The following is a 205,666-nucleotide window of genomic DNA, read 5'->3' as shown; positions in this document are numbered from 1 at the left end:
ACACTGGGAGTGTAGAGGATCTGACACTCCCTGTTATATACAGAGAAAGGGGTGCCCTGATTGGGCCACAAATCAGGGAACTCATATTCTAATTGGCCAATCTCAAAGGCCTGGCCTAAGTCATTACACCTTGTCCTTCTACATGGAGTTGCTAAGGAACCTTGGCAAATTTCTGTGGTGATTCTTGTGAATAGTAATAATGATAATCTCTATTAGTGTCACAAGTAGGCTTACATTATAATAATAATCTTTATTATTGTCACAAGTAGGCTTACATTAACATTGCAATGAAGTTACTGTGAAAATCCCCGAGTCGCCACATTCGGGTACACAGAGGGAGAATTGAGAATGTCCAATTCACCTAACAACCACATCTTTCGGAACTTGGGGAGGAATGCGGAGCACTGGAAGAGAACATGCAGACTGTGCACACAGTCACCCAAGGCGGGAATTGAAAATGGGTCCCGAGCGCTGTGAAAACAACAGTGCTAACACTGTGCTTCGGGCTGCCACTGTTTATCAGTGGTGGAGGGATGAATGTTTGTGGAAGGGGGAGTAATCAAGTGGGCTGCTTTTGTCCTGGAAAGTGTCCAAACTTCTTGAGTGTTGTTGGAGCTGCACTCATCCAGGAGAATATTCCAGGGCCGGCATGGTAGCACAGTGGTTAGCACAGTTGCTTCACAGATTCCAGGGTCCCAGGTTCGATTCCCGGCTTGGTCATTGTCTGTGTGGAGTCTGCACGTACTCCTCATCTCTGCGTGGGTTTCCTTTGGGTGCTCTGGTTTCCCCCCACAGTCCAAGACGTGCAGGTTAGGTGGATGGCTGTGCTAAATTGCCCCTCAGGTTAGGTTGGGGTTACTGGTTTACGGGGATAGTGTGGAGATGTGGACTTTAGTAGGGTGCTCTTTCCAAGGGCCGGTGCAGACTTGATGGGTTGAATGGCCTTCTGCACTGTAAATGCTATGATTCCTGACTTTTGCCTTGTGGATGGTGGGCAGGCATTATGGGATCAGGAGGGGAGTTACTCGCCATATGATTCCGAGCCTTTGGCCTGCACTGGTAGTCACAGGATTAATGTGGCTAGTCAAGTTCACTTTCTGATCAATGGTAAAGCCCAGTATGTTGATTGCGGGGGATTCAGCAATGGTAAAACAATTGAATGTCACGGGATGATGGTTAGATCCTCTCTTGCAGGACTTCTTCATTGCCTGGCCCTTGTGCGGCATGAATCTAACTTGCCAATTGTCAGCCCAAGCCTGGATATTGTCCAGGTCTTGCTGCATTTGGACATGTACTGCTTCATTATTTGATGAGTCGTGAATGGTGCTGAATATTGTACAGTCATCTGCAAACATCCCCACTTCTGACCTTATGATGGAAGGGAGATCATTGGTGAAGCAGCTGAAGATGGTTGGACTCAGGACACGACCCTGAGGAACTCCGGCAGCGATGTCCTGGAGCTGAGATGATTGATCGCCAACCACCATAATCATCTTCCTTTGTGGCAGATATAACTCCAACCAGGAGAGAGTTTTGCCCCTGATTCTCATTGACTCGTTTAGCTCGGGCTCCTTGATGCCATAATTAGTCAAATGCTGCATTAATGTCAAGGGCCAGTCTCTCTCGCCTCGCCTCTGGCATTCAGCTCTTTTGGTCCATGTTTTTAACTAAGGCTGCAATGAGGACAGGAGCTAATGAGGTCAGGAGCGAAATGACCCTGGCGGAACCCAAACAAAGTGTCTGTCAGGAGGTTATTGCTGAGTAAGTGCCGCTTGATGGCACTGCTGATGACTCCTTCCATCACTTTTTTGATAATGGAGTATAGACTGATAGGGTGATAATTAACTGGGTTGGTTTGTCCTGTTTCATGTGTACGGGACACATCTGGGCAATTTCCCAAATTGCCACATGATGACAGTGTTGTAGCTGTACTGGACAGATCTGCTAGGGGTGCAGCACATTCTGGAGCATGTCTTTCAATGCTATTGCTGGAATATTGTAGTATCCCAGTGCAGTAAGCTATTTATTTTTAAAAATATTTTATTGAGGATTTATATTATAAATTTTTAACCAGAATAATAACAATCATACAAGAAAAACAAAACCTAGTCAACATGGCTTACATAAACAACACACGAACAGCAATTCAACACCAACCTACTCTCACCTGACCCAACTCTTTCTGCCTCCCCTCTTTAAACCAACCCCCCCTGCTGACAGCTTAGTCCTTTCCAAAAATGTCGATAATAAACGGCTGCCACCTCCGGGCAAATCTAGCATCGAGCCCCTCAGGCTGAATTTAATCTTCTCAAGCCTGAGAAACCCAGCTATTGTCACTAACCCACACCCCCGACTTGGGCTCAGAGTCCTTCCATGTTAGCAAGCTCCGTCTCCGGGCTACCAAAGGAGGCAAAGGCCAAGACATCGCCCCTCTCGCCCCCTGGACTCCCTGGTCTTCTGACACACCAGGAACTGCCACCTCTAGACTCGGGACCATTTCGGAAACTCCGACATGACGTCGGCAAACCCCTGCCAGAATCCCCAAGCTTCGGACATGCCCTAAACATATGGACGTGATTTGCAGGCCCACCCGCACAATGCCCACACCGATCTTCCACCCCTTCAAAGAACCTGCTCATCTGGGCCACAGTCATATGTGCCCGGTGGACCACCTTAAATTGTACAAGGCTAAGCCTGGCACATGATGAGGATGCATTAACTCTCCTCAGGCCATCCTCCCATAACCCAGTCTCCAACTCCCTACCCAACTCTACCTCCCACTTCTGATTCACCTCCTCTATCGTGGCTCCATCCCAGTCCATCAGCTCCTTATAGATTTCTGATACTTTCCCCTCCCCCACTCCCGCTTTTGACATTACCTTATCCTGTAGCCCGTGGGGTGGCAGGTGTGGGAAGGTCGATACCTGCCTCCGCACAAAGTCCCTCACTTCCAAGTAACAGAACCCATTCCCACCGGGCAGCTCAAACACCTCCCCCAACTCTTCCGAGCCCCCGTCTCTGAACAAATCCCCAAATCTGCTTAATTCCCACCCGCTGCCACCCCTGAAAGCCCCCATCCAGCCCCCCCCAGAGCAAAACCGGTGGTTGTCACATATCAGTGTCCACACCCTCCAGCCCCATGTACTGACGCCACTGTCCCCCCAGCCTTACAGCCACCACCACTACTGGGCTTGTGAAGTACCTGGCCAGTGAGAACGGCAGAGGCACCGTGTCCCCAAACTCGTGTCTTCCATCCGCTCCCAAACCCACCTCTCCCCCACTACCCATTTCCTGACCATCGCTATATTCGCCACCCAGTAGTAATTTAGAAAGATCGAGAGAGCTATCCCCCCCCCGGCCCCGCTCCAGCAACACCTTCTTCACCCGCGGGACTTAACCTGCCCATACAAACCCTGAGGTCACCGCATTCATTTTCCTAAAACGCACCTTGGGAATGAAGATTGGGATGCTCTGAAATACAAACAAGAACCTTGGGAGGACCTTCATCTTAACCGTCTGAACCATCCCTGCCAATGACAATGGGAGCGCATCCCACCTCTTAAAGTCCCCCTTTATCTGCTCCACCAACCGAGCCAGATTTAACTTAGAATTTACAATGCAGAAGGAGGCCATTCAGCCCATCGAGTCTGCACCGGCCCTTGGAAAGAGCACCTCACTTAAGCACCATATCTCCACTCTATCCCCTATCACCAGTCTAACCTTTTTTGGACACGAAGGGCAATTTATCATGGCCAATCCACCTAACCTGCACATCTTTGTACTGAGGAAACCAGAGCACCCGGAGGAAACCTATGCAGCCACGGGGAGGACATGCAGACTCCGCACGGACAGTGACCCAAGCCAGGAATCGAACCTGGGACCCTGGCGCTGTGAAGCAACCGTGCTAACCACTGTGCTACCATGCTTCCCTTGTGCAGCTGCTCCCACCCCCGCTCCACCTGAATGCCCAAATACTGAAACCCCCCCCTTCTGTAGCCATCTGGGATGGCCACTTTCAGTCTGTAAAATAAACACTCGCAGAGCATACAGGGAAAAATGGACAATGCAAAGCAACAAGCAGGCACAGAGCCTGAATGGATGTTTGGAAGGCAGTCTGCAGACGGAACCGAAACTCTGGTTCGATTTACATATTGATGGCCCGTCTCCCAGGAACAAAGGACTAATGCTCAGGTAGCCGATACGGTCTCAGACATTCCGGCACCTCTACCCCAACAAGAAGACACAAACAAAGCAAGGCCAACGGCCACCTAAGACACGTCCAGCCATCAAGGCACCCGCCCCTTTATTGGTTTAGATCGATGACAATGATCAAGAAGCTGCCCAATTAATTGGAACCAAGTTTAAGGCCCGCCTAAAAGCGCGTGAAGCCCCTCCAAGTATAAGAAGGAACCCCTGCGAAAGGTTCGCTCTCTTGGATTTGGCTCTCAAGCAGAGAGACCATTCCACCAGCACCACCAGAAGCAGTAAGTTCAAGTTCAACGCTTGCTACCAGATGGATGACCTTAGCTGTTCTCCTGTTACCTCTTCTAACCCAACAGCCTCAGATCCGAACAACGGCCACTGTTCCTCTGACCTAAGTGGGCACCCGAAGTTAAGTATAGGTGTTAGTGAGAGATATAGTTTAGCCTGTAGTGTTATAGTGCATGGGTAAATCATACTGCGTGTAAATAAAGTAGCATTGACTTTGAACTAACTAACTGGTGTATTGGCTCTTTGATCGGTATTCGGGTTGAACCTTGTGGCGGTATCGAGAGATACCAGGTGACTCTGAAAGTATACTCATAGTTAGGATTAAGATAGGCGCCCTTATTAGCTCAAGTTAAGTGAGACCCTGTGTTCCACACCCGCATACTATCTCCGCCAGGCCCTCGACACTCCGAATTCCAGGCTATGTTCTGACATCGGTGTGTGAACGGTGGCATTTTACGACCAAACATTCAGCGCAAAACAGCCACCAATCCTCCGTTTGGTGGGGGACTAGCAGGCAGGCAGCGTAGAGCCCCCGGCTCTAGCTGCCGATACGGTCAGAGAATTGCCGGGTCCGCAGGCGCGCATGCGCATAGCGGCGGCCTGCAGCGCGCGGATCTGGCCTGCCAAATAGTGACCCGCCCTTTGGCTGGCTCACGACCCCCGGACCACCCTCAACAGTGCCCCCAGCCCCTGCCAAAGTCCCCGATGCCCACGGAACGGCTCTCCCCCGACTGGTGGCGCTGGACTGAGTCCGCAGCCACCACGCCGAGTTCCTGACAAACAATAGCATGGGAGACTCACACCATTGGGAACTCAGCCAGTCGGGGATGGAGCATCGGCGTACTCCTCGTACTAATCGAACAGGATTTTGGCGTCGGCGACTGGAGAATCCCGCCCCATGGCTTTCAAGACTTGTGGGAGGGAACCGATGCACCGGAAGGAAACCCGTGCAGACACGGGGAGAATGTCTGTGCGGAGTCTGCACAGTGACCCAAGCTGGAAATCAAACCCGTATCCCTGGCGTTGTGAATGCAACAGCGCGAGCCGCTGTGCTACCACACTTCCCATCTTTTTTCCCATCCATTGATGATCGTGATGTTTGTGGAGTCGCAGTCTAACGATGCATACTCTCGTTGGTTGTGGCAAACCTTAAACAACATAACGGGGCTACAAAGCAAAGCCAAGAAGAATCTCTGGCAGCAGCGCACCCTCCCCAATGAACTCTATGCATTCTATGCTCGGTTCAAGCAGGAAACCATCAAACCATTGTCAACTTCCCCAGCAACCTTGGACGCGGCCATACCTACCATCACAGCTTCCAAAGTCAGATCAGCCTTCTTAAAAATGAACCCTCAAAATCAACAGGTCCTGACACAGTCCCCAATCATGCATTCAGATCCTGTGGGAACAACTGGCGGATGTGTCCCCGGCCATCTTCAACCTCTCCCTCTATGTTCCGAGTTTCCCACCTGCTTGATGAAGACAATCATCATACCTGTTCCAAAGAAGAACCAGACAACGTGCCTCAATGCCTTGATATCTATTATTATGAAGTGTTTCGACAGGTTGGTCATGAGACACATCAACTCCATGCTCCCAGAATGCCTTAATCCACTGCAATTCCCATATTGCCACAATCGGTCCACATCAGATGCCATTCTCCCTAGTCCAACATTCACGCCTGGAGCATCTCGACAACAAGGCCTCCTAAGTCAGACCCTATTCATTGACTACAGCTCGACCATCAACACCATAATCCCAGACGATCTCATATTAAAATTCCAAAACCTAGGACCTCTGCAACTGGATCCTCGACATCTTGACCCATAGACCACAATCAGTAAGAATAAACAACACCTCCTCCACGATAGTCCTCAATACCGGGGTCCCACAAATCTGCGTACTTAGCCTCCTACTATACTCCCTATATACACACGGCTGTATGGCAAAATTTGACTCCAACTCCATCTACAAGTTTGCTGATGACAGAACTGTAGCGTGTCGGATCTCGAACAACAATGAGTCAGAGTGAAGGAGGGAGATAGAGATCCTAGTAGCGTGGTGTAACGACAACAATCTCTCCCTCAACGTCTGCAAAACTAAGGAGCTGGTCATTGACATCAGGAAGCAAAGTATCGTACACCCCCCCCCCCCCCCCCCCCCAACCCCCCCAACCCCAACCGTCTGCATCAATGGTGCCAAGGTGGAGATGGTTGACAGTGCACATCACTAACAATCTGCCCTGGTCCACCCACGTTGATGGTACGACCAAAACAGCACCTCTACTTCCTCTGGAAACTAAGAAAATTCGGCATGTCCACACTGACTCTTACCAATTTTTACAGATGCAACATAGAAAGCATTCTCTCTGGCTGCATCACAGCTTGGCATGGCAACTGCTCGGCTCAAGACCGTAAGGAACTGCAGAGAGTCGTGAACACAGCCCGGTCCATCACGTGAAACCGTCTCCCATCCATTGAGTCTGTCTACACCTCCCACTACCTCGGGAAAATGGGCAGCATAATCAAAGATTACCCCCTCCCAATTCATCCTCCCATTTCCATCTAGCTTTGTCCAGTGGCAGTCTTGCCCTGTTCACCAACAGTCCGTATATGTTCCCCTCTCCTTACTGTCTCTGTTCGTTAGTTCCTCTAGTAGAAAGTCCCTCGGGGCCCTGGGGTACTTTACCATCTCCTTGCCGAGAATGTGTTTAATTTGGAGGTGCCTGAGCCCCTGTCCCGTCAGCAGATCCAGGTCCTCCGTCAGCTTGTCCAAGGTCGCGAGTCCGTCCCCTCTGTATAAGTCCCTAACGGCTACCATCTGAAATCTGGCTAGTGTTCTCGAAATTAGAAATAGGAGATGGAAGTTTGAGAAATAAAATGTTTATTCAAGTGAAGAGAGTGGGATGAGGTAGTGAGATGGAGAAAATAACAAATGGAATGTTGATGATAGTGTGAAGGGATCTCTGATGTAGAAATAACATTATTCCTCAAATTTGTTCTGTATCATTTTTTAAATTTCAACTCATGACAGAATGAATCTACTGATTAATTTAATTAACACCAACGGTGATAGGTAAGGGAAGTGGGCTTATGTAAGGTGCTCTTTCATAGGGTCGGTGCACGCTCGGTGGGCCAATGGCCTCCTTCTGCACTGTAGGTGTTCAATGGTTCTAACACTACAACTTTGCTGGCTGATGGAAGCAAGGTCTTTTCAATATTTTTCAGGCAGAGGTGGAGAGTTTCTTGGTGAGCAAGGGAATAATAGATTATCAGGAGGGTGCTGGGAAGGAGGCGTGAGGGGAAGTCCAAGCTCCTTTTAATCAAGTGTGCATTTGTTTTGGAGTTCACTCAACATGTCCATGACTATGAATTCCAGTAACAACTGATGTTAAATTAACAGCTCTATATTTTCCTGGATTCTTGTCTAGCCTCTCTCACTATGACAAAAAAAAAATACCTGAAACTTTTTAAATATCGGAAGATATTTGGTAATTTCCTCACCTCTTTAAATAACTGACAAGAGTATCTTTTAGTCCTTTGACATTTGAGTCTCCAAAGACACCTGATTTGCTCCAAGCTAATGTAAGATATATGTTAAACTAGCTAAGTTTGTCCCACTGTCTTGTTTAAAGATTCAGGTACATCGGCCCCAGTTGTAACCAGCACCTCGACAACAGTGGAAAACAGCACCTCGACCCCAGTTGCAGCCAGCACCTCGATCCCAGTTGCAGCCAGCACCTCGATCCCAGTTGCAGCCAGCACCTCGATCCCAGTTGCAGCCAGCACCTCGATCCCAGTTGCAGCCAGCACCTCGATCCCAGTTGCTGCCAGCACCTCGACCCCAGTTGTAACCAGCATCTCGACCCCAGTTGCAGCCAGCACCTCGATCCGAGTCGCAGCCAGCACCTCGATCCCAGTTGCAGCCAACACCTCGATCCCAGTTGCTGCCAGCACCTCGACCCCAGTTGTAACTAGCATCTCGACCCCAGTTGCAACCAGCACCTCCACCCCAGTTTCAAACAGCACCTCGATCCCAGTCGCAGCCAGCACCTCGATCCGAGTCGCAGCCGGCACCTCGACCCCTGTTGTAACCAGCACCTCGTTCCGAGTCGCAGCCAGCACCTCGACCCCTGTTGTAACCAGCACCTTGATCCCAGTTGCAGCCAGCACCTCGATCCCAGTTGCAGCCAGCACCTCAACCCCTGTTGCAGCCAGCACCTCCACCCCAGTATCAAACAGCACCTCAATCCCTGTTGCAGCCAGCACCTCCACCCCAGTATCAAACAGCACCTCGATCCCAGTCGCAGCCAGCACCTTGATCCCCAGTTGCAGCCAGCACCTCCACCCCAGTTGCAGCCAGCACCTCGACCCTAGTTGCAGCCAGCACCTCCACCCCAGTTGCAGCCAGCACCTCCACCCCAGTTGCTGCCAGCACCTCCACCCCAGTTGCAGCCAGCACCTCCACCCCAGTTGCAGCCAGCACCTCCACCCCAGTTGTAACCAGCACCTCCACCCCAGTTGCAGCCAGCACCTCGACCCCAGTTGTAACCAGCACCTCCACCCCAGTTGCAGCCAACACCTCGACCCCAGTTGTAACCAGCACCTCCACCCCAGTTGCAGCCAGCACCTCGACCCCAGTTGTAACCAGCACCTCGATCCCAGTCGCAGCCAGCACCTCCACCCCAGTTGCAGCCAGCACCTCGATCCCAGTTGCAGCCAGCACCTTGATCCCAGTTGCAGCCAGCACCTTGATCCCAGTTGCAGCCAGCACCTCCACCCCAGTTGCAGCCAGCACCTTGATCCCAGTTGCAGCCAGCACCTTGATCCCAGTCACACCCAGCACCTCGATCCCAGTCACACCCAGCACCTCGATCCCAGTGGCAGCCAGCACCTCCACCCCAGTTGCAGCCAGCACCTTGATCCCAGTTGCATCCAGCACCTCAACTCCAGTTGTAGCCAGCACCTTGATCCCAGTTGTAACCAGCACCTTGATCCCAGTTGCAGCCAGCACCTCCACCCCAGTTGCAGCCAGCACCTTGATCCCAGTTGCAGCCAGCACCTCGATCCCAGTCACACCCAGCACCTCGATCCCAGTTGCAGCCAGCACCTCGATCCCAGTCACACCCAGCACCTCGATCCCAGTTGCAACCAGCACCTTGATCCCAGTTGCAGCCAGCACCTCCACCCCAGTCACAGCCAGCACCTCCACCCCAGTCACAGCCAGCACCTTGATCCCAGTTGCAGCCAGCACCTCGATCCCAGTCACACCCAGCACCTCGATCCCAGTCACACCCAGCACCTCGATCCCAGTCACACCCAGCACCTCGATCCCAGTTGCAGCCAGCACCTCCACCCCAGTCACAGCCAGCACCTTGATCCCAGTTGCAGCCAGCACCTCGATCCCAGTTGCAGCCAGCACCTCCACCCCAGTTTCAAACAGCACCTCGACCCCAGTCACAGCCAACACCTCGATCCCAGTTGCTGCCAGCACCTCGACCCCAGTTGCAGCCAGCACCTCGATCCCAGTTGCTGCCAGCACCTCGACCTCAGTTGCAGCCAGCACCTCCACCCCAGTTGCAGCCAGCACCTCGATCCCAGTTGCAGCCAGCACCTCGACCCCAGTCACAGCCAGCACCTCGACCCCAGTTGCAGCCAGCACCTCCACCCCAGTTGCAGCCAGCACCTCCACCCCAGTTGCAGCCAGCACCTCCACCCCAGTTGCAGCCAGCACCTCGATCCCAGTTGCAGCCAGCACCTCGATCCCAGTTGCAGCCAGCACCTTGATCCCAGTTGCAGCCAGCACCTCGATCCCAGTTGCAGCCAGCACCTTGATTCCAGTTGCAGCCAGCACCTCCACCCCAGTTGCAGCCAACACCTCGATCCCAGTTGCAGCCAGCACCTTGATCCCAGTTGCAGCCAGCACCTTGATCCCAGTTGCAGCCAGCACCTCGACCCCAGTTGCAGCCAACACCTCGACCCCAGTCGCAGCCAGCACCTCGACCCCAGTCGCAGCCAGCACCTCCACCCCAGTTGCAGCCAGCACCTCAACCCCAGTTGCAGCCAACACCTCGATCCCAGTTGCAGCCAGCACCTCGATAGCAGTGGCAGCCAGCACCTCGACCCCAGTTGCAGCCAGCACCTCCACCCCAGTTGCAGCCAGCACCTCAACCCCAGTTGCAGCCAACACCTCGATCCCAGTTGCAGCCAGCACCTTGATCCCAGTTGCAGCCAGCACCTCGACCCCAGTTGCTGCCAGCACCTCGATCCCAGTCGCTGCCAGCACCTCAACCCCAGTTGCTGCCAGCACCTCGATCCCAGTCGCTGCCAGCACCTCAACCCCAGTTGCAGCCAGCACCTCCACCCCAATTGCAGCCAGCACCTCGATCCCAGTTGCAGACAGCACCTCGATCCCAGTTGCTGCCAGCACCTCGATCCCAGTTGCAGCCAACACCTCAACCCCAGTTGCAGCCAGCACCTTGATCCCAGTTGCAGCCAGCACCTTGACCCCAGTTGCTGCCAGCACCTCGACCCTAGTTGCAGCCAGCACCTCGACCCCAGTCGCAGCCAGCACCTCCACCCCAGTTGCAGCCAGCACCTCGATAGCAGTGGCAGCCAGCACCTCGACCCCAGTTGCAGCCAGCACCTTGATCCCAGTTGCAGCCAGCACCTCCACCCCAGTTGCAGCCAACACCTCGATCCCAGTTGCAGCCAGCACCTTGATTCCAGTTGCAGCCAGTACGTCCACCCCAGTTGCAGCCAACATCTCGACCCCAGTTGCAGCCAGCACCTTGATCCCAGTTGCAGCCAGCACCTCCACCCCAGTTGCAGCCAGCACCTCCACCCCAATTGCAGCCAACACCTCGATCCCAGTTGCAGCAAGCACCTTGATCCCAGTTGCAGCAAGCACCTCGACCCCAGTTGCAGCCAACACCTCGATCCCAGTTGCAGCCAGCACCTTGATCCCAGTTGCAGCCAGCACCTTGATCCCAGTTGCAGCCAGCACCCCCACCCCAGTTGCAGCCAGCACCTTGACCCCAGTTGCAGCCAGCACCTCCACCCCAGTTGCAGCCAGCACCTTGATCCCAGTTGCAGCCAGCACCTCCACCCCAGTTGCAGCCAGCACCTCCACCCCAGTTGCAGCCAGCACCTCCACCCCAGTTGCAGCCAGCACCTCCACCCCAGTTGTAACCAGCACCTCCACCCCAGTTGTAACCAGCACCTCGACCCCAGTTGTAACCAGCATCTCGACCCCAGTTGCAGCCAGCACCTTGACCCCAGTTGCAGCCAGCACCTCGACCCTAGTCGCAGCCAGCACCTCGACCCCAGTTGCAGCCAGCACCTCGATCCCAGTTGCAGCCAGCACCTCGACCCTAGTCGCAGCCAGCACCTCGACCCCAGTTGCAGCCAGCACCTCGACCCCAGTTGCAGCCAGCACCTCGACCCCAGTTGCAGCCAGCACCTCGATCCCAGTTGTAACCAGCACCTCGACCTCAGTTGCAACCAGCACCTCCAACACAGTTGAAACCAGCACTTTGATTCCAGCTCCAATCAATACAACTGCAGTGACTACCAACAAAACAACTGGGAATCAAGTGAGAAATGAAGGTAAGTGTGCTGTGGGTCCAGACACAAACAGTTCAGCCTTCCCAACAGGAAACATTGGGTGATCCAGTGCAGAAATCTGAACTCTACATTTCCTAGCCACCCCAGAACTTCACCTCAAGTGCAAATAAATGCTCTGATTGAGGCAAAAAGCATAAAATAATTATTGAAGAAAATCCTCAGGATGACATGCCAGTAGTTACTCATATTTCCTTTCATCTTAAAAAAAAACAAATCAAAATTGCAGTCCAGTTTTTGTTTAACTAACCAGACAGAAAAGGATCCCACAATCAGGTCAGTGATCATCTCATTGACTGGTGGAGCAGGTTAGCGGTGGGGTGGGGGGTTAAATGGCCTCCAGTTGTTTTGATATCTAATGTTCACATTCTCAATCTGTCCGGAAGCACAAGGCAGAAACAAGAGTTAATATTGCAGGTAGACGCTCTTTCCGCATCACTGCAGAAACTTGGAGATGTGACAGATTTTAGTCAACTCAAGAGTCAGGTGCAAATAAGAAACGCATAAGTGATGACAGGTTGGAGGTCAGGAGTTAATTAACATGTAAATAGTAACGATTTGTCAACCTTATTCTGTTATTTAATTACCAATGCCAAAACCCCACTGTCAACATCCTGTGGGGTTAAAATTAACCAGAAATGTAACTGGACTAGTCATATAAAAACTTTGGCGACAAGAAAAGGTCAAAGGCTAGGAATTCTGCAGTGAGGAGTTGACCTTTTTTTTAAAAAAGGTATTTTATTACAAACATGCATCAAAACAGGTTACAGCAAATAAACACCCCGGAAAACATACTTCCCAACGACAGTCTGGACAAGCGTTTCCCCTTTTTCACCCTCCGCCATCCGGCTGAGACGAACAGCCCCACAAACACGGTCACAAATATTCCCCAGCTTTTCTCAAACCCCCCTGCTGAGCCCCTTAACTCATACTTTAACTTCTCCAGAAGCCGGAAGTCGTACAGGTCACCCAACCAAGCCGCTACCCATGGTGGCGATGCCGACCGCCACTCCAGCAACATTTGCCGGCGTGCCATCAGAGAGGTGAAGGCCAAGACATCGGCCTTCCTCCTCTCCATGAGCTCCGGCTCCTCTGAGACCCCAAATATCGCCACCAAAGGGTCCGGGTCCACCTCCTCCTCCACTATCCTGGCTAAGACCGCAAACACTCCTGCCCAGAATCTTCCTAATTTTTCGCAACCCCAAAACATGTGCGAGTGATTCGCTGGTCCCTGCCCATACCTCTCACACTCATCTGCTACCCCCTGAAAGAACCCAATCATTCTCGCCCGAGTCATATGCACCCTGTGCACCACCTTAAACTGTATCAGGCCCATCCTTGCACAAGAGGAGGTCCCGTTTACCCTTCACAGTGCCTCACTCCATACTCCCCAATTGATCTCTCCTCCAAACTCTGCTTTCTATTTCTCCTTGATCTTCACCACCTGCTCGTCACCCTGCTCCCTCAGCCATTTATATATATCTCCAATTCTTCCCTCCCCTTCCACATCCAGAAGCAGCAGTTGTTCCAGCAGGGTGTATCCTGGCAACCTGGGAACCCCCTCCAGACCTTTTGCACAAAGTCCCTAACCTTCAGATACTTGAACTCACTCCCCTTCGGCAGCTCTACCCTATCCCATAGCTCCTCCAGATTGGCAAACCCTTCCTCCAAATGCAAATCCCTCACCTTGACCAGCCCCACTTCCCACCACCTTCTGTATCAATCCTCCCCGGTTCAAACCCATCATTCTCACACAGCGGCGTTAGCACCGACATCCCTTCCACCCTAAAATGCCTCCTCAGCTGATTCCATATCTTCACCGTGGACTGCACCACTGGGCTCCCTGAATACCTACTCGGAGCCATTGGCAATGCTACCGTCATCGTAGCCCTCATACTAGACCCTTTACAAGATTCCTCCTCCATCCTAGCCCACTCTACCCCTTCTCCTTCCCACCACCGCCGCACCTTGTCCACATTCGCCGCCCAATAATAATGAAGCATGTTTGGCAATGCCAACCCCCCCCCCCCCCCTGCTGCCTCTGCCTCTGTAGCAGGGTCCTCCCCACCCTCGGCACCTTCCCTGCCCATACAAAGTCCGAGATGATCGTGTCCACTTTCCAAAAAAAGGCCTTTGGTATAAAGATTGTGAGAGTCTGAAAGTTAAACAAGAACCTTGGCAGAATATTCATTTTCACCACTTGGACCCTCCCACCAACGTTAAGTGCCGTGTATCCTACCTCCTAAGATCCCATCTGGCCTCCTGCACCAGCTTAAGTTCCACTTATGGAGCCCCATCCATCCCCTTGCTACCTGAATCCCCAAATACGTAAACGTATCCACTGTCTTCAGTGCTTCCCAAAAAATGGCCGCCAACATCTCCCCATTCTGATTCAACTCCACATGGTTTTCCCCCTAAATTAGCCCGCTGTCCCAGCTTACTCACCGGGAATACCTCGCTTTTCCCTACATTCAGCTTATACCCGGAGAACCCTTCAAACCTCCCCAGCAGGCCCTTCCCATGCTCTCTAATGGATCCGAAACATACAACAAGAGGTCATCGGCATGGAGCGACACCCGATGCTTCCTCTGCCCCCTCATAATCCCCCGCCACTCCGCCGACCTCCTACGAGACATCGCCAATGGTTCTATGGCCAGTGCAAACAGCAATGGTGACAGCGGGCATCACAGCCTTGTACCCTTGTGTATCTCAAGGCTTCGTGAGCTCATATCATTCGTCCTCACCCTCGCTCTTGGTGCCACATACAGCAACCGCACCCATACCACAAACCTTGGCCCAAACTCAAACCTTCCCAAAACCTCGAACAAGTACCGCCACTCCACCAGATCAACTGCCTTCTCCGCGTCCATGGAAACCACCACCTCCGGTACCAGAGCCCCCGGCGGATTCACCACCACATTCAGCAGCCGTCTTATATTACTCCCGAGCTACCTGCCCTTCACGAAGCCTGTTTGATCTTCTGCATCCATCCCCGGGACACAATCCTCAATCCTGCCCGCCAACAACTTAGCCAATACTTTCACATCCGTGTTCAACAGTGATATGGGTCTATACGACCCACATTCCACCGAGTCCTTCCCTTTTTCAGGATTAGTGTGATTACTGCCTGCGTCATCGTCTCTGGCAACTCCCCCTTCTCCAATGCTTCATTAAACGCCCCCAACAGATGTGGTGCCAGGTCCGTCGCAAATTCCTTATAAAATTCTGCCGGGTACCCATCCGGCCCAGGGGCCTTCCCCAACTTCATATCCCTGATACTATCCAGCACCTCCCTCAGCCCCAGGGACTCCTCCAACACCTGCCTCTTTGCTTCCTCCACCTGGGGAAATTCCAGCTCATCCAGAAACCGCCCCATGTCCCCCTCCTCCCCACCAGGGTCCACCTCGGAAAGTCCCGAGTAGTACACCCTAAACGCCTCCTTTATCTTCCCTGCCTCTGACACCACATCCCCAGCCCCAGTCCCTATCTTAAACATTTCTCTGGACGCAGCCTGTTTCTGCAGCTGGTGCGCCACCATGTGGCTCGCCTTCTCCCCATACTCATATTGTACCCCCCTTGCCCTACGCAGGTGCCCTACCGCCCTCCCCGTTGTCAGCCTGTCAAATTGCCCCTGCAACCTTTTTCCTCCTCACCAATCCCTCCACGGTGGGCACCCTCGAATATTCCCTGTCCACCTCCACTATCTTGCTCACTAGATGGTCATGTTCCTCCCTCCTTTCCCTATTCACGCTCGGGCCTTAAATTAAATAATTTCCCCCCGGACCACTGCCTTTAGTGTTTCCCAAAAATGGCTGCCTAACACCTCCCCATTCTGATTCAACTCCACATACTCCTTAATCGCCCCCGCAACACCCTATCACAAAAACCTCCATCCGCCAACAACCCTGAGTTAAACCTCCACTCCGGCCTCTGCTCTCATCACGTTCAAAACCAAATCTCCAGCGACTGGGGCGCATGGTCCTGAGATAACTATCCCCGCATGCTTCTGCCCCCTCCACCCCAACCAAAATCTCCCAACTCACTACAAACTAATCAATCCTCAAATAAAACCTTATAGACATGTGGAATGAAGGAATACTCCCTTCCCCCTGGGTTCTGAAAGCGCCATGGATCCACCATACCCATCCTCTCCATAAACCCCCCCCCAGCTCCCTCGCCATTCGTACCCTACCCATCGACCTGGGGCTCGACCTATCCACCCTCAGCTCCAGGACGCAGTTACAATCACCTCCTATGATCAACTGGTGTGTGGCCAAATCCTCAATCGTTTCCAGAAACTCTCTCATAAAACCCACATCATCCCAATTTGGGGCATACACATTTACCAACACCACCGGCTCCCCTTCCAATACCCCACTCACAATCACATATCTCCCATCCGGATTTCTCACCTCCTTCGCACTCACAAATCCCATTTCTTTGCTCATTAAAATCACCACTCCCCTAGTTTTCAAATTTGATTTGATTTGGATTTGATTTGACTCATTGTCACATGTACCAAAGTACAGTGAAAAGTACTTTTTCCAAGGGAACATACACAGTACGTACATAGTAGACAAAAAGAAGAATCAACAGATTCTGACAAATGGTACATTGACAGACAGTGATTGGTTACAGTGCAGAACAAGGGGCCAAACAAATCAAATACATGAGCAAGAGCAGCAAAATCAAACCCCAAGTGAAAAACCAGTCCGACCCACCCCTTCCTTAACCTAACCTGGCCCTTCACATGGAGGTGCATCTACTGCAGAAAGACCACGCCCGCTGTCAAGCTCCTGACGTGCGCGAACACCCGCGACCTTTTAACCGGCCCATTCAGTCCCCGGACGTTCCACGTTACCAGCCTTCGAGTAACTGACTTCCTGAATCCCAAAGTCTATCTACCATCCACAAGGAGCGCAGTGGAGTGTTCTCCACTTACCCGGATGAGTGCAGCTCCAACAAATCTCACAAAGCTCTATACCATTATTGCCACCTCTTCCACAAACATTCAATACCTCCATCACTGACGGTCTGTAGCAGTCATGTGTACCGTCTACAAGATGCACTGCAGGAACTCACCAAGGTTCAATAGGCAGCACCTTGCAAACACACGGCCACTGTCATTGAGAAGGACAAGGGTGGTACATATTTGGGAACATCTCCACCCGGAAGTTTCTCTCCAATTCACTCAACCAGTGGTTGGGAATGTATCACCATTCCTTACCATCACTGGGTTAAGATCCAGGAACTCCCTCCCTAATAACAGTGTGGATGTACCTATACCTCAGAGGCTACAGTGGTTCAAGGAGGCATCTCACGTTCAACACTTTTTTAAAAACAATTTTCGCCACATTTTTATCATACAAACAGCAAAAGAGAAACAAAAAGAAACAACGGCAAAAATAACCCCACCAATATACAGCCTGAAACATCAACTCGCAAATTCCAAAAATAAGTTAAATAACAGAAACAAAAAACAGAATAATATGTACATGGCCGGTTAGCTCAGATGGTTAGAGCGTGGTGCTAATAACGCCAAGGTCGCGGGTTCGATCCCCGCACTGGCCAACAAAGCAACCCCATCACAAAATGATCCGAGCCTCATATGTTTATGAAGGGGCTGGTTTAGCACAGGGCTAAATCGCTGGCTTTGAAAGCAGACCAAGTCAGGCCAGCAGCATGATTCAATTCCCGTACCAGCCTTCCTGAACAGGTGCTGGAATGTGGCGACTAGGGGCTTTTTACAGTAGCTTCATTTGAAGCCTACTTGTGACAATAAGCGATTTTCATTTTCATTTAAAAAAGAAATCAAACGCCCCCACAAGTGTTCAATGGCAACAAGTTCCCGAAAGTGCATGATAAACAAACCCATGAATTGCAGAAACCATCCTTCGCACCCCCTTAGCTCAAACTTCACCTTCTCCAGGATGAAGAATTCTAGCAGGGCCCCCCCGTCCCGCCAAGACACAGGGTGGAGAAGCTGACCTCCACTCCAGCAGAACCTGCCTACGAGCAATCAGCGAGGCGAAGGCTAAAACGTCTGCCCAGCATCCGCCTGCAACTGGGCCGGTCCAACACCCCGAAAATGACCTTGAAAGGATCTAGCTCCAAGTCCACATTAACACCCCCGAGATGATGTTAAAAACCTCCCTCCAATAGCTTTCGAGCTTTGGGCAGGACCAAAACATTTGCACATGTTTTGTGGGGCTACTCCCACGCCGCTCGCAGACACTGGGAACACAACTGGCCCTGCTGCCTTCCCTAATTGCATCCTCCCGATTACCTACCTGACCTCCTGCTGCCCTTCCAGCCCAGCCCGAACTTCCTCCCCCAACCTCGGATATTCCAACCTGTCCAGAAACTCCCTCACCTCCCCTAGTGGCTTCAACCTATACACCTTTCCGTAAAACCCCTCAAAAACTTGATTAATCTGCTCCGGAGCCAACACCACTTTCTCCGTCCTTTCCTGCACCTGGACTGTCTCCCTCGCCTTCCTCTGGAGCTGGCCAACCATCATACGCCCCGACTTCTCCTCATATCCATAAACTGTCCCCCTTGCCTGCCTCAGTCAGCGCACCACGTTCCTGTCGACAGCCGGTCAAACTATGCCTGAAGCTCCTTCCTCTTGTCCCGAAGGGTTGGAGCTGCATCTCCTGTGTACTTCCTGTCCACCTACAACATCTCCTCTATTAACTTTTGACGCCCCTCCTTGTCCAACTTACACTTAAATGAGATCACCTCTCCCCTTATTACTGCCTTCAGGGCCTCCCACACCACTGCCTGCGACATTTCCCCTGTACAATTAAATCCCGCATACTCCTCAATCACCTTCCCGAACTTATCGCAGAAACTTCGGTCCCCCAACACCCTACAACCATTCTCCACCCCGACCTCTGGGCCACCCCCCTCTCCAACACATTCAACCAATGCGGCACATGATCCGAGATCGCTATCGCAGAATACTCCGATCCCTTGAAAACAAGCAATAACGCCTTCCCTACTGCAAAATAGTCTATCCTCGAGTATACTTTGTGTTCCAGGGGAGGAGGAAACAAATACACCCGCTCCCTCGGATGCAGAAACCTCCACGGGTCCACTCCTCCCATCTCTCTCATAAGCCCAGTCAACGTCTTTCCCCCTCTGACTGGGCAAGTGAGCGCGGCTGAGACCTATCCACCCTCGGCTCTTGCACCAGATTCCAATCCCCCCCTCTCGTAGCTCATGCGTGTCCAAGTCCAGGATGGCCCTCAACACCTTCCTCACAAACTCTGCATCATCCCAGTTGGGGACATATACATTCACCAGTGTCACCAACCTCCCGTCTTTTTTTTTTCAATTTAGAGTACCCAATTAATTTTTTCCAATTAAGGGCCAATTTAGCATGGTCAATCCACCTAGCCTGCACATCTTTGGGTTGTGGGGGCGAACCCCACGCAAACACGGGGAGAATGTGCAAACTCCTCATGGACAGTGACCCAGAGCCGGGATCGAACCTGGGACCTTGGCGCCGTGAGGCAGCAGTGCTAACGACTGTGCCACCGTGCTGCCCTTACCAACCTGCCCTTTAATGCCCCCGTCGCAATCGCATATCTATCCACCCGGCCTGCTAGTGCCTTCTCCATCTGAAACCTCACCCTCTTGCCCACCAACACCGCTAACCCCCCCCCCCCCCCCCCCGAGCCCTACTGCTGAACCCAGAGTACATACCTGACTCTCCCAACACTTCCCGAGCCTCACCTGGCCCTTTACCCTCAGGTGGGTCTCCTGCAGCATCGCCACATTGGCCTATCGGCTTTCTAAGTGCGCAAACACCCTCAACCTCTTCACCGGTCCCCCCTACCCCCTCACATTCCACGTTACTATTCTGACCAGGGATCTCTCACCCATCCCCTCCACTCCAATCCACTATCAATGTAACTCCGGGGTCTCCTAACTGGACTTGGCCATCCCAGTCTCTTTGTTACCCTCCCTCCCCTTACCCCAGGATCCCCCATCCACTTCCCCTTGAAAGCACCTCTCCCGGTACCAATCCCATCCCCCCACCTTTCACACCACCCAGACCCATTGAAACCTGTTCGACCAGGTTCCAATGACCGAGGCTCCTCCCCCCCACCAGACTCCCATTCACGAGCCAACCTTCGCTTGTTAGTGTGGAGGTCCGTGCCCAGGCCCCCCCTCCTCCCAATCCCCTCCCCCATGTGCAGTCCTGAAAAACAAAAGTCAAACAAACAAATCCAGTGCAAAACACAACACCCCAGAAAATGCCATCACCCCAAATTCTTGATGATCACTTACCCAGTGCGCCCTCATACCACAGGGCACACTACACTTCCCCACTGACTAACCCACAGAAAAGAAAGCCCCATCTCCTAACCATTCCCATACAAGCAACTTAACATCCTTAAACCGCTAACAAGAAATTAAACTATATGCAACATTCTGCCCCCTTCCCTCAGTCCAAATCCAAACCCCAGTCTCATTTTTCATTTTAGCCCCAATCCTTCAGCCTTCACAAACACCTCTGCTGCCTCTACCATCTCAAAGTAGAAGTCTTTCGAGTTGTAGGTCACCATCAACTTCACTGGGTAAACCACACAGAACCTCACACCATTACTGTAGATTGCCACCTTCACCTGACCAAAGGCTGCCCGCCTTTTTGCCAGTTCCACTGTTAAATCCTAGTATATGCACTGACCACGTCTGCCCACTGCACCTCTGTATCGCCCAACTCAGGACCTTCTCTTTAACCTGGTACTTGTGGAAGGAGATTGTTACTGCCCTTGGTGGCTCATTCGTCTACGACTTGGGCCTCAGCAACCAATGAGCCCTATCCAGTTCATACCTTGAGGGTTCTTCCCTCTTCCCCAGCAGCTCCACCAACATCTTCACAAAGTAGTCAGTCTCACTCGGGCCCTGCACCCCCTCGGGCAGGCCCACAATTCTTAAGTTCTGCCGTCTCGACCCTTTCTCCAGGTCGTCCACATTAGCTCTCAGTCCCTTGTTGACCTCTACCACTCTCCGCAGCTCCTCACCAATCGAGGTGAAGTGGTCACTATGCTGAGACAGAGCCTCCTCCACCCCCTTCAACTTCTCCCTTGTCCCGTACCTCGGGCGATGTCTTCAACACCACCATCCTTCACCGGAGCTATCGCCTCCTCCACCAATACCTTCATCTCTGCCATCATTTATTTCCTCATCATCTCCATGTACTTGGTAAACTGCTTTCAAATTCCCCAGCCATCACCTCGGTCAACTTCTCTCCTGTGAAGGGCATGGCCACATGCAGCGATCCAACCTCCGCCATCTTTCCTGCTGCTAGGCTGGCCCCTTCGCTCAACTGTGAACCTTCGCTCGCCCCCTTCTTCTCGGTTCTTCGACATCCCCCTCGTTCCTTATGTCTTTCTGTACCTGTTCATCCAAAAGCTCCAGGGCATTAAATTCCAAAAAACTGAGCCTCGAGCAGAAGACACCCAACATGAGGGGCCCGATTCTCCCATTGGGAGACAAAGTCCCGACGCCGGAGTGAAAACCGGAGTGTTTCACTCCGGCATCGGAGCCCGCTCCCAGCCCCCTATTCTCCCGCCCCCGGGGGGGCTAGGAGCGGGGTCGCGTCTTTTACGTGTGCCGGGCCTTGGCCCCACGTAAAAAGCAGCGCCGTGTAAATTACGCGGCCGGCATCACGTAAATGACGTCACCCGCGTTGGCCAGCATCAACCCACGCATGCGCGGCTGCTGTCCTTCCCGAGGCCGCTCCGCAAGAAGATGGCGGATAGATTGTGCGGGGCAGCGGAGGAAAGGATGGCCTCCTTTAGAGAGGAGTGGCGCCCCGGCGATTCTCCCACCCGGCATGGGGGGGGGGGGGGAGAATACCGCCCGTGACTTCCACCTAATGCCACCACCGGAGGGACATCCAACTTCTGAAGGGCAACTAAGGATGGGTGATAAACGTTGGCTTCGGCAGCAGCACTCACATCCCCAAAAAGAGTAAAAACAATCACAATTATTTTCTTGTTTACTTTATTAATATGATTGCCAACAAGTAACTGCGCTTTCCCGACATGGGGTTTCCCATATTTCCTTATGGTCAAAATAGTGTGAGCTGTCAGTAAGAGATTTCACTGTATAATCCTTCAAGATATCAGTGTTGACCGAGTTCAGCCATGAGCCATCCAGATAGAAGTGTTTGCGCTCTAATGAGATATAAATAAAGCCAGATCATCCCAGTTAGTGGCCAGTGAGGCACTGCAATTCATGAGAGGAAGAATGTACATCTGCATTTTATGCTTTGTATCTTTATTATCTGTGCACTTTCTTAGGCTAGCTCACCTCCCCCCACCCCCTCCCCCCACCCCCCTCTGTAAACCTGAGTTAATGCACAAGGATTTCAGTTGCCTCCAGTACATTGACCCCCAGGTTAGACCAGTATCAGACACATAAAGACGTAACAAATAGGTTCAAGGCTAATGCCATTCAGCCCATCGAGCCTGCTCTGCTATTCAATAATATGTCGGTAGATCTGACTGTGACCTTAACTGCAGTTTCCTCCTATTCTCCATAAACTCGAGTCCCTTGTCAATCAAAGTTTTTTCTCACCCACTCTTCACCATCTACAAGATATACAGAGAACAAAGAAAAGTACAGCACAGGAACAGGCCCTTTGGCCCTCCAAGCCTGCGCCAACCATGCTGTCCGTCTAAACTAAAATCTTCTGCACTTCCGGGGTCCGTTTCCCTCTATTCCCATCCTATTCATGTATTTGTCAAGATGCCCCTTAAATGTCACTATCGTCCCTGCTTCCACCACCTCCTCCTGCAGCGAGTTCCAGGCACCCACTAAACTTGCCTTGTACATCTCCTCTAAATCTTGCCCCTCGCACCTTAAACCTATGCCCCCTAGTAATTGACCCTTTACCCTGGGAAAATGTCACTGACTATCCACTCTGTCTATGCCCCTCATAATTTTGTAGACCTCTATCAGGTCGCCCCTGAACCTCCGTCGTTCCAGTGAGAACAAAACCGAGTTTATTCAACCTCACCTCATAGCTAATGCCCTCCATACCAGGCAACATCCGGGTAAATCACTTCTGCACCCTCTCTAAAGCCTCTACATCCTTCTGGTCATGTGGTGACCCGAATTGAACACTATACTCCAAGATAAAAGCAAATTACTGCGGATGCTGGAATCTGAAACGAAAGGGGAAATGCTGGAAAATCTCAGTAAGTCTGGCAGCATCTATAGGGAGAGAAAAGAGCTAACGTTTCAAGTCCGATGACTCTTTGTCAAACTCCAAGTGTGGCCGAACTAAGGTTCTATACAGCTGCAACATGACTTGTCAATTCTTATCCTCAATGCCCCAGCCAATTAAAGCAAGCATGCCGCATGCCTTCTTGACTACCTTTTCCACCTGTGTTGCCCCTTTCAGTGACCTGTGGACCTGTACACTTAGATCTCTCTGACTGTCAATACTCTTGAGGGTACTACCATTCACTGTCCATATGTGGAGGAACATCTATCCTCCTGAGACAACACCATCTATAGCCAGGGTCACTATGTATTAGAAGGCCAAGGGTAGCTGACACACAGGGACACCACCACTTGGAATTTTTGCTCCAAATCACCAATCACTCTGACTTGGTAATATTTCATGTTCCTTCACTATCATTGGGTCAAAATCCTGGAACTCCCTTCCTAAGAGCTCTGTGGTTGTACCTACAGTACAGGGACTGCAGAGATTCAGGAATACACTCGCCTTCTCAAGGGCAACGTGGGATGAACAATAAATGCTGGACTAGCCTACATTGTGTGCCCCAGCTTACACTGCTCACTGGGAGAGAGAACTTCAAGTACGAATGACTCAGCCACGAAATCCCTCCTCCTCTCAGTATTAACTGGGAGTCTCCATATTTTGAAACTGTGCAATTTGATCCCAGATTCCCGCTAGAGGAGGAAGCCTCCCAACACATTCTTAAACACCCTTGGAATCTTGTACGTTTCAATGAGGTGGCATGGCAGCACAGTGGTTAGCACTGTTGCTTCACAGAGCCTGTGGCCTAGGTTCGATTCCTGGCTTGGGTCACTGTGCGGAGCCTGTACGTTCTCCCCGTGTCTGTGTAGTTTTCCTCCGGGTGCTCCAGTTTCCTCTCACAATTACTCTGTTTCCCGTCACAGCCAATTTCATATTCACGCTGTTGGTGTCCCATTTATTCCAGGGGCTAACTTTGTTGACAAGCCTGTGTATGGCGTTTAATCGTGTGTTCATAAACATCCCTAGGCACGCACCCCTCCAGCTCAGTAGTGATTTCCTGAAAACACTTGATGATGTTAGTTAAATATGGCTGGTTCCAAAATTCACCTACTCTGTCCCTGGTGACAGATTCCAGTAACTTCCTTCCAGCTGACAGGTCTGGCTTTCCTGTATTGCCCTCCCCGTACTGTCCTAAACTGGAATTACATTAAAACCTATCCAAATATTGCAACCAGAAACAATTATTTATTTTATGTCTCTCAGTGTACTCATTTTTCAAGTTCTGTGAAAGATGGAACAAACTTACAACATTGACTCAATACAGTCAATCATGGTGGGAACGTAAATGTCAGATTAATATCAACACGTTCATAAAAGCAGCTACTGTATCATTACTATTTTCATAGTTTCCACAGAAATTGTATCAGGTAAATAAATACATTTTTTCTATATTTAACCAAGATCTTTCTGGCAACAATATAACAATATAATTTGATGTTTAAAAATATTTCTCTCTACATTTTTAAACCTGAGGAACAACATAATAACCAATAAGACTTTCCTAATATTACCTGGTTCAAAGGTGTTAGATTCTTGAGGTTGGATGAGTTGATAGGATAATAAACAGAACACAAATGAATTATTCCTCAGTTACCCTGTGATCCAATAAGCAAAGGTCATGTTAACAGCAAAGAATTAGCAAAATATATCACAATTCAATCCAATTCCAAAATGTCCACCAAAAAAGCTTACCATGGTGTAAAATGATCATGTTATTGAATGATGTATGTTATGTGTTGAATTCTATAATGCTGTTGTTATTATAAATCATTATCCCAACCCGATCGAAGACTAACTCCCAACTCATAGAATTTACAGTGCAGAAGGGGGTCATTCTGCCCATCGAGTCTGCACCGGCTCTTGGAAAGAGCACCCCACTTAAGCCCACATCTCCACCCTATCCCCGTAACCCAGTAACCCCACCGAACCCAAGGGCAATTTAGCATGGCCAATCCACCTAGCCTGCACCTCTTTGGACTGTGGGAGGAAACCGGAGCACCCGGAGGAAACCCAGGCAGACACGGGGAGAACGTGCAGACTCCACACAGACAGTGACCCAGTGGGGAATCGAACCTGGGACCCTGGAGTTGTGAAGCAACTGTGCTAACCACTAGGCTCCCGTGCTGCCCCAAAACTCCATGCCATGTTTCTAAACATGAGGATGTTTCCACCACATGAGCCATTATATCCCCCTCGGGTCATGCTGTATTGAACTATGTCTGTTACTGTGAAGAACCAAACTGTAATTGCTCTGGTGGGAATCCTGAAAATATCCTCAAATTACTGAAATATTAATCGCTGCTGGTGAGGAAAGGAACTGTCCAATTATTGAGTGATTCAGCTGCTTCTATGGAACGCAGTAATCCACCATTTTTGTCTGTTTTTAATGTACCTTGGATAATTTAAAGCAAGCCAATCAAAATATCTTGCTGACAGATTAAATTGGGATCAGAAATTTATTTTTTTCAACCTGTTGACCCATCAATCAACAAAGAAATTTAGCAATTCAGCACTTGAATCCACCTTATGTTGTTTATGATTTCACATTAACTGGTAGTTTTGAATGTGCAATGCCTTGGTTGATCCCTCCAAAAAAGGCCACCCAGTCTATGTTGCATCTTGAAATCATCCTAGAACATAGAACATAGAAAGATACAGCGCAGTACAGGTCCTTCGGCCCTTGATGTTGCACCGACATGGAGAAAAAAAAACTAAAGGCCATCTAACCTACACTATGCCCTTATCATCCATATGCTTATCCAATAAACTTTTAAATGCCCTCAATGTTGGTGAGTTCACTACTGTTGCAGGTAGGGCATTCCACGGCCTCACCACTCTTTGCGTAAAAACCCACCTCTGACCTCTGTCCTATATCTATTACCCCTCAATTTAAGGCTATGTCCCCTCGTGCTAGCCACCTCCATTCGCGGGAGAAGGCTCTCGCTGTCCACCCTATCTAACCCTCTGATCATTTTGTATGCCTCTATTAAGTCACCTCTTAACCTTCTTCTCTCTCGCGAAAACAACCTCAAGTCCATCAGCCTTTCCTCATAAGATTTTCCCTCCATACCAGGCAACATCCTGGTAAATCTCCTCTGCACCCGTTCCAAAGCTTCCACGTCCTTCCTATAATGAGGCGACCAGAACTGTACGCAATACTCCAAATGCGGCCGTACTAGAGTTTTGTACAACTGCAACATGACCTCATGGCTCCGGAACTCAATCCCTCTACCAATAAAGGCCAACACACCATAGGCCTTCTTCACAACCCTATCAACCTGGGTGGCAACTTTCAGGGATCTATGTACATGGACACCGAGATCCCTCTGCTCATCCACACTACCAAGAATTTTACCATTAGCCAAATATTCCGCATTCCTGTTATTCTTTCCAAAGTGAATCACCTCACACTTCTCCACATTAAACTCCATTTGCCACCTCTCAGCCCAGCTCTGCAGCTTATCTATGTCCCTCTGTAAACTGCAACATCCTTCCGCACTGTTTACAACTCCACCGACTTTAGTGTCGTCTGCAAATTTACTCACCCATCCTTCTGCGCCCTCCTCTAGGTCATTTATAAAAATGACAAACAGCAACAGCCCCAGAACAGATCCTTGTGGTACGCCACTCATAACTGAACTCCATTCTGAACATTTCCCATCAACTACCACTCTCTGTCTTCTTTCAACTAGCCAATTTCTGATCCACATCTCTAAATCACCCTCAATCCCCAGCCTCCGTATTTTCTGCAATAGCCGACCATGGAGAACCTTATCAACGCTTTACTGAAATCCATATACATCACATCAACTGCTCTACCCTCGTCTACCTGTTCAGTCACCTTCTCAAAGAACTCGATAAGGTTTGTGAGGCATGACCTACCCTTCACAAAACCATGCTGACTATCCCTAATCATTTTATTCCTATCTAGATAATTATAAATCGTATCTTTTATAATCCTCTCCAAGACTTTACCCACCACAGACGTTAGGCTCACCGGCCTATAGTTACCGGCGTTATCTCTACTCCCCTTCTTGAACAAAGGGACCACATTTGCTATCCTCCAGTCCTCTGGCACTATTCCTGTAGCCAATGATGACCTAAAAATCAAAGCCAAAGGCTCAGCAATCTCTTTCCTGGCTTCCCAGAGAATCCTAGGATAAATCCCATCAGGCCCCGGGGACTTTGAAATTTTCACCTTGTCCAGAATTGCCAACACTTCTTCCCTACGCACCTCAATGCCATCTATTCTAATAGCCTGGGTCTCAGCATTCTCCTCTTTTATTATCTTTTTCCTGAGTGAATACTGACAAAAAGTATTCATTTAGTATCTCGCTTATCTCCTCAGCCTCCACACACAACTTCCCACCACTGTCCTTGACTGGCCCTACTCTTACCCTAGTCATTCTTTTATTCCTGACATACCTATAGAAAGATTTTGGGTTTTCCTTGATCCTACCTGCCAAAGACTTCTCATGACCCCTCCTTGCTCGTCTTAGCTCTCTCTTTAGATCCTTCCTCGCTTCTTTGTAACTATCAAGCGCCCCAACTGAAACTTCACGCCTCGTCTTCACATAGGCCTCCTTCTTCCTCTTAACAAGAGATTCCACTTCTTTGGTAAACCACAGTTCCCTCACTCGACCCCTTCCTCCCTGCCTGACTGGTACGTACTTATCAAGAACATGCAATAGCTGTTCCTTGAACAAGCTCCACATATCCAGTGTGCCCAACCCTTGCAGCCTACTTCTCCAACCTACACATCCTAAGTCATGTCTAATGGCATCATAATTGCCCTTCCCCCAGCTATAACTCTTGCCCTGCGGGGTATACTTATCCCTTTCCATCACTAACGTAAAGGTCACCGAATTGTGGTCACTGTTTCCAAAGTGCTCACCTACCTCCAGATCTAACACCTGGCCTGGTTCATTACCCAAAACCAAATCCAATGTGGCCTCGCCTCTTGTTGGCCTGTCAACATATTGTGTCAGGAAACCCTCCCGCACACATTGTACAAAGAACGACCCATCTAATGTACTCGAACTATATCTTTTCCAGTCAATATTTGGAAAGTTAAAGTCTCCCATAACAACTACCCTGTTACTTTCGCTCTTTTCCAGAATCATCTTCGCCATCCTTTCCTCTACATCCCTATAGGTGGCCTATAGAAAACTCCCAACAGGGTGACCTTTCCTTTCCTGTTTCTAACCTCAGCCCATACTACCTCGGAAGAAGAGTCCCCATCTAGCATCCTTTCCGCCACCGTAATACTGTCCTTGACTAGCAGCGCCACACCTCCCCCTTATCCTGAACCATCAACTTGGTTCAGAGTTTTATCTTCCGCTCCTTTATCTGGACCTGTATCTGCAACTCCGTTCCACACACTGAGAAACATGATCAAATTCCTGATGTCAGCTCTCAATCTCTCTGTGACAATATGAACCCGTGTCCTCTTGGTCCTATTGTCAGGGGTGGTATCTCACTATAAAAGGCACAAGGAACTCACATTCCGCTTCTTTCCACATCTACAGAGTGAGTCAAGGTGTATTTACAGTATCACACCTCTAGCAGGTGGCTAAGAGCTAGTCTGGTTCGGTCAGAGTAACCATACTTTGGTTAGCAGAGAGTTGAACTGATAGAGAACTGTGCTAACTGTGCTACTGGTTCAATAAATCAGATTGAACTAACTTCAAAGTCTGGAGTATCTTTTGGTTAAAGCTGCATCCAGTTGCAGCCTATGTTATCCCAGAATACATAACACATCAGACCCCAGTTGCAACCAGTACCTCGACCCCTGTTGAAATCAGCAGCTCGACCGCAGTTGAGAGCAGCAACTCTACCCCAGTTGCCACCAGCACTGCGACCCCAGCTGCAACCAATAGCTCGACCCCAGTTCCAACCAGCAACTCGGGGGCCCCATTGCAACTAGCACCTCATCCTCATTTACAACCAATAGCTCGACCCCAGTTCCAACCAGCAACTCGGGCCCTCATTGCAACTAGCACCTCATCCTCATTTACAACCAGTAACCCGATCCCAGTTGAAACCAGTACTTTGAGCCCAGTTGCAACCAGAACCTCAACCCTAGTTTCCAACAGCACAGCAACTCCAGGTGCAACACGTAACACACCAACTGCAAACAGAACATCGACCCCATGTGCAACCAGCACCACAATTCCAGTTGCAACTAGTAGCTCAGTCCCAGTTGCAAACAGCACATCGACCCCAGTTGCAACCAACACACCAATTGCAGTTGCCAACAGAACATCGACCCCAGTTGCAACTGGTGCACCGATCCCAGTTGAAAACAGCAGCTCAACCCCAGTTGCGACCAGCATCTCTACCCCAGTTGTCAGCGGCAGAGACACCAGTTGCAATAAGTAACACAGCCTCAGTTGCAACCAGCACCTTGACCCCAGATGCAACCAGAACGCCGATCCCAGTTGCAACCAGTAGCGCGGCCCCAGTTGCACACAGCACATCGACCCCAGTTGCAACCAACACATCGACTTCAGTTACCAACAGAACATCGGCCGAAGTTGCAACCAGTACCTTGACCCCAGTTGAAAACAGCACCTCGATCCCAGTTGCCACCAGTAGCTCGAGCCCAGTTGTGCAGCAAGCATCACAACCCCAGTTGCAACCAGCACATTGGCGCAAGTTGCAGCAAGCACCACAACCCCAGTTGCCACCATCACTGCGACCCCAGTTCAAGCCAGCAACTCAACCTCCATTGCAACCAGCACCTCGATCTCAGTTGTAAACAATAGCTCGAACCCAGTTGCAACCAGCCACTCGACCCCAGTTGCAACCAACACATCAACTCCAGTGGCCAACAAAACATCGACCCCAGTTTCAACCAGTACCTCGAGCCCAGTTGAAAATAGCAGCTCGCCCTAGTTGTGAGCAGCATCTCTAGCCCAGTTAACACCAGCACAGCGACACCAGTTGCAACAAGTAACACAACCCCAGTTGCAACTAGCACCTCCATCCCAGGTGCAACTAGCACATCGTCCCCAGTTGCAACCATCACCTCGACACTAGTTGAAACCAGCGGCTCGACCCCAGTTGCCACCAGCACAGGTACACCAGTTGCAACAAGTAACTTGCCATCAGTTGAACCCAGCAGTTGGACCCCAGGTGCAATCAGCATCTCTACCCCAGTTACCAGCAGCACAGCGTCCCCAGTTGGAACAAGTAGCTCGACCCCAGTTGCAACCAGAGCCTCGACTCCAGTTGTCCCCACCACATTGACCACAGTTACAACCAGCACATCGATTCGAGTTGCAAACAACACCTCGACCACAGTGGCAACCAGAACCTCAACACCAGTTGCATCCAACATATTGATTCCAGCTACACCCAATATAATAGCTGCACCCAATACTGGCAAATCAAATGAGAGTCAAATAGCAAACAAAGGTAAGCGTGTTATGACAGCAGACAGTTGGGAATTCACAATAGGAAGCATTGCAGCGATCCCAGCAGTAGCCAGTGCAGGAATACTAAATATACAATACCCAGGCACCCCCGAAATTCACCACAGCCAGGAAATGCTCTGACTGAGGCAGACGGCGTAACATAATTATTGAGAATAATTCACCCTATTACAGACCATTATTTACTCATGCATCCTTTGATATTTTATCAATCCCCAAATTTAAAATATCTTTATCTAACCAGAGTTAAAAAGATTGCACATTCAGGGGAGTGACCATCCCATTGGAGGGCCAAATGGCGAGCAGTTGCTTTTGGACGTTACGTTCTTATTTTCACTTTTGCAATCTGTCAATTTTACTCAGGTAAAATTCCCTCAGTTGAAAGGTAACAGGGAATGCTGGAAAGTTCAGTAGGTCAGAGAACATTGGCCGAGAGACAAACAGGAGTTAACATTTCAGGTCGATGCCCTTTCAGCAGCGCTGCAAAGGATTTGGAGATGTTACAGGTTTTGAGCAACTCAAAAGACAGGGCAAATATCACATGCTTAGGGGGATGATTGTGAGGAGTTCAGGAGTAACCAAACATAAAAGTAGTAACGATCTGTCAACTTAGTTCTGTAACTTTGCATTAACATCCCTGAACCCCCACTATCAAAATCCTGGGGTGACCATTGAACGGGACTGACCACATAAATACTGTGGCGACAAGAACAGAGACTAGGAATCCTGCGGCAAGTAACTCGCCTCATGACTCCCCAAAGCTTGTTCACCATCTATAAGGCACAAGTCAGGAGTGTAATGGAATATTCTCCGCTTGATTGGATGAGTGCTGCTCCAACAACACTCAAGAATCTCAACACCATCTAGGACAAAGCAACTCCTTTGATTGCTGCCCACTCCATAAACATTCATTCCCCCCATCATTCACGCAGAGTTGCAGCAGTGTGTATCATCAACAAGATGCACTTTCAGGAACTCCTTTTACAGCACTTTGTAAACCCACGACCATTCCCACTTACAAGGATGTTAGTCGATACCTGGGAATACCCCCAGCTGGAGGTTCCCCTTCAAGTCACTACCCTTCTGACTTGGAAATATTTTATCGCTCCTTCACTGTTTCTGGGGAAAAATCCTGGAATTCACCCCCTGAGAGCACTGTGGGTGTGCTTATGGTCACTTCACCCGTTCCATTCCAGTTATTTCCTTACAACTGACAGATCTGAGGTTTCTGTATTGCCCTCCCCCTGCTGCCTTAAAATGGAATAACATTAAAACGTATCCAATTAAGTCACAAGAAACCTTTATTGCTTTCAATATCTCTCAGAGTACTCTGGGTGCTGGATATTTCCTGACCTTAAGACACACTATTTGCTCCAATGTCATTTTTAAAGTTCTGTAAAAGACAGGACAAACTTACAACAATGAGCTCAGCATGTAAATATCAGGCTAATAACAACATGTTCAATAAAACAGTAACTCCATGATTACTGTTACTATTGTTATAGTTACCACAGAAACTGTACCAGGTAAATAAAAATTTATACTAAAGTTCACCAAGATCTTTTGGCCAACATTGTAAACCTGCTTTGCTTTATGTTTAGAAATATTTCTCTCTCCAGGGGTGGGATTCTCTGACCCCACCCCCCGCCGGGTCGGAGAATCGCCGGGGGCCGGCGTCAATCCCGCCCCCGCCGTGTCCCGAAGTCTCCGGCACCAGAGTTTCGGCGGGGGCGGGAATCGCACTGCGCCTGTCACTCCCCCCCCCCCCCCGATTCTCCGGCCCGCGATGGGCCGAAGTCCCGCTGCTGTCATGACGGTCCCACCGGCGGGAATCGAACCACCTACCTTACCGGGGAGAGCAGGCGGCGCGGGCGGACTCCTGGGGTCCTGGGGGGTGCGCGGGGCGATCTGGCCCCGGGGGGTGCCCCCACGGTGGCCTGGCCCACGATCGGGGCCCACCGATCGGCGGGCGGACCTGTGCCGTGGGGGCACTCTTTTCCTTCCGCCTTCGCCATAATCTTCACGATGGCGGAGGCGGAAGTGACCCCATCCCCTGTGCATGCGCGGGGATGACGTCAGCAGCCGCTGATGCTCCGGTGCATGCGCAGACTTCCTCCGGCTGACGAAGTCCCTTCGGTCCCAGCTGGCGTGGCGCCAAAGGCCTTCCACGCCAGCCGGCAGAACGGGAACCACTCTGGCGCGGGCCTAGCCCCTCAAGGTTAGGGCTTGGCCCCTAAAGGTGCGGAGACTTTTGCACCTTTCGGGCGGCCCGACGCTGGAGTGGTTCATGCCACTCCATCCCGCCGGGACCCCCCGCCCCGCCGGGTAAGGGAGAATCCCGATCCTGTTCTTTTTACTCAACAACCAATTAATTAACCAATAAGATTTTCATAATGAAATCTGGTTCAAAGAGTCTTGGGTTCTTGAGGTTGGATAAGTTGATAGGGACTCAAATGAATTGTCCCTCAGTTCCCCTCGACCAAGCATAGGTCATGCTAACAGCAACCAATTAGCAAAATATATCATAGTTCAAACCAATTGCGCGATACCCGCCAAAGAAACTTTACCACCATGTGAAATTATCGTCCTATTGTATGATGTATATTATGTTGTTGAATTCGAAAATGCTGTTGTTATTATAGATCGCCATCTCAGCCTGGTCAACACTAAGTCCCAACTCCATGCCATATTTGCATCCCTCCTAGGGTGACGCTATATTGCCCAGTGTTTGTTATGAAGGCCCGCCTTCTCAAACTTGCCCCTCGCCTGAGGTGTGGTGATACTCAGGTTAAATCACCACCAGTTAACTCTTCCCTTCAAAGAGGGAAAGCAGCCTATGGTCATCTGGGACTATGGCGACAAGACTTGGTGAAGAACCAAGCTGTAACTGCTATGGTGGGAATCCTGAAATGAATGAAATGTTAATCACCGGTGGTGAAGAAAGGAATTTTCTGATAATTTTGTGGTTCAGATCTAGTTATGTAGAACCCAGTAATAAACCAATTTTTGCCTGTTGTAATATACCCTGGATACTTTATAGCGAACCAAATTCAAATATCTTACAGACAGATTACGTTGTTATCAGGTTACATTTTTCTACCTATTTACCCATCCACCATCAAAGAAATTACAACAACTCAGCATTTCAATCTGCCTTGTGTTGCGTATACTTACATATCACCTGATCGTTCTGAATGTGAGAAGCCTTAGTTGATCCATTCAAAAAAAGGTGCCGTGTCAGTGCTGCATCATCAACTTGGTTCAGAGTTTTAACATCTGCTCCTGTATTTGTGACTCCATTCTGCGCACTGAGAAACATGCACAAATTCCTGATGGCAGCTCTCAATTCGTACCCGTGTAATCTTGGTCTGATTGTCAATTTATTTTGAAGTTGCTCTTTTGAGGGATTTACATTAGGTCAGCACCAATTTCTTCATTGTTCCTTAATGTAATGTCCCCCATCACCTCCACCACACTTTCCATCTGCACATATTTACTCTTTTCCGCCATTTCAATCTGCTCATTGTGTCTCCAGTCACTCGGACTCAAGATGCAGGCTTGTTAGTATCAGATCATTTGGGGTTTGTTTAACTCACATTCTAATGAATTGACTAAACAGCAATTTTTTCTCATTCTGATAGTCTTCAATTATTGCAGCATCAAGTCGACCAAAAATGCAAGTTTTCTTTTTGCTTGACCCCGACCAAACTTTAGTTACTTTATCATCACATTTTCTTCCCCCAGTCTTTTTGCTCCTATATTCAGAACTTTTCACATTTCTTCTCCATCGTATTAAATTGAGCACATTTTAGGGGATCTGTGCAAATTCAAATCATGTTGTCTTTAACCATTTTTAATTACATTTACAGCTGAGGCTTTAGGGACAGCCCCTATCATCGTAATTTGCTTATGTTTTGGATTTCTCGCTCTATCGACATTGGCGATCGTGCTCTCCATGAGGACAAATTACCTGCGTCTGGAAGGTGTGCCAGTTTAAGCGACCACCGAATTCTACCAAGCAGTTTAAATTGGCTATTGGTGCCAGTGATTTGGTTATTGGCGCGTGGTTATTACGGGAAGACGACACGTGCGTTGAAAAGGACGTAGCGGATTTTTCAAAGAAGCTAGACATTCGTCAACAGAAATATTCCATATCGAAAGTAGAGAATGAAAGGATCTGCATTCATACAGCAAACTTGTGCATCTGATCAGGTTGATGCATGCACCTTATGTGACAATATGGTGGGGAGACTGGTAATTAATGTAGAAGGGGCTGATAAAATGTAGCTGTCCTTTTCAGTTACGACGGTTCCTTTTCCAAAAAGAAGGAAGGTGTCAATGGAAACGAGTTTTTATATTTCTTGTTTGTGGAATATCCCTGTTATTTTGTATGTACTGGAAAACAAGTTTATGCGGGTGCCACAGAGAGTCAAGACTGGATTGTCGGAGACACTTTCATGTAAAGACACGAGGAGAAAGCAGGATTAGGCTATTGAGTTGGATGATCAGCCATGATCGTGATGAATGGCACAGCAGGCTTGAAGGGCCGAATGCCTACTCCTATCTTCTATGTATCTATGTAAAAATAAACAGCGGTAAGACAACACTGAAGACGATCTGGTGGTGGTGGCTGGTTCGATCTCAAAGAAGACTGTGCACAAGATCACACCGAGAGGGCCTGTTTTTGTTATCTTGGGTGGGACATTTACTGGAATTTTCATTAGAAAATCTATCAGGACTCTTCCCATTTAAAGGGATATTTAGCTCTTAACTTAAGCCAAGGCCTGTTGGGAAAGTTTTAAAAAGTACTGTTAACTATGTCAAGTTATTCACAACCCCAAAACATGTGTGCATGATTCACTTGCCCCTGCCCACACCTCTCACACTCATCTACTACCCCCTGAAAGAACCCACTCATTCTCGCCCGAGTCATATGCACCCTCTTAAACTGTATCAGGCTCATCCTTGCACAAGAGGAGGTCCCATTTATCCTTCGCATTGCCTCACTCCATACTCCCCAATTGATCTCCATTCCCCACTCCGCTTCGCATTTCTCCTTGATCTTCACCACCCGCTCCCTTCCCTGCTCCCCCAGCCACTTATATATTTCCCCAATTAGAACAAAGAACAAAGAAAAGTACAGCACAGGAACAGGCCCTTCGGCCCTCCAAGCCTGTGCCGATCATGCTGCCCGACTAAACTCCAATCTTCTGCACTTCCGGGGTCCGTATCCCTCTATTCCCATCCTATTCATGTATTTGTCAAGATGCCCCTTAAATGTCACTATCGTCCCTGCTTCCACCACCTCCTCCGGCAGCGAGTTCCAGGCACCCACTAACCTCGGTGTAAAAAACTTGCCTCGTACATCTCCTCTAAACCTTTCCCCTCTCACCGTAAACCTATGCCCCCTAGTAATTGACCCCACTACCCTGGGGAAAAGCCTCTGACTATCCACTCTGTCTATGCCCCTCATAATTTTGTAGACCTCTATCAGGTCGCCCCTCAACCTCCGTTGTTCCAATAAGAACAAACCGAATTTATTCAACCGCTCCTCATAGCTAATGCCCTCCATACCAAGCAACATCCTGGTAAATCTCTTCTGCACCCTCTCTAAAGCCTCCACATCCTTCTGGTAGTGTGGCGACCAGAATTGAACACTATACTCCAAGTGTGGCCGAACTAAGGTTCTATACAGCTGCAACATGACTTGCCAATTCTTATCCTCAATGCCCCGGTCAATGAAGGCAAGCATGCCGTATGCCTTCTTGACTACCTTCTCCACCTGTGTTGCCCATTTCAGTGACCTGTGGACCTGTACACCTAGATCTCTCTGACTTTCAATACTCTTGAGGGTTCTACCATTCACTGTATATTCCCTACCTGCATTAGACCTTCCAAAATGCATTACCTCACATTTGTCAAGACTAAATGCCATCTGCCATCTCTCTGCCCAAGTCTCCAAACAATCTAAATCCTGCTGTATCCTCTGACAGTCCTCATCACTATCTGCAATTCCACCAACCTTTGTGTCGTCTGCAAACTTACTAATCAGACCAGTTACATTTTCCTCCAAATCATTTATATATGCTACGAACTGCAAAGGTCCCAGCACTGATCCCTGCGGAACACCACTAGTCACAGCCCTCCAATTAGAAAAGTACCCTTCCATTGCTACTCTCTGCCTGCTATGACCTAGCCAGTTCTATATCCATCTTGCCAGCTCACCCCTGATCCCCTGTGACTTCACCTTTTGTACCAGTCTACAACGAGACCTTGTCAAAGGCCTTAGTGAAGTCCATATAGGCAACATCCACTGCCCTACCTGCATCAATTATCTTTGTGACCTCTTCGAAAAACTCTATCAAGTTAGTGAGACATGACCTCCCCTTCACAAAACCATGCTGCCTCTCACTAATATGTCCATTTGCTTACAAATGGGAGTAAATCTTGTCTCAGCCGTGTCCCGAATTCTCCGCCCCCGAGATCTGGCGGAGGCGGGAATCGCGCCGCGCCATTCGGCGTGCACCCCGCGGCGATTCTCCGGCCCGCGATAGGCCAAAACCCGCCGCTGACCGGCCTTTCCCGCCGGCGTGGTTTAAACCACCTCTGGTACCGGCGGGATTGGCGGCGAGGGTAGACTCTGAGGTCCTGGAGGGGGGGCGCAGGGCGATCTGACCCCGGGAGGTGCCCCCACGGTGGCTTGGCCCGCAATCGGGGCCCACCGATCAGCGGGCGGGCCTGTGCCGTGGGGGCACTCTTTTCATCTGCCCCTGCCATGGCTTTCACCATGGCGGGGGTGGAAGAGACCCCCTCCCCTGCGCATGCGCCGTTATGACGTCAGCAGCCGCTGACGCTCTGGCACATGCACGGACTTCCACCAGCCGGCGAAGGCCTTTCGGCCCCGGCTGGCGGGGCGCCAAAGGCCATTCGTGCTGGCCGGCGGAGTGGGAACCACTCCGGCGCGGGCCTAGCCCCTAAAGGTGCGGAGTGGTTCACGCCATTCCGTCCTGCCGGGACCCCCCGCCCAGCCGGGTAGGGGAGAATCCCGGCCCTCATCTTTTTGGATCTCAATGTGACCCAGGCTATCTGCACACCCTTCTCCAGACTCAACATCCACCAATTCCTTCTCTTTGGTGAATACTGATGCAAAGTATTTATTCAGTACCTTGTCCATTTCCTCTGGCTCCACACATAGACTCCCTTGCCTATCCTTCAGTGGGCCAACTCTTTCCCTGGCTACCCTCTTGCTTTTTATGTATGTGTTAAAAGCCTTGGGATATTCCTTAACCCTATTTGCCAATGACATTTTGTGACCCCTTCTAGCCCTCCTGACTCCTTGCTTAAGTTCCTTCCGACTTTCCTTATATTCCACAAAGGCTTTGTCTGTTCCCAGCCTACTCGCCCTGACAAATGCCTCCATTTTCTTTTTGACGAGGTGGTTCTTCCCTCCCCTTCCACATCCGGAAGCAGCAGTCGCTCCAGCAGGGTGTATCCCGGCAATCTAGGGAATCCCTTTCACACCTTTCGTGCAAAGTCCCTAACCTGATAGATACCTGAACTCACTCCCCGTCGGCAGCTCTACCCTCCCCCTTAGCTTCTCCAGACTGGTGAAACCTTCCTCCAAATACAAATCCCTCACCTTGACTAGCCCCACTTCCCTCCACCTCCTGTATACAGTATCAATCCCCCCCGGCTCAAACCCATGATTCTCACACAGCGGCGTTAGCACCGACATCCCTTCCACCCTAAAATGCCTCCTCAGCTGATTCCATATCTTCACCGTGGACTGCACCACTGGGCTCCCTGAATACCTACTCGGAGCCATTGGCAATGCTGCCGTCACTATAGCCCTCAAACTAGACCCCTTACAAGATTCCTCCTCCATCCTAACCCACTCTACCCCTTCTCCTTCCCACCACCTCCGCACTTTGTCCACATTCGATGCCCAATAATAATGAAGCATGTTTCGCAATGCCAAACCCCCCCCTCTCCTGCCGCCTCTGCCTCTGTAGCAGGGCCCTCCCCACCCTCGGCACCTTCCCCGCCCATACAAAGGCAGAGATGATGGTGTCCACTTTCCGAAAAAAGGCCTTTGGTATAAAGATCGGGAGAGCCTGAAAGATAAACAAGAACCTCGGCAGAATATTTATTTTCACCACTTGGACCCTCCCCGCCAACGTTAAGTTCAATGTATCCCACGTCTTAAGATCCTCCCTGGCCTCCTCCAAAAGCTTTGTTAAGTTCCACTTATGGAGCCCTGTCCATTCCCTCGCACAGTTGATTGGTGGCAAGAATGTTTCCAGGGGTGTTTATTCGCTGTAACAATTTTGATACAAGTTTGAATATAATGCGTTTTTAAAAAAACGATGTCAAGTTATTGTTTAGTTTCAGCATAATTTTCATTTCTTCAATTGAATAAATGTTTCACTTTATTTTCAAAACTGTTTGAGCTGAAAATTACTTCCCGATTATACAGAACCTCCTAAAATTGAACGGCATACGGTGGACAGGAAGGCACATTTCCCGTTGATGGTGGGTCAGCCCAATCCCCCAGCACAGCCCCCCCACCCCACAGCTCTCCCCATCCCCCCAGCACTCCCCACCCCCCCAGCACTCCCACCCACCCAGTGCTACCCCATACCCCCAGCACTCCCCCCCCCAGCACTCCCCACCCTCCCAGCATTACCCACCCACCCAGTACTACCCCATACCCCCAGCACTCCCCCATACCCCCAGCACTCCCCACACACCCCCAGCACAGCCCACACACCCCCAGCACAGCCCACACACCCCCAGCACAGCCCACACACCCCCAGCACAGCCCACACACCCCCAGCACAGCCCACACACCCCCAGCACAGCCCATGAGGCACTCTCAATTACGACAGGAAAGTTAGGTCAGTAAACAAAGGCTTTAATAAGCAGTGAACAATGGCAGCCTCCATGAGAAGTGTGCTCGCAAAATGGAGTCTCATCTTAAGTACTGTTTCCCAGGGGGCGTAGCCAGAGGCGGAGTCCCCCAGGGTTCCAAGCCTCTTAAAGGGGCAATGTATTCCGATCATCACAAGCCTCTTAAAGGGGCAATGTATTCCGATCATCACAAGCCTCTTAAAGGGGCAAGGTATTCCGATCATCACAGCCCACATACCCCCAGCACAGCCCACATACCCCCAGCACAGCCCACATACCCCCAGCACAGCCCACACACCCCCAGCACAGCCCACACACCCCCAGCACAGCCCACATACCCCCAGCACAGCCCACATACCCCCAGCACAGCCCACATACCCCCAGCACAGCCCACTTCCGCAGCGTTCCCCGTCCCCCAGCACAGCCCACCCCCGCAGCAAAGCCCACCCCCCCAGAACTGCACCACCCCCAGCCCACCCCCCCCAGCACAACCCACCCCCCCAGAACTGCACACCTCCCCAGCACAGCACAACCCCCCCCACAGCATAGCCCCCCACAGCATAGCCCCAGCCCCCCCAGCACAACCCCCATACAGCATAGCCCCAGTGCCCCCCCAGCACAGCACAACCCCCTACAGCATAGCCCCAACCCCCCCAGCACAACCCCCCAGCACAACCCCCCCTACAGCATAGCCCCAGCCCCCCCAGCACAACCCCCCAGCACAACCCCCCTACAGCATAGCCCCAGCGCCCCCCCAGCACAGCACAACCCCCCCTACAGCATAGCCCCAACCCCCCCAGCACAACCCCCCCTACAGCATAGCCCCAACCCCCCCAGCACAACCCCCCCTACAGCATAGCCCCAGCGCCCCCCAGCACAGCACAACCCCCCTACAGCATAGCCCCAGCCCCCCCCCAGCACAGCACAACCCCCCTACAGCATAGCCCCAGCCCCCCCCAGCACAGCACAACCCCCCCTACAGCATAGCCCCAGCCCCCCCCAGCCCAGCACAACCTCCCCTACAGCATAGCCCCAGCCCCCCCCCCAGCACAGCACAACCCCCCCTACAGCATAGCTCCAGCGCCCCCCCCCAGCCCAACCCCCCCTACAGCATAGCCCCAGCCCCCCCCAGCCCAACCCCCCCTACAGCATAGCCCCAGCCCCCCCAGCCCAGCACAACCTCCCCTACAGCATAGCCCCAGCGCCCCCCCAGCACAGCACAACCCCCCCTACAGCATAGCCCCAGCCCCCCCCAGCCCAGCACAACCTCCCCTACAGCATAGCCCCAGCCCCCCCCAGCCCAGCACAACCTCCCCTACAGCATAGCTCCAGCGCCCCCCCAGCACAGCACAACCCCCCCCTATAGCATAGCCCCAACCCCCCAGCACAACCCCCCCTACAGCATAGCCCCAACCCCCCCTACAGCATAGCCCCAAACCCCCCTCAGCACAGCACAACCCCCCCTGCAGCATAGCCCCAGCCCCCCCAGCACAGCCCCCCCTACAGCATACCCCAGCCACCCATGTAGCCATCTAAGATGGACACCAGTAACACAAAATGGAGAACTGCAAAGACTGCAGGGAAAAACAGACAGTAAAGAGCAAACAGCTTGCAGAAGCTTTCAGCATTCAGATACTTGCAAAAACCGGTTTCCCCACAGGTGCAGAGCCCAGGCAGCGCTGTAAATGGGAAAACAATCTGCATACTAATGAGGTGATATCGGGACAATCCCGGACACAATAGATACACTTAAGTATCAATCAATACTTTTCTATAGCGAAGCAGACATGATGGAGCCAGCGAAACCAGGACAATGAGTCCTAAGAACCGCCCCAGCCATCAAGGAACGACCCTAGGATAGGGGGGTTCAAATCATATCGATTGGGGAAAGGCCCAATCGATAACCAGCAGGTGAGAAAGCCCGCCCCAAAGGGCACGGACCTCCTGGGACCTATAAAAAGAAGGTCCCACACATGGTTCGGTCTCCTGTCTCCGGCCTCCGACTCCAGCCTCCAGATCCTGTCTTTTACACCAGCCGTTGAGCAGCAGCCATCGATAAGTAAGTGCCAAAACGCCGATCGCTACCTTGACCCAGGCATTACTTATACCCGTGCCGACCAGTAGTGTCAAGAAGTTGCAGACCAGAACGGAATGAAGGCCTTGTTCCCTGACCTTGCCTGTTCCTTCTTAAATAAGTATTAGTCGTTTAATGGTAGAGAAGTAAGTTAGTCTTTAGCGTGTGCATGAGTATTTATTATAATTGTTATAATAAACTCTTAACTGTTTGGACTTACTAATTGGTGTATAGCTTTATTGCTTTGAACTTGACCTTGATGCTTGTGACGGTGTCTCTTACGGCACCTGGCGACTCCAGAGCATAGAAATAAGAAACAGTGCCAAATGAGTGTTAAGCACACTGCCTCTATTGGAGGAGTGTTAAACACACTAACTCAGAACGACCAACACCCAGCACAGCACAATCCCCCCTACAGCATATCCCCAGCACAGCACAGCACAACCCCCGCTACAGCATAGCCCCAGCACCCCCAGCACAGCACAGCACAACCCCCCCTACAGCATAGCCCCAGCACGCCCAGCACAGCACAGCACAACCCCCCTACAGCATAGCCCCAGCGCCTCCCCCAGCACAGCACAACCCCCCACAGCATAGCCCCCTACAGCATAGCCCCCCTACAGCATAGCCCCAGCCCCCCCAGCACAGCATAGCCCCCCTACAGCATATCCCACCCCCCCAGCACAGCACAACCCCCCCTACAGCATAGCCCCAGCACCCCCAGCACAGCACAGCACAGCACAACCCCCCCTACAGCATAGCCCCAGCACCCCCAGCACAGCACAGCACAACCCCCCCTACAGCATATCCCCACCCCCCCAGCACAGCACAACCCCCCTACAGCATAGCCCCAGCCCCCCAGCACAGCATAGCCCCCCTACAGCATAGCCCCCCCACAGCATAGCCCCCCCACAGCATAGCCCCAACCCCCCCAGCACAACCCCCCCACAGCATAGCCCCAGCCCCCCAGCACAACCCCCCCTACAGCATAGCCCCAACCCCCCAGCACAACCCCACCCCTACAGCATAGCCCCAACCCCCCCCAGCACAGCACAACCCCCCCCTACAGCATAGCCCCCCCTACAGCATAGCCCCCCTACAGCATAGCCCCCCCTACAGCATAGCCCCAGCCCCCCCAGCACAACCCCAGCCCCCCCAGCACAACCCACCCTACAGCATAGCCCCAACCCCCCAGCACCCCAGCACAGCACAACCCACCCTACAGCATAGCACAACCCACCCTACAGCATAGCCCCAGCGCCCCCGCCCCAGCACAGCACAACCCACCCTACAGCATAGCCCCAGCCTCCCGCCTCCCGCCCCCCCGCCCCAGCATAGCCCCAACCCCCCTACAGCATAGCCCCAGCCCCCCCAGCACAACCCACCCTACAGCATAGCCCCAACCCCCCAGCACCCCAGCACAGCACAACCCCCCCTACAGCATAGCCCCAGCCTCCCGCCTCCCGCCTCCCGCCCCAGCATAGCCCCAACCCCCCTACAGCATAGCCCCAACCCACCCTACAGCATAGCCCCAACCCCCCCTACAGCATAGCCCCAACCCCCCCTACAGCATAGCCCCAGCCCCCCAGCACAGCATAGCCCCAGCCCCCAGCACAGCATAGCCCCCCCTACAGCATAGCCCCAACCCCCCCCAGCACAACCCCCCCTACAGCATAGCCCCAGCCCCCCCCAGCACAACCCCCCCTACAGCATAGCCCCAGCCCCCCGCCCCAGCACATCACAACCCCCCACTACAGCATAGCCCCCCCTAAAGCATAGCCCCAACCCCCCCCAGCACAACCCCCCCCTACAGCATAGCCCCAACCCCCCCAGCACAGCCCCCCTACAGCATAGCCCCAACCCCCCCAGCACAGCACAACCCCCCCTACAGCATAGCCCCAACCTCCCCAGCACAGCACAACCCCCCCTAGAGCATAGCCCCAACCCCCCCAGCACAGCACACCCCCCCCTAGAGCATAGCCCCAACCCCCCCAGCACAGCACAACCCCCCCCCACAGCATAGCCACAACCCCCCCCAGCACAGCATAGCCCCAACCCCCCCAGCACAGCACAACCCCCCCCCACAGCATAGCCCCAACCCCCCCCACACAGCACAACCCCCCCCTACAGCATAGCCCCAACCCCCCCAGCACAGCACAACCCCCCCCTACAGCATAGCCCCAACCCCCCCAGCACAACCCCCCTACAGCATAGCCCCAACCCCCCCAGCACAACCCCCCCTACAGCATAGCCCCAACCCCCCCAGCACAACCCCCCCTACAGCAAAACCCCCCTACAGCATAGCCCCAACCCCCCCCCTACAGCATAGCCCCAGCCCCCCCAGCACCACCCCCCCTACAGCATAGCCCCAACCCCCCCAGCACAACCCCCCTACAGCATAGCCCCAACCCCCCCAGCACAACCCCCCCAGCCCCCCCAGCACAACCCCCCCTACAGCACAACCCCCCCTACAGCACAACCCCCCCCTACAGCATAGCCCCAGCCACCCCAGCACAGCACAACCCCCCCCTACAGCATAGCCCCAGCCCCCCCAGCACCACCCCCCCTACAGCATATCCCCAGCCTCCTGCCCCAGCACAGCACAACCCCCCCTACAGCATAGCCCCAGCCCCCCAGCACAGCACAGCATAGCCCCCTACAGCATAGCCCCAGCGCCCCCCCAGCCCAGCACAACCCCCCCTACGGCATAGCCCACCCAGCACAGCACAACCCCCCGCCCCAGCACAGCACAACCCCCCCTACAGCATAGCCCCAGCCTCCCGCCCCAGCATAGCCCCAACCCCCCGCCCCAGCATAGCCCCAACCCCCCCTACAGCATAGCCCCAACCCCCCCTACAGCATAGCCCCAGCCCCCCCTACAGCATAGCCCCAGCCCCCCCTACAGCATAGCCCCAGCCCCCCCAGCACAACCCCCCCTACAGCACAACCCCCCTACAGCATAGCCCCAACCCCCCAGCACCCCAGCACAGCACAACCCACCCTACAGCATAGCCCCAGCGCCCCCGCCCCCGCCCCCGCCCCCGCCCCCGCCCCCGCACAACCCACCCTACAGCATAGCCCCAGCGCCCCCGCCCCCGCCCCCGCCCCAGCACAGCACAACCCCCCCTACAGCATAGCCCCAACCCCCCTACAGCATAGCCCCAACCCACCCTACAGCATAGCCCCAACCCCCCCTACAGCATAGCCCCAACCCCCCCTACAGCATAGCCCCAGCCCCCCAGCACAGCATAGCCCCAGACCCCCAGCACAGCATAGCCCCCCCTACAGCATAGCCCCAACCCCCCCCAGCACAACCCCCCCTACAGCATAGCCCCAGCCCCCCCCAGCACAACCCCCCCTACAGCATAGCCCCAGCCCCCCGCCCCAGCACATCACAACCCCCCACTACAGCACAGCCCCCCCCTAAAGCATAGCCCCAACCCCCCCCAGCACAACCCCCCCTACAGCATAGCCCCAACCCCCCCAGCACAGCCCCCCTACAGCATAGCCCCAACCCCCCCAGCACAGCACAACCCCCCCTACAGCATAGCCCCAACCTCCCCAGCACAGCACAACCCCCCCTAGAGCATAGCCCCAACCCCCCCAGCACAGCACAACCCCCCCTAGAGCATAGCCCCAACCCCCCCAGCACAGCACAACCCCCCCCCCACAGCATAGCCACAACCCCCCCCAGCACAGCATAGCCCCAACCCCCCCAGCACAGCAAAGCCCCAACCCCCCCAGCACAGCACAACCCCCCCCCACAGCATAGCCCCAACCCCCCAGCACAGCACAACCCCCCCCTACAGCATAGCCCCAACCCCCCCAGCACAACCCCCCTACAGCATAGCCCCAACCCCCCCAGCACAACCCCCCCCCCACAGCATAGCCCCAACCCCCCAGCACAGCACAACCCCCCCCTACAGCATAGCCCCAACCCCCCCAGCACAACCCCCCTACAGCATAGCCCCAACCCCCCCAGCACAACCCCCCCTACAGCATAGCCCCAACCCCCCCAGCACAACCCCCCCTACAGCATAGCCCCAACCCCCCCAGCACAACCCCCCCTACAGCATAGCCCCAGCCCCCCCAGCACAACCCCCCTACAGCACAACCCCCCCTACAGCATAGCCCCAGCCCCCCCAGCACAGCACAACCCCCCCCTACAGCATAGCCCCAGCCCCCCCAGCACCACCCCCCCTACAGCATAGCCCCAGCCCCCCCAGCACAGCACAACCCCCCCCTACAGCATAGCCCCAGCCCCCCCAGCACCACCCCCCCCTACAGCATAGCCCCAGCCCCCCCAGCACAGCACAACCCCCCCCCTACAGCATAGCCCCAGCCCCCCCAGCACCACCCCCCCTACAGCATAGCCCCAACCCCCCCAGCACAACCCCCTACAGCATAGCCCCAACCCCCCCAGCACAACCCCCCCTACAGCATAGCCCCAACCCCCCCAGCACAACCCCCCCTACAGCATAGCCCCAGCCCCCCCCAGCACAACCCCCCCTACAGCACAACCCCCCCTACAGCATAGCCCCAGCCCCCCCAGCACAGCACAACCCCCCCCCCCTACAGCATAGCCCCAGCCCCCCCAGCACCACCCCCCCTACAGCATATCCCCAGCCTCCTGCCCCAGCACAGCACAACCCCCCCTACAGCATAGCCCCAGCCCCCCAGCACAGCACAGCATAGCCCCCCTACAGCATAGCCCCAGCGCCCCCCCCCAGCCCAGCACAACCCCCCCTACGGCATAGCCCACCCAGCACAGCACAACCCCCCGCCCCAGCACAGCACAACCCCCCCTACAGCATAGCCCCAGCCTCCCGCCCCAGCATAGCCCCAAACCCCCCTACAGCATAGCCCCAACCCCCCCTACAGCATAGCCCCAACCCCCCCTACAGCATAGCCCCAGCCCCCCCAGCACAACCCCCCCAGCACAACCCCCCCTACAGCACAACCCCCCTACAGCATAGCCCCAGCCCCCCCAGCACAGCACAACCCCCCTACAGCATAGCCCCAGCCTCCCGCCCCAGCACAGCACAACCCCCCCTACAGCATAGCCCCAGCCCCCCCAGCACAGCACAACCCCCCTACAGCATAGCCCCAGCCTCCCGCCCCCGCACAGCACAGCACAACCCCCCTACAGCATAGCCCCAGCCCCCCCAGCACAGCACAACCCCCCCCTACAGCATAGCCCCAGCCCCCCCAGCACAACCCCCCCTACAGCATAGCCCCAGCCCCCCCAGCACAACCCCCCCTACAGCATATCCCCAGCCTCCCGCCCCAGCACAGCACAACCCCCCCCTACAGCATAGCCCCAGCCCCCCAGCACAGCATAGCCCCCCTACAGCATAGCCCCAGCGCCCCCCCCAGCCCAACCCCCCCCTACAGCATAGCCCCAGCCCCCCCAGCACAACCCCCCCTACAGCATAGCCCCAGCCCCCCCAGCACAACCCCCCCCTACAGCATATCCCCAGCCTCCCGCCCCAGCACAGCACAACCCCCCCTACAGCATAGCCCCAGCCCCCCAGCACAGCATAGCCCCCCTACAGCATAGCCCCAGCGCCCCCCCCAGCCCAACCCCCCCTACAGCATAGCCCCAACCCCCCCCCAGCACAGCCCCCCCTACAGCATAGCCCCCCCTACAGCATAGCCCCCCCAGCACAGCACAACCCCCCAAGCACAGCACAACCCCCCAGCACAGCACAACCCCCCAGCACAGCACAACCCCCCCTACAGCATAGCCCCCCCAGCACAACCCACCCTACAGCATAGCCCCCCCAGCACAGCCCACCCTACAGCATAGCCCCAACCCCCAGCACAGCACAACCCACCCTACAGCATAGCCCCAGCGCCCCCCCAGCCCAGCACAACCCCCCCTACAGCATAGCCCCCCCAGCACAGCACAACCCCCCGCCCCAGCACAACACAACCCCCCACTACAGCACAACCCCCCCTACAGCATAGCCCCCCCAGCATAGCCCCAGCCCTCCGCCCCAGCACATCACAACCCCCCACTACAGCATAGCCCCCCCTACAGCATAGCCCCAACCCCCCCAGCACAACCCCCCCTACAGCATAGCCCCAACCCCCCCTACAGCATAGCCCCAACCCCCCCTACAGCATAGCCCCAACCCCCCCTACAGCATAGCCCCAACCCCCCCTACAGCATAGCCCCAACCCCCCCTACAGCATAGCCCCAACCCCCCCCAGCACAGCACAACCCCCCCTACAGCATAGCCCCAACCCCCCCAGCACAGCACAACCCCCCCCACATCATAGCCCCAACCCCCCCCACATCATAGCCCCAACCCCCCCCACATCATAGCCCCACCCCCCCCCACATCATAGCCCCACCCCCCCCCACATCATAGCCCCAACCCCCCCAGCACAGCAAAACCCCCCCCACAGCATAGCCCCAACCCCCCCAGCACAGCACAACCCCCCCACAGCATAGCCCCAGCCCCCCCAGCACAACCCCCGCCCCCCCCAGCACAACCCCCCCTACAGCACAACCCCCCCTACAGCATAGCCCCAGCCCCCCCAGCACAGCACAACCCCCCTACAGCATAGCCCCAGCCTCCCGCCCCCCGCCCCAGCACAGCACAACCCCCCCTACAGCATAGCCCCAGCCCCCCCAGCACAGCACAACCCCCCCCCTACAGCATAGCCCCAGCCCCCCCAGCACAACCCCCCCTACAGCATATCCCCAGCCTCCCGCCCCAGCACAGGACAACCCCGCCTACAGCATAGCCCCAGCCCCCCAGCACAGCACAACCCCACCGCAGCACAGTCCAACACCCCACAGCACAGCCCACATATCCGCAGCACAGCCTCCCCTCCCTCCCCACTCCCTCCGCCTCCCAATGCTAAGTTTGGTTCACTAAGTTTGGAGGGAAATGTTTGGATTTGAAGCATGGATCAAGTCAGATTGCTCAGTTGAAGATGGAGTCAACAGACTTTTGTTCCAGAAATTTACTTTTATCAGGGGCGCACAAACATATTGCTGTTTCTTCCTGGCTTCATGAAGCATTTACAACACTAACATTGAAGAGAGGATTGGATAACAACTTAATCGAATCTCATTTAAATTAAGTACAGTAAATTAAAGGAATGATTACACAGGGCTGTGAGATTGGGCAGTTCCTTAATCAAATAATGGACAAAACCACGCCTTCTGTGGTGTGTCAGTCAATGTGGCCGAAGAGGCACAAGGCTGAGGCTGCTGCATTCACAACGGGAAGCGCCGAGCAGTGTACGAAATAAAAGCAAATTACTGCGGAGCTGGAATCTGAAACCAAAAGGAAAATGCTGGAAAATCTCAGCAGTCTTGTCAGCAGTGAAGCCTACTTGTCTGGCAGCATCTATAGGGAGAGAAAAGAACTAACGTTTCGAGGCCAGATGAGCCTTTGTCAACTTTGACAAAGAATCACCTGGACTCGAAACGTTAGTTCTTTTCTCTCCCTATAGATGCTGCCAGACTGCTGAGATTTTCCAGCAGTTCCCTTATGGGAGCAGTGTACAAACATGGTCTCACACATGCTCCCACTCAGTTTAGCACAGGGCTAAATGGCTGGCTTTTAAAGCAGACCAAGGCAGGACAGCAGCATGGTTCAATTCCCGTATTTGCCTCCCCGAACAGGTGCCGGAATGTGGCGACTAGGGGCTTTTCACAGTAACTTCATTTGAAGCCTACTTGTGACAATAAGCGATTTTCATTTCGTATTTTTTTCATAATACTGCAGAGGACAGGAATTGGGGCCAATCGCTACGTCACACACATAAACTACACCCGACAGATTCACTCCTAATGCATGCAGTGTCTTGTCTTTATATTTGTTGTGTTATGTAATTTGGAATAACACAAGCTGCCACTTGATGCAGCTTTGAATAAAAGATGCTCCAGACTTTGAAGTGAGTTCAATGTGTTTTATTGAACTATTAGCACAGTTCTCAATGAGTTCGACTCTCTGCTAATCTAAATGTAGTAACTCAGTCTAACTGAACCAGCCTTGCTCTAAGCCAAGTGCTGGGGTGTGATGCTGTCTCACTGTCTCACTCTGTAGACATTGGTCGGTGGAAAGAGGCGGGGTGTGAGTGCCTCATCCTTTTTATAATGAGATACCACCCCTGAGTGTCCTGACAGCTCATTGGCCGTGTCCTATTCTATGTGTTCATTAGCTGCATATTTGCATATCATGATATCTCCCCTTTTTAAAAATGTTTTGTTGGCGTATTTGAATGTATACATGTGAATGAGTCTGTCTAACATGACTGACGGAGGACAACAGAACAGAGCAAACAAAACAAATGTTTACAAGTCTAGTCTCTGAGGCTTGCATCTGATCCTGGTTTACCGCCGGAGAGGTGGCGGAGGGGACGACAGCGCCTTGACAAGCGGGATGGAAGCCTGACTGGTGCCTCGTGGTGCGAGGTATCAGGAGGTGGCAATTCAACATATGGAAATGGAGGATAAAGTGGTTGCGGACAGGTAACTTTCCGCAGTGCCCATCGATTCCTTCGCACGATGGAGCCATCAGCCATACATATAACATAAGAGCGTGGCGCGGCCTGTCGAACAACGACAACTGGACCACCCACCATCCGGTATCTTGATCCTGACAGTGTCTGCCGAGGATAGCACGGCCGGATCGATGGCATGGGCATCATAGCCCTGCTTTTGACGATCTCTGAGCTGCTGCATCTTCTGCAGCACTGGGAGGTGATCCAGGTTGGGCAGGTGTATGGCTGGAAGCATCGTCCGCAGGTCCCTGTTCATCAGGAGTTATGCCAGCGACATGCCAGTGGACAATGGAGTCACCCTGTACGCGAGCAGTGCAAGGTGTATGTCGGAAGCAGAGTCCGCGGCCTTGCAGATGACCTTGTGGATGATGTGGACCAGAGCCCTCTGATCCGTCTCGACAGTGAATGTCGGCAGGCCGTAGACATAATCAAGAAATTTGAGGATGCCGGTGAAAAGACCCAAGCACTCCTCAATCTGTGTGTATCTGGTTTCAGTGGGTGTCATCACCCTTGATGCGTAGGCTACTGGTGCCGAGGATGATGTGGCATCTCGTTGAAGCAATACCCCACCGAGCCATCCTGACTCGCATCTGTGGCTATCTTTGTCTCACGGTCCGGGTTGAAGAATGCCAGGACTGGTGCAGTGGTGAGCTTGGCTTTCAGCTCCAGCCACTCTGTCTGGTGTGCCGCCTTCCACTCAAAGGCAGTTGACTTTTTCACCAGGTTGTGTAGGGCCGTGGTGTGTGTGGCCATGTTTGGAATAACTTGCCCAGAAAACTGACCATACCCAAGAAGCGCAGCACCACCTTTTTGTCCTCAGGGACCTTCATCGCCTCGATGGCCTTGATTTTGTCCGTGTCCGGGCGCACACCATGCTGTGAGATCTGGTCGCTGGGGAACATGAGCGTCGATGTGCCAAAACAACATTTGGACCTGTTTAACTTTAGGCCGTTGGCATGTACACAGTGGAATACCTTCTGGAGATGGGACACATGTTCTTCCGGGGTCGTGGACCATATGATGATGTCATCCACGTACACACTAACCCCTTCAATGCCTTCCATCATCTGCTCCATGATGCAATGGAATATCTCCGATGCCGAGATGATGCCAAATGACATGCGATTGTAGCAGTCTCTGCCAAAAGGCGTGTTGAAGGTGCAGAGCCTTCTGCTGGACTCTTCCAGCTGGATTTGCCAAAATCCCTGTGATGCATCCAATTTGGTGAAGAAGCGCGTGTGTGCCATCTCACTCGCGAGTTCCTCCCACTTCGGGATGGGGTAGTGTTCCCGCATGATATTCTTATTGAGATCCTTGGGATCAATGCAGGTGCGCAGGTCCCCCGAAGGCTTCTTTACACACACCATCGAGCTGACCCAGTCAGTCAGTTCGGTGACCTTGGATATGATGCCTTTTTGCTGAAGATCCTTGAGCTGTGCCTTCAGGCGCTCTCTCAGTGGAGCAGGGACTCGTCGTGGTGCGTGGACCACTGGCTTAGCATCAGGTCGTAGCAGAATCTTGTATCGATACGGCAGCGTGCCCATCCCGTTGAACACATCTGGATACTGGGCGAGGATGTCGTCGATGCCGGCCTGAAGATCCACATGGGAGGATGTTGTGGTGTAAACCCTTTGAATGAGGTTCAGCTGCTTGCAGGCATGCGCACCCAATAGGGATGCCCTGTCCGGCTTAACAATTTCAAAGCGGAACATTGCTTGTGTGTGTCGATTGGATACATGCAGATGGCAGGATCCCAGTGCCGTGATGGCATTCCCATTGTAATCCAGGAGCTTGCAGGCAGCTGGAAGGACCGTGGGGGGCTTCTTAATGTGTAAGAAGTCTGCCTGTGAGAGGAGGTTGGCAGAGGCACCTGTGTCCTGCTTGAACTGGATGGGGCAGTGGTTGACCTTCATCACTGCTCGCCATTCATCCTCGGAATCCACAGCTCGGATGGATTGGACTTGCGATGTGTCTGGTTTGGTGTTCACACGTTGTAACATGGTAGGCGTTGTGCATTCATCATCTGTATCCGTTGCACTGCCGGGATCAGAATCCTGTAGGCGGTGTTGCACACTCCGGATATGCCGTCGTCGGAATTGGGAGCACTGGCTCCTGACTGGTGGTGCAGATCTGCACAGGGCTGCATAGCCTGGTTTCTGCAGTTTAAACAGCGTCTGCCTCTCGCAGGGCAGTGTTTCTTTAAAAGGGCGGCGCCACAGTTCGAACACGTCATGACGTCAGCGTCCTGACGCTCTGTGCGTCATTGCACATGCGCAGTGCGGTTCTCAGACGTCTGCACAGTGCGGGTTTTGGCCGCTTCGTTATCCTGTTCACATCGCGCATGCGTCGGGCCCCGGGAAGAGCGCGCAAAATGGCCGCTTTCGGAAATGTTGAGGCGCTGCAGCCAGGAGATTGCCTGCACACTCTCCGGCTCGTGGGAGGCTAGTCTATAATTTTCTGCCGTTTTGTACTGGGAATAGCGATTTTTAGTGTGCTCATGCACTGTGCATGTTTCAATCGCGACTGGCAGGGTCAGATGCTTAATCTTCAGGAACTGCTCGCTCAGAGGATCAGAGTGAACTCTAAAAACTATTTGGTCTCTGATCATGGAGTCAGTGATATCACCGAAGTTGCAGGATTGCGCTAGCAGTCTAAGGTTAGTTAAATATGAGGTGAAGGACTCGTCTTTAGCTTGCAATTGCTCTTGACTATGTAGCGCTCCAAGATTTTGTTGGTGTTCACCTCACAGTGACTGTCAAACTTGTCCAGGATGGTCTAAAACTTTGTCTTGTCCTGGTCATCAGCGAAGTGAAAGGAGTTGAATATTTCCAAGGCTTGATCACCCGTTGTAAGGAAAGAGCTATGTTCCGTGCATCAGACGCACCATTGAGGTCTGATGCTTCGACGTAAAGCTGAAATTTCCGCTTGAATGTCCGCCAGTTGGCACTGAGATTGCCAGAGGTCCTGAGCTGGTCAGGAGCCTGAATCTTTTCCATTGTGCCGGTATACATTCGCTGGTTGTCACGGATCTTGCTGAGTTGAGCTAACTAGACTGACCAGACTCCTGGTATCATGTGGTGTTATGTAATTTGGAATAACACAAGCTGCCACTTGATGCAGTTTTGAGTAAAAGATGCTCCAGACTTTGAAGTGAGTTCAATGTGTTTTATTGAACTGTTCGCACAGTTCTCAATGAGTTAGACTCTCTGCTAATCTAAATGTAGTATCTCAGTCTAACTGAACCAGCCTTCTACTAAGCCACGTGCTGGGGTGTGATGCTGAGGCTACACCCTGTCTCACTCTGTAGATGTTGGTCTCTGGAAAGAAGCGGGGTGTAAGTGCCTCATCCCTTTTATAGTGAGATACCACCCTGAGTGTCCTGACTGCTCATTGGTCGTGTCCCATTCTGTGTTCATTAGCTTCATGTTTGCATGTCATGACAATATTCACACACCCTCCCCATCCGATGGCTTCACTCTTCTGGTCCAGCTGATGACACGTGCCCTCACCCGCTTCCAGTCTTAGTTGTCAACTCAATCATTTCAACCCACTTCTGTTCGGCTTCTTGGACCATTGTGTCTGGAGCCCCCTAACAATACACCTTTGTCTCCTTCCTGTTTGTCATTTATACTCATCCCCAGGGAAACAGTATTCCAAACTATTCCAGATTCCACGTGTCCTATGACCAGCCTCAGCTCTCCCTTGAACCATATTCTCCTTCACCCATCCCCACTCTCTGCGGCTGCGTTAACTGGGAGATATCCATTACTAGACCAGCAGAGGTTTCCAACTAAACACAGCGATGATTGAATCCACTGTCTCCTGTCCCCAGACCGGGAAGACCTCCCAGCCACAGACTCCAAGCCTTTCTTTGGCCGATATCAGAGACTGAAAGAGACTCTTCACAACCCTGTCTCCCATTTGACTCCGACATGATTTCCACCTCTGTAAGATCCGCCATCTCGCATCCACCCCGCATCAATCGCTGCCCGAGCCTCATCAAACTGGCAACTCCAATCTTCCGGAAGGGATTCCCACCTTCAGCTTTCTCTCGTCAACTTGAACTCCTGCAACAATCATCCGCCCCAAAATACACCATTAACACCAGCTTCCGCTCACCGCCTGTTCACACCAACATTGGCTCCGGTTGCGTCCATTTTGAAAATGGCCATTCTTAAATTCAAATAACCCCGTGGCCTCACTCCCTCTGTATCTGCAACATCCTCCTGTGCCTGAAAGCCGGCTGCAAGATCTCACCACCATTCTGATCACTCGGATTTTCGTCACCCCATCATTGCCGGCCCAGACCATACTCGGTTTGTTTGAGACAACTGTCTAATGACGGTATTAATCGGAATCCGTTGATTGAATATTTTAGTAACACCCTCTCCCTTATTCAGAATGATTCTGTAGCAGCTTAGCTGGCTTCGCATTGGAACAGGACAACATCAGCATGTATCTCAGCTAAGGACATAAGTCTGGAATAATTTCCTCTTCTGCTATCTTCTTGACATCAGGCTAACCCGAGAACAAGAGCATGCTGTGGCCAGCAGTAAAATTGGAGCATTTGACGAAGGCGACAGATCATAAAAATGAAATCAAAATATGTGGAGCTGGAAATAGAACGGTAGAAAGAGGCCATTCGGCCATTTGAGTTTGCACCGACCCATTGAAGGCCAAACAAGGCCTACGCCCTGCCTTATCCTGGTAACCCCACCTGACCGATACATCCTTGGACATTAAGGAACAATTTAGCATGGGCGATCCACCTAACCTGCACATCTTTGGACCGAGAGGGGAAACCGGAACATCCGGAGGAAGCCCACACAGACACTGGGAGAACGTGCAGACTCTGCACAGACAATCGCCCAAGGCCGGAATTGAACCCATGTCCCTGGAGCTGTGAGGCAGCAGTGCTAACTACCATGCTCTCCCCCACAATCTGAAAATAAACAGAGAATGCTATAAAAACTCAGCAGCTCTGGCAGTATGGAACAGAGAGAGAGTTTCGAGTTCTGAAGAAGTCATATGGAATCTCGCCACAGATGATGCCAGATCTGCTGAGAATATCCAACACCTTTTTTGGACAGATCACAATTCTGTTTCTTAAATTTGCTTCTTGCCTATTATAATTGCTTTTATTAGGTGTAACCTTCTACAGAAAAGGTGCATTTTTGTTCCATATTTTGGGATAAAGCCAATGGAGAACCCAATGTTTCCCTAGGCACAGATTGAAAAAGTGACATCAGGGTAATGATTAAAACAGTGAAAGACACTTGGAAAAGGACACCGTCCCTTTGCTAAAAGTGGAACAGTGTTTAAATGTACTGATCGCAGAGAATGAAATGAGGTTAAACCGTGCACTGTGATTGACTGATTGGCAAAAGGTTTTTGTGACTGGAATCCTGTTTCCGCAGTGATTGATGATGTGTTCCTTGCTGTTTGTAATGTACATTAATGATCGCGACTCGAATGTTGGGGGTATGATCAGTGAATGACACAAACATCGGTGGTGTGGTAAATAGCCAGGAGAAAAACCTTTGATTACAGGGTGACATTGACAGTCTAGTCAGATGCGCAGAACAGGGCCAAATGAAAGTTAACCCTGAAAAACGGGTGGTGCTGCATTTCGGGTGGACTAGAAAGCCAAGGGAATACACAGTGGATGGTAGGATGCTAAGAAGTATGGATGACCAGAGAGACCATGCAGTGCATGTCTAAAGATCCCTGAACGCAGCAGGACAGGTAGATAAGTTGGTAAAGAAGGCATGTGGGGTACTTGCCTTTCTTAGCCGAGGCAAAGAATAAGAGCAGGGAGGTATGATTGAGCTGTAAATAAATAGTAATTAGGCCACAGCTTGAGTGTTGTGTGCAGTTCTGGTCACTACAGTATAGGAAGCGTATGATTGCACTGGAAAAGGTGCAGAGAAGATTTACCAGGATGTATCCTTGGCTGGAGTATTGCAGCTATGACAAGAGGCTGGTTAGAGTGGGGTTATTGTCCGTTAAGCGGAGAAGGCTGAGGCAGGACCTGACTGAGGTGTCCAAAATTATGAGGGACGTGGATAGTGTAGATAGGCGGACACTTTTCCACTTAGCCAAGGGGTTAATAACAAGTGGGCATATATTTAAGGTAAGGGGCAGGAGATTTTGAGTGGGATTTGAGGAAAAGCTTTTTTCACCCAGAGGGTGGCGGGAATCTGCAACTCACTGCCTGAAAGGGTGGAAGAGAATGGGCCTCAGATTAAACATCCAGAAAAGAAAGGTTCTCTATCAACCCACTCCTGTCACACAAAACTGTCCCCCAACCATCGACATCCACAGTGAGCCCTTGGACCATGTGAATCATTTCCCATACCTCGGAACCCTCCTCTCAGGGCGAGCAGACATTGAAGACATAATTCAACATCAACTCCAATGAGCCAGTACAGTCTTCAGACACCCGAGGACAGAGTATTTGAAAACCGAGACCTCAGGCGCAGCACCAAGTTCATGGTTGATCGAGCAGCTGTGGTCCCCGTCCTCCTGTATGCATCAGAAACATGGACAATGTCAGCAGACACTTCAAATCCTTGGAGAGATATCACCAATGCTTCCTGTGCAAATTCCTGCAAATCCACTGGTAGGATGGGCGTACCAACTTGAGCATCCTCTCCCAGGCCAATATCTCAGTATTAAGTCACTGGTCAAACTCGACCAGCTGCCAACAGAAGACTCCCAAAACAAATGCTCTACTCAGAGCTTCGCAATAGCAAGTGATCACTCGGAAGGCAGAGGTAATGCTTTCAGGGCACTCTGAAAGCCTCCCTAAATAAATGCAACATCCCAACGACAGGTGGGAATTGCTTGCCTTAGAATGCACATAGTTGAGAAAAAGCATCTGTGAAGGTGCCAATCACCTCGAGCATCGTAGCATGAAGCATGCAGAGGCCATGCGTAAACAGCGGAAGGTGAGTACAGCAGAGTCCCACTCACCTCCTCCAGCACCACCTGCCAAACCTGTGGCAAAGCCTCATTCAGGATGGGATTATGCAGTTTCACAATAATGGCATGCGACTGCTCTCCGACATTGGGCTTTGGTCAGAGTGACCTGCAGACTCCGTACAGACAGTGACCCAAGCAGGAATCGAAGCAGGGACCCTGGTGCTGTGAAGCAATATTGCTAACCACTGTGCTACCATGCCACCCATTTTCATCCCAATCCGATGATGGCACGTGACGACAAGACACAAAAAAGATGACTCCAGCCAGGGTCCTGGGGCGGTATTCTCCCCTACCCGGCGGGGCAGGGGGTCCTGGTGTAGCGGAGTGGCGCCAACCACTCTGGCGTCGAGCCTCCCCAAAGGTGCAGAATTCTCCGGACCTTTAGGGGCTATGCCTACGCCGGAGTGGCTCCCGCTCTGCCGACTAGAGTCAATGGCGTCGGGGCTGGCCGAAAGGCCTTCGCCGGTCGGCTTGAGTCTGAGCATGCGCCGGAGCGTCACCACCGGCGCATGCGCGGTGAAGGGGGTCTCTTCCACCTCCTCCATGGTGGAGGGCGTGGCGGCAGCGGAAGAAAAAGTGCCCTCACGACACAGGCCCGCCCGCCGATCGGAGGGCTCCGATCACCCCGCCCCCCCCCCCCCAGGACCACGGGGCCCGCTTGCGCCACCTGCTCCCGCCGGCACAGAGGTGGTTTAAACCACGTCGGCGGGAGAGGCCTGAACGCGGCGGGACTTTGGCCCATTGTGGGCCGGAGAATCGCTGCGGGGGGCCCGGCGACCTGCGGCCCGCGATTCCCGCCCCCGCCGATTCCCAGGTGGCGGAGAATTCCGGCCACGGTAGGGGCGGGATTTACAAAGGCCCCGGGCGATTCCCCGACCCTGTGGGGGGTTGGAGAATTCCGCCCAATGTATTTTGATTTCTTTTCCCAGGGTTTTTCAGGACATTGTGGGCAGGATTCTCTGCCCCCCCGCTGGGTCGGAGAATCGCCGGGGGTCGGCATGAATCCAGCCCCCACCGGCCGCCAAATTCTCCGGCCCTCCAAAATCCGCGAGGCGTGAGTCCCGTCGCCCGCCTCGGAGAATGGCGGGGACGAGCGCGACTCAATCGGCCACAGGACTGCCCGAATTCTCCGGCCCGCGATGGGCCGAAGTTCCGCTGTTTTTTTGCCGGTCCTGCCGCTGTGGATCAGACTAGGTCCCTTACCGGCGGGACCTGGCGGCGTGGGCGGCTCCGGGGTCCTGGGGGGAGGTGCGGGGGGGGTGCCCCCACAGTGGCCTGGTCCCCGATTGGGGCCCACCGATCCGCGGGCGGGCCTGTGCCGTGGGTGCACTCTTTTCCTACGCGTCGACCGTGTCAGCCTCCACGATGGCCGACGCGTAGGTGACCCCGCCCCACCCCCCATGCATGCGCAGGGGTGACATCAGCTGCCGCTGACGTCCCGCGCATACGCAGACTTTCGCCGGCCGGCGGAGTCCCTTTGGCCCCGGCTGGCGTGGCGCCAAAGGCCTTCCATGGCGGGCGGCGGGGCGCAAATCACTCTTGCACCGGCCTAGCCCCTGAAGGTGCGGAGGATTCCGCACCTTTGGGGCGGGCCGACGCCGGAGTGGTTCACGCCACTCTGTCCTACTGGGACCTCCCGCCCCGCCGGGTACGGGAGAATCCCGCCCAAGTGTTCCAACCCAACAGGTTGGCTTTGATAATGGATACTCAACAGAAGAATGTCAAAAGCCTTGGCAAGAAAGACCATGTGAAAGAAATCCCTGGCAGGCAGCCCGGGAAAGGAATCCAGGCAGAGAAAGAAGACAGAGGCAGCCGCACCCAGAACATTAGGGATGATTGTAGGGTTAATGGCACAGGAGTCGGAAGGCAGATTAATGGACATTTTGAGCTGCAAGAGTCATTCAAAACCACCATCGATGTGGCGTTGAGCCCGATATGAGAGCAGATGGTCCAGACTGCCAAAGCTATGAAGTAGCAAGGGGAGAGGCTGAGGTTGTGGAGAAGGCCTTGTTGAGGCATGAAGATCAGCTTGCCTCTTTGGAAGCAAAACTGCTGCTCGTGGCAGGGAGTAATAAGGGCCAGTAATTTGCAGAAACGTGGTAGGGAGTAATAAGGGCCAGTAATTTGCAGAAACGTTCTCTTGTAGGTGGGGGGGGGGGGGGGGGGGGGCAGTCGGTGGCGCGAGGAGGAATTCTTTGCCCCTCCAGAGTTGGACAGGGCTCATTGGGCACTTCAGCAGAAGCCACGGTAAAATGAGTCACCATGGGTGGTGATCATCCACTTTCACAGTTTTCAGAAGAAGGAGCGGATCCTGGAATGTTCTGGCACATTGACTGGGACGGGCACATAGTGCATGTTTATCACGTCATTGGCATCGAGGTTGCAAAGTGGTGGGTGGTCTTTAATAAGGTGAAGGTGGTACTGCAAAACAAGGGTGTGCAGTTTGAGGTAGTGTATCCAGTGAGACAGAGTCACAATGGACTCAAAGGATCACTACTTTCACACACTGGTGAAGGCAAAGGCCTTCATCAAGCATAAAGGACTGCTATTGGCTTGAGAAGGGCTGGTGGGATTGTGCGTGTGAAAATAGGGTTGGGTCAGTTATAAACATTCCTATACATTGCTTTATGTCTGTGCTCTTCTTTATCTTGGTGCCGGGGGGGGGGGGGGGGGGGGGGGGGGTAAAGTGGGTGGTTATATATGTTAATTGGAGGGAAAGAGGAGCATGGTAAGGATGCTGGGATTTGGACAAGGAAGTGGGGAGGTCGGGCTGGGGGGGGTGGCGGTGTTGGCTTTTCATGGCTGTCTGAGGGCAGAATTCTGGGGATGGGAATAATTTGCTCACACTAAGGGGTAGGCTAGTGCATGGGAGTGGAGTGGGGAAAAGGGCTGCAACTTGTTGGGCCAGTTTGGTGATGCTCGGTGAGTGTAGAATGTGTGTTTGGGAGGTGAAGAGGGTGAGATGAGGTGGCAGGCAGTGTGGAGGTTCGGGGGAGAATGGGGAAGGCATCGGGAGGGGTAGGGAGCTAACACTGATTAGGAAATTATTATTTTTTATTTGTTGGGTGGGGTAGGTGGCCATATGAGGTGGGCCCCGGGGTATAGGAACTGGTGATGAAGGTATGACACATCACGGTGGTAATGGCTGACTCGAGAGGGAGGGGGTGAGAGGCTCCCGACAAGGCTGGTCACCTGGAACATGTGAGGCCTAGGGGCACTTGTAAAGCGGGCAAGGGCTTTTTCATATTTGAAGAGTTTGGTAGCCAACGTGGTGTTTTTAAAAGAGACCCATTTGTGGGCATGAGACCAGACTAGGCTCCGGGAAGCCTGGAAGACCAGGGGCTGGATTCTCCACCATCAGGATGCTGCGTTGTGCTGGGAACCCGGGGGGTTTCCCAACGGCACGGGACTGTGGTCACACGTGGCAGGCAAAATCGAAGATGGGGGTGAAGATGACGGTGCCCACGGGTCACACATGGCAGGTGGCACAGCAACTGGGGGCGGCCCCGACAGGCAGCAGGCAGCGCTGTTGGGCTGAGTTTAAGGGAGAGATCGGGCCTGGTAGGCTTTCGCAAAGTGGCCCTTCCTCCCACACCAGTTGCAGTTCCATGCAGGGCAGCGTTGGCTGGGATGCTTACACTGGCCGCACAAGTAGCACTTTGGGCTTCCGGCGTTGGCGGGTTGCTGCATGGAACAGGCTTACGCCGCACTCGAGTCGGATGATGGCGATGCCCACGAGGTCCACGAGGATGCCGCGTGGTCGGAGTTGTAGGCCTCCATGTTCTTGAAGGCCACCTCCAGCGAGTTTGAGAGTTGCACTGTCTCTGGGAGGCCGAGTGTACCCCCTTCTAGCAATCGCTGGCGGATGTAGTTTGATTTCATGCCTGCGACATAGGCGTCCCTGATCAACAGCTCCGCGTGCTGGGTAGCCAATACCGCCTGGAAAGCACAGTTCTGGCTGAGTACCCGCAAGGCACGCAGGAATTTGACTAGTGATTCTCCAGGGCGTTGTAGACTCGTGGCATGAAGGTGCTGAGCATACACTTCATTTACAGACTTTATATATTGTCCCTGCAGCAGCATTATCGCCTCCGTATACGAGGGGGCGTCCCTGATGAGGAGAAAGTCTTGCGGGCTCACTCATGCGTTGAGGATCTGCTTCTTTTGGAGGTCGGTGAAGTCTTCGGTGGAGGATCACTTCGAAGCAGCTTAGCCAGTGCTCGAATGTTGCAGTGGCGTTGGCTGCCTGTGTGTCCAGCTGCAGGCGATTAGGCTTGAGCGATTAATTCATCTTTGATGCTTAGTTTATTAAATTGATGTGCTATCAATGAACACGAGATGAGCAGTGAACGTAGCTGTGGCTTTAATAAACTAAACAGAAAGCCTCCTGGCCTCTGATCCCGAACTGCAGCAGCGGCGGAGACCAGCCACCTTTATACCGAGCCCGAGGGAAGGCGGAGCCATCAGGCAATAGTTTACCACATTCCATGTAATACAGTGGCAGTTTACCACAATACACATATTATATACTACAGTGGTTCGGAGGCAGCAGGGACAAGCCCAGGCATGTAACAATACAACAGTACAATACAATACAATAGAGTGGTTTACCTCACTCACGAGTCATGTTCCAGCCTCATTAGCCCAGTTTCACAGGCCTCGTTCCAGTCTCGCAGGCCGAGTCTCACATGAGTTGTTCCAGCCTCCCAGATCCAGCCTCACAGGCGCTGTTTTGTCTCGCAGGGCCAGAAGCCTTGTTCCAGCCTCGGAGGCTGATTCTTACAGGCAGCACATCTTATGATATTTGCTCCTCTTTGAGACAGATGTCCATTATTTTACTTCATGTATCTGCCCTGTCCCTGCTTTTTGACCATATCCCTCAACATGTTTGTTTCTCAAATATCTATCTCAAATTCAAAACTAACTGTTCTAGCTTCAACTGCTGTTTGTGGGACAGAGTTCCAAATCTCTACCAACTTTGTGCGAAAAAGTGCTTCCTAACATGTCTTCTGAAGCATCCTAGATTTTGGATTACACCTCCTAGTTTTGGAATCTTCAACCAGTAGAAATCAAGTCTATTACCATGGAGCAGAGGGAGGCCATTTGGACTTTGAAGCATCTTACACAAGAACAGAAAGGTATTATTCAGATCAAGAGTCCTTTGATTGAAGTATGATTGAATATGAACGCCATTTTTCTGTCATGACTCTATGACAAATAATGGTCAAAAACCTTTCACAACTTTGACATTTCAAGTCAAACAACAGCTTTAGCAGCTTTTAATAAGGAGAGAGGTTCAGAGTTCCACTCCCCATTGTGTTGAGTACTGCCTCCTAACATCACTACTGAACAACCAAGCTAATTAAAAGCTTCTGCAATATTGTTCTGGATTCTGCGCACCGACGTTCACAGCACCCATGCCAGGGCGCGCGGCACTGTCACAGCATCCGTACTGAGAGCGTGCAGCACTGTCACGGCACCTTTACTGAGGGTGCACTACACTACCACAGTCCCTGTACAGAGGGTGCACTACATTGTCACAGTGCCTGTACTGAGAGCGGGCGGCACTGTCAGAGGGTCAGTACTGAGGGAGTGCTGCACGGTCAGAGGGTCAGTACTGAGGGAGTGCTGCACTGTCAGAGGGTCAGTACTGAGGGGATGCTGCACTGTCAGAGGGTCAGTACTGAGGGGATGCTGCACTGCCAGAGGGTCAGTACTGAGGGAGTGCTGCACTGTCAGAGGATCAATACTCGGAGTGCTACATTGTTGTTACAGATTTGGGTAGGATAATTGAGAATGATAATACTATCTGAATGTTGATTTTGGTCTGATATTAACTGTTGGAAGATTTTGGTTGGAATTGATGGCTGCAGGAGTTTTTTCAGCCTCAGGATTTCATTCAGGGCCACTTACGTTTCATGCAGGGGTGACATCAGTTCCTGTATTCTTGCGTTTAATGCATTGCTTTGATGGGAGTGCAAGTTAGGAAGCAAACAATGTGGGAATGGAAACATTAAGTGTCAGTAAGGAAAGCGGGAAAGATCATTGCTGAGTGACTTGACGGCTATTTCCTATTAATATTTTTTTTAAATTAAGGGGCAATTTAACATGGCCAATCCACCTAACCTTCACAGCTTTGGGTTGTGGGGGTGAGACCCATGCAGACGCAGACAGAATATGCAAATTCCACACGGACAGTGACCCAGGGCCAGGATCGAACCTTGGCACCATGAGGCAGCGGTGCTAACCACTGCACCACCATGCAGCCCCTGAATGGCTAACTCAGTGCTGGGCTGTGTTAATGGTGACTATGTCCATAGGAACATGAGGTGGGATGGTCATCGGGACCAAATATAAACAAAATACCACAGATGCAGGAAAGCTGACATAATAAGAAAAGGCCACAAATACTCATCAGGCCCGGTAGAGTCTAAGGAGTGAGGAATTGGTGAAGCATTTGAGACCCGTGATCTATCGTCAGAACTGGGAATGTGTGACATTCAGCACTTTTTAGGGAATTACAGATGCAGCGACAGGGACAGGCATGTACACAGGGATGCAGACAGTGTAAGAGTGGAGAAATAGAGAAAGAGCAGGTTAGAGAAATAGATATAATGGGTTAAACGAAGGAGGAGGAACAGAGAGAAGGGTGTAGGTGGACAAACAATATTCAGAACACAGACAGGCACAGAGAAAGCAAGAGAGTCAGACAGACAGAGAGACAGAGAAAAAACATGCATGGAAAATGTGATGGAGTCAGTCAGACTCAGAGGAGGAGATAGAAACAAAAAGGGATGTGTGGTGGACAGAGTGAGAAAGAGAGAAATAGAGAGACAGCAATGTGTAGTCAGGCTTAAACCCTTACCCCCTCAGGAGATAATGTGTCATGGGGGAGTCTGACTTTACCAAGATGAAAATAAAAATTGTCATGGAGGATGCTGTAAATTGATATTCAGGACAGATAACAAGATGCATTGTGAATCATTACTGAGTTAGACAGTATAGCCTAATCTGAGCAAATGTGAAAATCATGAGTGAATCTGTGTGACAAGTGGGTGTGTATGTGTATGGGGGGGGGGGGGGGGGGGCGACTCGGAGTGAGTGTGAGAGGCTGGGCTGTGAGAGCATGTGTGAGGAATGGGCTGCGAGAATCGGTGTATGTGGGGGGAATGGGTTTTGAGAGTATGTGTGTGTGGGGGGGTCTGCGTTAAGATTGTTTGTGTGTATATGGGCATTGGGCTGTGTGTGTGTGTGTGTAGACTAGGTTGTGCGTGTGGGGACTGAGTTGTGACTGTGTGTGGGGGGGGTCTGATGTCTGTTTGTAGGCGAGTGTATGGACTAGTTTGTAAGTGTGTACTTTGAGTGTGTGTGTGTGTGTGTGTGTGTGTGTGTGTAATGAAAAAATGAAAACCGCTTATTGTCACGAGTAGGCTTCAATGAAGTTACTGTGAAAAGCCCCTAGTTGCCACATTCCGGCGCCTGTCCGGGGAGGCTGGTACGGGAATTGAACCGTGCTGCTGGCCTGCTTGATCTGCTTTAAAAGCCAGTGATTTAGCCCAGTGAGCTAAACCAGTGTGTGTATGTGTACTGTGTACGTGCGTGTGTACTTTGTGTACGTGTGTGTGTGTGTGTACGTGTGTACGTGTGTACGTGTGTACGTGTGTACGTGTCTACGTGTGTACGTGTGTACGTGTGTACGTGTGTACGTGTGTACGTGTGTACGTGTGTACGTGTGTACGTGTGTACGTGTGTGTGTGTGTACGTTGAGCGTGTGTGTGTGTGTGTACTTTGAGCATGTGTGTGTACGTGTGTGTGTGTACTTTGAGCATGTGTGTGTACGTGTGTGTGTACTTTGAGCATGTGTTTGTACGTGTGTGTGTGTATACTTTGAGCATGTGTGTGTACGTGTGTGTGTACTTTGAGCATGTGTGTGTAAGTGTGTGTGTACTTTGAGCATGTGTGTGTATGTGTGTGTACTTTGAGCATGTGTGTGTATGTGTGTGTGTACTTTGAGCGTGTGTACTTTGAGCGTGTATGTACGTGTACTTTTGTGTGTGTGTACGTGTACTTTTGTGTGTGTGTGTACGCGTGTATGTATACTTTTGTGTGTGTGTGTGTACGTGTGTGTGCGTACATGTGCGTGCACACTTGCGCGCGTGAACACTTGTGTGTACCCGGTGTGTATACACGCGTGTGTGTACACGTGCGTGTGTGTGTACACGTGCGCCTGTGTGTGTACACGTGCGCCTGTGTGTACACGTGTGTGTGTACACGTGCGCGTGTGTGTACACGTGCGCGTGTGTCTATGAGCAGCAAGTGTGTGTTAGAGACTGTTTGAGTGCTGTGTGTGGGGGAGGGGGGTATAATGTATGTATGTGGAGGGAGTCTGTGTGTGTCTGGGGGGGACTGGGCATGTGAGTGGCGGGGCCTGGCTGTTTGTGTGGAGGCAGTTGGTTTTTGCATCTGGGGATGGGTGTATGTGGAGCGATGGGGTTGTGCGGGTTGGGGGAGTGGGTTGTGTGCATGTGTGGGTAACTTGCTTTGCGTTTATGTGGGGAGTAGGTTGAATGTGGGTGCGGGGATTGGGGCATGTGCGTGGGGAGTGGATTATGTACGGGGGGGGGGCTTTGTGTGTGAGTGGGGAAGGGGTGCATGTTCTTTGTGTGTGGTTTGTAATTTTGTGTGGGGAGTTGTTTGTGAATGTGATTGTGTGTGTGGAGAGTCAATTGTGTGTGTGGGAGGGACTGGAGGCGAATGTGTTGGTAGTAGGTGTGTGTGTATTTATGGTGCAGGGGGTGCGAGTGTGTGTTGGGGTAAATTTGGGTGTGAGTTTGTGTGTGTGCAGTTGGGGTATGAGTGTGCTTGTGGGGGGATAGGGATTTGTCGGTGTGGGGAAGTGGGTGTGATTGTGTGTGGGGATGGGGGGAGGTTGGGAAGTGGGGTGTGTGCGACTCCCTGGGGGAGTGGGTTGGGTGTGTGGGGGTGGATCAGTTGTGCACGTGTCTGGGTTGGATGGGTTGTGTGTGTGTGGAAGAGAGTGAATTGATTTGTGTGGAGATGGAGTGGGTTGTTTGTGTGGGAGGGGTGGGGAGTGCACTGTGTGTGTGTAAGTGGGGGTGGGTGATGGGCTGTGTCTGTGCGGGAGCAGTGGGTTGTGGGGTGTGGTGGGGGCGGGGCATCAGGTTGTGTGTTTGTGTTAATCTGCCCAGTGACATTAAATGATGAAAGCTGGAAATTTACAGACGTGACAACCATTCAGAAGTGTGGATTCTGAGATCCCTAGTAATGAGGTCAGATACTTTTCTCGGCACCTTTTCACATGCGGACTGTTGCCCAGCGAGTTAAGTTCCCTCCTTCTCCTCCCTGCCTTTCCTGACACTGATTGAACTTTCTGTTTCCATTTCCGAGGGAGGGAAAGCCACTTCCAAACCCAAAACTCTGAACAGGAGAGCTTGCCAGGAGCAGCCTTAGTCACAGCGAAACATTCCAACCAGGTGAAGCAACAACACCCAAGTACTTGCATGCCAGAGCACTGAACCAATGTGAAACAGACAGAACTAAAGGAATCCCAAAATGGATGACATTGAAGCTGTTGACCTGCCACACCCAGTTGTGAGTGGTGAGGGACAATTTGACATAAACTGGAGGAGACTCAACAAATATTCCCATATTCAGTGATGGAGCTGGGGGCAGCATGTCAGTGGTAAAGCCAAGACTGAAGGATTTACATCTACATTAAGCCAGAGGCACCGAGTGGATGATCCATCCCCACCTCCTCTGGAACTCTCCAGCATCATCAATGCCGGTCTTCAGCCAATTTGATTATGTTATGAAGAAACACCAATGGAAACTGCAAAGGCTGTGAGCCCCAACAAAATCCCAACTAGAGACAATTGAACTATTCCCCCTTGACATTCAACTGGAGCTGATCATAGACTGCAGACAACTGTGAAAAAGTTGAATTTCTGAGACCAAGTGCTCAAATTGGGGCTCATTGAATGGGCATAGTGACCTATTCTGGCTGTGTCGATGAGGGAATTGGTGAATTAATTTAAATATGTGTATCCATTTATAAAAGGGAGCTTAATGTTAAATAATCTTCCCAAACCTAATGTTCCGCTTAACATTCTGAACCATATACACCTCCCAAAACATAAACCCAGCCTGTAATGGAACTTGTTGTACATTTTATAAAGGTATCATTTCTTTGATACATTGTGAGTGGTGGCAGTGAGTTCACCTTCTATTCTTGCACAATGCAAATTTCCAACCACATTTAAAAAGAAAGTGAATCACCACATATAATTTCAGTTACTAATCAATCACTGCAATTATTGCAATACATTGTATAACGGGGAGGATTTCTCTCCCAAATATACAAGATTAAGAACATCAGGAAGCATTTGGTATATTTGACTCTTGCATTTTGGATTTCAACCCACGCATTTAAAACAATGCACAGGGCAGCACGATGGCACAGTGGTTAGCACTGTCTCACAGCACCGAGGTCCCAGGTTCGATCCCGGCTCTGGGTTTGTGTGGAGATTACATATTCTCCCTGTGTTATCATAGATTATCATAGAATGTACAGTGCAGAAGGAGGCCATTCAGTCTATCGTGTCTGCACCGGCTCTTGGAAAGAGCACCCTACCCAAGGTCAACACCTCCATCCTATCCCCATAACCGAGTAACCCCACCAACACTAAGGGCAATTTTGGACACTAAGGGCACTTTATCATGGCCAATCCACCTAACCCGCACATCTTTGGACTGTGGGAGGAAACCAGAGCACCCGGAGGAAACACATGCACACATGGGGAGGACGTGCAGACTCCGCACAGACAGTGACCCAAGCTGGAATCGAACCTGGGACTTTTGTGTGGGTTTCATCCCCACAACCCAAAGATGTGCAGGCTAGGTGGATCGGCCATGCTAAATTGCCCCTTAATTAGAAAAAATGAATTGGACACTCTAAATTTATATTTAAAAAAAATTTAAAACAATGCACATCATTTTCCAGAACAAATACGTGTTGATTGTGAAATATTTGCCTTCGATCACGAAAAAAAACATTGGTGCATTTTTACACCAGGTAATTTGAAAACATTATTTGAGGTTAATAATCTTGGGATTGATTTTTAATTCAGGGAAATTCTTCCAATAATATCTCGGTAAATCTTGTCAAGTGTTTGCAATGGAGTCTGATAGTTGCATGAAGCTGCCCTTGTACCTCCTGGAAAAGACCCCCCCCCCCCCCCCCCCCCCCAGGATCTCTAATGGTTGAATTCGGAGACAATGAAAATCCTCTCTTCTATTCCCCAGTCTGGCCTGGCAGTGGTGATATTAGGCCTCCCAAACATTTACTTATGTCATGTACATACTGGCCAATCAGAGGAAAGGGAGGTTCCTACACAGCCTCTTCGTCCGGATCCCTTAACAACTCACTTAATTTCCTTCGCCACTTAGATCAAATTAAAACTTAATATTCCTATAGTCCAGGGACTACAAGTTGAGACTATGTAACAGATCCTCATCCATTGTCCTCATCAATGCAAGTTTCTGCTTTGTCCCTACACACTGGATTCACCACTTCACAGTCCCACTGCCACCCACCCCATCCCGCTGCCACCCACACCTTCCCCAGCTCTGCCACCACCCTGACCCTTCCACAGTCGTGGTGCCAAGCACCCATCCCCAATCACGCCTTCTTCAATCTCTCCAACTCTATCTCCCCAGACTCTATTAATACATTCCTGAAGTCAGATGGTGAAGTGAGAAATCAGATGCTACTTTCATTTGATAACATTTTTATTTACATAACACAGTATTTCAAATTTTAGCAATCCCCTTCACTAAAATCCCATGTCCCAGCAGTCTCTATTCATATGTGCTCAAGAGATGTAATTAACCAATGCATTTTGCTTTTGACAGACAATAAACATTCCATTAAAAAGCTTCACGTCGCTCCACTAACCAATCGTTTAGTCTCTTGAGCAATCACCTCCGAGCATCCACAAATCCTCCATTTCCTTTTCCATCTGTCCCCTCATTCAATCTTTCTATTTCTCGCTTCCAGGGAGATGACAACACAGGCGTTATGTGCACTTGTGCTGATTTTCAGGAGCAGCTTCCACTATACTAGCAAAAGAACTATTGACCTGGAGACCATGCACAAACTGCAGTATTCTTTTCATTCCGCTTTTGAGGACGGGTTTGGTTTGGTCTGGATTTGGGGTTGTGTACAGATCAGACTCAAGGACAGATGCAGGGATATTGAGGCTGGTTTATTTCCAGGAGAAACAGCTTTTGATCTTTTGGGGGAATTTGTGACTCAGTCACGGAATAAACCCACAATTTGGCATATCTTCTTCATAGATTTCATAGAATTTACAGTGCAGTAGGATGCCATTCGGCCCATTGAGTCTGCACCGGCTCTTGGAAAGAGCACCCAACCTCCACTCTATCCCCATAACCCAGTAACCCCACTCAACACGAAGGGCAATTTTGGACATTAAGGGCAATTTAGCATGGCCAATCCACCTAACCTGCATGTCATTAGACTGTGGGAGGAAACCGGAGTACCCGGAGGAAACCCGCACACACACGGGGAGAACATGCAAACTCCAGTACATGGGGAGAACATGCAAACACACAGCCAGTAACCCAAGCTGGGAATCGAACCTGAGCCCTAGAGCTGTGAAGCATTTGTGCTAATCACTATGCTACCGTGTTGCCCTTCTTGAGCCGGTTGTACAGAATAGTAGGAGGCCATTCAACCCTCGAACCCATTACACTAGAACAGGAGGAAGCTATTCACATTTCGAGCCAGTTACATTGAAAGGAGCGGAGATCATTCCATAGATTATCATAGAATTTACAGTGCAAAAGGTGGCCATTCCGCCCATCGAGTCTGCACCGGCTTTTGGAAAGAGCATCCTACCCAAGCCCACACCTCCACCCTATCCCCATAACCCAGTAACCCCACCCAACACTAAGGGCAATTTATCATGGCCAATCCACCTAACCTGCACATCTTTGGACTGTGGGAGGAAACCGGAGCACCCGGAGGAAACCCACGGACACACGGGGAGGATGTGCAGACTCCGCACAGACAGTGACCCAAGCCGGAATCGAACATGGGACCCTTGAGCTATGAAGCAATTGTGCTATCCACAATGCTACCATGTTGCCCCCCACCCCCCCAAAAAATTTTTTTTTTTAAAACATAAGACCCACTCTGGGCCTCTATAACACAGAACACAATTTGGGCCTCAATCTCTGGTTTACATAGAATTTACAGTGTAGAAGGAGGCCATTTGGCCCATCGCATCTGCACCAGCTCTTGGAAAGAGCACACAACCCAAGCCTACACCTCCACCCTATCCCCATAACCCAGTAACCCCACCCAACACAAAGGGCAATTTTGGACACCAAGGACAATTTAGCATGGCCAATCCACCTAACCTGCACATCTTTGGACTGTGGGAAGAAACCGGAGCACCCGGAGGAAACCCACGCACACACGGGGAGAATGTGCAGAGTCTGCACAGGCAGTGATCCAAGCCAGGAATCGTACCTGGGACCACGGAGCTGTGAAGCAATTGTGCTAACCACCATGCTACCGTGCTGCCCATTTAATCCTCTAACCTGTGACACAGGAATAGGAAGTAGTTATTCAGCCCATTAACATGTTAACAGGAACAGGAGGAGGCCATTCAGCCCCTTTAGCCTGTCACACAGGAACAGATGGAGGCCTTTGCGCCTGTGACACAGCAGCAGGAAGAGGCCATTCATACATTTGCGTCTGTTACAAAGAAACAATAGTAGGCCAAAAAGCCCCTCAATTCGGTCACACGGCAGTTGGAGTAGGCTAATTTTCCGTTTGAGCCTGTTCCATCATTCAATATGATCATAGTTTCTCCCTGCACTTACCCCATATCCTCTTAATTCAATGAATAGCTAAAAATATTTTGACCTCTTTAAATATATTTAGTGACTGAGCTGCCACAGCTCTCTGTGGTAGAGAATTCTGAAGATTCGCTGCCCTGAGAGCAAAGTGATTTCTCCTCATCTCAGACCTAAATGGTTGTGTCCTTCTCCTGAGACTGTGACCCCACATTCAACCATCCGGGACATTCCAGTTAGACTCTTGGATTCAAAGAAAGGGCCCTTCAGTCCATCGCATCTGTGCCAGTCAAAATTAACCATTTTAATTTACTCATATCTGTCCCATAACATCCCCCGATAAGGACATAAGTTGGAGCAGGAATGGGCTATTCGGACCTTGGAGTCAAACCTTTTGGGGCAATGGTGGGGTGGTGGTAATTTCACTGAATTACGAAGTCCAAACGATCAAGCTAATGCTCTGGGTGCCTAGGTTTAATTCCCACAATGGCAGTTGACTGCGTTCAGATTTTAATTCTAAACTATTCTAGGTAATCAGTATGGGTAAATACTCATCTGATTTCTCTTTTTTGTGAGGAGAATCTGCCATCCATTCTTGGTCTGGCCTCAATGTAATCACAAAACCACCTCAACACGGTTGAACATAAGAACTAGGAGCAGAAGGCGGCCATCTTGCCCCTCGAGCCTGCTCCGCCATTCAATAAGATCATGGCTGATCTTTTTGTGGACTCAGCTCCACTTACCCGCCCGTTCACCGTACCTTTTATTCCTTTACTGGTCAAAAATCTATCTACCTTTACCTTAAAATCATTTAATGAAGTAGCCTCAACTGCTTCACGGGGCAAGGAATTCCACAGATTCACAACCCTTTGGCTGAAAAAGTTCCTCCTCAACACAGTCCTAAATCTGCTCCCCTTATTTTGAGCCCATGCCCCGTATTTCTAGTTTCACCCATTAGTGGAAACAACCTCCCTGCTTTTATCCTATCTATTCCCTTCATAATTTTATATGTTTCTATAAGATCCCCCCTCATTCTTCTAAATTCCAATGAGTATAATTCAAGTCTACTTTGTCTCTCTTCATAAGCCAATCTTCTCAACTCCGGAATCAACCTAGTGAATCCCCCTCTGCCCACCCTCCAGTGCCAGCACATATTTTCTCAAGTAAGGAGAACAAAACTGTGTTTAGTACTCCAGGTGTGGCCTCACCAGCACCCTATACAGCTGCAACATAGCCTCCCTGTTTTTAAACTCCATCCCTCTAGTAATGAAGGACAAAATTCTATTTGCCTTTTTAATTACTTGCTGCATCTGCAAACCAACCTTTTACGATTCATGCACAAGGACACCCAGGTCCCTTTGCACAGCAGCATGCTGCAACTTTTTAGCATTTAAATAATAGTCCATTTTGCTGTTATTCCTACCAAAATGGATAACCTCTCATTTAGCAACATTTAAAAAAAAATTTAGAGTACCCAATTCATTTTTTCCAATTAAGGGGCAATTTAGCGTGACCAATCCACCTACCCTGCACATCTTTGGGTTGTGGGAAAACCCACGCAAACACAGGGAGAGCGTTTAAACTCCACACGGACAGTGTCCCAGAGCCGGGATCGAACCTGGGACCTCAGTGCCGAGATGCAGCAATGCTAACCACTGCGCCACCATGCTGCCCTACATTTAGCAACATTAAACTCCATCTGCCAGACCCTTGCTCACTCATTAAAACTATCCATATCCCTCTGCAGACTTTCAGTGTCCTCTGCAGACTTGGCTCTACCACTCATCTTAGTCTCATCTGCGAATTTTGACACATTACACTTGGTCCCCAACTTCAGATCATCTATGCAAATTGTAAACAAAATTGTTGAGTCAGAAATGACCTCACATGTCACTCAATCAGAGAATTGGCAGGGAAAAAAACCACAATGCTGTCCTTGCCAGCATTCATGAAATATATATTTTTTAAATTGTGAAGTACAGACAGGGATTTCTGCTTGTGTTTTGCAGATATCATTTGTTGTTCCGTCAGTCACCTCCTTAAGAACCTGTTCACGGCCAGAAGTGCTTAGGATTCTGTCATATCCACATCCATATTCTGGCAGAAGCAGAATGACTTAAATTCTGGAAAGGGAACTGGACGGAGAATTCGAGATGTATGCGGAAAGCTGATGAGCCGTGCCCACATCACCCATGATGGGAAGTGTGTGGGATATTTCAGTAGCACAGAGTTTGGAGAGAGGAGAATCAAGCTGGTTTATTCAAGTAAGACAGAGTTTCGGTAAACATGTTGTGTCAGCTCACTCAATTATCAAGTATAAAATTAAATCAGAGACAGTGACCGTATTGTTCCAGCTAACCTAATTCATCTTAACTTGAATAATTGTCACATGGGGATTTCAATACTATGACTTAAACTATTAAACATATTCCCTGCTTCAGTTCCTCCCGCTACCTTTTGAGTAGTGCACCAGCAAAGGTTTACAGGAATCCTGCTGGACCTTCCCACGTTTCCCATTTGAAAATAGTCTGCCCTCTTTTGGTCCATATTAATTGGTAGGGTTATCAAGTTACTAACTTGATAGAGTTTTTCAAGGAGGTCACAAAGATGATTGATGCAGGTAGAGCAGTGGATGTTGTCTATATGGACTTCAGTAAGGCCTTTGACAAGGTCCCTCATGGCAGACTGGTACAAAAGGTGAAATCACACTGGATCAGAGGTGAGCTGGCAAGATGGTACAGAACTGGCTAGGTCATAGAAGGCAGAGAGTAGCAATGGACGGGTGCTTTTCTGATTGGAGGGCTGTGACTAGTGGTGTGCCGCAGGGATCAATGCTGGGACCTTTGCTGTTCGTAGTATAAACAAATGATTTGGAGGAAAATGTAACTGGTCTGATTAGTAAGTTTGCGGACGACACAAAGATTGGTGGAATTAAGGGCAGCACGGTGGCACAGTGGTTAGCATTGCTGCCTACGGCGCTGAGGATCTGGGTTCGAATCCCAGCCCTGGGTCACTGTCTGTGTGGAGTTTGCACATTCTCCCCGTGTCTGTGTGGGTTTCACCCCCACAACCCAAAAGATGTGCAGAGTAGGTGGATTGGCCATGCTAAATTGCCCCTTAATTGGAAAAAATAATTGGGTAATCTAAATTTAAAAAAAAGATTGGTGGAATTATGGACAGCGATGAGGACTGTCAGAGGATACAGCAGGATTTAGATCGTTTGGAGACTTAGGCGGAGAGATGGCAGATGGAGTTTAATTCGGACAACTCCGAGGTAATGCATTTTGAAAGGTCTAATCCAGGTAGGGAATATACAGTGAATGGTCAAATCCTCAAGAGTATTGAAAGTCAGAGAGATCTAGGTGTACAGGTCCACAGGTCACTGAAAGGGGCAACACAGGTGGAGAAGGTAGTCAAGAAGGTATACGGCACGCTTGCCTTCATTGGCTGGGGCATTGAGTATAAATATTGGCAAGTCACTTTGCAGCTGTATTGAACCTTAGGCCACACTTGGAATATAGTGTTCAATTCTGGTCGCCACACTACCAGAAGGATGTGGAGGCTTTGGAGAGGGTGCAGAAGAGATTTACCAGGATGTTGCTGGTCTGGAGGGCATTAGCTATGAGAGGTTGAATAAACTTGGTTTGTTCTCACTGGAACGACAGAAGTTGAGGAGTGATCTGATAGAGTTCTACAAAATTATGACGGGCAAAGACAGAATGGATAGTCAAAGACTTTTTGTCGGCACGGGCTTGGAGGACCGAAGGGCCTGTTCCTGTGCTGTACTTTTCTTTGTTCTTGGGTTGATTCCTGGCTGTTAAACTCTTCCCAATAATTAGATTCCCCTAGAGAATGGTATGGGGGTAGTCGGGATCTGAGCATAAGCCATGTATGTCAGTAGATATTTTGTCTAGTAGCTTGAAGGAATTGCAGGGGCACATAACACAATGTTAACAATTCCCCACTGCAGTCGTCTGTAGTCATAAGCGATGGACTATCAGCTCAATTTCTTACATATCCATGTGAGTGGAATGTGCATACTGACTCACTCTGTACCACTCCTAGGGACTTAACCTTATGCCCACCTCTATAGATGCCATTTTTGTTCCTTGGGGCATCATTAACAAAAACATAAGGGTATGATTTACCTCACCCCAATCCGCGGCATTGTGATCAATAATTGTTAGGTGGATTGGCCATGCCAAATTGCCCGTTCGTGTCCAGAGTTATGCAGATCAGGAAACAGGGTTTCAGGGATAAGGTGGGGTCGACAGGGGAGTGGGCATGGATGGGGTGTTCTTTTGGAGGGTCGACATTGAATTGATGGGCAGAATGGCCTCCTTCTGTACTGTAGGGATTCTAAATGAATTCTGGTGACAGGCCAAATCAAGCTCCAGCTACCTGGGTACAGTTGCCTGGATATTGTTCCAATTTAATATCTTCACTGAATTACAGAACTGTTACAGCGCTGAAAGAGGCCATTCGTCCCACCATGTTTGCACTGATACTCCAAAGGAACCTCATCGTATGTCATATGTTTTTTCATGTATAGAACGATCTAAGTGGACTGTACGCAGAACAATGCTTTTCACTGCACCTTGGGAAACATTTTCTTTTGTTTTAAATTTAGAGTACCCAATTCATTTTTTCCAATTAAGGGCCAATTTAGCATGGCCAATCCACCTCACCTGCGCATCTTTGGGTTGTGGAGGCAAAACCCACGCAGACACAGGGAGAATGTGTAAACTCCACACGGACAGTGACCCAGAGCCGAGATCGAACCTGGGACCTCGGCGCCGTGAGGCAGCAGAGCTAATCCACTGCGCCATCGTGCTGCCCTCCACCTCGGTAAACATGACAATAAATCAAATCCAATCATGACTTCACTCCCCTTACCCCTGCACATTTCAAAAATCATCTGCCGCATTCTTGAATGCCTCCATTGAACCTGCCCCCACCATACTCCCAGGTGGTACTTTCCAGACCTGAACCAGTCATTGCGTGAAGACATTTTATTTTCTCTTGTCACATTTGCTCTTTTTGCAATTCACTTCAAATCTTTGTCCACTTGGTCTTGATTGTTTTAAAAGCGGGAACAGTTTCTCCCGATCGACTCTGTGATCAGCCCCCTCGTGATTTTGAACATCTGCATCGAATCTCCTCTTAGCCTACCTCTATCCAAGAAGAGCAGCCCCAACCTCTCCAATCTATCTAGGGTTTCTAATCCCTGGAACTATTCATGCAAACTGTACACCTGTTCGGCAATCTCTTCAATGAGCTCATATCCTTCTGATAGTGTGACGCCCATTACTATACATTAAACTCCAGCTGAGGTCTAAGTATAAGTTTAACATGACCTCCTTGCTCTATGTCCCTGTTAATAAAGCCCCCCGTACTCATTGGACATCTTAATTAAATAATGGGCCAAATTGCCCCTTTCTGTGGTGTGTCAGCCAATGTAAACCAAAGAGGGACAAGGCTGAGGCTGCTGTATTCACAACCCAGGAAGCACCAAGCAGTGTACTAACATGGTCTCACTCCGTTAACTGCACACAATACTGCAGCAAGGAAAGGAATTTGGGACCAATCGTAGCGTCACTCACGAATCTATCCCCGACAGGTTCATCTCTGTTGTTGGGTGCTGTGGTAGGGGGACGAGAGAGCAGTGGTATCTTTATTGCACTGTTAACTGCCCCCAGTTACTGTTTGGAGGTTGTGTGCTTGTCATCTGCAGCCCCTTCTTTCTATGGCCCTGATCTCGGAAGGGGCTCTCTATTGCTCTTCCACGATATTCTGGGACAGTGTGACTTTCTGGTGTATCATTGCTTTGTCCTTAAATAGTTTTCCACTTATGTGGGTCTGCTGCTGGGAACGGCAGGTGGGGGAAGAGAGTGGTGGGTTGACTTGGATGCTGGTAACTTCATTGTACTGTTGCCTGTTTACTGACATTGTTCGATTGCCTGGTTTGTCTCTCCAAAGGAATTGTTAATAAACTACAATAAACCTGACAGGTTCATTCACAATGCAAGCAGCATCTTGTCTTTTTTTTTTGCACACCATCCCCATCCCATGCCTTTGCTCTTCTGGTCCAGCTGACGACACGTGCCCTCACCCGCTTCCACAATCTCAATCATCTGAGCCGTCTTCTATTCAGATTATTGGGCCTGCCGCTGCAGTCCCCGAACGATAAACCCTTGTCTCCTTCCCAATTCTAATTGGGAATAACCAGGTAATTACAGGCCAGTCAGTCCAATATCAAAGGGAAATTATAGGAAAACACCCGCAGAATTAATGTCCCGTGCGAATTAGCACAACATGCGGCGGTGGAAATCTAACTCGCGGCCAATGCCATCCGAGACCTCAAAAGGGTTATGCTTGGATGCAATGGTACACGCGGTCTGGAGGACGTGCAGGTGTGCGGTGGTATTACATCTGGGCTAACCCCTGCCTGGAAAGAATTGGCCCCAGGCCCCAAATCCTTCCTTGGCTGGTGCCCCGCAATCCTAGTTGCCTCACGGATATACCCTCTATGCCTTTTTGCACTGCGTGGAGGGGTTCCTGTACGGGCTGCTGCTGCGCACCCTTCACCTCCTTATTCTCGCCCGTCATCCGGACATGCCATGGCGTGCCTTGTTGCCGTCCGTCGGCGGAGGTCCCCACTGGAGGTCCCTCAATCTTGGGGACCTGGGGTGGATGGTGTTGCATGCAACAGTGCCGTCCAATCACAAATTGCACAGGTTCATGGACTCCCAAGAAGCCTGCCATTTTTGCGGCCTTAAAGAGTCCGTGGATCATGTCTAAGTTACGTGTTATAGGCTGCACTCTCTTTTTAGTTCTCTGACCAATCTTTTGCTGGAGTTTTGTTTGCACTGCAGTCCCACGCTCCTGATCTATGGGCATCCGGTGCGGAGAGAGGCAGGGAAGGCAAAGGATCTCCTTCTGATCCTGCTCCTGGACCTGGCGAAGCATGTCATTTATAGGTCCAGGCAGCAGGTGACCAAGAGGGTTGTTTGACCAGACTGTCTGCCCCTCTTCCGCAGCTATATTCATGGCCAGGTGTCCCTAGAAAGGGAGCATGCGGTGTCCATTTTGCACAGGGCTAAATCTCTGGCTTTGAAAGCAGACCAAGCAGGCCAGCAGCACAGTTCGATTCAGATAACAGCCTCCCCGAACAGGCGCCGGAATGTGGCGACTAGGGGCTTTTCACAGTAACTTCATTGAAGCCTGCTCGTGACAATAAGCGATTTTCATTTCATTGAGGCCTTCGTGCCCAGTGGGCACTGCAGGTGTTGGGTGCTTTATTGACCCCTTTAATTGCACTCGTCTTTGATATTTTTAAGTTTCCGTCGATCTTTGTTATGCTCGGGCAGTGCCCCGAACAGGAGCAGCCCTTTTTTTGTTTTGTCCCTCAGTTTGTTTCCTTTCTTCTATTTTGTTGGTGGACCTCAAAAGAGTGGCAAGGATAAATCAAGCATAGATTTGTCATTGGGAGATATGTATGACAAATTAGATTGAATATTTCGAGGAGGCGATTAGGTCAGTGCCAGTTGATGTAGTCTACAAGGACTTCTGTAAGGCTTTAGATAAGGTCCTGCATGGGAGACAGATCAAGGTGGGAAGAGTCCATGGGAATCCAGGGATGTTTGAATCCAGCATTGGCTTAGTGGCAGGAGGTAGCAGTCAAAGCTGGTTTTAACCACTGGAAGGCAGTGGGTAACAATAATGTAGTTTAGGGCTGTGTCCCTTGCCCTTTATACTGTACATTATTGATCAAGATGTGAGTGTGCCAGTTATGATTAGTACATTCACAGACAACACAACAATCAGTGGTAAATAATGAGGAGGAAAGTCTTAGATTACAGGGGGATATCGATGGGGTCAGATGGGAAGCACAATGGCAAATGGGATTTGTTCACTAGGACCAGAGGAATGCATATCCATAGGCCCCTGAAGGCATCTGCATGGTCTCCCTGTGTGAGTGTCCTCTGGGTGCTCTGGTTTCCTCCCACAAGTCCCAAAAGATGTGTTGTCAGGTAATTTGAATTCTCCCTCGGTGTACCCGAACAGGTGCTGGAATATGGTGACTAGGGGCTTTTCACAGTAACTTCATTGCAGTGTTAATGTAAGCCTACTTGTGAGAAAAAGATTACTAATTTAGGTAAATAAGAAGGTATGGGATACTTGCCTGGTTTAGCTCACTGGGCTAAATCACTGGCTTTTAAAGCAGGCCAGCAGCACGGTTCAATTCCCGTACCAGCCTCCCCGGACAGACGCCGGAATGTGGCGACTAGGAGCTTTTCGCAGTAACTTCATTGAAGCCTACTCGTGACAATAAGCGGTTTTCATTTCATTTCATTTTTATTAGCTGAGGGATAGCGTAGAAGAGCAGGGAGGATATAGGTAGAGCTGGATACAATGGTCATTAGGCCACAGCTAGAGTGTGGTGTATTTCTGGTCACCCCACTATAGGATGGACGTGATTTCACTCAATTGGGTGTAGAGGAGATTCACCAGGATTTTGCCTGGTCTGGAGAATTACAGCTGGTTAGACTGGGGTTGTTCGGACAAGGTGGAGGGGAGACCAGATTGAGGCATACAAAAGATGAACAGAGGGAGGTGGGAATCAGGAACTTACTGCCTGAAGGGATGGTGGAGGCAGGAACCCTCAACGTTAAAAGCGCACCTGAAACACCATAGCATAAAAGGCTCCAGCCCCAAGCTCCGGAAACGGAAAATGGAGTGGCTAGGAGCTGGCCCCGACATGATGGGCCGAATGAGGAAGATTACGCTGAATGAGAGAGTTGTTCGATTGAAATGGGAACCAACTGCCAACCAAAAAATGAGTGGAATTCTCCGTAGCCCGATGCTGAAATCGGAAATGGCGATCGGCGGAGGAGAATGGCTCCCGACATCGGAATCGGGACAGGCACCGGTTTGTGATGTTTGCCCCCTCCAATTTGGTGTTATCGGGCCATGCGCAGTCGCAATGCCATTGGCACGCCATCATCCAGCACACCCAGGATGTTCTGCCTCTGATGGGCTGAGCCCCCGATGCCATGGGCCGTATGTGGTCCCAACAGTCGGGAGCTTGGTGTGCAGACGGGCTCCATGCTGCTGGTCGGGAGGCTTCTGCGAGGGCTGGGTGGGCAGGTATGCAGTCCAGCACAGCCGGCGCGTGTGTGGGGCTGCAGGTGCACCCGGTTGTAGCTCGTCACCCCTGCACATACGCGGCCTGGGATCCGACGATTCTCTGGCTGTTTTCCACCCCATCCGCGAGTGTTTCATGCAGCCTGTGCTCGGCCGTCACCGGTACTGGAACTGGCGAGGGGTTTGTGCCGATTTTTCCGTCGTGAAACGCCGTGGACCCTCCATCGGCACTTAGCCTCAGAAACGAAGAATCCAGCCCTATGTTCTGTTTGCAATATCCCACTAAATTCACCTGAATAAAAGTCATTGGAAATTAATCATTGCTATTTGGCATCAATACGTACAACGTGGAACAAAACATCTTCAAATTAAATCTTTAGAGTATTACAGACGCACCTGAAGTTTTTCCAGAGATTATCTGAGGCAAGTTTTCAAACTCCATTAAATGATTTTAGGATTTGAACTCCCGCTTCCCGAGCACTCGATTACTCACCCTGTGACATTCCGTCGAGCCACCATCTCTCTCTCATTCCTTCGGCGGAGAGCGGAAATATCAACAACAAAACTACCTGGTTGTAATGCAATTTTATAATTCAGGCAGAATTAATGTGGATGGAGATACAACACTCATCAATAGTAATTTTCAAAAAAAATTTGGATTAAAAAAACTTGAAGGAAAGATGCGGGCTGATTCTTTTTCAGCTGCATTATGAAGAACCTTCCCCTGTGAACTCAGATCTTGGTCAATTGAGGAAACCACTCCCGACTACACAAGATTCATACCCATTTTCAGGAGCGGATCTCCTTATGAACTTGTTCAGTCAACTAATTAACTCCTTATTCGGTGGGCAGAACGTCTTGTTTGCTTCTCTTTCAAAAGTCCTAATTGCCTGACAGACCAAAAATAGAAACAAGGAAAGGGTTGATGAAATCGGAGTGATTAGGCGGGGTTCCTGATTCAGGTCAGGCAATAGCTATTGAACCAGCTGATAGGCATCACGGGATAACATTCTCTTCCTCAGTTGGGTGCTTTGCTGGGGGAAGGTTGTGAAGTTTATTCTCTTGTTCTGACTGTCGGCGCTGCTCTGCCTTTCTCGAAACGTCTTTTGGCACATCGGATTGGATAACCATCCGGTTGGTTTTATTAGCTCAAGTCTTATTCGGCGATATATATCCCCGGCCGATTGTAATTTTACCCTATTCTCACCCCCCATCTGAAACTACACAGTGCCAATTCTGGATTTCCTTTTAAGTACTGAGACGTTTTGTTGAACGCGATAGTCAAATTATTTTACTTGAAGTTACTGGTCCGTGAATTGTCAGAATGGAGTTTTTACTGGGCCTAGTTCAATCGGGCTTCGCTCAGGTTTTTACCTCAGCGTTTCGGACCATGTAACAATCTGAAAAAAAGTTGGGGGCCTTTTAATATCCCAGTATTACAGCCAGATTGAGACTAGTCTTCTTTCTATAGCCATGAAGGACATATCAAATTAAATCGCTGCTTTACTCATTTTTGCCTCAAGTTTGATTTTATCATGTGCTTTTTTCTGAAAGGAATCCAACCAGCTTCATGTCTGCTCCCTTGTGTTTCATTGAGAACGGTCTGGATGGCTCCTTGCGGGTAAACCCGGAGGCGCTGGACCACCTCGCCAATCACAATGAGCCGGTGGTGGTGGTCTCCATAGTGGGACTCTACAGAACTGGGAAATCTTACTTGATGAACTGGCTGGCGGGGAAAGTGCAAGGTAAGGTATTATCCCTCCTCTTTCTCCACCCAAATCACCCAATTTCACTTTCTGGAAATAAGTGCTTAGAGGTGTGGTCATTGAGGGTATAGGTAATGAACACCTACAAAACTCCCCAGACCCTTCTGATAAGCCCTCCTGTAATTGGACAAGTAGAGGGGTTTGGGCTTATTGGGTTTGTGTAACCTTCTGTGTTGGTGGGGGGCTAGTAGCTGCGCCACATAAATTCCCCAGCTTTACCCGCAGGTACAGATGGGGAATGGCCGCATCTGTGGCTGCGCATGCACACGGTGGTAACCTGCGGTGGCTGGGCTGTACAACATGGTGCTGACTGTGTGTGGACCTGGCCTCGTTACCACACCCGAAGCCCACCCCCGCCAGCGGAATGTGGCGCTGGACACAGTCCGCAGCCGCCACCACCCAATATCCCTGAAAATTGAAGACATGTGACTGCCGCTGTTGGGAAATCGGCCTATCGGGGGAGGGCCATAGGTGACGTCCCAAGGCCGTTGTTGAGGGTGCCGTCTCCTAATTTCGGTGTAAAAACGGATTCTCCAGCCAATTGCCGAATGTGATTTTGGCGTCAGCAATCAGAAAATCTTGCCCATGTTGTGAGGTAATTTGGACATTCTGAATTCTCCCTCTGTGTACCTCGAACAGGTACCAGAGTGTGGCCATTAGGGGCTATTCTTCATTGCAGGTAAGTCTACTTGTGACAATAAAAAAAGATTATAAATGTTCTGGCCACTTCACTGTCTTGGGGCATTCAGCTAATTGTATAGGGGGGCTTGTTTGGTGTGTTGAATGCCTCTTCAAACTCGTCCAGCATATTTTGTGCTTAATTCTTTTTGCCCTTGGTGTTTGGTCAGGTTTTTCACTTGGGTCGACTGTCCAGTCTCACACTAAAGGGATCTGGATGTGGTGTTTGCCTCACCCACTCAAGTCGAACCATTCTTTGATGCTGCTGGACACTGAAGGTCTCGGAGATGTATCGAAGGTAAATAGTTTTTGTGTATTGCAAGGAGGGGAGATCCGGGATAAGATTCTCCAACTGGGAACTTTGGGCATCGAGGCCTAATGTTATCTCCGATTGGCCCTGAAACTAAACAGTTAATTTCAACCTCCAGTGTGATGTTTTTGATTCTGTCTATTGGAGAATGTTCTGCACTGGTGTGTGGGCTAGGGATCCCCCTTTTGAAAGCTGTGTAATCTTGACTGTTTGTCCATTTCTCCTGTTGCGAATTCTCATTGGAAAATCCCTCTTGGAAGTTCAAATTCACTTGAAATCAATTATGGATTCAGGAAAGGCTTGGATTGTTTTAGTCTATAAAACCCATCTGACATAGACCCACTCTCATCAATAATGCCACCCCATTCGTGGGCGCTTGTCGTGTATCTGTTTGATTTGCTACTGTGATGATTCCATCAAATCACTTGTGATGCAAAACTATTAAAGTTGCATCTCTGATTTTGCTCCAACTTTCAGCGCCTGGCCCTGTTCTCCCCCCTCTTCTCCCCCTCTTCTCCCCCCCCCCCCCCCCCCCATCCTTTGCCGATGACTTGGTTTCAGTCATCATGGTTACAGTCCTTGCTCTCTCTGCATTGCCAAATCCCACATTTTGGTACTAATTATGAATTTGAAACTTGGGGAGTGTGGCCACATGTTCTTTCACATGTGGTGTTGTACCTGATGTTCTGTAGGCTGGCCTCGTGTCCCAAAGGCAAAACAAGGCAAGTATAGAATCACAGCCTCTGCAGAACCACAGCCTCTGCTTTGATCTATCATGGGCCCATCTGTTGGTTAACATATTCTGTGTGTGGGATTTGTTTTAGGCGTGTTTACATATTCGCTCCTGTAGCTGTAATGGGCTTTGCACTGCTGCTCAGCTTTGAACCTGCTCTTCTGCTCCTGCGTTGCTGACTGATCCATGCTGTGATTGTTGTCTTTCGGCTCAACTGAAGTTGATCTTCTCGCCTCCCATTTGTATTATTGGTATAACTATGGATGGATTTTAGGTTAAAATATTGCCTATCCCCACAACCCTAGCAACTTGTACGTTCAGTTATATCACGTAATGCCATTTCGTGGGCTTATGAATGTCATCCAATGACTTGGGCCACAAGTTAGGCAAATTATTTTCTTTAAAATATTTTCATTGGCATTTTCAGTTTTACATACATTGCAGTTTGAGTTTCTTTACTGTACAGTACAAAAGCTTTTCTTATGTCTGTTTATTTAGTTTGTCATTGTCTGACTCGGCGTGCTATCCTCCTTAGCCCTCCCACTTCCATGCCTCCCTGCACATTCGGGATGTGTTCCCCCTCCTCCTCAGCTTCCCCCTTTTTTCCCCCATCAATTTTGGCCGTGTCCACCTTGTAAATGGGTTTGGGGGGCAGGGTTACCCCCCTCCCTCTCTCTTCGCAATGTTCCTTTTATCCCCCCCCCCCCTCCCCATGGGTTGTGAGAAATTCCGATCGGTCTGCCAGCCAGTCTGCAGCTGTGGGTGGTGCTGCTGATTGTCAGCCAAACAGGATTCTCTGGCATGTGATTAGGGAGCAGAAGCTAGGGCATTAGCCCTCTTCCCTGCTAGGGTGTTAGCCGTCTTCCCCTTCCCTCGCTATGTGTAGCTCTGGCTGCTCTGATACGCCGAAGATTGCCGTATTTTGTCATGGCTCTACCCTCACCCCCTACAACCTTGGACATCGCCTCGGAGAAGGCTGTCCAGAACACAGCAAGTTTGGGACAAGGCCAGAACAAGAGTGTGGTTGGCCGGGCCTCCCTGGCACTGTTCACATTTATCCTCCACCTCCGGGAGGATCATTTGGGTTGTGATCAGGTGTGTTCTGTGCATCACTTTGAACTGCATGAGGCTGAGCCTTGTGCAGGAGGAGGTGGAGTTGGCCCTGCTCAGTACTTCGCACAAGAGTCCCCAACCCACTTCTGTCCCCAGTTTGTCCTCCCATTTCCATCTGGTCTTGTCTAATGGCGCACGGGCCCTGTCCAGTAGCTGTCCATATATTTTCCCAGAGAGTCTCTCTTCTTTACTGTCTATATTCATCAGGTCCTCTAATAGTGTGGTCTCCGGGGCCTTGGGGTATCCGACTGTCTCTTTGCGGAGGAGCGTCTTGTTTGTATGCAAGCGTCTCTTTTCCTGTCCTGTCAGTAGTTCGCATTCCTCTGTTAATTTGTGCAGCGTCACTAGTCTGTTTCCTATGTGGAAGTCCCTAACTGTCAGCGTTTTCCCTTCATTTTGTAAAGGTGGTGTCTGGCATGACTGGTGGAAACCTGTGTGTTACGCAGATGGGTGGTGTCTAGCATGACACCTGTGGGAACCTGTGGGTTATGCAGATGGGGGACATCTTGGTCAGTCTGAAGTGTTCCCTTACTTGGTTCCACATTTTCAGTGTGGTTGCTACCAATGGGCTGAATGTGTATTTTGTTGAGGGGAGCGGGAGTGCTGCTGTGTTAGGGCCTGGAGGGTCATCCCTTTACAGGAGGCCTCCTCCATCTGCACCCACTCACAAGTTGGAGTTTTGTGTATCCATCCCCTTTTTCTGCTGTTGTTGCCCAGTGGTAGTGCTGCAGGTTTGGTAGTGCCAGGCCACCCTTAATTTTCCACTTTTGCAGTGTTGCTTTGGGGACTCTTGGGTTCTTACCCCTCCACACAAATGGCATGATTAAGCTGTCCATGTTTTGGAAGAAGGCCTTGGGGATGAAGATCGGTATGGATCTAAATAGAAAGAGGAACCTCGCAGCACGTTCATTTTGATTGTCTGCACTCTTCCCGCCAGGGAGAGTGGGAGTATGTCCCAGCATTGCCGGTCCTTTTTGACTTCCTCCACCAGGTTTGTCAGATTTCACTTGTGGATCTGTGAACAGTCTCTGGCTCTTTGGATTTCCAAAGGGAGCCCCTCCAGCTCTGTCCCTCCCCCATTTGGGTTCACTGGGAATGCCTCGCTCTTGCCCAGGCTGAGCTTGTAATCTGAGAAGGTTTCAAACTCTTTCAGAATTTGCAGAATTGCTTTCAGTCCTTCCTGTGGCTTTGAGACATATAGAGTGAACTCATAGTACTCCTGTGATCTCCATATCCTAGTTGAATGCCCTTCCGGATTTTCACGTCCCGTAGAGCTATCACCAGGCGTTCGATTGCTAGAGCAAACAGGAGCAGGGACAGTGGGCATCCCTGCATTGTGCCTCTTTGCAGCTGCAAGTATTCCGAGCTGGTGGTGTTTAGTATGAATGCTCAGGAGGTGAATCCTGCTCCTTGCCCAAACCGTTCCAGTACCTCAAGGATGTATTTCCATTCAACTGTCGAAGGCCTTTTCTGTGTCCAGGGAGACGAACACCTCCAGTGTTCCCTTGCCAGGGGGGGTCATTATTATATTCATCAGCCGCCTGATGTTTGCAGTGAGCTGTCTACCCTTGACAAAGCCATTCTGGTCTTCTACGACCACCTCTGGTATAGAGTGCTCCAGCCTTTTGGGCAGGATCTTTGCGAATATTTTCACGTCCACATTTAGCTGTGAAATGGGTCTATATGATCCACATTCCATTGGGTCTTTATCTTTTTGGGTATCAATGAGATTGTGGCCTGCATCAGTGTAGGAGGCAAGGTTATCCTTGCCAGCGAGTCTGTGAACATGTTCCTTGGATGTGGGGCCAGAGCTGCTGCAAATCTAGAAGTCTGCCAGGAACCCATCGGGTCCCGGCACCTTCCCCGCCTGCATGGAGCTGATGCTCTCCGTGATTTCACCCAGATCCATTGGTGCTTCCAGCTTCCCCATGCCTGTCCTCTCCCACAACTGGCCTATCCAGTCCATTGAGGAACTGTTTCATCCCCGTCAGGGGGCTTGAAGGTGTACAGCCCTCGGAGGTGTACAGGGGGAGAGGGGGATAAAAGTAACATTGCGAAGAGAGAGAGGGAGGGTGTAACCCTGCCCCCCAACCCCATTTACAAGATGGACACGGCCAAAATTGAACTGCTACCAGTCTGCCTCTGCCATCCTTTACCCAGTAGGCGGCCAGCCTTTTCCCCATGTTTGTAGAAGGGCCCCCTTGTCTCGGAGTTTGTGAACTGCAGGCTTGTAGCTTTTTTTCTCTTTTCTCATCAGTTGGGTAAATTCTGATGAATTTGGGAATCTCCTCACCAAAATGTTGTCCCCTCCTGATCCACCACATTTGCATTTGTCATTCACTACTCTTACTTGGAAGAAATTGTCCCTTGCAATTCATCATTTCATAGTGTCTCATGGAGCTACGTTCCCGTTGTTGTAAACAGAATGGTAGGAACAGTTGTTTATTGTGAATGGATTTTGAAGCTGGGTGAATTAGATACTGCAGCACGTCACAGCTTCAGTGTCCCAGATTTGGTTCCCGGCTTGGGTCACTGACTGTGCGGAGTCTGCACATTCTCCCTGTGTCTGCGTGGGTTTCCTCCCACAGTCCAAAGATGTGCCGGTTAGGTGGATTGGCCATTCTAATTTGCCCTTCGTGTCCAGAAAGGTCAGGTGGGGTTACGGGGAAGGGGTGGAGGTGTGGGCTTAAGTGGGCTGCTCTTTCCAAGGGCCAGTGCAGACTCGATGGGCTGAATGACCTCCTGCACTGAATTTATGAAAACACAAATCATAACATTTCTTAGACACAGACCATCTGGATGACATCGTCACTGCCTCATGTTAGTGGGTTGCTGAACAATATGCTTGCTTTCTTCAGGGTGATCAGAAGAACGACAGCTGGATCTTTGCTCTTGCTGTACTTCTCAGCAGTTCCCTTGTCTACAACAGCATGGGTACAATCGATCAATATGCCTTGGAGAAACTGTAGTATCCTTTTTTGATGGGATTTCCTCAACAAATCATTGCAATATTGAGCGTTCAAGGCAATTGGCAGCTGGCCTTTTAGACCTTAAGTCAGAGGATTCGTTAATAAGTGGGTTTGTTGATAAAAGCCAAGGAATGTATGAGATTTCTGCTGGATCTGGGTACACGTTTCAGGAACATTACTGGATGACAGTTTAATTGCAGCAGTGTAACCAGAGATTCCACATGCACATGACGAATTAAGTTCTTTACCTGTCAGTCTGGTCTCAATAAAACTCGAGAGGGATCTGTAGATATGGTATTATTTATTTTTAAACAACTTGCAAGGCTGACCTGCTCTATAGAGACTCAGGACACATACAGTTTCCTGAAACTCCCAAAGCCATGTGAGACAGAGGACAAAGATCTTCTATACATATCATTCAAATGGCATCAAGTTTCACATACAAGATTCCCATAGGTCATCCTATACACCTCCTGACCTGGCCATATATCCTGATTGGCTCACTTCGCATTCCTCAACCCTGGGCCTCTTGTTACCCAGCATTCGTTTCGCCGTCCTCTGCACGAGGCTCCCCTCCCCACTTCCTGGCCATGCTTTGCTGAATTCCTTTGTTCGTTACCATGCTAACTCACTACCATCAGACCGGCTCTATCCTCTACATTATTCTAACTAATTATTCCATTTTATATCACATTCGTTTGTTCAATTCCTCACACACACTTTAAGAAATCTTGGCTTCCCACCAGGTAGAGGATACAACACACCTGCTTGCTGCTGTAAAAACGGCCGTAAAGGCCTGGGAACTCGGCCCATCGGCCTGGGGAGAATCTCTGTTTGCTGTAAAAAACGGCGAGCAGCGATTCGTGCCGGGGGGGGGGGGGGGGGGGGGGGAGAATAGCGGGAGGGCGTGAAAAATGTCGGGGCGCCCTCCCGCTATTCTCTGACCCATCGTGGGCAGCGGAGAATCGCACCCATGGTTTGCCACGACTGGCCATTCAACTAACTGAACATTGATCTGGGCTTAGGTAAACCATTCAGCTGTTTGGGTTTGAGGAGGCAGTCCTCTCTGGTTAGCATTACCTGCTAATGGCTGATGTCATAAGAACGTGCAGGAGTAGGCCATGTGGCCCTTCGAGCCTGCTCTGCCATTCAATGAGAACATGGCTGATCTTTTGTGGACTCGGCTCCACTTTCCGGCCCGAAAACCATCACCCTTTATTCCTTTATTCTTCAAAAAACTGTCTATCTTTATCTTAAACATTTAATGAAGGAGCCTCAACTGCTTCACTGGGCAGGGAATTCCATAGGTTCACAACCCTTTGGGTGAAGAAATTCCTCCTAAGCTCAGTCCTAAATCAACTTTTCCTTATTTTGAGGCTATGCCCCCAAGTTCTGCTTTCACCTGCCAGTGCAAACAACCTCACTGCATCTATCTTATCTATTCCCTTCATAATTTTATATGTGTCTATAAGATCCCGCATCCTTCTAAATTCCAACGCGTACAGTCCCAGTCTATTCAACCCGTCCTTGTAATCCAACCCCTTCAGCTCTGGGATTAACTAGTGAATCTCCTGTCCACGCCCTCCAGCCCGAGAACATCCTTTCCCAGGTAAGGAGACCAAAACTGAACACAATACTCCAGGTGTGGCCTCACTAACGCCTTATACAATTGCAGCATAACCTCCCTACTCTTCAACTCCATCCCTCTAGCAATGAAGTACAAAACTCCATTCGTCTTAACCACCTGTTGCACCTGTAAACCAACCTTTTGCAACTGTGCACTAGGACACCCAGGTCCCTTTGCACTGCAGCATGTTTTAATATTTTATCATTTAAATAACCCCTTTTGCTGTTATTCCTACCAAAATGGATAACCTCATTTGTCAACATTATATTCCATCTGCCAGACCCTAGCCCATTCACTTCAACTATTCAATCCCTCTGCAGACGTCCAGTATCCTCTGCACTTTTTGCTTTACAACTCGTCTTAGTGTCGTCTGCAAACTTGGACACATTGCACTTGGTCCCCAACTCCAAATCATCTATGTCAATTGTGGGCCCAACACTGATCCCTGAGGGACACCACTAGCTACTGATTGCCAACCAGAGAAACACCCATTAATCCGCACTCTTTGCTTTCTATTAATTAACCAATCCTCTATCCATGCTACTACTTCACCCTTAACGCCATGCGTCTTTATCTTCTGCAGCAATCTTTTGTGTGGCACCTTGTCAAAAGCCGCTGTCAAATGATGCCCCAGTGGAGGCCCATTTGAGTGATAATTCTTTCAGAGTTGATCCTGTTTCCTATGAAATACTGTGTGGGGTGACTCCTGTTCAGAGGAAGACTGAATGTTATCCCAATTAAATGGAATACTGTGTGGGGTGACTCCTGTTCAGGGGAAGACTGAATGTTATCCCAATTAAATGGTACAATGATAAGTAAGATTCAAAATGTGAAATGGGCGATGGTGGGCTTCATGAAGATGGCGAGGTGATTAATATAAATGAAATACTTTCCTCTTATCAATGGAAGCCTGGGAAACGAAGCAACGATAATTGGAGAAAGGCGAGTTTGCCAATGACTGGAGTATGGTGTTCAATTCCGGGAGCTCACCTTTTATTAAGCATGTGGGTTCCAGCGGCCGGTAGACTGGAAACATAATGGTTGCTCTAATCACAAGCAGGGCGGGGGCTGACCAAACCTTAAGGGTTTTAGCAGTTTCTATTTATAGTTTACAACTTGGCCAGTGTCGATGAACAGAGGGTGATATTGAAAGAACCAGAGGTGACTTGGGAATATTACAATTAGGCTGATTGGGAATGATGGTGGTGGATACAGATGCAACAGTAGCTTGTAAATGGAATTTTGTTTGTGTAGGAGAAGACTTGTGGGGGTGGAGGGGGGACCTGACTGGAATAAACTGGCACAGAAATGGTGGGTAGAGGAGCCACCGCTGTGCTATTCTCCAGAGCCATCCAGTATTGCTCACGGGTACCCATGGGTTGTGACAGTCCTGTGACCAAATCCGACCCATGGTAACACTCGAATGCCTATTGTGCTACAATCTGTCGCAACTTGAGATTTTAAGTGTGCCTTGATTCAGTTGGCGAATCATTGGTCTATTAATTATATTGGCTGCTACCCTTGTGAACCCCTATCTGCTCCCATTTGGCCAGCTTGTCAATATGGATTCTTTAACTAGTCCAGTTTTGTCACCGAGCTCACTGAACTGATCAAAGTTAAAGCGAGTGCTGATTTCCATGAGGACGATGAGATCGAATATTTGAAGATTTTCCCGACGTTTGTCTGGTGTGTCCGGGACTTCAGTCTGGAGCTGAAAATCGAGGGCCAAGTGGTGAATCAGGATGGATATTTGGAACACGCTCTGCTGCTGAAGAAAGGTAATGCATTTCTCGAGATGCAATCTCCCTTCTCCTCAATCTCTTCAATTTACCATTGTTGAAGCCGATACTCTGGGGATGGGTTCAAAGTGGCCCTTGGGGTTAATTTAAATTGAGAAAATCTGGAGTGACGGTTTGTGAATCTATTGACTTATCATGAAAGGATATCTGACATTATTGCCTTTTCTGACTCGCGTGCCTCCAGACCCACATGAAGGAGCTCTCTCTCATGGTCTAGCAAGCCACTCAGTTTAGGGTGTTCAGAATGGGCAGTGAAGCTGGACTCTGCATTGACACACGCCCCCATAAAGAAAAAGATCACTTTCAAAACATAGACAATTGGTCCCCTTTGACAACCTAGAGCTTCCTGCAGTGTCCAGTCTTTCTGAAGTCTCACCACAATTTCTTGTTGAAACTGCCGCGGTGACGGTGTGTCAGCAGTTACTCAGCTGGGTGGCGCTCCTGGCTCAGTGAGAAATGTCTTCCCCGAAAATGGAACTGGAAATCGGAATGACGCCCCACTGGTGTGGCTCTGTGGTCTATAGCGCAGGTCTATTTCCAATATCCAAAGAAGAAATGTCATCCTGTCATTAACACTAACTTTATACCATTTCTTGGACCTTTGCCCGAATTCCCCAGACTGACTGCGTTGCCGAAGCCTGGGAAGCACTATCAGATTGCCACAGTCTCCATAGTAATGAATGCAAGTACATTTTCCAAGGGCATTCCCGGAGTGCTTGATTTGGTGTGGGGCTCAGATGAGGAAGCGGTGTGCAAGCATTACTGGGATATGAAATTATAGTTTTCTCCATTTCCTCAATGCTACAATTGAAATCGGTTAGCGTGGTCTGTGCTCCAATCGATGTGAAAGGGTGAATTAAATGTCAAAAGCAGGGATCCTGGCCTTGTGGCTGCTTTCTATTTCTTCCTCCACCCCCCCCCCCCCCTTCCCCCAGAATTATCAGACCACTTTGATGCCCAGCAGGAGTGGTTTTCACTGGAGCCTGTACCTCCTCCCTTCCTCAAGGTACCTTGCTGCACCATAAACATTCAGATATCGCACAGTCTTTTAACTGTTCACTTGTTGGACACTTTGTTTTATTGCAGGGAATTCCAAAAAGGTTATGGAATACAACTTGCCCCGGCAGTGCATTCGAAACTTCTTTCCCAAGCGGAAATGCTTTGTCTTCGTCCGTCCAGTCTCCCGCGATCTGCACACGGTGGAGCATGTCCCAGAGCAGATGCTGGACCAGAGCTTCGTGCAGGAATGCCAGAGGTTCTGCAAGTACATACATGAAACATCGCAACCCAAATGTCTCCAGGGAGGCCATATCATTACTGGCAGAAGTACGTATGGTTAACACTGCATGTTAAATGGAGAGCGATTGTTTTTTTTTTTGCATCAAACAGGCAAACGTTCCTTAACTCTTCAAAGTAACCATGTCTCTCTTCGCTAGTACCATCCAAATTGGCATCATTTCCCACTGTTCTTGTATCTACCTATTCCAAATAAGTCTGTGATCAGATGCGGTTAAGAATCGGTCCACAATCACTCCTGGGCTAATTTTAGGAAATGGAATTTGTGCCTGGCGAAGAGACTTTCAAAAGAGGGTCACATTCCAGAGTCCTTCCGTAACTGGCTCTAAATCATGGGCCCCTCCCCACTGCACGGGAATTGCTATACCTACCACCCGCTGACAACTATGGCTCTGAGCTTGCTCGCCACCAGATGTTGGCTTCGCGCTTAGAATTACACCTACCCCCAGCACCTCCATGGAGACCAGTTGGTCCATTCTGGTGCTGTGGCCCTGATAACCCTACCTTTCTGCTTCCAAAACTGATTCACCTGGGGAAGGAGCAGTGCTCCGAAAGCTCGTGTTTGAAACAAATCTGTTGGACTTTAACCTGGTGTTGTAAGACTTCTTACTGTGCTCACCCCAGTCCAACGTCGGCATCTCCACATCATCCACAACTGATGTCAGAGACATTCTCAATTTTGGCACCTCGCCCAAATCTATTCTCCTCCATGTTGGAGCATGTTTGCACTCCAGTGACTGGCCAAGACTGTTACAGTTGCAGTGTCTCTGAATTTGAATTGGGTGCCATTTCCATAATCTGGTTCATGATGTTGAAAGTTTCAGTTTTAACTGAACACGTGTCCTTCTCTAAAATCATCTCTCTGAAACCTTTTGTGCCAGTGTTGGGTATGTTAGCCAGCAGTTACGTCTCTGCGATCGCCACCGGGGCAGTCCCTTGCCTGGACGACGCCGTTACCTCGATGGCCAGGATGGAAAATGCTGTCGCTGTAAGACTGGCCTCTGATCACTACAGGCAGCAGATGGAGCAACAAGTGGTCAACATGCCGATGGAAACGAGGGAGCTTTCAGACATACACGGCAACTGTGAGAAAGAGGCGCTCGGAGTCTTCATGCAGCGTTCATTCAAAGACCAGCATCAAGAGTATCAAAAACAAGTGGTGGTAAGAGTTCATAAATACAGACATGTTTGCAACACAGGAGGCCATTCGGCCTATCGTGTCCACACTGGCCAGCAAGGACCTCGCTGTACTGATGCCATTTTCCTGCCCTTGTCCCATAGCCCTGGAACGCAAGTGAACATCTAAATACTTATTAAATGTTGAGACTCTGACATAACCATGCTTTCTGGCACTGAGCTCCAGACTCTCTTCGTTTCTTCTCGACTCTCTTCTTAGCCTTTTACCCCTTCACTTAAATCTATGCCACTGGTTATTGATGTCTCTATCTGACCCTATCATAAACCTCTCGAACTGTCTCCTCAGCCCCAACCTATCCACTCTCTCAGTAATCATGGTAACTATCCTCTCCAGTGCAATGGCATTGTTCCTATGATGTGATGAGACCAGAACTGCACACAGTACTCTAGTTGTGACCTAACCATTACTTGAGCGCTATTAGCAGTTTTATCTTCACCACCATGTCAGTGATTAGCACTGCTGCCTCACAGCGCCAGGGATCTGAGTTCGATTCCAGCCTTGGGTGACGTCTGCGTGGGTTTCCTCCGATTTCTTCCCACAGTCAAAAGATGTGCAGGTTAGTTGGGTTCGCCATGATCAATTTCCCGTTGTGTCCAAAAGGATGAATGGTGTTACAAGGATAGGTTGGGGCATTGACCCTGGTAGGGTGCTCTTTCAGAGGGTCGGTGCAGACTGGATTGGCCTCCTGCACTGTGGGGGTTGGTTTTTTTTTTCTTACTGGCTTGGCTTTGCGTATTTGTCAACCTTCCTTAGACGCGTGTCTGTTTTAACCTCTATATTGTATGTTTTTGCGGAATGGAAATGTAAAGGTCACTGAATTTACAATTATCTGGCCTCGCCTTGTATTCCACCGCTCATCAAGTCATCGAACCCTCCACAGTGAAGGACCTGCTCTGACCCTCTGAAGCAGCACCCTACCTAGGCCCACTCCCCTGCCCCATCCCTGCAACCATTGGGCACCAAGGGGAAATGTATCATGGTCATTCAACCTATTCAACCCACACGTCTTGATCTGTGAGAGGAAACCCAGGCAGACATGAGGGGAACTGGCACAGGCCAGAATTGAACCCGGGTTCCTGGCGCTGTTGAGGTCGCCGTGCTAACTACTTCAACTGTGCCGCCCAAATATTCGCACCTCTTGTTATGTCTTGTCTGCACCCCCCCCCCCCCCCCCCCCCAAAATCATCCTGTCTGGTGCTATTAGGGCGTCCAACTTGCTGTGATTTGCTTCTTGTAAAGTTGATTTTGTTTGTCTCCAGTCTGACCTCGCACACCAGTATCTAGCTGTCTGCCAGAAGAATCAACAGCTGTCTGTGGAGAAATGCCAAGTTCTGCTTCAGAGCCTTTCTACAGAAATGCACCGCAAATTGCAGGAAGGGGTTTACACTCTACCCGGTGGTTATCGGTTGTACGTCACGGACAGGAATGCGCTGGTGTCCGAATACCACGCCACACCTGGAAAGGGAATCCAGGTAACAGCGACCGTGAAAGACCAGCTATCGTTTTTGTCAATGTTAGCGGAGATTGTTCACAACATGAACTGTAGTTTATTTACTTCCCAATCGATCATTTCCTCCCCAAGCGATTAACTATCTGATTTGAGGAACAAATCTTGACAGCCATGTATGTTGTAGCTCCCGTACCATACCCATGCCATAAATGTGCACGTTTCCCAAGATAAACCTATCGTTTTTTTTAAACCACATTAATCATCTGGCTTCCACTCAAGATTTACTCAAAAGGACTGGTGTGTGGGGGAGTATAGGAGGGGGGGTCGGGGGGAGGGGGGGGGGGGGGGGGTGCAGAGGTACTTGAAATCCATTTGAGACATTTCCAAGGAAGCAATAGGTGTGCTTTCCTGAATACAATGGTCTGTTGCCTGTCCCATTTTTTTTTTAAGGATGTGCTAATTGTGAAAATTTCTCACTTTAACCCCAAGGAACAATTTTGCACAAACCAGTGAATTCTACTCTTCCCTCAAATTAAATCCCAATATATTAATTCCAGCTGTGACATCCATGTTGAGCCATGCGCCACAATGCTACACATTTCCAATTTGTAGCTTTACCCCTACTTTTTGTTTTTGTGATTAACGTTTCTGAAGCCTGCGCGTGATTTTACTCACTGCCCCTCTCGGCCAATGCATGTTGCAGGATATTAACATTGGATCTTGCTTCATGGATCACAGCAAATCCACTTTCTCCAGCATCCATCCTGAAATTTGTTTGCTTCATTGCAGGCGGAAGTGGTCCTTGCAGAGTTTCTGAAGAGGAAGCAAATAGAGGCGGACACCATACTGCAAGCAGAGAAGAAGCTGTCAGAAGCCGAGAAATTGTTGGCCAGTAAGGACCCAGATTATACCCAGCTATTGGAATGTGTTGAAAGTATACTCTCTCGCTTTCTGTCACCACCAGTTCTTGTCAGTAGATATTTGCATGGTAGTTGACTTGAGTTCGGCCCTTTCTATTTGAGGCATTTTTCCATCATGCCAATGAGGTGAAACCTATTTAGCCCTTTACCTATCACATAGTTGTGTTCAGAATGCTAACACTCTTGATGGGTGTCTCAGGGGAATCATTTTGACATGTTCGTTGCCATGTGTGCGGACAGTAGAAATTTCCAAGAGTTCAAGTTCAAGTGACAGTCCTATGGGGTCTGGTCATTCGGCCCCTCAGGCCTGCCGCCTGGTCTCCCACTTGACAACTATTCGAAATTACTGCAAGTGGCATCTTTTGTTCTGAGACTTGGAATAAATGGGAGATAGTGGAGTCGGCATGGATTTGTCACCGGAGTGTTTGCTGTCCCATGTTCTCTTGATGGATTTGGAGGATATGATGTTGGTCATCACAGCAAAGGGGGTATTTCAGTGGCTCAGCTCCATGGTCGCTCCTGGAGAGAGGAGCCATACAAATGACCGCTCTCTACCCATACCTTTGCATGCTTGATATGCATTCTAAATCATTGTCCATTTCCAGTCTCTACCTTCTGATCTCTCCGTACCCGTCAATTAAAATTATTCCTTCGTCATAGCAGGTAATATGGGCGTTACGGTAGCAGTGGTTAGCACTGCTGCTTCATGGCGCCAGAGACCCAAGTTCAATCCGGCCTTGGCTAATTGTCTTTTCAACTTGGTTTTCCTCCCGGGGGTCAGTTTCGTCCTACACGTGTAGGGCAGGTGGAATGTCAAAATTGCCTCTTCGTGTTCAAAATGTTAGGCGGGGTTCGGGCGGGGAATGGGCTGATTTAAGGTGCTCTTTAAAAAGCTCGTTCCATACTCATGAGCCGAATAGCCTCCTTTACTAGAAGCAGTTTCACTTTGACGCTCAGACGAGGTGGAAAATCTTGCCGATCTAGCCAATCTCCTTCGATCCGTGGAGGATATCCTCCATTTCAGTTAGATTAAAATCTCCCAACTCTGAAATGGTTCTGGTAAATGTCTGACTTGAGTGCAACTCCGGAATTCAGACTTGTGAACTCGTCCATGTTGTTCCTCATTCACGTGCTGGTGCTCCAACCTTCAAAGATGTATATATTAACTTTCTGAGGATCCCCTGTCACTGCACGCTAGCACTCTGCCATTTACTCTATACTGTCCCCTCCATGCTCTCAATGGGCCGACTGGCTTCTGCCCTGTAGGAATTCAGTCGACTACCTGGGTCTGAGCATTTGCCGCACCAATTGTTAGCGAATGCGATTAGTACAGGATTTGACGAGGCAGTGAATTGGAAGGGTTGCTTTTTACTGCAAGGAGGTATGTCGGCAATAGACTGGGTAAGCTACTCTATTTACAATTAAATGCAGGTGGTGCACATGAAAAATGCAAAGGTTGGTTGGATTGACAGCGGGACCACTTAGAGTGTGGCTGGAGAGGCTGATGTCATCTCCCTTAGATTTTATTGGGCCCTTTAACAGGAAGAGATAACAAATAAATTGTGATCATCTTGACATGCTATTGGGGAAGAGGAAGGATGATGTACCATTGCCTGACTCTTTGGCCCCTAATTGGCCAAATGACCAGCCGGTGACTAGGGGCTAACATTTTTGAAGGAGGAAATTTCAGTCCTCGAGGCCCAGTGAAGCTGTGATGGAATTTGGAATCCACAATCATCTATAGTGCAGAGTTCCTGGTGGAGGGTTGGTAGTATGAAGATGTGGATAGTTGAGATGAAGCAATTCAAACCTGGGACAGGGAAATGGGGACGATGGGTGTTGGGATTTGCATTGTTGATCATTCTTGTTTGTTCCCCTTGCGCACAAGGTGAAGCAGATAAGGCAACATTGATGGAACAAGTGAACAAGGCTCGGGAAGAGGAACTCTTCCAGCTGAAGCAACTGAGGGAGGATGAGAGAAGAACCAATGAGGAAAATCTTCGCCAGATGAAGGTGAAAATCGTGGAGGAGCGAGAGGAAATGTTAAAGGAGCAGGAGCGGGCCTTGGAAAGCCTGATGGCCGAGCAGAAGGCTGTTTTGGAAAAGGGTTTTCAGGAGAAAGCTGAGCTTATGGAAGAGCAAATTCAACAGCTTAAGCATCAGGAGCAGCAGACATGGGCAGGTGGTCTTGTGGACATCATAGATTTCATGGGCATCCTCCGCTCTATATTCAATGCAGCAAGAGCTTTTGCCACCAGTTTTATTGGTGAGCCTGATTAATCCACTTGGGAGAATATTGTTTGGAAAGATTTCAGTATTCTAATCAATGGTCTTATGATGCACATATTGGTTAATGGTCTTGTATTGCACATGAAGCAGCTTTTATAATGGCAAGCTGAGATGCCTTTTATATGATTGGTATGAAATAAAATACATGCACATGGTAATAAACTTGTTAATGAACATGTCATTGACATTGTGTCTTGCAAGCCAAATAGTCAGAAATCTATGATCATCGAGAATTTTTTTGTACAAAATAAGGACACGTTTTGAACTTTGTACAGATGCACAATGCCCAGGGTAATTAAATTGTTTAAGCTGGATGTAATGCATAGTTCCTTACTTTTAACATAGATTTCATGCGTTGACTTGGCAGCCATCAGGGCCGGCTCAAGGTACCGGCAACTCGGGCAGTCGCCCGGGGCGCCATGTGCTAGGGGGCGCCATCATGAGACAAAAACCTAACTTGCTTGAAGAGAAAAGGAACCAGAAGAAGGAAAGAGAGAGAGAGAGAGACTAAACAAATTGTGAGTTAAACCCTCACAATCTTAGTTTGGGCTACAATAAGCTGAACAGCCACAAGTGGTTGAAAGCAAACTTTAGGAGAATAATGCCTCACACTCTGAGACTGGCTCGGAATTTTTCCTCCTCGGAGCGCTGCAGTTTCTGAGCTGCTATTTAGCCCCCTTGGAATGCGCAGCTTAGGTCAGTGAGAGTCAGGTATTTTAGATTAACTGGGTCTAATTGCAAGCTTCCCGAAATTTCATTATACTTCTGGTGCTCTCGAAGTGTTGTTTAAAAAAACACACACACACAAGGAAGGCAGATTTTGCTGCCGTAAATAGCATTGGAGGGAGTTTCTGGGCACTCCTTGCCGAGTTAACCTTGATTAAAAAAGATGTGGGTTGTATGCTGCCAAACCCTTTGCACTTCTCACTAAGTGGCAATGAAGAAGCAGACAATTGGCGTCTGAGGTCCTGAATCTAAAAAGAGGTAGGTCAAGGTTCTTGGCTATTTGTTCTCTTTAATTTTTCTCTTATGAACCAATATCTGGTGTCATGTTTTGCAAGTAAATTCTCACAAGTGTTCACTGTTGAAAATTACTGCTGGAGAGGTAATATTGTACCTGGGCAGCTCCTGCTGCGATGTCAGGGGCCAAATTATATTTAAAAATTATACTTGTAAGGGCGCCGAAGTTCAGCTTGCCCGGGGCGCCAGCAACCCTAGGGCCATTTCTGGCAGCCATCAGAAATATGACTCTGCTAATCGCTGACTCATTCAATTCTTTGTCCAATCACAAGTCAACAAGCCTTTATATTTCAAATCATGCTTTGCAATTAACAGTCACCATCAACTAGTGCATTCTCCATGGCAATGCCTCATCCACTTAAACTCCTCAGCACTTCTCATACTAATTGACCCTTCTGATGGGGGCAATACAAAAAGAATTCATGGTGTCTAAAGTAACCAATCGAGCAATCCCTTGATCAAAAGTTTTGGCAAGTCACATCCACTTTCATTTCCTCAGCTCTCCCTGGGCTGTGGAGGCACTCTATTCCATTGCTTGAGGGACGGCTACAAGCTTTTTCTAATGAGAACGGGACAGGACTTTCTGCTGCTAAGGCCTGGCCTGGGGTTCAGCCTGAGGCTAGATTGAACAATTCCCTGCCTCGCTTTCAGCTTGTTCAATAGGCTACTGCTGCTGACATTCGAGGAGAGAGGAGAGGGTAGTGGCTGTTTCATCCGAATGCCTTATGGTGGGGGGGGGGGTCTGTGGTTGTCGTGGCTCACCTCAACTGTACACCTTGGAGGCCATTACTGATGGGGGTAGGGATATTCCCTCTTCTCCTTCCGTTCTACCCTGTGTCAGTGTGAACTTTTCTGGTGAGTTGGACTGCTCATTTTCATACACATATACTCTGAAAGGCACGCACTTGCAGTCTTCCACACATATAATATGTTTGCACACTTTTATGCCGATATGCATGTGCTGATTGCAATGGTAATGCCTTAAGTTGTAGTTGCAGAAATAGGCCATTTGGCTGATCAAGTTTGCTGCACCATTCCATCAGATCAAGACGGAGCTGAAGGGATGATCTCCAACTCTAAGCTCCAGTTTAGCCTCCATTACCCTTGACTCTCTGACTGATAAAGCCCTCTGTGAGATGCATCTGATTGGAGGGGGGCAAATTGGAAGCCGAGTTCACAAATGTTTCCAGGTCTGGGCGAGAGCATGAAGCAGCACCACAATAGTCATTGATGTACCGGTAAAGGAGCTGTGGGAGGGCACCCAGGTAGGCCTGGAACAAGGAATGATCCACATTCCCCATTAAAAAGGCAAGCGCATTGCTACATTGTGAAAATTCATCAACTTTCTTACATACGTGCGGTCACAAAGTCTCAGACAAACCCTTACAAAAAGACAAGCAGACTGCACACGGATAGTGAAGTGTGTGGAAAAATACAAACACAGAAAGATGCATACAGAAACATAGTCACACATAAACACTTTTAAATGAATTGAGACCCAACACTTTCTTCGATCAGACACAAAGTCCCATACGTGCACATACACACTCACATTAATGTACAAATACACTGGCAAACCCTCATACAAAACCCTACAGTGCAGAAGGAGGCCATGAAGCCTACTGCATCTGCACTAACCCTCCGAAAGAGCTATGTAAGAGCTTATCTATGTAAACCCGTAAGCTGACCTATATATCTTTGGACACTAAGGAAAATTTATCATGGCCAATCCACCTAACATGCACATCCCTCCCAGAACAAGGATCAACACCCTTCATTCTCAACTTTCATCCCACCAGCCACTGTATGCAGAGTTTTTATATGATTTTTGCCAACTCCAGCGTGATGCCTCCATCAAACACATCTTCCCTTCACTCTTGCTCTCAGCATTTTGCAGAGACTGTCCCCTCAAGAGATAATCTAGTCCACTCTTCCAGCATACCCAACTTTTCTCCCATCACCCATGGCACCTTCCCATGCAATCGCAGAAGGTGTAACACCTCCTTTACATCTTCCATGCTTAACATCCCAGGCCCAAAACACTCGTTCCAGGTTCACAGTGTTTCACTTGCACCTCTTTCAATTTGGTCTATTGCATTCGCTGCTCCCAATGTGATGATCTCTATATCGAAGAGACCAAATGTAGACTGGGTGATTGCTTTGCTGAACACCATCAGTCTGTGCGCATTCAGGACCTTGATCGTCCCGTTGCTTGCCATTTTAACACAAGACCCTGCTCCCAAGCCCACCTGTCTGTCCTTGGCCTGCTGAAGCTCAACACAAAACTGGAGGAACAGCATCTCATCTTCCAGTCAGGCATGCTTTAGCCTTCCGGTCGCAACATTGAATTCCGGTTGCAACATTGAATTCAACAACCTCAGATGATTAGCTCTACCTCAACTCAACCCTAGGTTTTGTGTTGGGTGGTCCTGATGTGGTGAAAGGTGCTGCAGTAATGCAAGCTCGTTCTTCCACAGTGCAGTGTAGATGAGTGAGGTCTGCACTGGCGTTCCTCACATTGCAAGTTTCTTCTGTTCGGTATTTAAGTGAAATTGAGGCTTCACACTGAAACAATGGCGTCTGTGATTTCGCTATCAATATTACAGAGAGGAACCTCCCCCCAGGCACAATCACTACCGCCATGCGTGACAAGACCAGAGCTACTTACTCCCTCTTTGCTATGGACGGTGTATTGCGGAACAAGGAAAGTAAATGAAATCATCAGCAAGCGGGGTTCCGAAACACACACACGCACATAAACACACACATGCACATAAACACACAAACACACACATACATTATAATGCACAAACATATACACATTAACACACAAGTGCACACAAACACTGACACTAAAGCACACACAAGCACCAACACAAAGATATTACAGACAAATACAACAACACAAAGATATTAACACACACTAACACACAAATATACATACCGACACAGAAGTACACACACTCAGACATGCACACTGATGCACAAACACGCACAAACTTACAAGCACACACACTAGCACACAAAGACTAACAAATAAATAAACACACACACACAAGGCCACATGCACACACATACCCTAACACACACACAAAAACACATAACCACACAGACGCATAATCACACAAAACATACATGCGGTCACAAAGACTCAGACAAACCCTTACAAAAAGACAAGCAGACTGCACACGGATAGTGAAGTGTGTGGAAAAATACAAACACAGAAAGATGCATACAGAAACAGTCACACATAAACACTTTTAAATGAATTGAGACCCAACACTTTCTTCGATCAGACACCTACAAAGTCCCATACATGCACATACACACTCACATGAATGTACAAATACACTGGCAAACCCTCATAGAAACCCAACAGTGCAAAAGGAAGCCATGAAGCCTATTGCATCTGCACCAACCCTCCGAAAGAGCACTTCACCTTGACTCATCTACGTAAACCCGTAAACTACCTTATATATCTTTGGACACTAAGGAAAATTTATCATGGCCAATCCACCTAACATGCACATCTTTGGACCTTGGGGAGAAACTGAAGCACCCGGAGGAAACCCAAGCATTCATGAGAAGAATGTGCAAACTCCACACTATCACCCAAGTCTGGAATTCAACCCAGCTTTCTGGCACTGTGAGACAGTGATAAACACTTAGCTACAGCCTGGCCCATCCACTCAAACACATACATAAGCACACACGCACAAATTCACACAGACACGACCACATACATCCTTATACAGCGACACACACAGAAGCAGAAACAGAGATACAAACTCAACTTTTGGATTCAAAGGAAGGTACACACATTCACACAGGCCCTCATACACACACAGCAACATATAAACATGCACTTACAAGTCATATACATGCATATGCATCCAGTCACACGTGGACACAAACAGACTCACAGGCCCCGTGCAGGCGCACAAAAATACATATGCAGACACAAAGATATGCATTCGACACACACATACACAACGAAACACCAGCACAAGCATGCAGATAAATTAACATCACAAAACACAAATGTAGGCACATTCACAGACTTATATGCACACAAACAAATAAAACACATATGAGAAACACACACACAAACACCTGCAGCCACACAAACATATACAGACTCACACACCCAGAGACAAACCTGCACGAAAGACACTCATCCACATAGAGATACTTACCACCACACACCCGCAAACATTCATGTGGACACAAACACGCATTCACATACAGCCACACATATACACATAGTAACACCCAAATACAAAGACAAACCTACAAACAAACACACATATTTCAATTCCTCTTAACCCAGGAACAAGAGTCTTGAGTTGATTTAATTGAATTCTGAATTCTGGTCATTCATTGTCATTCAGAATTGAACTAGAATGAGGAATTGTGAGGAAATTTCAGATTTTGAGGGACTTTTCAAAGTGTGCTGTTGCTTGAAGGCACCTTGGTGAGTGGAATCTGGAAAATGGATGCGCCCTCTCTCCACGGATTTTTTCTTTAACAATGACCCTTTCTCATGAATCCTCTGTAAATCTTTGAGATATTATCAATACCCCAGCAAAAATAAACACACTGACGTAGTATATGTTAACAGAGAGGGTGTGACTCCTGTTTCTGACATATTAATCACAATGTCGTTTGGACCAGCACCTCCGCACAACGTCAACGATTTCTTGTTATTGTTGTATTTGCATGAAATGAAACTAGTTTATGAAATGCAACTAAACAAACTGGTTTATTGTTTACTGCAAGCAAACCATAAAGGTCCTTTGTAACATGAACTGAGAATAAATATCTGGTAATGCCACAATATGTCGCATCCCATCTCAGACTGCTGTTAGCTCTTTGTTCCTGCTTTCTTTATTGATACACACATTCCATCTCCCTCCTCATTCCCCAGACCTTATAATATTCCATATTGTCGAATCTCTTTCTCCTCCCCACTCTATAAACTTCAGTATCCGCCTCACAATAATCCCCCCTCTCCCATTTGCTTCCTATTGACTTTCAAATCCGATCCAGTCTACATCCTCTCCCCTGTTCACTGATCATGTCCGATAATATCCTATTCAGTTCCAGGTTTTTTTGTTGCAAATCTATACTCTATTCCTAAAATATATGATAGAATATTCTAAATATTTCAAAATAGCCAGCAGAGAAAATGCAATAATATTCATATTTTCTACATATACCATGCTACATTCTGTTTTGATTCAATACATTTCAAAATGCTCATGACAAAAGTGCAATAGTATTTAAGTTGTCTACATAGATCAAGTTGCACTCTGAGGTGCTTCAACATAATCGTGATACGTGTCATATTCATTACATATAATCGCACTGCCCTGCTCTGTCCTCATACACTTCAATATAATAGCCCAGTCTAAACCCTCTGTCCTGATTATTCCTCATACACTTTAACTCCCTCATCCAATCTCGTCCCATTCTCCTATTCACTCCCTTTATGCTTTAATTTCCTACCCACTCCCACTCTCCAGCTCAATTCCCATGTCATTTAGTCTCATATCGAGTCTAATCCCACTCTCCTCTACACTTGATGTGCCCTTAAATATCCAACCGATTTAAAACCCCAGACCCCGGCCCATCACTCGTAATCCTTACTGTCCCAGCCAAACCTCTTCCCACTCTCCTGCTCATTTCCTCTATCCTTCAGTAACGCTCCCGCTCTCATGCACTGTTCTTTAGTAACCCACACCCCACGGGAATATTGGGCAGTGTGTAAATGTGTCCATAATTTGTCCTGCCTATTTTGTACATGACGCAGCGTTAAATAACCGGATATTAATCCTCATAGTTTCATGGAAATGCGTGGCAGGATTGTTGACGTGTTTTGAAACCTCAGGCACCTGACTCGGTTCCTTGGCATCCAGTGGGCATGCAAACATATTTTCAGTAGTACATGACTGCTTGTGGGTGGTAACCTTGCTGGTTGTCATATTATCTCCTGACAATAAACTGAAAGTGGACAGTTCAGGAACACAGGCAGCAGCTCCGGATCTGGACAGAGGGTCCATCACATCAAGGCACACAATGAAGCTCTTTTTTAACATTGTCAACGGCTGTCTGTGCATTGCTGTTGGTAAGATGGTTTAATTCATTATGGGAATTTGTGGGAAACCGCGTTTAATAGCCAAATTCGAACTTCGCTGAAGGCATTAAAGCGCTCGCTATTGAGCTAGACGTAGCTCAGAGCCCGGAATGACAACAGCTTCCCTCCCCAGAATCAGTATTGTGAGCGTTTGGGATTCAGCTTTTGAGGTTTGTATTGTGGTGAAACATAGGGTAATAACTGGCCATCGTCTAATCCCTTCCCCCTCACTACTCACCGTGATTGGTATAGCATGCAGTCTAATTGCATTCATCTACTCACTCACATCACCTTTTATTACCATACTCGGTCTAATAGTACTGTTCATTTTACAGTACAAACTGCTAATACCCCACCCAGTAAAACCCCATTGTTCACTCTCCAGATAATTTGAGAACCCACTCAGTGTAACCGAATTGTCCTGCACAATCACCAGACTGTTTAATATCACATTATATCTGATCCTATTGCCCTGCTCACTCCGCAGACTGTATAATATCTCACACAGGTTAAACCTATTGCCCTGCTCACTCCGCAGACTGTATAATATCTCACACAGGTTAAACCTACTGCCCTGCTCACTCCGCAGACTGTATAATATCTCACACAGGTTAAACCTACTGCCCTGCTCACTCCGCAGACTGTATAATATCTCACACAGGTTAAACCTACTGCCCTGCTCACTCCGCAGACTGTATAATATCTCACACAGGTTAAACCTACTGCCCTGCTCACTCCGCAGACTGTATAATATCTCACACAGGTTAAACCTACTGCCCTGCTCACTCCGCAGACTGTATAATATCTCACACAGGTTAAACCTACTGCCTGCTCACTCCGCAGACTGTATAATATCTCACACAGGTTAAACCTACTGCCCTGCTCACTCCGCAGACTGTATAATATCTCACACAGGTTAAACCTACTGCCCTGCTCACTCCGCAGACTGTATAATATCTCACACAGGTTAAACCTACTGCCCTGTTCACTCCGCAGACTGTATAATATCTCACACAGGTTAAACCTACTGCCCTGCTCACTCCGCAGACTGTATAATATCTCACACAGGTTAAACCTACTGCCCTGCTCACTCCGCAGACTGTATAATATCTCACACAGGTTAAACCTACTGCCCTGTTCACTCCGCAGACTGTATAATATCTCACACAGGTTAAACCTACTGCCCTGCTCACTCCGCAGACTGTATAATATCTCACACAGGTTAAACCTACTGCCCTGCTCACTCCGCAGACTGTATAATATCTCACACAGGTTAAACCTACTGCCCTGCTCACTTTCTAGACTAGTATCCGCCCTTGACTAATTCTATTGTCCTGGTCACTCTGCGACCTATTACTATCTCATTCCGTCTAATCACACTGACCTGCACAATCGCCAGACTATTTAATCTCACACGTAGATTAACCCTACTCTCTTGCTCAATTCCAAATTGTTTAAAATCCACCATCCCTCAGACTATTTCTAACTGTCCTGTTTATTCTCCAGACTGATAGTAGCCCACACGGTCGGATCCTAATGGTCATCTCAAATTCCAGTTTGTTCAATATTCCAGCCCATCGTTGATGTGCCTCTAGGGCACACTCCAGGCTGTTTAATATCCCACCCAGTCTAATCCCTCTGCCCTGCTCACTCTCCAGGCTGTTTAATATCACACCCAGTCTAATCCCTCTGACCTGCTCACTCCGCAGACTGTTTAATATCCCACCCAGTCTAATCCCTCTGCTCTGCTCACTTTCCAGGCTGTTTAATATCCCATCCAGTCTAATCCCTCTGCCCTGCTCACTCGCCAGGCTGTTTAATATCACACCCAGTCTAATCCCTCTGCCCTGCTCACTCGCCAGGCTGTTTAATATCCCATCCAGTCTAATCCCTCTGCCCTGCTCACTCGCCAGGCTGTTTAATATCACACCCAGTCTAATCCCTCTGCCCTGCTCACTTTCCAGGCTGTTTAATATCACACCCAGTCTAATGAGACTGCCCTGCTCACTCGCCAGGCTGTTTAATATCACACCCAGTCTAATGCCACTGCCCTCTCACTCTCCAGACTGTTTAATATCACACCCAGTCTAATCCCTCTGCCCTGCTCACTTTCCAGGCTGTTTAATATCACACCCAGTCTAATGAGACTGCCCTGCTCACTCGCCAGGCTGTTTAATATCACACCCAGTCTAATGCCACTGCCCTCTCACTCTCCAGACTGTTTAATATCACACCCAGTCTAATACCACTGCCCTCTCACTCTCCAGACTGTTTAATATCACACCCAATCTAATGAGACTGCCCTGCTCACTCGCCAGACTGTTTAATATCACACCCAGTCTAATCCCTCTGCCCTGCTCACTCTCCAGACCGTAATATCCCACTCAGTCTAATCCCTCTGCCCTGCTCACTCTCCAGGCTGTTTAATATCACACCCAGTCTAATCCCTCTGCCCTGCTCACTCTCCAGACCGTAATATCCCACTCAGTCTAATCCTACTGCCCTGCTCACGCTTTGGACTGTAATACCACATCTAGTCTAATCCTATTGCCCTGCTCACTCTCCCGACTGTAATATTACAGTCTAATTCTATTTCCCTGTTCACTCTGAAGACAGTAATATCATGCACCGTCTAATCCTACTGCACTGCTCACTCTCCGGTTTGTAATATCACCTCCAGTTTAATCCTACTGCCCATCTCACTCTCCATACTGTAAAAACCCACCCACTCTAGTCCAATTGCGCTGCTCACTCTCCAGACTGTATGATCCGACCCAATCTAAACCTACTGCCCTGCTCACATTCCAGACTGTAATATCTCACCCAATCTAATCCTACTGCCCTGTCCACTCTCCAGACTGTTCAATTTCGCATACAGTCTAATCCTGCTGTACTTCTGACTCTCCAGACTGTAATATCACATGCAGTCTAATCCTACTGCCCTGCTCACTCTCCAGACTACAATGCCCCACCTAGTCTAAACCTACTGTCCTGTTCAGTCTCCATACTGTTTAATATCAGGTTCAGTCTAACCCTCCGACCCAGCTAACTCTCCAGACTGTAATGTCACACAGAGTCTAATCCTAATGCCCTGCTCACCCTCCAAATGTAATGTTACACACAGTCTAATCCTACTGTCCTGTTCATGCTCCAGACTGTAACATCGCAACCAGTCTAATCCTACTGCTGTGCTCACTCTCAAGACTTGAATATCACATCCAGTCTAATCCTACTGTACCTCTCACTTTCCAGACTGTATTATCACATCCCGTCTAACCCGACTGCTCTGCTCACTCTCCAGACTGTAACATCACACACAGTCTAACCCGACTGCTCTGCTCACTCTCCAGACTGTAACATCACACACAGTCTAATCCGACTGCTCTGCTCACTCTCCAGACTGTAATATCCCACACAGTTTAATTCTCTTGCCCTGCTCACTCCCCAGACTGTAATACCACACACAGTTTAATTCTCTTGCCCTGCTCACTCCCCAGACTGTAATACCACACACAGTTTAATTCTCTTGCCCTGCTCACTATCCAGACTGTAATATCACACACAGTCTAATCCTACTGCCCTGTTCACTCTCCAGACTGTAATATCACATCCAGGGCTATCCTACTGTACGTCTCACTCTCAAGACTGTAATATCACACACTGTTTAATTCCCTTGCCTTCTCACTCTCCAGACTGTAATATCACACACAGTCTAATTCTACCATCCTGCTCACTCTCAAGAATGTAATATCCCATTCAGTCTAACCCTACTTTCTTGTTCACTCTCCTAGCTTTTTAGTATCCCACCCAGGCTAATGCTACTGTGCTGCTCACTGACCAGAGTGTAATATCACAGTCTAATCCTACTGCCCTGCTCACACTCCAGACCGTAATGTCACACACAGTCTAATATCCCACCAGAGTAATCCCACCGTACCACACGCTCTCCAGTCATTTTAATATCCCACCCAGAGTAATCCTGCTGTACCGCTCACTCTCCAGTCTAATATCCCACCCAGAGTAATCCCACCGTACCACACACTCTCCAGACTGTTTAATATCCCACCCAGAGTAATCCCGCTGTACCGCTCACTCTCCAGACTGTTTAATATCCCACCCAGAGTAATCCCGCTGTACTGCTCACTCTCCAGTCTGTTTAATATCTCATCCTGCTGCCTGCTCATTCTTCAGACGGTTTAATATCCCACCCAATCTAATCCTACTGCACTGCGCTCCCTCCAGACTGTTTCATACCCAACCAGTGTAATCCTACTGCCCGGCTCATTCTCCAGACTGTAATATCCCACCCAATCTCATCCTAATTTCCTGCTTACTCTCCAGACTGTAACATCACAGTCTAATCCTGCTGCGCTGCACACTCTCCAGACTGTAATATCAAGACTAATCCTACTGCCCTGCTCACTCCCAAAACTGTAATATCACACACAGTCTAATCCTACTGCCCTGCTCACTCCCAAGACTGTAATATCACACATAGTCTAATCGTACTGCCCTGCTCACACTCGAGACTGTAATATACCACCCAGTCTAATCCTACTGCACTGCTTACTACCCAGACTGTAATATCACATCCAGTCTAAAACGACTGCCTATCTCAATCTCCAGACTGTAATATCCCACCCAGTCTAATCATATTACCCTGCTCTCTCTCCAGACTGTATGATCCGACCCAATCTAAACCTACTGCCTTGCTCACACTCCAGACAGTAATATCTCACCCAATCTAATCCTACTGCCCTGCTCATTCTCCAGACTGTTCAATTTCACATACAGTCTAATCCTGCTGTACTTCTGACTCTCCAGACTGTAATATCACATGCAGTCTAATCCTACTGCCCTGCTCACTCTCCAGACTGTAATGCCCCACCTAGTCTAATCCTACTGTCCTGTTCAGTCTCCATACTGTTTAATATCAGGTTCAGTCTAACCCTCCGACCCAGCTAACTCTCCAGACTGTAATGTCACACAGAGTCTAATCCTATGGCCCTGCTCACCCTCCAAATGTAATGTTACACACAGTCTAATCCTACTGTCCTGTTCATGCTCCAGACTGTAACATCGCAACCAGTCTAATCCTACTGCTGTGCTCACTCTCAAGACTTGAATATCACATCCAGTCTAATCCTACTGTACCTCTCACTTTCCAGACTGTATTATCACATCCCGTCTAACCCGACTGCTCTGCTCACTCTCCAGACTGTAACATCACACACAGTCTAATCCGACTGCCCGGCTCACGCTTCAGACTGTAATACCACACACAGTTTAATTCTCTTGCCCTGCTCACTCCCCAGACTGTAATACCACACACAGTTTAATTCTCTTGCCCTGCTCACTCTCCAGACTGTAATATCACACACAGTCTAATTCTACCATCCTGCTCACTCTCCAGACTGTAATATCAGACACAGTCTAATCCTACTGCCCTGTTCACTCTCCAGACTGTAATATCACATCCAGGGCTATCCTACTGTACGTCTCACTCTCAAGACTGTAATATCACACACTGTTTAATTCTCTTGCCCTGCTCACTCTCCAGACTGTAATATCACACACAGTCTAACTCTACCATCCTGCTCACTCTCAAGAATGTAATATCCCATTCAGTCTAACTCTACACTCCTGTTCACTCTCCTAGCTTTTTAGTATCCCACCCAGGCTAATGCTACTGTGCTGCTCACTGACCAGAGTGTAATATCACAGTCTAATCCTACTGCCCTGCTCACACTCCAGACCGTAATGTCACACACAGTCTAATATCCCACCCAGAGTAATCCCGCTGTACCGCTCACTCTCCAGTCTAATATCCCACCCAGAGCAATCCCGCTGTACCGCTCACTCTCCAGTCTGTTTAATATCCCACCCAGAGTAATCGCACTGTACCGCTGACTCTCCAGTCTGTTTAATATCTCACCCAGAGTAATCCCGCTGTACCACTCACTCTCCAGTCTGTTTAATATCCCACCCAGAGTAATCGCGCTGTACCGCTCACTCTCCAGTCTGTTTCATATCCCACCCAGAGTAATCCCACTGTTCCACTCACTCTCCAGTCTAATATCCCACCCAAACTAATCCCGCTGTACCGCTCACTCCCCAGTCTGTTTAATATCTCACCCGAGTAATCCTGCTGTACCGCTCACTCTCCAGTCTAATATCCCACCGAGAGTAATCCCGCTGTGCCGCTTATTCTCCAGACTGTTTAATATCCCTCACAGAGTAATCCCGCTGTGCCGCTCACTCTCCAGACTGTTTAATATCCCACCCAGGGTAATCCCGCTGTACTGCTCACTCTCCAGTCTGTTTAATATCCCACCCAGAGTAATCCCGCTGTACCGCTCACTCTCCAGTCTGTCTAAAATCCCACCCAGAATAATCCCGCTGTACCGCTCACTCTCCAGTCTGTCTAATATCCCACCCAGAGTAATCCCGCTGTACCGCTCACTCTCCAGTCTGTTTAATATCCCACCCAGAGTAATCCCGCTGTACCGCTCACTCCCCAGTCTGTTTAATATCTCACCCGAGTAATCCTGCTGTACCGCTCACTCTCCAGTCTAATATCCCACCGATCGTAATCCCGCTGTGCCGCTTATTCTCCAGACTGTTTAATATCCCTCACAGAGTAATCCCGCTGTACCGCTCACTCTCCAGACTGTTTAATATCCCACCCAGGGTAATCCCGCTGTACTGCTCACTCTCCAGTCTGTTTAATATCCCAGCCAGAGTAATCCCGCTGTACCGCTCACTCTCCAGTCTAATATCCCACCCAGAGTAATCCCGCTGTACCGCTCACTCTCCAGTCTGTTTAATATCCAACCCAGAATAATCCCGCTGTACCGCTCACTCTCCAGTCTGTCTAAAATCCCACCCAGAATAATCCCGCTGTACCGCTCACTCTCCAGTCTGTCTAATATCCCACCCAGAGTAATCCCGCTGTACTGCTCACTCTCCAGTCTGTTTAATATCCCACCCAGAGTAATCCCGCTGTACTGCTCACTCTCCAGTCTGTCTAATATCCCACCCAGACTAATCCCGCTGTACTGCTCACTCTCCAGTCTAATATTCCACCCAGAGTAATCGCGCTGTACCGCTCACTCTCCAGTCTGTTTCATATCCCACCCAGAGTAATCCCACTGTTCCACTCACTCTCCAGTCTAATATTCCACCCAAACTAATCCCGCTGTACCGCTCACTCCCCAGTCTGTTTAATATCTCACCCGAGTAATCCTGCTGTACCGCTCACTCTCCAGTCTAATATCCCACCGAGAGTAATCCCGCTGTGCCGCTTATTCTCCAGACTGTTTAATATCCCTCCCAGAGTAATCCCGCTGTACCGCTCACTCTCCAGACTGTTTAATATCCCTCCCAGAGTAATCCCGCTGTACCGCTCACTCTCCAGACTGTTTAATATCCCACCCAGGGTAATCTCGCTGTACTGCTCACTCTCCAGTCTGTTTAATATCCCACCCAGAGTAATCCCGCTGTACCGCTCACTCTCCAGTCTAATATCCCACCCAGAGTAATCCCGCTGTACCGCTCACTCTCCAGTCTGTTTAATATCCAACCCAGAATAATCCCGCTGTACCACTCACTCTCCAGTCTGTCTAATATCCCACCCAGAGTAATCCCGCTGTACCGCTCACTCTCCAGTCTAATATCCAACCCAGTGTAATCCCGCTGTACCGCTCACTCTCCAGTCTGTCTAATATCCCACCCAGAGTAATCCCGCTATACCGCTCACTCTCCAGACTGTCTAATATCACACTCAGGGCAATCCTGCTCTGCTGCTCACTGTCCCACATCAATTAATCCCATTTAGTAATCGAGTCCTACAATGCAGGATTAAACCTTAATCAAAGTTTTTGAATGGAAAACATGAGGAAATCGATCCTCATCGACCTTTGCACAAGTTTCCTCCCTCATTGGTCCACTTCAGCTGCAGGTAAAGGCAACCCAGGTTAACAGTTGAGGGAAATGGACTCGTAAAGTGAACTCAGATTGAAATGATAACGGGAGGGAGAGGCTTGTCTGGATCAGAACCTGGAATTAATACGGTAGGCCGATTGGCCGCCTCTCTGTCCTATTTTCCATGTAATAGGGCTCTGCTGTTGTTTGTTTGATCATTTACCACTCGCCAGGTAAATGAGTCACAATAATAAATTCAGCCCAATGTTACATTATATTCAGACTGTTTGCAGTTGAGATTGATGTACCATCAATTGGACGCGAGACACGATGAAGGTCCAAACTTAGGCTTTCATCAGCTAGATGTTAGCCTGGTGGTCGACTACAGTGAAAGGCTGACCGCCGGAAATTCTGGGTACTTATACCCCACCTCGGAGGCGGGGTCTACTTGTCTCTCGACCAATTGGTGAGCAGTCACATGACTAGTCCCAGCCAATCAGACGAGAGGCACATGACCAGCCAGAGCCAATGGGAAACCAGTGCTCTGCACCAATGGCAGTGCTCCTATTCATACCACCACAGAGATGCAATCACAACTCCAACTAAACAGACCGCTGTCAACTTCATTCAATCTGTCAAACTCCCCGGGATATGAGGGTGAATGATGTGTAAATTGAGATTGTGATCAGCACACCCGTGTCTGTAATATGAAAGTAGCAGATGTTTGAGCAAGAATGGAACTGACCCGAATAGGAATGATGTTTCTCAATTAATGAGCCACACATTGAAACTCAGCAAATCACTGACTTTGACTCAATCTCTCATCTTCCAGTGCGATCTCTGACCTGTTTGCAATGTTCTGGATCATCGGGTACCTGCAATTTTAACGATGAAACCTGCACTGCTGGGACCACCAGCTGCCAGACTGTTTCCTCTGCAAGCATCATCGGTAATGTTTCTTTCCAATCCAATTCTTTTCCGGATTGTATGAAAATGGAGATCCCCATTTTTAAACATTGAATTCAGTAGTGGTGTTTCTCTTCATTGGCTTCTAACCTATGGCCGGTGATTCCAGTCACTCGAGGGAGGATTGGGGAGGTCTTGTGATGCAGTGCGCAGCCTCACTGCCCCTGGTTTCCAGTCCAGCTCCAGGATTGGATGACCAAAGAAGGGGTGTGCATGACGTAACCAAACAGGTTTGAGTGACAACCTGTAAATCCTTCCACCAGATGGAAGTGGCAGACATTAACATTGGGAGCAAAGAGAAAATGCTGGAAAATCTCAGCAGGTCTGGCAGCTTCTGTCGGGAGAGAAAAGAACAAACGTTTCGATTCCAGATGACCCTTTGTCAAAGCAAAAAGACATAGAAAGTGGGAAATATTTATACTGTGGGGTGAGAGAATGAAAGATGGGTCATAGCCACAGAAACTAAGGAAACAGAGTGCTAATAGCCACAGAAACCAAGGGCTCCAACACTAAGAGAGAAATGGTTTTGATGCCTTTTAGCTTTGACAACGGGTCATCTGGACTCGAAGCGTTAGCTCTTCTCTCTCCCCCCAGATGTTGCCAGACCTGCTGAGATTTTCCAGCATTTTCTCTTTTGTTTCAGATTACAGCATCCACAGTAATTTGCGTTTATCTATTCTTTGACTAACAGTGGGAGCATTGGTCAGCTATCTGATGGAAAGAGATTTGGGTCCCTTGCCATCACTCTTCATAACTTACATAGAAGCATAGAAAATAGAAGCAGGAGGAGGCCATTCGGCCCTTCGAGTCTGCTCTGCCATTCTTTATGGTCATGGCTGATCCTCCAACTCAATAACGTAATCCCACTTTCCCCCGTATCCTTTGATCCCCTTCGCCCTAAGTGCTATAACCAACGGCCTCTTGAAAACATGCAATGTTTTGTCCTCAACTACTTTCTATCCAATATGCTCTACCGTGTATGCTCAGACTATGACCTCTGGTTGTGGATGCACCCACCATGGGGAATATCCTTCCTGCATCTAGCCTGCCCATTCCTGTTCGAATTTATTGGTTTCTATGAGATTCCCCCATCATTCTTCGGAATGCCAGCGAATACAATTCTAACCGATTCAATGTCTCCTCATGCGTCAGTCCCGCCATCCCAGGAATAAGTCTGGCAAACCTTTGCTGCACTCCCTCTACAATAAGAACACTCTTCCTCAGATAAGAAGACCATAACTGCACACTATATTCCAGGTGTGGCCTCACCAAGGTCCTGTATAATTGTAGCAAGACATCCCTGCTCCTGTAATCGAATCCTCTTGCTGTGAAGGCCATTTATCTTCTTTACCGCCTGCTGTACCTGCATGCCTACCTTCAGTGACCGATGTACGAGGACACTCAGGTCTTGTTGCAGATTCCCCTCTCCTAATTTATGGCCATTCAGATAATAGTCTGCCTTCTCGTTTTTGCTACCAAAGTGGATAACCTTGCATTTCTCTAAATTATACTGCATCTGCCATTCATTTGCCCACTCACTCAACTAACTTCAGTGTATAGCACGCATGCTGCCTTCAGTTCTTCAGACAACACCCTCTGAGCCCACCACCACTATTATGTTGAAGGACAAGAGCGGTTCATAATTCGGAACACAACCACATGCATGTTTCCCTCCAAGTCCTTCACCATCCTGATTTGGGAATGTGTCGCCATACCTCAGCTGCCCCTGGATCAAAATCCTGGAACTGTCTCCCCAATAACATGGTGGGATTACCTACACCACGGGGACTGTGGGGTTCAAGAAGGCAGCTCACCACCTCCTTCTCAAAGGCAGTTAGGGATGGGCAACAAACGCTGGCTCAGCCAGCAACGCCCATTTCCCTTGAACAAAAAATGAACAGTACTGGGTCTCCCAGTGATTTACTAGATTGTTGGAGGAAAGAACCAGCACAGCCTCTATGGGCTGAATGGTCTCCTTCTGTCCTGCGCTGCTCTTTGATTTCCCCAGAGCGAGACAACAGTTGGACACGGGGCAGAGATAGTCGAGTTTGTTTCTTGGCCAATGACCAGGAATTGATAATGGTCTGGGATAAGCTGAGCTGAATTACTCTCAACACAGTCACATTGATCAAAGCCGGAATCTTGGGGAAAATAACCGGCGTCAGCTTCCAACTCCAGTCTGTGCTTCTTTCCAGAGGGAATAACGACCAGGCGAATTAGCCAACAGTGTTCCACTGCATCGAATGACTTCTCTTTGAACAGCGGAGTGGTTTCCATCTCCCAGAGCAACAGTTTCTGTGAATCTGACCGCTGCAATAATCAGATAGTTTCAGGTAAGTTTACAGTGAGTAATATTCCAATTGGGATCTGAGGAACACATTTCAGGAATGTGTGTCATGCATGTGTGTCATGTTGATTTTCATCAGTTGTCTTGGCATCAAACCGGGGGATTACCACCCGGCACTCGCACACTGCCCAAAGAACCTACATCTTTGCAAAGCTTTTGATCAAATGTCTCCTTAGAAAGCTGGGTGCTACTTGATGTTTAATAACACGCCAATGTAATATTTAGCATATTTTTAAAATATTCTGACATGAAGTAAATGTACGGTCTTGTTTTTTATTTATTTATGTGTAACTTGTAATTCATAGGCCGTCCTCATAGGCCCCAACACATCATGAAATGGATTTACCAGCTGAGGGAGTTAGTGCGACACCTCTTAAAACCCCCTTCCACTGACTTCAGCTCCAGTCCCCACCGAATACTCATTCTTGCTCCAGGCCCCACAGAGGGCATTTGGTCCACGTTAGAATTGAGCAAAATGTCGGAACATACAAATCAGAAGCAGGAGTAGGCTATTCAGCCCATCCACACTGCTCCGCAATTCAATAAGGCCATGGCTGATTTGATTATAAACTCAGCCCAACAATACTGCCCGACCCACAACAGGTTTTTCACCCCTCCTTCCCTGAACCAGAGGTTAGAATTATTCCCTGAGCCTCGTATAAATTGGTACAGGGTCCACACAATTGGAGATCAATACGTGGCTGTACTGCTGGTGGTAGACGTGGTTACTGGTTCGTGGGGCACTGACATCAAGACTGGGAAAAGAAGGGCTGGACCGTTGTGACAGCTTACGTCTTAACTGTGCTTGAACCAATGTTCTTGCAACCCACTTAACTAGGGAAGATGAGGGGGCTTTACTTAAATGTGGGAGGGTGGGAGGGATCGTTCTGGAGAGGGAACCTATGAGCTTAAAAGAGAATTTGGGAGCACTGCAAGGCAACATTTTAGTTAATGGAACTCTTTAGTTAATGGAACTCACAGTGTGACAAGAAGTGTACACACAAATAAAACACAATATAGGGTCAAAGCGGAAAATAGCAAAACACCAAAATTACTGGCGCATTGCTTAACTGCATGGAGTATTTGACACAAAATAATTGAATTCACGGCAAAGATTGAGGTTAATGGGAATAGTCTTACATTACTGATACAACCTGACGAGGAGATCAAAGTTGTGAACTAAATATTCAGGGAATGTGACTTTCCATAAGGAGAGTCAGGAAGGAAAGGATGTTGGATAGTTTAGAGACGGAATAAGTATGATCACAAGAAATCATGTTGGATCAGAAGATACAGAACCCATATAGAAACATAGAAACACAGAAAATAGGAGCAGGAGGAGGCCACTTGGCCCTGTGAGCCTGCTCTGCCATTCATTTTTTGAATAAATCTTGAGTACCCAATTTTATTTTTCCAATTGAGGGTCAAATTATCATGACCAATCCAACTAGCCTGCACATCTTTGGGGTGTACACAGACACGGGGAGAATGCGCAAACTTCACACAGACAGTGACCCGGGGCCAGGATCGAACCCGGGTCCTCAGCGCCATAGGCAGCAGTGCTAACCACTGTGCCACTATGCCACCCTCTGTTGAGCCATTCAATATGATCATGGCTGATAATCCAACAAAATAACCTAAACCAGCTTTTCCCCCAAATACTTTGATTCCCTTCGCCCTAAGTGCTATATCTACCAGCTTTGTTGAAATACACAATGTTTAGGCCTCAACTCCTTCCTGTGGTAACGAATTCCACATGCTCACCACTCTCTGGTGAAGAAATTTCTTCTGTAATTGAATCTCTTGCAATGAAGGCCAGCATGCCATTTGTCTTCTTTACCGCCTGCTGTACCTGCATGCTTACCTTCAGTGACTGGTGTACAAGTTCACCCAGATCTCATTGCACATTTTCCTCTCCTAATTTTTGGTCATTCGCATAGTAGTGTTCCTTCTTGTTCTTTATGCCAAAGTAGATGTCCTCGTTAAACTGCATTTGCCATTAATTTGCCCACTCGCTCAGCTTGTCTACATCACACTGAAGGATCTCTGGAAAACAATAAAGAGGGAAAAGTTAAACAAGAGGTTTGACTAACTAGTGCAACAAACACGGACTGTAAGAGCTTCTTTAAATATATAAAGGGAAAGTGAGACCAAGGTGAACATAGGCCCTTTACATCGACTTGTTAGAGAATGAGTCTGGAGCATTCATAATCGAGGTCCTGGGAATGACAGAGAAGTTAAAAAAATATTTTGTGCCAGTCTTCACAGTTGAAGTCAACAGTAACACTCCAACAATTCTAAGAATCCAGCAACAAAATGGAGAGAGGGAATATAAATACAATAACTGTCACTAGAGAAAATGTAGTAGGCAAACTAATGGGGCCAACGGCTGATAAGCTCCCTGGATCTGATGGGTTGCCTCCTAGGTTAGTACAGAAAGTAGCTAAAAAAGATAGCAGAAGCATTGGTAGTTATCTTTTAAGAATCCTTAAACTCTGAAGAGGTCAATGCGTATGGAACCCTGGTTATTCCATTGGAAAGTGTGGAAAAGCACAGCATTTAGAAATATATATTATTATTATGCAGTCATCATGGCTTCATGAAGGGACAAATCATACCTGACAAATTTCTTAGAATCCTTTGAGTTGGTAATGAACATGATACACTATATATTGCTGACTTGGATGTAGAAAGTGAATGAACTATTGCCACATTTTCAGATCGTACAAAAATAGGTGTGAAGGCAAGGAGTGAGGAGGCCACAAAGTCTACAGAGGGAAATAGACAAGTAAATTGAGTGGGCAAAAACTTAACAGATGGAATAAAATGTGGAATTATACACTTCTGTAGGAAGAATAAAGGAGCTGAATATTTCTTAAATTTGAAAGGTTGCAGAAAACTGCAATACAGATGGATTTGGGAATCCTCATGCATAAATCACAATAAGCTCACATGCAAGGTCAACACGTAATAGGAAAATCAAATCGAACATTGGCCTTTATTTATATGGGAATAGCGTACAAAATTAGGGAAAGTTTGCTAAAACTATACTTTAACACTGGCTGGACCGCACCTGTTATACTGTGAGCAGTTTAGGCTAGTAAAGATATATTGGCATTGGAGGCAGTCCAGAGAAAGTTCACCAGATTGATCCCGAATATGGAGGGATTTTCTTCTGGGGAGGGCCTGTACTCATTGGAGTTTAGAAGAATGAAAAGCGAACTTATTGAGGCATATACGATTCTCAGAGTCCTTGACAGGGTAGCCGCTGAGAGTTTGATTCCTCTTGTGGGATAGTCGAGGACCAGAGGGCATAATCCCAGAGTAAGTGGTCACCAATTTAAGACAGAGATCAGGAGGAATTTCTTAGAATCATAGAATTTACAGGACAGAAGGAGGCCATTTGGCCCATCATGTCTGCACCAGCCCTTGGAAATAGAACCATACTTAAGCCCCAAGGTTTATAGGGATAAGGCAGGAACCTGCAGTTTAGGATCGCTAAATCAGACCAGTCATTATCTCATTCAGTGAAGAAGGAGAATGGGTGGGTCAAATGGCCCACTTCTCCTATGTCTCATTGTCCTATCGTGAAGTTTTCCTGCACTTTTTCCTGCCCATCCCGGGTTAAGGAATTGCGAGACCTTACATGGTTGGGGCTAAAACAAATAACCTTGGCCTTCGGGAAAGATGGGCTATTGCGGGTTGGTGCCTGATTTAGCCCCGAATCCTCACCTTACACTTTGCACTGTAGCACTGCAGTCATCTGGAAACGAATAGCTGGCGGGGTTGGAAACAAACGGCCGATTTCCAGCTTTCGAGATGAACCTGGGTGTGTTACTGTGAAATTGTATTGAGGAGGTTCTGAAGGTTTTATCCAATGAGTGTTTCTATTTCAGAGCCTGCCAATACCACAGTCAATGGATTGCAATGTTTCGGATGTTATAACTCATCCTCCGAGTCCTGCATTAACAGTCTGAGGAAAGTGAATTGTGTGGGAGCAGAGAATCGCTGTTTCAATGCGACAGGAATACAGGAGGCATTGGGTAGGTTTAATTATACTCGCTGAATAGAACATCGAACATAGAACATACAGTGCAGAAGGAGGCCATTCGGCCCATCGAGTCTGCACCGACCCACTTTAGCCCTCACTTCCACCCTATCCCCGTAACCCAATAACCCCTCCTAACCTTTTTGGTCACTAAGGGCAATTTAGCATGGCCAATCCACCCATCCTGCACATCTTTGGACTGTGGGAGAAAACCAGAGTCCACGGAGGAAACCCACGCAGACACGGGGAGAACATGCAGACTCCGCACAGATAGTGACCCAGCAGGGAATCAAACCTGGGACCCTGGAGCTATGAAGCCACAGTGTTAGCCACTTGTGTTACTGTGCTGCCCAAATGCTGCGATCCTCAATTTAACGGTGCCTTCGATATTCATGCCTCAACCTCGTCAGTTTGAAGAGCGCTTTTTTAATAAAAAGAGAAACATTGATCGTACAAAACAAGGGATGCCATTCGGCCCGTTGTGTTTATGCTGGCTATCTGGAAGAGGGATCCCAATAGTCCCAATCACCTTGGGCCCGATTCTCCGCTCCCCACGTCGGGTGGGAGAATCGCGGGAGGGCCGGGCGACTCACGACAAGCCGCCCTGGCACCCCCCGTGATTCTCCCACCCACCGCTCGGAGAATCGCCGCTCGCCGTTTTTCACAGCGACCGGCGATACTCCGGCCCGGATGGGCCGAGCGGCCTGACGTTCCTGACCTGTTCACGCCGGCGGCAACCACACCTGATGCCGTGCCGGAGCGGAGAATTCTACCCCTTGTTCTTTCCACATGAACTGCCAGAGAGCTGCAGTGTGCCGTTTCAGGTGAAAACCATTGATAAATTATACCCTTGGACATGTGTGTTTTATTTAGAATTCACTCTGTCGATGGCTAAGCCAGTGTTTATTGCCCATTCCCTAATTTCCATTGAGAAGGTGGCAGTGAGCCGTCTTGTTGAACCGCAGCAGTCTCTCTACACCTCCAGTGTGGTTGGGTGGGTGGGGGTGGGAGGGAGTTCCAGGGGCTGGATTCTCTGATCCTGTGGCTATATCTGCAGGATCCGTCTGGTCTTACAACCAGAAAGTTGGCACCAATCCCGCACCAATCCTCTGCCCTGTGTGGGGCTGGCAGCCATGCAGCGTAAAGCCCCCAGCTTTACCTGTAGATACAGCCGCAGAATGGCTGGGTCTGTGGCCTTGCATGCGCAAGGCGGTGGCCGCACCGTACAACAACCTGGTGCCGGCCACGTGTGGACTCTGCCTGCCAAAAGCTGCCTCCCCCCCAGCCCCCCCAAGCCACACCTGGACCACCCTCCACCAATCACTCCAGCTGTCGCCGAAGCCCCCTCTGCCAGCGGAATGGCTGTTCCCCCCCCCCGGCTGTGGCGGCGTTGGACTCAGTCCATAGCTGCCACATGAGGTCCCCGAACGGTGTGAGCACACAAGTGACGTCATCGGAGACTCGGCCCATCATGGGCAGAGCATCAGGAGAGGGCCTCAGGTGACATCCTGAAGCTGTCCATATGGCATGCAGCTGAGTATGCTGTTTTTGAAGGTACCGAGCATCGCAAAAATGGCGCCGCTCCTGATTCCAGTGTAAAAATGGATTCTCCGGCCAATTGGCGAACGCCATTGTGGCGTCGGTGATCGGAGAATCCACCCCAGGATTTTGTACCAGAGACAGGGATGAAATGGCGATATATTTCCACGTCCAGATGTTGAGTGACTTGGAGCGAAATCTCCAAGTAGTTCCCATGTACTTGCTGCCTTTTTCCTTCTAGATGGCAGCGGTCATGGGTTTACATGGCTGCTTGAGTAAACTTGGTGAGGACGTGCCGTGCATCGAGTAGATGGCAAACATTGAACAAAGAACAAAGAAAAGAACAAAGAAAAGTACAGCACAGGAACAGGCCCTTCGGCCCTCCAAGCCTGTGCCGACTATGTTGCCTGTCTAAACTAATGGTTCTGCACTTCCGGGGTCCGTATCCCTCTATTCCCATCCTATTCATGTATTTGTCAAGATGCCCCTTAAACGTTACCCATCCCTGCTTCCACCACCTCCTCCGGCAGCGAGTTCCAGGCAAGAAGAAAACTTGCCTCGTACATCTCCTCTAAACCTTGCCTCTCGCACCTCAAACCTAGTACTAGTACTAGCCTCTGACTGCCAACTCTGTCTAAGTTCCTAATAATTTTGCAGACCTCTATCAGGTCGCTCCTCAATCTCCGTCATTCCAGTGAGAACAAACCGAGTTTATTCAACCTCTCCTCATAGCTAATGCCCTCCATACCAGGCAACATCTTGGTAAATCTCTTCTGCACCCTCTCTAAAGCCTCCACATCCTTCTGGTAGTGTGCCAACCAGAATTGAACACTGTACTCCAAGTGTGGCCTAACTAAGGTTCTATACAGCTGCAACACTCAATGGCCCAGCCAATGAAGGCAAATATGCCGTATGCCTTCTTGACTACCTTCTCCACCTATGTTTCCCCTTTCAGTGACCTGTGGACCTGTACACCTAGATCTCTCTGACTGTCAATACTCTTGAGGGTTCTACCATTCACTGTATATTCCCTACCTGCATTAGACCTTCCAAAATGCATTACTGCACATTTGTCCGGATTAAACTCCATCTGCCATCTCTCTGCCTAAGTCTCCAAACGATCTAAATCCTGCTGTATCGTCCAACAGTCCTCATCGCCATCCGCAATTCCACCACCTTTGTGTCGTCTGCAATCTTACTAATCAGACCAGTTACATTTTCCTCCAAATCATTTATATATACTACGAACAGCAAAGGTCCCAGCACTGATCCCTGTGGAACACCACTAGTCACAGCCCTCCAATTAGAAAAGCATCCTTCCATTGCTACCCTCTGCCTTCTATGACCTAGGCACGTCTGTATCCATCTTGCTCACCCCTGATCCCGTGTGACTTCACCTTTTGTACCAGTCTGCCATGAGGGACCTTGTGAAAGGCCTTACTGAAGTCCATATAGGCAACATCCACTGCCCTACCTGCATCAATCATCTTTGTGATCTCCTCGAAAAACTGGTGAGACACGACCTCCCCTTCACAAAACCATGCTGCCTCTCGCTAATACGTCCATTTACTTCCAAATGAAGGTAGATCCTGTCTCGAAGAATTCTCTCCAGTAATTTCCCGATCACTGGTGTAAGGCTCACCGGCCTGTAGTTCCCTGGATTATCCTTGCTACCCTTCTTAAACAAAGGAACAACATTTGCTATTCTCCAATCCTCCGGGACATCACCTGAAGACAGTGAGGATCCAAAGATTTCCGTCAAGGCCTCAGCAATTTCCTCTCGAGCCTCCTTCAGTATTCTGTGATAGATCCCATCAGGCCCTGGGACTTATCTACCTTCATATTTTTCAAGATGCCCAACACCTCGTCTTTTTGGATCTCAATGTGACCCAGGTTATCTACATTCCCTTCTCCAGACTCAACATCCACTAATTCCTTCTCTTTGGTAAATACTGATGCAAAGTATTCATTTAGTAGCTCGCCCATTTCCTCTGGCTCCACACATAGATTCCCTCGCCTGTCCTTCAGTGGACCAACCCTTTCCCTGGCTACCATCTTGCTTTTTATGTACGAGTAAAAAGCCTTGGGAATGTCCTTAAGCCTATTTGCCAATGACTTTTCGTGACCCTTTTTAGCCCTCCTGACTCCTTGCTTAAATTCCTTCCTACTTTCCTTATATTTCACACAAGCTTCGTCTGTTCCCAGCATTCTAGGCCTGACAAATGCTTCCTTTTCCTTTTTGACGAGGCCTACAATATCTCTTGTTATCCAAGGTTACCGAAATTTACTGTATTTATCCTTCTTCCTCACAGGAACATGCGGTCCTGAATTCCTTTCAACTGACATTTGAAAGCCTCCCACATGTCAGATAATGATTTACCCTCAAACATCCGCCCCAATCTAGGTTCTCCAGTTCCTGTCTAATATTGTTATAATTAGCCTTCCCTCAATTTAGCACATTCACCCTCGGACCACTCTTATCCTTGTCCAGCAGCACTTTAAAACTTACTGAATTGTGGTCACTGTTCCTGAAATGCTCCCCTACTGAAACTTCTACCACCTGGCCGGGCTCATTCCCAAATACCAGGTCCAGTATAGCCCCTTTCCTAGTTGGACTATCGACATATTGTTTTCAGAAGCCCTCCTAGCTGCTCCTTACAAACCCTTCCCCGTCCAAGCCCCTAGCACTAAGTGAGTCCCAGTCAATATTGGGGAAGTTAAAGTCTCCCATCACAACAGCCCCGTTGCTTTTACTCTTTTCCAAAATCTGCCTACCTATCAGCTCCTCTATCTCCTGCTAGCTGTTGGGAGGTCTGTAGTAAACCCCCAACATTGAGACTTCACCCTTCTTATTCCTGATCTCTACCCATATAGCCTCACTGCCCTCTGAGGTGTCCTCCCACAGCACAGCTGTGATATTCTCCCTAACCAGTAACGCAACGCCTCCACCCATTTTACATTTCCCTCTATCCTGCCTGAAACATCTGAATCCTGAACGTTTAGCTGCCAATCCTGTCCTTCCCTCAACCAGGTCTCTGTAATGGCAACAACAGCATAGTTCCAAGTACTAATCCAAGCTCTAAGTTCATCTGCCTTACCTGTTATACTTCTTGCATTAAACCATATGCACTTCAGGCCACCAATCCCACTGTTTTCAGCAACATCTCCCTGGCTGCTCTTCCTCAGAGCCATACTGGCCCTATTCCCTAGTTCTCCCTCAATTTTTTCACCTTCTGACCTATTGCTCCGGTACCCATCCCCCTGCCATACTAGTTTTAACCCTCCCGTGTGACACTAGCAAACCTCACGGCCAGGATATTTATGCCTCTCCAGTTCAGATGCAACCCGTCCTTCTTATACAGGTCACACCTGCCCCGGAAGAGCTCCCAGTGGTCTAGATAACGGAAACCCTCCCTCCTACACCAGCTGTTTAGCCTTGTGGTTAGCTGCTCTGGCACGTGGCACAGGGAGGAATCCTGAGATAACAGCCCTAGAGGTCCTGTCTTTTAACTTTCTGCCTAGCTCCCTGAACTCCTGCTGCAGGACCTCATGCCTCTCGCTGCCTCTGTCGTTAGTACCAATATGTACAACAACCTCTGCCTGTTTGCCCTCCACCTTCAGGATGCCCACTACCCATTCGGAGACAACTGGACCCTGGCACCAGGAAGGCAACATACCATCCTGGAGTCTCTTCCATGTCCACAGAAGCGCCTCTGTGCCCCTGACTATAGAGTCCCCTATGACTATTGCTCTTCTGCGCTACGACCCTCCCTGCTGAACATCAGAGCCAGCCGTGGTGCCACTGCTCTGGCTGCTGCTGTTTTCCCCTGATAGGCTATTCCCCCCAACAGTATCCAAAGTGGTATACCTGTTCGAGAGTGGGGCAACCACAGGGGATTCCTGCACTGACTGCCTGCCCCTTCTGGTGGTCACCAATCTCTCTGCCTGCACCTTGAGTGTGACCACATTTCTATAACTCCTATCTATGATGCTTTCTCCCACCTGCATGCTCCTCAGTGCATCCAATTGCTGCTCCAACCGAACCATGCGGTCTGTGAGGAGCTGCCATTGGTTACACTTGCTGCAGATGTAGTCGATGGAACACTGGAAGTGTCACAGATCTGCCACATCTCACAGTTGGAGCACTGCACCCCACTGAGTGACATTTAAGCATTAATTAATTAATTAAAAATAAACACTTGAATTATTGTTAGATTGAGTTACAATTAACTATATGGCCCTGACGCTGGATAATTTGTACTGTAAAATTAAATGCTAAATACCAATCTCTGCCCTCAAGTTTAGTTACTCCACTATTTAGTTAATCAATTAGATTTTTTTGCAATATTATTTTTTTTTCAAATTTAACAGATTTATCAGATAACAAATTTAACAGATAACAAATCACAGCATTCAGGATCCTGACCTTCCTGTTGCTTGCTATTTTGACAAAAGACCCTGCTCCCATGCCCACATGTCTGTTCTTGGCCTGCTGCAATGTTCCAGTGAAGCGCAATGCAAACTGGAGGAACAACATCTCATCTTCCGGTTAGGCACGCTACAGCCTTCCGGCCTAAACGTCGAATTCAACAACTTCAGATGATCAGCCCCACCTCGACCCATTTGTTTTCATTTCATTTTAACTGTCTTTTACCATTTCTTTCTTTCTTAATATACATTTAATTCTCCAACCCCCCCCCCCCCCAATCTTATCCACCTTTCCATAACCTTTCTCCTCTTTGCTTCCCCCTTCCCCTCCCCCCACACCTACAGTTCATCCTCTGATGTTAGTTTCCCTGCTGTTTGACCTTTCACATCTTTTGCCCTCTCTGGGGACGGCCATTAACACTCTTTATCCTTAGTATCTGTGGCCATTAGCACCCAGTTTCCCTGGGTTTCTGTGGCTATGACTCATCTCACTCCACAGTATAAATATTTCCCACTCTCTCTGTCTGTTAGCTTTGACAAAGAGTCATCGGACTTGAAACGTTAGCTTTTTTCTCTCCCTACAGATGCTGCCAGACTTGCTGAGATTTTCCAGCATTTTCCCTTTCGTACCAAGTTCCAATTCCCACTCTGGATGTGCTCACTCACTCAGGCTGTATCTCCTTCACCTGCGCAAAGCTGCTACTGTCTGTCGCTAGTGGACGGAGTGAATGTTTGTGGATGGTAAAATGAAACTGGCTGCTTTGTCTGGATGATGTGGAGCTTCCAAAATGTTGTTGGAGCTGCAGTCACCCAGGCAAGTGGAGAGTTTACCCAGTCATGATTCGCTGTTCCACTGTGTTTATAATCTATAGTTGATGTGGGCTGTTGTGCGTCTATTGAAGCAAGACCATGACCATTGAGAGCTGGTGATTGGGTAGCACTCTTGAATCCCGCTCTAATATGGGGCTGCCAACCAGCCAACTAGACACTCCTCGCTTCTCAGCAATTTGATCTAGCTGAGCCCTTCATTGCCCCCATAGACTCCATCTAGCAGGGAACCTTCCCTAGTCTCTGCCCCTTCTGACAAAGCCTGATTCATGTTTGGAAATAACTCAGCACCCCTGTATTTCTATAGATTCGGGAGCTCAAAGACCTTATCCAGCTCTAGAATTTGGTCCTCTACCCTGCCCTTTGTTCACTTGTTGGCATCTCTCCCTTCTCCTTATTCTTCTCCCCCTCATTCTCTGTTATTCCCCTCCTCGAGTCCCTCATCCATTCCCACTGTTGCTCACAGCTCCTCCAATCATAGATTACATCTCTCCTATTCATGCTCACAGATGAAATTGATCATTATTGGCTGCAGTGATGGGTCTCTGATAACTGTCTGCTTTCCCAAAATCACAATATGGACATGGCCATGATCCCAGGTAAATTACAAGCAAGCCAAAAGTTGACCAATCCACACCGAGCTCAAATCCAAACTAAGGCAATCTGAGTATCTGGCTCGTTTGAATTGCAGTAAAATGGAACTACGAATGAAAAGCTGGTGGTGGTAAAAATGACCACCAAAGTATTGAATTGTCATCAAATTTAATCAAGTTTGCCGCTGTCCTTTAATAACGTCAACATCTGGATAATGGATCACTTCTTTATAAGGAGTAACTCCACTGAGATTAAATATTTTTTGTCTCTCTTTCTAGTAAAAGTTGGGCTGCAATTTACCACCAGAGGATGTGTTTCTGAGAACATATGCCGACCAATACGTTTGCTCGACTTTTCTATAATACTGAATGAAGTGACGTGTTGTCAGGGGGATCTGTGTAATGGTGATGCGAGCACTACCACAGGTAAAGGTCACACAGCCACGGTGGAGGAGATCAGTGCTATTTCCCTTGTAGGTTTTGGCAACATTGAAATAGACAATGTCCTTGAGTCACTGAACTCTGTTCCCTACAAAGACCATGTTCAGCATGGAAAAGCGAGTTTCAGCAAAGTTGTTTCCCATCTCACTGTTATGTGTTGTTTGTTATTTACAGCACAGAATATGGCCATATGACCCATAGTGTCTGCAACGGCTTTCAAAAGAGCTACCCAGCAGGTGCCATTCCCCAGCCCTATCTCTGTTGCACTCAAAAGTAATCACTTTCAAATATATATCGAGCTCCCTTTGGAAACCTCCTGTAGGAGCGTTTTCAAGGCTTGAGTATTGAGCTAGCTTTTACGTGGAGTTCCTCCCTCTTAGTTACAGCTCATCTGAACACACAGATCTACAGACACACATCAACCTGGTTAAGATGGCTTTATTATTCTAAGCTTGGTCCATGTACATGGGAGAGAGATTATGGATAAATGCCAAAATCCCTCTGTCTGACACTGGCATAAACACACCAATTATAGAAATTCCCAAAAATCAATAGCCCACCTCAGTTGGACTTGATCCACTCCTGGAGCTGTCAAGTTTATATTGTCCAATAAAATTTACTTTAAGCAAAATGACGACTTGTGATCTGTTCATGATTTAACCCCATCCTGCCACCTGTTGTTTACTAGAATCCTGTGTCCATTATAAAGTCGTTTTTCTGACATTCCCAACCTACGTGTCACAGGCAGCTCCTGCCCACCTCATTGTTCATCTAGGGGCAGGATGCAAAATTGGTTTCCCTTTTACACCATGGATTGTCTAAAACAGGATGCTGGGGCACTGATAAGAACTGTTTACTGAGGTGACCATGTTATTGCTGACCTCACAATCCTGTTTGTCTCAAAAACATGGGCAAGTCAGCTGGCTTAAATCCCATTATGCATTGTGGCCACTGTTTGTAGCAAGAGTTTGAATGCTTATTAGTGCTATGTCCTAAAAATACATGTTTAATGGTAAATAATGATTACTGGATATATTTTCTATGATTAATCTTAATCCTTAATAAACTAATGTATGTAGAACTATTCTAGTGTTATCCTAGCTATTTCGTTTTAAGGGGTCTCACATCTGGACACTCCCTTCACCTCCTGTGGAATCCACCTCTACCGCTCTCCCAGGCAGCGCATTCCAAACCCCAACAACTCTCTGAGTAAAGACTTTACCCCATCCTGCCACCTGTTCTCACCTGGAGTGAGAAAAGGAAGCATTTGTCAGGCCTAGAATGCTGACCATTTTGAAATTGTGATTCCTAGTCACTGACATACCAACTAGTCGAAACAGAAGATCCTTCTTTCCCCTGTCAAAATTGTTCAGAATTTTGAACAATCAATGACGCTGCCTCTTAAACGTCTCTGCTCCAAGAAGAAAAAGCACAGTTTTCCCAATCTTTCCTGGTATCATTCGAGTAAATGTCCTCTGCCCTCTACGCAGGGGTTTAACATCTTTTCTTAAATAAGTTGTGCAGAACTGAACACAATACTCCAAATTTAGTCTGACCAAAGATTTGTAGAGGTATAGCATCACTTCCTTGCTTTTATACTCTTTGCCTCTCTTTATGTGCCCAAGGATCTTATAAGCCTTCTTAACAACTGCTTCAACTTGCCTGGCCACCTTTGGAGAATTATGCGCTCGAACCCCGAGGTCCCTTTGCTCCTGTACTTCCCTCAAAGTGGCACAATTGAGCCTATGTTGTCTCCCCATGTTTCTTCATATTTCGCTGCACTGACATTCATTTGCTAGATATCCGCCCCTTTGCCCAACTTGTCAATGTAACTCTGAAGTTGCTCAGCATCATCCTCACAATTCACTATTCTCCATCGCTTCAAATCATCTGCAACTTTAGAGATTTCGCCCTCAACACCTACTTCTAAATCATTTATATAAATCAGAAAAAGCAAGGGTCCCAGCACTGATTATTATTCCGGCATGCATCATATGCCTCTTTATTCTCCTTATTTTATCATAAATATCCTGAGTCATCCAGGGTACTCTAGCTTTGGATATACCATATTTATTTCTCATGGGTACATACCTAGCTTGCACCCTGTTCATTTCTCCTTTGAAACTCTTCCATTTTTCATCCATTTTTTATCCACCAAAATGCATTTCCAATCTACCTGCTCCAGTTCAACTTTAAGACCCCTAAAATTTTTCCTTTTCCGGTCTGGAATCTTAATCCATGACTGACTTTTATCCTTTTCTAATTTAAGGTTAAATCATATTATGTTATGATCGCTACATCCCAATGGACACTCTGACGTTCTTCACCTCCCCTGCCTCATTTCCTAAGACAAGAGCCAGAACAGCTTGCTCCCTGGTTGGACTGGAAATGTTCTGTTGCAGAAAGTCCTCCTGCATATACTGCAGGAATTTCTCCGCATCCGTACCCCACACTATACCCTTCTCCCAGTCTACCTTGGGTCATTAAAATCCCCAACTATCACAGCCCTACCTGACCTGCACGTTTCCATAATGTACCTACAAATACTCTCTTCCACTTTCTCCCCACTATTTGGAGGTCTATAGGAAATACCAAATGAGGTCACTGCTCCCTTCCTGTTTCTCATCTCCATCCATATAGATTCTAATTCTGGAACTGCATCTCATTCAAGAGCTACGATACTAACTTTGACCAAGACTGCTACACTTCGTCCCTTTTTACAAACCTTGTTCCTAATTACATCCTTATAACCCGGGATGTTAAATATCCAGTCATGTTCTGGCTTGAGCCATGTTTCTGTCAATGCTACTATATCATATGTCCCTAGAGAAACCTCTGCTTCCAGTTCCCCAATTTTGATCACTATACTCCGTGCATTTACAGACATGCAATTTAACCACTCCTTATCTCTGGCTTGCCCTTTGCGAGGTGACCATCTATTTGTTCCCTGTCAACACTCAAGCCATCTCTCCCTATTAATCATCCTTGTTCTTTTGCCTTCACTGGTACTTCTAAAACTAGACCCATGAGTCAATCCACCCCGCTGCCTTACAAGTTTACATCCACCCCAACTACATTATTTACTCCCTCAGGAGATCGGTTCCATTTCGGCTCAGGTGAAGTTCATCTCTTCTAAACAGCTTTCTTCTTTCCCAAAATTGATCTCAATGACCCAAAAATCTAAACCCCTCCCTTCTACACCATCCCTCAAGCCATGCATTTACCTCCTTGATCTGCCTTTGCCTAAATGGTGATGTTGCTGGCACAGGTCATATTTCTGAAACGACTACCCTGGAGGTCTTACATTTCAACCTCCTCCCGATCTCCTGAAACTGGTTCAGGAAGACCTCCCTATGTTGTTGGTTCCCACATGAATGACAACTTCTGGTTGTTCATCCTCCCTTTCCAGACGTTTGTCCAGCTGATCTGTTCTGTCCCAAACCCTTGCACCTGCGAGGCAACAGACCCACAATTTCGGCTAAAAACTAGACTGTCTATCCTTCGAACAACTGAGTCACCCACTACTACCACCTTTCTAATATGCTGACCAGCCTCCCTCTTATTTCCCAGAGTAGCCTGAGACACCATGGTATTATGGCTTTCCATCGAGTCATCTATGCCTGATTTAGTCATGTTGCTCATTTCATAGGCATTTAAAATTTCACACCGGTTGGACAGCTCCAAGGATTTCCTGGATCTGCTGTCTCCTTTCCTTTTGATGAATGGGGTGGCACGGTAGCAGAGTGGTTAGCACTCTGGGGTCCCTGTTCGATTCCCGGCTTGGGTCTGTGCGGAGTCTGCACGCTCTTTCTCTGTGCGTGGGTTTCCTCCGGATGCTCCGGTTTCCTCCCACAGTCCAAAGCCATGCAGGTTAGGTGGATTGGCTATGCTAAATTGCACTTAGTGTCCAAAAAGAAGGTTAGGTGGGGTTACTGGGTTATGGCGATAGGGTGGAGGTGTGAGTTTAAGTAGGCTGCTCTTTCCAAGGGCTGGTGCAGACCCGATGGCCGAATGGCCTCCTTCTGCACTATAAATTCTATGATTATATAATTCACCCACTCTTCTGCCATCCTCACACTCCTCCATGTGTGCCTACCATGATGTGGAGTGCCCACCCTCTGGTACAACTGTTGCATAAACCCCTCTTCCTCTTCTATGGTGCGCAGTGAAGAGAGTCGCTGATCCAAATCAGCCACATTGAGGGTGGTACAGTGGCACAGTATTTAGCACTACTTTCTAACAACACCAGGGTCCCGGGTTAGATTCCAACCTCGGGTGACTGTGTTTGTGGAGTTTGCACTTTCTTCCTGTGTCTGCGTAGGTTTTCTCCGGGTGCTCCGGTTTCCTCCCACAATCCAAAGATGTGCAGGTTAAGTGGATTTACCGTGCTTAATTGCCCCGAGGTCAGACTGTGGGGGTAGGGCAGGGGACTGGGTCTGTGTAGGGTGCTCTTTCAAATTGTCAGTGCAGACTCGTTTGGCTGAATGGCCTTCTTCTGCACTGTTGGAATTCTATGATTTTATGTTGTTCAAGGACTGCTATCCTCTGGCACTTCGTTGCAGATCTGACATTCCCGGATCTTGACGATCCAAAATCTCTCACATCTTGCATGCCACACACATCACACGTTTCCCTAGACCTGCCATCTTTACTGATCAAGATGATGCTCACTGCTGAGGCTCTTTTGTTTATACGCCACAAACAATCATCGAATAGCCTCGTTGTCATTGGTTGAGGAGGAAGGAAGGATAGAAACACTACGGCAATGTAAAGCTTGGGGCTTCACCGACACTAGCTCCTCTGCGATCGCCTTCTCAGTTGGGTGAGTGAGCCAACTTCTCCCAGAATCCTCCTCATTCACTTCTCGCTATTGCTGTCTGTTGGAGGAGAGAAACACTGGGATGCCCACAGTGCAGTGATCAATCAGATAAAGTGTGGCACTGAATTATACCATCCGGCCCATCCAGCCTGTGCCAGCGTTTCAAAGGAACATTCCTGTTGGTCCCACTACCCTGTTTTTCATGGGCAAACCTGCAAATTTCTCATTCGCAAGCAATTATCCAATTCCTTTTTGAAAGTCATCATTGAATCTGCTTCCATTGCCCATTCAGCCAGTGTATTCCAGATCACAAGAACACAAAGCAATAAAAATATCTGCAGTTCTACTTATTTTCTTGCCCAATTATCATGAATCTCCCGACCAACAGGGTGGCACATTGGTTAGCACTGCTGCCTCACTGCAGCAGGGATCTGGGTTTGAATCTGGCCTTGGGTGATTGCCTGTGTGGAGTTTGCACATTCTCCCCTTCTCTGAAGAGGTTCCTCCGGGTGCTCCGCTTTCCTCATACAGTCCAGAGATGTGCAGGTTAGGTGGATTGGCCATGCTGATTTGTCCCTCAGTGTCCAGGGATATGCAGATTAGGTAGATTGGCCATGATCAATGTGTGGGGTTACAGGAATAGGGCACAGGAGTTGGTTTCGGTAGCATGCTCTTTCGGAAGGTTGTTGCAGACACGATGGGCCAAATAGCCTCCTTCAGCAATGTAGGGATTCTATGCACTCCTGTCAGTGAGGACAGTTTCTTCTTATTCATTCTGTGAGAACAATTCATGATTTTGAACAACTCCACTAAATCTCATTTTCTGCCTTGAGCTGAGCAGATGAACGTCTCTACTCTCGACACATATCTGTGTCCTCCATCAGATCTCATCCTAGGGTAGCATTGCTTCCCTGTGACAGATTCTCCAGAGATCTCAGTGACACAAACCACCTTTATTCTTTCACTGTTCATTGTATTTCTACAATTTCACGATACATTGTATTGTTCACTGAAATTGTAGAGAATTTATGAAGGGGAACAGGTTGTTCGGCCCAACTGTACAATGCTGATACTTTTTTCTTCATATAATCTCCGTCTCTTCCTACTTCGTCCACCTATAAAAACATATCCTTCTCTTCATTCCCCCATCACGTGTCTGCTCCCTTCAAACCCATCCAGGCTTCATGAATTCATTTAAAACTGGAACTTAGCTGTCACATCCAACAATACAAATAGAGGTCACATGAAGCTACATTTGCAAGCTGGCACAGTGGTTAGCACTGCTTCCTCAAAGCGCCAGGGACTAGGGTTCAATTCCAGCTTTGGGTGCGGAGTTTGCAGTTTCTCCCTGTGTCTGCATGGGTTTCCTCCGGGTGCTCCCACAGTCCAAAAGATATGCACGTTAGATAGACTGGCTATGCTAAATCGCCCCGTAGTGTTTAAAAAGATGTGTAGGTTAGAATAAGGGGTTAATGCAAAGGGTGGGCATCAGTAAATTGAGGGACCTGTTTATCGGCGGGAGGTTTGCGGGCCTGGGGGAACTGGAAGATAAATTTGGGCTTCCCCAAGGGAACATGTTCAGATACTTGCAGGTAAAGGCGTTTGCTAGGCGACAGGTAGAGGGATTCCCTTTGCTGCCCTCGCGGGGGACGATGGACAGAGTGCTTTCGGGTGTGTGGGTCGGAGAGGGGAACGTGTCTGACATCTATAAGGTAATGCAGGAGGTGGAGGCGTCGTCAGTGGAGGAACTGAAGGCTAAATGGGAGGAGGAACTCGGGGAGCAGATAGAGGACGGAACTTGGGCGGATGCCTTGGAGAGAGTCAACTCTTCCTCCTCATGTGCGAGGCTTAGTCTCATCCAATTTAAGGTGCTGCACCGGGCCCACATGTCCGGGACTAGGATGAGTAGGTTCTTTGGGGGTGAGGACAGGTGCACCAGGTGTTCGGGGAATCCAGCGATCATGCCCATATGTTCTGGGCATGCCCGGCATTGGAAGAATTCTGGAAGGGGGTGGCGGGGACGGTGTCGAGGGTGGTTGGATCCAGGGTCAAACCAGGGTGGGGACTCGCGATTTTTAGAGTTGCGGTAGAGCCGGGAGTGCAGGAGGCGAAAGAGGCCGGTGTCCTGGCCTTTGCGTCCCTAGTAGCCTGACGAAGGATCTTGCTACAGTGGAAGGATGCGAGGCCCCCAAGTGTGGAGACCTGGATCAGTGACATGGCGGGATTTATAAAATTGGAAAGGGTCAAATTTGCCCTGAGAGGATCAATACAAGGGTTCTATAAACGATGGCAGCCTTTTCTGGACTTCCTGGCTCAAAGATAGGTATCTTGGTCAATAACAGCAGCTACCCGGGGGGGGGGGGGGGGGTGTAGTTTATTGTAGTTTCTATTATGTAACTTAATATTGTGTTAATTTGCATTGTTATTAAAATGCTGTGTTGTTCATGGAGGTGGGGCGAATGTTTATGATGGCTAAATATTATTGTTATTTTTGGTATTTTATTATGGTTCGTTGTTGTTGTATAAATTCAAAATTTTTCAATAAAAATTATTTTTAAAAAAAAGAATAAGGGGTTAATGGGATAAGGCGACAGAGTGGGCTTGAATGAAGTACTCTTTCAGAGGGTCAGTGCAGACTCGATGGGCCTAATGGCCTCCTTCTGCACTGGAGGGATTCTATGACTGGAGGTATTCTATTGAAACGCTCATTGAAGCAGAGTCTTATTAAATGGCAGAGAAGGCTTGAGCGGCTAATGGACTACCCCTGCTAATTGTTGTTCATATGTTCCTATTATCTACCATAGATAATTCTATGTTCCATCATCGTGAACTGCTTTACAAAATCTCTTTCAATCAAGTGTGCATTTGTTTTGGAGCTCAGGCAATCAGTCCACGATTATAGATACCAGTAATTTTCAACAACTAATGTTAAACTGACAGCTTTGTAGTTTATTTTGTTGTTATAAATCCATGCTCGCTATTTCATAAATGAAAACATACTAAAATATAACCAATTATTAAAAGGTTCAGCAATTATCTCCCTTATCATAATATCTTACTTAAGCATAATTTTGTCATTTCTATATTTGTGTTCCTTCGGGCACTGTACTTGTTCAAAAACTAATTAAAGACCTGTATTAATCTCACTCCGTTTGTCCCATTGTCTGACATGTAGGTCCATGGACATCAACCACAGCATCAACCAGCACATCGATCACAAAAACAATTGCCACATCAACAGCAATTGAAAGCAGTACATCAACCCTGATTGTAACGAGCAAATCGACCCCAATTGCAAACACATCAACACCAATTGGAACCACCACATCGACCCCAATGGCAACCAGGACATCCAGACCGATTGCAACCAGCACACCCACCCCGATTTCAAACAACACAACTCCAACAACAACCAGCACATCAACCTCATCTGTAACCAGGAAATGGACCACAGAAACAAACAATACCTCAAACCCAGCTTCAACTAAAATTCCAATCACAGTTCCAAACCATAATATAACTGCAGCAAATACCATAAAGTCAACTCAAGGGAACTACAGTGGCATACTTAGAACAGGTAAGTGTACTGTGGGACCAGATCCAAATAGGAGGCCTTCCCAACATGGAGCCACAGAGCTTTATAGTGCAGAAAAAGAAAAACCAGCAATCAAGTACCTATATTTTCTAATGACATTTTCCAGCATTTGATCAGTAGCACTGTATGTTATTGTGTTTCAAGTGCTCATCTCCATGCCTCTTAAATGTTGTGAGGGTTCCTGCCTCTACCACCCTTTCACGTAGTGAGTTCCAGATTCCCATCACGCTCTGGATGGAAACCTTTCTCTCCAAATCCACTCTAAATCCTCTTGCCCTTACCGCAGCTCATGCCTCCTGGTTATTGATCCCCTGCTAAGGGGAAACATTCATTTCTATCAACACTATCCATGTCCCTCATAATGGTGTACCCAATGATCAGCATCCCCCTACCCCCCACAGCCTTCTCTGCTTTAATGTAAACAGCCCCAGACGAGCCAAGGTCTCTTCACAAATGAACCTATACAATCTACACAACACCCTGGTCAATCTCATTTACAACCTCTCTATTGCAGTCACATCCTATTAATAGTGTGATGACCAGACCCCAATTATTATGAGGATCCATTGAAACATTAAAAATAGGTGCAGGAGTAGGCCATTTGTCCCTTCGAGCCTGCACCATAAGATCATGGCTGATCATGAAAACTCAGTATCCCACTCCCGCTTTCTCTCCATACCCCTTGATCACTGTGGCCATCACTGAAACATCGTTAAAGGATGATCACGACTGGGAGTTAAATATCCAAGGGTATCAAACTATTCGGAAGGACAGAGTAGATGGTAAAGGAGGCGGTGTTGCTCTGTTATTTAAGGATGACATCCGGGCAATAGTAAGGGATGACATCGGTGCTATGGAGGATAAGGTTGAATCCATTTGGGTGGAAATCAGGAATAGTAAGGTGAAAAAGTCATTGATAGGAGTAGTCTATAGGCCACCAATTAGTAACATTATGGTTGGGCAGGCAAGAAACAAAGAAATAACTGATGCATGTAGAAATGGTACGGCAGTTATCATGGGGGATTTTAATCTACATGTTGATTGGTTTAACCAGTTCGGTCAAGGCAGCCTTGAGGAGGAGCTTATAGAATGTATCCGCGATAGTTTCCTGGAACAGTATGTAATGGAACCTACAAGGGAACAAGCGGTCCTAGATCTGGTCCTGTGTAATGAGACTGGATTTATTAATGATCTCATAGTTAGGGATCCTCTCGGAAGGCGCGATCACAATATGGTGGAATTTAAAATACAGATGGCGGATGAGAAGGTAAAATCAAACACGAGTGTTTTGTGCTTAAACAAAGGGGATTCCAATGGGATGAGAGAAGAGCTAGCTAATGTAGACGGGGAGCAAAGACTTTATGGTGAAACAGTTGAGGAACAGTGGAGAACCTTCCAAGCGATTTTTCACAGTGCTCAGCAAAGGTTTATACCAACAAAAAGGAAGGATGGTAGAAAGAAAGAAAATCGACCATGGATATCGAAGGAAATAATGGAGATTATCAAATTGAAGGAAAAAGCATACAAAGGGGCAAAGATTAGTTGGAGACTAGAGGACTGGGAAGTCTTTAGGGGGCAACAGAAAGCTACTAAAAAAGCTATAAAGAAGAATAAGGTAGATTATGAGAGTAAAGTTGCTCAGAATGTAAAAACAGATATTAAACGTTTCTACAAATATATAAAACAAAAAAGAGTGGCTAAGGTAAGTATTGGTCCTTTAGAGGATGAGAAGGGAGATTTAATAATGGGAGATGAGGAAATGGTTGAGCAACTGAACAGGTTTTTTGGGTCGGTCTTCACAGTGGAAGACACAAATAACATGCCAGTGACTGATAGAAATGAGGCGATGACAGGTGAGGACCTTGAGATGATTGTTATCACTAAGGAGGTAGTGATGGGTAAGCTAATGGGGCTAAAGGTAGACAAATCTCCAGGCCCTGATGGAATGCATCCCAGAGTGCTAAAAGAGATGGCCAGGGAAATTGCAAATGCACTAGTGATAATTTACCAAAATTCACTAGGCTTTGGGGTGGTCCCGGCGGATTGAAAATTAGCAAACCTGACACCACTGTTTAAAAAAGGAGGTAGGCAGAAAGCGGGTAATTATAGGCCAGTGAGCTTAACTTCGGTAGTAGGGAAGATGCTGGAATCTATCATCAAAGAAGAAATATCGAGGCATCAGGATGGAAATTGTCCCATTGGGCAGGCGCAGCATGGATTCATAAAGGGCAGGCCGTGCCGAACAAATTTAGTGGAATTGTTTGAGGACATTACCAGAGCGGTAGATAACGGGGAGCCAATGGATGTGGTATATCTGGATTTCCAGAAAGCCTTTGACAAGGTGCCACACAAAAGGTTGCTGCATAAAATAAAGATGCATGACATTAAGGGTAAAGTAGTAGCATGGATAGAGGATTGGTTAATTAATAGAAAGCAAAGAGTGGGGATTAATGGGTGTTTCTCTGGTAGGCAATCAGTAGCTAGTGGTGTCCCTCAGGGATCAGTGTTGGGCCCACAATAGTTCACAATTTACATAGATGATTTGGAGTTGGGGACCAAGGCAATTGTCCAACTTTGCAGACGACACTAAGATGAGTGGTAATGCAAAAAGTGCAGAGGATACCGGAAGTCTGGATAGGTTAAGTGAATGGGCTGGGGTCTGGCAGATGGAATACCATGTTGACAAATGTGAGGTTATCCATTTTGGTAGGAATAACAGCAAACAGGATTATTATTTAAATGATAAAATATTAAAACATGCTGCTGCGCAGAGAGACCTGGGTGTGCTTGTGCATGAGTCGCAAAACGTTGGTTTACAGGTGCAACAGGTGATTAGGAAACGGATGGAATTTTATCCTTCATTGCTAGAGGGATGGAGTTTAAGACTAAGGAGGTTATGCTACAATAGTATAAGGTGTTAGTGAGGCCACACCTGGAGTATTCAGTTAGTTTTGGTCTCCTTACTTGAGAAAGGACATACTGGCACTGGAGGGTGTGCAGAGGAGATTCACTAGGTTAATCCCAGAGCTGAAGGGGTTGGATTACGAGGAGAGGTTGAGTAGTCTGGGACTGTACTTGTTGGAATTTAGAAGGATGAGGGGGGATCTTATCGAAACATATAAAATTATGAAGGGAACAAATAGGATAGATGTGGGCAGGTTGTTTTCACTGGCGGGTGACAGCAGAACTAGGGGGCATAGCCTCAAAATAAGGAGAAGTAGATTTAGGACTGAGTTTAGGAGGAACTTCTTCACCCAAAGGGTTGTGAATCTATGTAATTCCTTTCCCAGTGAAGCAGTTGAGGCTCCTTCATTAAATGTTTTTAAGATAAAGATAGATAGTTTTTTGAAGAATAAAGGGATTAAGGGTTATGGTGTTCAGGCCGGAAAGTGGAGCTGAGTCCACAAAAGATCAGCCATGATCTCATTGAATTGCGGAGCAAGCTCGAGGGGCCATATGGCCTACTCCTGCTCCTAGTTTTTATGTTCTTATGATCCCTTTAGCCAAAAGAGTCATATCCATCTCCCTCTTGAATATATCCAATGAACTGGCCCCAACAGCTTTCTGTGGTAGAGTATTCCACAAGTTTGCCCATTACTCTTAGGCTCTGATCCCTAGTTATGGACATCCCCTATATCAGGAACATTCTTTCCCCATCTCGCCTATCCAGTCCCATCAGGATTTTATATGTTTCTATGGGATCCCCTCTCATTATTCTAAACTCCAGTGAATACAAGCCCAGTCGATCCAGTCTTTCTTCATATGTCAGTCCAGCCAGGACAGGAATTAGTCTGGTGAACCTTCACTGGACACTGTCAATAGCAAGAATATCCTTCCTCAAACTTGGAGACCAAAACTGCACACAATACTCAAGGTGTGGCCTCCGCAAGGCCCTATATAACTGCAGCAAGACATCCCTGCTCCTGTACTCAAATCCTCTTGCTCTGAAAGCCAGCATGCTATTAGCTATCCTCACCACCGGCTATACCTGCATGCCAACCTTCAGTGACTGTTCCACCATGACACCCAGGTTTTGTTGCACTTCCCCCTTTGCTGTACCTGCTTGCCAACCTTCAGCGACTGTTCCATCATGACACCCAGGTCTCGCTGCATTTCCCCTTTTCCTAAACTGCCGCCATTAAGTTAATAATTTGCCTTCCTGTTTTTGCCACCAAACTCGATAAGCTCACATTTAACCACATTATATCGCATTTGCCAAGTATTTGACCACTCAGCCAGCCGGTCCAAGTCACCCTGCAGCCTCTTTGCATCCTCCTCACAGCACATACTGCCACCCAGCTCAGTGTCGTCTGCAAATTTGGAGATATTGCACGTCCATATCATTAATGCATATTGCGAACAGCTGGGCACCCAGCACTGAACCCTACGGTACTCCACTAGCCACTGCCTACCACTCTGAACATGGCCCATTTATTCCCACTCCATGCTTCCTGTCTGCCAAGCAGTTCTCTATCCACATCAATACATTGCCCCCAGAACCATGAGCTTTAACTTTGCTCACTAATCTCTTGTGTGGGAACCTTGTCAAAAGCCTTTTGAAAGTCCAGATACACAACATCCACTGGTTCACACTCATCCAATCTACTGATCGCATCCTCAAAAAGTTACAGGAGATTTGTCAAGCATGAATCCATGCTAACTTGAACAAATCATGCCCCCACTTTCCAAATGCTCAGTTATATCATCCTTAATAATTGACTCTAGAATTTTCACCACCACCGATATCAGGCTAATCCGTCTATAATTCCCTATTTTCTCTCTCCCTCCTTTTTTTAAAAAGTGGAGTTACATTAGCTACCCTCCAATCCATTGGAACTCTTCCAGAGCCAATAGAACGTTTGAAAATGATCACCAATGCCTCATCCTTAGGTACTCTGGGATGCAGAACATCAGGCCTTGGGGACTAATCGGGCTTTAATCCCATCAATTTCCCCAATACAATTTCTTGACTAATAAGGATTTTCTTCATTTTCTCCTTCATACTAGACCTTCTGTCCCCTAAGTATTTCTGGTAGGTTATTTGTGTCTTAGTGAAGACAACCCAAAGTAATTGTTCAACTCGTCTGCCATCTCTTAGTTGCCCATTATGCATTCACCTGATTCTAACTGTCTTTGTCTTCACCAGTCTATTTCTATTCACAAATCTATTGAAGCTTTTGCAGTCAGTTTTTATGTTTTCTGCAAGCTTACTCTCGTATTCTATTTTCCCCTTCCGAATTAAACCCTATGTCGTCTTCTGCTGAATTATAAATTTCTCCCACTTCTCAGGCTTGTTGCTTTTTCTGGCCAATTTATAAGCCTCCTCTTTGGCTTAAACACTATCCTGATTTCTCTTGTTATCCATGGTTGAGCCCCTTTCCTGTTTTACTCTCCCAGACAGGGATGTACAATTATTGAAGTTCATCCATGTGTTCTTTATATATTTGCCATTACCTATCCACTATAAACCCCTTAAGTATCCTTTGGCAGCTTGGGAAGGCTTGCCAGCAAGATTCCCCTTACTTTCGCTCATGGATAAGTTCTCAGTCCGGTTGAATGAATATAAAGCATTGTTTATTTCTTTAAGAACTCATTTTGGTACATTCCCACAAAATTAACTTGAAAGACTTAAACGCCATTTCAACAAAAGGCCTTAAAAGTAATTTTTACGAATGCTTCAAGGATTCTCCGACGGCTAAAATTCCTCTCTCTAATCAATCAAACAGATCACATTCTTAAGGGAATCCTTATCTGGGTTTAGCCCCTTACTTAGTTTCATTGGTTCTAATTCTCAGTTGAGGCCCCCTTGATTTGTTCAGGAAAGTGTCAGTCACTTATCAGGTGATTGGCTAATTAGACATTAATCAATTATTCCAAATTAATTATCTTTCCACGACTCTTGTCCCACGTTCAAACTCCCTACATCACATAACATAGAACATAGAACATAGAACAGTACAGCACAGAACAGGCCCTTCGGCCCTCAATGTTGTGCCGAGCCATGATCACCCTACTTAAACCCACGTATCCACCCTATACCCGTAACCCAACAACCTCCCCCTTAACCCTACTTTTATTAGGACACTACGGGCAATTTAGCATGGCCAATCCACCTAACCCGCACATCTTTGGACTGTGGGAGGAAACCGGAGCACCCGGAGGAAACCCACGCATACAGGGGGAGGACGTGCAGATTCCACACAGATGGGAGGACGTGCAGACTCCACACAGACTCCACACACTCATGGACAGTGTTTAAAAGATTAGCCAATTATATAGCTTACTCATATTTCTACAACTTCAATACTCTTCAAGAATCATTTTATTTTCCAGTATGTTTTAGCTAATATTTTAAAGGACCCCTCTCAATAATTGTTAAATCCAACAGCCAGCTTATTTTAGCCAATGCACATCTCATACCATCAGACTTAGCTTTCTTTAAGTTCAGGACCCTAGTCTCAGACTTAACTGTGTCACTCTACATCTTCATGAAGAATTCTACCATATTATGGTCACTCTTCCCTAAAGGATCTCTCACCACAATGTTGCTGATTAATCCTCTCTCATTGCACAATACGCAGTCTAGGGTGACCTGCTCTCTAGTTGGTTCCTCAACGTGTTTTTTTTTATGCAGAGGGTGGTGAGTGCCTGGAACATGTTGCCAGGGGAGGTTGTGGAAGCAGATATATTAATGGCATTGAAAAGATTTCTTCACAAATACATGGATAGGAGGTATAGAGGGATGTGGCACAAAGAAGTCCTGAGGGTTTTGGCCAAGGTTGGTATCATGACCGGTACAGGCTTGGAGGGCTGAAGGGCCTGATCCTGTGCTGTATTGTTCTTCGTTCTTCATCATTCCAGGAAATTCTCCTCCATCCCATTGCTACCAGTTTGATTAGCCCTATCAATATGCAGATTGAAGTCACCCATAATAACTGTACCCTTACTGCAAGCATCTCTACTTTCCTGTTTGATGCCATCCTTATCCTCACAACCACTGTTTGGTGGTCTGTACACAACTCCCACTGACGTTTTTTGCCCTTTAGTGTTTGGCAGCTCCACCCATACAGATTCCACATAGTCCAGGTTTATGTCCTTCCTTACTATTGTGTTAGTCTCCTCTTTAACCAGCAAAGTTACCCCACCTCCCTTTCCTTTCCATCTATCTTTTCTGAATATTGAATACCCATGGATGTTGAGTTCCCATTCCTGGTCACCCTGGAGCCAGGTCTCCATGATTCCAAGTACATCATATCCGTTAATGACTGTCAGCGCAGTTAATTCATCAACCTTATTACAAATGCCCCTCACATTCAGACACAGAGACTTCAAGCTTGTTTTTTTTTTTGCATTGATTGCCCTTGTAGAATTATGATGTAATGTGGCCCTTTTTGATGTTGTCTTTTGTTTCTCTGCCTTCCACTTTTCCCTTTACTGCCTTTTGTTTCTGTCCTCACCTTACTCACCGTGTCGGTTCCCATCCCCGCCATATTAGTTTAAACCTTCTCCCACAGCACTAGCAAACACTCCCCTTAGGACATTGGTTCCAGTCTTGCCCAGGTGCAGACCGTCTGGTTTCTACTGGTACCACCTCCCTCAGAACCGGTTCCAATATCCCAGGAAGTTGAATCCCTCCCTCATGCACCATCTCCCAAGCCACGCATTCATTTTAGCTATCCTGCCATTTCTATTCTGACCAGCTGCAGGTGGCAAAGGTAGAAATCCTGAGATTACTACCTTTGAGATTCTACTTTTTAGTTTATCTCCTAACTCCCTAAATTCAGCTTGTAGAACCTCATCATGTGTTTTTACCTATATCGTTTTGTACCTATATGCACCATGACAGCTGGCTGTTCACCCTCACCCTCCAGAATACCCTGCAGCTGCTCTGAGACATTTTTGATCTTCGTACCAGGGAGCAACTCACCATCCTGGAGTCTCGTTTGCAGTCGCAGAAACGCCTATGTAATCCCCTATCGAATCCCCTATCACTATAGCTCTGTCACAGTTTTTCCTGCCCTCCTGTGCAGCACAGCCGGCCATGGTGCCATGATCCTGGTTGCTGCCACCTTCCCCTGATTCGCCATCTCCCCCCAACAGTATCCAAAACGGTATACCTGTTTTGCAGGGAGCTGACTGCAGGGGACACCTGCAATGATCTTCCTACTCTTCCTCTGTTTGGTGGTCACGCATTCCCTATTTCCCTCAGTAATTTTAATCTGTGGTGTGACCAACTTACTGACTGTGCTGGTCACGATTTCCTCAGCATCGTGGATGCTCCGAAGTTATTCCATCTGCAGCTCAAGAGCTATGAAGCAGTCTGACAGGAGCTGCAGTTGGACACACTTCCTGCACATGAAGGAGTCAGGGACACCGGAAGGGTCCCTGAATTCCCACTTTGCACAGGAGGAACATGACAAGTGTCTGTGTTCTCTGCCATGACTTAACACTTAATTTAACTTTACAACAACGCCAAGAGAAAATAAGAGAAAAGAAAATAGAATTAAAAACTACTTACCAGTCACCAGCCAATCACTTACCTGCTGGCTGTGATAACCTTCATTACCCTTGCCTGTCCTCCTCACAGTGCCTTTTTCTTTAGAGGAGGACGGAGGGAGGAAAATAATAATGTAGTATTTTGGGCTTAATCGTTCCTTGACACGCTTTCTTTGGCTAACCACATTACAGTTGACGTGTCTCAGTTGACTTTTCCCAGAATCCTCTTCTGAACTGAAAATGAAAAATGAAAATCGCTTATTGTCACAAGTAGGCTTCAAAGGAAGTTACTGTGTAAAGCCCCTAGTCGCCACTTTGCGGGGCTTGTTGGGAGAGGCTGGTACGGGAGGCTTCTACTGCTTCTATTGGATGAACTTCCTCCTGTTTGTCACTGGAGGGATTCTTCAGATAATCACAGTACAGTGGAGGTGACTGAGTTGACTTCTCCCAGAATCCTCTTCTGTCGCCTCCATTGGATGAACGTCCTCCTGTTTGCAACTGGAGGGGTTCTTCAGCTACCCATAGTACAGTCGAGGTGACTGAGTTCCAGAATCCTCTCCTGCCGCTTCTTAAAAATCACTCATCTCACCTCTTAAAATCCCCACCAACCGAACCAGATTCAGCTTATGCAGCTGCCCCTACCCCCATGCCACCTGGATGCTCAAGTCGCCCACCTGCTAGCCTGGGAGCCTTTGCCCAAGGCTACTGAGTCTCCGACACCCCGCTGATTCCCCTCTCCCCCACGCGCACACCTCCATGTAACAAACAAAGGAACATAAAAAAGGTGCACACACCCTTCATGCTCCACAAGCATCCCACCACCAAATCTAACCAAACATCGCCCCCACTGCCGTGAACGGTAGCTCTCTCAACAACCTCCCCTCCCCCCTGGCGTCAATCGGGAACACCCCTCGCTCTTCCCCATGTTCAGTTTGTATCCGGAACACCGGCCAAATTTCGCCAAAATACTCATGATTCCAAAATGCCCTAGTGGGTCCAAGATATACAGCAACAGGTTGTCTGCATACAGCAAGACTCTGTTCTCGACCCTCCCCAAGACCCTGCCTTGTCCCACAGTGCAACCCAAAATACCCTGAGCGCACCCGGTTCATCCACACGCTTGCTACCGCCACCCTATACAGCAGCCGGACCCAATCCACAAACCCCTGCCAAAACCTGAACCATCCCAGCATCTCTCACAGATACTCCAACTCCACCCAGTAGAAAGCCTTCTCTGCTCCATTTCGACTGCCGCCTTAACTTCCTGCCCCTCCAGGGGCAACATAATCAAGATCAGTAATCTTCTCACATTCGCAAACAACTGCGTCCCCTTCACAAATTCCGTCTGATCTTCACCTATCACCCCTGGTACACAGTCCTCAGTACGCGAAGCCAGCACCTTCGCCAGCAACTTGCCATCCACATTTAGCAATGATATCGGACGGTAGAATCACACTGTTCCGGATCTTTATCGTTCTTCAGTATCAGGGAAATAGAAGCCTGCGACATGGTGTGGGGTGCTCACCTTATATGTCTTCACTATCAGAGGCCCAGGTCCACCAAACGTCTCACAAAACTCCACCGGGAACCCATCCAGACCCAGGTCCTACCCTGCCTTCATGTCCCCCCATACTCTCCATCACTTCCACCAACCGAACAGGGGCCCCCCAGCCCCTCCACCAGGTCCTCCTCCACCCTGGGAAACTTCAACCTGTCCAAAAAGCAGAGACCCCCCCCGGCATGGGGCTCCGATTCATATAACTTCCGATAAAACTCCTCGAATACACCATGCAGCCCCACAGGGTCCAGTACCTCCCTTCCCATACCATCCTTCACTCTTCCAATTTCCCTCTCTGTCTCTTGCCTCCTAGGTTGGTAGACCAGCATCCTACTTGCCTTCTCCATATACTCATACACTGTCCCTCGGGCTCTCTCCAACTTCCCTACTGCTTTCCCCGTGAACACCAGCCTGAACTCCATCTGGATCCTCTGCCTTTCCTTCAACAATCCTGCCCGGGGACCTCCACGTACTTCCTGTCCACCCTCAAAATCTCGTCCACCAGTCTTACCATCTCTGCTCGTTCCTCCTTTTACCTGGGCGCCTGGATCGAAATGAGTTCCACCTTAAGGAGAAAAGTTCTCCAATAACCATCAAAAGAGAATACAAGAAAAACAAATACCTCCGAATATCTCCTCCACAGTTCAATGTCCTCCTTCACCTGCCAGTCCATTGTCCCTCAAACATTTCATCACTCCTCTGGGGCGAAATTCTCCGACCCCCATCAGGGTCGGAGAATCGCCTGGGGCCGCCGAAAATCCCGCCCCCTCCGTGGCAGAGATTCTCCGCCACCCGGGAATTGGTGGGGGCGGGAATCACGCCACTCCGATCGATGAGGCCCCTGCGGCGATACTCTGGCCCGGATGGGCCGAAGTCCCGCCGCTGGGAGGCCTCTCCCGCCGCCGAGGTTTGAACCACCTCTGGTGGCGGCAGGATCGGCGCTGTGACCGGGCCCCCGGGGTCCTGGGCGGGGGGGCGCGGGGCGATCGGAACCCGGGGGGTGCCCCCACGGTGGCCAGGCCCGCGATCGGGGCCCCCTGCTCAGACTCTGGGCCAGTACCCTGGGTGCACTCTTTCTCCTCCACCGCCGCCACAGCCTCCGCCATGGCTGAAGCGGAAGAGAAACGCACGTCGCGCATGCGCCGGTTGTGACGTCAGTGGCCACCGCCGGCGCATGCGCCGACCGGCGAAAGCCTTTTGGCCAGCCCTGCTGCCGGGCCGCGGGCCTGAAAGGCCGCTGGCGCCGGTTTTTTGCGCCAGTCTTCTGGTGCCAACTCCTCCGGCGCGGGGCTGGCCCCCAAAGGTGCGGAGAATTCCCCACCTTTGGGGAGGCCCGACCCCGGAGTGGTTGGCGCCACTCCCCTATGCCGGGATCCCCCGTCACGCCAGGTAGGGGCGAATCCCGCCCCTGGTGTTCCAAAATAATGCTCTTGGTTGTGGAAGGTCATTCAGAGGTAGGCTGACGACAACATCCCAAACTTCACCCCCTTTTTAAAGAGGGCAGCCGTAACCCGGTAAAACGTGGCCCTCCTCTTCGCCAGGTTTGCGGCCAGGTCCTGGTACACCCACAGCACATCCCCATCCCAGGTGCACCTCCTCATCTTCCTTGCCCATCTCAAAATCTTTTCCTTGTCCAGGAAATGGTGCAGCCGCTCCTCCATTGCCCTCGCAGCTTGTTCGTCTGCCGCTTCCTCATCAGCGCGCTGTGCGTTTGGCTGATCGCCAGGGGCTGGTGGAAGGCCCCATCCCCATCGACGTTTCCGGCATCTTTGTTGCATACATGTCAGCGTCCGCTCTCTCGATGCCTTCAGGCATCCCCATGATTCCCAGATTCTGTCTCCTGGAGCGATTCTCCAGGTCCTCCTCCTTCTCCTTCAACCGCTTTTGGGTCTCCCGCATCACACCCATCTCGGCCACAAAAGAGGAGAGATGCTCCTCGTGCTCCCTCACTGCCTCCTTCACTTTCCGAATCGCCTGGTCTTGGGATTCCAGCCTCTGCTTCACGCGGTCAATTTCCGTTTTCAGTGGCTCTGCCACCATGGCTAAGTCCTCCTGGGCTTCCCTCCTTTGCTGGCAGAACTTCTCATTCAAGAAGGCCACTAGTTGCTCCGTCGACCACTGCGCAGGCAGGACAGACACATTACGCTTCGCCATTTTGACCTATGGTGTACGAAGATTCTTCTGCTCCCTTCTTCTTGACCCACTTCTGGTCTGAGGATCCATCCACCCACCACACCACTGGAGTCTTGCTTTCTCCAATCACTCCTGCACCTTTCTTCATCAAAACCTCCACCCTACGAGCGGGGAAAAGGTACGAAAATCTACCTTGAGCGGGAGCTGCCAAATGTGCGACCACTCACTCCATGGCCGTCACCGAGTCCCAGTAACCCCACTGTTGTAGGCGTTTCTGTGTGCTGGTTCAGAATGCTCTCCTGGGTACTCCCCTGGGAAGTGTCCACCCCCTCTAAGACTTTATCTCAATTCATATTGTCGAAGTTAAAATCCCCTGCTATTATCACCGTCTAGTTTTCACACCTCTATGAAATTTGCCTACAAATCTGCTCTTCTATCTTCCCTGACTTTTTGGGGGCCTATTATCCACTCACAGGAATGTGATTGCCCTCTTTTGGTTATTATGTTCTACCCATAAGGCCTCATTTGAGAAGACTGCCAAAATATCATTTCTCCTCACTGCAGTAATTGACTCCGTTATCATTAATGTGACATCACTTCCCCTTTAACACCCTCCCCACTGTGCCCCAGTCGCACCTGAATATTATATCCCTGGAATACTGGGCTCCCAGTTCTGCCCCTCCCGCAACCTTGTCAATGTGATTGCAATCATATCATGCTCGCATGTTTTAATCAATGTCCTCAATTCACTGACTTTATCTGTAAGACACATTGCATTAAAATAAAACCACCCAGGCTTCCCATATTCACTTGTGTTTGACACGCACTGCCTTCCAGAGTGACTTGGTTTTCCTTTTATATTTGGCTGTGCATCTCCCCCTAATGTACCTTCACTCCGTATCCCTTCTCCCTGCCACATTAGAGTAATCGCAACCCCAACAGGAATCATTAGAGTGAACCCATCATCATACTAACTATATACTTCCCAGACACACTCAAACTTCACCCAGATACCAAATAAATACTCCCCTTGAGGCAGGAAACAAAATAGTTAATGAGAAAAATACCCAGAGTTACAGGCCATTATTTATTTATGTTAGTTTTGATATTTTATCAAACCACAGCTTCAAACTCCGGGTACAATATTTACTTCAGCAGATTGGAGTTAAAAGGGTGGCACAACCATGCCAGTGATTATCTCATTGACTGGTGGAGCAGGCTGGTGAAGTCAAATGAACCCCAGTTGCTTTTATATCTTAAATTCCCAATCAAAACTGTCAGTAACCACAAAGAACATAAAAGAGCCTCTTACATCAGAGTTGCACATGACAGAGCTGTCGGGGAGTGATGAAGCTAATATGGCAGTGGGACGGGAACCTGTGTTGTGTACTCAGAGCTGAGGAAATCAAGAATAAGAGAAACATACAGCAAGGAAAATAAGAAAAGTGATAGGCAGAGAAATCAAAAGCCAGAATCAGGTAAGGACACAGTAAAAATAGTACGGATGTAAAAATTAGTCAGTACAATAGACGAGGAATTTCTGGAGTGTATACAGGATGGTTTTGTGGGCCAATACGTTGTGGAACCAACAAGGGGACTGGTGATGTTTGACTGGGTAGTGTGCAATCAGAAATGGTTAGATAGTTGCAGGAGATCCATTGGGGATGAGTGACCATAACATGTAAGAGTTCTTTATCAAGGTGAATATTGAGGTAGTTGATTCTGACACCAGGATCTTGAATCTCAAGAAAGGTAACTACAATGGTATGAGGCATGAGGCATAAGCTGGCTATGATGGACTGGGAAACATTACTGAAAGGAAGGACAGTGGACAGGCAATGGCAGGCATTCAAGGAATGAATAGGTAAACTCAAAGTTGTTTATTCTTATTTGGTGCAAGAATAGAAAGGCGACTGTGGCCAGACCATGGCTTACAAGGGTAATTAGAGATGGCATTAGATTCAAAGAAGAAGCAGACAAATGAATAAGATAAAGCAATAGACCTGAGGATAGGAAAAGTTTAAAATTCAGAAAAGGCGGGCCAAGTGATTGATTCAGAAAGGGGAAATACAACATGAATATAAGCTAGCGGGATACATCAAAACTAACTTTCAAAGTTTCTACTGGTATGTAAAGAGAAAAAAATATTGACAAAAATGAACGTAAGCCCCTTTAATACAGAAACACGGGAATTCATAATGGGAACAAAGAAATTGTTGAGGAGCTAAATTCGTACTTTGCTTCTGTCTTCACAAAGGAAGATATGAATAAAGCACCGGAAGTTTTGACAAACACAAGTTTATGAGGAGCTGAAGGAAGTCAGTATTAGCAGAGATGTGCTTTTGGAGAAATTAATGGGATTGAAGGCGGATAATCTTCATCCCAGAGTACTTACGACAGTGGATCAATTGATGGTAATTTTCCAAAATTCTTTGGACTCTGGAATGGTTCCTACAGATTGGAGGGTAGCGAATGTAACCCCGCTATTCAAAATGGGAGGTAGAGAGAAAACAGTGATCTATAGACCAGTGAGCCTAACGTCGGTAGTAGAGAAGTTGTAGAGTTCATTGTCAAGGATTTCATTGCACGGCATTTGGAAAGCAGTGGTGTAATCATACAAAGTCAGCATGGATATAGTAAAGGGAAATCATGCTTGAAAAATCTACTGGAATTGTTTGAAGATATAATCAGTAGAGTTGATCAGGGAAAACCGGTGGAAGTAATTTATTTAGACTTTCAGAAGTCTTTCGACAAGGTCTCAATAGCAGATTACTGTGTTAAGTTAAAGCACATGGGATTGTGGTTGGTGTCTTGAGATGGAGAGAAAGCTAGTTAGCAGACAGGAAGCAAGGAGTTAGTATAAATGGGTCTATTTCCAATTGGCAATATTCCAGGCATCTGGTCAGATCCCAACAGTGGTTAGAATACTGGGTGAAAACCTCAGCATTCTTTTAAAAGTTTAATACATGGCTGAACAATCAATTTGTCCCAGGTGTGATTGCATAAGAAATAGGGCTTGGTTTTTTTTTTACAAACAAACATTTATTAAAACAAAATGAAAGCAAAATTTAAAATTTCAACCTTCGAACCTAACAAGAACAGATTACATTTATCACTTGACCCCAACACACAATTTCCCATTAAACAGCACATAATACGAACATACAGTTCACAGATACATAGACACATAGAAGATGGGAGCAAGAGGAGGTCTTTTGGCCCTTCGAGCCTGCTCTGCCATTTACCACGATCATGGCTGATCATCCACCTCTATAGCCTAATCCTACTTTATCCCCATAGCCTTTGATCCCTTTCTCCCCAAGTGCTATAATCTTGCCGCCTCTTGAATATATTCAATGTTTTAGCATCAACTACTTCCTGTGGTAATGAATTCCACAGGCTCACCACTCTTTGGGTGTAGAAATGTCTCTTCATCTCTGTCCTAAATGGTTTACGCTGAATCCTCAGACTGTGACCCCTGGTTCTGGACACACACATTATTGGGAACATCTTGGAGCTACATCAATATAGGGAAGATATAGGGGGGATGTCAGAGGTAGGTTCTTTACCCAGAGAGTAGTGGGGGCATGGAATGCACTTCCTGTGGAAGCAGTTGAGTCGGAAACATTAGGGACCTTCAAGCGGCTATTGGATAGGTACTTGGATTACGGTAGAATGCTGGGGTGCAGATTGATTTATTCTTAATCTGGGACAAAAGTTCGGCACAACATCGTGGGCCGAAGGACTTGTTCTGTGCTGTATTTTCTATGTTCTATGTTCCCTGTATCTCCCTGTCTAGTCCTGTTAGAATTTAGAAGTCTCTATGAGATCCCCCTCATTCTTCTGAACTCCAGCGAGAACAATCCTAACCTAGTCAATCTCTCCTCATATGACAGTCCCGCCATCCCTGGAATCAGTCTGGTAAACCTTTGCTGCACTTCCCCAAGAACAAGAATACACTTCCTCAGAGAAGGAGACCAAAACTGCACTCAATACTCCAAGTGTGACCTCACCAAGGCCCTGTATAATTGCAGCAACACATCCCTGCTTCTATACTCGAAACCTCTCGCAATGAAGGCCAACATACCATTCACCTTCTTTACCGCCTGCTGCACCTGCATGCTTACCTTTAGCGACTGGTGCACAAGGACATCCAGGTCCCACTGCACACTCCCCTCTCCCAATTTACAACCATTCAGGGAGTAATCTGACTTCCTGTTCTTGCTTCCAAAGTGAATAACCTCACACTTATCCAAATTGTACTGCATCTGCCATTGATTTACCCACTCACCCAACCTGTCCAGATCATGCTGTAGGATCCTTGCATCCTCGTCAAGTTCACCCTCCCACCCAACTTGGTATCATCTGTAAACTTTGAGATGTTACATTTTGTTCCCTTATCCAAATCATTAATATATATTGTGAATAGCTGGGGTCCCAGCACCGATCCCTGTGGCACCCCACTAGTTGCTGCCTGCCAATTTGAAAAGGACCCATTAATTCCTACTCTTTGTTTCCTCTCTGCCAACCAATTTTCTATCCACATCAATATATTTCCATGGGCTTTAATTTTGCACAATAATCTCTTATCGGGACTTTATCAAACACCTTCTGAAAGTCTAAATATACCACATCGACTGGCTTCCCCTTGTCAACTGTACTGGTTACATCTTCAAAGAATTCTAACAAATTTGACAAGCATGATTTCCCCTTCATAAATCTGTGCTGACTCTGACTGATCCTACCACTGCTTTCTAAATGTTCTGCTATGAAGTCCAGAACTAGAGGGGCATAGCCTCAAAATAAGGAGAAGTAGATTTAGGACTGACCTTTGAAGGAACTTCTTCATCCAAGGGGTTGTGAATCAATGGAATTCCCTGCCCAGTGAAGCAGTTGAGGCTCCTTCATTAAATGTTTTCAAGATAAAGATAGATAGTTTTTGAAGAATAAAGGAATAAAGTGTGATGGTGTTCGGGCAGAAAAGTGGAGCTGAGTCCACAAAAGATCAGCCGTGATCTCATTGAATGGCGGAGCAGGCTCAAAGGGCCAGATGGCCTCCTCCTGCTCCTAGTTCTTATGTTCTTAACTCAAAGATGTGCAGGGTAGGTAGATTGGCTACGATAAATTGCCCCTTAGTTGGAAACATTAAAAAAAAAACTTTCAAATAGGGGCAGGAGTTCTGGAATGGTCCGGCTACTTGGAGTGTTCCACAGAAGTGTGGCCAGACTCATCCTTTGCAACATTTTGACATGTAAAATCTCAACACATAGAGACATATAGATGTGTGTGCACTCTGCAACGCCATTCTATGCAAAGAGAAATTATGAATAAATTCCGGTTTAAGCTCTCAATCCATACGGGCAGTGACCCGGGGCCAGGATCAAACCTGTATCCTCGACACCGTGAGGCAGCAGTGCTAACAATTTGAGCCCGTGTCCTCTTTGTCCACTTGCCAATTTATTTTGAATTTGTTTTTTTGGATTAACTTCAGAACAGCACTGTTGTCTTCTTTGTTCCTCAACACAAGCTCCCCCAACACCTCCACCACCCCTTTCTGTCCGCACATTTTTGCTCTGTTTCCACCATTTGAATATGCTCATTGTGTGTCAAGCCATGGGAACTGTTGACAGTACTCACGGTGCAGGATTGATAGTGTGAGATAATTTGTGAATGGGCCTGTTTAAGTCACATCCTAATGATTTGATTGTTCAGTTCAGCATTATCTTCCCATTCTGATTGCTGCTCTTCAATAGTTACAGCAAGACTACTAGGAATCCTATATCGTTTTTTAGTTGACCCCGAGCAACTTTTAGTTACATTATTGCCATAGTTATACCACATCCTCAGCTGCTACATTCAGACTTCTCACTTTACTTCTACACCCCTATTAAATTGATCACCCTTGGGGAAATATGTCTGGGCACTTTCCAATTTTAAGTTAAGCTGTCATTAATCATTTCAATTATTTTCACAGACAAAGATTTAAAGAAAGTCCATATCATTGTAATTTGCGTTCCTCTTGGGCTTCTCTGTCTATCGACGTTGGTTTTCACAATCGTGTGGCGTATGCCAGGAAAAATTACGTCAAGCTGAGGATGACCAGTCTTAATGCCGCAAAATTGTGCCAAGTAGTTGAAATTGTTAATATATATGAATGATACCTGAATTGGTGCATTGTTGTTACAAAAAGATGATACCGGCTTTGAAGTGCCTCTGGCATGTTTTTAAAAGAAGCTAAATATTCGTGAACAACAATATTCCACTATCTCCCTGTTGAATGTAGATGCCAGGTTGCTGGCCAAAATCTTGTCCTCCAGAATCGAGAATTGTGTTCCAGACGTTATTGGGGAGGACCAGACGGGGTTTGTTAAGGGTAGGCAGTTGGTGGCCAATGTAAGAAGGTTGTTAAATGTGATCATGATGCCACTGGAAAGTAGGGAGGTGGAGGTAGTGGTCGCAATGGATGCAGAAAAGGCTTTTGATCGGTTAGAATGGGATTATCTGTGGGAGATATTGGGACGGTTCGGATTTGGACGGGGCTTTATTGACTGGGTCAAGTTACTGTATCAGGCTCCTGTGGCAAGTGTATGGACGAATAGGACAACATCGGACTATTTTAGACTGCACCGGGGGACGAGACAGGGATGCCCCCTCTCCCCACTGCGCTGGCTATAGAGCTGTTGACAATTGCTCTGAGAGCCTCAAGGGGCTGGAAAGGACTGGCCCGGAGGTGGGAGGTGTGGGGGGAGGGGGGTGGGGGGGGGGGGGGGGGGGTTGGAGCATAGGGTTTCGCTCTATGCAGATGACTTGCTTCTGTACGTTTCGGACCCAATAGCGGGGATGGAAGAAATCATGAAGACTCCAGGGGAATTCGGCTGGTTTTCGGGGTAGAAGCTCAATATGGAAAAGAGTGAGATGTTTGTGGTCCAGGTGAGGGGACAGGAGAGGCGACTGGGAGAGCTGCTCTTGAGGTTAATAGAGGGAAGCGGGAATGGGACCAGCTGCATAAATTGAATCTGGCCCAGCTGGTGGACCAAATGAAGGACGATTTTCGGAGATTGGACGTGCTTCTGTTGTCTCTGGCTGGGAGGGTGCAAACGGTGAAAATGACGGTCCTCCCGAGATTCCTATTTGTATTTCAGTGTCTACCCATCTTTATTCCGCGGTCCTTTTTTAAGAAGGTCAACAGAGTGATCATGGGCTTCGCATGGGCGGGCAAGACCCCGCGCGTAAGGAAGGTAATGCTTGAGTGGAGTCGGGGTGAGGGCGGGCTGGCGCTGCCAAATTTTAGCAACTATTACTGGGCGGCGAATATAGCCATGATCAGGAAGTGGGTGGTGGGGGAGGGGTCAGCATGGGTGCGTATGGAGGCGGCTTCATGTAAGGGCACCAGTTTGGGAACGTTCGTAACGGCGCCTCTGCCGTTTCCGCCAGCGCGGTACTCCACCAGTCCAGTGGTGGTGGCGTCCCTGAGAGTTTGGGGCCAGTGGAGGCGGCATGTGGGAGCAGTGGGAGCATCAGTCTGGGCCCCAATCTGTAATAATCACCGGTTTGCCCCAGGGAGTACGGATGGGGGGTTCCGGTTATGGCAGAGAGCGGGGATTGAGAGGATAGAGGATATGTTCGTAGAGGGGAGCTTTCCGAGTATGAGGGCGTTGGAGGAAATGTTTGGGTTAGCGAGGGTAAACAAATTCAGGTATCTGCAGATGCGGGTCTTCCTTCATAAATAGGTGTAAACCTTCCTGCTCCTACCGCTAAGCGGGCTCACATGACAATGGCCCAGATGAGCAGATTCTTTGGGGTGGAGGACAGGTGCGCAAAATGTGCGAGAGGACTGGCGAACCATGTCCACATGTTTTGGACATGACCAACGCTTAGGGGATTTTGGCAGCGGTTTCCGGACGTCATGTCCACGGTGTTAAAAACAAGGTTGGCGCTGAGTCCAGAGGTGGCCATTTTCAGGGTGTCAGAAGACCCGAGAATCCAGGAGGAGAAAGAGGCAGACGTTCTGGCCTTTGCTTCCCTGGTAGCCTGGAGACGGATACTCATAGCTTGGAGGGACTCAAAGCCCCCGAAGTCGGAGACCTGGCTAGCTTTCTCTGTCTGGAGAAAATCAAGTTCGCCTTGAGAGGGTCACTGTTCAGGTTCACCCGGAGGTGGCAACCGTTCGTCGACTTATTTGCGGGAAATTAATCGTCAGGAGACTGGGGGCCGGGGGGGGGGGGGGGTGTGTGTGTGTAGTTTAGAGTAGGGGGTCAATAAGGGACCTGTATGAGAGGTAAATGGCTTTTCCACTATGTTTACGGTTTCATGTATGCTGTTTATTTTGTTGTTGTTACTATACTGAAAATACCTCAATAAAATGTTTATTAAAAAAAAACAATATTCCACTGTCGAAAAAGTGTAGTGCCTGCTGATGGCATTTGAACTTTTTGAAATTCAAGCCACCAACAAATTATCAGGAAGAATTACTTACAACGGCCATGATCCATTGCTATTTCTCGAAATATTTAGAGACCAGAATGCTGGACCTTTCAGGTGTAATTTGCTGTGAACAACATTTAACATTTAAGCGGAATTTTGTTGTTCCCTTGCACTGTCATAACATCCAGGCTATGGGCCAAGTGTTGGAAAATGCAGACATATAGTAATGCAAAAACAACTGGGTACATACAATCATACAATGCTGCACACGATCACAAGAAATTCCAGTCACCTTAAGGCCAGCACATGGGGCCTTGGCTTGTGATTTATCAAAATCTGAAATCTGATTCTTCGTTGCCAGAGTTGTCTGAAGGGACCAATCTGGAAAATGGATGCTTCCCCTGCGCAGATTTTCTTTAACAATGGCCCTTTCTGGAGAATGCCCTGTAAATCTATGAGGTTTTATCAATATCACCGCAAAAATAAAGCAGAGTGTTGTGGTACACCGAGCAGGGCCTGGATTTTAGCCCGATAATATTGGACATTTTGAATCAAACTGCAGTCAACCTCAGGCAGGGTGGTGAGAATTCAGACTTGTCAAAAGTCAACTACTCAACACATGGACAAACTGCCAGGACATGTCTGGATCTGCCCTGTCAATCACGCATCAGGAGATCATCGATTTTATTGATATGCACCGATTTTTTTGGGTTGCCCAGATCGAGCCAGGTTTTCTGGCACCCAGAGTTCCTGCCATTACTTTATACGGCATTGATTACATGCAAGCAACACCACCAGAGATGGACACCTGCGGGTGGGCCGTGGCCCTGTCAAGCTATCATCATCTAATTCACTGGATGTTGGGATCCAGCAGAGGGCAGAAGAGGGAGCCGCTGATTGGCTGTTGCGGGTAAAACTTACATCAGTGCATTGAGGTCACTGTACCCAGTAGGTGTACCTGAGCAAGAGACCCTCCGAGTTCAAGTGAAGGCAAGCATTCAAAGATCCAAAGATCCAAAGGCAAGTAAAAAGATGTGCAGTTTAGGAGGGTTGGCCATGATAAATTGCCCTTAGTGTCCAAAATTGCCCTTAGTGTTGGGTGGGGTTACTGGGTTATGGGGATACGGTGGAGGTGTTGACCTTGGGTAGGGTGCTCTTTCCAAGAGCTGGTGCAGACTCGATGGGCCGAATGGCCTCCTTCTGGACTGTAAATTCTATGATCCAGCAGAGGGCAGCAGAGCGAAGCCGCTGATTGGCTGTTGTGGGGAACATTTGCATCAGTGCATTGCGGTCACTGTATCCAGAAGGTGTACCTGAGCAAGACACCTTCCATTTTCAAGTGAAGGCAAGCATCCAGCAGAGGACAGCAGAACGGAGCGGCTGATTGGCTGTTGCGGGGAAAATTTGCATTAGTGCATTGCGGTCACTGTATCCAGAAGGTGTATCTGAGCAAGACAACTTCCGTGTACAAGTGAAGACAAGCATCCAACAGAGGGCAGTAGAGCAGAGCCGCTGATTGGCTGTTGCGGGGAAACTTTGCATTAGTGCATTGCGGTCACTGTATCCAGAAGGTGTACCTGAGCAAGACACCTTCCATGTTCAAGTGAAGGCAAGCATCCAGCAGAGGGCAGCAGAGCGGAGCTGCTGATTGGCTGTTGCAGGGAAAATTTGCATCAGCGCATTGCGGTCATTGTATCCAGAAAGTGGTTTGTGCAGGAGCCGTTGTCAAGTGACAGTTAAACCCCAAACACTTCTTCAGTGTTTCCCTCCTTACCTCCTCCTCCAACCAAAAAATAATAATCACTCTAAGGATCCCAGCCAAGTAAAGATCAAGAGGGAGACTCGAGGGCAGGTAGAAGTAGAAAGAAGTTGAACCGTGACATCACAGCCAGCAGGTAAGTGATTGGCTGGTGACTGGTAAGTAGATTTTCTTTTCCCTGAGGTGTGTTGATAAGGTAAGGTTTTTCTATTGCTTTTTTTAATCGTGTGATTGGTAATAAGTTTTGATTTTTTTTCCTTTTTAATTTATCTATTATTTGATATTATAGTTGGACTAAGTTAAGATTAAAAATGGCAGGAGATTTCAGACTCGTGTTATGCTCCTCTTGCTCAATGTGGGAGCTCAGGGACGTGGCTGATTTCCCTGGCTCCTTCGCATGCAGACGTATGTCCAGCTCTTGTTAGACCGCATGATGGCCCTGGAGCTGCGGACGGACTCACTTTGGAGCATCCGTGATGCTGAGGAGGTCGTGGATAACACGTTTAGCGAATTGGTCATACCACAGATTAGGATTGCTGAGGGAGAAAGGGAATGGGTGACCAAAAGACAGAGAAAAGGCAGGAAGGCAGTGCAGGTGTCCCCTGCGGTCATCTCCCTCCAAAACAGGGATACCGTTTTGCTTACTGTTGGGGGAGATGGCTCACCAGGGGACGGCAGTAGTAGCCAGGTTCATGGCACCGTGGCTGGCTCTGCTGTACAGAAGGGTGGGAAAAAGAGTGGAAGGGCTATAGTCATAGGGGATTCAATTGCAAGGGGAGTAGATAGGCGGTTCTGTGGTCGAAAACGAGACTCCCGAATGGTATGTTGCCTCCCAGCTGCATGGGTCAGGGATGTCTCAGATAGGCTGCAGAACATTTTGAAGGGATGGGTGAACAGCCAGTTGTCGTAGTGCATATATGCACCAATGATATAGGTAAAAAACAGGATGAGGTCCTACAAGCTGAATTTAGGGAGTTAGGAGTCAAGTTAAAAAGTCAGACCTTAGAGGTAGTAATCTCAGGATTGCTACCAGTGCCACATGGTAGTCAGAGTAGAAATGAAAGAATAGGCAGGATGAATGTGTGGCTTGAGAGATGGTGTAGGAGGGAGGGGTTCAGATTTTTGGGACATTGGGACCGGTTCTGGGGGAGGTGGGACTACTACAAATTGGACTGTTTACACCTGGGCCGGACTGGAACCAATGTCCTTGGGGGTGCTTTTGCTAATGCTGTTGGGGAGGGTTTAAACTAATGTGGCAGGGGGATGGGAACCAAATGAGGAGGTTAGTGGACAGTAAGGAGGTAGTAACTAAAGCCTGTAAGGAACTAGATTATGAAGTCAGCGTGACTAAGGGGAAGAGTAGGCTGGGAGCAGATGATGAACGCAAAGGGACCGGTCATCTGAGGTGCATTTGTTTTAATGCAAGAAGTGTAGTAGGTAAGGCAGATGAACTTAGGGCTTGGATTAGTACCTGGGAGTATGATGTTATTGCGATTACTGAAACTTGGTTGAGGGAAGGGCATGATTGGCAACTAAATATCCCAGGATATCAATGCCTCAGGCGGGATAGAGAGGGAGGTAAAAAGGGTGGAGGAGTTACATTACTAGTCAGAGAGGATATCACAGCCCTGCTGAAGGAGGGCACTATGGAGGACTCGAGCAGTGAGGCAATATAGGCAGAGCTCAGAAATAGGAAGGGTGCGGTAACAATGTTGGGGTTGTACTACAGACCTCCCAACAGAGAATGTAAGATAGAGGTACAAATATGTAAACAGATTATGGAAAGATGTAGGAACAACAGGTTGGTGGTGGTAGGAGATTTTAATTTTCCCAACATTGACTGGGATACACTTAATGTCAGAGGTCTAGATGGAGCAGAATTTGTAAGGAGCATCCAGGAGAGCTTTCTGGAGCAGTATGTAAATAATCCAACTCGGGAAGGGGCCATACTGGACCTAGTATTGGGGAATGATCCCGGCCAGGTGGTTGAAGTTTCAGTCGGTGATTACTTTGGGAATAGTGATCACAATTCCGTAAGTTTCAGAATACTCATGGACAAAGATGAGAGTGGTCCTAAAGGAAGAGTGCTAAATTGGGGGAAGGCCAACTATACCAAAATTCGGCAGGAGCTGGGGATTGTGGATTGGGAGCAGCTGTTTGAAGGTAAATCCACATTTGATATGTGGGAGGCTTTTAAAGAGAGGTTGATTAGAGTGCAGGACAGACATGTCCCTGTGAAAATGAGGGATAGAAATGGCAAGATTAGGGAACCATGGATGACAGGTGAAATTGTGAGACTAGCTAAGAGGAAAAAGGAAGCATACATAAGATCTAGGCGACTGAAGACAGACGAAGCTTTGGAAGAATATCGGGAATGTAGGACCAATCTGAAACGAGGAATCAAGAGGGCTAAAAGGGGTCATCAAATATCTTTAGCAAACAGAGTTAAGGAAAATCCCAAAGCCTTTTATTCATATATAAGGAGCAAGAGGGTAACTAGAGAAAGGTGGCCCACTCAAGGACAAAGGAGGAAAGTTATGCGTGGAGTCAGAGAAAATGGGTGAGATTCTTAATGAGTACTTTTCATCGGTATTCACCGAGAGGGACATGACGGATGTTGAGGTTAGGGATAGATGTTTGATTACTCTAGGTCAAGTTGGCATAAGGAGGGAGGATATGTTGGGTATTCTAAAAGGCATTAAGGTGACAAGTCCCCAGGTCTGGATGGGATCTATCCCAAGTTACTGAAGAAAGTGAGAGAGGAAATAGCTGGGGCCTTAGCAGATATCTTTGAAGCATCCTTGAACACAGGTGAGGTCCCGGAGGACTGGAGAATTCTTAATGTTGTCCCCTTGTTTAAGAAGGGTAGCAGGGATAATCCAGGTAATTATAGAATGGTGATCCTGACGTCAGTGGTAGGGAAGCTGCTGGAGAAGATACTGAGGGATAGGATCTATTCTCATTTGGAAGAAAATGGGCTTATCAGTGATAGGCAACATGGTTTTGTGCAGGGAAGGTCATGTCTTACCAACTTAATAGAATTATTTGACGAAGCGACAAACTTGATTGATGAGGGAAGGGCTGTAGATGTCATATACATGGACTTCAGTAAGGCACTTAATAAGGTGCCCCATGGTAGGCTGATGGAGAAAGTGAAATCTCATGGGGTCCAGGGTGTACTAGCTGGATGGATAAAGAACTGGCTGGGCAACAGGAGACAGAGAGTAGTAGTGGAAGGGAGTTTCTCAAAATGGAGAACTGTGACCAGTGGTGTTCCACAGGGATCCGTTCTCGGACCACTGTTGTTTGTGATATAAATGATCTGGAGGAAGGTATAGGTGGTCTGATTAGCAAGTTTGCAGATGACACTAAGATTGGTGGATAGTGAAGGGGACTGTCAGAGAATACAGCAGAATATAGATTGGAGAGTTGGGCAGAGAAATGGCAGATGGAGTTCAATCCGGGCAAATGTGAGGTGATGCATTTTGGAAGATCCAATTCAAAAGCGAACTATACGGTAAATGAAAAAGCCCTGGGGATAATTGATGTACAGAGAGATCTGGGTGTTCGGGTCCATTGTACCCTGAAGGTGGCTGCGCAGGTCAATAGAGTGGTCAAGAAGGCATACGGCATGCTTTCCTTCATCGGAAGGGGTATTGAGTACAAGAGTTGGCAGGTCATGTTACAGTTGTATAAGACTTGCTTCGGCCACATTTGGAATACTGCGTGCAGTTCTGGTCGCCACATTACAAAAAGGATGTGGATGCTTTGGAGAAGATGCAGAGGAGGTTCACCAGGATGTTGCCTGGTATGGAGGGCGCAAGCTATGAAGAGAGGTTGAGTAGATGAGGATTATTTTCATTAGAAAGACGGAGGTTGAGGGGGGACCTCATTGAGGTCTACAAAATCATAAGAGGTATAGACAGGGTGGATAGCAAGAAGCTTTTTCCCAGAGTGGGGGACTCAATTACTAGCGATCATGAGTCCAAGGTGAGAGGGGAAAGGTTTAAGAGATATATGAATGGAAAGTTCTTTTGCAGAGGGTGGTGGGTGCCTGGAATGCATTGCCGGCGAAGGTGGTAGAGGCGGGCACGATAGCGTCATTTAAGATGTATCTAGACAGATACATGAATGGGCAGGGATACAGATCCTTAGAAAATAGCCGACAGTTTTAGATAGAGGATCTGGATCGGCACAGGCTTGGAGGGCCGAAGGGCCTGTTCCTGTGCTGTAATTTTTCTTTGTGCTTTTGTTCTTCCTGAGGCCTCATTGTCTGAAAGCCAGAGAAGTTTCTGGAAAGGCAAGAAGGGAGGGGATCAAGACACATCATAGAGAAGGCTCGACATGCAGGTGACCTTGACCATCCAGAAGACTGACCAGAGAAGGAAGGAAGCAACCAATGAGACCCTCCTTCACAACAATGGACCTGAGAGTTGCAGAGAATCAGACTCACAACTTAACTGAATCCATCAATAGGGGCAGTATAATGGATCTTGGAAATCTTTAGTAAATGGTTTTAGGTTAATTTAAGGGTAAATCGGGCAGCACGGTGGCCTAGTGGTTAGCACAACCACCTCACGGCGCTGAGGTCCCAGGTTCGATCCCGGCTCTGGGTCACTGTCCGTGTGGAGTTTGCATATTCTCCCCGTGTCTGCGTGGGTTTCGCCCCCACAATCCAAAAATGTGTAGAGTAGGTGGATTGGCCACGCTAAATTGCCCCTTAATTGGAAAAAATAATTGGATAATCTAAATTTAAAAAAAAAAAATTTAAGGGTAAATATTGTTGTTCAATAAAATTGTTCTGACTTTATACATGTATCATCCTTTGTTTTGCTCACTAATAAAGACATCTAGCTAAAACGTTTGGTTAATACACAGGTTGAAGTATCAGATTTTACTGATACAACATTGGCACCACTTCGGTGGGCATTCGATAACAAGTTACTTGTTGCTCTTAATTGGATCCTATCAACATTGTATTATCCAACACTCCTTCTGCGCCTGAATTAAGAGGGCAAATGCTCCACGTTAGGCCAGTCTTAAGCGAGTGAAGGACAATAGAGATTTCGACCAGTAAACTGGGCCAATAAACCGGGGGGGATTCTCCACCTCGTGATTGTCCATTTTGCCGGCGCCTGCTGGTTTCCCGACGACGTGGGCCTGCCCCAAAATGGGAAACTCCACTGACCGGCCGGCGTAACGGAGAATCCCGCAGGCGGGGCGGGGCAGAAAAGTGGTGCGGCGGGGCGGAGAATCCAGCCCCAGATGTCTATAACACAAGGTCCACAAACTACGTATTTAGAGCTGGGATAGTCAAGGGAGTTGCGTAAACTCTGGGAATTTATTGAAAACAGGACCCCTACCCCAACACACCTGCGATGAACCTTTGAGAAAGTAAAATAGGCATAGCCAGTCGCGCCAAATGGGAAGAGACCCCCTCAGTTACCTTAATAAGAAATGGCACAAGTGGGTGGAGTGGGATGACACTCAGATATCAGATCTGGGATCCGAAGGGAAACATTATTGGAGCCATAACCATAAAGGGGCTGTTTAACACAACGCTAAGTTGCTGGCTTTGAAAGAAGACCAAGCAGGCCAGCAGCACGGTTCGATTCCCGTAACAGCCTCCCCGAACAGGTGCCAGAATGTGGCGACTAGGGGCTTTTCACAGTAACTTAATTTGAAGCCTACTCGTGACAATAAGCGATTTTCATTTTCATTTCATTTCAAGACATAGATAAATGGGCTTCCAAGCTCAGTGAGACATTTATAATTGTCAGTTGGGGCAGTACGGTAGCACAGTGGGTTCGCCCTGCCGCCTCACGGCGCCGAGGTCCCAGGTTCGATCCCGGCTCTGGGTCACTGTCCGTGTGGAGTTTGCACATTCTCCCCATGTTTGCGTGGGTTTCGCCCCCACAACCCAAAAAGATGAGCAGGCTAGGTGGATTGGCCATGCTAAATTGCCCCTTAATTGGAAAAAATGAATTGGGTACTCTAAATTTATGGAAAGAATAAATAAATAATTGCCAGTTGCCGAGAACAGCTCTGTAGAAGAGAGGTGGAGATGACACAATTAAAACAAGATTCAACATAATTAAAGCAAGATATGATTGGTGCTACAGTGCGCATCCAGAAATTAGAAATAGAGTAGGCCTAGGGGAAGAGAGGAACCACACTAACCACACATGAACCAGTTCCAAGCTCAGTGTGACAAAGCCTACCAAAAGGCACAGCACGCTGTCAGTGAGAGCAATACAGTGCTGCAACAGGTAGAAGAATTTTAAAAGAAGTGCAGTGACCTGTAGGCTGCAGTGAAAGGCATGCACAAAGCAGGAAAGGCCAATAGGGCCCACACAACAGACCACTCCAAAAACCTGCATGAGATTGGAAAATTAAAATTAGGATAAACATTAAAAGGGGTAATGTGTGCATTCACCACCAAATCCGGGGACAATTAATGCGGGGTAGATTGGGAGGATTTGGAGGAAGGAACATGCAAATATGTGGTGGCTGAACCTGACAACAACTGGGGAGAGCCATTCCCATTCCGAGCCACAGGACGACTACAGCCATCAAACATACCCCTCATCCCTATGAAGCCGCTCACCACAAGCCGACGGGATTGACAGAACAACATTGTTAATTAAGTAACTCCACACGCGATGACACAACCCTCCGGCATTGACAAGGCAATTGGAGTGTTCGAACACACCATGAATGCAAACTCATTCTTTGAAAGCGCAGGCCAAAAATCAAATTTTAAATGGCTTTGACGAAGTAGAGGAGTTAAAACTTATTATGTCGAAGCGCCGCAATCCGTTCCACACTTCGCGACCCCTAAGTCATGGCTGGGGGAGCCTCAATAGAAATGAAGGCAGCTAGTTTAACAGAAACGGGGTACGATAGAGAGGATCCAGTAAAAGGCTTCAATGCCAGCAGAATATTGGGGAGCATCCAATGGCATATGCAGTCGGTTTGGAACCAATTTTTGGGTGTCCCCTCCTGGCCATGGACAGTTTGAATCCCTCCTTATATTTGCAAAGGTGAGAGATTTGCCTTGCCCTGTGTTGGGGCTGGTTTGGTAAAAACCAGTCCCAACCAGGGTTGTAAGGATTGGCGCTACGAGGAATGTCCTGGACTCACGTTCTCCCGAGTTTCATTTTCAGACAACGCTGGACGAGGCCTGAGCTGGTGCCTTAGTCAGTATTCTGTTATTCTCAAGGAGCAGGGGGTGCATTCCCTGAGGGAGTTAGTGCCTTAGTCAGTATTCTGTTATTCTCATGGAGCAGGGGGTGCATTCTGTGAGGGAGTTGGTGCCTTAGTCAGTATTCTGTTATCCTTAAGGAGCAGGGGGTGCCCTCTGTGAGGGAGTTGGTGCCTTAGTCAGTATTCTGTTATTCTCAAGGAGCAGGGGGTGCCCTCTGTGAGGGAGCTGGTGCCTTAGTCAGTATTCTGTTATTCTCAAGGAGCAGGGGGTGCACTCCCTGAAGGAGCTGGTGCCTTAGTCAGTATTCTGTTATTCTCAAGGAGCAGGGGGTGCACTCCCTGAGGGAGTTGGTGCCTTAGTCAGTATTCTGTTATTCTCAAGGAGCAGGGGGTGCCCTCTGTGAGGGAGCTGGTGCCTTAGTCAGTATTCTGTTATCCTCAATGAGCAGGGGGTGCCCTCTGTGAGGGAGCTGGTGCCTTAGTCAGTATTCTGTTATTCTCAAGGAGCAGGGGGTGCATTCTGTGAGGGAGTTGGTGCCTTAGTCAGTATTCTGTTATTCTCAAGGAGCAGGGGGTGCATTCTGTGAGGGAGTTGGTGCATTGGTCAGTATTCTGTTATTCTCAAGGAGCAGGGAGTGCACTCCCTGAGGGAGTTGGTGCCTTAGTCAGTATTCTGTTATTCTCAAGGAGCAGGGGGTGCCCTCTGTGAGGGAGCTGGTGCCTTAGTCAGTATTCTGTTATCCTCAATGAGCAGGGGGTGCCCTCTGTGAGGGAGCTGGTGCCTTAGTCAGTATTCTGTTATTCTCAAGGAGCAGGGGGTGCATTCTGTGAGGGAGTTGGTGCATTGGTCAGTATTCTGTTATTCTCAAGGAGCAGGGGGTGCCCTCTGTGAAGGAGTTAGTGCCTTAGTCAGTATTCTGTTATTCTCAAGGAGCAGGGGGTGCATTCTGTGAGGGAGTTGGTGCCTTAGTCAGTATTCTGTTATCCTCAAGGAGCAGGGGGTGCCCTCTGTGAAGGAGTTAGTGCCTTCGTCAGTATTCTGTTATCCTCAAGGAGCAGGGGGTGCATTCTGTGAGGGAGCTGGTGCATTAGTCAGTATTCTGTTATTCTCAAGGAGCAGGGGGTGCATTCTGTGAGGGAGCTGGTGCCTTAGTCAGTATTCTGTTATTCTCAAGGAGCAGGGGTGCATTCTGTGAGGGGGCTGGTGCCTTAGTCAGTATTCTGTTATTCTCAAGGAGCAGGGGGTGCACTCCCTGAGGGAGCTGGTGCCTTAGTCAGTATTCTGTTATTCTCAAGGAGCAGGGGGTGCCCTCTGTGAGGGAGTTAGTGCCTTAGTCAGTATTCTGTTATCCTCAAGGAGCAGGGGGTGCCCTCTGTGAGGGAGTTAGTGCCTTAGTCAGTATTCTGTTATCCTCAAGGAGCAGGGGGTGCACTCTGTGAGGGCACCCGGGATGTGAGCCTGGAGAGACTGGGTGTGGTACCCGGGTCTTGTGATGATTTTGGCATGGATCATGCGCTGTGCTTTAATTCATCCTGTTTCCTTTCCCTGGGGGGGGGGGGGGGGGGGGGTGGGGGGGGGGGGGGGGGGGGGGGGTGGGGGGGGGGGGGTGAAGTCCCTTTGCGGTTTAGATGGCTGACTCATGTCCTCATTGGAGTGCATCCAGCGGTGGCTCAAGAAATCTTGTTATCCGATTGATTAGTTCCGGTGGTTATTGCTCAACTGCTCCACCTTTTTTCATCTTTCTGAGAGACCCCAGAGACGATATTTCCTTTGTGTCCCTCACCTTGCATTTGATTTTACCATGAAGTGCCTGAGGTGAAGTTCACTGAGGGATTCTGTGAATATGCCTGGTCTCAGTGCTGTGGTTGGTTAGGCGTCGGCCCGTTTCGTTTGTCCTCTGGTACGCCTGGCCTTTTTCTTGGGTGATCCTGGTTGTTGGGGTGTTTTCCCTGGTTCTGGGGGGGTGGGCTATCTCTTCCTTCCACACTCCTCCCTCCAAGGATGCCCTGTCGGCCCCCTGTTCGGTGGGATGGAGTTCCCCTTCTCCAGCTGGGGCCGAAGGATATCCTGACTTCATCCTCAGGCCCCAATGTTAGCCTCTTGTTCCCCTTAGCTGGTGTTGTTTGCCTGATGGTCTGGTTATCTTTCCCCCCTTGGGACTTCGAATCGGTGGGTGGGGTCTGTTAGCTCGGGTCTTTATTCATTTCTTAATTTTCTATTGGAGGCTCTGGGTCTGATGTCTGAGATTTTCTTCGGCGTGTGACTGCCTGTCCCTTTTTAGCAGCTTTGTCCTGTTTTAATGGCTGTCTGTTCATGCTGGGCCTGAATGGGATTTGGATTGCATTGTGGGGTACAAATATAATTCCTCCTTAATTCTGCTCTTCTCCTTCTGTTATTTCCGTTCAAATGATGTATCTCTCTGCTGTTGACTGTATCCTACTTTGGTGCAGAACAGGTATGTCGGTGAGAGGAACACGTTGGGAATATTGTCGCTAACTCATTGTCGCTTGTTTGCTCCTATGTTTGCAGTTCCTTATATAATAGGCTGTACCTGCTATACATTAATACCTATGGCTTTTTCTCTGATTTCTTGTTTTGTTCCGAAATTTGTAAAAACTTGAAAACGTCAATAAACATACATTTAAACAGATATTGGGGAAGTTGTAATCCCCCACTATTATTACCCTATTATTTTTACACCTATCTTGAATTTGCCATATCTGTCGGACTACCGCTGACTAAATGTTTCGGAGCCTGTTGTACACTCAAGGCAAAGTTCCTCCTTTACACACCCTGACTGGCCTAAAGATTCTTTCCCCCAGAATACAGAACTGCCAGTCCTGCCACATAGCCCCACCCCACCCCACCCCACCTAACCATGTCTCTGTTGCATTAATATTATCATGCAAGCATCTGTTGGTCAATGCCCTCAATTCATTCGCCTCACAGTCAAGATTTCTTACGTTAAAATAAATACCATCCAGGCGTGTCATATTCCCTCGTGCCTTAACATGTCTTTTGTGAGTGCCACGAACAATCGATGGGCCGAATGGCCTCCTTCTGCACTGTAAATTCTATGAAAAAAGCACTAGTTTACCAGTTTGTAGAGTCAGGCAGAAAGTAACTTTGTTTCCAAGAATATGTACACAAGGCCAGTAATTTACTCCTGGTTCCCTCTCTGTCCGGTACCACACTGGCCAGCTCTATTTATACAGCTGGACTGCTAATGATTGTCCCACTCCCTCTCATTAGGGAGCTCATGTTTCTCAAGTACAATTGTCCCTCGCTAATGGATCTGGGCAGGTTATAACAATGTCCATTTTTGCTTTGCCTTCCACAATGAATAGATCTTTTATTTCATATTTGGCTGTGCACCACCCCTTACTGTATCTCTGCCCCATATCCCACTCGCTGCAAATTAGTATGACCCCGACAGGAAACAGTGGAGCAAACCCATCAGCATCTTAAATGTAGAATTCCCAGCCCCCCGGTACGACACAGTGACACCGGCCGTATGGATGTGCCCATCCCCGCACCGCATACCCCCGCTACAGCGCATCCCCCTCAGCCCCCAACACCCCGGCCAACCGGCCGCCACCCACCGGCGGACCAGCCAGGGCCACACCCACGGCAGCTCCCAGTGAGGGCAGTGCCAGCCAATGGTAGCCCTGTCAGCAGGGAGGGGCACCAGGACCGACGGCACCAACAGTGTCGGCCACCGACGGGGCAGGGGTGAGGGAGTTGGGGAGGGACATGCGGGGCCAGAGCCCACACTGCCAACTGGGGTCAACGTGTAGACCATCAAACCCGGTTGGGTACAGGATAATGCGCCATGCTAACATGTTGGCCTTTCAACCCCTGCAGACAATGGCGTTTGGCATTATACCAGCAATGGTGGCACCTTGGCGATGCTTCCAGCTCTGCAAGATTCCCTGCAGCTGCATGAATGGGAACCGGTCAGAGAGGAGGGGGAAACTGCAGTAGCGGAGCAGGCAGCAGCAAAGTGACCAGCAGAGGAATGGGCTGCAGAGGAACAGGCTGCAGGGGAATGGGTTGCAGAGGACCAGGCTGCAGAGGAACGGACTGCAGGGGGGCAGGTGGCAGCCACACAGGCTGGAGGGCCGGCCGCTCAAGGGGGAGCTACATGAGGTGTCGTTTGTACCAGCACCACCTTTCATTCGTGGACCTGCTGGACCGGGCATGCTGTCGGAGACTCCGGTTCAGCAGAGACACAGTGCGACACATCTGCCAGATTATGGCACACCTGGCACCGTGGGGGTATGGGGAAGCACACCCGCTCCTAGTGACCATCAAGGTGATGGTGGCCTTGAACCTCGATGCAACGGGGTCCTTCCAGTCGCTGGGTGGGCACCTGTCCGAGATCTCACAGACCTCAGAGCACAGGTGCATCCATGCCGTCACGGGGGCCCTCTATGCTCAGGTGGAGCAGTATATCCATTTCCATGGGAAACGAGCCCAGCAGGACGCCCGGGCAGCGGGTTTCGCTGTCTTTGCCAGGATGCCGTGGGTCCAGGGGGTGATAAAAGGGATGCATGTCGCCCTACCGGCAACATGAGGACAACAGGCCACTCTACACAAACCGAATTGAACACCAATGAACATCCAGGTGATCTGTGACCATCAGCTGCGCATCGTACACCTCTGCACCTGATACCCGGGCAGTGTGCACGATTCCTTCATCCTGGCACACTCAGCTGTCTCTGACATGTTGGAGGGACACCTGACTGAGGGGTTGGCTCCTGGGCGACAGGGGTTACTCACTGTGGCCATGGCTGATGACACCTGTCCGGAGGCCACAGACCGAGGCGGATACCCGCTACAACAATGCCCACACAGTGACCAGGAGTGTGATTGAGCAGTTATCGGCATCCTAATGATGTGCTTCAGTTGGCAGGAGGGGCCCTCCAGCACGAGGCTGAGAGGGTCACCCGCATGGTGGCGGCCTGCTGCATCCTCCCCAACATCATGCAGCAGAGGGGCAATGTGCTGGAGGAGGAGGATAAGGAGGAAGGACAGGCCTTGCCTGACGAGGAGGATGCAGGGGAAGGGGGCGATGAGCAGGCGATGGGGCCCGGGCAGGCAGGGGAGGCTGCACTACGTTATCACTAGGGCCAACACGCAGCGGTTCTCTGATCACCTCCAGGTTCACCGACTAAGAGGGGGGGTGTACTGGCCAGGGGCACGGACACCACATCCCAGATCCATAGTCCTCACTTCCCAGACTGCCACACCGCCCACTTGCACACCCCTTCATTATTTATACCTTTGGCGCTTCAGGATGGGGGCCTTGGATTGGCAGTAACAGCGGGTCTGGTCCATGGGATGGAGGATAATGACATTCCACTCTGCGATGAGCTCTGGTGCTCCACATCGTATGACAACGTCTGACCCCTGCCCACTGTAGCATCTTCCACCTGGGTGATCCTGGTGAGCTGGCCAGTCCATCACACGGTCACGTCGTTTCCAGGGGTGGGGGTGCTGGGGACGGTCGGAGCACGGGGAGGGGATCATAGCCCTCTCACAGTGCATCCACTGGTCCCCTGCCTCCCCTACCCCTCCCACCCCTCCCACCACCACCACCACCACCACCGCCCTCCAGCCCCCCCCAGCAACCCCCCCACCCCCGACACCAATTGTAACCAGCACATTGACATCAATTGAAACCAGTACATCGACATCAATTGAAACCAGCACATCAACATCAACTGAAACCAGCACATCAACATCAACTGAAACCAGCACATCAACATCAACTGAAACCAGCACATCAACACCAATTGTAACCAACACATCAACATCAACTGAAACCAGCACATCAACATCAACTGAAACCAGCACATCAACACCAATTGTAACCAACACATCAACATCAATTGAAACCAGCACATCAACATCAATTGAAACCAGCACATCAACATCAACTGAAACCAGCACATCAACATCAATTGAAACCGGCACATCAACATCAATTGTAACCAGCACATCAACACCAATTGTAACCAGCACATCAACATCAATTGAAACCAGCATATCAACATCAATTGAAACCAGCACATCAACATCAACTGAAACCAGCACATCAACATCAATTGAAACCAGCACATCAACATCAATTGTAACCAGCACATCAACACCAATTGTAACCAGCACATCAACATCAATTGAAACCAGCACATCAACATCAATTGAAACCAGCACATCAACATCAACTGAAACCAGCACATCAACATCAATTGAAACCAGCACATCAACATCAACTGAAACCAGCACATCAACATCAATTGAAACCAGCACATCAACATCAACTGAAACCAGCACATCACCATCAATTGAAACCAGCACATCAACATCAACTGAAACCAGCACACCAACATCAATTGAAACCAGCACATCAACACCAATTGGAACCAGCACATCAACACCAATTGTAACCAGCACATCAACATCAATTGAAACCAGCACATCAATATCAATTGAAACCGGCACATCAACATCAATTGAAACCAGCACATTGACACGAATTGCAACCAGCACATCGACATCAATTGCAACAAGTAGATCGACCCCGATTATAAGCAGTCCATTGACACTGATTGCAACGAGTACCTTGACACAGTAGGGCGGCATGGCAGCTCAGTGGTTAGCACTGTTGTTTCACAGCACCAGGGTCCCAGGTTCAATTCCTGACTTGAGTCACTGTCTGTGCAGAATCTGCACGTTCTCCCTGTGTCTGCATGGGTTTCCTCCAGGCGCTCCGGTTTCCTCCCAAAGGTCCCAAAAGACATGCTGTTAGGTAATTTGGACATTCTGAATTCTCCCCGTGTACCCAAACAGGCACCGGCAAGAAGTACTTTGAAACCAGTTGTAATGCCTACATTACCTCTGCTTTCAACCAGTTCATTGACACCAATTGCAACCAGCACATTGACCCCAACTGCAAACAGCACATCGATATGAATCGCTACAAGTACATTGACCCAGATTGCAAGCAGCACATTAACATCAATTGCCACCAGCACATCAACCCCAATTGTGGCAAACAGATCAACACCCATTGCAACCAGCACAGCACCCCAGATTGTAACCAGCACATCGACATCAATGGCAACCATCACATCGACCCACATTGCAGCCGGCACATTGATGCCAATTGTAACCAACACATAAATCCCGATAGCATTCAGCACATAAACCCGATTGTAACCAGCATACTAACACCAATCCCAACCAGCACATTGATACAAATTGCAAACAGCACATCTACTCCATTGCAAACAGCACATCAATCCTGACTGCATTTAGCACATCGACCCCAATTGTAACCAGCACATTGACCCGATTGCCAATGGCACATCGACCCAAACTGCAACAGTTACATCTGTGTTGTTCCTCGTGTCTCAATAAAGCTCGTAGTCTCAAAGTTCAAGAAGATGCTTTATTGTGAATTTGTTCTGTCTTCAGAGTTTAACTGACGGCTACCTCAAATGCTGCCTGCCTGTGTCTGTGTCCTGCTACCAGTTCTCCCTTCCGTGAAGTGTATCCTCACTTCCTGTCCCTGTGTATTTATAGCTCTCCCGTGCTCCCTCTAGTGCTTGCTCAGTTGTATTGCATCTACTCAGATCTACAATCACCACAACATCAACACCAATCGCACCCAGCACACAAACCCCATTGCAAAAATCACATCGACCCCAATTGCAACCAGCTCATTGACCCGATTGCCACAAGATAACACTGAAACACAAAATCAAATTAATTGCCTCTTTCTTTTTGCATACAAAGTTCATATGTTCAGGAGGAACTCCTTCAACTGCAATTCAAATGCCTCATATTCGTTGGGTTTCTACCCATCTTCGATCTATAACTCTTAGCACCCATACCTGAAAAAATCCATCAAACCTCACTGGCTTCAATGCTTGTCGAAATTCCAAGGTTAAAAATGGACTGTGCATGCACCGAATTGGTGTCATTGAAATAAAGCCATGTCATAGTTCCTGTTTGAGAGTCAGTTAGACCATAAGAACATAAGAAATATCGCTCTGATCAAGGCTTTTGACTCAGTCAAATGTGAAGTGCTTTGGAAGATCGTTTCAAAAGCTGGCTATCCAGAGAAATTCATCAGTATCTTCTGACTCCTCCATGACAAGATGTCGGCCACCACAGTCCTCACCGATGGAAAAAGACAGAAACTTTAAAGCTCAAGACTGGAGTCGAGCAAGGATATGGCATCAACCCCAACCTTTTCTCCATCTTCATCTCCACCATTCTTCACCTTGCAAGAACAATCTTCCCAGTGGAGTGGAGATCACCTACAGGATGGATGAAAAACTTTTCAACCTCAACTGGTTGAAATCAAAGAAGAAAATTGCATTGACATCAATTGTGGAGCTTCAGTATGTGGATTACATTGCCATCTCCACTCTCTGAGAAAGGAGTATTAAACCCCTTTATTAACCTGTCCCAAGGCAAGGTCCGGTCTCTCCCTCTATGAAGATCAATGGAGAAACCCTCCCAAATGTGGAACATTTCCCATACCTGGGGAGTCATCTCTCTTTATACTGACATTAATTTGGAGATCCAACAATGTATCCAATCTGCAAACCCATCTTTCAGATGCCTATGAATGAGACCCTTTGATGACTGCAACATCCGTCCTGGCACCAAGGTCCTTTTGTACAAGACAGTGGTGCTCCCAACTCAACTGTATGCTCAGAAACTGGGACTATGTACATACACCACTTCAAAGCCCGGAATAGGTATCAACGCTCTCTGAGAAAGATTCTCCAGGAGGAAAGGTGTACTTACAACAGTGTCCTTGAAACAGACAAGAGCACCAACACTGAGGCCATAATGACCCAAAGCCAACTCTTCTAAGCCAGCCATGTGCTTAGCATGTCAAAGTTCCAACTGCAAAAGAAAATCTTCTTTGTTCAGCTCAACGAATACTTTCAAACATAAGGAGGACAAAGGAAACACTTCAAAGACACATTGAGAGCTTACTTCAAGAAATGCAACAACAAAATCAACGCATGGAAACCATTTGCTCAGAAGAGACATAATTGGACGAACCTCCTAATTAAAGGGGCACAATTCTTCGAGGACAGCCAACCGGCAAGAGGAGGCCTGGAAAAGGAGCAAGAGATAGGATTGCCAGCGATTTAGGATCCAAGGACCTGGCCCAGCTCCCCGAAACACCTGCCAAGTGTGCAGTCGAAGATGTACTCCAGGATCATCTTAATGTCAGTCATGCAAGAAGCCACAGATCTCATGACGACTGACACTGAGTTTCTTAGGTGGATGATCATACACATTAGTGAGTAATCGCCGAAGAAGAAGAAAATAGACTCCTGTGCCTAATTGGTTGCATTGAAATAAATGCACGTTATTGTTCCTGTTTGAAACTCAGGTAGAATATAAGACCATAAGAAATGGGAACAGGACCCTAGATCCTGCTCCACCATTCAATAGGATTGCAGTTTCTGCGGCATTCTTCAAATCCCTTTCCTGCCTTTCTGTATAATGCTTGATTCCCTTACTTATCAACAATCTATCTATCTCCACGTTAAGTATACACAAGGACTCTGCCTCCACAGCTCTCTGTGGCAAGGAGTTCCAAAGACACAATCCTTTCTGAGAAAAAATTCCTCCTCACCTCAGCCTTAAATTGACACCCTTTTATTCTGAGACTATGCACTCTGGTCCTAGACTCTCACATGAGGGGAAACATTTTCTCATCATTTACCATGTCAAGCAGCTTAAAAATCCCATGTTTCAGTGAGATCACACCTCATTTTTTGAAAATTCCGACGAGTAGAGTGCCGACCTGTTTAACCTTTGCTCATTAGACAATTGCTCCATGCAGGGGATCACACCTGTGAATCTTCACTGAATTGCCTCCAACAAAATGCTATTTTTCCTAAAAGAAGGGGACCAGAACTGCTCACAGTGCTCCGGGTGTGGTTTCACCAGTACCTTGTACAGAAGCAGCAAGACCTTCCTACACTTATCTTCCAACCCCCTTGAAATAACGGCCAACATTCCATTCGCCTTCCTGATTACCTGCTGCACCTGTCTGCTAGCTTTCTGTGTTTCATACACAAGTACTCCCAAGTCCCTTTGTGTTACTGCTTTCTGCAGTTTTCTTCCATTTAAATGAAACTGTTCTTTTAATCTTCCTTCCAAAATGACCAACTTCACATTTTCCTATAATATACTTCATTTGCCAACTTTTTGCCCAACTACTTAACCTATCAACATCTCCGCAATCTGTTTGTATACATCTTGCAACTTGCCTTTCTATCTATTGTGTCTATTGAGGATTTGAATATTGCCCAGGTAGAACAACCAGCGACCAGTTATGGTTACATAGATACATAGAAGATAGGAGCAGGAGGAGGCCTTTTGGCCCTTCAAGTCTGCTCTGCCATTCATCACGATCATGGCTGATCATCCAACTCAATAACCTGATCCTGCTTTCTCTCCATAGCCTTTGATCCCATTCTCCCCAAGTGCTATATCCAGCCACCTCTTGAATATATTCAAAGTTTTAGCATCAACTACTTCCTGTGGTAATGAACTCCACAGGCTCACCACTCTTTGGGTGAAGAAATGTCTCCTTATCTCTGTCCGAAATGGTTCACGCTGAATCCTCAGACTGTGACCCATGGTTATGGACACACCCATCATTGGTAACATCTTCCCTGCATCTACACTGTCGAGTCATGTTAGAATTTTATAAGTCTTTATGAGGTCCCCCATCTCCCGCCATCTGTCGAATCAGCCTGGTAAACCTTCGCTGCACTCCCTCAAGAGCAAGAACATCCTTACTCATAGAAGGAGACCAAAACTTCACATAATGCTCCAAGTGTGGCCTCACCAAGGCCCTGTATAATTGCAGCAACACATCCCTGCTTCTATACTCGAAACCTCTTGCAATGAAGGCCAACATACCATTTGCCTTCTTTACCGTCTCCTGCATCTGCATGCTGACCTTCAGCGAATGGTGCACAAGGACACCCAGGTCCTGCTGCACACTCCCCTCTCCCAATTTACAACCATTCAGATAGTAATCTGCCTTCCTGTTTTTGCTTCCAAAATGAATAACCTCACACTTATCCAAATTATACTGCATCTGCCATTGGTTTTCCCACTCACCCAACCTGTCCAGATCATGCTGCAATGACTGTTAACCACACTCAGAGCATGGTGTACAGTAGGTAGCTTCGATAAAAAAATGTGTAAACAGTTTCACTATCCTTCCCTCATTCACCAACCTCCCTTTTCCCACTCCCAAATCTCCCATCCCTTATCCTCAACCCTCCCTATAACACTCCACAATTTCTAATCCGCAATTATGTCCTTCCCTCCCCACACACACGTTTCCCAAAACCACTCCACAACCTCCAATCTCCCATTGCCCAACCTCCCGATTGTTACTCCCCAATAGCCCATTCCCTACTCCCCAATCTCTCACCCAAACACCCCAATCATCCACATCCCGCTCCCTAACCTCCCGCTCTCCGCACTCCAATTTCCCATCCCCCTGCTCCCCATACAATAGTCATACATTCCCCATTCCACATTCACCCCTCTCCCAAACCCAATTCGCAAGTCATGTCTGCGTAGTTTTTCGTGATCACTGGAGGCTTTACAGACGCTGGAGTACATTGGAAGTGTAGGTCCTGTTGTAATGTAGAAAAACAGGTTTGTATTAGGCGGCTGGCCAGGAGTATGCTGCATGGACAAGTCCAGACGTAACAAAGGGTTGGATGATGGGTTCACCAACAGATGCATCCAGTCAGGGGTGGAGCGGAAGAGGTAAAAATTGGCATCCTTGTCAATGAAATGGCTTTATGGTCTGATCTCATCTCCAGGTTATGTTACACCCAAGGTGGTGAACAAATAGTGCTCACGAGAATGAATAGTGTTGCGAGCTGTGAAACACACTATGGGACAGGTTATGTAAGGCAGGCATGAGGAGGAATATATTCACTCAGAGAGTGGTGAATCTGTGGAATTCTCCACCCCAGAGGACTGTGGAAGCACAGCCATTGAGCATTCTGAAGACAGAAACAGATAGATTTCTGGATACCAATGCATCGAGGGACCGGACTGTGGAAGCACAGTCATTGAGCATTCTGAAGACAGAAACAGATAGATTTCTGGATACCAATGCATCGAGGGACCGAGGAGATAATGGGAATAATAACGTTATTGGTTAGTGATCCACCATACCCTGTTTGAATTGCGAAACGAGCTCGACAGACCACCTGTTCTACTCAAATAGAGAGTGTGGCAGCGAAGGTGACTTTGCTCTTCTTTCATAACATGTTGAAGAAGATGTGGAAATAATAATAATAATCACTTATTGTCACAAGTAGGCTTCAATGAAGTTGCTGGGAAAAGCCCCCAGTCGCCACATTCCGGCGCATGTTCGGGGAGGCTGGTACAGGAATTGAACACGCGCTGCTGGCATTGTTCGGCATTACAAGCCAGCTATGTAGCCCACTGTGCTAAAGCAGCCCCTATGCTCACAGGATACAATCTACGCGGCTAGATTCAGATGAATCTTTAAGAATTTAGTCCTCCCAACCTCATTAATAATCGGCAGTGAATGAGTTCCTTGTATAACTTTCCCAAAGATTTCTCTTCAAAAGGCTGCTGTTTCAGATTCCACTTCAGCCAATGGGCACACAGTAGGTATTCCCCTTACCCTCAATCCAGATTGAGAACCAGAATGGAATAATAACTGTTACCAACCAGTGAAAAATATGAAACTCAAAATGCCAATATCGAAAATATCAACTGAGCATGGTAAAATGGTGACGCGTTCCACACCACATTTGCTCCCAAAGACTTGAGAGGGTTTGCCTCCCGAAAGGGCAATATTCTGACGCCAGCTGTAATGGTATCACTACATTTGACCTTCGGCCTAACATGAAATGTGCAGCACTGCAGGCAATGAATGGAAAGCGAGTGGGAGGCTGGGCTGCCATGACAGACCTGCTGCTTCGTCATTGAAGGGAAGCGGGCGCATCGCGCGGTGATTGTTAAACTTCAAACAATAAATTGGTTCCATTGAACAAAGAACAAAGAACAAAGAAAAGTACAGCACAGGAACAGGCCCTTCGGCCCTCCAAGCCTGTGCCGACCATGCTGCCCGTTTAAACTAACATTTTCTGCATTTATGGGGTCCGTATCCCTCTATACCCATCCATGTATTTGTCAAGGTGCCCCTTAAATGTCACTATCGTCCCTCTACCATGGGAAAAAGCCTCTGACTATCCATTCTGTCTATGCCCCTCATAATTTTGGAGACCTCTATCAGGTCGCCCCTCAACCTCCGTTGTTCCAGTGAGAACAAACCGTGTTTATTCAACCTCTCCTCATAGCTAATGCCCTCCATACCAGGCAACATCTTGGTAAATCTCTTCTGCATCCTCTCTAAAGCCTCCACAATCTTCTGGAAGTGTGGTGACCAGAATTGAACACTATACTCCAAGTGTAGCCTAACTAAGGTTCAATACAGCTGCAACATGACTTGCCAATTCTTATACTTAATGCCTCAGCCAATGAAGACAAGCATGCCGCATGTTTTCTTGACTATCTTCTCCACCCGTGTTGCCCCTTTCAGTGATCTGTGGACCTATGTTGACTTCAATGCAATGGATTTCCTGGTAGGATGTACAGTTGACTGAACGAACCGCCCTTGTGCGCCCATCCAAGGAATATTTCGATCACCGAAGTTTAAATGAAGACATACTTCCCGCCATTGCTGTAACAACAATAAAATTCCTTTGCCATAAGAAGGTGTCTGTAGATGCCTCCCGGAAGCATTTTCACACATATCCTGACAATAATCCCTCAGGCTGCATGTTTTTACAAGTGGCTACATTGGAAAATCCAGCTCTTCGGCATTGCAGAATAACCTGCTCTGTGTTTACATCTCACTACACAGCTCAGGCATGGATTTTAAGTTAACTGCATAGAAGCAAACTTGACACACCTGTTCATACTCATTGTGGTTTAATTTTTGAATTGCTGTCTTCTAAATCCACTAATCATATCTCAAGTCACTGGATCAAGGCCAATTTTAAAATTTCACCATCCACCCAGAACTGCAAATTTTATGTTTAAACATGTGTCAGATTTTCCCTTGGTATGAACTTGAAGTTAGTTTGTTCAGTTTCAATATAGCTTGATTGCTATATTTTCCACAAACACTCCCTCCCTCCATCACTGACTACCAGTGACAGTCTTGCGCACCATCTGCAAGGTCCACTGCAGGAACCAACGAATGATCTTTCGGCATCGTCTTCCAAACCACGGCAATTACCACATAGAAGGACAAGGGCAGCAGATGCCTGGGAGCCCCACCATCTGAAGATTTCCCTGCAAGCCATTAACTACCCTGCTTTGGTGAAAATCCCTCCCTAACAGCATTGTGTTTGTACCTGGACCTCAACGACTGCACTGGTTTAAGAAAGCAGCTCACCACCACCTTTTCAAAGGGCAGTTAAGGATGGGAAATAAATACTTTACTCCGTTGCATCAATCGCCTCCACATTTGCAGCTTGAGCTTGTACCACCATTTGTAATTCACCTACCAACTCGTCAAGTTAGCTTTGTGTATCCCTAATAAGCAAACCAGAGTCACATCTCCACTTGGAGAAATGCTGAGTAGCTTCCGTATCCATCCTGTTATATTATTACAAACCTAATGTTTCTTTATAATTTACACGCTAACATCGTCAAATGCTCTAGATCCTGGACGAGCCCCCAATTTATGTCAGAACACCCCGGGCTACTGCACAGTCAATTCCAGCCCCAGGGTCCCAACATAAGTGTATTAACTAATACTTTGTATGTTTTCTGGGCACAGTGGGGAGCACTGTTGCCTCCCGGTGCTGAAGTACTCTGTTCAATCCTGGCCCCAGGTCACTGTCCATGTGGTGTTTGCACATTCTTCCCGTGTCTGTATGGGTCTTACCCCCAAAGCCCAAAGATGTACAGGGTAAGTGGATTGGCCATGCTAAATTACACCCTAATTAAAATAAATAGCAATAAAAAAAATAACATTTGTATGTTTTCCTGAGATCTTTGATGCTCGTCTGTTCCAATGACTTACAGGCACCAGATTTCTAAATAAAATGTTAAAAAAACAGTTTATTTCTAACAGAGAAGAGATTAACATAACGTAATGTTAATAATAGAACAATGATCTGCTATTCTAATTGTTCCTATAACCCTGTACCATCCTCCTCCCAGACACATGCAAGACACATGGTGGGGGTCAGAAAAGATCGGAAATAACAAGGAATAAAAGGGATGAGATGGGTCTTTGATGAAGATGGTTGACTTTGTACTGGGCAATCTTTAAATCATCAGTTGCTTTGATATTATATAATCTACCTCCAACAAGACCTCACGGGCTGCAGAAATTCCTCTGGAGAGTCACCTTCACGTGTACTGCCTCCACCAGATTGACTGTCAGTCTCACTGGAATAGTACTAGAATTCTCTATCTGAGAGTTTGCAGCAAGTTCACTCTCCACTCTGCTTTCAGCTGCTTGACTGGCCTTTGTGCAGGGTTTCCAGTTGCGGTTTAGACACTTACCCTGTACATCTTTGGGCTTTGGGGGTAAGACCCATACAGACACGGGAAGAATGTGCAAACACCACATGGACACCACCAGGCCTGGTCTTCAAAACCTTTTTTGGGTTCTAAGGAGAAAGATATCAGCAAGGGCTTTCCCCAACCTTTCTCACAGAGTACCAAACTTATGCATGCCTGGCTGGAAAGAACGATTGCATCATTTAACTTAGGAGTTAATCCTTCAAAGTCCTGGCTGGAGAGTGTTTAAAATACGCCAGTTTGAGCTGTACCTGATCTTTCTAAGGGAAATGGGGAACAAGCAGAAAGGTGAATTTGAGACCAGGAAGAGATCAGCCATGATATGATTGAATGGCAGAGCCGGCTTGAAGAGTTGAACTGCCTACGTCTCCAATTTCCTATGTTCGTAAGCTTTATGCAGTACTGGATTAAAATGGAGCTGGCTCGTCTTCTCTCCAGAAATCTCAGTGGTGCTCCACTAATCGCAATCAACAATAGAGTATGTCCAGAATTCCAGAAGAATTGATTGGCTGCTAGTCAATTCCATCAAAATGACATTATGGGTCACTACACAGCACTGCATAGAGGCCTAGGCCTTTGGCCCAGTTCATCGAGGAGCTTGGGGGTTGAAAAGTCTGTAGTTTAAACCAAAATCTGCAATGTTGCAGCAGCCAATAAGGCAGTAATTAAAAGGGACACAAGGATCTAACAAGGATTTAAAAGAGGTTCCTTACAGTAGGTAGCCCTGTCAGCGGCGTTTGAAGATACAATGAGCGGCATATGGAAAAGTCACAGGTCTCTGCAGAACTAACATCTATGTGGCAGTATAGAAATTGAGTATTGTTGAAAAGGAACACCGTTTTTTGTATTGAGTTCATCACTTAAGGGGAAAATAACAATGTATGAGTTGTAAAAACTCTCTTCCTGAGCAGTAAAAATTTTGAAACAACTTTTGGTTCAGATTAAGAATCTTCAAACATTCAATTTGAGCGAATTTTCCAAAGCTTGCTGCTAGAAGTCAGTTTTAAGGCTCAGCTGAAACGGAAGAAGAAGGAAGGAAAGTGCTGAGGTTTTTTTTTTCATAGAATTTACAGTGCAGAAGGAGGCCATTCGGCCCATCAATTCTGCACCGGCTCTTGGAAAGAGCACCCTACCCAAGGTCAACACCTCCACCCTATCCCCATAACCCAGCAACTCCACCCAACACTAAGAGAAATTTTGGACACTAAGGGCAATTTATCATGGCCAATCCACCTAACCTGCACATCTTTGGAATGTGGGAGGAAACCGGAGCACCCGGAGGAAACCCACGCACACACGGGGAGGATGTGCAGACTCCGCACAGACAGTGACCCAAGCCGGAATCGAACCTGGGACCCTGGAGCTATGAAGCGATTGTGCTATCCACAATGCTACCGTGCATTAGCGGGGGAATACCAGAGTTTAGGGCTACGGCAGCCGAAGGCATTGCCACCACTCAAAAATGCTTAGGAATTTAGAATTAAATGAGTGCAGATATCTCAGAGGGTTGTTCCGCTGGAGGTGGTCGCGGTGATATGAAGATGGAGGGACTTAAAATACGGATGGAAATGTTAAAAATGGCAGCGCTGCATAATCAGGAGCCATTGTAATTTCACCATCAGATGGGGGATGTGTGAACAGGATTTGACGCCAGATTATAAAGGACAGAAGTGGACGCAAAAGAAGACTGGCATTTAAGCAGAGGCTGCTCATGACTGACTTGGTGCCCCACAGAGTTTTACGTAAATGAAGCACTTTGGATGTGTAGCCACTGCTGTAACGCAGGGGATGCGGGTAGCAAGGAACGGAGTGGCTATCCGACTCTGGTCGTCTCTGCGTGGATTATCAGGTCCATGCTCTCTCCCTGGTCTTTGAGGGGAAGATGAGTGGACTCACAGCTGGCATTGTCGCGTCTTAGGTTGCGCTTCCAACTCCGGGTTCAAGCCTGCAAACATGCTGAGTATCAAGCTGCAGATCCTTCTAAACTTGGCCAACTTGAGAGTGATTCCTGGTCAGGCACCTACAGGAATAAAAATGGAGCTGCATCTATAGACCAGACTGAATCGTGCATGTAAAATATGCATATTGCTCAAGTGAACCCTAACACAGCATCAGTTTTTTTTTTAAGCTCAGTTTCTTTTACCTTATATGACTATGGAACTTAAAAAAGAAAGTTTGGCTTCGGGCCGTGCTGACATGATGAATGGCGCCATACAAATTGATGCGACCATCAATTCACTCGGAGACTCGAGTCGAAGTAAACAGTGGTTTTAATCAGCTTACAACTTTGCCTGCCTGCGACTGGTACAATACTGAAGGCGGTCCCGCAGGTCAGCTGCTCTTATACTTCCTGTAAGGGGTGGAGCCATGGGTGGAACCCGTAGATGCTCCACATCTCCCCCTGTAGGTGAAGCCACACAATGGCCCATAGGTGGAGCCCACAGGGTTAATGGCATGGCATAATGCAACACAGTATACTGGTGAATTACTAGTGTTTATAATTCACCACACAAATGCAAGCTGTTTCCTCTGCAGTGTAGTCCGGAGGAGTGAGGGCGACACAGGAGTCTACCTCGATACATTTTGTCTGTTCCGTATTTAAGCGAAATCAGCGTTGACTCCGAAACAATCTGTGATTTGCCTATCTTCATTTCAGACTGATACAGTGGCTGGCACCAGGCGTGAAGAGGCCAGAGCTATCTCTCCCTCCCACCCCCTCCGTGTTTGGAAGTACCTTGCGGAACAAGAAAATAAATAACATCATCAGCAAGCAAGGATCAAAAACAGCTAGTTTATTGCCTCATGTTAATAAAATATTTCCTCACCAGTAGAACCTCAGCGCAATAACTCGGACCTTTGACCCTGACTATACAGAACGTCAGAGATTTGCGTTGTTCCTGCTCTCTGGCTGTGAGGTTGTAGCAGTCATGGCCATTCTCGCTTCCCTGTTAGTCCTGTTGGGCAGCCTGGGTGAGTTATGGCTAAGAGTGTGTTTTCAATCGCAATGAGAAGTGTCACACTGTCGAATGTTGAGATTCAGGCCTTATCATCGAATCCCTGTAGTGCGAAGGAGGCCATTCGGCCCATCGAATCTGCCTAAACCCACTCCCCCGCAATCGCCTCTAACCTGCCCATTTTAGGACTGGGCAGAAGGGAAAGTGCAAACTGCACACAGGCTGGAATCGAGCTCGGGTCCCTGACACTGTGAGGCAACCGTGGCGCCCAACTCTGGGCTTGTTTACTCTGAGTTTAAATCTGAATATTCCACACTTGGAAACGATGCAATTGATAATCCTCTTCTGTTTACTCCTTTACAGAACTGACCTCAACTCTTACTGCGCTCGAAAATATAATTGACAGCGCTCCCGGGACCACTGTGTATTTCCTGGTGGATCACACGGGCTCACGAATTTCTTCCATTTCTTGGCATGTCAATACCAGCACTTCAATCGTGCAAGCGCTGGGAGATCAGGCAGTATACTACGGGGCATATAAAGGCAGAGCAAAACTTTTCACCAACAATGCGACTTTACGGCTTGATCGTGTGACACATGAGGACTCAGGGCTGATGATGTACAAGTCACCGAAGACAACGGGGCTGCATCATCAGCTAAAATTACACTCCGAATATACAGTAAGTGCAGAAATCATTCAGCAAGTACACAGCGTGGATTAGTACTCTGGACGCTCAGCCCTGTCCCAGGGATATGATGCCATCACAGACTTTGGTGGCCTTTTTAATCCAATGTATTATTAAATCCGGAATTGAAGGCTAGGTTCACAAATGTTGGCTGTGAAATTAACATTCATTGCCCAAAATCCCTTTAGAGATGGATATCTGCCGCCCTGACTGATGTGCGACTCCAGGCCGAGATGTTGTTGAACCTTAAAACCCTGACCCAGAAAGTCACTTAGTTGTAACAAACTGCTCGATGTCACCAAGACTGATGCAGTTCAACAGGTGGTTCCCACTCACTCAGGGACAATTATGGATGGGCAACAAATGCTCGCCATGCCAGCAACTCCCACTACTTTTAGGAGGAGAGATAGGCCACTTGGCCTCTCGAGCCTGGCCCACCATTCAATCTTTCTTCGCCGATCACCCGCTAACATCACGATTATCTCCATTTGGAGAGATTCCGAGAGGTCGGACAGCCAGTCTGCAGCTCTGGGTGGTGCTGCTGACCGCCAGCCAAACAGGATTCTACGGCGGGCAATCAGGGAGGCAAAGGCAAGGGCGTCCGCCCTCCTCCCCAGGAATAGATCTGGCTGGTCTGAAACCCCGAAGACCGCCACTATCGGGCATGGCTCCACCCTCACCCCCACCACTTTGGACATAGCCTCGAAGAAGGCTGTCCAGTACTCCACAAGTCTGGGGCAAGGCAAGCCAAGGCCCAAAACCAAACTATAAATAAATGCCTATAAACATGTGCCTCGGCCATATTGGGGAATGTAAAATATGTATGCTGGCTAAAGGGGGCGGCCACAATTATTGTTATGATGATGCTTACCTGTAAATATTCATGTTAAATTTTTGTGTTTTCCTTTTTTTTTTCTCTCTTTCTAATAACTTGTAATTTGTCATATATAAAATATGAAAACTCAATAAAAAAAATTTATAAAAAAACATCACGATTATCCACCTAAGAAACTCTGTGTTACTGGTCATGGGTTCTGTGGGTTGCTGCATGGCTGTTGAGCCCAATCCTAGAGTCTCATCCTCGGCCACACAATTGGCTGGTGTTTCTGGGAGGTGAGATGGGTCCTTGCGCTCTAGTTCATTGGTGTTCCATTCTAAGGCTCCGTTTCTGGCCTCCTCGTGCTGTCCGCTGACCTCGAAGAATTGTGTCCCTTCAATCAAGCGGTTCCTCCAAGTAAGTCTCTTCCGAACAATGGTCCTACAGGAGTTGACGTCGATGTTGTATTTTTGATGTAAGCCTTCAACATAGCTTTCAAGTTCGTTGATTTATTCTGCTTTTGTTCAGAGCCTTCCATGAGCTAGAAAAAGAATATTTCCTTTGTCAGATGGGGCTCCGACATCCTAAGCACAGGTCCAGCCCAGCGGAGCTGATTTTGGATGATAATGGCCTCAATGCTGGTGCTCTTGACTTCTTCAATGACAGTGATGTTAGTACGCCTGTACACCCAGCTAATGCCGAGAATCCACATCAGACAGTGTTGATGGTACCTCTCGATAGCTTTCAGGTAGCATCTGTATGACGTCCACGTTTCTGAGTTGTACAGAAGAGTTTGGAGGAAAGGTGCCTTGTACAGGCAGATCTTTGTGTCAGCACAGATGTTTTAGTTGTGAGAGACTCTCATCCTTTGGCTTCCAAGGGACGTGCTAGCCGATTTGAGGTGGTGTTGGATCTCCGCCTCGATGTTAGCCTTAGAGGAGAGTTTGCTACCCAGATATGGGAAATGTTCCATGTTTGGGAAGGTTTCTCCATTGATCTTGATGGAGGGAGGGACCGGATCTTACCCTGGGGTGCACTGATAAAGGATTTGGGTCTTCCTGATGTTGAGGCTGAGACAGATTCTTGGGAATACTTCTGCGAAGATGCCAAGCATATGGTGAAATCATCTACATACTGAAACTCTGTGAGCAATGTCAGTTTTCTTCTTGGATTTCATCAGTTGAGGTTGAAAACTTTTCTGTCCATCCTGCAGACTATCTGCACACCACTGGGAAGCTTGCTCTTGATAATGTGGAGATCATGGCTATGAAGATGGAGAAAGGTTTGGGGGTGATGACACATCGCTGCTTGACTCCAGTCTTTGCCTTGAAAATGTCAGTCTTATTTCCATCAGCAATGACTGCTGCCAAAATCGTGCTGGGGAGGAGTCAGGGTATGTTGATGAATTTTTCCGGACAGTTGGCCTTTGACAGGGTGATCCATACCAAATTCCGATTCAGTTAGTCGAAAGTGTTGGTCAGATAGACGAAGGCCATGGAATGGTTGAGTTACTCTGGCATTTCTATTGACGTTGTGAGCAGTGACAATTATTTCTGCAGTTCCATGGTTTGGTCAGAAGACTGAAAAAGGCAGCTAGTGACCACTCGTTCGATGATTTTCCTCACAATGGGGAATATGGAGATTCTTCAGTAGTTCCAACTGTCCATTTGTCTTCTTTCTTGAAGATGGTGGTGGTTATGGCATTATTGAGGAAGGCAGGAATTTCTTCTCTATACCAAATTTTCAGTAACAGCTGATGGAGATGACAGATGACCTTCTCTCCTCCAAGTTTTAAAATTTCCATTGGAATCCCATCCAGTCCTGTGGCTTTCCATTCTTCATGTGTTTAGTGGCAGCTTCAACTTCATCCATGCTTCGTGGGAGTCCAAGATCATCTTTAGACCATAAGACCATAGACATAGGAGCAGAATTAGGCCATTTGGCTCATTGAGTCTGCTCCGCCATTCGATTATGGCTGATATTTTCTCATCCCCATTCTCCTGCCTTCTTCCCGTAACCCCTGATCCCCTTATTAATCAAGAACCTATCTATTTATGTCTTAAATACACTCAGTGAATTGGCCTCCACAGCCTTCTGCGGGAAAGAGTTCCACAGATTCACCACCCTCTGGCTGAAACAATTCCTCCTCATCGTCCCTTTAGTCTGAGATTGCGTCCTCTGGTTCTAGTTTTTCCTACAAGTGGAAACATCCTCTCCACATCCACTCTATCCAGGTCTCGCAGTATCTTGTACTTTTCAATAAGATCCCCTCTTATCCTTCTAAACTCCAACGAGTACAGACCCAGAGTCCTCAAATGTTCCTCATACGACAAGTTCTTCATTCCAGGGATCTTGTGAACCTTCGCTGGACCCTTTCCAAGGCCAGCACATCCTTCCTTAGGTATGGGGCCCAGAATTGCTCACAATACTCCAAATGGGGTCTGACCAGAGACTTATACAGCCTCAGAAGTACATCCCTGGTCTTGTATTCCAGCCCCCTTGACATGAATGCTGACATTGCATTTTCCTTCTTAACTGCCGACTGAACCTGCACATTAACCCTAAGAGAAATGTGAACAAGGACTCCCTTTGTGCTTCTGCTTTCCGAAGCATTTCCCCATTTAGAAAATAGTCTATGCCTAGATTGCTCCTTCCAAAGTGCATATCCTCACACTTTTCCACATTGTATTTCATTTGTCACTTCATTGCCCACTCTCCTAGCTTGTCCAAGTCCTTCTTCAGCCCCCTTGCTTCCTCAGTATTGCCTGTCCCTCTACAGACCTTTCTATCATTTGAAAACTTAGCAACAGTGCTTTCAGTACCTTCTTCCAGATCATTAATGTATATTGTAAAAAATCGTGGTCCCAGCACAGACCCCTGAGGCACACCTAGTCACCGGCTGCCATCCTGAAAAAGACCCCTTTATCCCCACTCTTTGCCTTCTGCCAGTCAGCCAATCCTCTATCCATGCCAGGATCTTACCCTTAACACCATGGGCTTTTAACTTACTTAACAGTCTCCTATGCGGCACCTTGTCAAAGGCTTCAGGAAATCTAACTAAATCACGTCCACTGATTCTCCTTTGACTAACTTGCTTGTTACCTCCTCAAAGAACTCTAACAGATTTGTCAGACACAACCTCCCTTTGACAAAGCTGTGCTGACTCAGTCCTATTTTACCATGTACTTCCCAAGTGCTTCGCGATCTCATCTTTAATAACAGACTCTAAAATCTTACCAATGTCCGAAGTCAGGCTAACCGACCTATAATTTCCCATCTTCTACCTCCCTCCCTTCTTAAACAGTGGTGTTACATTAGCCACCTTACAGTCCTCTAGGACCCTTCCTGCCTCCAGTGATTCCTAAAAGATCATCACTAATGCCTCCATAATTTCCCCAGCTATCTCTTTTAGGACTCTGGGGTGTAGTCCATCCAGTCCAGGTGACTTATCCACCTTCAGACCTTTCAGTTTCCCCAGAACCTTCTCCTTAGTAATGGTCACTGCACTCACCTCTGCCCCCTGGTTCTCATGGAGCTCTGGCATCCCACTGGTGTCTTCCACCGTGAAGACTGATGCAAAGTAACTGTTCAGTTCACCTGCTATTTCTTTGTTTCCTATTATTTCTTCTCCTGCCACATTTTCTAGTGGTCCAATGTCTATTTTTGCCTCTCTCTTACCTTTCATATGTTGAAAAAAAATCACTTCCTATCTTCCTTTATATTACTAGCTAGCTTGCACTCGTACTTCATCTCCCCCCCCCCCCCCCCCCCCTATTGTTTCTTTAGTTGTCCTCTGTTCGCTTTTAAAGGATTCCCAATCCTCTGGTTTCCCACTAATCCTCGCCATTTTGTATGCTTTTTCCTTAGCCTTTATGATGTCCTTGACATCTCTCATCAGCCATGGATGCCTTGTCCTCCCCTTAGCATGTTTCTTCCTCCTTGGGATGAATTTCTGTTGTGCCTCACTAATAACTCCCAAAACTACTGCCATTGCTGTTCCACTGTCTTCCCTACTCGACTCCTTTTCCAATCAACTCTGGCCAGCTCCTCCCTCATCTTTGTAGATGCCTTTATTTAATTGCAACAGTGTTTACATCTGATTGCAGCTTCTCCCTCTCAAACTTCAGGGTAAATTCTATCATATTGTGGGCACTGCCACCGAAGGGTTCCTTCACCTTAAGTTCCCTAATCAAGTCTGCCTCATTACACATCACCAAATCCAGAATTGCCTGTTCCCGAGTTGGCTCTGTCACAAGCTGCTCCCACCTCTTAGACATTCCACAAATTTAATTTCTTGGGATCCACTACCAACCTGATTTTCCCAGTCCACCTGCATATTGATGTCACCCATGATTATTGTAATATAGCCTTTTTTGCATGTCTTTTCTATTTCCTGCTTTATTTTCTGCCCCACATCCTGACTACTGCTAGGGGCCTGTACATAACTCCCATCATGGTCTTTTTACCATTGCGATTCCTCAACTCTACCCAGAGAGTTTCTATGCCTTCTGATCATATATCGCTCCTTACTATCAATTTAACTTCATTCCTTACTAACAATGCAACCCCGCCCCCTTTGCCCATCTGCCTGTCCTTTCGATATGACATATATCCTTGGATATTTAGATCCCAGCCCTGATCCCCTTGCACCAACGTCTCTGTGATGCCCACAACATCGTACCGGCCAATTTCAATGTGCGTAACAAGTTCATTTACCTTGTTCCCATACTGCGCGCATTTAGGTGCAACACCCTCAATCCTGCATTGGCCACCTCCCTTTTCACACTCTCCTCAGTAACTGTACTGTGGCCCTTTTTGATTTTTGACTATGGCTTCTCTGCCTTACACTTTTCCCCTTACTGCTTTTTGTTTCTGGCCCCATTTTACTTCCCTCCGACTTCCTACATTTGATCCCATTCCCCTGCTACGTTAGTTTAAACACTCCCCAACAGCTCTAGCAACCCCCCCCCCCCCCCTTGGACATCGGTTCCAGTCCTGCCCTGGTGAAGACCGTCCGGTTTGTACTCTCCCACCTCTCCCAGAACCGGTTCCAATGCTCCAAGAATTTGAATCCCTCCCTCTTGCACCATGTCTCGAGCCACGCATTCATCCTATCTATCCTGACATTCCTACTCTGACTAGCTCATGGCACTGGTAGCAATCCTGAGATTACTACCTTTGAGGTCCTACTTTTTAGTTTCACAACTAACACCCTGAATTGCTGTAGGACCTCGTCCTGTTTTCTCCCTATATCATTGGTTCCCATGTGTACCACAACAGCTGGCTGTTCACCCCACCTCCCCCCCTCCCCGCAGAATGTCCTGCAGCCGCTCCGAGACATCCATGACCCTTGCACCAGGGAGGCAACATACCATCCTGGAGTCTCAATTGCATCCGCAGAACTGCCTGTCTATTCCGCTTTGGATTGAGTCCCCTATCATTATACCCTGCCATTCTTCTTCCTGCCCTGCTGCGCAACAGAGCCAGCCACGGTGCCATGAACCTGGCTGCTGCTGCCTTCCCCTGGTGAGCCAACTCCCTCACCAGTATCCAAATCGGTATATCTGTTTTACAGGGAGATGACTGCAGGGGACACCTGCACTGTCTTCCTACTCTTGCTCTGTCTTTTGGTCACCCATTTTCTATCTCCCTCATTAACTTTCAGCTGCGGTGTGACCAACTCGCTAAACGTGCTATCCACGACGTCCTCAGCATCGCGGATGCTCCAAAGTGAGTCCATCCACAGCTCCAGAGCCGTCAAGCGGTCTAACAGGAGCTGCAACTGAACACACTTCTTGCACGTGAAGGAGCCAGGGACATCGGACGTGTCCCTGAGCTTCCACATCGCACACGAGGAGCATGACACGGGTCTGGGATCTCCTGCCATGTCTTAAACCTTAGATTAACTTATAAAACTACAATTTTAAAAAACGAAAGAAAAAAAAATATACAAATGAAAAGACAAACTACTTAACAGTCACTTGCCAAGGATAAAAAGTACCTCTTCCCAACCCAATTTTGAATTCCCACCTAGCTTCAAATTACCAAACTCACTCTTTGCTGTGTCTCACTCTGGCTGTGTCTTCCCTGGCTCACTGGGAGAACTCACTGGGAGTGAGTTAAAGTTGTCCTATTTTTGATGGAGAGTTGTGGGTTACCTTAATCAAATCCTCATCTATGGCTCTATAACAGTTTAGGAGTTATTTTAAGTATTCTCTCCATTGAAAGCTGATGTTTTCTCTGTTCCTTCCGAGGGTTCTGTCCTTACTCCGCATCAGTTTGAGGCCAAGGGTATTGGATTCATATATTGCCTTGGTCGAACTGAAGAAGCCTGGGGTGTAATGATTCTCAGCGTGGAGTTACAGCTCCTTAGCTTTCTCAATCTACCATTGGATCTTAATTTCTCCAATTCTTCTTTGTACCTCCACCGTGGCTAATTGATGAGCACTCTCTTCACATGACTCGTTTTGCTCAGCGTAGAGAGCTTTCCTCTTTTCCTCAATGAGGTCTTTGAAGCTGTGATCATTCTCATCAAACCAGTCTCTTGGTGTTCCCTGATCTTGTAGCTGATGGCTTTTCACAACTTTATATGATGCCTGTCTTCAGCTCTTCTCAGTTTCCCTCAACTCTATCGGAACAGAAACTTGTGGAGATTTTGGAGAAGAGATTGTTGGATGTTCACTAGCATGGGGCGGCACAGTAGCAATGTTGCTTCACAGTGCCAGGGACCCCGGTTCGATTCCTAGCTTGGGTCACTGTCTGTGCAGAGTCCATAGATCTCCCCGTGTCTGATTGGGTTTCCTCCGGGTGCTCCAGTTTCCTCCCACAAGTCCCGAAAGACCTGTTTGTTCGATGAATTGGACATTCTGAATTCTCACTCAGTGTACCTGAACAGGCGCTTCATAATAATAATCTTTATTGTCACAAGCAGGCTTACATTAACACTGCAATGAAGTTACTGTGAAAAGCACCTAGTCGTCACATTCTGGCACCTGTTCGGGTACACGGTGGGAGAATTCAGAATGTCCGAATTATCTAACAGCACGTCTTTCGGATCTTGTGGGAGGAAGCCGGAGCACCCGGAGCAAACCCACGCAGACACGGGGAGAACGTGCAGACTCCCCACAGACAGCGATCCAAGCCGGGAATCAAACCTGGGATCCTGCCGCTGTGAAGCAACAGTGCTAATTACTGTGCGACTGTCCTTAGTGTGGTGACTAGGGGATTTTCACAGTAACTTCGTTGCAGTGTTAATGTAAGCTTACTTGCGACACTAGACTTAGAACAGTACAGCACAGAACAGGCCCTTCGGCCCTCGATGTTGTGCCGAGCAATGATCACCCTACTTAAACCCACGTAACCCGTATACCCGTAACCCAACAATCCCCCCCCCATTAACCTTACACTACGGGCAATTTAGCAATTGCCAATCCACCTAACCCGCACATCTTTGGACTGTGGGAGGAAACCGGAGCACCCGGAGGAAACCCACGCACACACAGGGAGGACGCGCAGACTCCACACAGACAGTGACCCAGCCGGGAATCGAACCTGGGACCCTGGAGCTGTGAAGCATTGATGCTAATAAAGATTATTATTATGTATTGGTCTCGAAGCAGCTCAACGGCTATAATCTTTCGGGGCTGTTTCTTCATCTTGTAGTGCTTCCAGCAGAATCAAATGGCTATAGATGAGCGAATGAGCTGGTGATCTGTCCAATAGTCTTCTGCACTGGTCATTGCTTTGGCCTCAGGATCGTACGATGATGAAGTTGATCAGATGATTTTTTTTGACGTGGATATCTCCAGGAAGTCTTGAACCTGCGTTTTTGATGGAATGTGGTATTAGTGTCAGCAAGCTGGTGTTCCGTGCATTTGGTAAGCAAGAGAATCCTGTTGGAATACCAATTCCCAACTCTTTCCTTTCCAATGGTTCCTTTCAAGATTTGGGAGTCCTTTCCAATTCTGGCCTAGATGTCCCAAAGGATGAGGATTTTAACTTCCTTTGAGAATGTTGAGAATTAGTGTGTCGAGGTTGGAGTTGAGCGTTCTTTGGACTTATCATTGGCATCTAGCGTATGAGCATAGGCACTAACGAACATTGATTGCTGTTTCTTGGAAAATAACAGACGGAGGGTCATGAGATGCTCGTTGAGCCTGATAGGGAGTTCCACAAGTTGTTTGTGATAGTGAAACCAATTCCATTCGGCCTGGGTTGATCTTTGGGTATCCTCTCAGGAAGGTGTAACCCCACCATTTTCTTTTTTTTAATAAATTTAGATTTATCATAGAATTTACAGTGCAGAAGGAGGCCATTCAGCCCATCGAGTCTGCACCGGCTCTTGGAACGAGCACCCGACTGTAGTCACCGAAGTTGGCCATTTCCCTGAATACAAAATGGAGGAACGCAAAGCATATAGGATAAAATGGACAATGTTTGCAGCCCCAGCAGGCTGCACCTAGCAGGTGTGGATTCTGTCTGCTAAGAAAGCAGACAGCACCGAAACGAACATTCCGCATACTAATGAGGCAATCACCGGGATAATTAGCATGTTAATGAAACGATTCCAGATACAATGGACACAAATGGGGAAGCAACTGCAACATTGTAAAGGATACCAGACACTCGGGCACCAACAGGGTTCAAAAACAAAGAGCCTGAGAGCCCGCTCAGTAGCTAAGGAACAGCCTCAGTATTGGGGGGGATTCAAACATATCGATTGGGAAGAGACCCAATCCATTCCAAGCAGGTAAGGGAGTCCGCCCAAAGGGGCGCGGATCCCTGGGACCTATAAAAGACAGGTCCCACACATGGTTCAGTCTTCTCGTCCAGCCCTCCTCTCTCTTTGACCAGCACTCCTCCGTGGACCAGCACCTCGACCAGCTTTTGCCAAGACCCTGAAGGAGAGAGAGGGGTTCGGACAGCAGCCGCCAGCAAGTAAGTGTCTCACAACGATCGCTACCAGAGAGAGACACTCCTGACCCCTTTTTAACTTATACCAACCTGAAGTCTGCAGACCAGAGCAGAGCAAGAGGCCTTGTTCCCTGACCCGGCAGTTCCTTCGAGATAAGTATTAGTTTATTTAGCGGTAGGAATAGCTTAATCCTTTTAGCGTGTGCATGGGTAGTTATTATAATTGTATTATAATAAACTCAGTTGTTTGAACTTACTAATTGGTGTATGGTTTTATTGCTTTGAACTTCACCTTGAACTTGTGGCGGTATCTTAACGATACCTGGCGACTCCAGAGCTAAGTAAAGAAACAGAGCCAAATTGAGTGTTAAGCACACTCACCCAGAACGACCAACACTACCCAAGGTCAACACCTCCACCCCATCCCCATAAGCCAGTAACCCCACCCAACACGAAGGGCAACCCCGGACACCAAGGGCAATCCATCATGGCCAATCCACCCAACCCGCACATCCGTGGACCGATTACCCAATTATTTTTTCCAATTAAGGGGCAATTTAGCGTGACCAATCCACCTACTCGGCGCATTTTTGGGCTGTGGGGGCGAAACCCACACAGACACGGGGAGAATGTGCAAACTCCACACAGACAGTGACCCAGAGCCGGGATCGAACCTGGGACCTCAGCGCCGTGAGGCGGTTGTGCTAACCACTAGGCCACCGTGCTGCCCATCCCCACCATTTTCTTTTAGCGGCCCTATGCCAGCTCTTCAGGTCTCTTGCATGGCAGCCATGTCACCATTGAAGTGCCTGAGTTCATGGGCAGCAAGGGAAGTTCTGTCACAGGTGATTGTTTTTGGTCAATATCCATGAGGGTTCGTACGTTCCAGATTCCAAAATTCAGTTCAACTTTGATCTTCTGATGGCAAGTAGATGAACTGGCTCGATGTGATTTCCAGCCAGCTTAGTGACGTAACAGACTATTTTTTGGGCTTCTTTTTTAGCCCTTTCCCCATGCAGGGTGAGCAGAGTTTAACCCAAAGAGGGCTGCGTAGCCATGAAGAAAGTTACCAAAACGCTCTCCTGTTCCTATTCCAAGAGCAAGACGACCGAATCAAACTACACGACGTACTTGCCCATCTGAATCTAGGGAGTTCCATATCTTACTGTCCCCGTCACCTCTCATTGATCACTGCAGGGTTCTTCTCTGTGTAGGGGTGTGCTGGTTTCATCTAGGTAGGCCCTGGCGCGGGACTTCTTTCAACATGTGGGTGCCGTTGCACATCAACAGACACCCAGTTCTTAACAGAGGGTAGGTCCAGTTACAGTGGCAGTTTAGCTCACCAGGCTAAATCGCTGGCTTTTAAAGCAGACCAAGCAGGCCAGCAGCACGGTTTGATTCCCGTACCAGCCTCCCTGGACAGGCGCCGGAATATGGCGACTAGGGCCTTTTCACAGTAACTTCATTGAAGCCTACTCGTGACAATAAGCGATTTTCATTTCATTTCAAGGGAACCTCATTGACTGGAGATCTCCCTCCTTCTGCAGCCTTCATCTGCCATCACAGCCATTGATAGCATACAAGTATCTTCTGCCTGATCCACCATTCATGACTTGTTTTGGATTGTGCTTTGCTTAGTTCCTCCCTTCCAACCTTTGCATTGTGGCTGACCCTGCCAGAAGCTTAAATCTCCCAATGGCATTGTGCTCTGGATGAATGGAACACTCAAACCTTTCCACCACTGCAAGATGGCAATTCAAGGAAAGGATATTCAATAGTATCAAGGCGGATCTGCTGTAACCTCAACATCACGTTCCCACCTACCCCCAATAACCTATCACCCCTAGCTTAGTAAGAATGCATTTACTTCTGCATAAAATATTCAAAGACATTACTCCCATCACCGTTTGAGGTTTAAAGCTCTAAAGATTGACAGCACCTTTTAAAAAATATTTATCCCTAGTTATAGATTTTCCCACACGAGGAAACAGGCATAGAATTTACAGTGCAAAAGGAAACCATTTAGCCCATCAGGACTGCACCAGCTCTTGGAAAGAGGACCCTACTTAAGCCCATGGCTCCACCCTATCCCCGTAACTCAGTAACCCCACCGAAACTTTTGGACACTAAGGGGCAATTTTAGCATAGCCAATCCACCTACCTGCACATATTTGGACTGTGGGACGAAACTGGAGCACCTGGAGGAAACCCTCGCAGGCACAGGGAGAACGTGCAGACTCCACACAGACAGTCACCCGAGGCTGGAGTTGAACCTGGGTCCCTGGAGCTGTGAGGCAGCAGTGCTAACCACTGTGCCACTCCGACATCCACCCTATGAAGACCCATCATAACCTTGTATGTTTCAAGCAAATTGCCTCTTACTCTGCTAAATTCCTGTGGATAAAAACCTTTCCTCTTAAGCATCCTACCCATTCCACTGTTAGTCACATAAACCTTCTCTGAACAACTTACAATGCACCCTTCCTTAAATAAAGCAGCCAGGATTGTATACAATATTCCAGTTGTGGCCTTACCAATTCCCTTTACAACTGTGATTGATGTGATGAATACAATACGTTTTCATAATTTAAAGTTTGTATTTTGCATTTTTGCTGTGATTCAAAAAGAGAGAATTATTGTTTTTTGCAGGGGCAATGTAACCTTTTGTAACAGGCAATAATATGGTGTGCTTTTTGATTATCGGTAGTATAGATAATGGGAGGGGCCAGGTTGCTTCTGGAACACCAAGCTGGACAGGGTTCCATTTGATTACTATGAAATATCTCTCTCCCAAATGACTGTCTCAAGATAAGTAAGTAATACCTGATTGTTAACATTTTATATGGGCAGCGCTGCTGCCTCACAATGCCAGGGATTTGGGTTCCATTCTGTCCTTGGGTGACTGTCTGTGCGGAGTCTGCACGATCTCCCCATTTCTGCGTGGGTTTCCTTTGGATGCTCCAGTTTCCTCCCACAGTCCAAAGATGTTCAAGTTAGGTGGATTGGACATGCTAAATTGCCCCTTAGTGTGTCCGAAAGTTCTGTGGAGTTACGAAGATAGGGCCGGGGAGTGGGATGAGACAGGGTGCTCTTTCGCAGGGTCAGTGCAGACTCCGTAGGCCAAATGGCTTCCTCCTGCATTGTAGGGATTATATGGATTCTATTGTTCACGACTGCTACTTTAATATATATGGGTGTGCATAATTGGAACATAGATATGGAGGCAAACATGGTTATAAAACAAGTAAAATGTTTTAATTGTTAAATGTAAGGTATTACTTGTTGCTATTGTGTTTAATTATGTGTTTAAATTGAACTTTGTTTCACCATAAACACTGGCTGCTGGTCAGTGTTATCACTCATGTGGTACAGCAACATATCCTCACAATTGTTCAAAGTAAAGAGTTAGGTTCTGTTCCAGACCCATAACATTGGTTACCCCTCAACCCATGCCAACATCATTGTAGTGGCATGGCAAAGCCAATCCTTATCATGTTCCGGATTTCAATTGCTTTGGGAAAAATGAAAATCTCCACCAGCGAGGGCGTTAAATCATTGCGGGCAGTTCGTTCAAGGTCATTGATGAGTACACTTGCTTCATCTTGGTGCACTTGGTGCAATAACCTCGATCATCGCATGATAAAATATTTTTCACTTCTTCCACCACTTTGCCACTTATGACCATTTAAAGTACGGCCAATTGGACATTCTGAATTCTCCCTCAGTGTACCCGAGCAGGCGCCGGAGTGTGGCGACTAGGGGATTTTCGCAGTAACTTCATTGCATTGTTAATGTAAGCCTACTTGTGACAATAAAGATTATGATTATCTAAGTTATACTCAAACGTATTCTGGCCTCGAAACAAGCAAGCACGTCACCGCTTTCCCGACCCACAAGTATATTTGGTCAGAAATATTAACGTCCCTCCTTTTTCTTTCCTACCTGTCTTAGATGCATTTCACAAACATCCCAATTCGGAGCAGGTGCCGACCATTCGTCCCCTCGAGCCTTCTGCATCAGTCAAGAAAATCATGGTGATCTAATGGTAACTGCAGCTCCATAAGACGATAAGGAACTGTCCTACATTCCTTCCAACTTACAATAACCATGGGCTCCCTGGTCAACAGTCGTCAAACAAGAATCTCTTTAAATTAGCCTTAAAATACTTATCAATGCATCCCATAACATTTCCCTTTGTTAATTATTTTCCAGCCCGGATGTCCAATGTAACTGTCGTTATCAGTCCTGTGTCAGATGGATTGGTGGAGGATGAAGATAATGTGACTCTAAAGTGTGAAGCACAGGGAACCTCTCCAATCTTCTCCTGGAGCCACACTGGAAAACCACTCGCAGAAAACCCGCGATTTATACTTTCTACAGATAACAGCAGTTTGGTGATCAAACCCGTGAAAAGAAGCGACAGTAACAGCTTCATCTGTAAAGCAACTAATGCTGTGAGCAGTGAACATAGTACACCAGTGAAATTACACATTTACTGTAAGTAAATTCGAATAAAAGGTTAATATAGATCGGCGAAACCGCAGAATGGGATCAGAAACTCGACGAAAGATATAATTCACCGACTTGAGAAGCTGCATGATCTGTTTTAGCTAATCATTTTTATTGGAAAATTGGAAGGGCAAAAGTTATTGGCAGCAATTTTGTGGTAAATTGTAAAAAAAAAGAGGAGCCCTCTCCTTCACAATGAAAGCTGCCCACAGACATTTTGGGAGTTCTTGCCTTGCAACGTGAAGACATTAGAGATCATTTACACTGCAACACATACTGCACAGGATCTATGCTGTGAGTGGGCAGGACAAGCAACAAGATGCTTGAAGTAAACAGATTGAGGAATCCTCACAGAGGGGCACAATAGATTAAAAAATGTCCTTGGCACGGTCCCAACTCTCGCCAGTTAAGTGCCCTGTGGATATTCAGTTATTGTATATTCAATAGACTATAATGTTGACCAGGCCCTACACCGATGCATTGCCACTCACTTTGTTACCTTAAACGATCATCCACAACGCCCCACCCCACTTCCTTATTTTAAAGTCATGTATTGAACGCAAAACAAACCAAGGGAAAAAATGGGTTTACGATAAAGTCAAAGATTTCAAAATAATAATACGTTTGAATAGCTCTCTTAGATCTCCAGCATCAACTACATTAGACTGTACCGTGAGGAGAAAATCTCATGGGCTCCTCCAGAACTTCAGTTAAGTTAAAGCCAATTTAAGTAGAAGGGGTGTTGCTCGTTCTGGGTGAGTGTGCTTAACACTCAATTTGGCTCTGTTTCGTTACTTAGCTCTGGAGTCGCCAGGTATCGTTAAGATACCGCCACAAGTTTCAAGGTGAAGTTCAAAGCAATAAAACCATACACCAATTAGTAAGTTCAAACAATTGAGTTCATTATAATACAATTATAATAACTACCCATGCACATGCTAAGAGGATTAAACTATTCCTATCACTAAATAAACAAATACTTATCTCGAAGGAACTGCCGGATCAGGGGGGCAAGGCCTCTTGCTCTGCTCTGGTCTGCAGACTTCAGGTTGGTACGGGTTAAAAAGGGGTCAGGAGTGTCTATCTCTAGTAGCGATCGTTGTGAGACTTACTTACTGCCGGCTGCCGTCCCCAAACCTCTCCTCTCTCTCGTTCAAGATCTTTTTGGCAAAGTTGGTCGAAATGCTGGTCCAGAGAGGAGGGCTGGTCAGAAGTAGAGGAGGGCTGGACAAGAAGAACGAACTAAGTGTGGGACCTGTCTTTTATAGGTCCCAGGGATCTGCGCCCCTTTGGGCGGACCCCTTTACCTGCTCGGAATCGATTGGGTCTCTTCCCAATCGATATGTTTGAATCCCCCCAATACTGAGGCTGTTCCTTGGCTACTGGGCGGGCCTTTCAGGTGCTTTGTTTTCAGACCCCGCTGGTGCCGGGGTGTCTGGTATCCTATACAATGTTGCAGTTACTTCCCCATTTGTATCCATTGTCTCTGGGATCGTTCCATTACTATGTTAACTATCCCGGAGATTGCCTCATTAGTATGCGGAATGTTCGTTTCGGTGCTGTCTGCTCTCTTAGCAGACAGAATCCACATTTGCTTGGTGCAGCTGCTGGTGCTGCAAACATTGTCCATTTTAACCTGTATGCTTTGCGTTCCTCCATTTTGTATTTAGGGAATGGCCAACTTCGGTGGCTACAGGGGCCACCCTTAAACTACTCGCCAACATCATGAAACAGTCATGGAAACTGTCCAGTTGTATAATTCAATATGCCTCAGTGTAAATCAAGGGGCTGATGTATTATCAGAAGGTTTGCAATATTGCCCAGGATGAATTTCCACCCATTTGTCTTTCTTGTAGATTTCTACTTACCTGCAATTTATTTATATTCATTAATACCATTGCTATTGTCTAACTAGATGGACCAGATGTGCATTTTGGCTTTTTGTTGCTTCACCATCGGCGGCAATGCCTTCAACTCCCGAAGTCCAGGTGGAACCCTTCAAATGTCTGGGAGAGGGCTGTCAAAAGCTCAATCCTGAGATTTCCTTAATGAAATAAAGACAAGACAGTTGAGTGATGTTTCCATATGAACTATAACAAGAGGATCAGGCAGTGATTTACAGTCTAACGCAGGCTACATACTTCCTGTAATATGACTGCACGAGGAGTGCTCAATAGTTTCTCCTCTGTTAACTAATTGTCTTCTGATTTTCTTTAGCTTCTCATCCGCTCCCTTCCTCCTGACCTGCTTACTCTTTCTCATTTTCTGGGCTTCAGCATCGCGCACATGCAACGTCAGGAACTATTTTATCCTTTCTTTTCTAAGGAACCCTGTCCATCACCTATTCATCGTCCGTCCCCTGTGAGCAGAATTTTCTTGACTGCCCAGGTATTCTTCAGTTGAGCATCACACCACTTGTTTCTCATATCCAGTGGTGTCCCTTATCGACAAGCTCCAAAGACAGATCTCCTAGAAGAGCCCGAGAAATTACAATTCTGTGTTTTTACATGCACAAGCAATTTCCACAGTCGGTCTCAGGGCCTCAAGCTTTTCTATCGCAAGTGTGCCCTTTTAAAATCTTAAGATCTAAGAGCAGGAGTGGGCAATTCATCCTCGAGCACATTTTGCCGTTCAGTACGATCATGATTAACCTTCCCTCAGCTTCAACTCCACTTTCCTGCCCGTTCTCCATAACCCTTCAACCCATTACTAAATAATGATCTGTCTGTCTTCTCCTTAAATTTACTCAAAGTCCAGCATTCACCAGGCCCGGGGGGCCGAGGGGGGGGGCCGAGGGGGGGGGGGCGCGGGGGGGGGGGGCGCGGAGGGGGGGGGGGGGCGGGGGGGGCGCGGGGGGGGCACGGGGGGGGCGTGGGGGGGGCCAAGGGGGGGGCGGGGGGCCGAGGGGGGGGGCCGAGGGGGGGGGGCGGGGGGCCGAGGGGGGGGGCGGGGGGCCGAGGGGGGGGGGCGGGGGGCCGAGGGGGGGGCGAGGGGGGGGGCGAGGGCGGGGGGGGGCGAGGGCGGGGGTGGCGCCGAGGGGGGGCGGGGGGGGGGGGGGCGGGGGGCCGAGGGGGGGGGCGCGCGGGGCCGGGGGGCGCGGGGCGGGGGGGGCGGGGCCGGGGGGGAGGCGGGGCCGGGGGGGGCGAGGGAGGGGGGTGCGGGGTTGAGGGAGGGGGGGCGGGGCCGAGGGGGGGGCAGGGCGGGGGGGGGGCGGGCGGGGCGAGGGGGGGGGGCGGGGGGCGAGGGGGGGCGGGGCGGGGGGCGGGCGGGGCCGTGGGGGGGGCGGGGTGGGGCTGGGGGCGGGCGGGGCCGGGCGGGGGGGGGGCGGGGGGGGGGACGGGGGGGCGGGCGGGCGGGGGCGGGGGCCGGGGGCGGGCGGGCGGGACGGGGCCGGGGGTGGGCGCGCGGGGCCGGGGGGGCTGGCGGGGCCGGGGGGGCGGGCGTGGCGGGCGGGGCCGGGGGGGGGGCGGGCGGGCGATGCCGGGCCGGGGGGCGGGCGGGGGGCGGTGGCCGGGGGCGGCGAGGGGGGGGGGGGGGGGGGGGAGTAGGGGGGGGCGGGGGGCATAGTGGGGGGGGGGAGGGGGGGGGCGGGGGGGGGAGGGGGGGCCGAGGGGGGGGGGGGGGGGGGGGGTGGGGGCGGGGGGCGGGGGTGGGGCCGAGGGGGGGGGGGGGAGGGGGGGGGGGGGGGGCGAGGGGGGGGGGGGCGAGGCGGGGGGGGGCGAGGGGGGGCCGAGGCGGGGGGGGGGCCGAGGCGGGGGGGGGGGGGGGGGGGGGGGGGGCGAGGCGGGGGGGGGCCGAGGCGGGGGGGGGGGGGGGCCGAGGCGGGCGAGGGGGGGCCGAGGCGGGGGGGAGGGGAGGGGGGGGGGGGGAGGGGGGGGGGGGCGGGGGGGGGGGGGGGGGGGGGGGGGAGGGGGGGGCCGGGGGGGGGGGGGGGGGGGGGGGGGCGGGGGGCCCGAGGCGGGGGGGGGCCCCGAGGCGGGGGGGGGCCCGAGGCGGGGGGGTGCCGAGGCGGGGGGGCCGAGGCGGGAGGGCCGGAGGCGGGGGGGGCCGGAGGCGGGCGAGGCGGGGGGGGGCACGAGGCGGGGGGGCCCCGAGGCGGGGGGGGCCCGAGGCGGGGGGGCCGAGGTGGGGGGGGCACGAGGCGGGGGGGGGCCCGAGGCGGGGGGGCCCGAGGCGGGGGGGGCCCGAGGAGGGGGGGCCCGAGGCGGGCCCGAGGCGGGCGGGCCCGAGGCGGGGGGGGCCCGAGGCCGAGTGGGGGGGCCCGAGGCGGGGTGGGCGGGCCTGAGGCGGGGGTGGGCGGTCCGAGGCGAGGGGGGCGGGGCCGATGGGGGGGCCAAGGCGGGGGGGGGCCGAGGCGTGGGGGGGGCCGAGGCGTGGGGGGGGCCGAGGCGGGGGGGCGAGGCGGGGTGGGGCGAGGCGGGAGGGGGGCCGAGGCGGGGGGGGTGGGGGGGGCGAGGCGGGGGGGGCCGGAGGCGGGCCCGAGGCGGCGGGGGCCGGAGGCGGGCCCGAGGCGGGGGGGGCCCGAGGCGGGGGGACCCCGAGGCGGGGGGGGGCCCGAGGCGGGGGGGGCCCGAGGCGGGAGGGGCCCGAGGCGGGGGGGGCCGGAGGCGGGCCCGAGGCGGGGTGGGTCCGAGGCGTGGGGGGGGGCCGAGGCGTGGGGGGGGCCGAGGCGTGGGGGGGGGTGCCGAGGCGGGGGGGGGCCGAGGCGGGGGGGGGCCGAGGCGGGGGTGGGGCCGAGGCGGGGGGGGCGGGTGGGGGTCCGAGGCGGGGGGGGGGGCCGAGGCGGGGGGGGGGCGAGGCAGGGGGGGGGCCAAGGCGGGAGGGGGGCCGAGGCGGGGGGGCGAGGCGGGGGGGGGGCCGGAGGCGGGCCCGAGGCGGGGGGGGGCCGGAGGCGGGCCCGAGGCGGGGGGGGCCGAGGCGGGCCCGAGGCGGGGGGGGCCCGAGGCGGGGGGGCCCCGAGGCGGGGGGGGCCCGAGGCGGGGGGGGGCCGAGGCGGGAGGGGCCCGAGGCGGGGGGGGCCGGAGGCGGGCCCGAGGCGGGGGGGGCCCGAGGCGTGGGGGGGGGCCGAGGCGTGGGGGGGGTGCCGAGGCGGGGGGGGGCCGAGGCGGGGGAGGGGCCGAGGCGGGGGTGGGGCCGAGGCGGGGGGGGGGCGGGGTGGGGGGCCGAGGCGGGGGGGGGGGCGAGGCGGGGGGGGGGGGGCGGAGGAGGGCCCGAGGCGGTGGGGCCGGAGGCGGGGCCCGAGGCGGGGGGGGGGCCCGAGGCGGGGGGGCCCGAGGCGGGGGGGCCCAAGGCGGGGGGGGGCCCAAGGCGGGGGGGGCCCGA

General features: G+C 48.8%; 3 protein-coding genes and 1 non-coding gene across 9 annotated transcripts; 3 read left to right on the top strand and 1 right to left on the bottom strand.

Annotated features, from left to right (window-relative positions):
• Positions 1-17,610: 17,610 nt before the first annotated feature.
• trnai-aau lies at positions 17,611-17,684 on the top strand. Its single transcript has one exon. It is a non-coding gene; the product is annotated as a tRNA-Ile (tRNA).
• Positions 17,685-80,303: 62,619 nt separating this feature from the next.
• LOC119974385 (guanylate-binding protein 1-like) lies at positions 80,304-98,709 on the top strand. Of its 5 annotated transcripts, none has more exons than XM_038813198.1 (10): positions 80,304-80,406; positions 81,958-82,148; positions 83,018-83,145; positions 87,862-87,971; positions 91,184-91,377; positions 92,485-92,724; positions 93,576-93,856; positions 95,152-95,364; positions 96,132-96,234; positions 98,151-98,709. In XM_038813198.1, the coding sequence occupies exons 2-10, from the start codon at positions 81,974-81,976 to the stop codon at positions 98,540-98,542; spliced, it is 1,836 nt and encodes a 611-aa protein (XP_038669126.1). In that variant the 5' UTR covers positions 80,304-80,406; positions 81,958-81,973; the 3' UTR covers positions 98,543-98,709. The 5 variants fall into 5 exon arrangements, with proteins under 5 accessions (XP_038669126.1, XP_038669127.1, XP_038669124.1 ...); XM_038813199.1 differs by lacking the exon at positions 80,304-80,406 and adding an exon at positions 81,226-81,247; XM_038813196.1 differs by lacking the exon at positions 80,304-80,406 and adding an exon at positions 81,302-81,365.
• A 6,889-nt stretch (positions 98,710-105,598) lies between these two features.
• On the top strand, positions 105,599-155,794 carry LOC119974387 (cell wall integrity and stress response component 4-like). Of its 2 annotated transcripts, XM_038813200.1 has the most exons (7): positions 105,599-105,698; positions 114,463-114,579; positions 116,792-116,929; positions 120,840-120,986; positions 128,659-128,805; positions 136,815-137,216; positions 155,396-155,794. In XM_038813200.1, the coding sequence occupies exons 1-7, from the start codon at positions 105,650-105,652 to the stop codon at positions 155,512-155,514; spliced, it is 1,119 nt and encodes a 372-aa protein (XP_038669128.1). In that variant the 5' UTR covers positions 105,599-105,649; the 3' UTR covers positions 155,515-155,794. The 2 variants fall into 2 exon arrangements, with proteins under 2 accessions (XP_038669128.1, XP_038669130.1); XM_038813202.1 differs by lacking the exon at positions 128,659-128,805.
• LOC119974279 (basic proline-rich protein-like) lies at positions 155,602-205,452 on the bottom strand (the record flags this gene model as incomplete). The annotated part of the gene is given in 8 exon segments (XM_038813051.1): positions 155,602-155,634; positions 156,142-156,196; positions 168,366-168,426; positions 203,136-203,607; positions 203,831-203,974; positions 203,977-204,295; positions 205,108-205,212; positions 205,436-205,452. Coding segments are annotated over 8 exon segments (1,206 nt in total), but the record flags the coding sequence as incomplete, so codon positions are not given.
• Positions 205,453-205,666: the final 214 nt, after the last annotated feature.

Source organism: Scyliorhinus canicula, chromosome 12 (assembly GCF_902713615.1).
Source record: "Scyliorhinus canicula chromosome 12, sScyCan1.1, whole genome shotgun sequence".
In the NCBI taxonomy this organism is placed as follows: Eukaryota; Metazoa; Chordata; class Chondrichthyes; order Carcharhiniformes; family Scyliorhinidae; genus Scyliorhinus; species Scyliorhinus canicula.
Note: the sequence above shows the minus strand (reverse complement) of the source record. Positions and strands in the feature narration are given on the sequence as shown.

Coding starts and splice junctions, on each gene's coding strand:
- LOC119974387 (XM_038813200.1), top strand. CDS start 105,650: ATGAAGCTCTTTTTTAACATTGTCAACGGCTGTCTGTGCATTGCTGTT. Junction 116,930..120,839: donor CAATAATCAGATAGTTTCAG/GTAAGTTTACAG, acceptor TTTCTATTTCAG/AGCCTGCCAATACCACAGTC. Junction 120,987..128,658: donor AGGAATACAGGAGGCATTGG/GTAGGTTTAATT, acceptor CTCTCTTTCTAG/TAAAAGTTGGGCTGCAATTT.
- LOC119974385 (XM_038813198.1), top strand. CDS start 81,974: ATGTCTGCTCCCTTGTGTTTCATTGAGAACGGTCTGGATGGCTCCTTG. Junction 83,146..87,861: donor GTCTCGGAGATGTATCGAAG/GTAAATAGTTTT, acceptor TGCTTTCTTCAG/GGTGATCAGAAGAACGACAG. Junction 92,725..93,575: donor CCATATCATTACTGGCAGAA/GTACGTATGGTT, acceptor CTTTTGTGCCAG/TGTTGGGTATGTTAGCCAGC.